A 288,358-nucleotide genomic window follows, 5' to 3' on the forward strand; every position below is an offset into this window, starting at 1 on the left:
GTTAAATATTTTTAAAGAATGGATAGCCTATAAATGGCTTATGTGTACACAAACTGAAAAAAAAATATAATGGTATGCCTTCATACTACATGTGGATTGATATCTATTGGGTCAGTATATTCTGTATGAATCAGTGAATTATTTCATTGGTTCCTTCTTCCTGAGCACAAAGAGCAGAATTGGTGGTATACTATAACTGCTGCCTTGATAGCAGATGTTTACTGTGTTAGCAGAAAGGTAAGTTACACCCCATTGTAATGATCTACTTAGATTGACTCTACTGTTACTTATTTCCCTATTGGTAAATTCTCAAAAAAATTAACCTGGGAAATTACCTAACAATTTCATTATAAACAATAAATTATGAACTCAAACAATACTATAATAATTAAATAAAAACAGAGGGTGTTTTTACCTTTAACCTTTGCCAAGGTTAACTCCATACCTCAGTATGGAGTTCTAAGGAACACTGGTATTAACCTTTGCCAAGGTTAAAGGTATCTGAAAGTAACAGCTAACATTAAGAGAACCAGTTAATAGAATTTAATAATTTTTTTCTTTTAATAAACACAGAAACTCACAAAATTTTAATATATGCTAATCGAGTTCAATGTGTGCACCTTTTGTAGCTTGGCAGATGTCTAGGTGGTAATTTAACTCTTGCCAGGTGTTTAGGAGCATCTGCAGCATTATTAGACCAACAGCTTCAACAATTTTCTGTTTTAAATCATCCAAATTTCTACCTTTTCTTTGGTGCACACAATGTTTAATAAATCCCCAATCAAAACCATCCAAAAGAGTGATATCTGGAGATCCAGGTGGCCATACAATTACATCTCTTCGTCTGATCCAACATCTGGAGAAAGTATTCTACAACATGATAACATCTCGATGAAAGTGTAGTGGATCATAATCTTATTGGAAACTGAAGCCTGCAGGAATCTGAGGATCAGCAAAGTTCCCAAGCATGTCGAGGTACATGTGTACTATCACAGTGGGCTCCATGAAAAAAAACGGACTGATGACGCCATTTTTGTGCAGTCCTAACCAGACATTGATTTTCAGTGTGTCCCTTTTATTTTCAATTACCCCAAGAGGTTTTCAGTACCCCAAATTCGAAAATTGCGTTTGTTAACTTTCCCGCACGTGTGAAAGGTTGCATGATATTAAATAACAACTTATCAAGATAATAATTAGGATTGATTTAGATGCATTATTTCTACAGCAAACTGATGTCATAGGCGGCGACCATTTGTTTTAATGTGATGAAGGAGTTGTAACTTATACGCTTGCAAACGGAGCCGCTTATGAATGATGTTCGTTGGCTGCAAAGTTCGTTAACTGAAAGACAATTGACTTTCCAACCTAATTAACTTAAAGGGCTGGCAGTGAATGCATCGCCTATACGATCCACAGTCTGATCACTAACTGAAACGTTTGGATGATTTCTGCTATGTGAAAACAGGCGTCTAGTCTTTTTTAAAGTCGTATCTAACTGATGAATATCTTATATAATATATACTTGGATGGGAGAGGATCGATATTCCACTCAGTTCGTACACACGTTGAACGAATGTAACTGACTGAAGCTCCGTTAACTAAAGCAACGCACTGAACCTTCTGTTGCGGGTCCACATCGTGACTGACTACTACTAACTACAATTGCATTGCAAGTCGGCTTGCCTGAAGAGTATACAAAACAAATTTTGTATACTCTCAGTTTTTGTATTGAGCCTTCGTTTAAGAGATTGCGACTACTGGTTTTCTCAATATACGTAGGCGATTTTGGGAACCTAGCTCGGACACCCTTAATAATCCATAATGAAATATTTATGCACATTTTTGCAAATTTAAAACAAATGTACACTATTATCAATACTTGTGTATTTTTTGGTTATTATATTTTTTTAAAGTAAATTCTCTTTCTTTTTCTGTTTAGCCTTCGGAACCACCGTAATGTATGAAAAACAAGCATAGATAGTTTGGTGTTATAATTGAATAATTATTAATCAGTAACAACTCTTATGAGTCATCTCTAGTAATTAACTGATTATCTTAATAATATAATTTGTTATAACTACACCAGATTCGTAGTAAAAAGAATATTCAAGAGCTACAGTAAGAGATTTTGTCAACTCTTAAGGTTATTTTTTACTTTGCTGTTCATTAAGAACGATTTTATGTTAATTGATTTACGATTGATCGGTTTTTATCGAATCGAATAAACTGGATCATTTTTCCTACCACTATCATTTCTGTTAGTAGCGTTAAACTGGTTACCGCCGGATTAGATGTTGGTCACGTGATCTGCAGATTTCATGTTTTGGAGAAGCCTGGTACTCTATTCGATTCAAATTGTAATGGAATTGTTTACGTGTATTTTAACTCTTAGTATTCAGTAATGTAGGTTTTTGATGTTTTTCTAAGTGTCTGTTGTTAAACATAATTACGGTTAATTCTTCTACTAAAGGTTATATGTACAGACTTACATGGTAATCCAAATGTTTAGTTATACATTTAACTTATATTTGAATATCATTTTTAATTATACTGCATGTGTTTTGTGAAACAAGCCCCTATCTTCTTTTTTTTTAGAGTATTTTTATTTGTTTTTGTTTATTTCGGTTTGTAAGTTAATATAGGGAATCGTCATTAATAAATTTCTAGTACGATTTAACTTCAAAGATGTATTGATAGTGCATATTTAACTTCAAAAATATTAATATAATTCTCATTGCATTAACATAATTCAAGTGAATCAGGGTTATGAAACAATTTAGTTTCTAGCCCTTTATTATTTATCAGATGTACATTAATAATGTTCTTGCCTTGTTTCTAAGTTTTAAACATAATGCACTATTAATTATAAATTTTTGTTACTGGAAGACTCCTATATTGAATAAATGAAAGATTATCTCAAATACAATATTCTTGTGTATGAATGTAAAATAATGAATATAGAATTACTTGTTTTCCTTTTTTTACAGATAATTGAGAGAGATTTGTCAGATGTTACAAATTGATTCAGATTATTATTTTAATTGCAATAATTTAACAGTTTAAAAATTGAATTAATTAGAGTAATAAATGAACAAATAGCGATTGTTTTATTGTAATTTTAAATACACATTTTACATAATGAAGCTTTACTAATGAGGAAATTAACCTGGTTATGTATTGTTTTTAATGAAGGCAATATATAGCCTTTTATATAATTATGTTTGTTCATGATTGCAGTGAAAAAATTGGTTGTGGATTTTTACTCTGTTTAGATTCATTTTTACTTCTTTACTCTTTTATTATTACTTTTGAATTCAGTTGTTGAATTTCATTTCTAATTATTTTAACTGGTAAAAATTATTATTATAAAAATATAATATTATTAATATATAGCGTGCAATTGATTTGAAATGCAAATGGTACCATTCCTAGAGTTTTATACACTATATTTGATCTAGAGAATTTATGAAGTGATAGATGATTTATTATTTCTAATAGAAATAAACTAAATTTTAAAAGATGTTTATAAATAACTTTCTATTTTTAATTGACAGACAACTTATTTTTACTTCAACAGGTCTTATTAAATACCAAAAACTGATTTTAATTGTACATATTTTACATTTTGTATATGTTTTTATGGAATCTTTTTAATAAAACACGAGGTTAATTTTAATATAGGTCATTTATATTTTCAATTTATTGTATAATTTTTCTCAGGAGCCCGAATTTTGGAAGATTATAAGTTTTACTGTATGTATATTCAAAGTATATTTGCCATCATTTGAAAAACAATGCATATGTGTAATTATTCATTTGAAGTAATCTTTCTTTAGTAATTATTTTCAAAATGTTATGTAAGTACTGAAAATACCTACAGATGTAACACTTAACATTACACTAAATTTTAATGTTTTTTTTTTCATTTAAAATTTGTAGAACTTTTATCATTTAGTTAGTACTGAAATTTTTAATTTTTTGTTATCTCTTATGATTATGTGTTGTTAATGTTATATTCTACTGGTATTATCAAATTGTTTTTTAATATGACAAAATTATACTTTTTTGAAACATTTTAATAAATTAGTATAATTGCCTTCATTATTGAACATTTATTGTGCATATTTATATTTACATCTGGAATGTAATATCTTAAGTGCTTTAAAAAAGTCAGAAAGAGTTTTTCGAGTTATAAAAATTGACTCTCAAATCATAATTTTAGGGCTGTAAGTATGAATCATTTATCTTTACCATTACCAATTGGTGATGGTAAATTATCAATTTTAATAAAATGTGAACATATTTAAAAGATCTTTCTATCAGTCTATTTTAATTAAAATATTTTGTTTTACAATTAATATTTTCACAACAGAGTAAATTCTTTTTAAAAAAATATTGAATTTTCTGCATTCACACTTATTGTGTAGAAATTATAATTTTCATTAATAACTTCTAAATATTTTATTTTGTTCTGATTTTATTTTCTTTACATATTGGCTTTATTCTTCTATATATCAAGAACTTTCAATTGTAGGCATCCTTACAAGAGACACAAGTCAAGTAATGTAGTCAATCTTCTAAATAACAATTGATTCCTATCAGGCTTGCTTAAGTAATTCAAACATGATATTATTTCGTAATATCTTCTTCACTGAGCAGAATATACTGTTACCACATTAGTACAATAAACACACTAAAATACAAATGATATTTTGTCCTTCAAGCGAACCTTTACTTTGTTCATTATAAACTGGCAGTATAGTAAACATTACTACCCTCATTGAAAATATAGTATCTTAAAAGTTGTTAAGTTTTAAAAAAGTTCATAATATGAAAAAAATATATAATTAGGAATTTCTTTCTTAAGATAATTTCTAATTTTAGCCGACCTATAAAGGGTGGCCAACAATACATGACAGCAATTCTAAGTGGAACATTTAGTTGTAGAAATAGTTTTTAAGAAGACCTTTCTTCTTCAACTTGGACTGCCTTGCAGAATTTTTACAATTTCATAGTTAACATTTGGTTTTATTTAATAACTACAGGTAAAAAAAAATATACAGCGTTTCAAAAATGTTTGTTATTTATTTATTTATTAAGTTTTTGTTTTTCAATTTTTCTTTTAGGTTTATTTTGTTTTTTTTTATATCTACTTTTCCTAATTCCCCAACTGTATGTATGTAATAATGACTATTTAATTATCAAAATGTGTATTTAGTTATATTTTGTCTTATTTGTAAATGGCTTTCAATTTTTTTGTTTATAAATTTATTAATTTAGACTTTATCCACTACCATTTAATTTTTCTTATTGGCTTTATAATTCTGTTCTAATCAAAGTTACTTATGGTTTCCCTTGATCCTTCTTGGCAGATACTAGAACTGTTTCTTTCTTTATTTATGAAGTAACACATCCATTCATAATATGATGTGTAAAGTACATTTTTATACATCCATCTGATTATTTATTTTATTTTGTATTTAACTTAAGCGTATTCATATCATATTTGTTATATTATTTTACCTTTTCTAAAAAATCTTATTAAGCAGACAGACTAATTTGAAGTTTTAACATATTTTACATTGTTTGTAAACATTGATGATAATAAATATTACATGTTTTTAAATATTATAGACCAATAAATTTTCCATTTTTTTAGTCTTTATTTACATAATAACTGTTATCTTAATTTTTTTCTTTGATATTTGTCATATTCTTTTTCTTTTGTTATTAAAGTTGTTTTTCATAATTACTATGTTTGTAAATTACATTATTCAGTGTGTGAACATGTTTAAATACTCCATAAGTCTTACCATTTGTGTTAGTTGTAATTCTGTAAACTTATAATATTTTTTATTTAAGTGAATAAATGAATTATTTGCTATGTTAAAATTGTATATAATGTGTTTTCAGTTAATATTTTTAATTTTATTTGTCGATTTTACTACATGTTATCCTCAAAGAAACTTTTTTAATACTAGTAATAGACACAGAGTTATTAGACAGTCGTCAATCACGGATCTCATACTTCCTGGTAATAAAATATAATTTTTATATAATATCAATAGGTTTTATTTTTATGTAGTAATTATTAGATTATGATTGATAAAAAGCAAGTTAATATTCCAAACTGTATCTTGGAAGAATTAGGGAAACCATAGAAAAACCTTATTCATAACATTGTCTTGAAAAAAAAAGAAAAGAAAATATTTTAGAAACCATCTTTTACATTAAAACAAGAAATATATAAAATAACGATAAAATGTGTGACGATATTAACAAATAAAATTAGTAAAATATAAAATAAATATTTGAAAAGTGGTTGTTGAAATTGATTACAATTAATTAAAGACATATTGCTCTCAGAGAGAGAAATAGAGAAACTGTATATATACGGCCATTAAATGTCCATGGTAGGTTGTTAAATATGTTACTAAAAGTATGTTCATCAACATTATACTATGATGGAGTAATTTAACCTGTTTTAGATTAAGAATTCAATAACTTTTTTTTTCTTTTTTTTTTCATTTAAAAGTTAACAAATTATTTTTATAAATGTTCAAACTTTTTGATTATATTTTTTGATCTCTGATTTAGATTGAGCTAAAAATCAGCTAAAATAAATAAAAATGAAGCTAAAATAAATAAGCTTAGATTGAGCTAAAAATTGAGTTTTATTATATTTACTTTGGTACATTGTTTTTTTAAGGTACTCGGAGATTTTGAAATTTTTTTAAATATTTAAATTTTTAGTTGAATTAAATAAAAATGTAATGCTAGTAGTTGTAAATACAGAGTAGATAGTAGTACAGATCCTGTTATTTTTTTTATTTTTCAGTAATAAATGAAGAAATCAACCTGATTTTTTGTGACTGTAATCTTCATGTCAATAAACCAATTACTAGATTTTTGAAATGGGATGAAGAAAGATAAAAAAATTTTTGAATAATATTTGTAAATTTTCCCATCCTGACCACAGTAAATGAGATATTCAGTAGATTTGGTATTGCAAATACTATTCAGATAAATATTTTAAAACCATTTTCAGGTTTGTTTAATTCCAGTTTTTTTAAGGGCTGTGAAGGTGTACGGCACTGTGCCTCAATCACCACACATAGTGTACGGCATTATCACTCTTAATGTATGTGTGACTGGCTGGCTCGGTTACTTGACTAATAAACATAAAATAAAATGATTGATCACTATGGGAAATAACCATAATCACGTAACTGTAAGTGCATAAGTAACCATATACTGCAGGCGAAGCTGCTACAAGGAGCTAGTGAGTGAATGTGTGTATATATATATATATATATATGTATAATAACAAGACATATTTTATACTTAAAAATATTTTTATTAATCTCTTGGGTTAAAAATCAACTATACAAACTTATAAATTAAATACACTACTAATTTATAAGTTTGTATAACTGATTGGTTAACCCAAGAGATTAATAAAGAGAATATTTTTAACTAAAATATCTCTTGTTATTATATTTAATTCTATCTAACCAACAGGAAAATAAACTTAAATAAGTTAGACTTAAGTTAATATTTAACAAAATTGTGCAATTTTGTTAAACATATGAGTGATTAGGTTATGTTTTTTTTTAGTTCCACTTCATAAAGCCTCGCATTGAAGGTGGAAATATTGTGTTATTGTTTTGTATTTTGTTTTAAGTAATAATATCATAAGATTGTATAATGGTTGTTTTTACTTGAACAATTATAATATGGAATGTTTGTGATTTAAATATTTTATCTGCATATTTGTATTTATTTCTGTTAATTGTGTAGTGACTTATTTGCATCTGAATATTTTGTCTTCCTGTTATTTAAACATTTAACTGAGAAGATTTCATTTATTTTTATTGTATATACATTACTTCCACGTGTTATTGTTTTTCTGCTAGAATAGATGAGTATGTTATTTACACGTTTTCCACGAGACATAAACTTTCTTTTTGTTACAATTATTTTATCTTTTATTTAAATTTACTGTCAACTTTATGCAAAAAATAGTTGTTTATTTTTTTACTTTTTGATATATTTAATGTTAAATAATAGTAGAGGATTCTACATTTATTTTATATTTTATATCGGGTAAGGAATTCAATTTTCTTTCTTATTTCCTTACTACTTATCTCAAAAGAAGTATTTTCAAAACATTATCTAAAAATTTAAGTAAAATGATTTTATATATATTTTATTATTTTTTTTTATTTTTATTAAATTTGCTTCAGTTTTTAGGGCAAAAATATAGGAACTGTTTTTGCTGTCTAACTTTGAGATGATGTACTTGGGAGTTGTGTTTTTCATGGTTTTAAATGATTTTCATTTTGTATTATACTTGTTTCGTAGCTGAACAGAAATTAACAAAAGTTGAACATCGATCCTTATTAAAAAGTTCACTCAAATACAGATCAGTAGAGTCGGTAGTCAGTTTGAACTGCTTTGACTCATAAACTTTGACCATAGAATGGAGCCAGTGTGCTCCATACTGAACCAATCAACTTGATGTGATCTGTTGCTAACAGACATGTAAGGCTGTATGTAGGTTAGCTGTTGAATTATTGTAATTCTGTCAATCTTGAAATTTGTCACTGATGCTTTAATAGAAGTGACTGATCAATTGTTTTGATCTATCAACTGTAACCGTACATTGCTGCATGTTGTACCTATTGTGGAAACAAACATACTTCAGGAATACATTTTTTAGATCAAATAAAAAAAATTCTCATTAGGTCCAAAATGTTTTGTTTACAAGTTAGGCTTGTTTAGAATATTTCTCCCAAATTTTTACTATCAATATAAAATTATAATATCAGATTTACATTTATGTGGTCACATTTATATAGTTAAAGGTAATTTGGCTTAAAGAGTTTTTTAAAGTATGTTGCTTCATTAACTGTTGGACTCAACTCATTTTTATTTTAAATTAACAATTAAAAAAAAAAAAAATTAGCAAATTAATTTTTTAAATTCTACATTTTTATCATTCAACAAACTCTTTTTGTAAATCTTTATAATCATTGCCTGTTAGAAAACTACATACACACACACACACACACACACACACACACACACACACACACACACACACACACACACACACACACACACACACACACACACACACACACACACACACACACACACACACACACACACACATACATACATACATACATACATACATACACACATACATACATACACACATACACACATATACATACACACATACACACATATACATACACACATATACATACACACATACACATACACACACACATACACATACACACACATACACACACATACACACACACTTTCTAAAGTGGTGGGCTGGCTATACGTTTTTTGGATTCTACTCGTTAAAACCAAACAAAAAATATCCTTAGGAAAAATTGCAATTTCTCCTTCGTTCCCCCACTGCCCGCCAATTTGTTATTTTTATATAAAAATTTATCTCAAGTTCAGATAGAGGAATCACATTAATATTGGATAAGTGTCTTGGTAATAAAGTTTTAAAATTAGCAAAAAATCAGAACTTAAATACCTATGCAAATTACAATATGGCAGCCATGTTTATTTTTCAATCCGTTATTTCTTCAAAAATATTAATTTTATCAAAATTCATGTTATTTACTAAAGTATTAAGCCTTTTATTTTGAACAAAATGACATTTTATTTTTTAAAATCAGTTTATAAATAGCCGAATTATGGCAGAAAATTGATGTAATTATGTATCTGTTTTCATGTCCTTCACTGTTCAATTTGATGAAATATTAATTATTTTATTTATTATTAATTCTAGTATTGTAAATTAGTATCAAATTTGATAATAATTTTCTCACAATAATTGACGTAATAATTATGACATAAAATTACATCAATTTTCTGCTATAACCCGGTTATTTGTTAACCGATTTTAAAAAATGAAATGTCATTTTGTTTAAAATAAACGGTTTAATATTTTAGCAAACATACACGTTGATAAAACTTATTTATAGAGACATAACAAATTGAAAAATAAACATGGCTACCATTTTGTGATTTGTGAAGATATTTAAGTTCTGATTTTTTGCTAATTTTAAAACTTTATTACCAAGACGCTTACCAAATATTAATCTGATCCGTCTAATTTTTATTCTTTTCTGACTTCTCATTGTTCCTATAAATCCCACTAGCACTATTTTATTCAATCCTTTTATCATATATTACACTCAGTTGACTTTCTACTCTGAGTTATTCTGATTAAGCATTTACTTTCATTCGTTCTCGTCATTACTTTGTTTCTCACTTTGACTATTCATTTAATCTTCACCAAACTTATACATTCCAAGAGTATATTTTCAGTGTTTTTTTTAAATCCTGATGTATTAAACTTCAAATATAACAATTCACAAGAAACTCTTCAAATCTTCATCATACTACGTACTATTCTTTCTTTCTGTTAAAATACTTCATAAAATATTTGATGAGTTTTGCCGTGAAATGGGCACTTAGAAAAATAGAGTACAGCATTAATTTACATTTACAATAAAAATATGAAAAAAATATTTCAGCAGCTATAACTGGAAGAAAAGCAGTCAGTTTTTTTGGTCGTATGTTTAAAACTTTTTTTTTACTTTGGCCTACAGAATGTATTCCTGAATTATGTCATTTGCCTCATGGGCACTCTTTTTGAAGAGGTGTAACCTGCTGCAAAATAGAATATTTTAAAAAATACAAATGTACGCAGTGGTGAACCGTTTCCTTTTTTTCTCATCATGTTTATTGTTCACCCAGATAGAATGTTCAGATAGAACATTTTATTGGGATCTAGTAGTAGCTTCCCAATCAGATAATACCAAAAATTTACTGTTTTTATTATCAAGCTCTCACAATTTTCACAATGGAAGATCTAGAGGGGTCCTGTATCCTCAGAGCTCCTTCTAGTAGTGAAAGGTCAAGGATATGGAAAAGGATTAAATGATGAAAAAAAATTTGATAAAATTTTCATGGTAGATCTGAATGTAATTTTCCAAATTTAGCATGTTTATTTTCTAGCCAATAATAATAGTTATTTATGTTTACAACTAGAAAAAATTTACACCTGTAATTTTACTTTGGTTGCAATAACATGGCTTATTTATCAAGAAGATTCTTTAAGACTAGATAACTTTTGCTAAAAAATTATTTTGTGGGCATACCATAAATCCTGGTAAGCAAGTTTGCATGCATGTTTTTTCATTACACCATTATTTCATTAATGATTTTGTATAATCTGTTAGAGTTAAGGATTATTTCTTGCCCATTCCATTTTATGTAGTTAGATTAAATAATATTTAATAAATAATTAAGTCATACAGATTGTTTTTCTTGTATTCATTTTTTTCTTCTTTTTTGTATGTTTTCTTAAATCAAGCAAGAAAAGTAGATTGATCAGGCAGTATAATTTAATCAAACAATATTTTAATTATGTATAAATACTTTTCTACCAATGATGAACAAGCATTTATTTTACCAGCACTTTACTTTAATCCTGTTTCAGTGTTGTTTTTAGGATTTTTTTTAATTTTATAAAATTAGTAGCAAAAAAAGAGTGTATACATACATTTTTACTGCTCTCATTTTTAAAAATATTAGACATAACTTTAAAAATTAAATATATTGTTAAATGAACGCACAGAGTTTTAAGACTTTTTTTTATGTTGGAATGCATGTGAACATCAGTGTGCAGTTTTGTCCATGTTTATCTGATTCTTCTTTTCTGTTATTCTAAAATAAGATTGTATTGAAAATTGTTAGATCTTGTCTCGTCTTTTTCTGTATGCTTTCATTGTTTCTCTATTAAATTTTTAAAATCTGCTGCTTTTATATTAAAATGTAATTCTCTGCAATAAGCTTTTATACTTTTATAAGATGTATCAACTTTTCCCTGAAAACCAATAAACTAAAAGTTACAATCTTAAGGAAAAAAAGAAAAAAATCATTTGCACATATTTTTTCTTTAAATATCAAAAGTGACTTTGTTATATTGACAAATTAGTTTTCAATTAAGAAACCATAGTATTTGGTTATTTTTATTTTGCAGGTAAATTTTATTATTTTTAAAATTTTTTAAATTTTAAATTAAATTATTGCATCAGTTTGCAATTGGAGAGTTACATAGCTAGAAATATATTCTTTGTTTTTCTATAATTATGAAATGATTAATGAAATCAATTTAATTTTAACTTGACTAGTATGGTTGATTTATCTTTAATTCTCAAAAACGTTCTTCAAAATTTCATTTTGAAGAGCGTTTTTGATAATTTTATATATTAGAAGTTTTTTTTATTCAATAATCAGTTTTTTATTTTTTTAGAATTTATTATGCATTGTAAATATTATATTGAATTAATTTTTTTTAAATATTTTAGGCACTTTATGGTGTGGAGTAGGTAATATTGCCAGAGGTATTGATTTTGGTTATTTTTATGAAACGGATAAATGCTGTAAAGCACATGATAGCTGTAATCGTATAATTTCCGCTAAATCATATTCAAGTACATATAATTTGTTTAATTCTGCACCTTATGCAAGGTATGAATTTGTAATTTAACTAATTTTATTTTTGTGTGCGGATGATAATGGATGATTTGATTGAAAAGATTGATGGAAAGTTTTGAGAAAACTGGTGCTTTACTATGTTACAATTGTCTTTGATGATTCACAATCTTTTATTTATGAACTTTTGACTGAAAAATTGGGTATTGATTTAAGTTTACTTTTATTTTGGTTTAACTGATCTTTAGCTTTTTGTTTTTTTTTTAATAAGAATAATTAGTATTCAGTTAACGAAAGTATTCAAATGTAGTAGAAATAACGAAGATGGGCCACTCAATGTAAAATTAGGAAGAGTAAAGAGTATGGAGGAAGAAGAATTTTGTTATTTGGGAAGTAGAATTACTAAAGATGGACGAAGCAGGAGAAATATAAAATGCCCAATAGTACAAGCAAAATGAGCCTTCAGTCAGAAATATAATTTGTTTAAAAAATTAATTTAAATGTCAGGAAAAGATTTTTGAAAGTATATGTTTGGAAGTAAAACTTGGACGATCAGAGTACCTAAGAAGAAAAGATTAGAAGGTTTTGAAATGTGGTGCTATAGGAGAATGTTAAAAATCAGATCGGTGGATAAAGTGACAAATGAAGGGGTGTTGCAGCAAATCGATGAAGAAAGAAGCATTTGGAAAAATATAGTTAAAAGAAGAGACAGACTTATAGGCCACATATTAAGGCATCCTGGAGTAGTCGCTTTAATATTGGAGGGATAGGTAGAAGGGAAAAATTGTGCAGGCAGGCAACATTTGAAATATATAAAGAAACTAGCTGAACCAGCCACGCGTTGCTGTGGCTCAGTAGTTAAAATAGATTGAATTAATTTTTTACTCATTATTTTGATACAATCAAATTAATCTTTACTAATAAAGCTGAGAATAGTTTAGCCGATATATTGATGAATTACTACGCAACCTAGATGTCAAACGATGTTAGAGAGTTGTATTGATGAATTAACTTACACCGTCATTTATTAGGAATTCATAGAACTAACCAATAAATACACACTATTGTCATATAATAAACATTTAATTTGCAATAACAAATATTGAGGTCAATAATTGAGATAAATAAAAACTATCCTATCTTTTAAGTTGGACCAAATTACAGATCGGTTAGTATTATCGGTTCAGTAGTTTTGGAGTTTATCCCGAACATACATCGTGACACAAGATTTTTATGTATATATAAGATTGTTAGGGATGTAGGATGTAGGGGGTATACTGAAATGAAATGACTTGTACTAGGTAGGGAATCTTGGAGAGCTGAATCAAATCAGTCAAATGACAAAGACAACAAAAAGTATTCAGCTTTTGTATTTTTTTTTAATTGATTGCCAGATGGGTGGGGAAGTTCTTAATGAAAAACACTTACAAGGAAAAACATATTGCTTCAGAGCATGAATGTTTGTGGAATTATGAAAATGAAAGTGATAAATTTGTCACATTGTTACCATAGATGAAACCTGGATTCCTTATTCAAATGTTAAGATAAAGCAAAAATGCAATGTGGGAATTCATCATCGTCTAGACCATAATAGTTCAAACAAGAACATTCTGTAAAGAAGCATATGGCTACTGTTTTTTGGGGACAAAAAGATGTGCTTGTCAAATTTAGTGATTGCAGAGCCATTGTTAATGCTGAAACGTATTGAGAAATGTTAAAAATATTAGAAGAGCTGTAAAAAATAAACATCAGATGATATCATATAATTTTTTTTTGCGTATCAGTGTTGTGTCAATTGGAAAAATTTTGTTGGAAAATCTTCAAACTCCTGATTTAGTTTCCTGCGATTATTTTCTTTCTTTTTATCTAAAACAGTGTCTTATAACAAAAAGGTGTGACAAAGGCAACAAATTGAAAAATGGTATTACTGTAAGCTTTAAGTCACTGCCCATGAAATTTCTTGAAGAGGGAATGAAGAAGCTAGTAAAATGCTATAAGAAATGTGGTGAAGTTGAAAATAGCTATGTAGGAAATTACGAGTAGTAAATAAATAAAGGTTTTTTTTTGTATTGTAAGTAATAAAGTATTTCCATATTTTTTAGTTTTGTTTTTATATCAATATGGACCTTACTTAAAAACAGATCTTGTATAATTAAAAGTAAACATTTATAAATTTATTGTTATTGATAATTTATATGTTACTTTTAATAAATTGCTAGTATTATAAGTTTTAGATAGTTGAAAATCAAATCTAAAATAAAAAAAATAATTGCACATTGAAGGTAATGACTGAAGGTGGCTCAAAAGACAGATTAATACTAACTTGATACTAAATAATAGCAATAGCTGCCATTAATAAACTAGTTTCACCAAGATCCATGAAAATGTCTGTAGTCCTCTAGGTACGGTGAGCAAAGCAAAACCAAAACTTAAATATATTTGCAGTTTTGTTGAATTGTAATGCAGTTATCCATCTAATCAATAGAAAATCTGAACTTTCTAAAATCTTGTGATTCTAGGAATAAAAGGTTACTATTTTAATTTAATTTGCTCCAACACGATAGTATGCTATTTTAATATTTATCTTGTGTTATTTTTAATAAACGAATCGAAAGAATCTTTATACCATTTTATGGGATTTGTAGTACATCATGGGCAAATCCCACTTATCCTGGGAGAATATGAGTGGAACATCCCACTTATTTTCGGTTATTCACAATATCATTGAAATATCCTTTAGATGATCTGCATATCTTTATATATATATATATATATATGTTTATATATATATATATATATATATATATTTATATATATATATATATGAGATACCTTTTGGATGTCATAGAAACATTATATGCTGCATGAAGTGGATGAAGCTATTCTCTCATTAGGAAAATTCTAAGATTTGCCTTCATGTAAATCCTTTCTAAGAAAATTTAATAACCTATATTGTAGACTACTCAGCCAATGAAAAGTTATTGGATTATCGTAAACTGCAGATTATCATGTTAATGAAACAGTCCCTGAAAATTCTATATATTTGGTTGTTGATTATTAGATTTACATTCTTGATTATACCTGGTGTTGTTTATTTTTAGATTGCATTGTGATTGTGATGACATTTTTTATCGCTGTTTAAAAGGAGCTGAGAAGCACACTAATTCTGCGTATCTTATTGGTAACATTTATTTTAATCTTCTTTTTACAAAATGTTTTCGTGAAGCACCTCCTATTACTGGTTGTGCTATTACACATATGTAAGTACTATGTTTTTAGTATGCTATTTATTAAGTTTTAATATGTATATTTATTTCTATATATTTATTATTTTATAATTTATTAATAAATTTTTTAATCCTTCTAATGCTTAATTGTTAACATGACAATTGACTTCCCTATAATAGGTGAGTGTGCAATGAAAATACAATTTTTTCTCATATTTTCTTCCTGTTATGTTATAGTGCAATATGTATCAAATTTTTTAAAAAAGATATTGTTTAAAATTAAAATACTATAATTCTAAAAACAAAGATATTTTAAATGATACATTACTTTTATGGGAAAATTAGACTAATTTGAATATAATTTGCTAAAATTATTAGTTTTCATAATATATTTCCTTGTAAAACAAGTGATCTATTTGATATTTAAACCAGTGGTATAGTGTATAAGTGTTTGAAAGTGATATAAAAAATTTTGATTGAATGATTCTAAGTTTTTTTTTTGTTTACTATAGTTTCATAACAAAATATTCATTTGAGGACTAAAGTAAGTTTGACATCGTAATCAACTGAATATAAAAAAAAATTAAAACACAATATTTTATTTGAATTGTATTAATAATATCTATAATCTTGTAATGTTCTATTGAAACCTATGGCAAGCAATAAATACACGATTTAGTGATCACTGTGTATTAAAACTGGGTCTCCATCTTATATTCTCTCTCTTTCTCTCTCTCTCTCTCTCTCTCTCTCTCTCTCTCTCTGTGTGTGTGTGTGTGTGTGTGTGTATGTGTGTGTGTGTGTGTGTGTGTGTGTGTGTGTGTGTGTGTGTGTGTGTTTTTGTGTGTGTGGCAGGTAAGATGTAAGATATGATTTAGTTTAAATTACATTTATCACCATTTTATATCTTCTTACCTATGATAGTGTTTATAATGTTTATCATATTTTAGATTGAATACTAAGGAATTTTCATCCTTGTGCGTTCATGTATGCACATGCATATATCTGTGCATAAAAACACAAACACAAAAGTTATAAATTGTCTCCATGGGAGAGAGGTAGTGTCTTGGTCTTTCATCCGGAGATCCCAGTTTCAAATCCTGGTCAGGCATTGCATTTTTCATATGCTACAAAATCTTCATTTCGTATTCCCATGCACAAATTTTGAAAGCTTGTATGGTGAATTAATTACAACAAAAATCAATGACTCTTGCGTATGTTTATAAAACTTTTAAAAATAAATTATAAGGAAATGTTATATCATATCTTGTTTTTTTATCGCAGCACGTAATTAAATTATAACAAAAAAACTTTATTTCTACATTTCATTTTACCTATTTTGGTTAATAACTAACTGTTTACTTTAAATTTTTGTATACAGTACTGTTACGTATTTAAAAATGCATTTAAAATTTTCAAATAAAGACTGCTGGAGATACATTTAACCAAATTAAATTGCTTCTGAAAAACTGTAGCACAATTTATGGTAGTTTCTCTTGAATAAATTGGAGCTAATATAATATTTCAAAGTAGTACTGCGTGTCAAAAAGTTAGCTCTGTCTTAATGCACCAGTTTCTGTTTACATACTTAAGTAAATAATATTCATAGTAAATAAATTGCCAGCTCGGTTACATTAGTGTGTGAAATCCTTTCTTTCTAATTTTGGAAGATGGTAAGGAAGATGTAACTATATAACACGGAGAACAAAAAACTAATTCCATTACAGATACAGATGTTTATCAAAAATTTATTAAAAGTAGTAATTTATGATGCTCATATTATGGTTGCATGTATAACTCTTTACCTGACAAATTATCTTCTGTAAGAAAAATTTTTAAATAAATAAATATATAACAATATAATCTACACATTAACAAATTAATTATTTTGTAGAAAATGTGATAATTTCATAGTAGTATTAATAATTTTTATAAAAAAATTTTGTGTTCACTCTATATGGGTTTCCTTAATCTAATTTACATTTCTTTTTTATCGTACTTTTTTTGCCTCTGATTTATCTTGATTTTCGTTTTTATTTATCGATTTGTCTTTTTTTAGAAAAACAGGGAGATGTCAAGAATATTTGTATAATGAAAGTGAAGGTGAACAATGGCAGTGGTTCGATGTTAAAATGTATTAATATAGATATTAGAAAAGCAATGATGTAATTGGTTTTATTAAGAACAGTCATAGTGAAATTATTACCTATTTTTCCAGATATAATGTGCATATTTTCAGAATAAATTCAGTGTTGTGTAAACAAACATCATAGTGCACTACAATTTTGTAATCGTTTGCTTTTAAATTCCTACTTTGTATTAGTCTAATCATAAAACTACTTATGTCATTATTCACCAAAATTTGTTTTTCCCTCCTATTAATTTATTTCTTTTATATGTTTGTTCCTTTCCATTTTGTTTATGTTTCTTAGTGCTGAAGTCATTTTGCACTAGGTTCTGTTGCTGATAAAAGTACCACACAATCACTAACAGTTTTTGTAAATAACACTACAGATAGATTAAAGATTATATACTTTAGAATAATATTTTTTAGGTAAAAAAAAAAATAAAAAAATAAATAGTAAGAAATTAGGCTCTTCTGAATTCAGATTTTAACACTATTCATCATGCAAGTTTAGAATGTTAAATAGTATTAAATGTCTTATTTATCAGATGTTATTTTAAAACTATTTAGCTGCTGGTGTTTCAATATTTATTTATTCTTTTAAAACTACAAGCTGATTACCTAATTGCTTTATATTTTTTGATGATAAAGACAAGGAATTAATTTTATAATGTGATTCAGTAATGTCTTTGTCTAAAAAGACATAAACAGATCTCCGTGGAGCTAAAAAGAGCTCAATAGACTTCCATGATAAGAGTAATTGTTATTAAAGATTTTTAAATTTATTTTTAATTAATATCAATTTTCAGTCATAAAATTCATTTTTGCAATATAGGTTCTGTTTTACATTTTTTATTAGTTATTCTAATGCTTCCTGTACATTAAACTTATTCCTAGTACCTTGTATTTTTGATTCTAACATTATTTTTTAATCTTATTTGCACTAAAATAAGTTATGTACTTATTAATTTAACTAAAATATGGCAAGGATAAAAAAGAATTATTCAGTAATACTGTTAATTATTTAACAATTTTTTTTCTCATTAAGGGCATTTTTTTCATCATTAAGGGTTTATTGCTTTTATATTAATATGTTTATTTTTCCACTTAATATTATCTTATATCCTCTGTCTCCTTAAATCTATTCTTTCTTTATTAGAACTTACATTTTTATTGCTTTATACTCATTTTATTGATATCGTATTGAAAAAAATTATAAATAACTCTTCTCATTATTTGTTATAATCTTTTATTCTTTTAAGATTAAATATTAATTTATTTACTTCGGATTGTTTCCTGTATGTAGTATTTATTTTCTGTACATTGCTATATAATAGAATTTTACAAATTTATTGCTAATATGTTTAAATCTGGTTACAAAATTATTTGTGTATTTTATTTTTATATCTATATTGGTATAAATTATTTGTAGCTGTAATTAGTAATGTATTTAGCATGTACGTACATATGTGGTATGATTAGAAAGTTTTAAGGCAGGTCCCACTACTGCTCAATAGGAGGATGGTGCTATAGGTGTGGAAGGGAAAGCTTGTTGTTGATATCCTTCAGACATCCTGAAAAGATCACTGGCGATATTTTTGTTCAATAGAAAGTGGCACCCTAGTGAGCACATGTTTTTTTCAGTTCTTGGCAGATAAATGATTTTACAAAATAGATAAAAAAAACGGAATGAATTTATGTCAAATTTTGTTCGAAAACCTGGAAATCAGCTTCAGAGACTTATAAATACTTAAAAACAGCTTTCAGTGATAAATGTCTAAACTGGAGAAATATATTTATCTGGTTTATCAGATTCAAAGATGGTCGCAAATCAGTCAAAGATTGCAAACCATGCGTAAGTAAGTAAATTAAGCCTGCATTAGTAAACTAAGTCATACTCTACTTTGAAAACATTCTGAAAGTTCACGATTAGTGTGCTCTGACTGTAGACATACAATTAGGGAGATGGCTGATGGAACTGAATTTAAATTTCTTTGTAGTTCAGTCAGTTGTAACTGAAAATTTAAACATGCACTGAGTGTCGCTCCAAATATATCCTGAAATTGTTGTGGGACCAGCAAAACCAACAGTGACTCGACATGTTCCAAGAACTGATTAATCAGGCCGAGACTGACCAAGATTTGTTAAACAGGGTAATTACAGTCTTAATATGGGTTTATGGTTATGATCCAGAAACAAAGGCACAATCATTACAGTGGGTGGGTTCAAGTTTGCGACGACTTAAAAATGCATGACAAAGTTGGATGAATGTGAAGACAATATTGATAGTTTTTTTTTCAATTCTACAGGTGTCATGCGTCATGAAATTGCCCCTAAGGGGTCGACTGTCAACCAGAAGTACTATAAAAGTGTTCTTCAGGTCTTGCACAAATATGTGTGGAAGAAAAGACCTGCACTCTAGAGACAAGAAGTGGTGATTCCTTCACCACTTTTATAATACACTGACACATCTTATATTGTTAATTATGGAATTTTTGGCCGAATCCAAATTCCTGTATCGAACAACCCCTACTCTTCTGATTTAGCCTTTGGTGACTATTATTTTTTCCTAAATTGTAATTTCCGCTTAAAGGTAACTGATTTGACTCAGTTGAAGACATCCAGGCAAATACAGAGAGCATTCTTAACATCCTTATCAAAGAAAATCTGCAGGAATGCTTGCAAAAGTAGAAACACTGTTGGAGTTGGTTGTTCAACAGAATGGGACTACTTTGAAGGAGATCCATCTCAATAGCCTGTAAGTTCTGCCATTTTGAAATTACAAGCCCAGTCTTAAAATTTTCTAATCACACCTCATATACACATACATACACGCACACACATCTTATTTTAGTATTGTAAACTTTGTTTAGTAAATTTATGTGTTAATTACTATGTATACTATTTATTTATTTCTTTACCTTACTTCTTTTTTTTTGTTACTGACCCACTTAACATCACCTGTTATTGAACTTTTCGTGTCATTGACTGTTGTAGTCATAACTGAGGTATGTTTTCTTTATTATTTTTGTAATGCCATACTTCTTTATTTGATTGTCCATAAAGACTAATTGTATGATGGTTATTTCAAAATTGAAATTTCATGGCTGTTGAAAATAAACTTGTTGTTACCTTTGCAACATTTTGCTTGTACAGTAGCCACCAGAAAAGATGCAGAAAAAATTATGACTGAGTATACTAAATGAGCTGAGAGTTTGCCCCTGTCTTCGTCCTTAGGCAGGACGGATAAGTGGGTTTTGTTAAACCTACTATCTAACCAGATGACACCTCTGATTACATGACACATTTGTGTATAAAATACCAAATGAATTAAGAACCTTGTTGTTACAGTTTAATTGTGAGGTAGTGTGTGCCAGGTAAATCTAATTTGTTTATTCTCATCTGTATTTTGAAAACAAAATAATTATATTTTGTGTAAATATTTTTTTTTAGTTGTATTTTATTATTAGTGAATATTTATTTTCTTACTTATTTTTAATGTTCTCTGAACAATTATGGAGGGTTTTTATGTCAAAGCTTAAGAGAGAGAAAATTCTCCGTGGTCAAGCCCGGGAAATTGTATGGAATGTTGTTAATCAGTTTATGGAAAGAGAAGCCCAGGAGTTCCAAGAACAAGTGGTTCCAAGCATACCATTTATTATTCCTGTGAAAAGTGTGTAGAGAGAACTAATGCTGCATGTGACTTTTCAGTCAGAACTATTAAAACTATTAGAAAAGAAAAGAATGGGATGTCTGAGTGTAAATGCTCGTTTCAAACCCCAAAAAATATAAACGAGAAAACAGAATTACTAATTTAGATAATTTCAATAAATCCTTAGTTGGGCGAATTGTTTATGATCTCTATTTGCAAAAAAAAAAGTGCTTCCTACAGCTAAATATATTTGTAATAAACTGAAAGAGATTATTAGTTTTCAGGGTGGTGTATGGGGTGTCAGGAAAATTTTGAAACCTTAGGATTTTGATGGAGAAAAACAAAAAATAATAGAAATATTCTCATCGAAAATGAGGAAATATGAGAAGAAAAGAATACTTTTTTAAGAGTATTAAACGAGAATAAAATGTCCCATTATTTTTGTAAATGAATAGTACATTTTATCTTCTCATATCTCAAAAAAAAAACATGGTCAGATATTTCTGATCAGGGCATATATCATCCTATATTAAAAGAGACTGAACATTAATTGTGCACTGTGGTGGTGAGATGAGATTCATAAATAATCCTCTGCTATTATGGAAAAGTAGCATGTTAAGTGGGGACTATCATGACAACATAAATGTTGTCATGACAGTTGTTCATGACAACATTTATTATTACAATATTTGTTCATTATCCTTATAGTTGTGAAAGTAACAATTAAAGCCTGTTTAATTTATAAAAACTATCGTTTTTATTTCTTCAGAGCAACAGTTTAGTCAGCACAGGACTCTGAACTTGACTGATTTGAAGTTTGAGGATTTTAGAATAGTCAGCCCCATCTTAAAAATATTAATTATAGCTGGTTACTCATCCTTTCTACAGGTAAAAAGGTATTTTGCACAGTTAAGCTACTTTTCTTGATTACTGAAAGAGATATCAAAAAAGATCTTTTATGTAGAGAATTAAATTTCAAATAATATCTGATCTCAGTGGCAGAGTGGTAGCATCTCAGCCTTTCATCCAGAGGTATCGGATTCAAATCCTGGTTAGATATGATATTTTCATGTGCTATAAAACTCTATTCCTATATTCCCAAGCTCAAAGCATATGTGGCGATATCATCATTAAAAAAAAAAAAAATACTGCAAGTGGTCTCTGTATTCGATTTAACTACTAATGGTTTGGTCATATTAAAATTGAATATCACCAAGAAATGTAATATATAATCAAATAAAAATTCTTAGTGAAATTTTTGGTTGTAACAGAATCAAATGTAAAACCTAATAATCTAACTTTTAATTCATTTATCTAGAAAGTAATGTTATACAAATAATTTATGTATTACTATACACTTATTAATTAAAGCTGATTTTCTATTCTGTTAAATTTTTTTCTGAGGTTGGGCAGGTATAAAATTTAAGAGGAATGCAAATCTTTTACAGCATTTATAAAATAAATACAACATAAATATGAAATCTATTATAAGGTTCTTTATTAAAAAAAAAAAATTCAAATTTTGATTTATTCATTTTAATAATATAATAGAACATAATAATAAATTTTTAAAATAAATAAAACGTAGTAGTTTTTTTTTATCAATAACATATTGGTTGGTAGGTAAACAGGAAATATAAAATATTGGATATCATCTATGATTTGGTATGAGAGGTGAAATAATAGGATAGGGTAAGAGGAAAAGATGGAAAGAAAAATAAATAAGGAAGAAGAGAATTGCAAGTTTTGTTATGATGTAGTATAAGGGGGAATGGATTGAGAGGGTTTGGATTTGAGAGTGGGTAAAGGCGGATTGATGTTTCTGGTATGGGGGTTAACTATAGTCAGTTGAGAATGGAGAGGGATAAAAAAGAGGGGAGTGGACAGAGTAAGGGAAGTGAAATAAAGATGTAAGTTTTAGAGTCAAACTGACATCCTAGAATGAAGTCAACTGTAAAAGACCAATATAAAAGGAAAGAAGAAAAAAACGTTAGCTGATTCACTAGGGAAAGCCAAAAAACGTCAAAAGGTCTCTCAATAAGAGTTCAACGAGTAGAGAAAGGGAGGATTGAGTAAAAGAGAACAAGAAAGAGAAAGACTGATAAAGAGGTACAGATATGAATGAGGGAAGGTAGAGACGAGACAACCAATTTAGTCAAGAACTTGTCTCATCATACTACTAGCCGTTAACCTTTACAGTTTACTTTGAACTTGTCTTCGATGTACATAGATGAGAAATGAAAGACAAGACTACCCATGAGTTACACAATTTGATTTAATCGATAAACATGAAATGAAAGACTAGTTCGACCACAAAATTGTTCTTTGATCATTAATAAAATTGACCTTATTTTATTCTCTTTGTTCTTCTTATCATTGATAATTAACTTTATTTTCTTCTTTGTTCATTCAAACAGTATGATAACGTTCTAATGCAGTCTTCCCCATTATTATAATGTAATTATTCTTTAATATTTTTAACTTTATAATAGTTGGTCAAAAATCATACAATCAAAAAAAAAAAACTAAACAAATAATATAATGTGTATTTAATTTATCTGATTTTATGTAGTTCACTTTTTAAAAAAGTACATTTTCTTTATTTTATTGAGCATTATTATACAATAATTACTGAAAATATTCATCACCTGTTTCCAAAAAAATATTTCACTCTAATCAAATGTATTCATATCTTTTTTAATTAAAGCTGTTGTTAGTTTTCATTTTAATTTTCAACATTTATCTTTAATTCTTCAGTAGTATTGCAATACTTATTATTATGCTTAGAATTTTTAAGCTAGGTAAAAATCTGCAGAAATGAAATTAGAATATCTGGGTGCCAAAATCCTTTTGAAAATTAGATTGCTGTCAAATAAATTCATGGTTTTAGCTGAAAAAATGTACTGTAACACCATCTTGCTACTGTGGGTAACAATATCCATTTTAAGGCTTTAAAAAGTAATTATCTATAAATTTAGTTTTGATGTTATCAGCAAACATATTTATTCACAGTATTTCTATAAATAATCAGTCCAGTAATTTACTGGACTCTTATAAAATGGTCATCGGATACCAGTTTTTTACTATGTTAACAGGATTGTGAAGTGCAAGTTGATTTAACCTGTCTCATTATTCTGTACATTAATGTAGCAAAATTTTATCATTGAAATAAACATTATCTACTATTATACTTTTCTTTAATAAACAATTGAAATTACTTGCATCAGGTTCTTTAAGTTTTGCAAGACGGTGATTTTTTTAACAATATAATTTTGTGCATCGTGTTGCTTTTTAAGCTTGCGTTAGGAATTTTTGTTTTCCTGTTTAGCCTCCGGGAATTACCGTTCAGATATTACTTCAGATGATGAATGAGGATGATACGTATGAGTGTAAATGAAGTGTAGACTTGCACAGTCTCAGTTCGACCATTCCTTAGATGTCTGGTTAATTGAAACCCAACCACCAAAGAACACCAGTATCCACAATCTAGTATCCAAATCCATATAAAAGTAACTGCCTTTACCAGGTCTTGAACGCTGGAACTCTCAACTTCCAAATCAGCTGATTTGGGAAGAAGAATTGTGACCTGAGATCAGAATTCCTAACAGTCAATTTTCCAGGTTATTGCTGAAGCCTTTAATGTATTAGCAACTTAAATCACTAGCAATGAAGATCTATTATAGTACACATTATTGCATCTGCATATATTAAGAAAAAAATTCAATAACTGAATTTTTCATAATCGTAACAATAAATTCCATACATATGCTTGCTGCCGAGAGATACATTTTCAAATACTGGATTACATAACTTTTGAACTATATGTTATTTACATTTATTGCTACAAAATTTAATTGTTAAAGTAGTTTTTTTTTTCATTATATTTAAGAAATGTTTTTCATATATAGTAGAAGTTGAAAAATTTTCTGAAATTAAAGATATTAAAGTTTATCATACATCTTGTTGCAGGCAAATAACGGTAGTTATATAAGTAATCATAACTTGTCTTATTTTTTAACATTTATGTTGTTGCAATCTGTTCAGTAGTGAACAAGCAACCTTCCCCCTGGGCTAGTGAGGTGTGGATGAGTGGGAATGAAATGTAGTTTTGTACAGACTCAGGCCGACCATTCCTGAGATGTGTGGTTAATTAAATCCCAATTATCTAAGTACTTCAGTGTGTTCAAATTTGTATAAAAGCAACCAACATTTGCTAGGAGTTGAACCAAGAACCTTTGGCTTCAAAAATCAAGTGTTAAAAAAATGATTTGCAAAGAGCTTACCACTTAGTCTAATTTGAAAACCAATTAATTAACAAATTTCAAACTAATACATTCAATTTAATATAAAATTTTTTACAAACCACTGAAAAACTTTGTTTTTTGATATGATTAGTTTTCTTTAAAAAATCTATTTTTATTAAACTGTTCAATTGAGCACTTTGTCTAGTAGTATTCATTAACTTTTTTTTTTTTTTTAATTGTGCAAGTACCTTATAATTGTATTTATAAATAAAATGGACTTTTTATACAAAATAAAATTAAATTCTAAGTAGTGATATTTTTTTAACGAAAAAATTTTAAAAAAATTATTCTTTTCAGTTGTTTAAATTGGACGTTCTGAAATCAATGCTAAATTAAAAACTAAAAGTTTCAACAACTTTCGTATTTTATTTTCTTTTTGTACTGATCTAACTGAATAAGTAGATTATCCATCACCTATCCATTTTCCTTACTATTGATCATTTTTTCTGTTATCAGTTCTATGGATGCATTTCGATCATGGTAGGTTTTCCGTGCTTAATAATATATGTCCCCTACATTATGTATTTATTTAAAACAATGTTTTTGCCAGATTTTGTTTATATCTGTACTGATAAAGTAGACAGGAATGTTGGAAGAATAAAAAAAATCTTAAAGACCTAGGCTACAGTTTTTATCATTTTAATGTGCTATGTTTCATCATGCAGTTTATCACATGTTTTTGAAGGACTTTGATCAGTTCTCATATATTTGATTATATTTTTTTATGTTACTGATCAGTGTTAGGTATTTTTAAATGCCTTCTTGTTTCAAATTTGTTCGTTATTTCTTATAATAATTCTTACTATTTATTTACATGGCGACAATACACTGATGCATAACAATTACCATGATGAATGATAATGAATTTTTTATAGTTTGTAAATAATGCCTTGCCTAACCAGGATTCAGACCTAGAACATCTGGATAAAAAGCAGAGATACTACCCCGTCACCACAGGGAGACTGGCTTTTATAAATATTATAGTAAAAATATGATGTTAATAAATGATCAAAGAATCTAAATAAACACCATCTTTCTTAGTATAAAAAATTTACTTACCATTAAAGTTATTCATAGATGCCCATCGTAATCAACACTGTTCACAAATAGTTAATGACTTAGCTATATTAAAGAGGTCATCAAAATTATGAAAAGAATCCAGTATTAGTTTTTCACTCCTCTTTCTTTTTATATAACCTTTTATTCTTCAACTGACAATGTTATTAAATGATGGTCATTATTAGCAATATCAAGTTTGATGTTATACTTGAATTAACATTAACTTCATTCAACAATTTGAACAAGCGATATTATAGTTTATCAAATTCCAGTATTAATTAAAATTGATACTTCACAAAATATGATGTTCTCTGAAAGTTCTGCCATCTTTCATAGGTGTATTTCTCTGATCAAAATATTTAGGAAAGTTCTCTAAGCTAAGTGCTTTGTTTTCACATTATTGACCTTGTTTACACTTAAAGAAAAAAAAAACAGTTTAATAAAATTGTGTTTTGAGATAGAGAAGTTTTTTTCTAAACAAAATATACTTTTGATCCCGATGTTTGAAATTATATGCTTTTAGTGAAAGTAATTTCAATCGTTAAGAGATTAGAGTAACGTAATTATATTAATCACTATTTAAATAATAAATTAGAGATTTTTAATAGATTTATTAACTTTTGTTCGCTACGAAATGAACGACAAGGTACTAATTTCATATAACCTTAGAGTAACACTAGTGGTAAAATTAATTTTATTATTTTTTTGTGTTGCATTGTTTTGCCACCAGAAAATATTCATTTTCTTTGCATAACATTTCTAGATTACGTTTTTCTGTATTATCTCACTTAAAATTATAACTTAACTGCAGACCCGACAATGCTTTGCTATTGATATATATATATATATTAAATGAACACAATTGAAAGTTTGATGAAACATTAACAAAATGAACATTACAGAACTCACAAAATTTAACCTTTCTCTTTCCCCTTCCTCCCTTTCCTTTTTCCCCTTCTCCTATTTCCAGTTTTCCTTTCCCCATTTTCATTTGTACCATATTCGCTTTCCCTTTTTACTTGTTTATGTTTTTACTTGTCATAGGTATGACATCTTAGGTATATAAATAGTATGTATATAAACACATGTGTATTCGAATGTAACGTTATGTCAAAATTTCAAAGCAGTCTGTGAAGAACTTTCGGAGATTTAAGATTTTTAACAAATGAACATTTACATTTTTATTTGTATAGATTATCCTACTTTTTTTGGATGAATTTATTCTTAGTAAAATATTAAAATTGTTTAAATAAAATTCTTTAGTAGAATGAATTATTATTTTTTTTTTTTTTTAATTCAATTAACTTTGTTTTCTTTCACAAAATTTTGAAAAATGAACCCAGAGACTTTTTATTTTAACTGTTTTTAAAATCCTCTTAATTGAGCAAACAATTCCAGGACTGGGAGATATTTGTTTTAATCATTTAAATTGAATTACATTTAATCACTAGCTTTCCTTCATAAATTATTATCTCATTCTTTTGCCTTTTTAAGAAAAAAGGGGAAAACCTTTCTTTTGGTATAGCCAAAAAAACATTGTATTTATTGATACATTGACGCATGCATACATTTTTGTCATTATATTAATCAGAAGAATAAGAGCTAAAAGTATTAAACTCTGTGGAGGTATTTCTTAGTATACTATTTACATGAAACTTGTTTAAACATGATATCTTATTTTCATGCTGAAGTCGTGCATAATGAAAAAATCAAACACTGACATAAATTTAAACTTTCCCTCACTGAAATTAAGAAATTGTCACAGAATACTTTAAGTATCAAAAGAAACATATTGGGATGTTTTTCTATCACTTTTAATTGCTTTTCTGTAACACAGAAGTTTATGTAAGTCAAGAAGAGCTTGTAAATGATTAATACATTCATCATTTAATCACTTCAAAAACTGATAAAATGTCCAGAAAATTAGTGATATTTTTTTAATGTTGTAGTCACCTGAACATTAGAATGAGAGAACAAGCCTTAGACGTACAAGGAAATGAGATAAATGTATGTGTAAAATGTCTGAATATAATAAAGAGTATTCAAAAATGATGTCAAAATTCCTCTACAGACCAAAAGGACATTTGTTCCAACTTCTTGAAATAAATAAACTACCAGATTTACTTGTAAAAGTCATCACATTGATGAAACTTGAAAATTTCATTATGGTTACAAACTAAGAGGTATTAATTAAAATAGAAGATTGTTAGAGGATGAATAAACGGTATAAATGAGAAATTCAAAATTTGAGACCATACTCATTGTTTTTTTAGTATAATCATAATCGAGAAGATATTTCAATATCAAACAATTAATTTACAAAATTATCTCAAAATTCTTTCTAAGCTTTTGCAACAAGATTGAGTATGAAAACAGCTGAAATAGTTTAAAAATAAAAACTCGATTTTTCATTAATACAACCCACTTTACACACTTTCCTTTGTTTGTGAAGTAGTTTTTGACTAGAAAATGCATCATATTTTAAAACAACTCATCCTATTCTAAAATTTGCTGAAGGGAGCCAGTTTTGAAGCCATAGAAATCACAAAATAAAGAAGCTGACAATGTATGACTTTCAGGCAGCTATTAATAATAAAAATTAAAAGAGTTGGAAGCAAAAAACAGAGTGTAATTTTTTAGTCAGGAACAAATTTTAAGAAAACTTTTTCTAAAATATTCATATATATATATATATATATATATATACTATTATATAAAGAGGAAGTGTTTTTGTTAGTTCGAAATATATTAAAAAACTACTCAACCAATTTCAACCGAATTTTTACCTTTGTTTCTTGGCATAACTGAAAATGTTCTTAGATATATTTCATCTCAAAAAAAAAAATATTTGCTAGTGGAAATTTGCCAGTTGAAGCACAAACTTTAATTAATTGAATTAATGAACTGTGAGTTTCACTGTGTGAGCTGGGTTTGAACTAAATGATTCGAATCAATCAAATGAATAATATTACAAAAATAATAGAATTAAATTTACATTAAATAAAATAATATTTAAAAAATTTCTGGCCAACAATAATGGGCTTCCTGTGGGGACTGCATGTGAGGCTAGTGGTGAAATATGCGAGCACCTCGTGGGAGGCTAGACTAATCATTACCATTCAACTGATAACAAATGGGGTGCCTCTGGGCCGCTGTTTTGGGAGGTGCAATGGGGTGCTCTTATAATATTTCTGCAATTTTCAGTATTCAAAGAGTGTACTTGTTAGAAGGTTCAAGGCTAACTTTTGCTTGCATCAGGTACACTCATTGATCTAACAGATCTTGGCTATTTAGAAAGTATATATATATATATATATATATATATATATATATATATATATATACACATTCATATATAAAGTTTGTCTGATTGTTTATTTTGCATCACATGAGAACCAACCAACTGATTATTTTAAAATCTGCAGGGTACATTCATGTTTGATATTTTTTCTGTATGTGTATGCATGTCTGTGTATATGGTGTAGTGGGAAGTTCTCCCACTCCTTTGTTCATGTATGTTGCTCTCTCTGTTGAGTTGAGTTGGGTTCATGAAGTGGACATAATGTTGATTGGTTATGAATTAATTACAAATTTTCTGTAGTGTAATTGTGTACAATTTCCATCAGTGTCAATCTGTACAATAAAGATGTTGATCAGTGTCAGTTACATTCAAAATGTGTCAGTTTATTATACAGTCCACTTATTCGATTTATAAGCATTATCCAATTTAATTTATTTCATGAAAGGTTTTAAGCCATCGACCGAAGTCCTAGCTCCCTTGAAGGTTAAGATATTAAAAATATTCATTATTTCTTCGCCCCCAAGGAGGGTGAAGTTATAAATTGAAGATATTCATTAAGGAAAAAATAGATTAATCCTTTTACTTAATTATTATTATATTTCTGTCAACATGGCAAAGAAATAAGTTATGAATTTCTCATCTTCAAAGATGTGGGTACTTTAGTTACTGTAGTTACTATTATTTTGTCTTTTGTAATTTAGTTTCTTTTTCTGATTTCTATAAAGCCTGAATACTATAATTATTATGTATCAGTATTACTCTAACAACCATGAGTATAATGCGGGGTGAAGCTTTCTGGCTAGATAAGAATGGCGATGGAAGCAAGCTCTGTGGATGTCCAGGGCACCGGTCCCTCTGGTAAATTGGGAATGGCATGCAAAGTGAGCTCTGCGGCCGTAGGGTAGGCCCCGGGAGTCCTTGAGGAGCTCCTGAGTTGGCTCCAGAATTCGTGTTTGCTTGAGCTGATCTGAGCCTTGAAGGTACAGGTTCTGGTTCTGGCTAGACGGGTCAGCTAGTACATATATATATATATATATATTTATCTAAAGCTAATGACCTTTTCAATGAAAGCTTAAATAAGATTTCAAAAAACATTTTTGCATTATAGATCTGGGGTATATAATTTTTAAAAATTGTAGGTATTTCTTGATAGCTCTATATATGAAGTAATAACTTTCAAAAAATATATGAACTGTGGTAGGGCAAAAGAACAAAAAATATATATTTCAGTTTTAAGAGTGGATTGATTTTTGAAAAAGAAATTTTGGGATTATTTACATATGCACAGTAGGTAACAAATTTACCTAAGTAAATTTTTTCTAAAATGCCTCTAAAGAAGGCAAAATTGGTTTTTACACGGTATCCCTCCACCTCCTGAATGAATTTAAAAAAAAAATTAATATAGTCATGCCCCATTCATAGAAATACGAGGTGCGACAATAAAGTAATGAGACTGATGTGAAAAAAAATTTGCTTACCATTTTAGTCATGTTTAGTGTTGTCTCCTTCAAAGTAGTTCCCCTCTGATTGCACACACTTATTCCAGCGCTTCTGCCATTGACTGTAACATTTCTGGAACTCATCTTCTGTAATATCCTCCAAGACCCTCGTCACAGCTTTTTGGACATCTTCTGTTGTTTGAAAATGGTGTCCCTTGACCGCCATTTTGACTCTTGGAAATAGAAAAAAGTCGCACAGAGCGATATCTGGTGAATAAGGTGGCTGTGGTAGTACTGAAATTTGTTTTGAGGTTAAAAATTGCTGTACTGACAGAGCAGTATGGGATGGCGCATTATCGTGATGCAGAATCCAATTATCAGCAATGTTGGCACGGACACAAAGAACTCGTTTACGAAGTCTTTCTAAAATTTCTTTGTAGAAATATCGGTTAACTGTTTGTCCAGGAGGCACCCACTCTATGAACAATTCCTTTGGAATCAAAGAAGTACACAAGCATGCATTTCACTTTTGACTTTGACATGCAAGCTTTTTTTGGTTTGGGTGATCCCTTTGAGCACCAATGCGAATTTTGGCGTTTTGTCTCTGGATCGTATTGAAAAAACCAACCTTCATCACCAGTGATAACACGGCTCAACAAATCTGGATCGATTTCCGTTTGCTCTAACAGATCGGCTGCCACATTTTTCCATGTTTCTCGCTGTTGTGTGAGATTTTTGGGGACCATTTTTGCACAAATCTTTCTCATACCAAGATCTTCAGTTAATATTAGACTAACCGTTTCTCGATCGATGTTGAGTTCTTCTACAATCATTTTCACGGATAATCTTTGATCAGATCGTACGATTTCACGCACCCTGGTCAAGTTGACATCTGTCCGTGAGGTTGATGGTCGTCCACTGCGGTCTTCATCTTCAACATTCGTTCTGCCTTCACTAAAAATTTTATGCCACCAAAAAACTTGAGCTCTTGACATAACCTCTTCTCCAAAAGCCTTCTGAAGCTTACCATAAGTTGTCGTCGCGTTTTCACCTGATTTAACGCAAAAGAAATGGCATACCGTTGCGCAATATTTTGCGGTTTCATTTCTGTGACGTGAGACACAAACAAGTGTTCACTTATTACAGCACAACTCACGACTGAGCAGTTGCATTAATGTGCCGCTTGGACTAGAAGTAGCTTATAGACCAAGGTAAAGATGGTGTGCCTACGCAAGCTGCAGGGTTGCCACATCTTGCAAAGAAAAATCAGTCTCATTACTTTATTGTCGCACCTCGTATTTGAGCCTAATTTGAAGAAAATTGTTTGATCAATCCTGAAATATAAGTTCAAAAGCAGTGCGACAGACGTACAAATGTTTTTTAGTCTAAATGAATTAGTCAGACCCTATAACATAACGATTTGCAAAAGACTTAATACCCTATTTGTAAAATGATTACCACATCTTTCCCTTTAATATAGCTATTCTAGTTATATTCGGTGGAAAAATAAAAGAAAAAACAACCAAGTCTTCAAAAACCTTTTAACTTAAAACTATTTCAAACATGTGTATGTTTGGTGTGTTGATTTGGATGGATAGTACATTAAATGGGATAAATATGGAATGATCAGATTTTTGCTCATAACACCATTTTTAATCTATCATAAAACTTTATAATCAGACGATACATACCTTATGACAGAAACTTCCACCTACTTAAACAATTATATTCAGAAGTATGTTAGTTCTCAGTTGTCAAAATCTTCTGTATCATTTCAGTATTAGTAGAACACTGGTTTCAATAAGTTTAAAAAACAATTCACAATTATATATTTGAAATTTAAACAGTTTTTTTTTTATGTATTTTTATTGAAATAAATAATTGTTTTCCATTTTAACCAAATGTGGACCATATTTAACACTTTTTTTAGCATCCTTCTCCTTCCTTTCCATGAGAGTACTTTTTAAATCTTTTTGTGAATCTTCTCCTATTATTCTTTTTTGTTTAGGAGCTTTTTCTTCATAGAAAATGAAGACTTGAGACCCCACTTTCTGAGATTCCTTTTAATTTTTTCTTGCTGCTTAATTCCTGATTTTGTTAAGTCTAGGAATTTCTAAGTCTTAACTTTTTCATAGTAAGTTTTTCTTTCTTGGTAAAAAAAAAAATTTTTTTGGGATTCTTTTATGACTCAACCCTAAAATATAACCTATGAAAGCCAACTCTTCCATTTCTGTTAGTTATTTCTTGAAATTTCTACTATACCATTTTGGGAAGGAATGGAGATTATTTATCTTAAGTGTGTCAATCGTTATAGTACCAAATGCATTCCTTTCTTTCCATAATCTATAATACTTTCCAAAATTTCCTTTCTTTTAGAAGGGCCGTGTTGATCATTATCAAACATTTTACAGCCTTTAATTCATCTGGGATTTGAATGTGCTGATTTTCAGATACCTTAATTTCACATTTGTGGAAGTAGAATTTTTGTAGTACATATTTTGTATTAGACAATAGGTTAATTCATTTTGTTCAACTGATTTCTTAGAGGTGTTTTTTCTTGAACTATTTCATTCTATAGTTTCTCCAAGAGATATTTAAACCGTTTTACTTTTTTTCAACCCTCATTTTAAAACATTTGGTGCATTCTGATATTTTTCATAGATTTAGGCCTGTTTCTGCTATTTGTTGCAGTGCTTATTTATTCTGCTACGATGGGATTACTATAATTTTTTTGTATTATAGGTATTGAAATAAATAAGAATTTTATTTAAATAAAATTTAATTATTTATTACTTTGTTTATCTTACAAATAAATTAATAAAAATTTTAATTTTTATTCATTTTTTTTATTAGTGATTTGTACATGGTAAAATTAATTGTGTATAATAATAGTAACTGATTTTTAGTATTTCATCATTGTAGAGTTCGTCTAATAATTATTGATATTTTTATTATTTTTTATGATCTACATTAATAAAAATAATATTTATTATATCAGATTTTATTAATAATCTAGTGGTTCCCTTGTTTCTCAGAAATAACATTTAATTGATGTACTTTTTTTTGTTAAAAATTTTAGTCTTAACTCAGGATTGCTTTTAAAGAAAGAAATATTTATTATCAATTTGTGTAAACATTATTGTTCATTTACAAAATATTTGTTATCAAAGGATTTTGTTAATTTATAAATTTTTGATTCATTATTAAGTAATTTTGTAGATTCATTATATTATTATACTTATCTGGTAAATTTTTTTGAGTTTTACTGTCATATATAATTTTTAAAAATTGACATTGATATATTTTTGAAAAATAATTTTTCTAGTATGGCTTACTTTATAATTTTGCTGAACATATAGCCTTCATAATTGTTTGTTAATTACTTCAATTATTTTTATCAATAATTAAATTTAATTAACATAACATAAAACTTTTTTTTTAACTAGCTTAAATTTAATTTTGATGACTAACAAAACAATAATAATAATATTTATCCGATGGATAATAATCCTTTATGAACTAAAAAATTGAGGTTATAACAAAAGGAACCAAAATCGTGTCTAACTAAAGGTTAACTATGGCTCTTTTCGCAACCTCATCCATATTGGTGAGCTTCAATATAATATGACCAAAATTGATTACATGAAGACAGTAACTTATCTAATAATTCAAGCTTAGATTAGATAGTAAAAATTCCAAGCAAGTTTTCTTATTATTATATATTATTAAACCAATTCTTTTTATAAAAGGTGCGATTACACCAAATTAAAAAAAAAAAAAACATTACTAATTGTATTTAAATAAATATAGTATGACAATATTTGGCCAGTAGGACATTGTCCTATCCTCAAGCTACTTAACAAGGAAATTAAATGTATTTTTAAATAATTGCATACTATTAATAATGTACTATTTAAAAAAAAATTAAATTTGAAATATTCATATTTATTCATTGATAAATTTCATCAAAATCGATTAAAAAATGTGATTAAACATTTTATTGAAATAAAAAGTTAAAATTTTTTTTGCTAACAATCAATAAAAATGGTTCATATGAAAAATTAATATTTTACGAAACTTAAGAAACACATTGTGATTACAAAAAACCCATTGTATAAAAGGAAAAACATTTCTTAGTTTTTTTTATGGTCATTAACAGAGAGCATAACATTTTTGAATATCATAATCAGTACCATTTTGCCTCTGTTTTTAATGGCTTTGTTAATTTTAATTTTAAATGATGTAATAATTGTTCTAACTTATGGGTGTAAAACATGGACAATTGGGAAAGCAGAAAGAAGAAGACTGGAAGCAATGGAAATGTGGATTTGGAGGAGAATAACAAGAACAAGCTGGGTGGATAGGAAAAGGAATAATCAAGTATTAGCAGAAGTGAGTGAGAGGAGATCTTTGCTAAATGTTATACGAAGAAGAAGAGCAAAATTGATAGAACATGTAATACAACATGACCAATTCTTGACGAATATATTTGAGGGCAAGGTTTTGGGTAAAAAACCTAGAGCTAGATCAAGAGCAACGATCTTCAATAATGGTAAAGAAGAGATGGGCCTTGGTTCATATAATGACTTGAAGAGAGAAGCGGAGATGAGAGTGACATAGCTAAATCGACAAGGCGTAGCCTTTAGGGAATGATGATGATGATGTAATAATTGAATATTTATAGCAAAAATAGAAGGTAGTTTAATCAATTTAATTTACTACATCCTGAACTTTTAAGGTAAATAATTATTTTAAATAAAATCAATTTTCAATATACTGAACAAATTTCATTTCTGTCTGTTGTTTTTTTTTTAACATTTTGTAAAGACAGGTTGTGATTTTCAGAATTGTTATCTGATAATATTTACAATATAATTTTTTCTATAAGAAGTTAAACTATAAATTTTGTGTATTAAACAAAGTACAAATCCTGATAATTCTATTAGTACTCATCTTGTTGTATGTTTATTTATCTCCAATAAAAAAGCGTGTTGTGTTTGTTTGTTGTATATGTTCACATTTTTATTTTGAATAAAGCACACAAATGATTCATTCGTTTGAACAATTTATACTTCTTGATATAAACAATTTATCTAAAATTATATTTGTGTTTCGGGGATAAAAAAGGAAATCATTGGAGCTAGAGCTGTGTTAAAAAATCATAACTCAAGAAACAACTAAAAATGTTCAGGATTTTGAAACTTTTTGTTGTTGTTATTGCCCTAAATTCATGAACTTTATTTAATTACAGTTGGCAAAAACATTTAACAAAATTTTGTGTAATGAAACATAAACCATGTAATATTCTTTGGCAAAAGCCAAAGGCTCACCTTTTTCCTACTAATAATTATTATCATTATTAAACTTGAAAAGAGACATTAAAATCATGAGAAAAGTGTTACATAAAAAAAAAAAAATAACCCTTCGAAATGGCTTTATGAGCTAGTAAAAAAAAATCCAGATTACATTAGTTCCAAAAATAATGATTTTGAAAAAAATTGATGGTTTTAAACTTCAAAATAATTGTGTAACAATTTGTGTATTACAACAGGCAAGCAATATGTAGCATGCCTTAAAATACTCATATTACTTTACATCTCGCCCAAGTTACTGGAAAAATTATGACAAAGATCATTAAAAGATCTGACTTAAATAAAATTAAGTCAAACCGTTAAATTTAAATATATTAAAATTGTTTGTGATTATTTCTTTGTACAGAAACTGTTAAATAAATATGATGTAAGTAATATTTGACCAGTACAAAATTTTCCTATCCTCAAGCTGCTTTACAAAGAATGTAAATATTTCCGTACTGTTAATAAAGTAGAGGAGTTTGAAATTTTGTTTTTATAAAAATATGAAAAATTAACTATAATGATTATTTTATTTGTTCTTTTATTTTTAGAGATTATGTCTATTAATAAAATTTTATCCAGTTCTAAATCTAAGGGTGATTGATATCTCTCACTTAAAGAAGTTTTAAATTTATCTTTTTATTTAAAAAATTAACTTCTAAATAGGAAATTAAGATAAAGAATAACGAAATTAGATAAAACAAGAACAAAAATAACTTATTTTTTAAAAATCTGTACTTGTTTAAAAGTGTTCAGATTTTGTATTTGTCTTTTTAGCTTTTTTTAGGTAAGAAATGTTTGTTGAACTTTTTTATAGATAGATTTATAGTTTAATAATAAATTATTTACAACAAAATTTGAATAGATTGTGATGTAAACAAAATTGTCATCTTTTATTTTCAAATTACTCATAATGTTATTTAACAAAATAATGAATATGTATAATAAAAGTGGAAGGATTTACTGATAGAAAGGATTTTTCTTTTAAATAGATAGTTTATAATATATTTATTATTTAGTATATAAAATGTGTTTACCGTACAAAAATTGTAATACAGTATTTAATTATCTTGGAATGATAAGATATTTTATTTTCATCTTATATATAAGGAATTTTATTAACTTCATCCTTTTCAGATGAGCGTGTACATAAATAATAATATTTTATGTGCACAGATGTTTTACTGCTAATTCTATTTATTCAATTTTATATGTTTAATTAAATACATTTTTCTTTCTTAGTTGATTAGAGTACTATTTTATTTAATAACTGTTGTAAATAACAGTTATATTCTAATATCTTGATTAATCAGTTTTAATTAATAATACTAAAAATCTGTTATTAAAGTTTATTTTTTTTGTTGATATTTTGAAATGAACACTTGCTCTGAATGAAATAATTAATATGTATACTTTTTAGAAAACTTAATAATTATTATACTTATTAATTATTACAAATTGCCTGTTCAGTATATATAAAACATACTTTAACTATATTTTTATACTGTTCTGTTTTATAAAATTACTTTCATATGTTTCATTGAACATTCTTTTACTCATTATGTAAGTAAAAATACAGTAGATCAGATATTTAAATATTCAATCATTGTCAGTTTTTATTGAATTAAAATGTGTTTGGTAAGCCAGGTCTGAATATTTGACGAAATGGATTGAACGGTGTACTATGTCTGAATGATGGTTGAACGTCTGCTCTCAGTATTACAACTCCTTAAACAAAAAAAAAGTGTTTTTTATAAATAAAAATGTGTTTGTATTTATAAAGTTAAAAAAATACAACTAAATAAATTTATGGTATTATTGACCAATAACCAAAAGCATATTAGCCAAGGCATTAAAACAAAAAAATGGGTTTCACCATTGTTTTTCTTGTAAAATTTTAAATCGAAATCATGTGTCGTATGTCCACCTTACTATTTTAAAAAAATTAAGTTTAATTCATTATTGGGGACAAAAATTAAAAACCCACTGTAATACAGATTTTTTTTTAACTATATAGAATCCCATTTTTTTCTGTCTACAAATACCTCTCAGATATGCAGTTAAAGCTGTTTCCATGCTTAAATATCACCTGGTATATCAACAACATCATAAAAATGCTAAAAATGTGCTAATATTGATTTTCAAATATTCTCATATTTTTCAAGATATTTACGTACCCTATTACATTTCCCTACTGTGGGGAATCAGAATTGTTGTATTACCACTTACTGCATACGAGTATATCACATTGGTTTTGATATATTTATTTGTTATATAATAAAACACATTATGACAAACATATGTGACCCTCATAGTTTTGACCTTATCTTAACCAAATTACATTTGTTAAATAATAATAAGGCAGAATTTTAAATAACATTAAACGATATAATATCTCCAGTCTCAGGATATAATATCACCTCAGGATAGTATTCATTACTTCAGGAAAATAAAATCTAACTGATTTCTCTTATTCTGATACTTTACATATGTTATAATTATTCAAAAGGCTAGAAGTTTAGATGAGGTTCTGATCTTACATGTTTTATAGCCTTACAAAAGGCTGTGTTAGATCATATGTAGTCATATAGTCATTGAAGGAACTGAATCACCCACCTATCTGAAAGGTAAAGTGAGTTCACATGCAACCCAAATGCGGAAAAACATAAAAATAAAACTGATATCAAAACAGCCAAAACCGATATAGTACTATCAAAACAAAAACAACACTAACAAGAAACAGTCTTCATTAAATGAAGTAATGTTAAAAAAAAAAAATCATTTCATCATTTTTCATAAAAAAAAAAAAAAAAATAACAGCTGCCACAATCAGTCGGATAATGGCCAACATCGGGGGTTTCTCGCATATCGAAGCAAAGGGTCTTGTCTCTGATGGTGCTTTTTAAAGTACCATATGGGGCCCCCAGTCTAGTCCATCGCGCTGCAGAGTGGGAGAGCCCAAGCAATTCTTAGCAAGGTATTTAGGGCTGTCTCTCAGTTTGATGCGGGTACAGGACCATTTCAGACGATGACGCTGGTGTACTGGCTGGACTTGCGCCCCTGGATCTCCTTGTTCAGAAGAGGGAGGAGATGTACAAGGAGTGGGTTAAGATGGATGCAAAGGCATAGCTTGTCCGCAGATGGCAGGAGAGGTGAGATTAGTCAAGGAAAAGCAGATGGACCTACAGACTGATCCTGGATTTCCAGAAATGACTGTACCAAAAACTCGGGGAAACTAGGGTATGAGTTGACCAAGTTCCTTACTGGTCACGATTGTTTCAAGGCTTACTTATGCATGCAGGTGCCGAGACCCTCTGCAGATTATGATTACTATGGGGAGTATGTCACTGCAGAACGTCGGGAAGCATGAGGGGAGAATTCGGCATGTTTATCCAGAGAACATCATTGGCACTGTGCTTCAGACCGAATGATCGTGGCACATCCATGATGCTGGTTAAGATATCTGCATCAAGCTGGCAGAAGATGTTCAGGGGTGAATAACTACCTCTGAGTCTCCCTTGGGACATGTTCCCAGCCCCAAGAGGTTGAAGTTTCAAAAAAAAAAAGGATCCAACAAGTTTGAGGCGTGGATGGAGAGAAAACACACTGTGAGGTAGGCCTCACAGGCCATAAAATACCGTAAGGTAGGCCCAGCATTTCATGTTGTAGTGGAGGAGTGGTTTTAGTGGGTAGGCTCGCAAGGGAGAGTCATACACTCATTACTATGAGGTGTGAGACCACATGGTGCCTATAAAAGGTTTCCCCTCCTACAAAAAAATAAAACCATGTTCATCTGCTTAAAATTAAACCTGCAATCCACAAAACCATTAATCTCCAGTAGTGAGGTATGACTGTGTGACCCAACTTATGTGAAAAACTGCTTGTTTCTGGAATGTAGTTTGATTTATTATAATGTCATAGATAACTGTGTCAACTGTTCAGTTTTCTAATTATTTTTTTAAATATTCTTGTTGTCTTGTTTGAATATAGTGATTAAGAAGTCAAATGTTTTGTTTTATACAATGAACTGAAAATTGGGTCATGATTTGTTAATTAGTGTGAGGAATGTATGAATTATTTTGTGTTAAGTGTTGTATTGGGTTATAAATTCATCATTAAAATAAACTATTGATATGTAGATATTTTGTGCGCATGATATTTATTGTTAATATATGTTTACTTTCAGTGTCAAAAATATTTCATTGGTGGCTAGAAATGTGTGAACTCATCAATAGATCTGGTTGGGAGTAGTACTTGTTCTGTTATGGTTTCCATAAGATTTTGATTATCATATTTGTTTGTAGTATATTTTGATTATTGATAGCCTAAAATTACTGTTTAGTACGTTAAATTTTTGTTTGAAGTAGGATGGTTTTCATCTTAAAAGGTTGGTTCTGAAAAGAGAAATTTGATTTGTGAGCTTGTAAAGGTGATGTCTGAAACAGTTTGGGAGTTTAAACTTCAGGTGGTTCTTAAAAAACTGTTTTCGCTTGCTTTTCAATGGTCAGAGTTAGAGATGATATCTTTTTCCTTCTTTTCTTCTTTGGAATGTTATCTGCATATCTCAAAATGCATATTCAAAATATTTGTGAAGATTTTTTAATGGTTTCATAATAACAATAACCATAAAAAAGAAATCATGTTTTTTAACCACCTCATTTATCAGATCACTTTCAAGGGTGCCTTCACCATCATCTGTGTTTTGTAGTTTGTTTTATCACTACTACCAGCTTAATCATGTTATCACTTTCATATTCTGTCAGGTGATTCATTGATTTATTTTTCAATTTTTACTCATACATTTTTCTAAATTTAGTCATTTTTTTATCAATATTACAAACTTCATGTAAATGTAAGCTATTTTCATAACTTGTGTTTGTATGTTTATTTTTTAATAAATATTCTGCCATAATGGAAGTTTCTTTAATACCATTTTTTAAAAGATCTGAATGTCCATTGTATCTGTTTTTTAAAGAACTATTTCCAGGGGTGCACTTGTAAATTTTCTAGTACTAGAATATTTGATTTTGTATTATAGCAGACCACCAGTATATGGTCTACAGCTACAGACAGCTGGCTACATGACAATGTTATGAAAAATGTACATTCATTCGATGTTTACATTAATAAGAAGCAAAACTTATCTTTTTCATGGCAATTTTTTTTCATGCGTTAGATATTTAGGGACTTATTTTTTCATCATTTGTCTACAGATACCTGAAGTTCAAGGATTATTTTCATGCGGTCTGATTTTTATACTTTAGGTTATATTTTTCATCGACTCTTAATTTGTTAATAACATATCAATAAAAATAGCAATCTTTCATTTAGAAATATAATAAAAGTAAATGTTTAATGTCAAGATAAAACTTAGGCAAAACTTTAAGTTAAAACAAATTTTATGTGAAAGAACAATCATTTATTTCTCCCAAAAAGCAGTACTGGAACAGCTTCTGGTGCATTCTAGCAGTATGTACCCCTAAATACTTCTTTTATTAATGTATATATAACTTCAGTGATCACATTTGATTTTATCTACCAGGTGTTCTAGCTAAAGTTATCCAAGAATAACAGATTACATAATGAGAACTAGTGAATATAATTTAATAATTTTTTTTTATTTATAAACACAGTAAGTTATCTAGTTTTAATGTAGGTTTTCAGTTCAATGTATGTACATTTTGTAGCTCGGCAGATGCCTAGACAATAGTCTAACTCTTGTCAGGTGTTTAGGAGCTTCAGTGGCATTAGTAGACTAACAGATTAACAATTCTTGTCGTCCAAATCTCAACACAACTTTTAATAAATCCCCGACCAAAAATGTCCAAAGGAGTGATATCTGGAGATCTAGGTGGCCATAAAGTAGACCTCCTCGTCCGATCCAACATCCAGAGAAAATGTTATTCAAGAACATGAAACATCTTGATGAAAGTGTGGTGGAGAACCATCTTGTTGGAAATTGAAACCAGCATGAATCTAAGAAACAGCAAAGTTCTCAAGCATGTCAAGATATGTGTATCCTATCACAGTGGGCTTCATGAACCGACGACTTTGCTTTCCTAACCATACATTGACTTTCAATTTTCAGTTACATTCATTTTTCCCTCACATTTTCCAATTACCTTTCCCTTTCATTTTCAGTTACTGTAAGGTGGTTTTCAGTACCTCAATTCAACAATTACGTCTGTTAACTTTCCCAATTGTCTCATATTAAATAACAATGTATCAAGATGATTAGGATTGTCTTTGACACGGCGCATTACTTCCACAGCAAACTGACATTGCAGGCAGCAATCATTTGTTTATATTGTGATGTAGTTGTAACTTGTACATCGTGAAACAATGGACAGTGAACAGTGGAACGAAGAATTTTCAGTTCATAAGTAGCCCACCTAGTTGACTTTCCAGGACTAGCAGTAAATGCATCGATTACATGATCCACAGTCTCATCGCTAACTAAAACCTTTAAATGATTCCCAGTTTGTGAAACCAAGCTTCCAGTATCTGTTAAAGTAATATCCCATTGACAAATAAACTTAGATGTAGGAGGATTGATATTCCATTCAGTTCATACATGCCATTGAACATGCATAACTGATTAAAACTCAGCTAACCAAAGCACACACTGAACCTTTTGTGGTGGAGTCCATATCTCGACTAACTACAATTGCTTTGTGAGTTGGCTTGCTGCACATGCGTAATCTACTGACCTTGAGAGTATATAGAACAAATTCTGGAGATATTTCCTTTCGATTGAGCCTATGATTAATAAGAGATTACAAGGACTGTTTTTCTAAATGTAGGCCATTACTTTTGAATACCTTTAGCCCATGCATTCTGTATATTTTATATGAGTTTTTATGTATAGTTTTCTTTTTGAGTTTTTTTATTATAAAATTTTATATTTGTGTGATAACATGAATGCATGAATTTTTGCAATTTTTTCAATGTATTTGTTAATTGAATATTCATTTTTATATTTAACTTTATTTACAGATTATTTTTTTTTAATAAGTCATACATTTATTTATCTATTATGTAAGCTTTGGCACTGTTAATCCTTTTGGGATATTTATTTACTGTTTACATCAAATATGATCGGAAATACATTGAATGGCAGTATTCAAAAATGTTTTTTTTTGTATGTCATACAGTGGTTTCAGTCTTGTTTTGTTTTTTCCAAATTTTTGTACATAGAAAATTTGTTGTTTGCTCTGTTTCAAAAGTGAACATTCAGTTATATTTTACAGGATGTAAACCTCTTAAAGGTTATTAGATGTTCATTTTCAATGCTGGAATTTTATATATCACTGGAATATCTTGAACATATCATTTCTAAAATTATATATTGAATGTATATCCCAACCCCGTAGGGGAAGGACACCCATCCACCTTGTGACACACTTCCAGTCGCCACACCATCCCCCCCGTTCATAGCACTGATTGGCTTTAACGAGATTACTGAATGTACAAGTAATGTATAATGTTATCTTCCAAACCCTATACATACCTGTACATTTTTGACATAATAGCTGTTAAATGAGAACCCAATGAAACCCAAATTAGAACCAAATGGAAGCCAGCTGTGAAACTTACTTTATAGACACTTGCCTGAAAGTGCTCATCAAGTAAAATGACATAGCTAAGTAAAACTTATTTTGGTAATTAATAATATTATTGGTAATTTAATTGCATACAGAAGTTCAGTACGCTTTAAAAATATTAAGCTAATAGTTTATCCATATTATTTATGTATGAATTCAATTTTTTAAAAATTGAATATAGTGAATATTAGATTCTTGTAACATTATATTAATGTAAATGAAGTATTATATAATTTTCAACTCACCTGATGGATTTACTTTTACTTTAATTTTTGTTTGAGGTGTTAATACTCCATAATCAACATCTTCATACAAATCCTAAAAAATAAATAAAAGTTACATCAAATTTCAGTTGTTAATTTAATTTCATAATATATGTTTAAAAAATACTTCAATATTCAATGCCATTATATTTTATTTTAAATTAAATGAAATTTATTTAAAAAATTGTAAGATTTTAAGGCACTTTCTGTAGGCTACCATTCAAACCAGTAAATAAAATTAATCAATCTCTAATCCAGCATTCACTTCAAAAGTATAACCGCCCATTTTTTCCAAACAAAATGGTACTCAAAATCTTATATCCATAACCAATATAAAATATATTTTCAAATTAAATGCCTGTTAAGAGATACCCGGCTCTAATATTATCAGAATAAATGAAACCAAGTGATTTCCTACAGAATAATAACTACTAAAAAAGTAGTTTTAAGACAAACATGATATAATTATAAATTTCAGGTGATTTGAATAAAAAAGTCAGTAGATGACAATAATTTTATTTTAAAAACCGAAATTAATTATACATTACAGAAGAACCTAGTAGTACAATTGAATTAATAGGAAAGTACCAAATACTATGTTAAAATAAAAAAATATTTGTAATTTCTTTTTTTTTTTAAGGCAACATTTCTAAAATCACAAAAAAAAGTTCCTGTATAGTTTAATTGCTGCTCAATCATGCAGTTGCCACCACAATCTCCCCTTCTTATTTTTACTGCTTCTACACTATAAATTTATTCTTATTCCCACTTTTCTATCCAAATTCCTTCTTCTACAGATCAACAAATGATCGATTCCTACCTGGTTGAATTTACATGGTGATAACAGTAAAAAAGTTCTTTTTAATAAAATAGTACTCAGTATTGTAGAATTCATTATTCCTTAGCAAATTTCTGTACATTAGATTATTTATTCAGTTAAAAGATTATTGTAAATATAATAACTTTATCCTAAATAAATTAAAATAAGAAAACATTAAAAAAAATAATTATAAATTGGTTGAAATTTAATTTGGTCACCTTTTAGATTTATCTAAAAAGTTCTAAAATGTTTATCTATAAAGTATCTAATATTATTTAAATAAAAAGGTAATTAATGAAACTGAATTAAACATTAAAAAACTAACATTAGTAAATTAAAAAATAAGTGATTGCATTGTAAAATTTTATATTATGCATAATTCAGCTAAAAGGCACATATATACTTGAAATAATGGTCTAATTACAGAAATAGTGATGATACATATTGCCTAATACTCTTTAATTAGGAGTTTCTTATCTTTGCACTAAATAGTGCAAAGAATCTGATAGCCACAGATTACACTAGTCAACAAAAAAAAAAATTATTTATATATCTGGACTCGCACATGGTGATTTTAAATAATTTTGGTGTGCTGAATTCAAAACTGTTATTAGAATTAGTGTAATATGTCATGTATTTTAGAAACATACAATTTACACATATGATTTATTTACTAATAAATACATAATCACTGAATTCAATATTTAAAAAAAAATTATTATTTATGTGTATTCATTTAAATCAACTAAATTTTTATTTAATCATACACAGATAAATTGAAATTTATTAATACAATTTTAAAATAACAGTTTCTCAAAGTCTAAATCACTGGAAATGTCTTTAAAATAAAGTTTAAAAAGTTTTTAACATTTTAACTCATTAGAATTGTCCAACTTTTAATTTTTTAAATATGTTGACAAACATATATGTTCACTTGTACATAGTTTGTTCAGTTTCTCTAAACAAAAATTAACAATAATCTTCCTTGGTACTGATTCTCCATGGTCAGAATATCCTGATGGAAACGTTCTCCTTGCTCATCTCTGACAGAGCCCAAATTTTCAGGAATTGTCTAGGTGGGAATATAGGAAAGGAATTTTTAATTATATCCTACATCCTAAATGTTTGTAGTTTTCTAACAGTCTATTAACCAAAAAAAACATAGTTTTTATCTTTACTGTCGCCTAAAAAACCACCAACAATCTCTTTGAAGGAACTTCCATGCAGTTAGTTCTTATTCGTTAAGTTTATGCTAAAAAGTTGAGTCCTTAAGAATTTTTTTGATTTGCAGACCAATAAATATACCCTCCTTCAGCTTATCATCACTCAATTTAGGAAAACTTATTTTTTAATGATTAAATCATGGTCCATCTTTGTCTGGTAGTGTTACAAAATTTTTCATGAGTAAGTTTTATGTGAAGTGGTGGCAGTATGATTTTACCACTCTCAATTAGAGTTTCATACGTTTCTTTCATTTCAGTTGCATTGATCTAATGGAATATATGGCTGTTTGTTACAATCATGCAATAAAACTGCTTTCATGCTATCTTTAGAAGAGTCGATAAAAAGACGCCATTTTTCAGGAATATGCTGAAGAATTCCAGGCTCTTTTATTAGGCCATTGACTTCATTACAAATGGGCAATGAATTTTTCATTGTAAAGTAAGTTAAAAGTGTTTTATTTTGTGTTCTAACGTAGTAAATTTTGTGTTTTCCACTGAAAGATTCCACTGTTGCAGTTAGACCCCAGAAGTTCAGCTTGTTGCTTTGATAACTTTAAATCGCAAATTAAATCATTAAGTTCATGTAGTTGAATTAAATGGGGAGATTTCTCATCAGATACAGGAAGAAATTCTTCCTCTACATCATCCGCTTCATTTTCAGATTGTTCTTCTAGCAATGTTGGATTAGCTGGTGATACAGGCACAGGTAACTCCTCTCCATGTACAGGATTTAGAGCTGAGGTACATTTGCATATTTTATGAATCTTCTATTGTTGAATGAAAATCCTAACATGTTTGTGATACAAAAGTAATAATTGGTGAAGTGGTCCTTAGGTTCACCCCAAACCATCAGTACAGCAAATGACACGGCTCATCGTTTTCCCTTCAACATTCAGTCACAATGTGCAAATAACATGAGGTGTCCAGATTTTATCTTGATCCCGGAGTGCAAAATTAAAATAAAATATAAACTGTCTTTATCGATCAGAAATAGTCTTTTTTTGAGATTTAGGCATAAATTTACCATAGACATAACAAAAATTGTCTGGATGATTTGAGCATCCATGGACTTTTGCAGAAACCATGTTATAGCAAATAAAAATGAGGAAAATAACTTTTGTATTATAAAGAATTGATGAAAATATAGCAAACACTAATAAGTCTGTGAAACACAACACACAGTATAGACAAGTGAAGCTAGACTGAATAAGAGTTTAATCTGTGTAGCAGGCATCATGATGTCATCATACAGACATATTTGTACGTGTCTATTTCTCATAATACAGTATATATATATTTTTTTCTTTATTAAACATGCATACGTACTGTTTAAAAGTAAAAAATACAGAAACTATTTTTAATTTTAATTAGTAGTTGATCAAAATGAGTTATTATAAAAAAAACCTTTATAAATTTACGATTTACGTAAAACCTTTTTGTGATAACACAATTTCAGTAGCATATTTGAAATCAGCACCCAAATTACAGTGAGAAAAGTTGTGTAGCATGTTAGATACAAATTTTGTGTTGACTAGTGTTATTGTTAAGCTCAGCTTCATTGATCAGGTGTACAAGCCCGCTGCTCCCTATTTTAAATTTAAAATCTAATTAATTACTTACAAATGAAGTATATTATTCTTTAAGGAATAAAATAGATAATTAAAATATAAAAAAGAGAGTACCTACCTCTATTCTGTAACCACCAGGTGCAACAAGTCCCATTTCATGTAAAGTAACTGCTACATCAGATGGAGTACCATCTGTTCTTCTATTAAGAAAAGCAATTGCGTATGAAAAATAACTATTTGAAATTGGTGTAATTGGACGTGCCCAGATTTCTATTCCTTTATGCTGTAAAAAATAAATAATAAAATAATTAGTACGATGTGATAAAATTTTTAGTAATTTTGTTTTCCAATAATTAAAATTTATCTTACTTTTAATGCTGTTCTCCGTAGCTTTCTGTTCTATGCTAATCTTTTAATCCCAAAATATTTACTTTAATTTATATCTTTGGTTATCTGTTTTATTCTAATATTTTTTTTAGGATTCTATCATGCAGTTTCCTAATTTCTTAATTAAAATAAATAAGTATTAAGACTTCTTCATTTTAATCTTTATTAACGTTATTAATTTTTAACATTTGCTTAATAATATTATATAGCAAGTATTCTTTATTTTTTTGACTTATATTGGTTTTTCCTCTTTTTTTTTAAAAAAAACTTTTACTTTATATGTTAAAATAATAGGGTGGAAGTATTTTAGTTTGATAAGTAGCAACTGAAGCATTAAATAGCAAATTAAACCAATTTTATGAATAAAGTGCTTTTTATAGCTTCAATGTATTTTCACTTGTTCTTATGAAAATTCTCAGTGGCTGGTGTTGGTATTTTTGAGTAAAATACAGAAAGAGCTTGGTGGCAAGCCACCAGGTTTTTTTTTTATTAGGTGTAGATATATTTAGAGTGTGATCAAAAAGTGTGTTAGATTTAACTGTGTCCGTTCATGTATCATTGTTTTTTGTTTAAACTTCATAGTGCTTAAGTATGTTAAGATGTAATTTTTTGTGTTGTGTACTGATTATCACGTATGTGTTGTCATTGATGGTGGATTTGCTGTTTGTATTTCATATAGTTGGCAGACATTTATACTCTGTTGCTATCTGTATTCTGCTTATACAAATAAAACCACACATCTAAAACTAAAAGATAACACATTTGAACATTATAAAACATATAAATACACAACAATACATGCAAAATGAACAGTTGTAATTCAAGCCCACTCAATTATCAATCACATCTTAAATTCATTTGTGTCTTCCTAATAAAATAAACTCCCAGCAGCTGACACCCGGGAGAAAACAGTAAAACCAATCATTGAAGTAAAAGCATAATGATGCAAGTTTTGGAATTGTTTTATTAAATATTCCACATTTTATTAAATGTGGAATAGTTTTTCACTTAAAATTTAATACTTTAAATACTTATGCAAATAATTTCAAGTCTTTTTTTGAATGCCCTGCATTTTGTAAAACTGTTACTAATGCCATAAACTTACCACTCACTTGTTAGTTAGGAGGGATTCACTATTATGTCTTGTAGCATTTATTCATGCAGATTCACACTTTAGTGATAGCTTCTACATGTAAATTCACATTAATAGAAATTATCATTGCCTTGTTTGTCCTGGATTCTTGATTGTTTATATGTTTTCCAGCAACACAAATCCTTTGAATATGCACAAACATAATAGGATCAACAAAATCTTTAAATGTTTGACATTTTAGTGTTTATGCCACATTCTTGGGATATTTCATATTTCTTTGTGTGTCTTCTATCTGTTAGATGTAATGGTTGTGCTGGTAGAATGCTGGCTGTGATCGCCTCTGTAAATGTTTTTGCAGACAATCTGGCACAGCTAGATTAAGAGCAGTATAAGAAATACTCTCTTGCTTCTCTGCAAACATCCTCCGAGCAGAATAAATCCAAAACACATTATGTTTCTGCCTAGAGAAGAATGTGATTCATCGATTGCTGGATCTGTTGTATCCAGGCCTACTGATCCTAATTGGGTTAATAATGAGAATGATCACAAACCTCCTGTAGATAACACTTCCATTCCCACACAGAGCTCAAATTAGCACAGAATTTGGTGATAGGGTATTCTTATAAATAATATAATCTTATTGAACAGTTACTTAGAATTCTCCAATTATGTTCCATTGCATAGACCAATTCTTCATTCTCCATGTTATTCTATTGCATCATTAATGATCAGAAAATGCACATTTGATGCATGTTACAATACATCTTTTTCCAGTATCGAATTATACGTTGTTAAAAGTACCATATTATATTCTCTTTTGAGTTAACTTTCTCATAAAGTTCAAACAAGGATTTCTACAGCACCTCTACAACAACTAAATGGGAAACAAGCAAGATTACGTAGTAGCTACTATAAAAGAAATTAATCAGAAGTAATTGCATCTGATATGAAAAGTAATATTTTAATATCTTCAATAACAGAAAAAAAATTTGTTTGTTCAAGAATGCTCACATTACTACAATCATAAGTATGATACTCTAAAACTAAAAGTTACAGATAAATTTAAAAAAATATTTCTGACAGTAAATTGTAATAGACGATCAAGGTTACCATATATGGCAGGGAAGATGGGCTGAATCATCTGATGGCCATTACAAGCATGGTATTTTTCCTGATGTGAGAGGTATGAAGTTAGTATACGAAGGTGATAGTAGGTTATTTAAATACACTGATGGTAATGTCTGCCAAAGCATTTGCATCGGTGGCATCCCCCTGATAAAGGCCAAACTGATGACTGTGAGGTGTTATCAAGTTTAGAGGGTCTAAAAGATGACCTTCAGTAAAGCCCATCAGGGCTAGGAACAGAGGGGGTAGTGTGGGAACCGGGATTGTCACAAGGCGGGTGTCTCTTACTTCAGAGGTTAGGCATGTGATGACATTCCCCAGAGATTTTATTTAGATATATTCTTACTTTTTGAATGCACAAAACTGTTTACAACAATATTTATCCGACTTATTTTTGTTATAAATAATAATAAAATTTAACAACATGATTTTAATTTATTTAATTCTATAAGAGCATATCTGTTAGCTTATGGTTTTTTTTTTTTATTGGTTTAGCATAGTTTAAAATATAACATAATTCATCAAAAGTGGTTTTTAATAATTATATAATATTTATCTCACCTTATAGATTCTTCGTCCTTGAATACCAAGTGGATCTTGATCAACAGCAATAATCTTTTTATTTTGTAGAATGGCTTTATATTCTGCTCTAATTGTTCTTAAATCAACAGACATCAATAAAGGTGCTGCAAGTATCGCCCACATTGCCATTTGTGTTTTACTTTGTTCATAACTGAGGCCGAAATTTCCTACTATTAACTAATAACATAAAATTATTAATTATATTTTAAAGTAATATACTTATTGATACAATTAAAAATTATTTATATTGATTAGGTGTTTGATATGATGTGATTCATTCGTATGAAATGAAATGATCATTCTATTGGTCACTGAACGTAACTATAATTCCCAGTGTAATAAAATGCCACACTGCAGGTAAAGTAACTATGCATTGTAAGATTTGGTCAGCAATCACAATCTTTAGTGGATACATTATCATATACAATGAAACAATCATTATCTAAACAATTGATCGTTTTCAATCCACAGTTTCTTGAGTAGGATTTCTTAACAAAATATCCCTAACTGTGAATTTGTAAACAATGGATGAAAAAGCATGTTGATAACAATAATCTATAAGTTTAATTTTTCATGTAATAAAATTATGTTGTTTGGTAATCCTTGTAATTATATTTCTTTTTCATATTTTCTTTATTTGGAAGATAACCCAATTTTTTTATATTTAAAAGGCAAGAATGATACAGCTTACAATGCGAGTTATAATCTGTTCACCATGGTTAATATTGGAAAACCTTTTAAAAATTGACTAGTACAATTTTTATTGAAAAGTTGTTGAAGATAATTTTTAGAATTCTCTCTTCAATGTTATCTTTAATAATTCAAATTTTAAAACATAATATATCATGAGTAGCAAAATTTAAGTTATTGATATCTGTTTATTAAATTCACATACATACAGGTGAGAGTTATGAGTATATGTATTTCAAACTGTTATTTATTAATTTAAAATGAAAGTGAAAAGAAAATTTTGTGCTTAATGGTTATTGAAATAAAGTGGAGAACAACGAATTGCTCAAAAAACTTTAAATTTCCATAGATCTAAAACTTTATGGTCATACTGATTAAAATATAATAATAAATAATTGAAAAAATATATACATATATACTCACAGTATATGTAATGAATAAATATAATAATTAATTCAAAAATAATATATTATTAATTATTTTGATTTTTTTTTATATGTATATATTAATTTCTTATTACATACTGTGACTGTTAATAATTAAATTGATCTCCAGTTTTAAATTGAAATGGTTTTAGTTATAAATTATTTTTGAGTACTTTTCTTGTTTTTCAGTTTATTAAAATTAGAATTTATTTACAATATAGAATTTCTTAATGAAACATAATTTTTGGTATTAGTGACATCAACATTTCTGAATGATTCACTGATAACTTCGATTTTCATTAAACAAGTTTGTTAACATTCACTGTAATCTGTTTAAAACTTGTACTGTATATTTTAATTTAAAGACGAGCAGATTAAATATTACAATTAATTATGGTGGAATATCATTCGACAATGCAATAGGAAAAATCTTTACAGGGTTACTATTGAACAGATTAATATCTTTAATAGAAAGTCATAAACCTGTTAAAAAAAATTAAAAGCACTGCTTTCATGGGGCTTATTCAATTATTAATAATTTTTTCACATTAACTAATATTTTTAAGACAAAATTAAGTTTAAAGCAGCATTTTTGGAACTGTCCATTGAAATTCGATCATATCAACTGGCATGCTTTATTTTAAAAATTGTACGAGTTAAGCTTGTTGACAAAGTTGATAAATGTGCTGAAATGTTTGTACAGTGTTTTGTCGGTATCTGTAAGGAACTTCAAGGATTATTAACAGATGGTTTTGGAATTTTTTCATGCATGTTAAACTCTCTTTTATATTTTCTTTTTACTTAATGTCTTAGATGAATACATGAGTATGTGTCATCTGGTAAAAATAGTGTTATTGTATGGGGGGTGATGTATTGCTGGTTTCAGACAAATTGACTTTACAAAATAAAATAAATCATTTTTGTGATTGTATGAAAACTTAAAATTAAATCTTCAAGTCTAAGTTAGGATTTTTAGAGGCAATGGGAATACAGAAATTGAGAAGTAGTGGTGTGATGGGTAAATAATTGAAATAATATCTTTCTTATTTTTCTATTTCTATTTTCTATGAGTGGTCCTCAGGAACCACTGTAAGGTATTACTTCAGAGGATGAATAGGATGATATGTATGAATGTAAATGAAGTGTAGTCTTGTACAGTCTCAGGTCGACCATCCCTGAGACGCGTGATTAACTGAAACCCACCAACAAAACACTGATATTACCAGTGTTGAAATAGTATACAAATATAAGTATTTAGTTATGCTTTTAATTCCAATAACGTTATTCAAAGAACTTTTTAAAGAAAGAGTATCGAAAATTAGGCAGCCATAAATTGTTTTAATAATATTTTAACAAATCCAATTTTTTTTTTTTTTAATGCAGAAGTACAGATGATATGGTATCAAGATCATTAAATTCTGTGTTATGGTTGTCAAGGATGGGGAGCATGTAACGCATTATAAATTAGGAAATGTTCTCTGTTTTTTTAATAAAGAAAATTTTTAGCTTGCCTTTCTGAATGTATTTAATTATTGATTGCATAATAAAGCAAAGTTGTGGCCAATCTTTGTTTTTTCCTTGAAAGTGTATCTGAAATATATTTTAAAATATCACAACTTGCCAGCAAATACATATCTGAAATTTCCTCTTACGTGATATGGTAGATTAAGATATACGACTATATACTGGGTGAAAAATTGAAAAACCTAAGCAGAGAATATGGTATACTTGAGCACATTTTTTGTTTTTAAACTTCAAATTGGAAGAGTTTTAAAAATCAAAGCATAGTTTGCCATTTTATGTTCATTTTGTTTTTTTTTTAATTTCTTTAATAATGTTCATAATAAGAATTAAAAATTTTTTTATATCTAAAATTATTAATTATTCTTTGTTGTTTAGTTCATTAGTTCAATAGTTTTCAAACTTTTCGATTCTGACCACCCTTGCTGAATCCAGATTTTCCCTAGGCTCCCTCTATCAAATTCTAATAAGTACACTTTGTGAAATAACCGATAATTTTTTTCTAGGGTTAGGTAAAAATAAATAAAACACATATTAGTTCCTAAAAAACTGTAAATGAACAAATTCTGTGACATTGAATTTTGTATGCGTTTGATCTTAGAGAAACTTTATAAAATGACATTACCAATATAATCTAATTTTTTTATCACAGACACTGTAAAGTAGAATCTATAGACAAAAAAAATTGTTCTAGTAAATTTGATATAAGTAACAACATGTATATACCCAGGAGTTTCTTTGGTCAAGTCAGGAAAAAGTTCAAATTTAGTAACAATATTTAGAACACAAAAGATTATATTCCAGAAGTACATTTATTATACATTTCGTTTAGATCTATTTACTACTAATTAACATATAGAAAGCATTTAATAATTTTGTAATACTCTTGTAAAATAATTAGGTTTTTTCTATTTATCGTGTTACTTACCATATCAGGATCATTCCAATGACCAGGGCCAGCATTTGGTATTATTGTATCTTGATTATTTCCGTAATAATCAATTATAGATTCTAAACTTGCCCATGAATCTTGTATATCATCAAAGTTTCTCCATAAATTACAATGTTCTATTATTTTGGTAAAATTTGGCTAAAAAAGAAATTATTTTACAGATTCTATAGAAAGTAACATAAAAAAAAATACATACATGATTTTTACAGTATTATTGTACAAAATCTCTAGATGTTGGTATAGCCGAATCGTGTAATGTACATAATCTCTAATTTTTGGCTGGATTGATATGTTGTCATGGCATAACTTGTTGCAATCATTTTTATGGTGGGTACTTCTGGTTGTAGGTGGTGTCTGATTTTGTAGGGGGTCTTTGATCTTCTTCATGTAGGCTTTTAGCTTAGTTCCTGAGGGCTACGTGGTAGAGTTAGGTTTCTGATGTCTCCTTTGAAGGCAAACTTGAGTAGGGCGGAAATTTACCGATGAGGATGTCCCTCGGGGCATCTCATGAGGCCGGACTGATGACAGTGGAATTTTCTCAGTTTGAGAGCAAAATGATGACCTCCGCTAAAGCCACTCATGGCTCGGAAAAGAGGGGGTGTTGTAGTGACCAGGCATGCTACATGGAGGGTTTTCTTCCCCTCGGAGGGGAATTGAGATGTACATAATCTCTTAAGAATAAAATGATGTTTGTTTATATGTGGTACTAATTACTGTAATTTATACTTGATGTGTTCTAAAAGGGTGATTGACTTTTTTAATTTATAATTAAATGTAATGTAGATGGAAAACATATCAACTGTTGCTGATGAACACAAAATTTGTTACAATGTTGGTATGCCAATACCAACATTCTGTGTTTCCACAGGACAACACAAGAATGCATAAATAAAGCACTGTTTTGCTATCTATGAAGGATATAATATGTACCAGTAAATAAATTAACTCATTTTCAAAGTCACAGTACATTTTCTGAGACAACAGTGTGTAAGAGCTACCAACTACATACCCTTGTTTTTTTCAAATATCAGTCCCTTTTATAAATTATATGTTGTTCAGTGTTGTTTGAACTTATATCAGTACTTGAAAATTTTCTGCAAACTTAAAGGAATAGATGTTTCAAGTATTTAAATAGAAATATGAGAACCCAAATAAATGTATGTTCCACTTTATCAGTTGTTATCTATTAATTGCAACTGAGAAGAGTGTTTGAGTTTTATTTATTTAGATGTAATGTAAATTAATTAAAAGAGACATTGTTGTGTCTCATTTAAAAGAGACACATTAAATAATTAGAAATTGCATATGGTTATATCTATACTCTATCTGTTGAGTAAGGTTAAAAAAAGCGGTTAGATATAACGGTCAAATGAACCAAAGCTCATCCTACTTAAACTATACTAAATAATAAAATCTAATTTCATAATTTTACTTTTTTTCTTTTTGTTACAACCACTACAGATCATGTTTGCATAGTTTTGACTTCTTTTCTTTTTCTAAAAGGATTTCATTCTTTTGCTCTGTTGTTTTTGCCCTTCTCCTTCCATTTATTCAGGTTTATACTCTTCTTTTTCTTTCTCTCTGTAAACTTAAATTCTCGAATCAGTTTTATAAATTTATCTCTCTCTGTACTCGGTCAGCTCCTTAAAAGTGTTTAATATTTTTATATCTGTTTCTATTTCTTTAAACCAGTTGGTCTTTGTGGCTCTGTTTATGTAGAAATTAAATATTTGTTTTGTCAATCTTTTGTTGATTATTCTATATAAATGTACATAAAACTGTAATCTTATTTTTCGGATTAGTCCCCTGTTTTTTCTGTATATTCGTAATTTCTTTTTCACTTTTAAATCTATAAATTCCGTCTATATATTTTGTTTCATAGATTTTCCTTAAAATTCTTTTCTTTCCGTTTGCTATTTCTTGTTCTGGATAAAACTGCAGACATTCTGCTCCATACAGTACTTCTCATAGGACTACAGTTTTTGTAGTACCTCACTTTGTAGTTATATGACAGGGATTTTTTATTGTAAATGTTCCTCATGAGATGAGGAAACAGTTTCCATTTTTTGTACTGTATTCTTAATAATTTGGTGTTATGATATCTCCCAAATATTTTAATTTTTGAATTCTACATATTTTTTTATTGTTGGAAATTTTAAGGGTTTGAGTTCTGCTCTCTTTATAATTGGAAAATCTTATTTATAAGAAATTTTAAGACCAGCAAATATGCAAGCAAGATGACCAATCTTGCTTGCATATTTGCTTAGTTTTTGAATTTTGATTTTAGCCTCATCTGTATCGCTTGTTAGAATTGCAGTATCGTCTGAGAAGGCCAGAATAGTTGTATTTATGAATTTTACTTTATTTAATTTCAAAATAGATTTTTTTTATTTTTAGATTAGAATTTTTACTCTGTATTTTTCAAAAGTTCCAGAAAAAAATTTTACATGAGATTTAAATACTGTAATCCTTTAGAATTTAAAGATATCAAAAACTTCTTTAAAAAAATTTTGTGGTTTGAACTTTGAACTTCTGTATGTGCTGTAGGATCATTAGTAGACCTCCATTTTTATAGTATAGTTTAAAAAAATTGGTCCAGGAAACTGTCTTCTTGAAATATAACACCAAACACTCATTCTTTCAGTGTTAAGTTCCTGAAACGTATGTGAATCTCTATACTGCTCCAAATTTATTTAGTCACTGAAATAATTAGTCATATGTAAAGTTACCTTTAATTATAAAATTACAACCACTGGCAGTATTTAGTCCATTTACCTCTATTTGCTTTTCTTTAAGTTCCTGAACAAGACTGATTTTGTTAGGTAATAATTTTAAATGTTATGTTACTCTTAAAATTGATTTAGTAATTCTGACGTGAGAAACTAGTTTTTTCTGTGATTACCCAGGAAATTGCAGCAGCTATTTTAATTGAATCTGTAACTTATATGATTTGCAGTGAAAGACAACAGTCAATAACTCCTATCCCACCATTTTTATTAAAGTGATAGAGCAAAATTGTTTAATCTGTTTATTTGGCAGGTGAATATTAGGAAACAACTACTGAATAATTCTTATATGTGCATATAAGAAAGAATTCACAGATAATTTTCTAAAATAAAATCGTATTGCTCCAGGGAAAAACTCATTTTACACCTCAACCTAAAAAATATAAACAAAAGAAATGCAAGCGACTGTTTAATTACAGGAATGCATGTTGTGTTAAGAAAAATTTAACTTTACTAATTGTATAACAAAATTTCTCTACTTATCCCTATTTGCCAAGAGGTTCATTTTCAAATTCTGGGTTCATAACTTTTTGTCATGCATAATATAATTATATAAATTGAAACTATAAATACTCTTATGTTTATATTGAACATGCTGAGAAATAAAATATATATGTATGATTATGTTTTTTTTTATCATTAGCTCTTTAAATCGATTTATTGCAGTGGAGGGGCAATTTTATTTTTTTAAGAAATTAAAAATAAATTAAAAAAAATATTTAGGTATTATGTACTAGTTTTATAATATAAGAAAAAAGTAAAATAATTGTTATTTATGTAAAATAATATTTGATAGATGTGCATTATTATCTCCAATTTATTATTATAATACCAATATAAATGGTCATATTGTGCTTTTAGGCATAGCGTCTTATACCAGGGGGGCACTGGTATTGGAATGCCATTTTGGTACTGATGTTTGGGAGAAATAAAAAATTGTTCTTTCACATAAAATTTCTTTTAACTAAAAGTTTGGCCTACATTTTATTTCTTAATGAAATATATTATTCCTTCCTTAAACAGTGTGTTATGAATTCGTTTAACAAATGTTCATGTGTTAAATGTTTTTGTGGTTATTAAAATAGTTTGGTTTGATTCCAACCCTAACAACACTTTTATTTTTATTGATATATTATTAACAAATTATTAGCCGATAAAAATATAACCTAAATTAACAAAATCTATTTGTTGACTATTCCATGTTTACAGACAGTCATAGCAAATTATTCATTAAACATTAAAGTTTAATAAAGAGAAATCTTAGGTCTCTGGGACATGATGTCCCTTGATTGCTCCATGGACATAAGTTTAAAAGAATCCTTTAATGAGAAGGACCTATCTCTGTAACAAATAGGTTATGTAAAGTAAAATCTGTAAATATCCTTTCTCTCTCTTCATTCAGTTTTAACAATTTAATTTGTTTAAAATAAGGAGTAATTTGGAATCTTTCTTAATGTTAGAAACAAACCTTGCAATATAATTAACGGCAGACCTAAGCGTGTTATTCAAGTGTTCAGTAAGATAATTATAAATAACACAACAAAATAAGTAAAAATCAGTAGTACTCTAGCCAAGATAAGTTGAAGAGATTGAGGAAGAAAATTTATCATTCTTTTTTATATGATGCATACCAGTAAACAACCGATTACAAACCTAAGGTTTATGTTGCACCAACTCAATTTTTTATGAATTTCAAAAGACAAGGAAGTAAAGGAGAAACCTCTCCAACATACACCATCCACAAAAACCATCAGCGTAACCTGAGCATTGACAAATAATTGACCTTCTACAAACCAGTAAATCAAGTTTTTTGACCTATTGGTATTAAATGCTAAACCATCAACCTTCATCCAATGAGTAATCGACACTGCAAAAAACTTACACATATAAAAATCATTTGCTTATATTCAACAATTCCACAATGAAAATTTATGATTAATTAGTAAGTTATTAGAAAAAAGATGATCATAATAAAAATCCTTGAGGTATAGATCCAACTTAATTTTGATTCAACGTATTACATGATTTTGTAGTTAATAGAATCAGATTTTTCCTTAATTACTTTGAAAACTGGAAACAAAGTTTATTAAGTAGAAATTAATGTTATACAAAAGAATTTGATGACAAAAGTTAATTACTTTTACAGAGTTTAAATTTTGTTACCTTGTAATGTAATTTAAAATGTGTTTATAATGGTACTTTTATCTATTTTTACAAACAAAAATAGGTTTTCCCCACAACAATATTCTGTATCTGATAAATGACAAAAATGAGATCATGCAGTGACTAATATTTAAAAACAGACATGATTATTTAACATTATTACCTGCATTCCAGCATAAATTTGATATACAGGCCAGCTGCATGAATAAACCATTGCTCTTCCAGTTCTGTTAAGATGAAATCCAAATTCTGGATAACCTGTTAACAAAGACATGAATAAATGTATAGTTGATGTTTTATTATATATTATTCATATTTATGAATAATTTATTGTAAGCATCATAATAGAATATTATAAACTATTAACTAAATGAAGAAAAACATAAATGTAATGGTTTTTTCTTTAAAAAAAAAAAATGTTTTCACTGTGCCCATTGCTTCATAAGGTGAGCAATATAATATTAGTCAAATGATTAACATTTATATAGATACTCTCTATCAATGAGCAATTTAAAATCAATCAACAGTTTATAAGACTACTGCTATTGACATTTGGGGGGTTATAAATGTAATTAAATTATTTGAATAGAAAAATATCATTATAATTATTTTTATTATACATATTTATTTATTAAACTGTTTTTTTAGGTTCCTTTACAACCCAAACATCTTGAATAACCTTTTTGATCCAGTGTCTGTAGACAGCATCCTTTTCATTTAGTCAGTATACCTGTAATTTGTTACATTTCTATATCATTACTTCTGTAGTTAATTAGAACTTAACAGAAGAATGGTAGTCAAGAGACAGAATTAAAGAGCATAATTAGTATAATTTTCAGGTTTTGAACTCTACTTTTTATTTAGAAAAGCAAGCTACTATATAACCTTCAGTACCACTTTTACATAGGACTTTTGTTAAAAAAGGATTTTTTCCAATTCAATCAGAAAGTATGAATGGGTGTTTGTTGCTGTAATATAAGTTGTAGGAAATCTGCATGAGACACCACTGCCACTGAAAATAGAACAAACAAGAATAACAATTTCTCATGCCAAGTTTACTGAGAAAAGTTTTCCATATTGTTTATAATTTTTTTTTTTATTCGTATTTTATAATATAATAAATTATTAAAAAAATTGTAAATATTATTTAATATTTTTCTAGATATATTTCTATGTTGTCCAAGAATGGGTTTCTCAGTGAAACATATTTGTCAGTGGTTTTTTGTTATTTTAGAATTAAATTTTATTTCTTATTCATTTTCCCCTTGTTTTTCTCTTTTTGTAAAAAAAAGATACGTGTTGGAATCAACTTACTTCAAGGAATGAAAAATTGAAATTCTGGAAGTGTGAAAAATGCTATCCTGATCAGGATTTAAACCAGAACTCTCTGAATGAATATAGATGTTATCACTCAGTCATACAGTTTAATGAATTAGCAATTGTTTATCTAGTTTATTAAAATATTTTATATATTTTTTAAAGCTTAATTAAAAACAAACCAACATACTTGGCGTTTATAGACCTAGAAAAGGCTTTCGATAACGTAGACTGGAATAAAATGTTCAGCATTTTAAAAAAATTAGGGTTCAAATACAGAGATAGAAGAACAATTGCTAACATGTACAGGAACCAAACAGCAACAATAACAATTGAAGAACATAAGAAAGAAGCCCTAATAAGAAAGGGAGTCCGACAAGGATGTTCCCTATCGCCGTTACTTTTTAATCTTTACATGGAACTAGCAGTTAATGATGTTAAAGAACAATTTAGATTCGGAGTAACAGTACAAGGTGAAAAGATAAAGATGCTACGATTTGCTGATGATATAGTAATTCTAGCCGAGAGTAAAAAGGATTTAGAAGAAACAATGAACGGCATAGATGAAGTCCTACGCAAAAACTATCGCATGAAAATAAACAAGAACAAAACAAAAGTAATGAAATGTAGTAGAAATAACAAAGATGGACCACTGAATGTGAAAATAGGAGGAGAAAAGATTATGGAGGTAGAAGAATTTTGTTATTTGGGAAGTAAAATTACTAAAGATGGACGAAGCAGGAGCGATATAAAATGCCGAATAGCACAAGCTAAACGAGCCTTCAGTAAGAAATATAATTTGTTTACATCAAAAATTAATTTAAATGTCAGGAAAAGATTTTTGAAAGTGTATGTTTGGAGTGTCGCTTTATATGGAAGTGAAACTTGGACAATCGGAGTATCTGAGAAGAAAAGATTAGAAGCTTTTGAAATGTGGTGCTATAGGAGAATGTTAAAAATCAGATGGGTGGATAAAGTGACAAATGAAGAGGTATTGCGGCAAATAGATGAAGAAAGTAGCATTTGGAAAAATATAGTTAAAAGAAGAGACAGACTTATAGGCCACATACTAAGGCATCCTGGAATAGTCGCTTTAATATTGGAAGGACAGGTAGAAGGGAAAAATTGTGTAGGCAGGCCACGTTTGGAGTATGTAAAACAAATTGTTGGGGATGTAGGATGTAGAGGGTATACTGAAATGAAACGACTAGCACTAGATAGGGAATCTTGGAGAGCTGCATCAAACCAGTCAAATGACTGAAGACAAAACAAAAAAAAAAAAAAGCTTAATTTTCTTTTCTTCTTTTTAATATTTAAGTGACAAGCAGAAATTATTTTTATAATGTTTAAAATATTAATATTCCAATTAAGAATGTGTTCATCACTTTGTCCTAACAAATTTGATTTATATTTAGTTCTGTGATATTTTGTCATCAGTATTAATATTATTTTATTTCTCTGTGAAATTCATCAAATTTATTCATTCATTTAGCATTATTGGTTTTTTAATTGTATTTTTTTTTAAATGACATTAAATAGTATGGACATTAACCAGGTAAAAAAAATTCCAAACCATTTTTTTGGTTTTGATAATCTGAAAATCAGTTTATTAAATTTAGTTTTGACTATTGGAATTTTATTTTTATTACACTCCATTCGATTTCCTAGATGCAACTTCTTGAGACATTCTAGATATTATGAAATCATTAAATTTTTGGAATGCTGTTTACCATCTTACTCAGGAACAAACATTAATTTATTTTCAGATTTAATGCAGTGTTATATTTTGCATTTATTTAATAAACGTACCAAAACATTTTCATATCTATTTTATTCTGGTTCATTTATTATAAATAACAAAGTTTAGCCATTGATCTCATTAATACATCTTTTATTATTTTATATATTTCTAACAAATACCCTGAAAATTATAAAACTGTTTGGTCTGAAAAGAAAAAAAATAGAACCTATGTTAAATTGCAGTTTTCAAATTCTTTTACAATAGTCTTCCCATGATAGTCAAGTCGTCTTAAATTGAAGTTTATTTGCATTTTTTCAGTGTATTAAATTTATTTACCATATGTATTTTAAAATTTTTAATTCACATCTCTTATTTTTACCTAACTGTGACTAAATAAGCTAAAAACTATAAAAGCTTTTTCTTTCTAATTAGTTCATCTACATTTTTTAATCTTATTTTTTCAAAATAATATATTTTGGTAATGAAATGAGTAACATTAAATTAATTTTTTAAATTTATTTCTATGAAGTTGAATCATTATTATTCATATCAAAATTTGTTTTTTTTATATTTTGGGTCAGAAATAACTTGAGAAATGCAAAGTGAAATCATGTTTCATAAAAAAATTATATAAAATATATTTAGATTATAAGAGGAAATATAATCTGATAACCATAACTCTGTTTATTGCAGATGTAATATATATATATATATATTTATATATCTACTCATTCATAATAATTAAAAGGAATAACAGAAATTTGTTAAATGTCAAATGTGAAGACAATTTAAAGTAATAAAAATTTAAAGACAAACGGTTTTTTAAAAAATAAAAAAATAGAATCAAATTTATTAATAAGGTAAAAAATGAATATTCTTGAAAAACAGTTATGCATATTTTATTTTCTGTTTTCATGTTACAACCTTGTATTTTGAGTTTGACCTTTCATTATCAAATTTATAACTTCTGTTTGGTATTTAAGCTTTATTTTATTTTTTTATTTATCTTTTGATTTCTTTTATGTATTATTTTTATACATAAATATTCATCTGTTAACATTGTGGTTGGGAATTATTAGTGTACATTTTTTTATATTTTTAATAAGCAAGCTACGTTTTAATTTTATTTAAATCCCTTGCAATTTCTGAAGACTATTATTATGTTTATTGTTCTAGTCAGGTAATTTTAATGATTTTTCCCTTACTAAAACATTTATATATCTGAATTTTCAAATTAATGTCAAAAGGCAATCTTTGTTTATCGATTATTTGAGATTTTAGAACAGAGTATTTTTAGTGACAAAATGTAGTCGGCTCTAAATGCTTGTTACTAACAAAGTAGATAAGCCATTTAGTTCTTACTTTTCCTAATTATTAATTTAGTAGATAATTTATTTTAATTCTATGGCCCAGAAAATTGTTATAAATGGGCTCGAAAATAAAATTATGTAGCAAAAAGTTGAAATATTGAACAAAGTGTAATTTAACTTTCCATATCTATTTAATCTACTACTTTTTTTTAAACACTAAGCTTTTTTGAGAAATATTTAATTCTGATATACTTCCAGCTCAGATGTACCATTATTTTGGCATTATAAACCTTTATTTATATTTGTGAAAAAATAACAAAATGCCATTTTACTTTTATCTTTGGTAATAAATCTTGGCCAGATGGTTATGTGAGATGAGCTGTTACAATGTTTATTCACTTAACTGACGGTTTTCCTCCATCTCTCAACTAAACCTTTGCCCTTTATTGTTTCTTTTCCAGGCTAAATCCAACAACTTCTTTACTTGTATCACTGAATTAATTTCCAAATAAAAATTTTGATTGAGACTTTTTCATTTAACTGGAAAAATTTGAGAATTGATATCATATAAATCTCTTTAAGATAATTTTGTTAGGAAAGGAAATTGATACCTAATTTATAAATTTATAGATTTTTTAGTTTTACTTAAATTTTGTATAACTTAAATCAGTGTATAATTTCTTAATAAAAGTCAAACCCATTTAATGAATAATCTGTATTTTAAATTTCATTTTTTTTTTTTTAATTTCTTTTCTAGAATTAATCATTAATAATTTTGATCGTCTAATTGTGAATTATGTTTGATATAACTTACCAACATCCATATCCCGGGGGTGTGAATAACATCCATCTAGTTTAACATAATCAACATTCCATGATGCAAATGTCTGTGCATCTGTTTCTAAGTAACCAAGTGCTCCTGGGTACCCAGCACATGTATAATTACCATAATCTTCATACATTCCAAATTTGAGACCTTTAGCATGTACCTGAAAAATTGATACATTTTTTATCTTATAATCGTTTAGTTTCAATAGTAATAATAATAAAATTAGAATATATTTTATTTTTAATAAATAAAAGAAAAAATAATCATGATTAGTAATATTTACAACTCCATTTAGAAAAGTTAAAACGATTATAATAATTAGAAAGTAATTTTGCAATCAAAACTGCATGTTATTAAACTGTTGTTCTGTTTCTAACTCTTGAAATAGCAAGATTCAGAACGTGCTGCCCTCTTTCAAGTAAGAGTTGTACTACTTATATTTAGTGTTTAGTACATCTATTTGTACGGCACGCAATAAATGAATTGTACATAATTATATAAAATAAAATATAATGTTAAATGCTGTTTCTGTCTTCCTGTGTATATATGTATATATATATAAATATGCTAAATCTATAAAAGATTTAAAAAACGTGTATTAATTTTATTTCATTACTGATTCTATGTATTCAAAAATCAATAGCAAGGTTTAAGAATAAATTAAAAATAATGAAAAGTTTTTTGTATTTATAAATTTTTGTCTAAATTTATTTGTAATTAACACTACTAAATATTTTATTAATTAATTTTATTAAGAAAATATGTGGTAATGATAAAAATTATATTAACAGATTCACTTCTTGAAAAATGATAAATTAATGAGAACCTTTTGTTTATAGTCTTACTAATCAATGCTCTGAGGAAACTATAAAGAAAATCATGATCTGTATATAATCAGTTAAAATGTGTTCACAAACATACTAAAAATAGTATTCATGGAATTGGTAGGAAGAAGAAGATAATGAACATGTTTTTTTGTAATCATTAGTTACTTGACTAGTTTAGTTCTTCATTTCTTTTTTTTTCAGTGCTAATAATCATTAAACCTCAATATATTTATTACATCCTCAATTATCTTCTTTGTATTTTTCTATCTTCGTCTTGATCTACAGTTTTTGTCTTGCAAACACCTCTTTATTCTCAGTTATTTAGTTTTTTAGATTCATTCAGATCATGTGTCTGAGGAATTTTAAATTATGTTTATCTAATTATGGTTTCCAAATCATCTTTAATTTTATAAATTTCCTTATTTGATTTTATTCTGTACCCTTTTTCTGTTTTTCTTGGACCTTACGTCATTCTCCTTTCAATTTTCCTTTTGATTTTGGGTAGATTTTCTTGGCCAGTTAGATTTGCTGTTTACAATTCTGTAAACAATCACTGGTTCTGACTACAGTATTGTAATGTCTCAGGTTTGCATTTGTTTTTGTAGTAAATTTCTTTGGTAAAGAAATTTATTTTATATACAATGTATCTCCAGATTGCAAAAGCTGTTTTTTCTATCCCATTTTAATGATTATTTTTTATAAACATTTAAACTGGATTGTGACATTTATTTTTTCATACCTTGTTTCTATTCGTTTTTTTTTTAGATAATCTTTGCAGTTGCATGATTTCTATTTTTGAGAAGGAAATTTGCAACATTGCTTTTTCTTTTATTTGTTAATTTGGGAAACTGCATCTTTTTCTAATGTTGTGATAACTACTAGATCATCTCTGAAAGCAAGGCAGTTGATTTTTAGATTTTGGCTTTTGGTTCTGATTTTAATGTTTTTATCAATCTTTTTTCTAGAAGGTTTTCTATTTTATCTAAAAGTAGACTGAATAGGAATGCTAAATGAACTTACACAATTTGGAACCTTCACATTTGAAATATATATCTGCCTAATTCAGAAAAATCACTTAATTTTAAATGTTTAATTTTAAATGTTTGTAACTTTGAATAAATAATGTCACTTAAAGGACGTAGATGAAAAGCCACCCTAGTCGTGAGAATTAAACGTTTTAAAATACAGAGTGTTCAGCTTAAAAGAGGCCTCATCACTCAGTTTAGTCTATAAATAATAATTAATTAGCAAACACTTACATAATAACTGATAGAAGGTATCGAAATTGATGTCCATTCATTTCTATACACTTGTCAACATGTTTGATCAAGTTCCTACCTACTCTTGTTACGTGTACCCTGTTTATTTCCTGGATGGCATTGGTAATGTTTGTTTCAGTTTCTTTAGGTTATGTGGATTGCTCCTATAAACAATTTCTTTTAAGTTACCCCACGGAAACAAGTCAGGGCTAGTCAGATCAGGGGGATCTTACTGGCCACAATCCTTTTGAAATGATTCTTCCACCGAAAAAATCCAGTAGCATCTCTGTTTTAGAGCGAGCTGTATGGCAAATGGTTCAGTCCTTTTACAACCAGCATTCACACTCACATTCTCTTGCATTAAGACTATGAAGAATTGTTGGATAATTTCTTAGTAGACAGCAGCATCCAGTTTTATAAAAAAAATGTGTCCTATAATTCGTTGCCGTGAAACCACACACTGCCTATTCTTTGTGGGTGTATGGGAGATTCAAAGAAAATGTGTGGGTTTTTCAGGTCTGGTAGTTTTGACTACTATTAATACATCCACCTAGGTGAAACTACACTTCATCTGTGAAAAGCACTTGATCTAAAATGCCATTGTTGCCTCTAATGAAGTTCTTGAACTGTTGACAGTAATGAAAGCTTTTAGCATAATCAGCATTGGATAACCTGCAGTTGATATGGATAACATTTCAGCATTCTCCACACTGCAGTGTGGGCTGAACCTAGTGATCTTTTTCTTGCTTAGTCTCTGCAAAGATCTATGAGGAGATCTTGTAACTGCCATTTTAATGTCCTGTTTGACCTGTGTCATTAAAACTGACCTGTGTTAGGTACATTTTTGGTCTAACGTGAACCTGTTTCATAAATTTTTTAACTAACTTCTGAATAACACTTTTCACTGGTACTTTCTTTTCAAATTTCCTCCTAAACTTTCAACCACTCGCTACATGAAATTTTATCACTAAATAAATTTCCATCACAAATTCATATTCTATACAGTTAACCACATTTTAACAACCGATTACACAACCTTGTTCAAAATCCAATGTTTGACACAGACTGGCAGTACTCAAATGTGCAGGTAATAATTAGTCCTCCCCACTCCAGCTCCAATTGTACCAACTTCTTCCACATTATTTTACCCATCTTACACCAGTATACGCATTTTAACAAATATATGCTATCAGTATAAATTACTGAGCGATGGGGCCTGTTTTAAATTGAACTGTATTTTTTAATCAATATTTTTCAACTCATGTTTACTTATTTATTTATTCTTGATGATTTCACCACACAAGCTTGAAGCTTGTCCTCAGGATATGGAAATGGAATTTTATAGCGTATGAAAAATGCCTATTGTGCCTGACCAGGAGGATTTGAACCTAGCACCTTCAGATGAAAGGATGAGGTGTTACCATTCTGGCATAGAGATTACTTTTAATTTGATTATTTTTTAATTTTACCTTGCAGACTTTTTTATTTTTATTTTTTTCTAAAATAAATTTCAAGTTACTTCTTTAAAGAATTTTCTGTAATAAATTAAATTTATTAATTTATTTTAGTTACTTATTCATACTTTAACTAAGTATTGATTTTTGAAGTAATATTTAAAGGCAGTTTGGATTTTCATGTGGATAAAATTGAATCTATGACTTTGTTATCTTTATTTAATTATTTATCCAGTGATATTTTTGAAGTTGAGATAAACCATTTTGAAAATTGTTGTAATGATTCTAGAATTAAATGGTATAAACAAATGTATAATCCAAATACATCATTTATCACCAGCAATAGTCTGGTAAAAATGATTCATTTTTTTAAATCTTATTACAATTACCTCAGACATTCTTTAGTATTTTTTTTTTTTTTTTTTTTTTTATGAAAAAGATGAGGTACATGAAATAATATGTGAAAAAATACTAAATCTTTGCTATGTAAAAGAAGGTTTAAACCTTTGCCAGGATTAAACTCAGTCCCACTAGGCTGATCTAGTGGTAAACTCATCGCAAATCACTTGTTTAACAGCGATCTTTGAAGTCGAAGGATCTGAGGTTCAAATCTTAGTAATAGTTAGTTACATTTTTGTAGATTTGAATACTAGACATTATACATTGGTGTACTTTGGTGGCTAGAATTCAGTTTACCACACATCTCAGAAATGGTAGTCTGTACAAGAGTACCTCATTTACATGTTATACATATCATCGTCATCTCATTGGGCCTTGAGGGGGAAGTTGCTTAGTGTTCACTAGTTTGAACTGATTGCAACATACACATTAGGAATAAATAATAAGGGTTAAACCCAGAATATTCAAGAAACTAGCATCCTAGCCACTATACCTTCTGGCCAGCCAAAAATGATATAAAGTAATATAAAGAATTAGTAAAAATTCAAAATAAATAAATAATAATTGAATGAAATGTTGACGTATCGGTAACTTATCGCAATAGTTTACAAAAATGCCTAGAAATTATAATAATATTAATTTTAATTATATTAAAATTTAATATAAATTATAAATAATATTAATTATAAATTATTATTAATTTTTAATCATTTTAATTTTCATTATCATGAAATTCTAAACTCATACTTACATAATCGGAGAGATCACGTATTCCATATGGAAATCTTTCAGCATCAGCTTGTAAATGACCACTATAACTTCTTTCTTTATCTAACCAACAATCATCTATATTTATATACTCATAACCAACATCAGCATAACCTTCGGACACAACTATGTCTGTCATAGTTCGAAATAACTTATCACTAAACAAACAAGTAGACAAAATCAAAAAAAAATTAAAACCAATTAATATAAAATTAAAATTATAACCATAAAAGATGTTGCTTTTGTTAAATTTTCAGCTTTCTCAGTAAGAATAAAATGTTCAAAAGTGATTATTTAATATTGTTATAATTATTAATATAATATTTATAATATAAAATATCTATTAATATTATTTAAATATTGTTTTAATTATGATCATTTCTGTGTAAGACTGATGAAGTAATTTTTATAATCTATAATTTAGTTATTACAGTGTGAGGATGAAAGAATCAAGAAGTTTATTTTAACAATCTTTTTGCAAATGTTTGAATAGAAACATCTATTAAACAAAGACTGGAATTTTATCCCAACAATAATTTGAATAGATGTTTATCAATGCATTTTTACGTATAAGTAAATTTTTTTTTTAACCTCTGGGTCCACGGTTAGGTTTTGCTTTAGAGGATGAGATGAATGATGTGTAGGGTGTGTAAAAAATGCCATACCTAACCAGGATTTGAACCTGGGATCTCTAGATTAACGGCCGAGATGCTAAAACTTGCACCACAGAGGCCGGCGTCTCCGTATTAGTCAAATTAAAGTTTCTTTAAGTGATTTTTAATTATCTACTCCTTCCTTAGAGTAGTTTTGATAGTAAATTGTTAATGATACCAATCTTAAGTTTGTAATAAAATAATTATTTGATTTATGACATGTTAGTTCATTTAATATTTGTTTTTGTTTGTGTTTTGTGATTAATGTCTTTTTATGTCCTCCTTCTATCAGTTGATTTTAAAAAATTAACTCTGTTATGTGTTGCACTTGTGTATATGTGTGTATATATATATATATATATTCCTTGTACTTGTGGGTCAATGTATATCATCTAGTCTTCTGTTTATTATATACTAGCTGACCTGGCAATGCTCCACTGTTGCTAGATTTGAGCAAATATATATATATAAATTAAATGAACACAAATGAAAGTTTGATAAAACATTAAAAAACCGAAGATTACAGAACATAAAATATAACCTTTTCTTTTTTCCCTCTTCCCCTCTTTACATCTTCATTTCTTTCCTTTTTCACAAAAATATTTCTTTTCATGTAACTAATATATATTCTAAATATGAGGCAAATCAGAACATAAATATTATTTTTTTAAATATCTCGACCCCCAGCGCCAACTAGCGGATCCATTTTTTGCAAATATATTTCTTTTCACGTAACTAATATATATTCTGAATATGAGCCAAATCGGTCCATAAACAAAATTTTTCTAAATATCTCGACCCCAACGGCACCTAGCGGCTCCATTTTTTGTAATAATATTTTTTTTCACGTAACTAATATTTATTCTGAATAAGAGCCAAATCGGACCATAATTGAAATTTTTCAAAATATCTCAACCCCAGTGCCATCTAGCGGGTCCATTTTTTTGCGGAGGTTTTTCTTTCCACGTAAGAAATACAGATTCTGAATATGAGCCAAATCGGACATTAAATACAATTTTTCGAAATATCTCGACCCCAGCGCCTCCTAGCGGGTCCAAACTAATTCAGAAACGTTCGCGGGCGTGCGTACAACTCACAAACGTTTCATCGCAGTCGGATGAATAGTATAGAAACCCATACGGAACAAACAAACATTCATTTATATATATAAGATTAAGTGCATTCATATCTAATGTACACAGTATATCTGAAAAGTTCCCGAACTAAATTTGTAGTAGTTGCAAGTAGCGCCATCTCTCGGACAACCAAGGAACTATGTAATACGATGTCTGATGAGTACGAGTACAAAATTTAATTACGTTTCGTCACTCCAGTCTAGATATACTCGGCCGTGTATGTTGTGTTCATTTGACCTTGTACGAGCTCGCTACATGGAACAGAGAAGCGACAATTTTGTGTTCAACTTCAGAAATCTTTCGTTGAAACTTATTATATGATACAGCAAGCATTCGGTGAGGTAGCCGCATGTCGTATAACAACGTACAACTGGTGGAAGCGGTTTAAAGACTGTAGAGAGTCGGATGATTACGAACGAAGCGGAAGGCTGTCAACAGCTGTTCACGGTGAAAGTGCACGCGCAATTGGTCAAACTGTGAAGAATTCTAAATTGTATTTAGAATTAATGAAACGCATTCGTCGAATCCGGCCCTAGTACCGCGATCTGGTAAGTTTAACTCTAATGCACGAATGACCTGTCACACATGGCCACAGTATTAACAGGTTATTACGCCGCAAATCAAATCACTATCTTATCACATCCGACTTGGCTCGAGCAGACTATTTTTTGTTCCCGAAACTCAAGTTGAAGTTGAAAGGGCACTTTTTCGACTGTAGGGCTTGCACCGCGCAGTTAGGTGATCCCATGAAGTGATTTCTCCAGAGCGTTTGACTGGGTCTAGCGGCGCTGCAACGAATGTATAACTAGAGAAGGGTTCTAATTAAGCTGATGTGAGTAAATTCGTTTATCCTTAAATCTGTATATTTATTTAATTTAGTTGTAAATTTTTCGCACATACTGTGTATTTGTATATTCATGGATTATTATATTTTTCAGTATATATATTTGATTGTTTACAATATAATTGTTAATTTTATTTATTTCAAAAGAGATATCTTTGTTAAAAACTGGTTACTTATTCTTAACATTAACAATATTGACCTTTGTCAAACCAAATAATAGCACTGTTTTCAATTAAACTCATCTTAATGCTGTAGTTAATAAAGAGCCTTATTATTACACCCATTTAAAAGGTGTTCCCACCAATTTAAAATAACTAAACTGAATTTTCTGCACCTTCATTTAACATATGTGTGTGTGTGTGTGCTAAAGCAATCTTCTTTAAAGCCTTTTGAATTATTTATTCGGTACTTATTTTATTTATGTATTAGTATCTTCATATATATGATTTATTACTATTTTATTTATCAAGATTTTAATAAGTTTTTCTCGATTCATACCTACTCATTTCTCCTGTCATTTATATATAATATACTACTACGTAACTGATCAGAATAAATAATTTTTTTTTATAGAACATCAGTTTGTTTACATTTTAACTTTTTTTTTCTAAAATTTGTAACGGTTAAAATTTTCATAATCATTTTTTTTACTTCCTTATATGAAGCAAAGGAACTATTATGATCGTGAAAAATTTCAAGATTTCAATGGAAATATCCATTTTGACTAGTTCAGCATGATTTCTGTACAATGAAATTCTCAAAGGTTTTTTAAAATACATTCCAGTCTCTGTTAGTGGGAAAAGGTACTTTTAGAAGGGGTAGTTGTAATTTTAAAAATACACTTCTAAAAATGAAATTATTTATTAGTGTAATTGTTGAATGTTGTATTTAGAGAAATATTTACATCATCAAATTAATAAATACTGAATAAATTTTAGATATAATTTTCATGTAATTACTAAGAGTAGTTTGTAATAAAGTTTAATTTTTTTTAATGAAGTTAATTTTAAAACACTGACATAAACAAATTAAGTTTATTATTCTACAGAGTTAAACAAATTTATGACGATAAACTATTTAATTTGAATAAAATTCTTAAATGTCAGTGGTTAATATTTAACTTTAATATTATCAGGTTGGTTTTAAATAGTAAGTTGATTCATAAATCATATTAGAAAAGGTCAGATTAAACTAGAGTCATTTGCTTAAGATCCTTCTTAATGCACCGTTGATTTTTATACTTGTTTTAAATAAAAGAATACTTAATGCACATTATGTTCAAATGAAATAAAAAGTAATGCGAATGAATTTTGTGTTTTGAGGTTTAATATTAATGTTTGGAGTTGTAAATGTCAAGAACTTATTATTAATTTACATAAACATCGCTATTTAGGTCTTTTCTTTGAACTAATGATTACTTTAAATAGGGTAAATATGTTTTGTTGTATGTAAAAAATTTACATAATTAAAACTTTATTTTAAGTTCTAAAGAATAAAGAATTTATTTATTAATTTTCGACTGTTTCACTACAAAAATATTAACTACCCCTATAATATTAAAAGGATGTGAATTAGTCTTAAAGATTTTAAGACTTATGTTTAAAGATTTTTTTTTGAAGTCCTAAAGAAATGTTTATGTTTAAATCATGTTTTTGAATCATTCTTTTTATTATTCAGCATCTTAACCTGTTAAATTCTATATTACATTATGCTTGTTGTTTTTTTTATTTTACCTTGTTTTCATTTAAAAACTATACCTTATTGAGGTTTCATTTAAAATAAAAATAAAAATAAATAAATAAAATGGCAAAGGGTTATGTAATTTTTCTAGCTATTGAGAAATTTTTATTTTAAATATGCCATAAAGTATTTAAATATTAGTTATGCAGTACTAAGATAATTGTACTAATAAAAAGATCTATGTTCAAAAAGAACATTTCCCCACTTAATCATATGATATTTTTATCTTAAAAAGTATGAAGTAATTAAAAGTATAACTGAAGGGAAAAAAAATCAAAATTTTTAGGATAAAGTTTTAGTTTCTATTTAATCCTCTTGAGTAAATCATGTTTTTATCTTCAAAATTATACTGAATTTAGAGTTTAATTGCAAAAAAATTTGAGTCTCATTTTACCTAACCCTCTTCCTTGACAGCTGCTACCTCATGTAACATTTTTAATAATAGCTGCAGCTTATATCAGAAATATTGGATAAAATATCAGAAATTATAAAAACTTGTAAAACGTGTTAAATTCTTAAGTCAGGTACTGTGAGACCTCCTTTTTGGAAAAGTTCCCATGTTTTCTACATTAATACTAGATACAGTTGTATTTTCTATCTTGAAAATTACAGTTAAGAAATTTTTTTTTTTTAAGTAGAAATTTCGTTCAGCCTGCTTGTTTCTTGGGGCTTAAAAGTTTATTTATTGGAGTAGTTAGTTATTTCAATAAATCACCTATTTAATTGTGCAGCATTATTCAGCAAGGCTAAAAAAATTATAGTTTGCTACAAAAGAAATATATGGTTACTGTGATACCTCTTGTTTGATGTGGTCAAAAATCATACCAAAGCTGGAATATATTTAGCAGATATTTGTGCCAAATTTCAATTTTTTGGTCAATGAGATTTTGAGATAGCAAAACTTATTTTAAAATAATGTTAAGTATTTCTTCATTTCAAAATCTGATTGACTTAAAGCTTTGGAATTTTAAATAATTTAAGTACTTTCATCATACTAAACCTTTATTTTCTACAACCCCTATGTAAAAAGTAAAAAATACCCCTCCCCTTTTTTTTTATTTTTTCCAAAATTTAATTCTTATAAAATCTTAATAATCATTGATTATATAAAAGATGTTTTTGCCATTTTTGAAGAATTTTTTATGTTTATCCATTCCAAAAACAGTAATTGTTCACATATACTACTTTTATGATCAATCATACACACACAAATCTGAAAATTTTTATTCCTTTTATTGTATTTTTTTTTTTTTTTTTTTTTTTTTTTTTAATGACTAATGATTCTTGAAACAATAATATTTGTAAAACAAAATCCAACATTTTGGCTGATTGCTATGGTTTTCTTTTGTAGCTCGTATTTTGCTGCAGCAAAAATAGGGCTGTAATTGAAAAAGTAAAAATGTATAAAAAAATTATTATATTTATGAAATTTTTAAAATAAAAAAATATTTTTTTTGCTATTATTCTATAATTTGGAAGCTTGTAAAGTAAAATTTTAACCTGAAGTTCAGGTCCTTTCTGGGTTGGAAAATTTACGAGATAATTCTTTTCTTGAATATTTACTTATTATTATAATAACAATAAATTTTATTATATGTATGACTTTCCACAGCTTAATTTCATAGTATTAATGTAAAAATATCAAACATAGACATTAAAAAATGAAATAAAAATATAAAGTACAAAGATGATTAGAAAATTTTGTTACTGTAACAAAATATGTAAATTTATTGACTTGTTATTTAAAAATTCAATAGGAAATTCAATAGAAATTCAATGGGATTAATATATATATATATATTTATATTAATCCCATCAACCCAAGTACAGAATTAATAAAATAAAATAGAATAGGATGACATCTACCTTATTCCATAATCCAAACAAGAGCACATCCGCGAATACCTCGCATCATCAGTTGCTCTTTAATTTTTCAGACTTTTTGTTACAAATAGCACATTAAAATTAAAACTAACATTTAAAATTGTTAAAAGATTCTTTTCCAATTGAATCAAAACAGAAATAGAACTAATTTTTTTTATATTCAAAATTTTAAATTGTAAATTGAAATTAAGTAGTTAAATAAAATTAAACAGTCACGTAACACTGGATAGCTAGTCCACATAGATTTCTATTTTATTTTTATTATTAATTTTGACTTTCAATTTAATTTTTTATTAATGACTTCATATTTTGTATATATGCAATTTTTAATTTTAAGAATATAAAAAAAAAAATTTAGTTCTCTTTTTGTTTTTATTTAATTGGAAAAAAATCTTTTAACAATTTTAAATCTCTATTTTAATTTTAATGTGTAATTTGCAACGAAAGAAAAATTATAGAGCAACTGATGATGCAAAGAACTTACGAAAGCACTTTTGCTTGGATTATGGAACAAGGATTATGTCATCCTATTCTATTTTATTTTATTAATTCTCTACTTAGGTTGATTGGGTTAATATAATTTGTATAGTGCAGAGAAATATGATTCCCAAAAGGATCGATTAAAAAAAAATAATTATATATATATATATTTTAAAAAAATATCTATTTTAAACAAACATGTGCAATTTATATTATAATTATTGCAGTTAACAATAGTATTTAAACAAATCAGCTTCAGTAGTTTTAAGTGTTAACAATTTTAGAAACATAATTTAAAATAATGGTGTTTAAAATATATAGAATACCACTATAGTACAATTATTTCATATGATACACGCGTCATACACTTCATTTCATTATTTTATCTTATGTTATTTCTGTATATTATTTCATTAATACTAAAAAAACATTGAAACATTTATTTCCCATATAATATATATTGCATTTGTGAGTAGAATTAAGCAAAATTAATTATTTATCTACAGGCAATGAATGACCTTTTAAATATTTTTATTCATGGAGTAAATGTAAAAATATTTGAGTTTATTAATTCATTGAATAACAATAACAGTTGCATACTAATAAACCTTGGATCATATTTTATCTTGATGTTTAGTCATTTTGATTTGTAAAATATAGAAAATATGGAAGGAAAAATGTATTTGAGCACATTCAATATAAAAAAAATAATTTTTATCAGGCACAGACCCAATATTGACAATATTAATTTTTTTTCAGCCTCTGGGACCGCTATTAGGTATTGCTTCGGGGGATGAAATGAAATGGTAGTTTTGTAGCATGTGAAAATGTCATGCTTGACTGGGATTTGAACCAGGGACCTCTAGATGAAAGGCCGAGACACTACGGAGTCCAAATATATTGACAATATCGCATATGAATGAATGATTTGGTAGTAGTAAACCAGTTAATTATTGAGCTCCTTGCCTCTAGAACCCTGAAAATTATAATATATTTTTAAAATGGGTATCTTAGTTATAATAAAAGTAAAGAACTGTTTAATTTTTTGTGAAGTGGGATTAACTGGAGTGGACAGTAGCCAAAAAAAAGGGAAATGCTAACAGCAGGCAGTGGAATCCAATGTTTTTGACTTTCTACTGGAACTAGATCATTAAAATCGCCAAATGCAGCTTGGATCATTGGAAAATTTCCTAATTCACATTCTTTAATTTCCAGAATGCTACTACTTGAATCAATCCAGATGTTGTGGAACAATTAGATTGTAAGAAATGTAGTTAACCATCTTATTCAAGAACTTCTTTCAATTGATGAGGGTGTAATAATAAAAAAAATAAAATATGTTTGTTATTTAAAATTTTAATTAATATGATTTTTTTTATTCTTTCAGGTATAATAAGTATATGAATAATAACTTGATTGATCTATGAGAATTGAAAGGATTTTATCTGATTTTCTGAAGTTTTCAAGTACTTATAAAGTTAGAATACCATCACTTAAATTCAGTGTGAAACTTTCAGAAACTTTTTTTTCATTGTTAAGGTATGTGTGTTTTTCTTTAATATTTATATATGTATAAAATTTATGTTTTTATTTATTATTATTTAATTTTTTAGTCAATCAAACTAACATAACTTTATAAGATTCTTCCAAATGTCTTTCTACTATTCAGTTTAAGATACTTTCACTTTAAATTTTATCAGTTCGCTTCATTTTGAATATCGTTCTCTAACAGCCATCAATAAAACACACTTTGCTTTGTCTTTATCCGAGAACATAGTAAGTAACTCACTAAACTCACCGCAACAACAATACAAGAACTGACGTTGTGGTTACAACCGCTGATAAACAAACTTTTGGGTTGGAGGCTTTCAGGGATACCAATATAACATCTAGAAATTTCCCTACAATCTTCCTATGAATTACTGAAACCGCACCATTCTTTTATGATAACCCTGTATTATAATATCCAAAGAAATTACATATAGTCACTGAATATACTTCAAGAATTGTACATTTTTTTGTTTTTTTTTAAAAACTAATTTTGTATTTTTTTAAAAAAACAAATTTTTGTCTTTATTCTTGAAGTTAAAATAATATTGAGATGTATATCAGAGGTCTTTATATTTCTAAATAACAAATTGTAATTAATTTGATTTGCCTCTAGCGCTGATTGTTTTGAATAAATTGATTGTAGTTGATGATTGTTATTCATCGTCAGTATATTGCATGATGGTATAGCAAAGTATGTGTTGAATAATTATATGAATATATATCTCAGTTATAATCTACGTACTAGTTTTGTGTTAAAACAACTCCAGAAATTAGTTGTACGCAATGATTAGTTAGTGCAGTCTGTTATAAGAATTTTTATTGATGAAATTACTCTAGAAAGGGTAAACAATGTCAATATCAAATATTCTTCTTTTTTTTCATAAAAATCTTTAGTTTGATTATTAACTATAAACTTTATTGTTAAATATATCTTTGAGAAATGAATACCGGTAAATAAATTTATATTTATAAATAAATTGAAGTTAGAATGCTTAATTTTCAATATATTTCTGTTTGCATTATTAGTATTTCGTTTTCAATTAGAAATAATGTATTTAGTTTACGGGTTTTGTTATAGTATTTTTACAACAATGGAGTAATTTATCTTGTTTTACTAGGATTCTTTCATCAAATTAATTCTTTAAATGAATTAATTCTTTAAATTAATTCTTTAATCAAATTAATTTTTTTCTTCTTTCTGGCAGAAGTAAATCTACTATTGATTGAATAGATTTATGGTGGGGATTTTTAAAATATGATTATACATTTTAAATGGTTGAATGAATCTATTCATTTTGATATATTTTTCTTTTTTTGCTCCATTTATTCATCTTCTTTGTCTGATCAAAGAATCCATAATTTTCACTTGATACTTTACCATTCCTGTTTGTTTTTTGATCCTTTTATTTACATCTTCCTTTACTTTTTTCTGTTTACCATATCCTGGAATGTCTTTGTTCCCTTTTTGTCACCTACTGTACCAACATTTTTCGTGTTCATCTAGATTGTTTGCCTAGACTATACGAAACCCCCACCGTCTCAAGTTTTTCCAGAAAGTTATTTCTAACCTTGTTACTTTGAATTTTGAGTGGGATGTTATGAACAATAAACTTCACCTAATTAAAAACACTATTTCATCGTGGAACTTGTCATGCAGAAATAACCATCGAGAGGAGTTTATTATTTGCCATTTGTGAATAGGGCACACTAGGCTCACTCATAGATATCTGATGACTCAAATAGGCACACTAATTTTTGCTTGCTGCAACTGCTGGTTGTGACACAAGTTTAAATTAGGAGCTAATATGCAAACAATTCTTGGGCATAGTGAAGTGCTGTTATCTTCTTTGTTATGATTGCTTAGAGTCGTCCTTTTTTATTTAAATATATTTATTACTGTAGTGTGTTCCAAAGATTCATGCCGTTTGTTGTAATGCAGTTTGCAATTTTTTTTTCTCGAGGTATATAATGTGATATATCTTTGAATTGTTATTTCACTTCTAACATGTGTTACAGGCTTTTTACTTTGAAGATGTATTTTTATGTGTTGGAGTTTTTAATTTTAAATTAATCTTTAACTTTGCAGTTTTTGTAGAACAAATATCATACCAGGGCAATGATAACACAAAGTGTTTTTTCCCTGATAAACCAAAAAAAAATTCAATTTTATCTATTTTACTTCTATAAAAGTTTAATTTTGTTAACTAGATTTTGGTACAAGTACAACGTAGATGTTTTATTTTTCACCCTAAATCGGTTTTGTAACAAGTTAGAAAGATTTTTCAATTTTATGATCCCTCTTCTTAATTCCTTTTTTAATTTTACAACTTCTGCTGTCATAGTTTATTAAACTCTTATTAATTCTTTATTAGAGGTTTTCTCCTTATTACAACACATCTGTCCATTATTAAAGTCTCTTCACCACAAACACTTCTTAAAAAAAATTCAAAAAACACAATTATTATTTTGTCGTTATTATTTACTTAATTAAAAAAAAAATAGTAAATTTATAAAAATAAATTACCTTATGCAATTATCAGGATCATTTTTGCAGTCTGTATTACATCGAAATCTTTCCCAAGCAAGCCATCCCATCGGTGGTGTTCTCGCAAGTCCATTTTCTAATGCTAATACATGAACACATATTATTAGAAGTGTTGTTACTGCCCGCAGGGCATTTCCCCCCATAACACTGAAACAGAAAACAAACAAAAAAGTTAGATTTCTTGCATCTTTTCAGGTAATAATATTTAATCTAATAATAGATTGATAAAAGTAATAGTAGCAGTACCCTGTCATAAATCTTTTTTTATTATTATTTGATACATATAGGAATGTGTATGAAAATGTGTTTGATGCCACTTCATAAAGCGATGTCTCTTATCTGATGTGTTTATCTTTAAAGTTACCCATTTTTAGTTGAGATTTAACCAATTATAAAAAAGTTTTGAACAGTTTCATACTGGTAATAGGTTTTATACAGTCATAAATAGTTTTATCTGGTTTCAATTGTTTATCTATTACAAATCTACTAAACGTTTTATACGACTTAATCTCATTTTTCCAGGTTGTTTTCTTTTTTAACCACCATTAAAAGAGTGAAATAGAAAAACCTGATTTCCCTAATTCCTTTATAGGTATTTCTTACCACACTGAATAGAAACTGAAATGTTGTCAAAAAAGCTAATTATGAAATTTTATTAAAACATATTTGAGAATTTTCTTTTAAACTACCCTTAAAAGGGTGAAACAGAATAAAGAGATTGTACACTTTAATTTTTTATTCCAAAAATACTAGAAACATTTAGCAAAAGCAGTATGTAACACAAAACTTTAACATCAGACAACCATTTTGTTTACAGGCTGAATTTCAAATTGATTTTATTATATAAAATTGTTTTGTTGATACAAAATGTTTTCATGACCTCATACAGGTGAAAATGTATAAAAGGGAGAGTTATAAATCTTTCAACATAATTTTTTTATAATATTTTTATTTTAAAGTAAATTTTGAATAATATGAAGTAATGTGGCTGTTGCCATTAATAAATCCTGCGGCATGCAGTGAAACTGCGACGTATATTGTCTAACTTAAGTAGTCTATGGAAACTGATTTTTTAAATATTGGTTTTACTCTCTGGTTTTTTATTTTACTACATGCATTTCAATTTATTAATGATATTACTGAAGAAAGTTCTTCAGTTTTTCTTGTAACAGCAAATTCTCTTATCTAATTTCTGAGCGATTTTTTTTTTCAGACGCATCTGAAGGTCTCAAATGTGATATAAGTCACATTCAAACTAAAATAATGTGGTTAGGTTTATTAAAATGTGATCTTTTGTGTTGTATATAAATAAATAACAGGTCAATATTTTGGTTTTTTTATTCTTTATCATATAAGTTTTGATATAACACGTGTTTATTATTTGTTTTCATTGCATGTGGGTTTTCGAGGACTGATTCAGTTTGTAAATGTATATAAATATTAAAAACAGAAATTTGTTATGTTTCATACAGTTATATTTTTACAAAGAGAAACTAGGTTCATTTTACATCATATGTAGAATAAATACATTACACAGCTATTTAAAATCATAGCATAATATTGTATTTTTAAAATGTAGAGTACAAAAAATTATTGTACCAATAAAAATAGGGCAGTGAAATAAAAAGTAAACCTTGAAAAATTAATAAATAACTTAGCCTAGTAACACAAACACGAGCAACTAGCTGCAATAAGATTTGAAATAAGTGTTCGCTAGAGCGTAACATATCAGTCTAGCTTCATTGAATATTTCAATCAAACAAATAAAGCCGAACTCTATCTTTGCAACTGTTCCTAAATGATTCTTTACTGTTATAAAAACATATTTAAAAACCTCTTAACTTTACTGATTTGAAGTCTTAATTGTGTTTTAATATATTTTCGTTTATTTGTAAGATTTATCTTGTATTTGTTCATATAATTATTAAAAATAACTTTTTTCAAGATTTATATAAAAATACATATAGTATGTACAAGCTTGTACTTTTAATCAAAAGTATTGTTGTACTTATAGTATTATTATTATTATTATTATTTGGATTCTTTTTTTGTATTTTAAAATGAACCTGCGTTACAATTAATTGTTTGCATGACATAAACTCAGTTAGATAGATGTTTAGAAAAGAACTAGTTTGTTTTGTCAAATTTCAGGTTGATATCCTTGAATTAGTTACGTTAATAAAAACCACAATATGTCGCTATATTCTGTCTACATGTTCACTATGAATTTTTTGTATGGTTTGTGGTTTTCATGTCATACTACTTGTAATATAATGGTATATTAGGTTACATTTAGGTGTGCTTTGTATATATAACTTTAGACTTTTTCTGAATGCTATAACATAATATATTTCTCGAACCAGTAAGCTTAATTCTTAGTACAGGCCTAAAAAATGTACAGTTTTACCACATGTCTTGTAAATTATTGTATTATAAAAAAAATATTTGCGTGGATGGATTATAATGATCAAACCTTAAATATGGATGAACCATTGCATTCTGCTTCGCAGATAGATGTACTATTAATTTGCTAATAATTTTGATAATATTCTCATTAATGATATTGTTTGCATTTCTACTGACTACAGTGTGAAATTTTATGGGTGTTTTGTTAGATATCAAATTTTCATGGTGTTATCGAATTAATTTCATTTGTATACTAATAATTTAATTTAAAACTAATAATACACCATGCTTGTCATCATTATTAAATACTTATTATGCTTATATATTTAGAATAATTTTATTTAGCATGGTCCGTTGGTATATATAATATAAAAATAAATAAATTATAGATTCTGCTTTCCAACCAATGTAATTAATTATTATGTCCCAATGCTTTTGAAAATTATTTTTCCATCTTCAGGAACATCTGATATACTTGTATATAAGTATTCACTGCACATATTAATTTGATGTAGTTTTAAAATTAAATTTCCATAAATATAACAATCTATCATCAAGTAATAAAATAAGTCATACATTTGTGTACGTCTAGTTGATAAAAGCATCTTAATTGTTATGCTTTTATATTTGTTGTTTTGTTTTTTTATTTTAAAGCGTATAATGGAAGAATATCTTTTATAATACATAACAATAAAAAATATATATATTTCCATTTTAAATATAATGTAATCTCTTAAGGCACCCTTAAAAAGTCAACATAAGTTTTTAAAAAATAAAAATTGATGTGGACCCCACATTACTTCCTTGTACGCCTATTAAATTACATATTCATTTTTTTTTTAACTGAAAATTACATAAAATTTAATTTCAATAATAACTTATATTTTTTCATATATTTTTTTTATTGTTATTATTGAATTATTATTTATCGTAAAACGTTTTTACAATCAGAGGTTAATAATTATTAATAAATCGATACAATCAAATTAAAAAAAAGGAAATTAAATCTGATTCAAACCAATGTGCTGTTGTAAGATCCAAATATTTCATTAATTAAAATTTCATTCGGCTATAACTCTGGAACCAATGAAAATAAGTACCACATATGATATAGCATTGAAAATCTCTCAATGAGGGCTTATTACGGTAGTTAAAAAAAAAGTCCAAAATTCAAATTGAATTTTTTTAGACAATTTTGGTTCAATCGATTGCAATCAAAAGGGGAGGTGCAGAACTATATGTTACAACACTCCTAAATCCAAACTTTCAACATCCTGTGTTTAATCGTTTTTGAGTTATGCCTGATACATATGTATATATGTATGTACAGACATCACCCCGAAACTAGTCGAAATGGATTCAGGAATGATGAAAATGGATATTTCCATTAAAATCTGAAAACCAAAATTTTTCATGATCACAATACTTTATTTGCTTTGTACAAGAAAGTAAAAATGTAGTGTCAGATTTGTAACCTTAAAACATCTGTTCATTTGTTCTTAAAAAAATAAAAAATCCACCTCTATCAATCCAAAACTAGGTTCATGTAACTCACCGTTGTATTTAGGCATACACGTATAAGAAAATAGTATATAAAATATTATCTTTTATTGTAATTTTTAATAAATTACTGTTCCATTTAATAGAACTTCCAGTAAATTTATTTAAAATAAAATTAAAAGATTTTCTTTTACAGAAATATAATAATGTTATATTAGTTTAAGTGGTTTAAAATATTTCAAAATGTTATTCCTTTCAGAATTACTAAAAATAGTATTGAAAACACTTTTCCATTCATATGTTTATGAGCAATGAAATTTATTGAAATTGTCCTTTTTTTCCATTTATATTGATATGTTAAATTATAGACATCTTTCTTAAATTTAATACCTATAAAAGATAATATTTCATTTAAAATGATAAAATATAAATAGTGTCGATGTTCTTCTCAACTAAATTGCTACATGTGAATGCTCCTTAATTTTTTAGTGAAAATTTAATATTAATTTCGTTTAGATTACAATTCTTATACTAATTTTATTAATTTATAGTATTATAATTATATAATATTTATAATAGACGTGTTTTAACTGCCAGCACTTATAAAAGTTCTCACCTATAGTTGTGAATTAATAATTTTCATAATTGCCAATAATTATTTTGTAAACATAATAATTTCATGGGAACATATATTTTTTCATATGCGTATTACACTTTTACTGAATTATCTGTAACAACAATGTTGCATTTAGCCAAGTAAAAGATCTGGAATTTATGTCAGTCATAAAAGTTACGTAATTTATTATAAAAGAGTTCTAATTAAATATTTTTAATCACTTCTGGTATTTAATTAGTAATAATCATTTTATATATATATATATTTCTCACTATTCTGATGTATGTTATTCCACGGATTATTAAACATGGATTAGTATTGTAGTTTTCAAATAATGTTGTAATTTCTAATAGAAATATTATTCCTGTGATTGTAAGAAGGAATTATAGATCATAGATTCCCACCATTTGTGGTCAAATATGAAGATTGAAAAATCTAATTTGATAAAATTTATGAAGTATAAAGTACTTCAAATCAAATCAAATCAAATTAATTCAAATCAAATTAATAAATTGAAAAAAATGCTTTATATTGGCAAAAGGTAAAAGAAAAAACTTTTTTATTACCAAATATAGTGTAAAAATAGATATTTTGTATTAACATTTTGTTAGATCAGTTGAACTATTAAAAAAAAAAATAATTTTTTTAGCATCGTTTGCATTACCTTTCAGAAGAAATATGTTTCACTAAACATTTCACTACAGATATATAATGTAAGAAAACTGTTACATCTTCTTGATCAATAGTATAAAAAAAAATGAATGTCTTGAAAAACTACTATAATAGAACCAAAAAAAGAAATTATGTCATCATTACAAAATGATTAGCATGAGGCGCCTCAGAAGTGTTCTTGGCCCTATACTTTTTAATATTTTTAAATAGTCTTTAGTTTGGTGTCTAACAGAATCCAGAAGATTGAGAAGGTTCCTATTTGAGGACCAATAAATATAAGGAAAGGAAAAAGATATGGAAAAACACCAGTGACCGAAAGAGGAACTGTTTATATATAATAGTATATAACAGTATTTTATTATAATTACTGATAATATTATATATTGGTTAATCGATTAACCCAGTTGATCAGATAACAAGTCATATAACTTTGGCTAGCTAGTCTACATGGATTTATATTTTATTATTAATTTTAATTTTGACTTTTAATTTAATTTCTTTTTTTTTTTAATGACTTCATATTTTGTATATATGCAATTTTTAATTTGTAATTTTAATTTACAATTTAAAAATTTGAATATATAAAAAAATTGGTGCTATTTCAGTTTTGATTTAATTGAAAAAGGAAGTTTTAACAATTTTAAATTTTAATTTTAATGTGCAGTTTGCAATGTACAATTTTCATTTTAATACATAATTTGCAACGAAAGATATGAAAAATTATAGAGCAATTGATGATCCAAGGTACTCATGAAAACGCTCTTTCTTGGATTATGAAATAAGGTAGGTGTCATCCTATTTTATTTCATTTTATTAATTCTGTACTTGGATTGATCGATTAATATAATTTGTGTAGTGCAGAGGAATATGATTCCTGAAAGGATCATATCTTTATATATATATATATATATATATATATATTTCTTGTGTGCGTGTGTATGAAAGTGAACTCCTCCTAAACGGCTGGACTGATTTTGATGAAATTTTGTGTGTGTGTTCATGGGGATTCGAGAATGATTTAGATTCACAATTTGGTCCACTGGAAAATGTTTTTTTAATTATTTTTTTATTTATAAGTAGTTGTTGATTTTGGAATGTTTTACATTGGATCCAGCAGACTGCACTACCATCGCAGTATCGAATATTCAATAATATTCTATTTTAATTTTATTTTGTCCCGACAGTTGGTGCTGCGATCAAATTGAGAAAAATATTTCGTAATTTTGTGTTATTATTGTGTTACAAAAAATCACGAGAAAACAGTTTTTTAATAAATAAGAGGCTAATAAATCAGATGGAAATGTAAACAAAGGAAAACCAATCAGATGAATGCAAGATGGCCGCTGTCAAACACAACGCCCAGTCACAAAGAGCCCGTATGGTCGTTGCCAATGTAAACAAAATCACAACTGATTAAGTAACAAGTAGGCAGCACTGCGATCGCGTTTAGAATTGTGCGCGTATTGAGAGATATTATATTATTATTTATTAAAATAACGTTTTAAAGTGTAATTAAAAAATATACATTGTGCAAATTTGTAAGGTAGAATATTGAAGTGAAAATGTTTTTTTAATTTATTTATGTGTTGTTGATCTTGGGATGGTTAAGGTTCACAATTGGGTCCGGTAGGCAGAGCTGCGATCGCGTTTTAGAAGTTTTTTTTTTTAATTTTTGGTTTATCAGTCAAACCCGGTAGTTGGTGCTGCGATCGTATTCTATGAATTTTTTTTATTTTATTGCTTTTTCGCATATCAGTTACTTGCGTCGTAGCTTAGTGTTGTTCTTATATTAAAATTCGTATTTAGAGAATAGTTTGCATTAAATCCAATAGGTAGTGCTGTTCTGACAATTGGATTTATTTACATTCTGAATTTTATAAAGTTGAAGGTGAAATTTTATAAGGTTCCGTAATGTTTTGTAAGTTTCTGAATGTTCAGTATTAATTGTAATGATTTTGCAGCCACAACACTTTTCGTTAAAAAATTATTTTCCACCGAATACTGTGATTAGAGAGTGGTGTGAATTAAATCCGATAGGTAGTGCTGTTGTTTTGCCATTTGGATTTATTTACATTCTGACTTTTATAAAGTGAAAGGTTAAATTTTGTTTAATTGCTAATGTTCAGTTTTTTAAGGTTTTATGAAACGTTCAATTGTTGTCATTTAATCTGTATGTATACTCAGATCTAGCAATAGCAATAGCAAAGCATTGCCGAGTCTGTAGAATTGCGCGCTTATTGAGAATATTATATTATTATTTATTGAAATAACGTTTTAAAGTTTAATTAAAAAATGTACATTGTGCAAATTTGTAAGGTGCAGAAGTGAGTATTTTACATGATTTTTTATGAATTTTAATTATGTATACACGTGCATTCAATAACAATCAACTTAACCTACAAATTTAAATTGTCAGTTCTCATTTGATTCTATGCAACTTATGAAGTATTGAACGGCTCTTTGAAAATAAAAATTTAAGTTTGTAAAATAAATTATAGCATTTATAAAATTAAAATATAAGTTACTTATAATATAGTTTAAAGTATATTTAAAAAATTGAATTTATAATGTTTTAGCTGATTCATTTTATAAAAAGTTTCTAAAATTATTTTTATACAATTATCTAAAATTTGGTAAAATAGATGTTAAAATAAAGAATGAGAAAAATCATAAAAATTTAGACTAAAATTTAACTACGTTGCTTTTTTACAGTGCTTTAATTTTTTTTATTAACTTATTAATTAAGCTGTTACATGGTTATGAAACATCAAAATTATTAAATAAAAAAAAAATATGTAGGAGGTAATTTTTTAGAATGATAAGTGAAAATTAGTAATATGGATGAAAATTGATTAATTATACTAATTATTAATTTTACGACGTTTCGATTTTTTAATTCAATTTTCATCGGACATCTCAATATTTAGTGAAAATATATATTAACCATACTACACATAATTAATCAATAAACTTATTACAATAATACAACAATCACAAACTGATAATATCATACTAATAGTCATTTTAATGAAATTTAGAACATTCCTGCTAATTTTAACTTAATTACGTTACTTATATTTATGTGTGTGCATTTATTACAGAATAATGCCGTGTTAGGACAACGTCTATCGGGTCCGCTAGTATATATATATATATATATATTAAGGTAATTATACTTTTTTACCGCAATCCATCATCAAATCAATAGAAATGAAAGAAAAAATTTTATAATATTTGGAAAGACACTATTATTTAAATTTATAATTAATTCTAGGATTCTGGATAAGACATTAAACTGATTCTCTTACAAGTTTATGATTCGACAATATCTAAAATATCTTATAGAATAACATCACAGATATTTAGGGATATAAATTAAGAATAAATGCTTATAACTGAAGTGATATTTAATAATTATATTTAAGATATTTATCATTGATCACCAAATTCAAATAGCATTTCATGGATGCTATTGACATTTATTTTTGACTATTGATCATAATAGTTTGTCATTTAAAGTATTTTTTTTTTTTTTAAATAAAAATAAAAATGTTAAAATCATTATTTTTTATAAGTTATTTGTTCACTCAGTTCCATTCTATATTATATCTTTTACTGATGAAGTTAATTTCTACTATTCATTATAGTGAAAACTGGTTTTACAACTGATCTATCCCAAGGAAGTTCAGCTCGTAATATGCTGTGAATTATTTCTTAAGAACCATTAACAATTAACCAGTAGAAGTTTTAGATTAGCTAATTGATTAGTTCATGGATTCTCCATTTAAATGTGATACAGTTTATGAAAAACAATGTCTAAAATTTGAATTGATTATTTGGCAGCAAAATTGAAATTTATTTGTGTGACAATATTATATGTTTGTGTGACCATAATTTTAGAACTGTTGCACATATTATTATGAATAAAATATCAAACTTTTTGATTTAATTCTGAAAGTAACACTGGGCACTTGATATTATATTTGTTAAGCTTATTTAACAATTTCCAATTGAGAATTTCATCATCAAAGTTGTAAGGTTTTCTTCTATCTCTTGTTTTATAAATGATTTATTTATTATTTTTGTAGCTGTATTAATGTAATTTGGTTGCAATATGAATTTTTCCATTAAGCAGTTTTTACACGACTGCCCGAAAAGGATTGTAATGTATTTAGGTTGTATGTATTCCACCGTAGCAGCTCAACTGCTGAACTGATTTAGATGTATGAGCTCATGTTAGAATCCTTAAGTTAACGAGAGTGTCATAGGCATGTATGTAGGTCCTATATATATATTAAATCATTCCAAATAAAATTGGACTCAAAATATCATTCGAAAAGACAGACAACATAGTGTGTGTGTGTGTATATATATATATTTTTTTGTATTTATTTTTTCAAATCTATTACTATTACTGATGATGACTGTGTAGTAAACGAAATAAGTATTAACATTATTTTGATTATTTTAAGGATTCAAATGTAATTTCTTTGTTTTATTATAATAGCTTTCATTGTTGGTCATTCTGTGCTACTTTTTGTATTTATGCTGTTTTATAATGCTTTAATTTTTCTGCGAATAAAAATTTATATTTTAGTTACATTCATTAATCAGCCTGTGATAATTTATTTTATTTATATTTGTTCGTTGATGTAAAGTAAAAATAATATTTTATTATTTAATTCCACGCTATGTGTTGACTGGTTAATGAATTGATTTTAGGACTACAAGCCTACATTTATGTTAAATAGACTTATGATTATTTCATTTTTAGCCTTTTAATAAATTTTCTCTTGGGAATAAAAAAATAATTTTAGAATTTATTATAAATAATAATAATTATTATAATCATAATGTGAAATTACAGTCGTTATAGTCATTTATTTTCTTAAACTTATCATTATTTAATTCTATATATTCACGACTTTTATCTAAGCTATGACTTCTAATTTCATTTTCAGTATTGCGGCGAGGATTTAAAACTTTCCATTATCATTATTTTGTTGTTATTATTATTTTATAATTTTTTAAAGTACATTTAAATTAAATTATCCGAAAAGTAATTCATTTTACTTTCTCTATAACTTATCTCTTAATTTTTAATATTATGACTATTTTAATGAGACTAAATCACATTTTAATGTAATAATTTTTTTTGTTAAATATTTTTATTCGTAAAATATTAATTTATTTTTGTATTTAAAGATCTTCAATCTAGACGTTGTATAATATCTGAATGGCTTATCTATTTGACAAAGAATACTTATATAATAAATATTTTATTAAATATTCGTATGTACTTTATAATTATCTACAAAAACCAGCGAATAATTGATTAATTCTTGTTGCCATGATGATAAATCTACAGTTCAGTTAAATTGACATAGAATAATATTAATAATAAAGAAAGTAAATCTAATGAGATGCTTTCCATGGTGGAGTGGTAGCCTTTCATCCGGTGGTCCCGGGTTTGAATCCCGGTCAGGCATGGTACTTTTCGTAGTACAAAATTTCAATTTCATATTTTTATGTCACAAGCTTCAAGCTTATCAGGAAAATTAAACATAAAGAAATGTAGTATAATGGTATCAAAGCTTATCAATGAACTTATTACGTTTCTTTTTTTTAATAAAAAATAATATTTCATTAATAATTAAAGGTATCCTTTAATGTCCTTAAATTGTTTAAAATTGGTAATAAAACAATAAATAATATAATTAAAGGTACATATACAATAGTCGAATTTCAAGGCAAATTATCAGATCCATTTGAAATAAAAGCCTGTATAAGACAAGGCGATGTATTTTCCCCGATACCATGTAACTGCATTCTTGAAATGGTACGCTTTGTAAGAGAATGGACTATATATTCTTATATAGGAATATATCTTTCCTATATAAAGTGTTTCAAAATGAATATAGGGTTCTGTGTTCTACAATTTACAAAGTGTGAATTTGTAATTACCTTATTTATAAGTAAACACTGATAATGTGTGTATCTGGGGATCAGAAAATCCTCAAGAAATATTGCAGTGTGAACAAGACTCCCTAGAACTGAATATTTTTTGTGCCGTATCCTAACGGCAAGTTTACAGGCCATTTTTTTTACGTGGAACCATGTGTGTCTGTAATGAACTATCTTGATATGCTACAACTATGGCTCTTTCCTCAACTGCATTACGAACCATAGAACTTTATTTGGCAACAATATGGTGCTCCTCCTCATTGGCATAATGTTGTACGCGATTGGTAGAATGAAATTCTCCCGAATCGCTGGATTAGTCACCAGGGAGCAGATGTTAGGGCTTCATCTGCCCTATTTTGACAAAATGAAGCCAAAATAGGGCAGATAAAGCCCTATCATCTGCTCATAGATGGGAGCAGATTTTGAGTTTTGGGCCTTTTGGAGGCTGAGGTCTCCATGTTCACCCGTTCTGACTCTGTGACAGTTTATTTCTTTGGTGTTTATAAAGCATCAAGCGTATGTGCCGCCGTTATCAGCTGACCTAACCGATTGAGACAAAGGATTGAAGCAGCTGTCGCATCAATTGCTCCGGACTTCCTGATTAAAGTACGGGATGAACTCTTCTATTGGCTAGATATGTGCGTTGTGATAAGTGGTGCTCACGTCGAACACTCACAACAAAAACTGTTTGAGTTGCTCTTTTATTTCATGTATAATTTATCAATGTAAGTAAAACTTAGTAAATATTACATAACTTTAAAACATCGATATTCATTTTAAAACACATTATAAAATATAGTGTTTTTAGATCTTAGGAATGATCGTAGACCTAAAACACTTTTCTTAATTCATTTTTTCCCAAGGTGTATAAATAAATGTGGCAATAGCGCATTGATAAAAAATATACATAAATGGAAAGTTCTCACGAGTTATCTTCAGAACCCATTATTTATTATTTCACTTCTAGAAAATTAAAACCGATACAGAGTTTTTTTTACATATTTTTTTGCTATATTACCTTATGGGCAATATGTAATGATAATTTTTTTAGAGCAGTTTCCCTTCTTCGCATTATTTATTTCCACTTCAATAACTTTTGATTTCTGTTTTAGAAAATTCAATATTCTACTTTCTTCTTATATTTATTCATTAGTATTCCATCTTTTGTTCCGTTTTAAAATAACTTTCAATGTACTTGTTTTCTCAATTTAAATGTCAATATTTATTGCCCTCAGGGACAGGATGTTAAATTTTATTAAGAAATCGTTTTTGTGGTTCATTGGTATATTTATATTTCTTCATTATATTGTGCATCCTTCCAAATACTGTTCGTGCTGTTCTGATTCTTAAATCAATGTCTGCTCATTAGAAATGGGAAGTTTATTTAGGTCAGTAAATACAATTACTATTATTTCCCAGAATTTTTGTTTTACTTTACTTATTCCAGTTTTCCCATATAATCTTAAATATTTTAAATTTAATTCTTGTTTACTTCAAAATAGTAATGATAATATCAATAAAGATGATTACAATCTTGCTTTAAAGAAAATTGATATTTTTGTAGAATACTGGAACACCATTTTCCCTTCAAATGGGTGGTTTTTTCAAACGTATTTGTTTATCCTTTGTTAATTTACAGGCTACACATTATTTTAATTTATAGATCACGGAAAATTTACTTACTGACTACTCGGTACTGGTTACTTTCGGTAGCCAGATGCCCTTATTGCATCGAGTATTTTTTAGAACGTATTCTTGTCCACTATCGTTCTACACCACATGAGTTTGACAAAGTAGAATACCATGTGGTGCCCAGCAGTTCCATATGGTGCTTTTTATTTCACCATTTGAGTGACTACTACAAGCATTAAACAGTTTGAGTATGAAAACCGCTGTGGGATCAACAAAATGTACCGGTGATTTTCAGTATAATGATTGAACCCTTTCGTTTCGTACGCAGGCCAAGAATCCGAGTATAATATTCTCCCGTTATTTACGTTGCCTTTGATAGCATTCAGCAGGATTTGAATCGATCTGTCAGCAACATTCGCAACAAATCACTCGCAATTTTAACTATAGATGCCGCTGAAAAACCCACTGTAAGGCTATACTCGACGAAAATGATTTTTGCGCCTCGAGAACATTGATTATCGATCCCCAAATTTTACCTTTCCTGTGTTGTTCAGTGTAGTCAACACATACTTATTTAATGAAAATAATCCGTGACTATTGTATTCAGGCCCATACCTAATTCATGGTAACACAGAGCAACATTTGATTGTTCAAACACTCAGCTGTATATAAATGTATGACAGTCACGAAGCTGAGGTTTAAATTTTTCAGTCACATACTGACACACATATTGACTTCACGTCCTAGTTTCTGGTAGAATGCCACACAGTTGATGAATTTAAAGGGACTGTGTTCATTAATCGGAAAACTCAAAATATTCATATTAAATGTAGGTAACGAAATTAAACTGTTTTCAGTACAAACTCTTAAAACCAACTTTAGGTAAGCGGGTACAGATACTGAAATGAGTTTACGTATTTGTGATAAGGAAATTTACTCTTATATTATTTTATTCTTTTTTGTCTGAGACATTTAATCTTTAAATAGTATATCTATATTGTTAAAAAGAAATAAACTTGATATTTAAACAAATAATGGTGCTGGTATTCGATAATAGTTCCAAAAAATCCTACTTTTTTTTAATATATTTAAGACTTATTTTGTTCTAAATCCATTAATTCTATGAGTAGGAAATACAGACTCTTAAATGATCCTGTAATTATTTATTCTTTCAGATAACTTAAGTAAAAACTATTGTAATAAAACTTAACTATTTTCCAGTTTGTTGCAAAAAATTTGATAAATTATAAAGAGTAAAATATTAAGAAATAATAAATAAATTAATAGAAGTAAGAAATTTATTGTATGATGATGTATTTTGAATGAAATTCAGTAGTACATTATGTCAGTAGGTCAAGGTTGAAGTATAACAAATATTAAGTCAAGCAGAAAAAAAGGATGCAAATGCATAATTAGGAATAGTAGAAAACGAAAAGAAAAAGAAGGAAACCAGAGCTATTACAAATTACAAAGTGAAACAAACTGTGATTGATAGGGACTGATTAAAATAGCTGATAAAAAAAAGAAAAAAAACAAAACAAAATAATATTGACTGACTGAGAAATAAACCAGCCGTGAAGGTGGACGACTACTAGAATTTCATGGTTAGTTCAATTTGGACAGTTATCTAGGAATATTTAAGATAAAATAATAAATAAATTAAAAGAAAAAAGTATTTATACACTTCCGTATCGTATTAATAAAATTTGAATTTATAAATACTGTAAGGAAAAGAATAAAAAAAAGTGTTGTGTAATTCATCCATGACAATGAATGATCTGTCTACCTTCTTTTTTGTTTTTATTTATGTATTTTTATATATTATTTATGTGACCTCCAATTATTTATTACTATATATGTATATACATACATTTCCCCCTCTTTTTAAAAGTAATTTCTTTACCATGAATATCTGTTCAAGAACAATTAGAATATAGCTTACTTAAACAAGAATTAGCAAAGTATTAGAGGAATTTTCCAACTATTAATAAAAACTATATCCAAAAAAATAAAATAATTTTTTTAGAGATGAGATATAAATTTTGAGAAACCCTTTTTTATATAAATATTGGGGTATGGCAGTAGAAGGCCTTTTTTTTACACATGATATTTCTTTTTTCCAGTGGACCTCGTTTATCAGAGTTATAATCTTGTCCACGTTATTTTGAACCACATTTTAGTCATACAGTAATTTAAATTGTACGCTTTAAAATATTTCATGTGATTTTCCACTGAATTTGTTACTAGAATTGTTCATTTTAAAATAAAATTGTCATAAGTTTATAAATTTTGGATTGTTAATTTTATGGTAAAATTTGGGTTGAATATTTTAGTATCAGTAACTTGAAAATGAAGTACTTTTAGGATCTAATTTTTTCTTATTATATTTATTGCTAGCAGACCCAGGAATGCTTCGCTGTTGCTAAATTGAAGTATATAGATTAAATGAGCGCAGTTGAAAGTTCATTTCCTTTCCCTGTTTTCCCCTTTTTCCATTTTCCTCTTCCCTTTTTACCTTTTCCGATTTTTCCCTTTCTTTCTTTTCCCCCCTGCGTAAATCGGACCAGTAGTTTTTTAATCTATAGCGGAAATACATATCAGAAACACTGAAATGGTATCGTAAAATATTTGATATAGTGTGTGCTGCTTTTACGTCCAACACATAGCGCTGTTTTTTGGGTTTTTTTTTCAAAAAAAAACATTTTTTACCTGTTGCAGGTGCGACATTTTAGGTATATAAATAGTAGCCACACGCGCGTTTCCGAATGCAACATTGCCAAAATTTCAAAGCAATCGGTGAAGAACTTTTGGAGAGTTAAGATTTTGAACAAACGAACATTTTCATTTTTATTTATATAGATATATTTTTTCTTATTATTTTATCTGCAGAACTCTTAAAGTTTTTCTGTTGAATTGTAATTCATTCGATATACAAAATGTATCTCATCATTTATTCCCCTTTGTTTCAAAACACATAAATATAACTGAACAAAGAACAGGGTGGAGTCGCTGTTTGAAGTAATAAAAAAAAAACTTTATGAAAGTTTATAAATAATAATAATTTGTTTCGGTATAATCTATATTCTTAATTTTTTCTTTATGAAAGAATGTATTCTTACCGAGTAAATTACAAAAAAACTTTATATTACTAATATTTTGATTTGGAGTCTTTTTTTATAATTTAATAAAATGTTTCTTATTTGTTAATACTTTAATCTTTTTAGGGCAAGTACGTGAGAAAACTTATTATCAAGTTACATAATTATTATCCGATTATTAAAATTTGTAATTTTAAAAGTTTTAGAAGTAGCTTAAAGTCAAACTGCAAAAAATATGCATAAATTTTTTTTTTTATTAACAGTTTTTAAAAATATTTATTTAATATATATCCTGTTTTTTTTATCTAAATACATCTTTATTTAAAGTAAGCTCTATCAGAAATATTTAAAAATTATTTTGTATAATTAAAATTTGAAAGTTATTTTTATGTTATATGTATTTTTATTTATTTATGTATTTTTTTAATACTTTTATTTATAGTAGCATCAACAATTAAAGTCATTAGCGACTTATCAGTGTAATGCAAATGTACTCTTTAACAAACTCAGGTCGACTACTCCTGAGACGTATGTTTATTTTAATTAAATATGCAATACAAGTAATTAATTATATTTATTAATAAATAATAAATACCTCTTTTCGATAATTTTCATTATTTAAAACTTTTTCTTCATGTATTTGTTGGAAAAACTTATTTTTTTTTACGTAATAATTACACTCCTCTTAACCATAGTATGTTTTAAATTTTGTAAGATGACTGTGGAACAGTGCGACTGCAGAAATGTATTTGTTAATCTAAAAAACATGTCCCTTTTTTAAACATTAAGTACTTTTACAATATTTTTATAATTATTTTACTGATATAATTAATTTACCATGTGTAATATGATGTAACTGTTAATAATGCGTAATGTTTAAAATATATTTTTTTAAAGATTTAATGATAAATTCAACTGTATATATATGAATAGTTATTAATTAAAATCCTGCATATTATTATTACTGTGCTAAAAATGCTCGTAAATATGTTATTGAACTTTTCAGTTATTTATATATAGCTTAATATTTACCCTTTTTCCTAGCAATTATATTTAAAATAGTTTTATTATCTGATTGAAAAAAAGTTCTGTAAAGGTTTAGAAAAAGAAATTACTTAATCTTTTTTTCGTTTGAGTTAATTAATAATCTGTAAAACTACAATAAATGTTAATAGACCCCTTTTGTTTTATTATTTAACCTCCAGGACCACCGTTAGGTATTGCTTTAGAGGATGAGATGAATGATTTGTAGCGTATGTTAAAATGCCATGCCTGACCGGGATTCGAACCCGAGACCTCCGAATGAAAGGTCGCGCCACGCAGGCCGGGACTGTTAATTATGCCATGATAGCTAATTATTTTAGGAAAAATAAATTACGTGTATGAATATATATGTCATGTGTCCCAAGAAGAGGTATACGCTTTTGATTTAGTATCAACCGCCCGATCTTCCACCAATCTTATTGAAACTTTACACACCTTTTAACGATGTTTCTAAATATGTTCTGTAAAAATTTTTACCTTCTACGATTTATAGAAAGAAAATGGCGGCTTTGAAATAAAAACATCAATTTCAGATTAAATCACATTTTTTATTCATTACAAAATAGCAGTACCTATTCTACTCGTAAACGTAATGGTAAACGTTCATATAAACATATGTCCTAAAATGCCTCATTTGCGAGTTACGGCGGGTGAAAAATTTCGCTCGGATTTCAGCTCTCTCTTTTTTGTTGTTTAGTCTCCGAAACCACCGTAAGGTATTACTTCAGAGGATGATATGTATGAATGTAAATAAAGTGTAGTCTTGTACAATCTCAGGTCGACCGTTCCTGAGATAATGAAACCCAACAATCAAAGAACACCGGTATCCGCGATCTGGTATTCAAATCCGTATAAAAGTAACTGCGATTTGAACCTTAGAACTCTCGACTTTGAAATCAGCTGATTTGCGATGACGAGTTTAACCACTAGACCAACTCTGTGGGTTACTCGGATTTCAGCTATCCCAGTGCAATGAAGAAAATTTTAAGAACGGTAATTTAGGGGCACAATTAGTGACTTCTCATGGTTTTTTATATGAAAAATCGAATAAAATAGATCCAAGATCCGCATTTGCAGTATTTAAGAAATACGGAATGAAAACCAATAAATAAACCTAAAAATCCCTGTTTTTTTTTATGTTTGACGTATAATAACTTTATTAACTGGACACGTAAAACTTTTAACAAATTTTGTAGAAAATTTAATTTTGAACAAAATGGTGTAAGATAAGTTGATCAAAAGAAAGAAAGTTTAGGAAAATTAGAATTTTTTTTAAAATAGTACACTAAACGAAAGCGTACGTTCCAGATTATAATAAATTTTCGGTTTTTTTTCTTTCTAATTTTGATATTTTAAGAGGTGCAGTGGTGTACGTCGGGGCGGCTCAACCAACATAGCTACTGCCACTGTTATTGTCTGTACGACGCGACTGGCTGCACCTTTCCCCGGATATTTGACTAAAAAACATAAAGACAAGTAAAATATATAGAGCGGGCGAAGTCGCGACTAGGATGTAATAATTTTTAGGGAGATTTAAAGAGATTTAATTTTTAGGGCGATGATGGTGTTTTAAAAATTATATTTCAAATTTATTATTCTTTATAAGTTTTACAAAAACACAGAGAAATAATAATTTTGTAAACGTAAATTCTTTTTTCGAGAAATATCATCAGAATTTATAATTTTTTTTCTTTAAAAATTAAGTGTAATCAGTTCCCTTAATACTGAAATTTCTTGATTGAAATCTAAACTTTTTGTAATTATTTAATTATGCATATTATATGCAGAATTTTTTAATTAATGTTTTAATATATTTGAACCCGGTTGATTAGTTAAAGTAAAATGATTAAACATACTACTTTCCAAAAATTCTGTTATGCGTCATTACTGTTTATACTATTTCTGTTATTAGATAGATTTCATAAGAAAGCTATCTATTATAATGGGTACCACGATTCGACTTCCGAAAAATTTCGACATATTTTCGCGTTTCACATCCTCCAAACCCCAAAACCACCGTCAGCTCAAACATATATTTATATATATATATATATATATATATATATATATTTTACTTTCTTGTGGACACGAAAACTGCCGTAATTTTGCGCCAATCACTTTCAAATTGTTCCTTAAAAATAACTCGTCCCAAAATCTCGGTTGAGTTCGTTAACGGCCAAAATCGGACCATGGGAATGGAAATGGGAAGGCTTTTTCGAAAACACAAAATATCTCTATAATTTTCTTATTAAGTAAAATATAGAATTCGTTTAAAGTTCCTACTATTCTTTGGATAAGGGCCTACAACTTATCTAAGAAAGCTTTTTGATATCACCAACCATTGGCCCAGGGGATGGAAAAAATGGGGTTTTGAAGACAAAAAAAATCATACCTCCCTTAATAGGAACAGTATCGAATCGGTTTAAAGTGGTCGTTAGTCCTCTAACTAAAACGTTTGTCTGAAAAAATCTTTGATATGACCAACCCTTATGGCAAGGGATAGTGCTGAAAATGTAGCTGGAATTGTAAGAAGATGAGGCTTGTCATATGCTAAAAAACATGTGAAACTTTTTTCACATGCAACCATTGTCGTATTGAGTAAATTTTAAGTTTTTCTTAATTTTAAGGTGGAAATCTTTTTTATCCCCTACTAAGGTGAAATCTACCTCCGCCTTCCGGCGTGCCGAAAGGGATTTTTTTTTTATCAGGACCCAGTAGAATAGTAGTATATATTCTTACATTCCGGAAATCATTAGCTCACGTTCAGTGGTAGTTTCCTTAGGTCATTTCTATGGATTAATTTCTTAAATTTATCATGCCGTTGGTTTCTCACCTTATGTTTCCGTTTCATCTATGATTGGTTTTTTTTTTATCCGGGAACGTTTTCCTAGGTTAAAATAACCATAAAAATAAATGTTGAACATTAAAATGACGTTTTTGAATCCTCTTTTAAGTTTTAATGTTTTTTTTAAGTCGCTCCAAAATTACGCATTTTTACGTTTTTAGACGTTTTTTCTCTTTATTAATATTTTTACTGAGAAACTAATTTAAAGAAAAAATGGGAAGAAATTTTTTTTGTATAGAACAACCTTGTGTGTGTGTATATATATACGCGCGCGCGCACACAAACACACACACACGCACGCACGCATAAAACAAAAGAAATTACAAGTTTGTGTACAACAATGAAAATTATCTAATATTTATCTTTTGAATATTATCATAATTAAATGAGTCCTTTTATGAGATGAATATATAAAGATAAATTTTTAATAATTCGTTATTGTTTATTTTATTATATTATTATTATTTTTATCCTTATTTTATGTCCTTCATTAACGAAGATTAAAAGAATTTTTCATTCAATTTAAAAAAAATCACCTAATTTACGAAATGTTTCGTATTCAATTTCTCTCTTTAATTTGATCTACAAAAAGATTTTTTTTTAATATGGCAGCGTTTTTCAAAAATAAATGAAATTAAAAGACGTATGGTTTTTTTTACTGTTTACTATATAGTTTGAAATAGTATTTTTTCATGTTTATTTTATTTAAAATTATCTGTTGTTTTTATTTAAATCATAGTTACATCTACCTGTATATCAATTTATGATTGTTGTCCATTGAAGACGTACAGAGTTTTTTAATTGATTGGCCTGTGATTCTGGTTGGAATCGACGACTAAAAGTTTCATATTTTTATTATCTTTAGTTCTGTTATTATTTTTCTTTCAATTTTATATAGGATTAATTTAATTTTCAATTTTATCACCGTATTATTGTATTGTATTTACAGTTCTGAGTTATTTAAGCTGTATTTATATATATATACAATCTTGTCACTAGCTGAGATTTTAGTACTGCAAGACTTCATCGTGTAATTAATTTTGAAATCCAACTTGAAAATTCACAATTGATTATTATTCAATAAATGATTAGAATAATTGGATGGTAACCAATAATAATACAGTCTTTGGAGGATAAGTAGAAAGTGGAAATAATAAAGGACGGAAGAATAAGAATTATACTAGATTAACTAAAAGGTAAATTTGGAGTTATTAGGAATTGTACAAGTTTAATTAGAAATAGAAAAAATTGGAGTTACGGACATAATAAAAAGGATCAGTTTATAAAACTAGAATGAAATTTGTTTTATGTTTCAACCTTCAGGCTTGATGTTTCTCTCCAGTTTAGTGGTTAACAGAATGAGTAGTATATTTCTTCACACGTGTAATGATAAATAAATTATTATTATTACTATTATTATAATTATTATATTTTTGTGGTTTTTAGATTGAAATCTTTTTCCTTATTCCTGTTTAGCCACCGGGAATTACCTTCACGTATTACTTCAGAGGATGAACGAGGGTAATATGTATGAGTGTAAGTGAAGTGTAGTCTTGTCTTGTACAGTCTCATTTGTGGTAAATTGAAACCCAACCACCAAAGGACACCGGTATCCAGGATATAGAAATTCAAATCCGTATAAAAGTAACTAACTGCCTTTGCTAGGACTTGATCGCTAAAACACTCGACTTCCAAATCAGCTGATTTCAGAAGACGCGTTCACCACTATACCTACCCGGTGGGTTAGATTGAAATCTAGCCTAATCAAAACCTTTTTAGGTGATTTTTGATCAAAATGTTATTATTCTAATCGTTTTAGCTATGTTTTATCGTGTTTAATGATATAAAGGACTTGGGTGGGAGTGTCTATTAAATATTTGAAGTTCTGCCAATATTTTTAATAGTTAATTGAATTTTTGTACATATTATTTAAAAGAATATTATACCATTTATTATTATTTTTAAGTATAAGATAGCACTTGATCAGTGATAAATATTGTAATTCTTTTTCAATGGATTAAGGTTTAAATGCCATAATCTCTATTTTTAGTATAAAAATTGTTTATAAAATTTATTACGTAAGATGTAATAAATTATTGTAGTTAATTAATCAGTATTTATAACATATGGTAACTAAATAAATATGTACGCATAGCAATTTTATGGAAAAATATATTTTATAATACATTTCAGAGTAATTTTTATTTTTTCTAATATATTATTAGTAAAAGTTATTTAACGACATTTATTTATTTTTATCTTTTTATTATAAAAACGTTGCGATTCAAGATTTTTTTTGTCTTCAGTCATTTAACTGGTTTGATGCGGCTCTCTAAGATACCCTATCTAGTGCCAGTCGTTTCGTTTCGGTATACCCTCTACATCCTATATCCCTAACAATTTTAAACACTCTATCCTGTGTGTATGTTGATAAAACACAGAATGTAGAATGACATTTTATTTATAATATTCATTATTTATTTTTCAAAGAAAAATTGATGTCTTGTTTTGAAATTAAAATGTTTTATTTAGAAGTACACATAAATATGAGATTAGAGGAGAAAATTATTCCATTTGTTTTTTTTATCAACTGATAAAGAGAATATTGCAACAGTTTAAATATTGAATTATATTCAATCCAAATTTATACTTTCAGTCACATAATATTTACGTAAACGTCAATTTAACAGAATGAGAGATTATCTAAAATGATTATTAATTTAAGTACTGTACTACATTTATTTCCTTTCTAAAATATAAAATATAAAATATATTCTAAAATATAAAATATAAAACATGTTGTTATAAATCATGCGTTGAACTAGTACGAGTTTACGCCGCGTTAAAAAAAAAAGAAAATTATAGAACGTGCTTAGAACAAGTTTTAAAATTACAGAGAATTACTGTACGTAAATTATTTCTACGGATAACTTAACCTAACTTTGTACTCTCGCTCTCTCTTACGCTACTACTATTTATTTCTGTGTTTATGTGCGCACACGTTTGTGTGTGTGTGTGTGTGTGTGTGTGTGTGTGTGTGTTACAGAGTTATATCATATAATCAAAACTTGTCGGAGGAAATTAAAACAAGAACTGAATTCTGTTATCCAATAAAGGATATTAGGCATGTTTGCTTGTCTGTTTACATAGGAAGTTAAAAGTGTGATAAAGAAAGAATGATTATCATAAAAAAGAGAGTGTAACTGACCAAGTTTCCTGTCTTAACTAAATAAAAAAAACTGTATTAAAAAAATTCTTACTTTCACAGACAATGTTAGTAGCAAGTAGAAGTTATTCAATATAAAAACTATAAAATAAAATTCTATATGTAATAATATAAATAATGCTTTTTTAATAATTCTCCCTAATATAAATTCGTTTCAGTAACCTTTTACAAAACAAATATATAGAGTGAACCAATTCTTTTTGTCTTCAGTCGTTTGACTGGTTTGATGCAGCTCTCTAATATTCCCTATCTAGTGCTAGTCGTTTCATTTCGGTATACTCCCTATATCCTACATCCCTAACAATTTGTTTTACATATTCTAAACGTTGCCTGCCTGCACAATTTTTCCCATCTACCTGTTCCTCCAATATCAAAGCAAGTAACTATTCCAGGATTCCTTAATATGTGGCCTATAAGTCTGTCCCTTCATTTAACTATATTTTTCCAAATGCTTCTTTCTTCATCAATTTGCCGCAATACCTCTTCAATAAGGTATTGGGCAAATCGCCGCAGTTTTTCACTGTACCAATAAGAACCGGTATTTTATTTAAGAAAAAAATTAATTTTGTCAAAAATATTTAATACTTTTGTAATACGTATTACAATATAGGAGGATAAATATGGAATAATATGTCAACCAAATGACCGCTATGGTCCCACCGGGAGATGTCCGTTCTTTTAATAAAACTTTTAAGTACATTTTCATGTATCTGTCAGTCGGTTTTGTTTCAATACCGCGGTGAATTTCGTTCTTTAGCTATAAGAGTGTCAGTAAATTATTGGCATATACTTATTCTTCGAATAACCATAAAAAATGCAACCGAAAAGTGTTTGATCGCACGACTTTACTGATTTCCAAAATAAAAGATAGATGACCTGGAAATTTGATCTGAAATAATTTGATGGTTTCGCTTACTTTATGACTTGTTGTTGGAACCATATTTCTTCCATTTCAGACAAAAATAAATTCTCGAGCATTACACGATAACGAACAGCATTCAGCGTAACTGTAACATTAGCGTCGTTTTCAGAGATATGCGAGATGAGCCAAATCATTCCTCCAGTCCAAACTGCGCACCATTCATCACTTTTTGTGGAAGTATGGAATGCGCATGAAGTTTTCACTGCCACAAATTGGACAAAACTTTATTTATTCACGAAAATGTTAAACTGGAAATGAGCCTCATCACTAAAGATTATTTTCCGTTGAAATACATTCTTATGTACCAACATCCAATTGTCGAAATCTCTTTCTTGTTCTTGGTTTTAAAAAGCATATCTAGGAAAAATATAATTTTGTAGACATGAAGGAGATCTTTGCCAGAAATCATTGTATATTAACTCTTCTTTCTTTTTATGTTTAGCCTCTGGGAATTACCGTTCAGGTACTACTTCAGACGATGAAATGTAGGAGTGTAAATGTAGTGTAGTCTTGTACAGTCTCAGCTCGACCATTCCTGAAATGTGTGGTTAATTGAAATCCAACCGCCAAATAACACCGGTATCCACGATCTAGTACTCAAATCCGTGTAAAAATAATTGGCTTTACTAGGAATTGAACGCTGGAAGCTCTCAACTTCCAAATCAGCTGATTTGGGAAGATGCGTTCAACACTAGACCAACCCGGTGGGTTGTTGTACTGTAAACCGTGAAATGTTTATTTTATGTTTTATACTCATCTTGTGAGCGTCTAATTATTGAGGGATTACGTGTGTTTAAATTTATTAATCAACTCTTCAACGGTCAACCGAGATGGGGCATTATATCTACCGATTGAGTACTTAATTCTTTCATAGTTTACTCCAAACACCCCCAATTTTTGTTATGGGGTTTTACAATACATAAACGTTGCTCTAACATTTGACATGTCATTTTAATAACGTCTAAGTTTTATTACGATAATATCAAATAAGGCAGCTTAGAATTTTGTAGTTCGAAAATGGTGCGTAATTTAAAGTAGCAGTTCTTATTGATACAAGTTTTATATGGACATTTCATAACAGTACATTATACGTTATTTTTATGGTATTCTTATACTTTGCGTGTATCATTATCGATGGTTTTGAAGCTTATTAACTTGCTTCGTAAGAAAAGTAAAAAATATTGAAAGTAGTTTTATATTTCCCTATCAATTCTCTTTTCCTTAAAAAAAAAAAAATATTAATAATAAATAAGCACAAATAAAGAAAGAAGAAACTTTCTTTAGTACTTTTAACCAAACATTATATAAACATTTTAAATCCTTGAATTAAAAAAAAAAAAACAATAATAAAATTTTGTTCTATAAAACTCGTAAATTTTATTGCTTTTCTCAATAATGGCATTTTTAGATCTCGGATTTTTTACTTCGTTGTACGAAGTAAAGTAAAGTACTGTGATCGCAAAAAATTTTGGTTTTCAGATTTCAACGGAAATATCCATTTTGACTAGTTTCGGTGTGACGTCTGTACGTACGTATATATCTCGCATAACTCAAAAACGATTAGCCCGTAGTATGTAGAAATTTTGGATTTAGGACTGTTGTAACATCTAGTTGTGCAACTCCCCTTTTGATTGCAATCAGCTAAACCAAATGTGTTCAAAAAAGCCCAAAATAAAAAAAATTAGATTTTGGACTTTTTCTTAACTGCAGTAATAAGCCCTCTTTGATAGTTTTTCAACTATACATCATAAGTGATACTTATTTTCATTGTTTTTTCCAGAGTTATAGCCTAATAAACTTTTAATTAACGAAATATTTCGATCATAGAAGAGGAAGGCACATCGGTTTAATCCGACTTCACTCCTTTTTTTAATTTAATTATATTGATGTATTAACCTCTGATTGTAAAAAAGTTTTACAATAAATAATAATTCAATAATAACAATAAAAAAAAAGGTATCGGAAATTATTAATGAAATAGAATTTTATATACTTTTAATTTAAAAATATGTGTATATGTAATTTAATAGACGAACAAGGAATTCATGTGGTTTCTACATCAGATTGTTAAAAAAAATAAATTCGATACACAAATTAAATAAATAACACTAAAAATTTTAAGAAAATTTAATTTTATTTTTAACAATTTTTTTCCATTTATAATTAAATAATATGAATTATCTATTATCCTTTTGGATATCAAATCTTATTTATTGCTTTAAACAAAATCCGTAGTAAAAATTATTTTTTTTTAAATTTTATATAGTTTAATTCTGTTGTCCGTAAAATATTGTTCATTCTTAAGAAGTCCAAATAATCTTTCCGGAAATCTATAGATAAATATACTCTATAGAACTATACTTATAGTTTAATAAAATCAGTTGTAAACAATTCTATTTAGATTGGCCCAGCGGTTCTCAACGTTTTGCTGAACATCAATTCGTGGAAACTGGCATTTCATACAAATGGTATTTGGAGATTTACATAAATATTCGTGTAAATAATTTTTTTTAAATCGTTTGGAAGTAATGATAATTTACCAATTTTTATAACCTTTTCTTTTTGTGTGTGTTTGTTCTTCTGCTCCCCTGGGCGGGCTCAACAGTCAAGTACTACTCAGCGTAGGGGAGTGTCCTTGCAACTCTAATGAGCCTCCCTACCTACCGGAATGGTAGGTCGGCTCACAGGTTCCGGATCTTTTCCTTATCTTGCCTCCGCCTCTAACCGCTAAAGCCAGGGACATCGGGCCAGGCTATGCCGTTCCTTGGCAGTGCCCCAGCAGCCGGGTCTCAGTCTTTTTTTCCCCCAAAAATAACTCCTCCCACTTCTTGTAATCCATTTCCTTTGCTCGTATAACCGCAGCCAGTAATCTCTATTCAGCCATTCCTCTTTACCTCTCAACATATACTTTGTTGTAGTTTCCGGGGTAATCTCTTTTATGTTATTTCTGGCTTTTAGATCCTCCCAACGTGTACATTCAAAAAAGGTTTGGCAGGGAGTATCCTCTTGACCTCAGTACACACAATTTGGGAGCTCCCTTCTTCTTAACCTGTGTAAGTATACACCACACTCCCCATGACCGGAGAGGAATTGTGATAGGTAGTACCCCACGTCGCCGTGTTTCCTCTCCCAGCCTCGGTTCTATCACAGGAATAAGCTTCTTTGTCCACGCCCCAGTTGTAGCGGCGTTACACTTCTCTTGTTATTCTTGTAGCAAGGATTAGTGACATCTTCCCTGTCCATGCCCACGTAGATCCGTTTCATTTGGGTAGCCCGTAACTGGATCGGCGGTACCCTGGCCAGGACTCCTGCCGCATCCGCCGATACCGTTCGGTACGCCGCCACGATCCTTAAATTCATTCGTCTCTGCAGTGATGTCATCATCTTCACATTCCCCTTGTTCTTTATTGCCGAAAACCAGGCAGGCACTGCATACAACACTATAGAATCACTGTTATCATCAAAAGCTTTGTTTTAGCTGCAAATTTTATAAACCTAGGGCTGTTTATTTGAAATTAAAAAATCTGTTGGCTGTTTATTGAAAGAGGAAAAAATCGAAAAAGAGAAGAAGGGGAAAGGAGAGAGAATAAAAGGGGAAAGGGGAAACAAAGGTAAGATAAATAAAGCAAGAAAGAGGGTAGGGGAGAAATGGGAAAATAGGGGAACGGAAAAAAGAGAATATAGTAAAAATGAAAATTGGAAAAGGGAAAGGTAAATTTTGTGAAGTTCCATAATGTTCATTTTGTTAATGTTTTATCAAACTTTCAATTGTGTTCATTTAATCTATATGTATGTATACATATATATAGTTAGTCAGATCTAGCAATAGTGAAGCATTGCCGGGTCTGCTAGTTAATAAATAAAGACAAATACAGAAAGAAGAATCATCCTTGTAAATTTTTAATCCATGTGAAATTCGTAAAAAAATAGTACAATTATAAAAAAAGAGTGAATTTTCCTGCTGTCCGTAAAGTTTCACATAAAAAGACCTTTGAATACAAATTTTCAAGATAAAAAATTAACCTCACAGATATTTTTTTAGTACCGGTAAATAAAATTCATTTAAATAGATTTAATCAATTAAAAATTATGATATTTCCGTCCACTTATATTTTCAAATGTGCAACCTTTGTTTAAAAAAATAATAACCAAGCTCGCAGTGAAGTGGTGCGTACCTATTAATGATTTTTCCCCTTTAAAATAATAATAATAGAAAATAAATAATTTTTTTAAATTAAATTAATTTAGTCGTTATGAAAAATCGGGAACACTTTAAATTGAACGATTTCCTTTTAGAGAAATAATACTAGTCTATCGATGAGTTTCTAAATTATAAAATAATTAGATAAACCTGATGTATTGGCCATTTAACATTTACATAAAACTTACTATAAGTATTTATCAATTAACGCCAATTATTATTAATTTATTCCGTACCGGTTTTATTTCTTTAACATAATCTTATAACCGTTACTATATTTTTTAATTGATGGGTAATTTACCAGATAAGTTCAAAACTTGTGCACGGGAATATAGATTAGAATATTCATATTAGCATATAATTAATGTCGCACCTGACCGGGATTCGAATGCGGGACTTTCCGGAAGAGAGATCGAGACGCTACCATTCCGTCATGGATACTGCTCACCTTGTTAAATAATTAATATTTTTATATGTATAATTTTGTAGATTATATTTAATCGCTTTCCTTTTTAATTAACGAATTTTGTACTTTGTTTGATCTGATCGGTTTCATTCATTTTTTTAGGCAAATCTTGGAACACTTTGTGTTTTTTTTTACTTTCCCAGTGTTTGTAGCTAAAATAGGTATATTAAAGAGAAAAGTATAGTGATCGCGTCAAAAATTGAGTATCTGGTTTCTTTTTGCAAATATTTATGTTTTGGAACCCGACTAGTTCATCTAGACCAGGGGTTCTCAAACTTTTTGTGGCGCGGGGACATTTGAGATTGAAAAAAATAGTGGGGGGCGCAATCGGATTAAAAAATAAAAAAGTATTATGTCCTTTAGTATAACATATATTTATTATTAAAAGTCAAATTAGTGCGATCTTTGACAATGAATTTCATTTACTAATTTCTCATAGTCGGGAATATAAGATGATAATCCTAATCAAGGTTGACATTAGTAAGTCGAATATTCGTTGTGGAAAATAACGATTCGTACAAATATATTTAACCAAAATAGGATTTGATTTTGTAGGCTCCTTTTGTCAAAAGATTATACTTTTTATGGTCAACTAAATTCTAAAAATTTTCATTCGTATCCTGATATTTTAATATTATGTAATTTTGAAAATCTAAAATCTCTTCTTCAGTTTTCGATATTTCTTCTTGAAGAAGTTCTGCTGTAATTTAGCAGTTTCAGTAATGTCTCCTTGTGCAATAAAAAGATTTACAAAAAATGTAGCCACGGGTTCGGTAATGGTAAATTGCTGAAATCTAATTTCAAACTATTTTATAAGTTTTTTTAAGATGAGTGATAAATAATGTTAGGTCAAAATTATATTCAACAATCATTTTTACTTCCTTGTACGAAGTAAAGGAAGTATTGTGATCGCGAAAAATTTCGGTTTCCAGATTTCAACGTAAATATCCATTTTGACCATCCCTTAATCCATTTTGACTAGTTTCAGCGTGACGTATGTACGTACGTACGTATCTCGCATAACACAATAACGATTAGCCGTAGGATGTTAACATTTTGGATTTAGGACTATTGTAACATCTAGTTATGCGCTTTCCCTTTTAATTGCAATCGACTGAACCAAAATCCAAAAAATTAGGATTTTTTACTTTTCTTAATTGAAGTAATAAGCTCTCATTTAAAATTTAATTAATAAAATATTTGGATCTTAGGGAAAGGCACATCGGGTTCGAATCAGACTTCAACTCCTTTTTTTTAACCTTTTTTTTTAAATTTAAATATATTGATTTATAAATAATTAATTATTAACTTCTCATTGTAAAAAAAATTTAAATGAATAATAATTCAATAATCCTTCAAATAACGAATCGGTTCCGACGAAAACCGATTCCTACATTTTTTTTTAGTTTTTCAAACAAATTAAGGAATTTTGAAGGAAACAAAATTATATGGTATATTAAAAAATCTTAAATTAAGAAACAAAAAAATAAAAAAATAATAATAAACTGCCGTGCAAGAAGCAAACGAACGATAATATGTCACATTTTTAAATAAATAAATCAAATAACAAAGATGAATATTAAATTAATTGAAAGATTCTAGTTAATATAGTAGCATTTTTACTTACATGGCTGGTAAAAAATGTTTACTGGGTAGATAATTCCAAATTTAGTTGATTACATTTTATTGTCCTTAGCTCTGATTTAGGCGAATAATTAACCTCAAAAGAACTGCGATTGGTTTTGTAATTACGTCCGACGTTATGTTTTTTTTTTTTTTTCTAGTGACACAACACTGTTGCATATTAAGCAAATACATTTCTCCTTATTTTCGATAACAAAGTAGTCTTCTTCCCAATTTTTGTTAAAATAATAGGTTCGTTGATTTAGGTAAATTTTTTAAGAAACCTACCTATTGTAATTGGTACCATGATTTGAATTCCGAAAAATTTCGACATATCTTCGCGTTTCATTTCCCCCAGACCCCAAAACCACCGTCAGTTCAAAATTTTATATGTATATATTTATTCCCTTTCTTGTGGACACAAGTGCCGTAATTTTGCGCCAATCGCTCGCTTTCAAATTGATAGGTAAAATATAACGACCCAAAATCTCATCATATGTCGTTGAAAAGATCTCGACGAGGAGTTATTACTAATGTTAAGAAATGTCCGAAATCCAAAGTTTTTGGTTTTGTGCTTTTTTGAACATTTTTGGTGCAGTCGATTGCAATGAAAAGTGGAATTGCCCAACTAGATGTTACTATAGTGATAAATCCAAAATTTCAACATCCTAAGCTAATTGTTTTTGATTTAGGCGAGATATCTACGTACGTACAGACGTCATGTCGAAACTAGTTAAAATGGATTCAGGGATGGTCAAAATGGATATTTCCGTTGAAATCCGAAAACCGAAAATATTCGCGATCACAATTCTTCCTTCACTTCGTACAAGGACGTAAAAAATTACTATAGGATTATCAGAAGAATTTTCTGTACACAACTAAAAATAATCTTACAAATCGATACAGTAAATAAAACATTAGAGCTTGATCATATAAAAATAATATATCATCTTAAAATAATTTACAACTTTCCAATTTTGTTAAAAATAATTAATATGTACAACTTACCAATTCTTTGCTTCGTATTTCATTTAATTTAAAAAAAAAAACTATTTTGTTGTTAATTATAAATTTACGTATATTTTTTTTATGTATTTAATAAAACGGCAGTACTTATATAAGCAATAGAATGGTGTTAAACTTCTTAGACGATCTTATCAACTCTACTGGTTATAAGCGAATGTATTCCTTTATATTTCCAACTTAAATATTTTAATAACAAAAGATATACTAAAACCAGATCTTGTTCCATCTAATTAACAAAATAACTGATCTGAAAATTATTAGATTAAAAATAAAGTTGTTTATTTGTAAAATTTAAATAAACATTCCACCATGTTTTTTCATTTTTTCAATTATGTTAATTTTGAATGACAAATTTATTTTAATAAATTTAAAAAAAAACAAATGAATGAATAAGTAGCTCACTAATTACACTATTGATAATTTTTTTTTTTTTTTTCAACGAATCGAGAAAGAAATTATTATACAATAATATTGTATATATCATTAAAATTGTATAGCTTTGTAATTTATGGTAATAAAATTACACTTATATTGTTCAGAAATATTGCGTCTTCATGTCGATCTTTTTATATGTAAATTTTTTAGTTTTGGCATAAGTACAATATATATTACAATTTCAATTTATATTTTGTTTTTTACGTTTTTTTTTTGTTACTGCGTAAAACATTATGTAATTCGATTTCATTTGTCTAAATATTACGTTGTTGGGTTTTTTTGTTATGACAGTTGCTGATAATTAAAATAATGCTTTTATACACACACGCGCGCGCGCACATGCACACACACACACACACACACACACAGAGAGAGATAGAGAGAGTGAGAGAGAGAGGGGATGTTTCTTAAAATGGTGGACTATACTTTTTCGGATTCTATTTGTAAAACTAAACAAAAAATATTCTTAGCAAAAATGGCGCAATTTCTACTTCGTTCTCCCCCTGTCCATCATTTTTTATTTTTATATAAAAATATATATCTCAACTTTGGATAGAGGAATCATATTAATATTTGGTGAGCGTCTTTGTAATAAAGTTTTAAAATTAGCAAAAAATGAGGACTTAAATATCTTCGCAAATTACAAAATGGCGGCCATGTTTATTTTTCAGTCCGGTATATCTTCATAAATATAAGTTTTATCAAAATGTATATTGCTAAAATATTAAGTCTTTTATTTTGAACGAAGTGGTATTTTATTTTTTTAAATCGGTTAACAAATAGCCAAGTTATGGGAGAAAATTGATGTAATTTTGTGTCTGTTTTCATGTCCACCACTTTACGTTCAATTCGATTAAATATTAATTGTTTTTATTTATTGTTAATTCTAGTATTGTAAATTATTTCAAATTAAGTAATAATTTTCTCTCAATAATAGACCTAATATTTGTGACATAAAAATTACATCAATTTTCTCCCATAATTCGACTATTTGTTAACCAGTTTAAAAAAAAATAATATGGTCATTTTGTTCAAAACAAAAGGCTTAATATTTTGTTAAAACTAGTATATATGGAGATATAACGGATTGAAAAATAAACATGGCCGCCATTTTGTAATTTGCGAAGATATTTAAGTCCTGAACTTTTTGCTAATTTTAAAACTTTATTACAAAGACGCTCACCAAATATTAATGTGATTTCTCTATATCCGATCTTGAGATATATATTTTTATATAAAAATAACAACTTGGCGGTGAGGGGAAGAATGAAGGAAAAATCCCATTTTTTTAAAGGATATTTTTTGTTTAGTTTTACAAATAGAATCCGAAAAAGTATACCCAGCCCACCATTTTAGAAGCATTCTGTGTGTGTATGTGTTTGTGTGTGTGTGTATATATATATATATATTTATAATCGCATCAACAATTAAAAGTCAGTGACTTATCAGTTTAGTGTAAATTTACCCGTAAACCTGTAAGTTTTGAAGAAACTCAGGCCGACCATTCCTGAGATGTGTGATTAATTGATACCCAATCACCAGAGAACAGCGATATCTACGATCTAGTTTTCAAATCCTAGTTACATTTGTACGGATTTGAATACTAGAACGTAGATACCGGTGTTCTTTGGTGGTTGGGTTTCAATTAACCACACATCTCAGGAATAGTCGACCTGAGACTGTACAAGATTTCACTTTATTTACATTCATACATATCATCCTAATTCATCCTCTGACGTTAATACCTTACGGTGATTCCGGAGGCTAAAACAGAGAAAGAAAAAAAAGGTTGCAAATCCGAATAAAATCCCAACCGTATTGGAGTTTCGGATGGTGAGCGCCGCTGATTGTGCGGCAGAGAGAGGCTTGTTCGCGTTGTTTTGAATGATGTCTGTTTTCCGGGGAGTATGGTTAGTGGTGGGAGGTGGGGCGAATGGAGGGTTGCCATCAACGGTGGACTTTGTTCTGTTGGGGACTAAAAAATTGAGTACGTGTAATTTAATAGGCGTACAAGAAAGTCAAATGGTGTTCACATCAGATTTTTAATAATTCATTTTGGGAAGTTAAGATTAAATTAATAATTTGTTAAAAAATCAAAATATAGAAATTAAAAGAAATATATTTAAAGAATATATATATATTAACGTAATAAAGAGAAATATTATGCAATGTCAATTTATTTTCTTAGGGTTTTTAAGCATTAAATATTATTTTTAATTAATATTATTTCTCATATTATTTTCATTATTAAAAATGTATAATAAATTTTTATATTTTATGAAAATTATAATTGTAAATTTAGCACAGCTAAATTGAATTCAAATATAAACTATCATCAATTTTTAAAAAAAAACTTCAAACTAAAATTAATGAAATTAAATTATGTATAATAAAATTATTGTTTACATTAATTTGTATTGTACGTGGATTATAAGTTTTTTTTTTTTTTTATAACAAAAGAACTTTCTTTTGTTACGTAACAATATAGAAAATTAAGTATTATCCATTAGTTACAGGAGTGTGTATGTGTGTATTTATACGTGCACACGTTTCAGAAAAAAAGTTTTTAATAACAACTTGCGTCTCTATTGTATGTTTCTTGTAATTTTTTCATTATGTTTTATGAGGAGTTCTCTTTCAATTTTATACATTGAATCTATTGTCCGCGTACATATATATATATATATATATATATATATATATATATATACTGTTTTTTTGAACGCACTACCACGTTTGCGCCCTCAAGCGTGATATTAATTGACTTAAATACATACATACCATTTTTTATTTCTTTGCTTATAAAAAAACTAGAAATATTAAATTAAAAATTTAGTAGATTATTTATTTATTAGGTCAATCTGTAAAAAAAATATACGTGCATTATATCATAGTAGCCGGTCAGTGGACTACTCCGCCCCGTGAACCCCCACTGTGTTCATTATCCTCATCCTTGTGATAATCCTACCCTAGTAAAGGGCATTTGTGTGTGTGTACGTCCCCCTTAGCTGAGAACATGCTTACATGATCGAACATACTGCCCGTCAAAAAAAACATGATTTGTTTTTCTAAACTTTCTCTAAAAATGATTTTGAGTGTTTATAAACAATAAGTAAGAAGAAGAAATACCAACATATAAGAGCAAAAAAAAATAATATGCTTACATGTTTGAACGTACTGCCCGTCAAAAAATTATAAGATCTTTTCTTAAAGGTTTATAAACAATAAATAACAGGAATAATAATTATAAAATAAATTAATAAATTTTACTACCGTATTTCATTCATTCAATATCGTAGAATATCTGAAAACGCAATTATTTTCCATACAAATAAATCGATACTGAAAATACTATCGATTATCTATTTAGTAGATAACTTATTTCCTAATGACGAAGGATGCTTTTTTTTTGTTTAACCTCCGGAGCCACCGTTAGGTATTGCTTCAGAGGATATTACGTATGATTTGTAGCGCGTGTGAAAATGCCATGCCTGACCGGGATTCGAACCCTGGACCTCCGGATGAAAGGCCGAGAAGCTACCACTCGCGCCAAAGAGGCCGGCGAGGAAGGGTGCTTAACTGAACAATGGCGAACCCTTTTTTAGCTTTTCCTTGATCAATCTTCATCATTCAAAATAACATTTTTACACAAGAGGTAATCAGTTTTGGACACGTAATAATAACATTCCGAAACGCCGCCCGGAGGGCCTAGCTGCGGAGGCGTGCCCTAGGCACGCCCTGCAAATAGTGTTACTAATAAATAATAATTGGTTTGTTCAATTGATAAAAAAAATATATATTTGTAATTTCTTCAAAGCAACAGTTTGGTCTCGAAATTTTTCGAGCATTGGACTCGAAACTTTGAGTGAATTTTAAATAATCCATAAAATTCCTGAAATTGATTTTCATTAAAAAATAAAAACAACAAAAACGTTTTGACAATGTTGTACAAGAATTCACTAAAAAATTTCTAAATTAATTTTTAATAATAATTCATGAAAGAATATTGGAATTTTAATTTGTTAAAATTGTAATATCTCTTGAGTGAAGTCTACAATGTTTGATGATATAAAACTAGAATCAAAGAGAGAAAAAAGGACTGGTTTAGCGCAGCCGTACATTGATTCCTTAACTTTCCGCTTGACAAAGCCTTTAGCAAAGATGGGGACCCCTGAACGGAATGTATTTTTCAGTTTGTTAATCGTGAATCTGTAATCCCAGTTCATCGTTCATTTCATAAAAAATTTAATCTTTATCCTCCGAGTGACAATAACAGTCGTCGATAGCGTACGAGAGACTGTCGGTATTTCACGAAACTTTTGAACGTGTCATGGAGTCTTTCCTGTGTGTTCCTAAAATATTTTGTCGGTGACCGGTCGCGAACTAGTGGTGCCAGAGAAGAGAGTAATGTTTTAATAAACGCTTATAAATGCGTCAAAACCGTTTGCAGTTGTTGCAGGATATTAAGTCTGCCGAGTTCGCTCTGCTTCCCGATATACGATCAAAATATTGCAGCATGAAGATGTTTATTGATTAGTCAACATTATATCTTACTGGAAAATTTAAAAAGTATAATATTCCTATTTAGGGGCCAGAAAATCCCCAGAACTCTTACACTGTGAAAGAGATTCCCCAGATTTTAACGTTTTTTTTGCGATATGCTAAGCAAAGTTTACGGGCTGTTCTTTTTCAAAAAGCAAGCGTAACAGGACTTATTTATTCGGATATATTGTTTTTTTGTTCAATTGCAAGGTGAACAAGAGAATTCTATTTTTCACTAAAATTATGCACCTTCTCACTGACATAACTTTGTATAGAATCGGTTGAATGACGTTTTCTCGGACCGCTGGATCGGTCGACGTGGACCCAGTGATAAAACCAGTTTTCAGTGGTCTTCAGGGTCACCTTATCTGGCCCAATGTGATTTTTCCTTTGGGGTTTTATAAAGGATTCTGTATATGTGCCTTCGATACTTACTGATTTGCCTGATTTGAAGCGGTTATTGGTTCCATTAATCCAGAAATTCTGGTTAAAGTATGGGAAACAACTCTTACTGTTCAAGCGAATTCATTAATTTCAATGTTATTGTTGGCAGTGAAAAACGAGGAAGATATACCAAAACAATGTGCGAACAATCATTTTTCGCACATTCACAAAATTTATCTCATTCATTGTAAAAACTTAAAAGTGCGTGTGCGCACGCGCAAGTGTGTGTGTGTAATAATTTTTTCTCTCGAAAAAACGAATTAGTTATAATTTTAAGAAACTGATATTAACGTATCCAGGCATAAAAAGTTCTTTTTTTTCAGTTGACGTTTACGTAAATCTTTTTGTATACATACAAGTCATATTCAATTTTGGATTTTTTTAATACCACCTTTTTATTTAAAATAAAAACAAACTAGAAAATATTTTTCCATAAATATAATCTATATATATATATATATATATATATATATATATCACTACTACAGGGTGTCCCATATAAAACGCAATCCAACCTTATATTGGTAGGTATTGAAATAATAAAAGGGCATGTGTAAATGTAAATGTAATTTTTATTATTACCATCCATTACCTTACATTTAGAGTAGCTTCAATTCGTTTTACAGCGTTTCTTGCAACTTTTTTCAAAGTTTGTGGCTGGGTATTTAATACAGCTTGTTCAATATTGACTTTCAATCGTTAAAGTGTCGTGGTTTGTTGCTGTAGGCATTTTCTTTGAGGTAACCCCGTAGAAAAAAATCCGCCGTAGTCAAATCTTGAGATCTTGGTAGCCACAAGCCTCGACCGATAACACGATTACCAAAGAAGAATTCCTCGACGAAATCAGAAGTTGAACCTGCGTAGTGCGATGTCGCACCGTCATGTTGTAGGCAGCAGTGTCTGTCTTCCTCTTCCAAGAGTGCGATGAACTGAAATAAAATATCCTGATATCATTCTGCATTAATGGTGTACTCGAAAAAAATAGGACCGATTATTTTCTTCCGCGATATCGCGCACCACACGCCTGACTTCTGCGGGTGTAATTGTTTTTCGTGATAAACGTGTGGATTTTCAGCGCTCCAAATTCTACTGTTTTGGTTGTTTACGTAGCCGTCCAAATGAAACCGTGCTTCATCTGTGAAAAATAACGAATCCGTAACGTTAATTCCCTCACGCTGAAATCGACGGAACCGTTGACAATATTGTAGCCGTTTTTCTTCGTCGGACTCAAGAAGTCGATGAACCGTTTGAATGCGATAAAGTCGTAATTGGAATCGTTTGGTCGCCTGATGAACGGTTGATTTAGACAAATTAATTTCAGCAGACAAACGTCTGATCGATTTATTTGGCGAGGCGAGTAATCGGTCTTTGATTTCAGCGACTGTATCTGTATTCAACACTGACGCAGATCTTTTGTGTTTCTTGTTATTAACAGAACCATTCTCTCTAAACTTTGCGACTAACGTTAATACTGATGTTTTGTTAGGAGCCGATTTATCTGGGTACTTATGGCGAAACAAATCTTGCACTGCAACCGCTGATTTCGTACTGAAGTACGACTCGACAATGAAAACACGTTCATCTAGCGAAAACATCATCTTGTCTCTAGCAATACGCTGAACGTTATGATTGCATTGTTGTTACTATCGGTAGTGTTCTACTGCGTCGCCGCGATGTTCAGATGTTGGACGAGTCCATTTCAGTAACGAGTAGGGGAATAAGCTTGACTTTTGAAATTTCTTGGAGTGATTGATGGGTTGCGTTTTATATGGGACACTCTGTATATAGATGTCTTTCTCGTTTGTTCCCCATAATCGCGAGAACTACTGAACTAATCATTACAAAATTTTAACTGTAATTTTCTTATAACCACCGGAATATTTGTTCGAAATTCAAGCTTCACCAATCTTACTACTATATAAATCATAAATATATAAATAAATAATCTAAAACTTCTTTTAATAAATTTAATGTAATTTTTTTTTATCGATTATTGTCAATGTCAATATCAATATCGACTTCTTCAGAAATATACACTAAGGATAATGTCGCTGTCTACAAAAGATCATTTTGTATTATTATACACCTAAAAAATAAATTAGTTTTATAATCAAATTAAAGGGAATGACGATTATTTAAGTATTTAAGAACTAACTGAAAAGTTATTAGTAATCCAAATTAATCTGTTTTATCCGGTAGGTTATAAATAGCGATAACTCTGAGAGCAAAAATCCATAAATAATTACTAAAAACTATTTGCAATTTTTGAAGTTCTATACACAAGTAGCGCGTATGAAATCGCGAGATGGAATGTGAATTCAAAATAATTTTATTTGTTAAATTTTTAACGTTTTATTACTTCGCATAAATTAAAAAATATTTGTTCATTTTTAAATGAAATATTATTGTTGGACATTCTCTTATTAAAACATATGTATTATACCATATCAGTGTTTATTATCCTTAATTAACCCTTTGTTATTTTTTCTTTTTTTTTACAATGGTGTATTACAATATCATTATTTTAATTCGAAACTGTATACAATCATCCTGAAATATTAATGTATAATTTCTCATATATTCCCACGATATTTTCAAATGATTTCCCTTCTTCATATTATTATAAATTATGTAATAGTGTGGGTGGTTCAATCATGATTTCGTTTAAAATAATAATTTACGTGATCATGAAAGAAATTCTTAACGACCTTGACCCTGTCAACTAACAAACTAAACGTGACCTTATAATTGACTATATGTATATTATTTTTTATTGTTTGAATAATTTTTAAATTCTTACGGTTGGTTGGTTTAATTTTAATATAATTATAATAGTAATAATAAGTAAAATAATTTTATAATTTTTTTTTCAATATAAAAAATAAATATTTTTTTGGCAGTTTTAATCGAATAATTATACTTTTATTAAGTTAAAGAAAAATGCGTACTCATAATATACTGAATTATATGTATTATTAAATAATTCATGTCTACGTATTGCTTAGAATACGTTTTTTTTCCAAGTTATACTTTTATTTTTTTTTTAAGATTAAAGCAATTTAAGTCCGTAATCGTGATTTTGTTTCTCTCCTTTTTATCGTCTTGAGCATTACACGATAATCGATTAATGATTTTATTAAATTCTTTTTATTGTCTTAATGATAAATTGAAAGTAGCGACTAGTATAATCGTTTTTAAAAGTTCATCTGTTATTCTTTTGTTTTTGTTTAATTCTAACAATAAATTATGAAGAAATAAAAAATCTTAAGCATGTTTTCATTCTTCATCGGTAGATATAAAGGGATAAATAAATAAATACATAAAGAAAAAATAATAATGTATTTACCTGTAATAACAGGTACAAAATATTACCCTTGATTTTTTTTTGTTTTTTTTATTTCTACGAAGTGAAGAAAGTATTGTGATCGCTAAATATTTCAGATTTCAACGGAAATACCCATTTTGACTATCGGCGTGACGTGTGCACGTACGTACATATCTCGCATATCTGAAAAACGATTAGCCGTAGGATGTTGAAAATTGAAATTTTGGATTTAGGACAGTTGTTACATCTAGTTGGGCACCTCTCCTTTTGATTGCATTTTATTAACCAAAAGTATCCAAAAAAGGCCAGAATCAAAAATATTTGAATTTTGGATGTTTTCTTAACTGCAGTAATAAGCCATCATTGAGAGATTTTCAATGAAATTTCATAAGTGGTACTTATTATCATTGGTTCCAGAGTTATAGCCAAATAAAATGTTTTTTAATGAAATATTTAGATTTCAAATCCGACTTAATCTCCTTTTTTTAATTTAAATATATTTATTTATTAATAATTATTAACCTCTAATTGTAAAAAAATTTCACAATAAATAATATTCTGTAATAACAATAAAAAAAATATGACAAATTATCTGTAGTTATTAATAAAATAAAATGTTATCTACTTTTCATTTAAAAAAAAAAAAATGTGTATATGTAATTTACTAGGCGTACAAGGAAGTCATGTGTGTCCACATCAGAGTTTTTAATATTTAGATTTTCTTCTCGAACGACATAATCCTTCTTAATTTTTTCCCAACTACAGTTTCAGACCATTCATTTTTTCAGGTATGATAACAACGGTAAATAAATCGAAAGATAATTATTTACGTTCATTAAAAAATTATAAGTTAAAAAATCTCTTTCGGCACGCCGGAAGGCAAAGGTAGATTTCACCTGTGGTAACTAGGGGATAAAAAGGATTTCCACCTTAAAGTTAAGAAAAACTTCAAATTTACTGAATACGATAATCATTGCATGTGAAAAAAGTTTTACATGTCAAGCATATGACAAGCCCATCTTCTTACAATTCCAGCAACATTTTGGTCATTCCTTGCCGTAACCGTTGATCAAATCAAAAGCATTTTCAAACAAACGTTTTAGGTAATGTTTAGAGAACTAACGACCACTTTAAACGGACTCGATACTGTGCGTATTATGGGAGGTATGAATGTTTGTCTTCGAAACCCAATTTTTTCCACGCCCTGGGTCAATGGTTGGTGATATCAAAGGTTTTTTATATGTTTTAGGTTCTTATTCAAAAAAATAGTAAGAAATTTAAACGAATTCGATATTTTATTTAATAAGAAAGTTATAGCGATATTTTGTTTTTTCGAAAAACCTCCCCCATTTCCACCCGCATGATCCGATTTTGGTCGTTAACGAACTCGACCGAGATTTTGGGACGAGTTATTTTTAAGAAACAATTTGAAAGTGATTGGCTCAAAATTACGGCAGTTATCGTGTCCACAAGAAACTGAAATATATATGTATACAAATTTTGAAATGACAGTTGTTTTGGGGTCTGGGGGATGTAAAAGGCGAAGATATGTCGAAATTTTCCGGAAGTCGAATCGTGGTACCCATTATAATAGGTAGCTTTCTTATAAAATCTACCTAAAAATCATTCAGTGAATAAAGATTAATTATTAAACTTTAAATATGAATAAAACAATTTTACTGTTCCATTTAAGTAAACTTGATATTGTTAATTTGAATAAATATTTTTATCGTTAATGATAACGGTAGCGTTTCTATTTTTTATTCATCGTATAAAATATTTGGGTGTGTTTTTAGAAGGTAAACTCTGATAGGATGATAAAGTTAATTTTGTTTGTCAAAAAATCAAATCGTTCTGTTTTGATTTGATATTTCTTAATGAAACCGTTAATCATTTTAAAATATATATTACGTCTAAGTAAATTTTCATCTGAAATTCAATATTATATTTTGAGAGTTCCTTAGAAATCTCAGAATACAATATGATATTTAAACCAGGTATCTTTATTCGCTCCCATAAATATGAATAATGTAGACTAATATTTAGTTAAAAATTCTAATTTATACCATCTTATTTAAAAATCTTTGCTTTTTAAAAAAATAAAGATTTTTATTCATTTAAAAAAAATTATAATAATAATATCTAACTCTATCAAAATAGACAATAAAACCATTTCCGAATAACGCAGCACAGTATTTTTGTATATGAGTTATTGAAATGTATTCTTTCGTTACTATTTTTAATAAGCAACCGTTTAAAATATTCTTGTTTTTTAAAAAAAAAATTTTTGTTACAAAACCAATATTATTGTCGATAGTTAAAAAAAAAAAAAAAACATAGACGTCTAATTTATGACTACTCGCTATCCAACCTACAATGACTCCCGTTATTTACTAAAACTGATTGACGTATTTCATAAAGAAAAAGGTTATTTATTGTTGTCTATTTACGCCGACCTTACAACAGTAGTCTACCACAACATGTTGTTTTTATAACCACTCTTAACTCATCATGCGCCCTTTTTTTCCGACTGAATGCTCTTGCATCCCAACAACCATTTCTCTTTTTTTATATTATTTTATACCAGAGATGTAGTATTTTTTTATTATAAATGTAGTTTTACATTGAAGATTTACGATTTTACAAATATCAGTTATTTTTTATGTTACTTTGTAAGATTAGTAAATCACTTTTACAATATTTTATTAATTTTTTTTCATATTACTTTTAATTATACAGTTAAAGTCATTAGCGACTTATTTGTGTAATTAATTATACCGGTAAATATGTATTCTTGAACAAACTTAGGTCGACCATTTCTTAAACCACCGGGTTCTTCTACTGGTGGACGCGTCTTCCCAAATCAGCTGATTTGGAGGTCGGGAGTTTCAGCGTTCAAGTCCTAGTAAAGGCAGTTACTTTTATACGGATTTGAATACTAGATCGTGGATAACGGTATGTTCCTTGGTGGTTGTGTTTCAATTAACCACACATCTCAGGAATGGTCGAACTGAGACTGTACAAGACTACACTTCATTTACACTCATCCTCATTCATCCACTGATGTAATACCTGAACGGTAATTCACAGAGGTAAACAAAAAGGTAAATGTCGACTATTTCTGAGAAGTGTGGTTAATTGAGACCCAACTATTAAAGAACACCGGTAATTATGATCTAGTATTTAAATTAATATAAAAGCAATACCTTTATTAGGAGTAACGCTGAGAACTCTCTACTTCGAAAATACCTTTTTACGACGACTGATTTTAGACCAACCCGGTGGGTTAAAACTTGTAATTTTAATCGACCGGTAAATTGTTATCGTGATTTTTTGTTTTATTTAATTTACATATTTAGGTTACATTGCAACTACTATTCAAGATATAAAAGTAAGCTAACACTGTTTAACGCTCATAAATATTAATATATTGATTGATGTTTAGTAAATTAAAATGTTTAATTTATACATATTTTTTATACTATTTATGAATGTATAATCTTAAATAAAAATCATAATCACATAATTGATAAATTAGAACAACATTTGTTTTCGTGTTAATATAATAATTTAATATTAATATAGGTCATCATAATAATTCAGATTGTGAGTAAATCTTTCGAACATGACGCTCTCACAGCGACTATTGTGCAAGCAGACACTAAATAACAAGGAGCATTTCATACAGGCATGTTCATACTCAACGCAGCTAAAAGGTTTTATCTACGTTTCATTGGGTTGATACTGGAGGGTCATGAGATGTTCAGTATGTACTTCTTTTATTCTTGGGGGTCGTGGAGCTAAAAAATATAAAAACCACTGCTAGAGCTGTGTTGCAAGGTGGAAAGTACTATAACAAGACAAAAAATTGGGTATGGGATTTTTTCCATTTCTCGACGATTTTTTCTCTCGCCCTTTTCTGTTTCCATCTTTCTCCATTTCCCTTTCCTTATCCCATTTCTCTTTCCCTTATTTCCTTTCCTCCTTTATTTTTTCCTTTACCCTTTCCATTTCCTTTTCTCGTTTTTCTTGTTCCCCATTTTCGTTTGTTTTCTTTTTTCCATTTTCCCTTCTTCCCTTTTTCGAGTTTTCCCTTTTTCCCTTTTCCTCGCGCGTAAATCTGTCCAGTAGTTTTTTAGTCTATAGTGAAACACATATCGGAAACATTGAAATTGAATCGGAAAATATTTGGTATAGCGTGTGTTGCTTTTACTTCCAACAGATAGCGCTATTTTTAAAAAAAAAAACATGTTTTTACTTTTCACAGGTGTGACATCTTAGGTATATAAATAGTAGGTATATAAAAACACGCGTGTATTCGAATGCAACGTTGTGTCAAAATTTTAAAGCAATCGGTGAAGAACTTTCGGAGATTTATGATTTTGAACAAACATTTACATTTTTATTTATATGGATTATATAAAGTACTAACACAGCGGTTTAATATATTTATAAAGTATTTGAATTTTCAAAAAATAATAAAAGAAAATATATTTAAAGTTTAATTCGAAAAATGTGTTCGATCTTTTGCATTCACCAAACATTGAATATCAATCTAGGTTATTATTAGTCTCAAGAAATTAAGCACACAAAAATCTGTGATGTGACTTCTGATATGATTTTTTATAAATTTCATTTTGGAAGTGTATTTGCAATCGAATTCTGAAGTTATTTTCTATTAAAAATTTCGTAAATTTGTAAATCATAAATCTTCAAATTTATGATTTTGAACAAGCATTTACATTTTTATTTGTATGGATGAATGATTTATGATTATTTATTCTGCGATGCTGTTTTGATCTTGATTTTCCTTTATCTTTCCACCCAAATTTTTAGAGGTTCTTGTTTTTATTCTTAATGTAATACATCTACAAATGCCTAACGTGTTCCGTATAACGTATAATTACGCGTACATTGACTTGAATGAATATTTAGTTAATTTTTTTTTTATTTCTGTTATTTTTTAGAAATGTTTATTATTAATGATACAGAGATTCTCCTTTTTTTTAATAAATTTGTTTAGGTTAATTCGTCGTTATTATTTGTATTAATTTAATTCAGAGATTGAATAATAGTAGTAATCGTGATAAGAAAAGATAAAAATATTACCTGTTGTTTATTGTAAACTATTTATAGTAATTTAAAATTATTTTGTTATACAGTTGGTAGTTTTCATATGCATAACAACTTTATCTGCCTCATTTATATTATGTAACATATTTGTATACCGATAGTATATATTTATTATTATATTGTTACTGTAATTTTAATATTTTCGTGAAAAAAAGTTATTTATTTAAACTAAATTTATTTTTATTTATCTTACGTAGCTTAAATTATAAATATTTTTAATATCGCTTACCTTAAAAATATAAGTTACAGTATTTTTCTTATAATAACAAATAGTAATAATTTCATAGAAAATATAACCTATAAATAATCCCAACTTGACGTAGTTTACAGTTTTGCCAATATAATTTTTTTTTAAATTAATTTTAATTTTATTTATTCTTGTCGGTTGAAATTGATTAGAAAAAATGTAAAAAAAAAAAAAAATAGTTAAAAAAATTTTTTTTAAGAAAATTAATTTTGGTTTTTGATTAAATTTTGTTACAATATACATTTTTGTAGCTTCATGATCTTTAAAAATTATATAAATCTTTTTTTTAAATTCTTCAATGTATCAGAATTTACGAACGAAGAGTCGTTCGTAAAGAGTAGCGTAAAAGAAAAACGCTAAAGAAGAGTTACTCATTAAAATATGAAATGCAATTGAATTTATACGAAATAATTCTGAGACGATACGGAAAGCCACCGGAAATATTTTACGTCAGAGTGCTCTGTAAAATGTAAGGGAGAGAATTTCGAACATTACTGTTACTGAGGTTAGTTATTCTGTTATAATGTATCATTTCATTTATTTTCTTTTTTTCTTTTTCTATATTAAGAATAATGTTTATTAGGTACATACAGAGTAATTGATTTTCTGTCTATTTTTCGTCTGTTTTACTTCAATAAAAAAAACCGATTTTTTGAAGTTATTATTTCCTTTTTATCGGGTGTATTTACGTTACTTTTCTCATAATTAAATTCTCGTACAAGTTTTGTTACTAAATCTTCTATATTTATTAGTCATTTAACAAAGCTATTGTTCTACAGACCTAAACATCGAATTTTGTGTTTTCCATCGGATATATTAAAAACTACTGGAGTTACAATTCTGGGACCTGTTTTTTTTTCTATTTCCCAGCTCAAATTACATATGAAACCGCTAACCAACTTTATTCCTTAATTTGGATTCTAAAAATTATCGCAGAACTTCATTTCATAAGTTGAAATCCGGGCAACATCTTTCGCTAGCCGTAACTCGAAAATAAAGCGTTTCCAGACCTATATTTATATGACATTTTTTTTATTATTTTCTCTAGTAAAACATGTCCTGAAAGTTTCTCCGATTCTTCGTGGGACATTCTATGTAATGGTAGTCGTATTCGACTCTGTAAAAAAGGTAACGGAAACTACTACATTCCTCAGTTTTTCTTAATAAAACTGGTTTATGATGGTTGTTATTTTTTTGTATGGTTATCTCGTTTTTCGTAGTAATTTTTGATTAAATATAGTTGTAAGTTGATTTAAAACTTATTTAAGCAAAAGTTTAGGAGAGTATTTTTAGTATTGTTATCTTTCTAACGACACAGTCATACTAACATAGATTATATAACAAATATGTTAGCGTAAATAATATTGTTATACTCGATTAATGATATATATTTACACATTGTCGTATTATCTATTTAAACAATTTTATTTATTTAAAAAGAAAACGGATGAAAAAATTTATTATCTAATTTTTAAGAAAGTTTTCGTGATTTTCTTTCCTTTTCCTCTGTTTTTTTTTTTTTGTACGAAAAAGAATAATAAAAAGGATGAGAAAGTTTTGACGTTTGTCACACGTGCTCCAGTTCGGTAAACATAGTAAATGAAAGAAAAAAAATATCTGTCTAATATACATCTATCTGTTGTACAAACTAGATAGATATATTTCTGAAACGTATAATTTAACAAATGATTTTTTCCTGCTTCCTTAAATTCTACAATAATTTATTCTAAGTGACAGATTTTACAATGTTCATAGTGAACCGCTAAACAAGAGTGTCAATTGCTATTTTGTTCAGGTAGGTAGACAAATGTCATGTAATGATACCTCAAATAATAGTAATAAGATAAAAAAAACATCCTCTAGCATTATACAATATTTTAGTTTTAAAATAATTAAATAACAATAAAATAAATTAACCTTTTTTAAATAATTTACGTTACTGATTTTAGTTTCTCCAGTAATCTACATCCATTTAAATTATATAAATTGACCGATAGTATCATTTTTATTATTATTTTAAATATAACGAATTTCTATCGGTTGAATATTTCTTTGTTATACATTTTATTTAAATAAACTTCCGGATTGTAAACAAATAATAAAATCTATTAGGAAATAAATTTATTTTTATTTTCTTTTTCCTTATAATTACAATAAAATTTCAGGAATAAAGCGAAGAATGAAAAAAGAAATTTTATGAATATTAGTTAAAGTTAGTCGTCGTTAAGATTTCACATCTTTAAAATGATTTTTTCTCATTATTTTGGAAAATTTTTTATTTATATATTACTACATTATTTATATATTATTAGCTACGGGGAACCCGCTCCTTGGACCTCCATTGTGTTCATTATCTTCATGCTTATGAAAATAATACTGATACATAACAATTAAAGCCTATTTACGAGAGATTATCTCTAAGATAAAGACCGTTTCGTTGTACAAAAATCTATTCTGAAAACTTTATAAGTATTTTTTATTTCTCTTAAATTAACGTTATACTATTTTTCTATGTAGTTGCCGTATGAATTAAGATATTTATCGTAGCGATACGCCAGGTTCAATATACCATCCTAATCGTATTCTCCTGCCGCCAGTCCATTTAGCCATTGATTAACAGCATTTTTATGTTGATCGTCACCCGCAAATTGCTTACCGCTCTAAACTTCTTTTAATTTTCCAAACAAATTGTAATCAGAAGGAGCTAAGTCCGGACTATATGGTGGGTGATCGCAAATTTCCGGGTGTCGGACCCACAACATGTGGACGTACATTACCGTGCAGCAGGACGACGCCGTCGGTGAGCCGCCCACGTCGCCCATTTTGAATGGCGCGCCGTAACTTACGCAGAGTTTCGCAGCAGATTTCTGCACGTCGTTCTACGTGGCATGAAATCGATCAGCAGTACGCCAAACCGATCCCAAAAGACTGTGGCCATCAGTTTATTATCTGAACGTTAAGTTTAGTAGAACTTAAAAAGAACAATGAAAATGGGGAAAAATATTTTTAAGTAATTTGTTTACTCATCCCTATTCTCCAAAGAAAAATTTTGAAATAATACGTAACCCATACTTTTTTTCTTATAATAAAGCTTTCAAACTGAACATTTCTTTTAAATCACATCAGAGGTTCTTAAATTACACAATAATATATAGACAGGTAAATCAAAATTCTTAGAAGTATATAAATTATCTTTACGTAATAAAATTTTAACAAAAATCTTTAAAATTAAAAAAAATTGAAATGTAATTTTACTTTTAATTTTATTAATTACAAATAATTAACTTAGATACCTTGCTCAATATTAAATAAATATTCTGTTCTTTAACGTTCTTCTAAAAAAAAAAATATATATATATATAATAAACTATATATATATATAATTGATATATAATTAAACTTCTTGTATTACACTTATTTAATTAAAAAAAAAGAAAAGAACTTTGTAACTAATAAAATTCACCAAGTTATTTATTTTACATACTGTAAAAAAAAACTGTTATAACTGTTCAACTGATTAAATTTTACAAAAGTTTTTAAAAATGGCACTTAATTGTTCAACGTTACTGTTGTAATAAAATCGATATTTATCGATTATTATAGTTGATAAGACCTCAGAGGCTATTTTCGTTGTAGTACTTGAATAAAAAACAAATTTTGTTTTTTTTGTTTATTTCATTGCATAACAAGTCATTTAATCTCTATCGATTAGTTTCGATAAACTATCTTTGACTAATTAATAATTAGATCAGTTATCTTGGATATCATTATTTTTATGTTACAATTATATTATAAAATTTTATTAAAAAAAAAAAAAATTATAATAATAAAAATGAATTTGTCAATATTAATTGATTGTGAATTCTGGTTAATGAAACAATCGTTTATTCGAAGCACTCGTTTTATTGAGAAAGTTTTGTAAAACAGGAAAATATTGGTATATTTTATGTGAAATTATCCCCCCCCCCCTTCAGGTTAACGGTCCAAAATGCCACTTGTAAGTCCCATTACTGCGTATATTTCTTTATATTACTCGTAAATTAACACAATTTTATTAGTTATGCAAGTCGTTTAACTATTACGTACTGATCTGCACAGTACGTAATTAATTCAAGTTGTGTGGGAGTGATGAAATAATCAAAAAGATTACACAGAAACTGGTCGAAGTTGAATATAATGAAGACGAAACATAAGTGAAAAGCGTATCTAACACAAAATGCAAAAAAAACTCATTGAAGGACTGCAACGGTATTTTATGCAAGAAAATAATGAAGGAAACTCGCTAGCAGAGTTGCGACTGTGCCAGATTTTTAGAACGCCAGGTAATGAAAGGGAGACCAAAGAGCCAACTGGAGAATATTTTTTTTAGAAGTTTAACCAAAAAAAATACTTTAACCAAAAAAAAATTGCAAAAAATTACAAAAAATTACAAAAAAATTGGTATATACGTATTTCCTATTTTAATGATCATAAAAGGCATTTATAATTTTGAATTGTACCTTTATTTTGTTTATCAAGCTTTGTTTTTTTATTATTGATGGAATGTATAAAAACAATTTAATAATTTATTAAAATACAAAAAAATACAGTATTAAGAATACAATTCTGGATAATAAAACGGTAATTCGTGTTTAATAATTATTATGTATTCTACTATATTATTGTGTGTATATATATATATCCTCATTTTTTCGTTAATGTCGCTTAAGGGGCCATAATATCGTTGTGCCATGTGTTAGTGAACGTGAAATAGTTAGATTATACAGAATCCACTGTAATTCAAAGTAGTATTTTTTTTCCAATATGAAAGTTTTATTACAAAATTCTTCTTAGATTCTCAAAATCCTGATGATTTTTTTTCAAATTTCTGTATTCACATCGAAGAAAAACCAATATTTTTCTTCGATATAAAATATTTTTCTTATACAGAATGTCTCAAAAAGAAACAGAAAAACTTTCAGGACATGTTCTATGGTGAAAATAATGAAATAAAAATCACTTTCAGCACGCTGGAAGGCGGACGTAGATTTCATCGGTGCTAAGTAAAGGATAAAAAAGATTTACACCTTAAAGTTAAGAAAAACTTCAAATTTACTCAATACGACAATGGTTGCATGTGAAAAAGTTTCAGTTGTTTAACATACCACAATGTTAAACACATCTTACAATTCTAGCAATACTTTGGTCATCCCTTGCCGTAAGGGTTGGTAAAAAATTGTTTCAGACAAACGTTTTAGGTGATGTTTAGAGGACTAACGACCACTTTAAACCGATTCGATACTGTGCCTATTAAGGGAGGTATGATTTTTTGACTTCAAAACCCCATTTTTTCCATCCCTTGGGCCAATGGTTGGTGATAAAAAAAAATTTTACTAAGATCGGTCCTTATCCAAAAAATATAGTTTGAACTTTAAAAGAATTAAATATTTTACTCAATAAGAAAGTAATAGCGATTTTTTTTCGAAAAAGACCATTTCCACCCCCATGGTCCGATTTTGCCCATTAACGAACTGGATCGAAATTGTGGGTCGTTATATTTTATGTCTCAATTTGAAAGTGATTGGCGAAAAATTACGGCAGTTATCATTTCCACAAGTGAAATATATATATTAACTTTTGAACTGATAATAGTTTTTGTGTCTGGGTGATGTGAAACGCGAGATATATCGAAATTTTCTGGAAGTCGAATCATGGTACTTATTACAATAGGCAGCTTTTTTATGAAATCTATTTAAAATTACGTGTCCTGGAAGGCAGCCATAACAGAAGTGGATGAAGAACTTCTACACAACCTTTCCTTTCTAAAACTTACTAGTTTGATAAAAATAAACCAGCAATTGCGACTCCTCCGGAGTAGGGGTCGCATTGCTCCCTCCTTATAGTTAGTGCCCCGTTGTGGCGTATTCCTGCTAGCCTATTAAGCGTTAGCACCGAAAGGACTTCAGTAGACGGTCTGAAGGGGAATTGCGTCGGGAGGACAGGCTTCATAAGCCTAGCCTTCCGCGGTCGGCCCATGAAATGGGTTCGATAACGCTGGTTCAACAACGGATTGGAATGCAATTAAATCCGTCTTAAATTAACTAAATAATAATAACCAAAACTTGAAAAAATTAGACCCGCTATATAAAATAACCCTTTAAAAAAAAAACAAGCCCGATTAGAATGATCCAGCAGCAAGGGACTCTGTCCAGGTTCTGCGATAAGTAGGGAGAAATAAACTCCCGTCAACTTTGCATTCCATTCCATAAAATTACGTATAATAAGTATGGATGCTTTGTTTTCGAGTTAGTGCTAGGGAAAAATTTCATCCGGATTTTAGCTCTTCTAATAAAAAGAAGTCCTACTGTAATTTTTGGGACCCAAATTAAAGAGTAAAGTTGTGATTTCTTATGTAATTTGAGCTAGGAGGTAGAATAAAAAAAAGGTCCTAGAACTGTAAATTCAGTAGTTTTTAACATCATATTCCACGTAACACAAAATTCGGGTGTCGAAAAACAATTTTTTTTTTTTTTTTTTTTTAGATTTAAAGTACAATAGCTTTGTTAAATAACTAATAAATGTGAAAAATTTAGTAACAACATTTGTAGAGAATTTAATTTTGAGAAAAGTTATATAAATGCAGACAATAAAAAGGAAATAAAAACTTTTTAAAAAATCGGTTTTTTATTGAAGCAAAGCAGAAGAAAAATAGACAGAAAATCGTATTTTTTCTGTTCCTAATATGCATGCTTTTTAAACATTTTTCGGTGTATCAGCGTTTACGAATAAAAGGGTCGTTCGTAAAAGAATGTTAACACTAAAGAAGTATTCATTAAAATACGAAATCCTATTGAATTTACACAACGCGTTTCCAGATCTATGTTTGTATGGCCTTTTATCATTACTTTCACGAGTGAAACATGTCCTGAAAGTTTCTCCGTTTTTTCGTTGCACACCCTGAATTTTTCTCTAAAATTATTATAAGAAAATTTAAAAAAAATATTTTTATTTATTTTTAACTCAGTTGGCCCATTTTTCTTCTTGTATGATTGTAAGTAGTGCCTCTATAATTTTTAAAAATTCATTTTTTAAATAACTCATTTGTTTCTTTTTTAAATTAAATCAATCGATTCATTAGATTTATAATATTTTTTTAAATATTCAAAAATATTCATCTTTTTCTTTACCCGATTTTTAGGTACCTATATCTGAAATCCCTCTAAGAAATTTTTTTTCTCTTCCTTCTGAACATGTTGAACCACTGTAATTGTTTTTTTCCCCACCCTACCCTTCGGGCCGGATCCACAACAACACAAAGCACAGCCCAGGGGTTGTTTGTCTACTCTTAAAGGGGTATACCCATGCGCTGGTCATAAGTCTAGTCCGACCGGTCAGCCCGCCGATGGATTCAGGGATGGTTAAAATGGATAATAACTAATAATTCTATAATAGCAATAAAAAAATATATATGTATGTAAAAAAAAAAAATATATATATATATGTATATATATATATGAAAAAAATCAGAACTTAGTAATGAAACAAATTTTATGTACTTTTAAAAATGTGTATATATAATTTTATGGGAATTATTACGTATGTGTATATGTAATAGATTACGTGAAACATCTGATTATTTAACACTAATTCAAAATTATAATTTAGAATTGTAATATTTTTGGATTTTCTAGTTTAAATTAAATTTTATTATTCTGGAATTTCTGTTTAATTTTATCTAGATTAAAGATAACTACAGAGTTATTAAAAAATAGACCCTTACAAGAACCACTTATACACTGAGATATATATGCCCGATCTTTAATAAATTGTAAAAAATTCTTATCTTTTAATTCATTACTCCTCTGATATTGTCTGACAATATTCTTCCTAAGTCGGAGTTGATCATCATTTCGTTTATTTCTTTTTTGTTGCCAATCATTTAATCGCTCTTTGGTTTGATGTAATTTTTCTGATCGTAGTTTGCGTACACGTTCTTTAGTTTCAGCAATTGTGTAGCTGTCCACTTTATTAAAGAATTGGAGGATCGTATCTCACTTTCAAATGAAATAAGTTGAAATGTAGTGCAGCATAAAATTTGTATATGTAATGTAATAGGCGTACAAGGAAGTCATATAGTATCCATAACAGATTTTTTTTAATACTGATTAAAATAGTCAAAAATTTATTTTTATTTTATCTATCGAGGGAATATCTCAAGAACATTTCGAAAGTCGAAGTGTACCGAAGTGGAAGCGTTTTTTTTAAGATTTAAAATTCTCAGTGAATTAAATAATTGAAAAAAATTAATTTTATGAAATTAAAAATTTAATAATAAGTATATTAGAAATGTGTTCCATAAAATATTCTTTAGCTATTCAATTGGAGGACGAAATTATAACTGTTATTATTAAATTAAATAAAGGATATTTAAAAAGTTGCAAATAAAAAAAGGAATTTATTGCAAAACAGAATGTTATGTAATAGAACCCGTTAATGAAACGAAGGTGATGGGAAAAAAACAATCAGTCAACAAATAAAAAAAAAAAAAAAACTTAAAAAAAATCATATAATGTAACTCCATCTCAATGTACATTTGACCTCGCTAAATTTGCATAGTTAAAATTCTCTTTGAAAAAGTAACTATATCATGATTTAATTAGTCATTAATACGTTTCAATTATTATTCCGCTGTTTAAATTCCATGACAGAACGGTAGGTTACGTAACACAACTTGCTTATGAAAGTGATAGATACTTTCATAAGAATGACGTGTATCCCATGCCAATTCTAGATGTATTTGGAAAATTGAGGAGTAAAATGATTTTCCAATGTTTTTTTTTTTTTTTTTTACTGAACCAATGTATCAAGTGACTTTATAAAGCTTGGTCCACTAAAATGCAATATAAAATTCATGTATTAAAAATAAAACGTTAACTTTGGTTTTTAAAAATGTGATTATACAAGTATAATTAAACATCATTGCTGTGAATTAAAGTAGTGGCACTATTAGATACTTTGTATTCCGGAAAAAAACATTGGATTACGTAGTTTAAATCCAAGAATTAATACAACCTCTTTTTTTTCAAGAAAAAAAGCATTAACAAGGTGATATTGAAGTACGTAAACGGATTCATAGCTAATAAAAACTGAAGGTATTTAGGAAGTAGAAACAAGTGCAGATCGACTTAATTACAAAATTACTACTTTTTTTTTATATCCACCTTCTTGGATTCGCCATATCGAACTAAACCTTTTTCGTTTATAAATAAAAAGATAGATATGCATGATTTTAATTTAAAATTATACAAGAAAAACGATACCAAAAATCGTTTCTCGATAAATTATTTTGTTTCCGAGTTATAAGCAATCAAAGATTCAAAAACGGAAAACTTGTTTATAATGTTTGTTTGTCTGGATATAATTCTGAAGTTAATACAAAATAAAAATCTTACTTTACTTGTCTCCGTGGCGGAGTGGTAGCGTCACGGTCTTTCATCCGGAGGTCCCGAGTTCGAATCCCGGTTAGGTATGGCATTTTTCATACGCTAAAAAATTACATTTCCATCTCCCACGCATAAGCTTCAAATTAATGTGATGAGATCATCGAAACCAAAAAAATTTAAACAAAGGTTATTACAGGACGATTTACCTCATTTTATTACTGCCGCGATTTTTCTATTAGTTATTAATGATTTAAATAATAGAACATAAACTGTGAAAATTATACAAGTGAACCGTTCACTGGAAAATTTGAATCGGAATTCCTCAAGGCATTATATTAGAGCCTTTATTATTTTATCCTATATATCAGTGACCTTTTCGACTTGTTTCCAAGAAATTATATTATCTCAGATGACACTGTGGTTCTTTGTTTAGGAAGGTCTTAACTATTTGTATGACAATTAGTGTGTGATTATTTAAACGAGATCGTTCTGTGGTTAGTGGCTAATCAATTGTCCTTGAATATGGATAAGACTGTTTAAATAGCTTTGGTTGTTATAAAGATAATATTCCTTCTAATGAAAACATTAACACTATGAATAAAGAAATAAAGCGTTTTAAATCCTGTAAATTTATAGCTGTATATATGGATTGTATACTGAGGTGCTACGTGCAGAAAAATGGTCGGTTGATGACAAGATTTATTTCGTTAATTTTCCATAAATTATGCAAAATCTTTAATATTAAAACTTTAAAGATGATTTATTATTCCATATTGTAATTCGTAATGGATTATAAGTACGCGGGAGCTGCGTACGTTTATACAGTACGTTCGGAAAGTTTCTGTGCATTGGAATTATGGAAGTGTAATGAAGAAACTTTCTAAATTATTACTTTGTAGTTTTAATTCTTTATTTTATAATAAAGGGTATTACAGTAACTGGAATAGTTTTTAAAAGCTGTTGATCTTCAACATCCATATAATACTACACACATTTCGATCTGTTTTCAAATACTTTAACCAGCTGTTACACTGGAATGTCTCGTACGTATGACATTATTGCGGTTTTTAGTTCGTCAATCGTACTTGATTTGTTGCGATACACTCCTTGTTTTGTTGCTCTCCACAGAAAGTAATCTAGGGAAGTCAGATGGGCGATTGTACAGGCCACAATCCCCTTAAAACGATTCGTTCACCAATGACATTCAAAAAAAGAAATCATCGACCTGTTAGCTGTGTGCGCTGTGGCGCCATCTTATTAGAACTAACCGTGATTGATATCCACTTCTGTTAACTGACTAATGAAGTTTGTTAAAATAATACAATAACGATCTTCTACGAGTATTAACTGTATTTTCAAAAAAAAAGATTGGACCCACATTGCGCGTTCTACTCACACCGACCCAAACTTCAATTTTCGCTTCGTGTAAAGATTATTGGTGTAATTCGTGGGTATTAGTTATCGACCACAGTCGTATTTTGTGAAGTTATATACATTCCCAGATGAAACCACGCTTCATCTATAAAAAAAATGTAATGTCGAGGATACCTATGGAATTTTGGTCAATAAAACGTTGACAATAATTCAGTCATTTGGTATGATCTGTAGTTCTTGAACACACATTACTTTGTAGAGGGAAAAGTTTCAGCTCTTTTCTTACAGCTTTATGTGCGGTTGCAAGTCTGATATATTACTGTTGTACTAATTTACGCATCGATTTTGATGGAATTTCGGTCATAGCGTCCGAAATATCAGGATCTGTTCGTTTAGTTTAAGTGTTCTTCCACTTGGGATTAGCGTCATCAACAGAGCCTGTTGTCCGAAATGTTTCGATAAAAGTTTGAACTGCATTGCGGTGAGGAAGACGAGCAATTAAAAACGTTTTAGAAAACTTGTGTTTAATTAAATCAGCGCACTTGTCACCTTCACGAAAGATGTATCTAACGAGAAAAAATGCGTTCTTCTACCGAAAAACCACTACGTTTTCCGCAACTATTGACTACGATAAACGAAACAACACAAAATGAAACGTAGCACTTTCAGTCACAATTCAACTAACATCTTTTTCTTACTAAGCAACGCCCAACGAACCCTTTATTTTCCTTGTTTAGCCTCCGGGAATTACCGTTCAGGTATTACTTCAGAGGATGATATGTATGAGTGTAAATGAAGTGTAGTCTTGTACATTCTCAGTTCGACTACTCCTGAGATATGTGGTTAATTGAAACCCAACCACCAAAGATTACCGGTATCCGTGATCTAGTATTCAAATCCGTATAAAACTAGTTGCCTTTACTAGGAGTTGAACGCTGGAACTCTCGATTTCCAAATCAGCTGATTTGGGAAGACGCGTTCACCACTAGATCAACGCGGTGGGTTGCCCAACGAACCTTTTTTTCTGTTTCCTGTTTAGCCTCCGGTAACTACCGTTTAGATAATACTTCAGAGGATGAATGAGGATGATATGTATGAGTGTAGTCTTGTACATTCTCAGTTCGACCAATCCTGAGATGTGTGGTTAATTGAAACCCAACCATCAAAGAACACCGGTATCCACGATCTAGCATTCAAATCCATGTAAAAATAACTGGCTTTACTAGGAATTGAACGCTGGAACTCTCGGCTTCCAAATCAGCTGATTTGGGAAGACGCGTTCACCACTAGACCAACCCGGTGGGTTTGCCCAACGAACCTACGGGCAACCAACCTAACGCTAAAATAATTGAATACACCACATAATTCTAAAACATACTGCAGATCGACTTTTAGAACGCCTTGTATAGTTAAGCCTTTAATAGGCATACAAATTAAATTATTATAATTTCTTTGCAAGGTCGGTCACCTATTTTAAAAATGAATAGTTCATTTGTGGTAAAATCTGTTATCTTTGTAATGATTTTTGAATTCTTTTATTATATATTACTAGATATATTACTAGTATTTAATATATCTAAGAATAAAGAAATCCTATTGAAAGTAAAAGAAATTTTTTTTTTTAATATTCTGAATTAGATATGCTGCCATGAAACATTACAGTAAACTTCCTAACGATTTTAAAAATTCTATCAGATAATTGGAAAGCCTTGAAAATGTGATTTGTTCGGTATCTTTTCTAAGATCTATTTCATGTATTGTTCTATTATTGTCTTATTCACTTTTCTTTTCATTTTCAAAACGAACATGCCTTAATATATTTTATTATTATTTTCTAATACAATTTTAATTTTTTATATATATTTTTTTTCTATTTACGCTTGGCCAGGTAAGAACTTTATCTCTGTAGGACTCAAATATACGACAGTTTTTGTATATCTTCAATGTTCCGATTCTGAGATCTTAAGACTGTAAATATTTAGGTTTTCATCTTGATCGACGACTTGTTTGGGCGAAACATATCAAATCTAACCGGAAACAGTAGGATCTCAAGTTCAAACACATATTCTAGCCGATAGGACATAGATCTCGGCTTTCAGCAGAAAGTAAATTAGTGATTTATAAATCCGTTTTGAAGCCTGTTTGGACTTACGGGCTTGAATTGTGAAGTACAGCACAGTATTAACATACTTGAAAGCTTCCAAACAAAAACACTACGGAAAGTGCTTACCATACCCTGGTACATAAGTAATAGCCTTATAATAATGACCTTAAGTTGCGAACCTTTCGGCATGACGTCTATCTGGTCAGCCTACGGTATCATGATAGGCACCCGAATTATTTGGCGGTCAATTTATTGGATAGCACGGTCAGTGATTTTTCAAGAAAAGGAAGCATATTCTTGATTTGCTTGCTTTATCTATTCAATTAGATGACGTTATTGTCTGGCCGTACGGAGTGCTTATCTATTCTATCATTGTCACAAGCCGCTGGGTCTGTGGCAATTTAATGTTAATTCAAATACATCTTATTTACTTATTGTTCTATGAACAGATTTAAAGTTTCTGTGTCGTTATAATAATAAAAAAAAATCAAAGTTTTTGTATATAGTTGAAGTATATACCGAGTATCTTGTAAAAAATCCTCTACATTTATGTATTCTGGTTTAACTCGATTACTATGAGACCCAGTTATAGATCTTAGGTTTTATGTGAAGCTAGGATGTGAGATTTGTTTTGATGTCCCAGTATAATAGTGATTACCAATTGCTAAGGGTCTTTATTTCGTTAATTTTTATGATAAAATATTCGTATTGCAATAGTGCAAATTACGATTCCAACAGTATACTTAGATTTTTTTGAGCATTATCACATTGAAAAGTTACTAAGCTTTTTCCCAATACTTACAATTTTTAAAATAACAGCTGATTTTTAAAAAAATCAATTTAATTTACAGAATAATTTTGTTATTTATGAATTATTAGCTGGATTTATCTTCTTCTTTTTTCTTTTTTGAACACCAATTTGTGTCTCACACATTGATATGTAGTGAGACCCATATTTGTGTCTCACTTTATTTATTTTAATTTCATAAAATTTAAGATAGAATGAAACTTTGTATAGAATATTAATGTATAGATTGAAAAAAGGAAAGGAGACAATTTGGGAGGGGGGGAATGTTGAACCTTGGCTACGAAGAATTTTATAATTAAAAATAATTACTTTAAGAAGTTTTTATTAATGTTTATATTACGAGTGTGGGAATAAATGACCGTATTTATGTATCACGATGTAATACTATAACACAGCATTGTTTGGACGGATATACATATATATAATAATAAAACAATTCCTTGGCCCACTTCTTATACAGATCAATTGTTGAAATTGTTAATTAGTAAGATAAGAAATTTTTTTATCACGCAATTCTTATTATATGTTACTTAAAATCACTGTTTTGTTTATAATAACTTATAATTAAACATTTTCGATAGAAAATTAAAGCAATATTTATTATGTAATGGATTACTTTGTAATACTTTAGTATGATCTTATTTAATTTACTTTTGTGTGTGTCTCTCTCTCACTCTTTCTCTCTCTCTCTCTCTCTCTCTCTCTCACGCTATCTCTCTCTCTCTGTGTGTGTGTGTGTTCATTGTTACTTTTTAAGTGTAGAAATTGACAGGAAATGGTATGTGAAACCCATCCTACTTTCCAATTTAACTGCATTTGTTTTTGTATTTATTATTTTTATTTATTTTTTCAATTTTTGAGTAATATTTTTTAAAATACAAATTATAGACACCAAATATTATTCAAGAGAATGGAATAAAGAACTTCAAAATTTAGGAGTTGATGAAAACATCAAATGGGAATGTAATTTAAGTTTCTGAATACGTACATAATAACCTTTGCAGACGAATTAATTATCCTAGCTAAATATATATATTAAGCGAAAATTAAAATTTGAAAATTAGAATAAGTCAGAAATTAGAAGTTAGTAAGTAAAATTAAAAGTCAAATATACGAGTCTTATATACGTGCGTAGCATGGAAATGAAAAAAGATATTGGAATCAAATAAAAAATCAATAAAAGTGCAATACGTTAGCTACTAATTGCAGTATTTATTTTTTAATATAATCCCCGTTTACACTGATACACGTTTCCCAGCATATGATAGTTTTTATATACCGTCACTGAAAAGTTCTGGCGGTCTTTCTCGGATCCAAGTGGACACAGCTTCCTTCACCACATCGTCGGTGGTGTAATGATTACCTTTCAGCTCCCTCTTTTGGTGAGGAAAGAAGTGGAAGTCGCACGGAGCCAAATCCGACAAGTATGTTGAATGCGGAGTAAGCTGAAACTTAAGCTTGCCGAGAGTCATCACAGTTTGCTCGGTACCCATCGTGCACAGATTTTATGGTAACCCAATTGCTTGATAATATGACCTCCTTGTTCTTTGGATATGCCTAATTGAATAGCGATGCGTTGCTGGATGATTCGCCGGTCACTTTGAAGCAAATCGTCCACCTCCTTTCGATGTTTCTCTTCAGTCACATAAACTGGTTGTCCGCTGCGAGGTGCGTCTTTAATTGTCGCTTCACCAGCTTCTCATTCGCGAAATTTCAACGCCCACCTATTCACAATATTGAATACGTGGGCGTTGAATGGGTACGCCCACCTTCTGTCAACAGTTTCACTACCGTAAATCGCTTTTAAACGATGAAAAATATACGTAGGATTTACATTTTCTGCTATTAAAAATTCTATCATTGCGTGCAAGTTTAACCGCGTTGACATATTGGTCGTACTCGACTCCATTTTAACTGTTACTGAGAACAAACCGGTGAACGGATTTCATCGCATTATCGCAGGTTTGAAGAGGGGGATTTTAGCTATCATGTGCAACCACGCCCAACTCGATAGTACCTTTTGTCTCCGTGTAGCACGCTAGTTTGCAAAATTTATCAGCCGAGCCTCGTAAAATTCAAACAATTATAATCTGAAAATAAAAACAACTGAAAGTTGTAAACAAAAAAGGAAGTTTTATTTAGGGGAAATTTTAACCCCAGATGTTGTAGGAAAAAGAGAGATGAAAGCTATAATAGAGAAGATAAAAATAACAAACCATTTAACAAATATATATATATATATATATATATATATATATATATTGATTTATTTATTATTATTATTATTATTATTTCTAACGTATACGTTGCAATCTGTTCAACAATTGAACAGTAAGTAATCTCCCTCTACATGGCTCTATGAGATATGTATGACATGTAAATCATGTAGTCTACATGTAAAACATGTATTCTTGTACTGATTCAGGTCGACCGTTCCTGAGAAGTGTGGTTAATTGAACCCCAACCACCAAAGTACACCGGTATCCACTGTCTAATAATCAAATCCAAGGCAGGCAATGTCTATGACCGAGTCCCGGTCTCTGGTGGGCGGCCCGGGAATGACATAGTCGGGCCCGGTTACCGTCCGTTGGGGATTAGAGTCACGCACTTAAAAGATCCGACCGGGGGAGGCTGACCTGCCGTGCCGGACATACTACTGGTGCGTGAGGAGGCCCCCTTAGAGTATAAGGACACTCTCTCGGGCTGAGTTCTACTTAGCTGTAAATCCGGCCCTGGAAAATAGGGTTTAAAAAGAAAAAGATATATTTTCACCCACCGGGTTGGTCTAGTGGTGAACGCATCTTCCCAACTCAGCTGATTTGGAAGACGAGGGTCCAGCGTTCAAGTCCTAGTAAAGTCAGTTATTTTTACACGGTCTTGAATACTAGATCGTGGATACCGGTGTTCTTTGGTGGTTGAGTTCCAATTAACCACACATCTCAGGAATGTTTGAACTGAGACCGTACAAGACTACACTTCATTTACACTCATATAGATCATCTTCATTCATTCTCTGAAGTATTATTTGAAAGGAAATTACCGGACGCTAAACAACAAAAAGAAAAGATATCATTTCTTCCGCTCAAAAACCAAAAATTTCTGTATTATAAATAAAACTGTTTTTAACAAAATGATACTGATATCAACAAAGGTAAGACACTACATTTCTGTTATCAAAATCTATTATTAATTTATAATTTTATTTAGAAAAAATACATAGTTATTAAAAGTCTTATCAGCCATTTCATTTATATTTAATACATTACATATCTCATTTACAGAAATAATACAATTCTTTGTTTAATAAATGAAATCGGGACGGTAGAAGTTTTATTTAACATGTATTATTTTTTAAACAAAATTATAAATTAATAAAAATTTTGATAATAGAAATGTAGTGTCTTACTTTTTTGATATTAGTCTCATTTTGTTAAAAACTGTTTTATTTTATTACAGACATTTTTGTGCGGAAGAAATTATATCTACGAGACTTACCGTACGGTTTACAATTTCTTTGTAATTTTTTTGGATATGACTGCGTTTTGTTAGACTATATTGTTATTTTTTTTATGAATATCTGATTGTTGTCTTATGGATTTATTATTAAAATTTATTGTCTTTCTAGAACAAACAAATATACATTTTTTTGAATTTCTCGGCCAATTTTTTGTTAGTAGTCATATCATTCACTTCATGAATCGAAGATCCGTGCTGTAATATTGCACTTATTACTTTGTAAGTATAATCCTCGATTTTTATCGTATCCGTGGACACATTTTTTATATTATTATTATTAAATGAACTTTTTTATATTTCTCCATCAATTAGTTCAAATACTTCTAATTGAGAATAAAAATATTATTAATCCAATTCATTACTTCGTCGCGCCGTCCAGTTCTGTGGACTCTTACCGGCGAAGTTTGAATGAACTTCCTCTTTTAAATATATATATATATATATATATATATATATATATATATATATATATATATATACATATATTTTGGCCAGTAAAGTTATTTTTATTTACTATCAGTCCCAATTAACCGGGACCATAAGTAAATTTGATTACAATAAACAAATGACATGTAGAGGTCATTGAATCTTCTCAAGAACTATAAATGTATGTATAAGTTATACAGTACAGTCAAGTATATAATAACGGTAAACAATTAATATATATATTGATCAAGTCCATAAAAAAAAAGAAAACACAAGAAACATATTTCACAGTTACACAAAGAATCACAAAAAAAGAACGAAATGAAGAAATATTTGAAAGAGAAAAAAAATTAAAACTAAATAGTATAATGAAAAAAAAAAAAAGGATGAAAACAAAACGAGATATTCTGACGAAGAATAATATTACAGAGTAGAGGATTTATCCAAATCTCGAAGTACCTTACAAATGCAATAAGTGCAGCCGTTTAAGCGCCGATCGTCTTTACTACAATCCAAGCGGTTAATTGCTACCCAGCTCACGACTGTTCAGTCTCGTTTTGTATTTGATAATGAATCTTATCTCCCTTTTGAACACTCGGCACTCCCAGATAACAATGTATCTCATTGTTTCTTTTAAACCAAGGCGCCTCTGTTATAATTCTCAATTAGTGATTCTAAAATCGCTGAAAAATTAAATTGTTGTTCTGGCTTCTAGTACCCTACAGCTGGATACCGTAGGTCCAAATAGGTTTCAGGATTTATACAACTTTTTGTTCGATAATGATTTACGACCCCCTACCTAGCAACCGTAACATCTCCCTGAGCTTAACTTTAAATTGATTCTATTTCTCTTTGACAACAACACTCAATGTACGACCTAAAGGAATAACTCTAGAAAAAATACCACTATTTTGCTGATCAGTTTTAATTACATCTTACTACATGTATATATGTGCGTACGTTTGGGTTTCGTACAGTTTTTGGCGTTATATCTCAGGATTGAGCAATTTTTTTTTTTAAATCCTTTAAGGGTGACGGGGATATCACACAAAAAATATCATTTTTCTTCAGACCATTTTAGAAAGCCTTTATTAACGCAACTTAACTACATTGCATATATAAGTAATAAAAAATAAAAGGTTTTTTTCTTCAAAAAGTTAACCAGTACCTTTTAAAATTTAAATATATGTTTTTATAAAGAAGTAAAGGAAGTATTGTGATCGCGAAAAGTTTCGGTTTTCTGATTTCAAAGGAAATATCCATTTTGATCATCCCTGAATTAATTTTGACTAGTTTCGGCGTGACGTCTGTACGTACGTTTGTATCTCGCATAACTCAAACACGATTAGCCCTATAATGTTAAAATGTTGAATTTAGGACTGTTGTAACATCTAGTTGTGCAACTCCCCTTTTGATTGCAATCGACTGGACCAAAAGTGTCCAGAAAAGCCCAAATTTTTTGTATTTTGTACTTTTTCGTAACTGCAGTAATATTTGCTCTCATTGAGAGCCTTCAACGATATATATATATGGTACCTATTTTCATTGCTTCCAGGGTTATAGCCAAATAAAAATTTAACTAATGAAAGAAATATTTGGATCTTAAATGGTGACGGCACGTCGGTTCGAATCAGACTTCATCTTCTTTTTTCTAATTTAAATATATTGATTTATTAATAATTATTAACCTCCGATTGTAAAAATCTTTTTACAATAAATAATAATTCAATAATAACAATAAAAAATTCTTTATTAAAGAATTAGAGGGATCGTATCTCAATTTCAAATGAAATAAGTTTAAATGAAATGCAGAAAAAATGTGTATACGTAATTTAATAGGCGTACAAGGAAGTCATGTGGTGTCCATTTCAGATTTTTTGTTCTTTTGTTCTATCTCGCTTCGGTTGAAATATTTTTCACAAATATTTTGAAACTTTGTACATCATGTTTAGATCTATCATGAAATCTAAAATGTTAAAAAATTATAGACCCCGGACGTAAATGTAGAAAGTTTTTTTTTTATTATTAACAGCGTACGCGGAGAAAATTCATCCAATACTTTGCCTGCTTTTTTTCATGATGCTTATTGAGATTTCTGGTCATCAGAAATCTTTTACAATGTTTTTTTTTAACTATTAATTTAAAAATATATATATATATTTATAATATTTCCTGGAAAGTATTTATTTTTATTATTAGGAAACTATTTGAAATTTGTATAAATAATATCCTATCGAAGATTGGTCACGTAATTTATTCGAAATCCTCATTTCGATTCTATTTTTCCTATTCATATGAAATTAAAGTACTGCAATTTTAATATTATGCATTATTTAAAATTTCTTGCAGAAAATGAAATCGTTTATCGTAATACCGAAGATACTTTTCTCTTTTATTTAATTTTTTTTTTTTATTTCATGTCCACCTACTAGTACATGTAGCATTAAGATTAGATTTGATACATTAATATAAGTTGATATCTAAATCTTTCGATGATTTAGAAATAATTAATAAAAGTGGGATTATCTAAAATGTTATCACATAGTTTATTATTATTATTAGCTGCTCAGCCCGGCGTCAGAGCCAAGGGTCGCTTCGCTGTGCTCTTTGGGGCGTAAACGGAAATTAACTTATAAAGCTTTAGTTATAAAATTTTACAAAATTATTGTAACTGTTTTCCACACAACTCATGAGGTACAGCCAAATGTGCGGGGTTTTTTATAGTCTTGAAAGTTTTTTGAAGACACGATTCATTTTTGCGTATTACGAAAAATTACTGTAATTAAAAGATTTTTAGTATTTGTTTTTCAAGTACTTTAATTATTCATTTCGATTTCTTATATTTTATAATTTTAACGTGAGCCCTTGTACCGCTATCAAATATCCTTTCTAATTTTTTTAAATTAGTCGCACCGTTCCGAACATATAACTGAATTTCGGAAAAAGAGTGAACGAATAACCGGATCATCGCGAGTATATCTTTTGTACGCAAACCTGAGCTCTCGTACTGCTAGAAAATACGGTGTTATTATTATATATAATAACAGCGTAATATATCTATATAAATAAAAATGTAAATGTTTGTTTAAAATGTTAAATCTCCGAAAGTTTTTCACCGATTGTTTTGAAATTTTGACACAACGTTGCATTCGAATACGCGTATTTTTATATCCCTACTATTTATATACCTAAGATATCACACCTGTGACAGGTAAAAACATGTTTTTAAAAAAAAAACAGCGCTATCTGTTGGACGTAAAAGCAACACACGCTATACTAAATATTTTACGATTCCATTTTAAGATTTCCGATATATGTGTTCGGTATAGACGAAAAACCTATTGGACCGATTTACGCGGGGGGGGGGGAAAGGAAGAAGGGGAAAATATAAAAAAAGTAAAAACGAGAAAAGTAAGTGAAAAGGAGAAAAAAATAAATGGGGGAAAGGAAAATAAGGGAAAGAGAAATGTGGTAAGGGAACAAAAGAAGGAGGAAAGGGGAAATTGGGGGAAAGGGATTATGGTAAAAATGAAAATGGGTAAAAAGGGAAAGGTTAAATTTTGTGAAGTTCCGTAATGTTAATGTTTTATCAAATTTTCAATTGTATTCATTTAATACATATATATATATATATATACTCAAATCTAGCAATAGCGAAGCATTGCCCTGTCTGCTAGTAATAATATATAAATATATATATATATATATATATATATATATATATATATATAAATAATATATATTTCGCATATATATGTATATGCTGTATATCGATTTATAATATAACAAGTATACACCTGTACACGTGATCATCACGAGACATGTACTAACCAATCGGGATTTTCCGTTAGTGATCGATACATTCCGGTAGTGATCGATACATTCCGGTGCTAAACTAATGGGAATGCACACACATACAATTGTCCTTTAGTAGGGTAGGATTATTATATATATATTACTATTTTTTTTTTTTTTTTTTTTTTTTATAAACTATGCCTATTATGATTTTAATTTATTTGAGTTGAAATTCTATTTATTTGAGCTTTAGTTTCTAATTATTAATTTATTTTACAATTAATTAAAGAAAATGAAATTATTTACATCGGTACCACGGAAATTTTTTACAATTTTTTTTTTTTTTTGATAAGTCACACTCCTACCGTAGTTTGGTTACGTAATGTATACAGTGTATTTAATTGTATTTTTTATTTATTCATATACAATTGAAATGTAAATGCGTTTTCTTTTTTTTTTTTAGCAATTAATTAGAGAAAATTAGATAATTTACAACGCTAATTGAAAGATATTTCTTATTATTTATAAAAATGTATAATAGTTTTTTTATAAACCACATCAAATGAAGGTTGATCACGTAATGTCTACCGCATCAATTGCGTTGTAATTAAAATTACATTTTATTCTGTCTGTCCAAATTGAGTTAAAATAAGAAGAGCTATTAACAATTACTGTAGATAGCGAAAACGAGATTTTTTTTAATGGTTATATTTTATTTTTTTTAAATTATTTTTTCCTCTTTTATTTTGGCTTGATGAGGGATAATGAGCTTCCTCATTACCACATAAGCTTAAAGCTTGTGCGAGGGATATGGAAGTAGAATTTTGTAGCGTGTGAAAAACGACATGCCTAACCGGGATTGGAACTTGGGACCCCCAGATGAAAGGCCGATATGCTACCACTCCGCCACAGAGATCGGTAAACATCAATTTTGAACATTAATTAAATAATAATAATAATAAAGGTAAATTTCTTATTGTAATGGTTGGTAGAAATATATTTTGTACGTTGGGATGTCAAAGAGGTTAACATTAGAGTTTTGAATATTTTGACACCGTATTAATTCATCAAGATACGTATAAGTGTTGTCGTACAGGACAATATTTTATTTATTACGTCACTTGGAACTTCTTAGTATGCATTCAATATATTGTACAAGTTGAGTTTGATGTAATAGGTGATTTATATCCGTATTAAAAAATCTGAAGCTGATTATACGCTGGCCAAAAATCAGAGTTTACTGATTTTTTGGTTACGGTTCAATTTGGTTTTTTATTGCTTGTATTCAGTTTTTAGTTTTGCGATTAGGTTTTTGAATAATAATCTTTTTGTTTGATTTTGATATGTATGTTTTTCTCTCCTTGGTATACAATCCTATGATTGGTTGGCAGAAAATCTCCAAAGTCTTCTTTCCTGAGCATTTAACTGAGGAAGAGTCGATCATGCTTCCTGTTACTCGGGATATCCGCAGATCTTTAATCCTCTGGTTTCCCGTTGCCTTGCGAATTCTACGCCGTTGGCTATTTAGCTTATCAGCCTTTACTACGTATTTCTACCGTCTAGGACGAGAGGGCACTCTGTCGTCCTAGACGGTAAAACTAAATTTCATTTAGTTTACTTGGGCTCTCCACCAGTACCGCCATCTCATCAGATACATTCTATTCTTCTTCCCCCGATCTTTCTTCCTCTCTTCCCATTCAGATAGCATTTAATTATTTCTTCCACTTAAACTAAACAGTGTTGGTGACTTGCAGCATCTCTGCCTCATTCCCCTTCCAATCCCTATGCTTCCTGTCATTTCGTCTCTTACACTCACTTTTATTCCCTGTTTAAAGTTCAGTTCTTTTATTAGGTGCCTCTCTTTCCAGACAACTCCCTTCTTTTCCAAAGTTAGCAATAATTTATCCCATCTAACTCTGTCAAACGCCTTTTCTAACGCTCTCCGCCTCTTTTCCATGTATTTCTCACATGTTACTCTTAGAAGTTCTGTAGCGTAGCTTGTTTCAAAACCTCTTCTAAACCCATACTGTTCTTTCTCAATACTGTCATTCAATTTATGGTAGCAGTGTTATTCAGATAGCGTTAAATACTTTGAGAGTCATGATGACTGGGTATATGTTTGAACGGGGCAAAAGGAAACAAAATAAAAACGAAAGTCGGTTTTCTTAGCTGAGGTAAGCAAGAATTTTTTCTGGTTAAATTTGGTGTATTTTATTGCCCGTATTGAGATTTTAGTACGCGATTTCTTTCTTTGATAATTTTTTTTTTGGTAAAAATTAATTCCAAGAAAATTTAGTTACCTTTCACTGTTTCCACTGTTTCGTGAAAAAACTATTCGTTCTCCTCAGCTATATTATCATAACTCTTGATAAACGATTAGCCGTTGAATGTTGATATTTTGGTTTTAGGATTGATGTAACATCTAGTTGATGTAACACCTCCCCCTTATGATTGCAATCTACTGACCGAAAGTGTTCAAAAAAGCCCAATATAAAATAAAATTTAGATTTTGTAGTTTTTCTTAACTGTAGTAATAGCCCTCATTGAGAGTTTTTCAACTATATATCATAAGTGGTACTTATTTTCACTGGTTCCACAGTTATAGCCAAATAAGATTTTAATTAATGAAATATTATTGGATCTTACAAGGGGAAGGCACACGATTCGAATCATATTTCATCTCTTGTTTTAACTGTTTTTTATTTAAATATATTGATTTACTAATAATTATTAACCTCAGATTGTAAAAAAAAATTTACAATGAATAATAATTCAATAACAATAAAACAAAAAATTAAATAATATCAGAAATCATTAATGGAATAAAATTTTATGTTCTTTTCATTGAAAAAATTGTGTATATGTAATCTAATAGGTATTACAAGGAATAATAGGCATACAAGGAAGTCATGTGGCGTTCACATCAGATTTTTTTTTCTTTAAATAATTACGATCTCCGTGGCGGAGTGGTAACATCTCGGCCTTTCATCCGGAGGTCCCGGGTTCGAATTCCGATCAGTCACGGCATTTTTCATACACTATAAAATTCTATTTCCATATTATATTCCACGCAAAAACTTCTAGCTTATGTGGCGATATCATCAAGCCAAAAAAATTACACAGAATTTATAATTACGTTTATTCAGTTTGTAATGTTTTGTCACCGCTCTATTCTCGACACTTGTGTATGTTGATTGCATCTACCGAATATATCATTTTTCCAAAGTATTAATCGGGTAAAGAACCATCCTCAAAGGGTGGGATCGTGAAAAGTAATTGGTGGGAATAATTATTGCTATGAAAAAAAAAATCACCTGCTATTGTATAATAAATAGATGTGTTTCTAGCCTATTGTGTATTTCCTAATAACATCTAATTCTCCTCATGAATCTACTTATGTTGGTTTATCAGGGCAGCAGATGAATAATTAGGACATTTGATATTATGTTGATAAAAATACTTTTTTCTTTTTACGTCTTTTTTCTTTTGTTTTTCTTAGGTTAGGCAGTTTATGGAATTTTTATTACTAGGCTCAAATCTATTTATAGGATTGAGATATGGAAACTTTTAGGATGTTAAAATGTATCGTGCTTGAACGGGATTCGAACCCCGAACTTTCCAAATATTATAAATACTAATATTTCGTTTTTATTGTTGAAAAATATCGATAAAGAAATTATTGTATTAAAGCTGTAATGTATTTTAATTATTACATTATTGTTCTAAAGAAATAATTCTACGTATAACGTGAAGTTGATTTCGAAAACAGACCTCCCAGTAAGAGGTCGCATTATCGTAAAGTAAAGGAAACTAATTGTCTATAAAAACGTCACAAAAATACTCTAGGTTATAACATTATTCTACCATCAAGGCTAATAATATATTACATATTGTAGTATTATTTCAAAACCGCATTGTATTTTATAAGTTATCAAAAGAATGAAAGTCAAGCTGAAAATCAGATTGGTGTAAAACTTCCTCATAAAAACACGTATCGATAATTATACATTTATATATAACCTTTATATACAGCTTATATATTATTTCCTTTATTTATTTGTGAATTTATTTTTATTTTGTTTATTGTATTTATGTCGATTTATAATAATGATCAGAATAGTAATGATAAAATTATATTAAAAAAAAGAAAAGAATAACCTTCTTTTATTTATAAAAATTTGTTACAGTTGAATTCATGATATTGCATTTTTATTATTAGAAATTAAATGACAAAATAAAGATTTTGTCACCTTTCTTTTATATTATTTGAAGTCTATATTGACCAACGAGGTTTTAAATTCAAAAGATCTAATTTAGGCCAAGTTCATTTTCATTTCCTTTTTTTATGTAAAAAGTGTGTTTGTTCATAAATACACACTTTTGTTGTGTACGGGTGGGTTTTGTATTGATGTGTAGGAGTGTTTGTGGTGTATATATATATATATATAGATATTTATCACGCGCGTGTGCGTATGTGGTAATTATATGTATGTCTATCTGTTTGTCCAGCCATTTACACCATAAATCTTGAATTAATCACACGATCATTGTGAATTGTGTTTGAAGATGAGTTATATTTCCAAGAATTTTTAGATTGATTTTAAATAAAGCTATCTATCTATTTAACTGACTTTAATAAAGATAATTTTTAAAATCACATATAATGTATAAATAAAACTTGTTCAATTACGTAATCAATAGCGTAAGGTACCTCCACATTTCTATTTCCCGCTTTATTTAATGATTAGTTAATTTAAATTCAATTTTACTACCACGCGTGTCACGACTTTTTTTTTTAAGAAAATAATTTGTATGAATGTGTAATGGGGCACATCTTAATAAATAATTACCGATATAATTATTAATTAAAATAATAAATCGTTAACGGATAAAAAAGATAATGGTGGTTAAAATTAAAATAAATTTATTTCCTTAATATTTAAGTTACAACATTTAATTTTGAACGATTTAAATTAAACTATTTTTATCAGGAACAGTATTAAATTGATGAAGAAAGATTAAATATTACCATTTATAGCGGTATTCAACCTTTTTATACCTACCGCCCACTTTTGTGTGTCTGTTAGTAGTAAAGTTTTTTAACCGCCCACCGGTTTCACAGTAATGGAGATTCATAAAGTAGGGAATTGGTTTGCTTGGCATTTCTCCCGCCACCACCCCATTCGGTCCACCTAAAGCATAAGACCGAATGCTTGTGCCATAAACGGCTACTGAGCCACGAAACAGTTTAGCGACCAGTATTCTAAATAACTTCTTGAGCTTACCTAACAGCGTGAGCGGACTAAGCGCGGTGCCATACACCACTGGCTTACGCCTCCCAACCGCTCACTTATCATATATTTACTAAAATGGGTAGGCACACCCTGTCAATTACTAAAAATATATGACATCCATAAATTAAAATTTCCTTCATTTAGACAGAAATTCGCTGCCACGCCTAGATCGCTGAATGCCAGCAAGTATCTGTCCACTATATTAAAGAGCTTGGAGCCATAATTGGCTGGCGGTCATCCATATGTCTCTGGGTTAGCTACCGACAGCACTGCGGTAGCAGTCTTTCCCTTAAGTAAACTACTGATGTCGGTTGAACATAGCAATCCCATCAAGGAACTCCCACACGGTCCGAAAATGCGGCTCTCGCCACATTGACTCGCCGCTTGTGAGTGGCCAATTTTCTCCCTGACCTTTAAATTCCAGGGTGGCCCAGTCTCTGCACCCCCCCCCCCCGCCCAAAAACAGGGCAGTCAAACATTAGGTGTTCATTTTTGACTGGACCTCCCCGCAGACGCACAGCTCATCAGCTACCAGGGGGAACCGAAACAGATATTGGTTCAAATTAACATGATTGGTGAGCACCTGGGCACCCGTTGCCCTTAAAAACGAACTCGAGGCATACCATCCCCCCCAGATCCCGTATGTGGGGTTTCCCTTAGTCCCATTCCAACTTCCGGTTCGCGAGGCTCTGCAGCCTCTTCCAGGCGGAGATGGGCAACTGAACAAAATTTAGATTCGGTGCATTGTGACCACCGCTACAGGCCCGACCCGAAACCGCATTCCAAATACCTCGGCATCCCGGCCTCTTTGCAATCTCCACATGGTTACCCGAACTTTCACCACTAAATCGATTGGGAGAGCCTTTCCCAATACGGTGGTACAAAGTAGGGAAGTAACTTTATAAAACAGAGTTACAGCATATAATTTAGCAAAATGTAGTCCAATTTAGCACACATTCTTTGACGTCGTCATTGCCATTAAACTTATTACAAATAGCGCCTATTTGAGTAGACCAAACAAGTAGAAATCTTATGGGGCCGAGGCAGGACTGTATACAGAATGAGGTAATTCCCGATGCAGTTTTTCGATGGTTTTTCCAGTCGCCTGAACTGTGAAGCCGGGAGTTATCGTGAAACAGAATATACCTTTCTGCCGAAATCCAAGGCGTTTTTTTTAACACTGTTGGCTTTACTTTATGATAAGCGTGCCGCAGTAGTAAGGTCTTTTTATTGTTTGCTGATCTTCTAGAGAATCTAAAAAGTCTAAGCCTTTTTCACCCAAAAAATCATCTTGATTTTGCCTACTGACGTCGCATTCGAAATGTATTCTTGACAGATAACTCGTGGGTTTCCTCTCCGCGCTCTTTTTTTTATTACGGATCATAATGCTGAATCCATGTTTCATCACAGGTTAGAATACTGTGCAAAACACCATCTTCTTCCTGCTGATATCATTGTTTCAGATTTTTGCACATGTAAAGTCTCGTCTCTTTACGGTGATCCGCCGTCCCTCTTGGAATCAATCTTGCAGTTCTTTTACGGTACTCGAGCTTTTTGATGATAATCATATGAAATGAACCGATACTTGTACAATTTTTCAGCTGTAATTTCAGTCGGTCTTCTTGAATGATAGACTTTATGCGAGTTTCAAACGATGGAGTTGAAATTTCAGTCGAATATCCAGAACGGTGTTCTTCGGTTACCGAAGTTAAATTTGTTTACCCGCTTGTAAACATTTCTGGGATTCATACAACTTTGTCTGTATTGTTTGATCACAAAGGAATACATATTTAATCGGTTTTTAATTTCGGAAAGAAGAAACAAATAATTTATGCGCCGGTCAAATAATTCGTAAACTTCAATAGGACTCGTCATAGTACAATAAAATTTTGCGGTTATAAACAAAATTTTATTCAAACAGCTGATCAAAAGTCATCATAGGGTTACCAACTTAACTCTTCTGAAAGTATTATAACCGAAGTGTTTTGCTTCAATATCTATTTGTGTCTAATAATGAATCACCCTCATATTTATAAGTTATTTTTATATAAGAGTGTCCTTTAAAGGCGAGGCCAAACTCTAAGAAGTGATTCTACTTAACATCCTGAAGAAAAAATCTCTAATATTTTTCTGTCTGTGCCATTATATATTTAAAAAAAAAAAAAAAAAAATATTTTTCAAGAACGGTTGGAGATAACGCAATAAAATTTTGTATTTTATTTTAAACTAACGTTTTTTAATAGGAAAAAAAATCACGATACTCTCGTTGATAAATTTAAAAATTGCGGTTTTTTCAATTTTATATATCTTAGGAATTATTAGATTTATCAAATGTTTTTGTAGTATAAAAATTATGAAGCATTTTTTTTTTAACAAAACGACACCTTAGTCGTAAAAATCCTACAAAAAACTACAGAGTTACTGCAAAACGTAGGCCTAAACCAATATAGCGGCCATCATTTTTTTTTTTTTTATTACTTTGGTTTCTGATTAAAATAGCTAATTTTTTGCAATTTTAATCACAAAATTTGATTTACTTAATTAGCGAGTCGCAATAATAAAAAAAACAATATGGCCGCCATTTGGGTTTATGCTTACTTTTTGCCATATCTCTGTTGTTTGTCGTCGGATTTTTACAACTAAGGTGTCGTTTTGTTAAAAAAAAAAATGCTTCGTAATTTTCATAATACAACACAATTTGATAACTAATAATTCCTAAGATATTTAAGATTGAAAAATTGAAAAGACCGCCATTTTGAAATTTGTCAACGAATCGTATCGTTTTTTTTTTCTATTAAAAAATTTTACTTTAAAATAAAGTACAAAATTTTATTGCGTTATCTCCAACCGTTCTTCAAAAATAACATTTTTCTTAAAAAACACGAAGTGGCGGACAGAGAGAAATATATGCGTTTTCGGATCTATTTTCACTGACATTTTTTCTTCAGTATGTTAAGTAGAATTACTTCCTAGAGTTTGTTCTCACCTTTAAAGGACATTCTGTATATGTGACAAAAAATATACGTACGTAACTTCTTTAAAGGAAAATTTACTTTCATATATTATTAAAAAAAAAAAATGATTTACGACCTGAAATTAAATTTGATTTTAATAATACGTATGTTTTTATTTCCATTTTACATTTCTTCTACAAGAGCTAACTTTTTTCCTTGTCCATAGATGCCCTCTTGCGTAGAAACACGCCTTATATATATAATAATTTTTACGTGTCTACTAGGATTTGTTTTTTTTTTCTTTACTTAAGGCACATGATAATTAAAATTTATTTTTATTCATTTAACACAAAAATAATTTTGATACATAATTAATAAATAATTACATGTAGAAATAATGTTAGTAATATGTAAAAACAAAATAATTATAAAGAATATTATTTTAGACGATTAAGAGTAGAAAATGATAATAATTAACTATTTTAAAAACATCGGTAATAGTATATTATTGTCAAGGTAAGACATTTTTACACACCTTATCAAGATTTACGCGAGTATAAGTATTTAATGACATTTTTAATTTATGTTAACAATATGCTATAATTACAATAATTGCAATTATTTTCATCACGTGTACATATTTATGAAATATTCACGACTGTTTTTTTTTTTTTTTATTTTAGTTATGAAAGTAGCATACAGATATCTTTTTTTTTTTAATTGGTCAATCCGCAAACGATTTCCACATTCCATTTTTTTCTCGATTTTTCATACGGGTTAACGAGTTGAATTATATGAGTTTCTAGTTGTTTGGTTATAATTATTTCACACTAATATAATATAGAAATCAGATAAGTGTTCGGGTTGCATATATTTTTTTTCTTTTTCCTGTTTAGTCTCCGGTAATTACCTTTCAGATAATATTTCAGAGGATGAATGAGGATGATATATATGAGTGTAAATGAAGTGTAATCTTGTACAGTTTCCCAACCGCCAAGGAACACCGGTATCCACCGGTCTAGTATTCAAATCCGAGTAAAAATAACTGACTTTATTAGGACTTTGAACGCTGAAACTCTCGACTTCCAAATCACCTGATTTGGGATGACGCGTTCACCACCAGACCAACCCGGTGAGTTGGGCGGCTTAAATTTATGTTACGTTTGTTTAACGTATGAAAAATTGATTTTTCTGTATTTCTTATAAAAATTGAAATCATTCAAATTATACGAAAAATCTTAGTTTAATTGATAATTATTTTAAATGGGAAATTGCTATTTTTATTCTACTATCAATTCGAAAATTGTGCACGCTAGTTTATAGCACGCCCGAACGGGCACACACACACACACACATACACAATATGAATATAATGAATCTAATATTGAATATAATGTTCAATATTAATCAATATGTACGAAGCAATCGATAATATTAAAAAAAAATCAATATTATTTAAATGTAATTTACCTAACGGTTTAATATTATATATAACCATATGAAGATTTATAAAATATGACTTATACAGCCTAGAATTTATTACGATCTAAAGAAATGAAATCGCTCTCAACTAGATTTGTAAAATGAAACATGTCAAACGATTAAAGAAACATATCTCATTAAATTTGGATTTATCCTTTTTAATTTAAAAATAAAATAATAATCCTTTAAAAAACCAGTTTACAAGTGATTAGAGTCTACAACTTGTTATGTTACGTAAATAATTTTGTTTTTATATTAAATTATTTTTAGATGTGGTCTGTTGTATTGAAATATTAAATAGATTTTTAATTTTGGTTAATAATAGATTAATTTTTTTCTTTGATGTAAATAACTTTCCTTAAATATAACATCAAATTGTACATTATTGATATACTTTAATGTTTCTACTTTTTTTTTCAATCATTTTACTGGTTTTATGCAGCTATCCAAGATTCCCTATCTAATGCCAGTCGTTTCATTTCGGTATAGCCCCTACATCCTACATCTCTAACAATTTGTTTTACATATTCCAAATGTTGCCTGCCTGTACAATTTGTCCCTTCTATCTGTCCCTCAAATATTAAAGTGACTATTCCAGGATGCCTTAATATGTGGCCTACAAATCTGTCTCTTCATTTAACTATATTTTTCCAAATGCTTCTTTCTTTATCGATTTGCCGCAACACCTCTACATTTGTCACTTTATCCAGCCACCTAATTTTTAACATTCTCCTAGCATCGCATTTCAAAAGCTTCTATTCCTTTCTTCTCAGGTACTCCGATCGTCCAAATTTAACTTTCATATAAAGCTACGCTCCAAACATATACTTTCAAAAATCTTTTCTTGACGTTTAAATTAATTTTTGATGTAATCAAATTATATTTCTGACTGAAGGCTCGTTTCCCCTGTGCTATTCGGCATTTTATATCGCTCCTGCTTCGTTCATCTTTAGTAATTCTATTTCCCAAATAACAAAAATTCTTCAACCTCTGTAATATTTTCTCTTCCTATTTTTACATTCCGTGGTCCGTCTTCGTTATTTCTACTAAATTTTATTACTTTCGTTTTGTTCTTGTTTATTTTCATGCGGTAGTTCTTGCGTAGGACTTCATCCAGCCGTTCATTGTTTATTCTAAATCTTTTTTACTCTCGGCTAGAATTACTATATCATCAGCAAATCGTAGCATCTTTATCTTTTCACCTTACACTGTCACTCCGGATCTAAATTTTTCTTTAACATCATTAACCCCTAGTTCTATGTAAAGATTAAAAAGTAACGAGGATAGGGAACATCCTTGTCGGACTCCCTTTCTTATTACGGCTTCTTTCTTATGCTCTCACTTATTACTGTTGCTGTTTGATTCCTGTAAATGTTAACAATCGTTCTTCTATCTCTGTATTTGAACCCTAATTTTTTTTAAATGTTGCACATATTATTCCAGTTGACGTTATCGAATGCCTTTTGTAGCTCTATAAATGCCAAGTATGTTGGTTTGTTTTTCTTTAGTCTTCCTTCTACTGTTAATTTGAGTGCTAAAATTGCTTCCCTTGTTCCTATGCTTTTCCTGAAACCAAATTGGTCTTCTGCTAACACTTCTTCAACTCTCTTTTCAATTCTTCTGTACAGAATTCTAGTTAAGATTTTTTATGAATGGCTAGTTAAGCTAATTGTTCTGTATTCTTCTTGAAGAATACAAAACAGAAGAATACAGAAAATTATTAACTAATATAGAAACAATGTTTCTATATACGTTAATAATAATGTATATTTTAAACTCCTGCATCGATCTTCCTGAAATTACGATAAACTTTTCACCTCAGTTCTGCGTTTATATTGGGTATATGACCAACATCAGTGATAATAAAATGTATCTTTTTTTCTTTGATTTATTTAATGTCGCATTGGCGGCATCCGTGGCGGTAGTGGTAGCGTTTCAGCCTTTCATCCGGAGGTCCCGGGTTCGAATCTCGGTAGGCATGTCATTTTCACACGTTACAAAAATTGTCATTAACCTCATCCTTTGAAGTAATACCTAATGGTGGTCCTGAGATAAGAAAAAAAAAAGTCGCATCTACCTTATTGATCATTAGTGACACCTAGCGGGTGAGATGTATATGTAATATGAAATCATAGAATGCTGCTTGTAGCAGTAAGTAATATTCAGGGATTTAACACAGAATTAGAAAACACATATCTACTTAGAAATTGTTACTTATAATTCGTACTTATATATATAACGCTAAAAAGTCCTTCAGATAATTTAGAGTTTTTTCACAATTTGTAACATTATTTTAACACTTTTATAGATTTTGTGTTTCATTATTTCCGTTTAGTAGTGTGGGTAGTGGATAATAATGTGTTTTATTGATAGGTAATCCTGGAAATATTCACGTATATTTCGCTCCTTTTTCAATACGAGATGGCCAAAGTTAGCGTGTCCTATTTCAATGTAGTTCCGATGACGTTGTTTCCTGGGAAATGAGCGTGCTAGATTTTCGTCGTAAGTATTTTTTCGTATTTGATGAAGTTTTTGAGATTTGATCTGTTGTCATTTTTCGTTTCAGATACTGATTACTTTCCTTTTAGATAGTTTTTGAGTTCTTTTAATGCCGGCAAAACGTTCAATTGCACAGTTTTCGTGAGATTCAGCAGCTTGTTTAGCCAATTTGTTTGTTCTTTATTCCGTTTAATATCTAAGTTGAATGATATTCAGTTGAGTTTGATGTCTGCAATAGGTTTTTTTGCTTTGATTAGGTTATACGTTTCGTTTATTTTTTGGATTATGGGGTTATATGTTTTATCTATTTCCTATTGCTTTTATTGCACTGTGGGAATTTGTGAAGATTATTACTTTTTCTGTATCAGCTTCTTTGTTATTATACAGTGTTTCAAAAATGGTGGGCTGACTATACTTTTTCGGATTCTACTTAGAAAACTTTTCTTTCTTTTTCCTGTTTAGCCTCCGGTAACTACCGTTTAGATAATTCTTCAGAGGATGAGTGAGGATGATATGTATGAGTGTAAATGAAGTGTAGTCTTGTACATTCTCAGTTCGACCGTTCCTGAGATGTGTGGTTAATTGAAACCCAACCACCAAAGAACACCGGTATCCACGGTCTAGTATTCAAATCCATGTAAAAATATCTGGCTTTACTAGGACTTGAACGCTGTAACTCTCGACTTCCAAATCAGCTGATTTGGGAAGACGCGTTAACCACTAGACCAACCTGGTGGGTTTCTACTTAGAAAACTAAACAATTTCTCCTTCGTTCTCACCCTATCCGCCATTTTGTTACTTTTATATAAAAATTTATATCTCGAGTTCGGTTAAACGAATCACATTAATATTTGGTAAGCGTCTTGGTAATAAGGTTTTAAAATTATCAAAAAACCAAAACTTAAATACAAGCGTAAATTAAAAAATGGCGGCCATATTTATTTTTCAATCCGTTATATATCCATAAATCAAAATGTTTTATTGCTTTAAACACTTGAGTGTGTAACTGGCTCGACTTTTGAATAAATTGAAATACCCACAACGCGTTGTAGAAAATAAATCGGGAAAGGAGGGAGTATCATACAAATCATTCCATTTAATATGTAGATATATGTAAACGAGTAAGTACAAATATGATATCTCGGTAGTGTACAGGAAATTTTCCTAAACTTATTTTTAGCGGATTTCCATACAATTTTTAAAAATCGCTGCTGCGTGGTCAAATTATGTAAAGGGTGGTCTTGGAATGAGGCGTACAACTTTTCTTCACATTTTGGTCTGTTGAACACGATTCTGTATTGTTTATATATATCTACAAAATCATTTTGTCTGCTCAATCGAACGCGAATCTTAATCGATTTTGACGAAATTTGGTGTGTTGAAGTAAACCTATAAGAAACAAAGCGCTTTTAATTTTCAAAAAAATCGGTTTACAGAAACCGGAGTTAAAGCTAAGTAACGGAGTTTTTGAGTACATTTTCATCTTTTTTCGTTCAACTGAGCGCAATTTTTAACCGGTTTTAATGAAATCTGGCAAGATAATATAAACCTAGTAGAAATATAACCGTATTGATTTTCAAGCAGAATTGGTTCACGGAAACTGGAGTTAGAGGCAAAAACTGGTTTTTTGGGTACGTTTTCAAGGTTTTCATGTTGTAACTTGAGGAGTGACGTATTAGAAAGCTAAAGTTAGATTTCTATGAGCACCACCAGGTACGAATTAGTTTTCCAATGGTTCCAAAATATCAAGTTTTTAGCTTAAATCGGATTTTTTGGGCACTGCCAAGTGCAAACTAGTTTCAGTGTATTTACTGTAGTTTCGAAATAATCCAAAATGTGAACTGGTTTGATGGAAAGGGGGTTCAAAATATCAATTTTGAAGTTTAAAAGCGTTTTGGATTAATTTGAACCTTTTATTTTTTTTGTGCATGCCTCCAAAACCATACAAATTATGAAACGGTATAAAAGTGGATTATTGGTGTGTAGCAGCGTTAAGCAGTTGATGCTGTCACAATTCAACAACTATGTGAAAAGGGGGAAGAAAAAATCGTAATGTATTTATTGGAACAATAGACAATACCTCGCAGTATTATAAAAAAAACACACGTTACCAATATAACATGAAATACAAACACACACCAAAAGTTAGCTAAAACACTGAAAGCAATTTTATTTCCAAAAATCATTACAGTAGTGCACCACTCTTTCTCTCTTAACTAAAACCAGAAATTCTAACACTTTTACTGCGACAAAAGTTTTCTTTCTTTATTAACGATAATTAAGAAATGTTTCATTTTGGGTGGTACAATATTTACAGTCTGTTACGTCACATTAGATGATGGGTTTAGATAACCATATTTTCCAACAAGCAAAATTTTCCTCAAAGTTGTATTATTAAGAATTTATTTTTTAATATACATGAAATGCCGAGTTGGTTAAATTTGGAAAAGTTAATTAATGTAATGGTGAATAATATATATATATATTTAATTATTACGCATGTTTGTCCTCATTTTTTTAACAGATGTAACAAAAAAATCAAGTCATTTATTCTCCGTAATATACGGTTTTAAACCTTTCACAAATGTAAATGTTTTCTTATACGATATAAGACCTAATCATTACTTAGTTAAGGATACAATCTAGTTTAATTTTGCTTTCAAGGTGATTAGGTTTATTAATTTATTTCTTTGAAATAAAGAAATGTTAAAAAGTTACTAAGATATATATATATATATATATATAATCAGAATAGATTTCATAGAATTATGTTTTAAAAAACTATTAAATTTTCAAGGTTTTATAACTGATGACATTTAAAAATAAAATAAAAAAATATCTGTATGTCGATACTCTATCAATAAATAGGTTATATATTTTCCGGTCGAGGTTGTATCTTCTGAAATGTCCTGTTATGTTGCATAAAATCTATCCATTTCAGATATATTAATAAATCCCGATCTCCGGCTGGTAAAGTGGTAGCGTCTTGGCCTTTAACCGGAGGTCCCGGGTTCTAATCTTGGTCAGGCATGCCATTTTTCATACGCTACTAAAGTCTATATCCATTTCCCACGCACAAGCTTCTAGCTTATGAGGGAGAAATCAACAAGCCATAAAAAGTAAAATTTTAATCTATAACGAACTTCAAATGATAAAAGATATATTTATCCACAAAAAATAAACTAAAATTATATATAAAAAAAAAACTGACAACAGTTGTTTCTAATGCACCACTTACATACACAAATTAAAATATCTATCATTGTATTTATATACATAATTTTTTCGTTTATTAAATTAAACGATTTTAACTAAAGCGCGCGCGTATACCATATTTAATTCGCGCGGATGTTGTGGTACTAAATAAACTAATGTAATTTCACAACAGACATAAAACAAATTTCGCTGTTACGGTCGGCAGACTGGTGTAGCCGCGAGGCTTAACGCACCAGGCACCGAGTCAACCGGACGGTCGAGTTCGTGGCCCAGCCAGAATTAGTCACTGTTTTACACTTTAAATATCATTCCTTTATTTAATTCTACCGCTCCTGTGATGTTACAACCTAGCAGACGGATACAACAGCATTTTTTGGGGTGGGGGTTCGATTTTTAAATAATTATTTTTTCAAATATTGTTTTTTTAAATTGTTAACGAATGTGACTAAGAAAAATATGACCTTAATTAGGGGAAATCGTGTGATACTGAGAGTTGATCTTGCCGTACAGTCTTTAGTGGCAGACTGTACGGATGGCAACCAGGCAGATCTTGCCTTGTCCTTTTTAGTTGAAAATTTAATGGCATAAATCCCCGTATATATAAGTAATCTGACCAAGTTTGGTCAAAATCGGACCAGTAGTTCTGGAGTAACATCCGGAATATTTCCATCCGGGTTTTTTTTCGGTTCCTTAGGTGTCAAAACGTCAAGATATGGCTCCTATTTGCAATGCGACATACATCCCACTTGATGTCGATTTCATTCCAGACTGTTGCCATCAAGTCGGGCTTTATCTCTGCAGCTGCGGCGTTAATTCGAAGACTTATGTAAACAAGATTACCAGGCAAAGGTGGTACGCAAACTTAAATGAAATCCCACAAGAAAAAATCTGGGGAACGAGGTGGTCATACAATTGGAGCTTCACGACCGATCCATCGAACTGAGAATCAAGTATCAAGAAAATTTCGGACTTCTGGGCGGTAGGGAGGTGGTGCCCCGTTTGCTGATAGTAATGGCTCCATCTTGGTAATCATCCTCTAATTGAGGAATTAGAAGATTTTTAAGCACGTCCAGATAAACGAAACCGTTTACGGTTGCCTCCTGAAAGAAGAACGATCCGTACAGTCTTTGTTTGCTTAGGGCACAAAAACCAGTGAACTTAGGGCTATCACGAATGTACTGCAAATTAGGGTTTTCGCTACCCCATATTTGGCAGTTATGGTTGTTCACCTTGCCATTGATGTGAAACGTTGACTCATCACTAAAAAATTACATTGTTTAAAAATTTATCGTTGTCTGCAATTATATCCATCATTTCCACAGAAAACTGCAGCCGAACAACTTTGTCGTCATATGTAATGTGTTGAACCACGGTTAGTTTGTACGGCTTCAAATGCAATCGTGTACGCAATATGCGCCAAACAGTCGTTTGTGGAATGCCAATCTCACGTGATGCACATAGAGTTGATTTCTTCGGAATACGTGCAAAGCTTTCTCGGAGTTGTTTCATAGAAGCTTATGGGACGCGTGGGCGTCCTGATGATTTTGTATGTTTAACGGAACAATCTGACTCAACAAAGGTTTGGTGCCAAGAATAAACTGTATGTCTACTTGGGAGGCTCCGTGCCGTACTCTACGAAAATTACGTTGAACTGCAGTTGCTAACCGCAAATCATGACACCAAAACACACAGCGAACACTTTCCATTAAGTGTATCTATTTTTAAAAACACTGCTGAAAGCAGTGGTGGTTGATTTTGGTACTAATGAACAATGTGAGTTAAAACATGATGTGTTTTTCTATGAAATAAGGCTCAATCGAATCTGTAATTTACCTAAGTATATTTTTACATGTTTTTAAAGTTGTGAAGTCCTTTTTGAATTGCATGTAGTAACAGAAACTCTTTTCGAACAGCTGATATTTTTTATGTCAGGGATATCAAGTTGAACGTAAGATAGTTTTTAGTTTATTCTAATTGTCCCACTGTTTCGATTTGGCTTTTTAATTATTTAACGACCCTCTTGTTGCATTTGGGTTGAAGTAAACTTTTTTGGATCGAGTTTTAATTTTTTTAGTTGTTTTTATTTCCTGATACGACATAAAAGAAGTATTGTGATCGCGAAAAATTTCGGTTTTCAGATTTCAACGGAAATATCCATTTTTTAACCATCCCTGGATCCATTTTAACTAGTTTTGACGTGACGTCTGTACGTACGTACGTATGTATCTCGCATAACTCAAAAACGATTAGCCGTAGAATGTTGAAATGTTGGATTTAGGACTGTTATAACATTTAGTTGTGCACCTACCCTTTTGATTGCATTCGACTGGACTAAAAGTGTCCAAAAAAGATTTGGTGTCCAAAAAAGATGAAGTCGGATTTGAACCGATTTGAACATCAGTTCAAATCCGACTTCATCTCCTTTTTTTTTTGTTTTTTTAGTTTAAATATATCGATTTATTAATAATTAATTAACCTCTGATTGTAAAAACATTTTTACAATAAATAATAATAACAATAAGAAAAAAGGAAAAAAAATATCAGATGTTATTAATGAAATAAAATTTTATGTACTTTTCATTTAAAAAAAAAATTTATATATGTAATTTAATAGGCGTACAAGGAAGTCATGTGGTATCTACATCAGATTTTTTTTATCATTGATAAAAACTGGTACAATGGTTTTTACGTAATTTATTAATGTAAGAAAACTGTAATAAAAAACCAATTAGAAAAAATAAATAAAAAAATACTTTGTGAATTGCTTAAATTCTGAATTCTTTAATTCGATGCCAAATTAAAGGTAATGGTTCGTAAGTTGTTAGTAATATGATGCCAACTTTCAAAAGTTAAAATTTAACGATTTAACAAAATTCTCATTATATTCATCGTAAAAAAAGTTTTTTCATAAAAATTTGACTGGATTTATTGCTGTAATTAATTTAAATCATAAAACTGTGTATTCATTAATTATAATAATAACTTCCTTTAATCATTATAGTTATAAATAATTTTATTTTTATTTATCTACTTTCTTTTATTATAATATATGTTTAGAATTGACTATACTGTTATTAGTTTTACATGTAAAGGGCTTTCACATTGTAATAATCTAATGCTCATTAGGTTAAATAATTTATAGTTATATGGTAACTTGAGCTTATAACGAAATATTTAACGTATTTTAAATTAACTATATGAATTCCTTACATGTGTTTATAAACTAATGTATTTTATCATAATTTTCTTTTTCTTACGTTGATTTATTATTTTTTATTCTTCTTTGTTATTCATTATCTTTATTCAAAACAGGTTGATAGAAAAGTTTCCATTATGAATTACTTAAAATATTATCTCTTTATCTCTCTTATCACTTTATCTCCGTTTCTTACTTTTTTCTTATTTCTTCAACGATTCTAAGAGCATTTTATTTTTTCGTTGGTCTCAATACATAATCTTTCTTAACTTGTAGCTCACATCTGTTCCACATTTATTTATTATTCTTAGTGAGACGTATATCTTCTAAGAACATTCTGTTATAAGGATGTAAGAAATTTTTAGTTAGACCTAAATTTCTTGTAGAGATGTTTAGTCAATTCCATTGTAAGAAAACACATTATGATGTAAATTATTTCATAAATAATTTTTATTTGTAACTAATAAAAATTAACGAATTGGTTTTCGTTTGTTTTGCATTAGCACCTACCTATTTTTTTCATTTTTTTTTTTATATCTTTTATAAAGTATATAATCCCATATCAGTTTATTATGTCCTCAGGAGTATTTCTTTAGATGATAAAATTTCATATGTAATATTAACACGAAGTCATTATAAAGTAACGTTCAAAAAGAATATAATGATGCCTTTTGAATTTTTTTTTTTTAATTTCAAGCCGGTGCAAAGAAGGACAACTCTTGATACTTTAGGAGGTAAATTAATGACGATTTAAAAAATATAAATTTACAAATGAATTCATTAATTTATTTTTATTTTTAGCCAATTACGGCAGATACCACAGTAGCGACGTTTGCCAACGATACTGCAATTCTTGCTATCCACGAAGATCCGGCTGCTGCGGTTTATTCAAGATTACATCACTCTTCTCAAATCGCGGCTTACATGTTGGAAGATAAAAATAAACGAAACAAAATCAAAGATCACGTTCACCCTTCGTAGGGAACATTGTCCTCCAGTTTCTGTCTTAAATCTTCCGATTCCTATACATCAGGACTATTTGGGTTTTCGTCTTGACATACGACTTATTTGGGCGAAACATATCAAATCTAAGCGGAAACAGTTGGATCTCAAGTTTAAAAACATATACTGGTTGAAAGGATATAGATTGCGGGTTTCAGCGGAAAGTAAATTATTGATTTATAAATCGGTTTTGAGCTTGCTTAGACTTACGGGTTTTAATTGTGGGGTACGGCAAGCAATTTCAGTATTGACATACTTGAATGCTACCAAACAAAAACACTGCGAAAAATGTTACACATTCCCTGGTACATAAGCAATAGCCTTATGTATGTATAGTATAATGATCTTAAGTTGCGAACCGTTCGGCAGGAAATCTCTTGTATGTTTTTAGAAGGATATCTTTGAAATTTATTTTTATAATTTTTAGCATTTGTATGTAAATTGTTTTGTTTAAAATCGTATCACTTTTCCAAGATCCACTTTGTGTATTTTATTTCTAATTAAAGTAAAACTTGTCAAATTTTTGTTTAATTTTAATAGACATTGTTTACATCAGTCTTCTCAGTATTAAATTCTCTACAAGGTTAACTAGAAATTTTTATTATTTATTGGTAAATTAACAAAGTTATTTTATTCTAAATCTAAAAATATGTATTTTTCGACAAAACCTTTTTATGTTTACCTCATTTTTCTTAAACTGTAAGCGAGATAGAGCTCTGGAACCACCTTTATTCAATTTCTTAGATCAAAAAATATGAGTAAGCACCAAATTTATGCCTCAATTTGTACCCTAAGAATTTCAGTACGATTTAATTTTACTGAGAGAGCAGAAAGCAGGACTAAATGTTTCGAAACATTTAGCTGAAACTCTCTAACGAACCGTTTTCTGATCTATGTTTATATGAACTATTTTTATTTTTGACTATAAAATCATATCCTGTGACATTGCCGTGCATTTTAGAATCTACCCCCCTTCTCTCTCACTCTCTCTGTGTGTGTGTGTGTGTGTATATATATTTGAATATATATATATATGTGTGTGTGTGTGTGTGTGCCGTTTATAGCTGTTCTAGGCGTTCAAGCCTACGGACTATATTTGCATATCGACTTTGCGATAGAAATGTTGCAACATAAAAATAACGATTTTTTGGTCGTATTGGTTTAAATCACCATTTCATGTTACTGGAAAAGATGCCACATATAACGTCCGTATCGGAGATTAGAATATCCCCATGAACTCTTGCAATGCAATAGGAACTTCTCAAAATTAATTTTTTTCTTTGTGGTATCCAGATGGCAAGTTTACGGCCCGTTCTTTTTCACTGAAGCAAGCGTAACTGAAGTTGATTTTTCAGATATATGGTTCTTTCCTAAACTTCAGTCTTCTCACTGGCATAATTGTAAATAATTGGTTTTGTACTGCAGTAAAAACTACTGGTACGTTCAGCTTCGTACCGGGGACATATATAGAGGACATGGTCCACAGTTTCATCGACCCTACAGTCCGGACAGAAGCCGGAATCAACCAACCTAAACTTAGCCAATTTGTCCCTAAATGCACCATGTCCTGAGAGGAACTGAGTGGTATGCCGATTGGGGGATACCCAGCTAATCGCTCGCAACTCTCTAACATCGGGGAATATACCATGCGTATAACGACCTGTTAAAGAAGTGTTCCACCTATCTTGCCAAGAGTCAAAACCTTGGTCTTCGATCTCACGCATACGCCCAGTAGTAAGAAGGCCAGCCTTCCTAGCAACATACCGCTGGCTACGTTCCGTAGCCGAAATATCCGCAGGTTTGATGCCTGCAATCACAGTTACCGCCTCTCGCGAGACAGTCCTGTAACCGCCGACAACCGCTAACAGAAGAAGACGCTGGGCTCGTAACATAATGTCCCTATAACTTTGGTGTTGCAAACGATGAGCCCAGACGGGCGCAGCGTACAACATAATGGCCTCACAGACGCCTTTATAAAGAATCCGCATGGTACGGAAATTCAACCCCCAATCGGGATGGACCACTCTACGGACGCCGAAGAAAGCATCAATTGCCTTCTTCGCCACATACTGAAGGTGCTCCTTGAAGAGAAGCCTCTCGTCAAGGATAACACCCACATATTTCTGAAAAGTGACATACCTAATAGACCGACCGTCCATCACAACCCGGATGGCGAGTTGCAGCTAAACGGCCCTTCAAGAACATCATAGTGGTTTTCTCCGCACTGAAAACCATCTTATGCTGAAGACTCCACAACCGCAAAACCCTACATGCCTGTGCCGCTCTAAGCTCGATCTCAGCACGCGAATTACCCTCAAGTTGCTTTGTTCAACCGACATCAGTAGTTTACCTAAAAAAAGACTCCTATCGCACTGCTGTGGGAATCTAACCTAGATATATGTATGGCTGACCACCAGCCAGTTAAGGCTTCAGGCGCTTTAATATGGTGGACAGGTACTTTCTAGCATTCAGCGACCTACGCGTGGCAGCGAATTGATGTCGCTACGAAATAAATTTGAATTTATGGATATCATATATTTTTAGTAGTTGACGGGGTGCGCCTACCCATTTTAGTAAATATATGACAAGTTCGGTTGGGACACGTAAGCCGATGGTGTATGGCACCGCGTTTAGTCCGCTCACGCTGTTAGGTAAGCTCTAGGAGCTATTTAGGGTACTGGTCGCTAAACTGTTCGAGGCTCAGTAGCTGTTTGCGGCACAGACATTTTGTCGTATGCTTTAGGGCGACCGAATGGGGTGGTGGAAGGAGAAATGCCAAATAAACCATGAATAAAGTCGACAGAAAGTAATTACAAACGTACAAATTTAATGAAAAACAAAACAAAAACGTTAATGAAAAATAAAACATCAAAATGTGGTAGATTTTATCTAAGTATTAAACAAAAAAACATTTTAAATTTCGTTTCGTTAATATATATATACATTTCAGCCATTCAATATCGCTATAGCGTATATAAAACAACTATGAATAAGAGGCATCAGTCTAACTGCATTCTGTAATAGTAATGATGTTTATTTTAAATACAGTCTCTCTGATAAACAGAATAGTGTTACTAATATAACTGTCACTTATATTTCGGTGATGAGCGTAGGGCATAACTGATACGCAATTATATGCTTGGCGTAATGTTATTATGCATCAAGAATCCACTAAGCTCCTCATTTTTCTTAATCTTAATTAGATGTTTATTATTCTTAAACATCATTTTTTTTTGGAAATGACTTGTAACTTTTGTCAGGTCACATAGAACTACTACAGTTAGCTTTAATATAGATACTGGAAATTATTACTATTATTCCTAATATGTACGTTGCAATCTATTCAACCAGTGAACAAGCAACCTCCCATGGTCCAATGAGATATGGATGATATGTACGATATTTAGATGGAATGTAGTCTTGTACAGACTCAGGCTGACCATTCCTGAGAAGTGTGATTAATTGAATCCCAACCACCAAAGTTCACCGGTATCTACTGTCTAGTATTTAAATCCGTATAAAATCAACTAAACTTTAGTAGGATTTGAACCCCCTGAACCCTTCGATTTCGAAAATCAGCTGTTAACTGATATTTCGATAAGTTAATCACTAGACTAGCCCGGTAGGCTATATTGGAAATTTAAAAAAATCTGATATAGACAGCACATAACTTCCTTTTACGCCTATTAAATTACTTATACACATTTTTTAAAATGAAAATTACATAAAATTTTATTATATTAACAACTTTTGATATTTTTTTCACTTTTTTATTGTTGTTATTGAATTATTATTTATCGTAAAGATTTTTTTATAGAGGTTAATAATTATTAATAAACCGAAATATTTATTTTAAAAAAAAGGAGATGAAGTCTGATTAGAACCGATGTGCCTTCCCCTTGTAAGATCCAAATATTTCATTAATTAAAATTTTATTTGGCTATAATTCTGGAACCAATGAAAACTAGTACCACTTATGATATATCGTTGAAAAGCTCCCAATGAGGTTTTATTATTGCAGTTAAGAAAAAATCCAAAATCCAATTTTTCTTTTTTTTGGACTTTTTTGGGCACTTTTGGTTCAGTCTATTGGAATCAAAAGGGGAGGTGCACGACTAGATGTTACAACAGTCCTAAATCCAAAATTTCTACATACTACGGCTAATCGTTTTTGAGTTTTAATACTTACAGACGTCACGCCGAAACTAGTCAAAATGGACTCATGGATGGTCAAAACGGATATTTCCGTTGAAGTCTACAAACCGAAATTTTTCGATTACAATTCTTCCTTTACTTCGTACAAGGAAGTAGAAATATAATTTTAATTATAATTGTTTCATCTGTTTATTTTCAAATAAATTATTTGCCAAATGTTACATTTATTTTACATCGGTAAATATCTTACTATGTGTCGGAAACAAGAGAAAAAAGTATGGCCTACTTCGAAAATATCTTAAAAGATAAAAACCTAATTTGATTTATTTTTAAATAAAAATGTTTTTTTTTATCTGATTTTTTTGTCACGTTTTTTATTCTTAACCTTTATATGAACTAGATTTATCAATATCGAGAGAAAAATGTAAATTAATGTTTGTCGGTCGTTATTCTTATGTCCAGTTAGCTAACAAGTATGTTTTTTTCGTTTTATTTATTTTTATAGTTGGTTAACTCTCAAATCAGGTTATGTCGCTGTGAATTCACTTACGCTTTCAATTTAACGGGTTCTCTATACCACTCTCTATTTCCAGTTCCTTCGACCTGATAGCATGCATACAAATAAACAACACGCTCATATTACTTATTCCATTTAAGGTATTGTATATTTTATTCATAATTTTGTAACTAATTTTTATGCAATTTTATTTATTATCTATAATGATTAGTAACCTTATCAATTATTACTCTTTATTATAAGTTTTAAATTATTTATTAAATTATTATGTGGAAATAATATATTTAATAATACCTTATCGATTCTTTAAGCAATATAAATCTATTATTAATATATATATATATATATATATATATAGAGAGAGAGAGAGAGAGAGAGAGAGAGAAAAAAAAAGAGTCATTATATAAATAATATGATTAGATTATTACTTATATTAATTTTTTTATTGTCTGATGAAGTAATTCACCACAACAGCTTACAAAGTAGCTTATGTGTGGGAATATGAATATGGAAATATTTAGCGTAAGAAAAATACCATGCCTGACCGAGATTCGAACCCGAGACCTCTGGAAGAAAGGAAGTCGGATATTTTTCAATCCATCCAACATGGTTTCATTTTTGTTGTAATATTTTAATTTATTTAGTCGAAACTATTAAGTCAATTTTCTTTCATTTTTTCATTGATATATGCTATTTATTGTGAGGGAAGAGTTTTGGTATACAGAGTGTTTGAAATTGAGGGCTGGATATCCTTTTTCGAATTCTACTTTTAAAATTAAACAAAAAATATCCTTCGCAAAAATGACAATTTCCCCTTCGTTTTCCCCCTGATCCCCAAAATGTTATTTCTATATATCTCAAGTTCGGATAGAGGAATCATATTAATATTTGATAAGCGTATTGGTAATAAAGTTTTAAAATTAGCAAAAAATCAGGAGTTAAATATCTTCGCAAATTACAAAATGGCGGCCATGTTTATTTTTCAATCCGTTATTTCTCCATAAATATAAGTTTTATCAAAATGTATGTTATTTCTAATATATTAAGCCATTTATTTTGAAGAAAATGACTTCTTTTTTTTTTAATTGGTTAACAAATAGCCGAGTTATGATAGAAAATTGATGCAATCAATAGTTGTGGGATGTGAAATACTAGAATTTTACATTTTTATTAACTTTATACCGAACAGAAATCTATATGGCAAAATCATACATTTAAATCCTGTATAATAGACTAGTCTATTATCTAGTATTATCTATTATCTAGTATCAATATCTTTTGCCTAATTAATGTTATATTTTTCTTAGACACATTTGTTAACGATTAAAAAATAACACAATATTTGCAACAAAAAAAAGGTTTCAACAAAAAATTGCACACCCACCCCATAAGATGCTCTAAATTATTGGCTACGTGAGCATATTGCGTCAATAGTACCCCCTGTCACCACAAGGATCGCTACAGTCCGCCTTCTTGGAATTTTCTTTTCTCCCTGTAAGAAATTCCCTTTTCCCTCGTCCTCCTGGACCGGGAAATATGAAAAATCCACAGGATCATCGACCAAATTATTTTTTATAATTTAAATATTAATTATTTATTTAATTTAATCTAGTTACTATTTCAAAGGTGAGTAACACTGACCTGAGCTGTTGTAGTTATCTGCTATGTTGTGACGTCAAAGGTGAGCGGTAGAATTAAAGTGTATATTTAAAGTGTATAAAAGTAACTCGGTCTGGCTGGGTTTCGAAGTTGATCGCTCGGTTTACTAGGTACCTGGTGCATTAAGCCTCGCGGCTATACCAGTTTGCCGACGGTACAAGCGAAATTTGTTCTATGTAAGTTATAACTCTACATTAGTTTGGTTAGTGCCAACCGTCGCCGCTTGTACCTCCACATCCGCGCGAATTAAATACGGTATAGTTTAGGCGCTTTAGTTAGAACTATATCTAACTAGATATCCACTAGACCAACCCATCGGGGGGTTGGTCTAGTGGTGAACGCGTCTTCCCAAATCAGCTGATTTGGAAGTTGAGAGTTCCAGCGTTCAAGTCCTAGTAAAGTCAGTTATTTGTACACAGATTTGAATACTAGATCGTGAATTTTGGTGGTTGGGTTTCAATTAACCACACACCTCAGGAATGGTCGACCTGAGACTGCTCAAGGCTGTACTTCATTTGCACTCAAACATATCATTCTCTGAAGTATTATCTGAAAGGTAATTACCGGAGGCTAAACAGGAAAAAGAAAGAAGTTAGAACCGTTGAATTAAATAAACGAAAAAAATATTATATTTAAATAAAATGATAAATATTTTAATATTGTGTGTTGTGTGTGTATGTGAATGTAATCCGTACATGAGAAACAACCCACATTTGTAGGCCTTTCCAGGAACTCTGCTTTAACCGCATGACGGGAAAGTCCTACAACTGCTGTCAACTTTTTTTATTAAATTTTTAAATATGATCTTTAATCGCATTTATTTTGATGAATTAATTCACACAGAAGGTTGGACTTGAGAATATTAAATGAACATTTTGTAGCGTGAAAAATCCCATTCCTTATCAGGATTCGAACGCGGGACCTCCAGATGAAAGGCCGAGACATTGCCGGTCCACCACGGAGATCGGCAAATTTTCCATTTTCAATTAATTATGCATTTTTGTGATCCTACTGTGATCGAGGTTTTATCAAAGTATCCCTTGATCCATCCAAACAGTTTAATATTATTATTTTCCAGGCTGTTTTTTTTTAATTAGTTTATTTTTTTATTATTAAAAAAAAAACCGTTGCTTATATTTTATCCAACATTTTTATTTTTATAGAATTAATTTTCCTTTTTTATTCTAGATATTTATATGTAATGTATTTTTTTTGTATGTTGTAATAAAGAAATGACTTATGCATGTAATTATTATTTAAATCTAATTTAAATTCTCATGCTTATTAATTTATGCATATATATATATATATATATATAGTTTTCTTATAAATAATAATTTTTTTCTCTTCAGAAGCGGGCCAAATATATTTACACTGTATTTCAGTTAATTCAGTTTAATTCTAAAATAACGTTATTATAAACTACTTTATCTTTTACAAAAAAAAAACTTGTATGGGATCGCAATCTATTCGGATTAATATAAATTACAAGTAGCATATGTTTACTTTCAATAGGCACTTTAAACCTTTCACCCTAGAACCAATTTGACGCACAATTTGAACGTGTGTTTTCCACGATTATCCTCTGTTTGTAGTTAAATTTTCACGCTGAAAGAGTGAATTTACTGCAAAATACGTAGTAAAACACGGGTTTGAGATGCTCCCAAAATTACAAAAAAGAAATTAGCTATTGACCCTCCTCGTATCTTTTCACAGGTTTATTCGAATACATTAAAGAACGGCTACTTTCAATGATCAATGTGTATTCACATGTTGAAACAGTTGATTTACTGAAAAATTCGTAGTAAAACATATGTTTTAACTGCAAACAATATGATTAATTTTAAATTTATGATGACGATGTAGGTCATCATTACTTTCAGCTATATGTGTGTATATCATTGATCATTATTTAATATATGCAACGATCATTATTTACGATTTAAACTTCAAAATTATTGTTGTTTTTTTATAATCTAACAGCTACCCGGTTAATGTTGTAAATTTATAATGACGTTCTCCATCACTCAGTCATCATTACTTTCAGCGAAAGCGGGTGTTGTGATTTTTAATTTTTTAAATTGTGATAATTAATTATTGACAGCTGATGTTATTTTATTTATATTTTACATAAGAAACGGGATTTCTCAGACATATCTTTCGTTAAATAAAAAAGGGCATATCTCGAAAACGGTGCGTCCTAGGGCATTTTTAACGCGATTTTTTAAGGCTTAATCATAACAGGTGCTTTGCGATCACCCGGAACGATAGGTTCTAGTCCCATGCGTCTAGCGGCCACCGTTTTCGAGATACTAGCGCAAGCGAAATTCGCCCCCACAGAATTGCAGGACCAAAATATTTCATATAAAGTAATTTTTTAACAATAAACAGCAATCTTTACCGACAATATTTTCAAGGTTAATGATTTTTTTAATGCATATAAATTAGATATTGAAAATCTTCACATATGTTATCCAAACTCAATAAAAAAATATTATAATATGTTACACTTGCACTAAATTTAAACATTTTTTTTTTTATTATTATGAGCGATAGAGACGGAAAATTATTGTGAATCACCGGCAGTTTTTTCTCCCACCTCCCATCATCTGCTACAACATATACTATTCACTCATATATGCGTACATATATTCTTGCTCTATGCCTTTTTTTCTTTCATATTTATAAGCTTAGCGTCTTGCGTTACGTTACAGATTTTGATTACAAGTCAGCGATTTTTTTCCCATGTTCCCATGTAATTCGTATGTACAAAACATTCTGACACAACGCGCCTAATGAAGTTTTCATTTAAAAAAAAAAGAAACAATTAATGATGTAACAGTAGATATTCAAACATGTTAATTTTCATCGTAACCTTTAATTCCATTGAATTAATCATAATATTTTTTTCATATTTTTTTTAATGAAGCCTAAATATAAGGTTTTTAGAAGTGATTAATTCTTTAAAATCCTGCTTACATTGAATTTAAGAAATTTATAATATTATTTATTAGATATTTTTACTATCTAATATATATATATATATATAATATAAATTAAAAAGAAGGGCTAATTAAAAAATTTAAAAAATAATTTTTTTTTTAATTATGGGGTTATCCAACCCGTATGAACTGGTATGTTTTTTCAGACCGCACTTTTCGCTAAATTAAGGGATTTCAACGATATTTTTTTATTACTTTGTAAATGAATTACTCTGTAAATGGTACTCTGGTGGTATCATTTTGGTTTTTTCTCAATACTTTTTTTCCTTTTTTGCTTGATTTTTTAATTCACCACAGAAGCTTGAGCGTGGGAATATGAAGTGGAATTTTATAGGGTTTAAAAAATGCTATCCTGCACCTAGATTCCAACCCAGGGATCTCTGGATTAAAAGCCGAGCCGCTACCATTCTGCCACGGAGATAGGTGAATTATATGTTTTAAATTTTAACTTACAAAAATAACTGCCAAATTAAATTTTTTGGTAGTTATTGTAATTTGATACTGAAACAAAAGAAAAAGTTAAAATACAAAAAAATAATATATTTTAATATTTCAGTAAGGTCTTTGTTAATAATTTTCTAAATATATATATTTTAACGCGACTTGTAATTTTTTTTTACAAAAGCGGGCATCAACAGGTATGGTCATTAGCCCGGTGGAAACTGGTATGATAAGATGCCATGCCTGTCCGGGATTCGAACCCGGGATCTCCGCACGAAATATCGAAACGCAACTACTCAGCCACAGTGGTCAGCGTAATTAATTTTAAATGGGTTGTTTTATATAAAAAACGATTTTTTTTTCTTTATTATTATATTAAAAAATAATGATGCTCTTTAACATTATTTTTTTTTTTTAATGTTTTCGTATAATAATTTTTTAATCTTGTAATAAATTATTGTTTTATTATAATAAAAATTATAGGTAATAAAACAAAATATAACCATGTTTTTTTATTGATTTCAAGGATCATTTACATCTAGTTATACCTTTCACCAAAAATTAAAATCCTTGATAAGTTTAATTTCTTGATATCTTATAATAATAATCATAATTTAAAGAAATATTATTTTTTTCTCTTCATTAAATAAGCTGCATTTAAAATTTATCTTGGATGAAAAAAGTATTTTTTTTATAAATTTTAATAGTTCAATAATTAAGATTTTACTTTAAATGTGACTAAGTTTGAATATTAGTTACAGTTACGTAATAGTTTCATTATTTTATACTTTTGTTTTATTAAAAAAAAAAATTCTTAATTCCTTATCGTCTGAAATTTATTAGACTTAGATATGCTATCAGTAAAAAAAAAACATTCTTTGGGTAAGAGTATTGACATATTTTTATAAAAATCTAAGTACACGGGTTATTTTCGTAATAGGTGTTTTTAATTTATATATTTTTATTTGTTTCTTTATATGAATGCATAAAAATTGAATGAAACGTGATTTTTATGCAATATATAAATATTTAGCATAAATACTATCAACTTTCATTAAATACTGTGAGTGGTGATGCATTACTTATTTACCGTGATACGGTGACTGGTTTGTGTTTTGTAATCTATGCAATTTAATAACAATTCTTGACTTAATATTGCAAACTACATTCCTATATGCAAATTGAAAATATGTCTGCGCGCGCGTGTGTGTTTCGACATACTTACGACTATACACACATATTCATTGCCAGTATTATGAAATTAAGTTTTACCATCGTTATTTTAATTTTGTAGATTTAAATGAAGCAATTTTTGTACGTGAATTATTAATCATATCTAAGAAAATAATTTGACTTTTTTTTAATAATAATACTTTCTTAAACTTGTTCAAAGAATATAACGTGAAATAATTGTCAACATCATTAAAATGGTAAATACATTTTACATGAAGCTATTAACAATAAAACACGTGCCCTTATTGATTTGTTTTTTTTCTGTATTTATAAAATAAAATAATTTTTAACTATTATTACCTAAAATAATGTTCGCTAATTTATAAATCATTGACCTAAATAAAGCTAAATTGGGTGAACGTAATGGGTAAAGGATAGTTATTTGGTAGTTAATAAGGTGTATTTTGTTTTTTTTCATTGAAAAAAATTTTGGTAGTTTAATTAATTGTAAAATGATAATCTCGAAAATTTTTCCAATTTCGTAAAAAGAAAATTTTCGGAAATAGTATAGGTTTACCAAAGAAACATTGGAGAACAAGATAACACCACCCACGATTTTTTAACGTTATTATCAAATTAATTATTAACATTCAAATTCATCTGTTACGATATAACGTGACCAATATATTTTTTCTTTTTTTCAGATAAAATATATAAGTTATAAAAATTTACTTTGAAGAAGTTTTTATATCAAGAATTATGTTTATTTAATAGAAAATAGGATAAAATTTTATGGGAGGAGCTTTTATTTACCAACCAATAGTATATTTCAATCGGTCCAACATTGACAAATCAACTATGATGGGAGGAGCTAATACGAGCGAATCACTTCTACCATCTGTATATTTTTGAAGGTACGTTTACCGGTTAATTTATAATTAACTTTTATCAATGAATTTGTTTTCACAATATTTGTTTAATTTTGCATTATACTAATCATAAATATAAAATATTACATATGATCTTCCTAACATTATTTTGTTATTGGTAGTTTTATTTTTTATTATAATAATTAAAATTTCATAACGATATCATTTAAATAATTATTGATCAACAGATACGCACATTGATCTACGTTAATTTGCATTCGTTACGGTACTTCTTTGCAGCAGTAAATTAGAGAGTTTTTTTTTTCAAATACCGCTTCATTCCCATTGTAATAATAATAATTATTATTATTATTATTATTATTATTAATTACTAATTACCTTCTCTTATCCTATTTATCAAATCAAACATATAACCAGTACTTTAAAAATGGCCGATAATTAAAAAACCATTAATCCAAAATTAAAATATAATAAGAATTATTTATATGTTATAAAAGTTTACGTATAGAAACGTAATATTTGTTTAATAATTTGATACGACATTCGGTGCTGTTATCGTTGATTAAAAATTTGCTTGTTTCCTTTTTTAATTTGTTAGGAATCAGCATTAAAATACAGGGTAATTTTGTCTTAACGGGAAGCCTCATCATGATACTAGACCTACACCCTAATAAAAAAATAAACGTGTGACCAGAATATTAGTTAAAAAATCGTGCATTCTATTTCGAAATTCACTAATTTGAATAAGCAAATAATGATATAATAACTGGTGTGAATGACAATTGGAGATAACAGCAGTGCGTATCATTATCAATTTGAATTATATAAAATAGACGTTTATATCATCATTACAGCAATAATACTATACTATATTGCAGCCACGATTTTACAATGTCAGTCGAGAAAAACGATTTTACGTAAATAGCAAATAACACCAGACACGTACCTTCGCAACATTGGAATTTTTAGGCATTATTATCTACCACAAATTCTTCGGCTCTTACATTCAGATTTATGGCGACCGTATTGTATCATTACATTTGAAACAACCGAATTCCGAAATGTATTAGTCAACATTAATTGACACACTTAGGAATTATATATATATATTTTTTTTTTTTTTTTTTTTTTAATACGCAAACTGACTTTTAAAATTTTTTAATTGGTAAAAATGTAATAATTTTTCAATTCTTTTAAATTTTAATTTTTTTAATCGGCGCTAAATTAAGGGTTAATAAATGACTGATTTTTTTTTAAATTACGCTCCAGCTTCTAAATTTACAAAATTTTATAAATTTATAAATTGAGTTATTTTTTAAACTTTACTGTGTTTTTTAATATTATTTTTTACGTAAAATTTAGATAAGCTTATTGAAATATTTTCAGTCTGGAAAAAAAACAGCCTTTCATAAGAGCCGCACTGATGATTCATAAAAGTGCTTGTTGGTAAGAATAAAAAAAATAAATACAGAGAAAAGCTGTAAAAAGACTATGATCAAACGTGAGCTAAGGTTCTCTGGAATGCAGGAATATTTATTATTATTATTATTATTATTTTATTTGTTTAAGTCCCAACTTGAATTTTTTACGTATATTTTTTGATTATCGGAATATGTAGCATTACGTTACTCTATAATAATAATAATAATAATAATAATAATAAAATGTTACTATTTAAAAATAAAAATATATAAATATACAATTTTAAAACTGGATTACCAAAGAGAGCTTTGTTTTCACGATAAGTGAACGTAATGATATAATTCGATCCATTTCCTAAGCAGTAAAGCTCAGAGATTGAGAAATTTCTCATTTTTTAAAAAATTCATTTACTTTTACTCTCCAGTTTATATAATCTCCAGTTATATAGCTGTATAGAAGGTAAAATATGGTGATCGGTCAAAATTGGGCATATCCGGTTTTCACCGAATTTTTACGAATTGACCCGTAAGGACCTCAGAAAACCGAAAAATGGCATCGAAATTTCTACGACATAACATGCGTACGTATGCATGTATGTTGGGGTGTAAATCGCCTTATATCTCCAGAACTATTTGACTGATCTTCACCACACTTGGCTATATTATTTCTACAGTAGGGGCATTGATGCTATTAAATTTTCAATTCAGAAGGTTAGTGGGTGAGGGATACAGGGGGAAAACGAAATCATCTCCAGATTTTGCATAATAAGGTTATTTATTTATTTTTTATTTTTTTTACAATTTTGTGAATATATATTTTATGAATATAAGTGAATATTAATATAAAGTAAACAAATTTATAAAAAGATTTCTTTGTATAAATTTCAACCCCATCCATAAAAATTATTTTAATTTTGAAGAGTTATAGAAGGCAGTTTAAGGGGTGATTTTCGTTGCAGTTTTTTTTTGATAATTTTGTGAATATTAATAGACAATTTTTGTAAAAAAACGTTTTTGCTAGATTTCACCCCCTTCCCTAAAAATGGTTTTAATTTTGAAGAGTTAAAGAAGGCTGTACAAGGGGAATTTTCATTGCATTTTTTTTTATATATATTTTTGTGAACAATTATAAAAAAAACATCTTTTGTGTAAAAATTTTTCGCTAAATTGCTGCATCCCCCGCTCCAATAAATATTAATAATTTTGAAATATTGAAGAAGGCAATACAGTTGATCTTTTTCGCTGCAGTTTTTTCTATTAGCAACTCATCGGATCCACAAATTTGTTCCCCATCAAAGTCGGGTCTTAACCCAGCCACCCCCTTACACATCCCACTTAGTGGCCGGACTACTTCTGTAGTCGTTTGCTATGTTGTAACGTTGCAGGTGAGCGGTAGAATTAAATAAATGAATAATATTATATTTAAATAAAATTATAAATATTTTTAATTAAGTTGTGTGTGTGTATTAGTGTGTAAGCTGTGCCTCAGAATAAACCCGCGTGATGAGAAAATCCTACATTGTGTTTTCAGTTTTTTTTTTTTTTTTTTTTATAAAATTATTTCGTTCCTTTACCAATGTACAGTTATTTTTTTAATTTAATAAAGGTTTTCAAAATGTAAGAAAATATAAATCCCATTATCTGTGATAATCTTTGTACAATTACCTCGGATTATATCGACGTTCTACTGTGTACAATGTTTTAAAAATAAATGTTATTATTTTAATTTGTGACGTCATATGTAGTAGCTTTTCTTTTCCATTGGCGTCGTTGTTAAAATTGCCTCTCCTTCATCGACTAATATTACGTATGAAGTTAGGTAAAATTATACATTTTATCTTATCTTTTTGTATGTCCAGTCCATTTTTTAATGACGTGGTTGATAGAAAGTGCAATATATTTTACTATTAAAAATTCAGAATGTTGCATTCAACGATTAATGTGCATTTGTATTAACATTTTATTTCTTTGTTTAATTCATTTTTGTATGAATATTTTTATTTCGTAATATGTAAAACGGTTTTATAAAAAAGTTTTAATACATTCATAATTTTCTGCAATACAGCTTTAATAATAATTATACGAGTACTTTGTATTTATATGTATATGTATCTAAATTATTTCTTTCAAGAAAAAAAATCTTACCAGATTTGTTTTTAGATTTCTTTTTGTAATAGTATATACTACTTAGCTCTATTATTATATCTATATAAATAAAAATGTAAATGTTCGTTTGTTCAAAGTCGTAAATCTTTGAAAGGTCTTCACCGACTGCTTTGAAATTTTGACATTGCATTCGAATACGCGTGTGTTTTTTATATACCTAACATGTCACACCTAACAGGTGACAGGTAAAAACAGCGCTATATGTTGGACGTAAAAGTAACACACGTTATACTAAATATTTTACGATTCCATTTCAATGTTTCCGATGTGTGTGTTCGATATAGACTAAAGCTGCTGGACAGATTTACGCGCGGGTAAAAACGGAGAAAGAAAAAGAGGGAAAAATCAGAAAAGGGGAAAATGGAAAAAAGAAAAACGAGGAAATGGAAAGGTGAAATGAGTCAAAATAAAATGGAAATGGAAATAAGGGAAAGATAAATGGGATAAGGAAAGGGAAAGATGGAAATGCGGGGTATGTAATGGAAAATGGTGGAAAGGGAATATATTAAAAATTAAAAGGGGAAAGGGGAAAATAAAAGGGAAAAGTTAAATTTTGTGTTCTGTTTTTTTTTTGTTCCGTAGTGTTCATTTTGTTAATGTTTTATCAAACTTTCAATTTTGTTCATTCAATCTCTATATATATATACTCAAATCTAGTAATAGTGAAGCTTTGCCGGATCTGCTTGTACTTAATATATATGACTCTAGGAGCTATACTACAGGAAGGAAAGAATAATAATCAGTCAAAAATGAGGTACAGTTTTTTTTTTCATTTCTCGACATTTCATGACTCAGGGACCTCATTAAACAAAAATGTGGGGTGTAAGGTTTGTATTATGTACGTTGGCGTCTTTGAAGCCTAACTTTTGACTGTATAGACCGATTTTGATGAGATTTGGCACAGAGGTTCGTACGTATGGAGCAATTTGTTGGTAAAGGTTTGGGGTGTTAATATCTACAAGGAGTGGGGCAAATAGTTTCTTTAGGGTTAATTTTCTCAAAATGTTTGCAAACATAACCCCACTTTATTAAACTCAGTAAAATATGTACATATTTTTTACCGTATTTTTTATTTTTTTTTATAACGACATAGCCACTTTACAATCTGTTCAGCAAGATAATTGAACAATAAGTAAATAAGATGTATTTGAACTAACATTAAGTTGCCACAGACACAGCTTGTGACTTAATGATGGAATAGATGAGCACTCCGTACGGCCAGACCATAAAGTCACCTAATTGAAACTATAACGCAAACCAAAAATACTGTTCTTCAGCAATCTTGAAAAATCACTGATCGTGTTATCCAATAAATTGACCGCCAAATAATTAGGGTGCCGATCCAAACGAATTTGATAACGTAGGCTGACCAGAGAGATTTCCTGCCGAACGGTTCGCAACTTAAGATCATTATACATAAGGTTATTACTTATGCACCAGGGTGTTTAGCATTTTTCGGCAGCGTTTTTGTCTGGTAGCGTTGAAGTATGTCAACGGTGGTACTGGAATTGCATGCCGTACCCCACAGTTCAAAAGCCTATAATTCCAAACCGGCTTCAGAACTGATTTATAAATCAATAATTTATTTTCTACTGAAATCCGAGATCTATATCCTATCAGCCAGAGTACACGTTTTTAAACTTGAGATCCAACTGTTTCCGCTTAGATTTGATATGTTTCGCCCAAGTAAGTCGTCGGTCAAAATGAAAAATCCCCAAATATTTACAGTTCTCAGATTTCGGGAATTTTTTTTTTAAATCTTACCATTTAAAAAAAAATGTTGCCCCAAAATTCTCTTCTCCCAAAATCAAAAACACTATCTTTTTATTTATTACATATATTTTAACCGATTTTTTTCTGTCTTTCTAAGTATAGTAGTAGTCCAGATGGCCCCCTAAAAAAACACTTTAAGGATAATTTGTGGGTGGTGGAGCCGATAAAACTTTTTAACATTGATTTTTTTCAATTTAAAAAAATTTTTTTAAGTTGTTTAAACTTATATATTACAAATAGAATTTCATCATAATTCATTCCCACCCCGAAAATAGAAGTATTAGGTTAAATTTGATTGGTTGTATATTTTTCTGTGAAATTATTTTGTTTAATTTCTTCTATTCAATATAGTAAACGTAATTCTTTAAACATATAAATAATAAATATAAAAATAACTGTCTCAAGTCATTGTCAGCAAAATTTAACAACTTTTTTCTCATATTTTTTCCTTTAATTTTATAGAGTTTTGTTTTACCACTGTATTTTTTAAGGTTACAATACCTTATCAAAATGATATACATTAAAGACATGTATTTTTTTAATTTATATATATATATATATCTATTTGTGGTTAACCGAACACGTGGTTATAAGGAAGAAAAGTATCACAAATCAGTATTCAGTGTTATCTCTGTGTCGTTCTCTCTCACTCTCTCTCTCTCACACACACACTGTGTATGTGTGTTTATGAAAGAGAGAGAGAAAAATAGAATGAAAATGAGCCGTTATATTACTGGATAAAATAAATATATCTTATGTAATTTCCTTATTGTATCTTAAATTATTTCTGTAGCACATTATACCACAACTGTGTATATGATACGTATAGTCAAATATTAATTTAGTAGTAAAAAAAATGTTTATTTCTTCTATGTCATTTCTCTTAAAATTATTTTTTTTATTATTATTACTTTTTTGAATTAAAATTTATGTAAAAGCAGTACAAGCTGATTGTTATTTTAGATACAGTTGAATAGCTCTTATAATCTTTAAATTACCAGAAAAAGAGACTTTAAAAAAAAATTTCCTCGTTTAGTACTTTTATTACTTAGAAAAAATTCGTATTTGTGTCGTTGTGATTGTGTGTTACGTATACTGATGCAATGATTTACATAATTTAAATAATAAAATATTATGGGTTTTTAAATGAGTTAGCATTTGATATAAATAAACCTTAGAAATGATATAATCATTCATCATGAAATCATTTCCCAAATATCATTTTTATTAAGCCGATTTCTATCTTACGTATAATTTTGGTTTTCATTCATTAACATTATTTTAAAAAATTTCAAACTGTATGGTAAAAGTGTCTATAAATATAACTATTAGGTACATTTCATAAGAAAGCTACCTATTGTAACGGATACCATGATTCAACTTCCGGAAAATTTCGACATACCTTCGCGGTTCACATCCCCCCGACCCGAAAACCATCGTCAGCTCAAAAGTTTATATATAAATATATATTCCAGTTTCTTCTGGACATGATAGTTGCCGTAATTTTGCGCCAATCACTTTCAAATTGTTTCTTAAAAATAACTCGTCCCAAAATCTCTGTCGAGTTCATTAACAGGCAGAATCAAACCACGGGGGTAGAAATAAGGGAGCTTTTGCGAAAAAACAAAATATCACTATAACTTTCGTATTAAGTAATATGTCGAGTTCTTTTAAAGTTCCTACTATTCTTTGGATAAGCGCTTAAAACTTATACAAGTAAAGTTTTTTGATATCTCCAACCATTGATACAGAGGATGGAGAATTAGGGTTTCGAAGACAAAAAAATCATACCTCCATAAGTAGACACAGTATCTAATCGGTTTAAATTGGTCGTTAGTTCTCTAAACATTACCTAAAACTTTCGTCTGAAACAGTTTTTGATATGACTAACCTTTACGGCAAGGGAAGACATTGCTGGAAATGTAAGAAGATGGGGCTTGTTTATGCTAAACATGTGGAACTTTTTTCACATGCAACCATTGTCGTATTGAATAAATTTGAAGTTTTTCTTAAATTTAAGGTGAAAATCTATCTCCGCCATCCGGCGAGCCGAAAGGGATCTTTTTTTTTTAAATCATGTGAAGATTGCTCGAAAGTAGTAAAATTATGTAAATTTAATTTAATTTTTTTTTTTGAAAACTGTGATTTATATTAAGTAGAAGTATTGTGGAAGATAATTTAATAATAATAGGTCACAATTGTCATTCTTAGAATAAAGTGGAAGGTTTTAAAGGACCAATCTGTTGAAAGAAGATCTTTAATGCTGTCATTTTATTCAGGTCCTTATTAAAGGTTATTAAACGTTATTTTAGGCCTGTATAATATTGTAAGAATACACTTAAAAAAGTATACAACAAAAAGAATTTTTGTATATATATATATATATATATATATGGTAACTAAAAGTGATGTTACTAGAATTAACAATAATGAATGTTGGTATGTAGGCCAACCGTGGCCTTATTTGCGTGTTTCTTATACCACCTTCCCGATAGCCTAGATACGCTTCATGTTACATAATTATCTTGTAATTTTGTTTAATATTAGACCCCTTGTTTACCGTATCAAACAAATACTAGTTTTAATGTTAAAAATTCTCGTCACTTAAAACAATGAAGTCATCCATTATAAAAAAAAAATATATATGAAATAAATAAATTTACAGTTACTTAGAATAATTTTATCTTTCACTTTTCTTTATATTACATTTTTTAGTAATAAACTTAAGACGGAAATATGATCTCTTATGTATTTAAAAAATTGGGCTGTTAACGTATTTCCAGTTCATCTGGGTGTTCTACTGGATGGATCAGGCTGATTTTTTTTTTTATTCTGCTAGGAATGACCCATAGATATGTCATCAAGCATCATCGGGCCCCTCACTTGTGTCTCTTTAAATAATCCTCATTTATAAGAACTCTTCAAAAAAATCCTGATTTATTCCTTAATTGAGGAAATTTCTGAGGGTTTTACTTACTTGAGAATCAATTTGAAGGTCTGTCACTGCTTGATGATTTATTTTCAGGTCATTCAGAACAGAATTAAAATAAAATAAGCCCATCCAGAGAAGCGTCTAGACCACTGGAAATAGATTTTCAGCATGCTTGTTATCTGTGGTAGGAAAGGAAGGAGAAAAATTAGGGGATTCGGGGTAAGACGATAGCCAATTTTATAGACGATAGCCAAGACTTAGGTAAGACGATAGCCAAGACTTATAGCCAATTTTTAGGTAGATTTCATAAGAAAACTACCTATTGTAATAAGTACTATGATTGGCCTTCCGGAAAATTTCGACATATCTTCGCGTTTCACATTCCCCAGACCCCAAAACCACCGTCAGTTCAAAAGTTTATATATATATATATATATATATATATATATATATATATATGTCACTTTCTTGTGGATACGATAACTACCGTAATCTTGTGCCAATCACTTTCAAATTTTTACATAAAATATAACAACCAAAAACCTCGGTCCAGTTCGTTAATGGGCAAAATCAGACCATGCGGGTAGAAATGGGGACTTTATCGAAAAAAAATATATCGAATAACTTTCTTATTAAGTAAAATATTGAATTCATTTAAGGTTTCTATTATTCTTTGGATAAGGACCTAAAATTTATCTAAGTAAAGTTTTTTGATATCAATAACCATTGGGCTTGGGGGTGGAAAGAATAGGGTTTGAAAAACAAAAAAATCATACTTTCCTTAATAGATAAAGCATCGAATCGGTTTAAGTGGTCGTTAGTCCTCTAAACATCACCTAAAACTTTTGCCTGAAACAACTTTTGATGTGACCAACCCTTACGGCAAGGGATGACCAAAAGAAAAAAAATCGCTATAACTCTCTTATTAAGTAAAATAGTTATTAGAAATAATTCGTTTAAGGTTCCTACTATTCTTTGGATAAGGGCTTAAAACTTTTCTAAGTAAAGTTTTTTATATCACCAACCATTGGCCCAGGGGGTGGAAAAAATGGGGTTTCGAAGAGAAAAAAGAATCATACTTCCAGTATCGAATCGATTTAAAGTGGTCCTCTAAACATTACTTAAAACTTCTTTTGTCTGAAACAATTTTTGATATGACCAAACCTTACGGCAAGGGAAGACCAAAATGTTGCTGGAGTTGTAAGATGTCGTATGCTAAACACGTGAAATTTTTTCACATGCAACCATTGTCGTATTGAGTAAATTTAAGTTTTTCTTAACTTTAAGGTGGAAATCTTTTTTGTCTCCTGCTTAACACCGGTGAAATCTACCTCCGCCATCCGGCGTGCCGAAAGGGATTTTTAAAAATATATAACATTACTTTATATTAATGCTGTAGAGCAACATGGTTGCACTAGGGTTTTAGCCGTTTTTTTGTTTTTTTTTTTTTAAATACGTATATCATTACTTTATAATAATAACTTTGTAGAGTATATTTAAATTATAAATTTTTTCCTTAAACTTATTATACTACATCAAGGAAATTATAACTAATTAACAAATAAAATAAGTATACACATATATCGATCGTATATTATTAATTATTTATAAATCTGAACCTGTTTATTTATTTCATTAAAAATGGAAACTTAGAGAATTTCTACAAAATCATAATTCTTTAACGAATATTATAATAAAATTAAGTTAAATAAAAAAAATTACAAAATATAGGAATGTAAAAAAACTAAAAGTGTAAAAGAAGAGTTATGAGCCGACCTCCGTGGCTGAATAGGTAGCGTCTCGGTATTTCATGCGGAGGACCCGGGTTTGAATTCAGGTCAAGTAGGTATTTTTTCATACGCTACCAATTTCCACCGGGCTAATGACCATAGCTGTTAATTCCTGCTCATTCAAAACAAAAAGCAAAATAGTTATGATATATAACTGAAAAGGATTGTAAAAAAATAAACCAGAAATTGCGGAAATGTGTTACCTAGATTAAAAATTATGTAACAAAGTAATATAGAGAAGAAATAAATCTTTATTCTGATCGCTACATAAAAATACATTACATTGATAATATCAGTATAAGATAAATTATAAATATAAAACAAATTATAAGATGTAAAATACGCGGTTTTAACATTTATACTTATTATTGAAATACAAACACCTGAAATAATGTTAAGGTAAATATATACATTAAACATAAAAAGTTTTATAAAATAATTCACAATTTTAACTCGCTATTTAAAATTATTTTGAGCGCATATTTACTCGTACGTATTCGTCAAACGGGATGTAGATTAATCGTTTTTTTTTTTAATTACTATTTAAAAATTAATCAATATCCTGATTTCACATGCCTTGTGAAGATCCTGATCGCCACACCACCCCCTTCCTAGCTTTGATGGGCTGACCGGAGGTCATGTTTTAGACCCTCTAAACTTGATAGCACAACACAGTCATCAGTATGACTTCTGTCAGGAAACCACCTATGCAAATGTCTCGGCAGACATTTCCATCAGTGTATTTACTCAACCTATCGCCTTCGCATGGCCTCTTCCAACCACTACTACTTTTCTTTCTTTTTCCTTTTTAGCCTCCGGTAATTACCGTTCAGATAATACTTCAGAGGATGAGTGAGGATGATATGTATGAGTGTAAATGAAGTGTAATCTTGTTCCGTCTCAGTTCGAACATTCCTGAGATGTGTGGTTAATGAAACCAACCACCAAAGAACACCGGTATCCACGATCTAGTATTCAAATCCGTGTAAAAAACCGACTTTACTAGGACTTGAACGCTGGAACTCTCGACTTCTAAATCGGCTGATTTGGGAAGATGCGTTCATCACTAGACCAACCCGGTGGGTAACCACTACTATCTTCCATAACTTACAACCCTTAACTGTCAAATTACCCGATTCGTTAAAGCGCAATCCCCGCGCCTTAATCTAACACCAAGGGTTTCATAAAAAAACCTTTCCTATATCTAACTTCAATTAGACTATGCATTCAGATCATTACTTGATTGATTCTTTAAACGTGAAAAATACTTTCCTCATACCAATAAAACAAGTGTTGATCGCAACAACGACAATTTTTTACTAAAATTCAATGTACTCAAATCAATCAACAGTATATTTACAATATATTTTCCGTAAAAGAAACTGTATTAATTGTATTTTAAATATATTGGTGGGAAGACATTTTAAATGTCTTAGCAATTTATTAAAATTTGCAACGGTAACATAATAAGGCCCTTTCTTGAAAGCCGAAGTATTACGTTCAATTACGCGAAAACAGTTCGTTGTCTGTTATGGTGAAAGTGGATTTTGTTATTTGTTTAAATTAGATGACCATTTGTTTTGGTAAAGACTATACATTCATAAATATGAACTTATAGATAAAGTAATATATTTAATTTTTTAAATGTAAATCTATACGATTCATACTTGTAGGCGCTAATTAATGATCTGACAGCCCATTTTTGTATCTTAAAAACTAGTTCTGAATTTTTTTGGGAGCCTTACACATCTGTTAGGGCTCCTATGTAATGTCACCACATATACGAGAATATATGTTTGACGTAATAAATACTTAGTAATGACAAGCTTTGTATTTTATTAAGGCGCTTCAAAGCAAATTAGTACGGGTTGATTTTATTACAAATTAAATCAATTTGATCATTTGATCATTCCAAGAGAACCTTTCATCTGGTAAAACACAGGAATTTCGATTTGTAAAACAAAACAGAAATACTAGCGTTATTATTAATGGGAATACTGTACATGTGATTAGCATTGTTAAATCTACCTGAAAATAAAATCAAAGTACAAGGAAGAAAAGGTTTTATGGGAATAAGTAAAGTCTGTTCATATCAAGGATGGATCTAAGTTTTGAAAATTGTTATTTACAAGATTAAAAAATATTTCACAGAAAATCAAAAAATTTGATGTGGACACCACATGACTTCCTTGTACGCCTATTAAATTACATATACACATTTTTTTTTTTTTTTTAATGAAAAGTACGTAAAATTTTATTTCATTAATAACTTCTGATATTTTTTCATATTTTTTATTGTTATTATTGAATTATTATTTATTTTAAAAAGATTTTTACAGTCGAACGTTAATAATTATTAATAAATCAATGTATTAAATTTAAAAAAAAAAAGTTTGAAAGAAAGGAGATTGCAGTCAGATTCGAGCCATGTGCCTTCCCCTTGTAAGATCCAAATATTTCATTAATTAAACTTTAATTTGGCTATAACTGTGGAACCAATGAAAATAAGTGCAACTTATGGTATAATGTTGAAAAGCTCTCAATGAGGGCTTAATACTGCAGTTATGAAAAAGTCCAACATTCAAATTTTTTGAATTTTGGATTTTTTTGGACATTTTTGGTCCTGTTGATTGCAATCAAAAGGAGAGATGCAGAACTAAATGTTACAAAAGTCCGGAAAGACAAAATTTCAACATCTTATGACTAATCGTCTAATCGTTTTTTTGGGTTATGCGAGGTACGTACGTACAGACGTCACGCCGAAACTAGTCAAAATGGATTCAGTGATGATCAAAACTGATATTTCCGCTGAAATTTGAAAATACTTTCTTTACTACGTACAAGGAAGCAAAAAAGTTGAAAAGAATCAGGAGCTATAAAGTAAGTAGTTTGAAGTAACACTTATAGTGTTACTTCATACTACTCGAGATTGTTACAGACTTCGAAGAAGTACGGTATTACTTTCGGTCGTATGATGGGTGTGAGGGGGTTAAAAGTAAGTTTTCTTTTGAGATATGTTGTACGAAAATATCATTCACTAAATTTGGGGATCCTTTTATATATATTTTAATTTAAATTTAAAAAAAAAATTAAATTTAAAAATCTTTAGTTTTATTTCTGTTTTGATTTTAATTTGGGAAAGATTATTTTTTTACAATTTTTAATTTTAAATCTTAAAAATACTGTAGGATGATTTTTAATTTCAATTTTAATGTGTAATTTGATACAAATGATTTGAAAAAAAAATTATATGTAGCAACTGATGATGCGAGTAACTAGCGAAAGCGCTCTTGCATTTAGTATGGATAAGGTAGGTGTTATCCTATTTTATTTATTTATTCTGTACTTAGGTTGATCGGATTAATATAATTTGTGTAGTGCAGAGGAATATGATTCTCGAAAGTATCGACTTTAGAAAAAAAAAAAAATATATATATATATATAGAAATATAATTGTCGAATGACTTTAACGTAAAAAATTTCTTCATTCATTGATAAAAATAACAATGTACTGTTTAATTCATATTGTGTGGGATTCTTTACTACTCATGTAATCTGAAAATAGAGAGAAATTACAGAGCTACTCTCTTTCTTTTATTTAATTAAATTATGAATTAAATATTATAAATTACTTTGCATAGTAATCTATTAGGTTAATGAATATTGAGAAAATTTTTTTGCGTAATCTGAATTTTAATAAAAAAAAAAAAACATAAATAATAAAAGCGAAAAGTATATTTGTGATATACTTTAGTAAGTGCATAACATAAATTAGAGTTTAATTTTGCGTAACTTAAAAAATTATTCTTCTTTTTTACTTTCTCCTTATAGTATTTTAGGAAGAAATTTTTAGTATTAATATTAAGAGTAATTTTTACAAACTGTTACGTCTCTCATAAATTTTCTTCCATGTATTTTTTATGTAATTCTATCTCTCTCACTCTTAGCCTCTCACTCTCTCTCTCTCTCTCTCTCTCTCTCACTGGTGTGTGTATAAGATTTCGTTTATGCCAACTCGAGAACCATTTAAATGCAACCTCTAATTTTCCTAAAATAATGATTTATTTTTAAGCTTAATTAGTTTAACAGTGTAGAGAAAAAAAATTTAATTCTTAATCATTTTTTAATAAAAATGAAGAATTGAATTTTATCGTTATATATAAAGCTGTTCTGGTAGTATTAGTATAAATTTAATTCTGTTAGTATAGAGAACACTGTTAAGTTACATCGACGTGATAAATGAATAAAAACCGGTTCATTTATATAATTTTCTTTTTTTAATGAAAATATTTCTTAGTTGTATATGTATTTATGCCTGATGAATTAATCCACTCCATTCGCTCCGCAGATCGGTAGAGTGGCGATCTCGTATATCCTTTATTTATTAATTTTTTTAATCTGTAACTTAGATAAAATATTATTTTTGATAAAATTATTGGTTTTTTTAATAATAAGTATCCTCTCTAAGGATTTTACCTCTTAAAAATGATTTTTATTTATTTATTTTTTTATAGTGTTTTTATCTCTGAAGATATGTAAATGTTTAATGCCTAATCAAACTAAAAGAAGATTGTAAGGGTTGTGAAGTGTGTCTTTCGAAATTTGTTTAGGTATTTAAACAAATAACATATATATTATTATGCAAGACATACTACGTCAAGTGAAGAGTAATATGATTTTGCTATTGCTTCTTCTCTTAAGTCAAACATACTGTTGCTCATCGACGTGTACTAATTTCGAAAAATGTACGAGACATTCATACTTAAAACACGAACACGTCCTCTCAGTGTTATTTCACGATCTATTTGTATCGTGAACATCAATACTCTCAGAGAAAACAAAATACGTTTTACATGAGTTGATTCATAATCAACGATATAAATTATTTCCAGAAATAATAAGTTATGAACTTTTTATTTGAATCACCTCTACTTCGTTGGGGGATTTGTTTTCCTTACGATTTTAACCCACTGTGTTTGAATTTTATTTAAATAAATCATATGTATTATTGAGATAACCAAATCTAATTAAATCAGCGTATTAAATAATAATAATTAAATAATTACATATTATTATTTTAATTATGTAGCTGATGATGCAGTAAAGACCACAAAGAGTTAGATGTAAACGTTTCCTTTTTTGTTTAGCCTCTGGAACCACTATAAGGTATTACTTCAGGATGAATGAGATGATACGTATGAATGTAAATGAAGTGTAGTCATGTACAGTCTCAGGTCGACCATTCCTGAGATGTGCGGTTTATTGAAACCCAAAGAAACCGGTATCCACGATCTGGTATTCAAATCCGTGTAAAAGTTGAAATCCTTTACTAGAATTTCAACTTTAGAACTTTCGACTTCGAGAGTTATAGTTTAAATATAGTGTTATAGTGTTAATATAGTATAAACTAGTACACTATACGGTACAGACCATCCTATTTGTATGTTGGACGTTTCAGAATAATATAAAAAATTGTTATTTTAAATAATATTAATTAGTTTAATCAGTTAATCGTAATTTTCTACATTTTTTTCAGTTTCTGTATTTCAATAAGCTAACAGTAAGTTAAATTCGAAGGGTTCAAGCGCTTTCGGAATTAAAATTCCATCTTCAGGAACTCTCATATTCGTCCTATTTATAATATTAATTAAAACTTCACATGTAAAATTGTAAAAAAAATCGTGATATTTGTCCAACTGTTGTCCAAAAACAACAGTTGAGGCCACCAAATTGCCAAGACGTTTACGTTGACATCATTTTATACATATGACGACCAACTGTTAAGTTTTATGCAAATATCATGATTTTTTATATAGTTTTTCATGTGAAGTTTTAATATTATAAATAGGACGAATATTAGAGTTCCTGAAGATGGAATGTAAGTCCGAAAGCGCTTGAACGCTTCGAATTCAATTGTTGGTAAGCGGTTTTTTGTATATTAATTATAATTATATACTTATACCAACGGGCCATGCTTAAGAAAATTATTACTAACAAACATTGTTTAGTTATATTTTAATCTTTACCGTTATAATACAGATTTATCTGGTTTTTTCCTAAAATAAAAGAAAATTGTCTTGCATTAAAGGGGTACATAAAGCACCGAATGAAAAAATCTTGCGCAGTTCTGCGCAAGAAGACCGTCTTTTTATTAATTTAATTTGATTTTAATATATATATATATATATTAATTGTGTTTAATATTGCTAAAAATAGATACCGCAGTTAAAGAGACGTCAACTTTCCAACTTAGAGCATCATAAAGAACCTACCTTCTAACTTGCTCCGCTCAATTTTTTTTTCAAATTTAGTTGAGCGTAACTCTAGAACCTCCGAATCAATCTTCATAAAATTTTCACATGCACAAATTCAAACATACTCCTAAATTACACCTAATTTTAAAATAAATTAATGTAGTAGTTTTGGAGATTTTTGAGCCACAAATCTTTATATATATATATATATATATATAAGGAAACCTCAATTTAAATGAATGATATTTTCGTACTACTGATATTTCAAAACGTAAACGAAATTCATTTTCATCCCCTCATCTCACTCACACCATCCGACCGAAAGTATAACGTACTTTTCTTCAAACAGTTTATAAAAATTAATAACATTATGCTAGAGCTATTTAAATATCATTCTAAGCGGCGTTGATCATATGCGGCTAACGTTGAAATACATTTTGATGAGAAAGAGTCATTTACCCTTTGGAAACATAATTTTTTTAAAAATCTTTTAAACAGTATTTTATTATTAGATTAATAATAATAATAATTAATAATTTTTTATTGTTATTAATAAAGATAATAAATAATTATAAAAATAAATTGTACTTACCTAAATTTTTAGAACTAATATAAAAGTAATATCACAAAATCAGTGCTTATTTTCTTACGAAATAAAGCACTATTTATTTTTTTGTAAACAAATCACAACACTTTTACTGATTTTTTCGGTATCCACTGTAAAACTATTAATTCTATTTTCAATAATTTTGTAATTTTTTTATTTAAGTGGTACCTTTGAAAAATTAAACACTATCTAATTGACGTTATAAAATTTTCCATTGTTTTTTTTTTTTAATTTTATACGATAATCCTTCGTTAAGGTTTGCGTAATGATTCCACAATGTCCGTCCGTACCTAACTAATTCACGGTTAGTACTGAATAGTAGTAGTGATGGATTTACACCGTCGTTCTTTGGATGTTTCTCTCTCGCTTTAATTATCCCCTCTCTTTCTTTCTCTTTCCTTTAAACATGCTATCTTTCTTAGTTCGTTACTCCCACCCTTTCTTAAATCTTATACAAGTATTCCTTTATTTTAATATTGACTTCGAAAAAATACATTACGAATAATTTATGAATGCTAACGTATCTGTTATCTTTTTTTTAAAAAACATCCCCACCAAAACTACCCACTATTTCCCCCTCTGCTTATAGTTGCCACTACTTATTTTTAATCCTTTTTAACATAGGATAGGCTTTATTACACTTTCTCTACTACCCAATACAAGTTTATATATATATATATATATATATATATATATATATATATATATAATTTTAACTTTAGGTTTTTAAATTGAACTATATTATTGTGTTCTTTAGTTTACAGGTTTTATATATATATATATATTTCTGTTTTTTAATATTACATTTTAGTAACTCTTGTTACGTAATTTTCTAATTAAACTTCATTACTCAACTATAATCAGGTTTTAGTTTTGTCTTCAATATATTTCTAACAATAGTTATAATTTTAAGAACGACCTTTCAATTACATTCGATTTTACAGATTAGATTATTTATTTTTACCTTTCTGGCAATCGTAGCTCTAGAGCATTGATGTTCAAACTTTTTCGCCCATCGCCCACATTGAGAATCAAAAATTTTCTAGCCCCTCCAAAATTTTTAAATTTAAAAATAATAATTGCAATAGCTGTTTTTAAGATGCGCTCTTAAAACAGCAGTTGCAATTATTATTTTTAAATGTGGCATATCCTATTTCTGAGCTGAAACTTATATTTTAATAATTGAGAGCAATTTTAATTGAGAGCAATTAAAATGCATATTTAATCATATTTGGAAGTATTTTTATTAAAATTACATAAAAAAAAATTACAATTGTATCAATATAGCTATATAACAACAATAGTCGTAGCATATTCAATTGATCTTGGGTTAAACTGAAAGCGGGTGGTACATGTTGCAGTTTCAATCTTTAAAGATTTCAGTATCTCGGCAGAAAATTAACAAAAACCAATAAACGCTACATTAAAGACATCGCAATTTGTCATTAAAGCTAGATCAGCTGGATTAAAACCTTTAATTTTCATATTTATTTATATCGATACGTTGTTTTGATCGGATGATATGCACAATTAAAGACAAAGGTGGCCTTTTGTCTTTAAAGTGGTTTATTTCGGTTCAGAAAAATCGTAGAGATACATACAAGAAAGAGATTAAAGTTTTAAGCTTTTAAACGATTTAAATGTAGTTTACAGAAAAAATTCATTTCCCAATGCGCTCGATCAAACACGAAGAAAAATTTTCAAATTTTTATAACTTTCCTTCTTATTGATTTTTTTTTTTTAATTTCATGATTTTGAAAACTGAAGTACACTATCAAAAAGTAGAGTATTCAAGCTTTAATTTTTTTTTATTCGTCTCTCTCTAAGCCTCTTGCTTGCAAAGTTGAAGTAGTTTGAATACAATAATTTTTTATAATAAAATATAGTTGTCTCGTTTATTTTTTGTACTAGTGTAGCAGGTATTTAATTTTAGTTTGAAAATCAGGAAAACATAAGTTTTGCCTTTTGTTTTTAATCTTCTACAGTCTCAGTTCGATCATTCCTGAGATGTGTGGTTAATTGAAACCCAACCACCAAAGAACATCAAGATCCACGATCTAGTATTCAAATCCGTATAAAAGTAACTGCCTTTACTAGGATTTGAACGTTGAAACTCTCGACTTCCAAATCAGCTGATTTTCGAAGACGCGTTCACCACTAGACCAACCCGATCGTCATCGCCATCGCCTTCCTAGACCGCCTGAACCCGGTTTTCTGTGGGCCCCGGTTTTCTGTGGGCCTTATACCGCTTCCCTGAAGGCCTCCAGCGCTCAAAAGGGGGCGTTATCCCCCACTTTGAGAACGAATTCTCTAGAGGTACGCTGTAAGAAAGAAATAATATGGAATCGGTCAAAAAATTGGGGTACGGGATTTTTCAGTTTTCTATGTTTTATGACTCGGGGACTTCAACAAAAAAATAATTACAATGTTTTTAGTATAATTTCATTAAAGTTAATGTTATTAATTTATTAAAATATACCAAAACATATGTAAGTATGTACCTACTGCGCATGTGTACTACTCCGTGGGACCGTAAACCGTTAACCTTGGAACGAAAGTGACCTTAAGAAAAGCATGTAAAAATGGTGGATAATGTTCGCATGTATGGAAGTACATCTCTTGGCGTTTTTTAAGCTTAATAACGTTTGACTGGATAGACCGATTTTGATTAAATTTGGCACAAAACTCGTGTATATGGGAGAAATTTGTTGTTAAATGTTTGGGATTAGTATCTCCAGGTACTGGGATAGATAAGTTTCTTTGGTGTTAATTTCTAAAAGGTTTTTGAAACCTAACCCCATTTTATATTAAGCCAGTACATGCGTAGCTCACTTACTTATTTTACCATTTAAAAACAAATATATTACCTCCAAATTATCCCTCCCCTTTTCCAAAAGTCGAAAAACACTCTTTTTATATATTGCATATTTTTAACCGAATTTTTAAATTATCAATTAAAACAGATTTTTTGAATATAAAAATTCGTTCATTATATAAGATTAATTAATCCTTGCCAGAGAAATATAACAATTTTGTGGTCAACTTCTTTTTTCAAAAAGATCATAAAACTCCTAATGGATTTCGTGATCTTTAACCCCTAATGGGTTTCGTGACCCCTATGGGGGGCGGACATCTCATAAATTTTAGATGGAAAGAGTAGTTTTATAATAGGTTATTTTAAAAGGCATAGAAAAATAAAAGTTTTAAAGTATCCCTAACCAAAATTGTAATCGTGTAATATTTTTCATAGCCAGCTACAAAAGTGGCCTACACTGTTTCAAAGGTAGTGGGTTCACACCGAAAAATAGATCTTTTTGCGGTATAGAAATTTATTAAATTTTTCTTTTTTTTTTAGTTTTTTACTGGTAAACAGTTATTTAATAGACTACTTTTGAAACTAGTCATGCAAAATTTGATGGTTACTATTTTGGTCGGGGTTGTTAGAAACCGAAGATTTTTAAATAAAAGTTTTTCTTTTCAGTGCCCTTTAAAATACATATATTATAACAACCCTTCTCTTTCCATTTAAAATTAATGTGTTGCTTGCTCTATGGTAACCGCTTGGGTGCTTGGGGTATGATGATTTCTAAGCCAAAAATAAATAATTTCAAGATAGCAGAATTTGCTAAAGCTCCCCCTCCCTCTCACTCGCTCTATCTCTCACTCTCTCACTCTCTCTTCCTTTCTTTCTTTCTTTCTCACTATATATATATATATATATATATATATATATTATAATGAGGAAAGGAACTGATTGTTTATCTCTTTTAAGTACCAGCAAAGTTTTTTATAATAATAATTAACGATTAAAACAGCCTTTAATTAATCATTCCGTAACTTAATAGGCTGTATATACATTTTTTTAAAAAGCTTTAAATTAGTTAAGCTAAATAAAATAAAATGTTAAATAAAATAATAATGTCGAAAATATAGTAAAAAAATAATAATGTTAAATAGAATGTGTTGTTTTCTTATTAAGTTATCTTCGGGTAATGTAATTTATGTATTTAAGGTATTCATTCTTTTATTGTTAAAAAAAAACTTGCTGAAATTTCGAGAAATCTTTAAAAATTTTCAATGAAATGAAAATGAATTGAAATCATAAATAGCCTAATATAATTAAAAACAAACTGAAATCAAATTACAGCAAACAAACAAAAAAACGAATGCTTTCGGCATTATGTTATCATCAGGAGAATTTTTTTTTTTAATTTTGTTTAATTGATTGAAAGGATTGTATTAAAAAAAAAATCCCTTTTGAAATACCGGAAGGCGAAGGTAGATTTCACCGGTGGTAAGTAGGGTATAAAAAAGATTTCCTCCTTAAAATTAAGAAAAACTTCAAATTTACTCTTTACTCAATACGACAACGGTTGCATGTGAAAAAAAGTTTTACATGTTTAGCGTACGACAAACCTTATCTTCGTACAATTCCAGCAATATTTTGGACATCTCTTGCCGTAAGGGTTGGTCATATCAAAAATTATTTCAAACAAAAGTTTTAGGTAATGTTTAAGGACTAACGACCACTTTAAGCCGATTAGATACTGTGCCTATTAAGGAAGGTATGATTTTTTTTTATCGAAACTCCATTTTTTCCACCTCCTGAGTCAGTGGTTGGTGATATCAAAAAAACTTTACTTGGATAAGTTTTAGGCCCTTATCCAAAAAATGGTAGGAACTTTAAACGAATTCGATATTTTACTTAATAAGAAAGTTATAGCGATTTTTTTTTTCGGGTCGTTGTATTTATGTTTCAATTTGAAAGTGACTGGCGCAAAGTTACGGCAGTTGTGTTCACAAGAAAGTGAAATATATATATATAAACTTTTGAACTGACGGTGGTTTTGGGGTCTGGAGGATGTGAAATGTGAAGAAATGTCGAACATTTCCGGAAGTCGAATCATGGTACCCGTTACAATAGGTAGCTTTCTTATGAAATTACCTTTTTATATAAACAACTTTGAGTAATTTTTATCGCTAACTGATAGTAGCTGCTATTATTATTCATTATTCATTGTTTTCCTATAGAAAGAGGTTAAATTTTATATGGAAATGGAATTTTGTAGCGAATGAAAAATATCATTCCTGTACGGGATTCGAACCCGGGACCTCCGGATGAAAGGCCGAGATACTACCACTCGCGCCACGCAGACCGGCGTAACTTGGTTGCTTTATAAAGAGGAATCACGAAGAATTTAACAAAATTTCTGGTTCTACTGATGAAAGTAAAGAAAATAGATCATATAAACATAAGTTGGGAAACATTTCGTTAGAAATTGTCAGCCAGTGAAAAAGGTTTCCCTGATTTCTGCACCTTCGATAAAATTAAGCCAGACTGTAATTCTGAGAAATTTTGGAATCCAAATTAAGCAGTAAATTTAGTGGTTTTATATGAAATCTGATTTGAAACATTTTTTTTAAGAATTAAAGAACTGTATTCTTAGTAATTTTTTGAGAAATGTGGGGTAAAACAGAAAGATTGGGATCGAAAAACAGTATGATCTGTTTGGCGTAAAATAACTTCGTTAAATGGATAATAAATACGTAGAGAATTTGATTTCGAGTAAAATGGTACGAATAAATTTCAGGAAAACTAAATACAAACGTAAGAATTTCGAAGGTTTTTTAAACAAATATATCAAAATGTGGCAGAAACAAAATGTTCAATATTATAAAATAAAATAATTAAATATTTTATAAAAATTTGAAAATCAGAATAATTTTTTAGACATCTTTAAAGGTGATTAAAAATTAATTTTATTTAAAATGAACCTTTTAATTCGGATCCCAAGGATTACATTGTAACTTAATTTTACCGAAGGCGCAGAGATCAGGGTGTAATCTTCGTCAGCCGTCACTCGCTAACGAAGCGTTTCGAACCTATTTTTATATAAACTTTTTTCTTTATTTTCATCAATAGAACACCTCCTGAAAGTTTATTACTTCCTTCATGCATCATTCTGTTTACTCCTTTTGATTATAATAAATAATGCTTTAAAGGAAAATGAGTATTAATCTCAGTTAATGTTTTTTATCCTGTTACGAAAAGAATGAAGGTGTCACTTGCAGAATTGAATATAATTTTTTCATCGGGTTTAGCATGCTGTTATACAGTAATATTTTTAAATCTCTTCATTTCGTATACTATCAGCCAACCTAATATTAACATTCTCCTGTTTACATCGCATTTAAAATTCTTTTATTATCTTTTTTTATTCGTTATTTTCTACCCGTGGTTTGTTAACAAAAAGAGTTCATTCAAAGACAAATATTCTTAAGGATTGTTTAATAATTCTTGAATTTAGTAATGGCATTTCCTACTTAATTTTGCTTTTTTATATCTTGTTTACTTCATCTATCCTTTTTATTATTTAAATAATAATATTTTACAACTTCTGGTTTATCTCGTTCTTCTGTATTAATAGTTAACGTTTCGTTATCGTCATCTTTCTCGCAATTCATTACCGTTGTTTTGTTCTTCGTAATTTTCAAATTGAATTTATTATGCCAAGTAATAATCCCACCTAAAATATTATACTATATTTTGAGATTGCATTTAAAAGATTAATAAAACGAACTTTCTAGATAAAAACATGGCTTGTCAAATCTTTCTTTAATTCTATATTAATTATATAACATACATGTATATAATTAAAAATTTTAATTATTTCTATGTATTTATAATTACTGTTTTGTTTGGAAATAAAAAATAAAAAAATAAATATTTTTTTATTATTTTCGTAATACACAATTAATATTTTTTCAAACAAGAAAGAATATTTTGCTTCCGTTACAATTTTTTAATAACTGACTTACATCAGTATTATAATACTGATGTAGGTACGTATTAATCAGTACATCAGTATTATAGATTATAAACTACATCTATAATGTTTTCAGACCGATTTAATTATAATTAAATTATTTCCTTTTACCTAAGTAATGTTATTTTGTTGATAAAAAATGAAATAGCAATATAAAATTTTCTATAAACTGGACATTCAATATTCAAATTTAACCATATATAGAGTGATATTAAAGTATGGAAACGGCTTTATATTCAGGGATACTAGGAGGTAGAAACAAGTGTTTACCTCAAGGGTGTACATAGATACAATAATCTACGTACGAGGTGTTGCTATAAATAACGAGACTGCTGTAAAATTTTTTATTTTAAATTTATACATATTTAGTTATTATCCCCTTCAATATACACACCTTCTCTATTTCTACAACGGTCCATGCGAATTTTCCATTGTTCGAAACGGTGCTGGAAGTCTTCTTCTGTGAGCTCTTTCATGACGCGTGCCGCTTTTTCTTTCACAGCTCCAACGGTCTGAAATCTTGTTCCTTTTAATGCAGATTTGACTTTGGGTAACAAGTAAAAATCACATGGTACCAGATCAGGTGAATAAAGCGGATGGTCTAACACCGGGATGTTATACTTGGCTAGAAACCTCGTGGCAGACAGTGAAATGTGATCCGATGCGTTGTCCTGATGAAGAAATCGTGACTTGTTCTTCCACAATTTGGGTCAATTTTTTATTTTTTCCAGGAATTGAGCAAGGAACTCAAGATTGTAATGTTGATTAATAGTTTGACCATCAGGATCAGATTACCAATTTTTTCAATATTTTTATCCGTTTTTGACGTAGAAGAACCACCCGAGCGAACATCGTCTTCAACGTCTTCTCCGCCATCTTGGAAATGCTTAAACAACTCAATAACCTGCGCATATGATATATATTCATTACCGTATATTTTTTTTAATAAAAGATAAGTTTCAGTAACGGTTTTTTCCAAAGAAATTTTCGCGACAATTCTTTGCTCTAACAAAACATTTTTTTTCGGAAAAACAAAAACACAAATGTTATCCAAACGAAGGCAACGATTAATATGTCTGATTAATATGTCAGATATCTAATACGTCATATCTAATATGTCAGATTAATATGTCTGCAGGAACTGAAGTGACAACTATCGAAACAGAAGGCTTCACACTATACATCTGTCGGTCGTAACCCACCGGGTTGGTCTAGTGGTGAACGCGTCTTTCCAAATCAGCTGATTTAATAGTCGAGAGTTGTGGCGTTCAAGTCCTAGTAAAGGCAGTTAGTTACTTTTATACGGATTTAAATACTATATCGTGGTTACCGGTCGTCTTTGGTGGTTGGGTTTCAATTATCCACACATCTCAGGAATGTTCGAACTGAGTCATTACAAGACTACACTTCATTTATACTGACATATATCATCCTCATTCATCCTCTGAAATAATACCGAAACGGTAATTCCCGGAGGCTAAATAGAAAAAAGAAAGAAGCTGACGGTCGTACGAATTTGGTACATGTGCAGCTCTTCTGTAGCAGAATTAGTCTTGTTATTTAATAACCCCACCTCGTAGTTACAAAATTACTGTTTTTGATGCGTTTAAAAGTTTTGTTCTCGATCTTGGACCCGTCATATTGTATTAAACTTTTTTTATTAGCAAAATGGAGATGTGATATATGGTTTTTATGTAAATGTTTATGTCTAAAACGATAGAAAACCCGTTTTTTGTTAAATTCCTTCGTTTTAGAGTTATAAGAATTCAAATTTGCAAAAACGGAAAAGTCTATAAAATTCAAAGTTATAACTGTATATAATTTGTTATTGGATGTAATTCGGAAGTTAATAAGAAATAAAAAAAAAAAATTCGGAGCGTTTTATCTCGTTTTATTACTACCACGTTTTTACCTTGGATTATTCAATGATCGTAAATCTTTACGAGAAAAACGACAATGAAATCCATTACTCAATAAATGCCTTCATTTTCGAATTATAAGCAATTAAAGTTGTAAAAACGAAAACATAGTGGTAGTAATAAAACAAGACAAAACATCCCGTATTACATTTAATAACAAACTTTAATGGCCCAAACACTAATAATAACAGCCTTCACAATAATAAATAACTCTAACAAGTGTAGAAATACGCAATAACTAATAATTTGAAACACTACTACGCCTTAAACGGTTAGGTCAACTGATATTAATTACTTTAATTATCACAGTATATAATTTTAAAATTTAGTTTAATGTTTACGGTTTTATATTAACTTTTTTTTTTTTTACTATTTGGACATTTTCGTTTTTATAATTTTGATTACCTACAACTCAGTAACAAAATAATTTATCGTAAAACGGTTTTTACCATCGTTTTTGTTGTAACATTTTACATTAAAATCATCTACCACACGTCCAATTTCCTGTTTAAAAACAAAGTTTGATTCAGTACGGCAGATTAAAAGATTTTGATCGCCGCCAAGATGGGCGAACAAAAATGTCAAAGGTACCATAAAATTGTAATTTTGTAACGTGTAGATCCCCACTTGTTTATACCTCCAAATATCACTCAGTTTTTAAATATGAAGCCGTTTCCAAACTTTAATATCATTCTGTATGTAGTTTCCATTGACAACTACAATTTTTCCCTTCTTTTTCCTGTTTAGCCTCCGGTAATTACCGTACAGATAATAATTGAAAGGATGAATGAGGATATGTATGCGTGTAAATGAAGTGTAGCCTTGTACAGTCTCAGTTCGACCATTCCTGAGATGTGTGTTAATTGAAACCCAACCATCAAAGAACACCGGTATCCACGATCTAGTATTCAAATCCGTGTAAAAATAACTGACTTTATTAGGATTTGAACGCTAGAACCTTCGACTTCCAAATCAACTGATTTGAGAAACGCTTTCACCACTAGACCAGCCCGTGCGTACAATTTTTCCCTATTAATTTTTTTATTCTCGTCGTTATATAATTAAAATTTTATACTATTAATAATTTTGAATTTTTTTTTTACACTTATGATCAATCTTTTTTTCTATTAGTTATCCTTTTAGCGAAGTGCTGAAACATTTCTTTTTTTGTTACAAATGGAATTATCGCAAGAAATTTCTGATGTGATTAATATAAGTATAGTGTAATATTCCGGTTAATACAACCACCGGTATTTCGCGACAGCCGTTTAATTGAGGCAATTTTGTAAAAACAAAAACATATTGGTATAATTCTTATAAAATTACACTGGTTGACGGCCTAAAATGCCGCTTACAATGCGCACTATTTCCTTGTGTTTCATTAATTTACTCTTAAATAACACAATTTTATTATTGATGTAAGTCAGTTAAAGTTGTTCAAAAGCTGTAGAGAGGGAAGTAACTTCTCCTTAACAATTAGGAGAAAAGTTTTGTTACGTACTGGTCTGCACAGTCCGTAATTATTCAAGTTGTGCAGGAGGGATGACGAAATAATCAAGATAGTTTCTCAAAAACATTGGACGAAGTTGACGAAAATGAAGACGAACCAAAAATCAAAAGCATATCTACACAAGGTGCAAAAATATTCAACAGACTTCAGAAATATTTTATACAAAAAGGTAGTGAAGGAAACCCGCTAGTAGAACTGCTTCGTAGAAGGGAGACGACAGAGCAAAACAGAAAACGTTTTTCAAAAGGTAAAAGATATTAAAATATATATTTTTGTATTTTACTGCCCATAAGACACAAAAGACACGGCCCATAATGTATTGTTTTGACTTGTATCTCTTCTTTTTGTTTTGCTTACTAAGCTTTATTTTTATATTAATGATGTAAAAGATTGCAAAAATAATTTAACAGCTTTGTTTATACAGTAAGGTCGAAAATTTGCTGTGCACTGAAATTGTGGAAGTGTAATGACGAAATTTTCTTAATTATTACTTTGTATTTTTATTTAATTATTTTATAGAAACGGATATTACAGTAACTGAAATAGTTTAAAAAAGGTGTTGAAAATGACTCCTCCAACATCAGTCCAACACAGCACGTGTTTCAATCTGTTTTCAAACACTTTAACCAGCTGATGTACTGGAATGTCTCGTATGTATACCGTTATTGTGGTTTTTACTTCGTCAATCGTGCGTGGTCTGTTGCGATACATTGCTTGTTTCGCTGCCCCCTGTTGAAAGTAATCTAGAGGAATCAGATCGGGCGATCGTACAGAATACAAATCGCTCGAAATGATTCGTTCACCTAAGTCATTTCGAAAAAACAGTCTTTTACTTGTTAACTAGGTGCGCTGTGGCAACATCTTGTTGGAACCAACCGTGATTGATTTCCACTTCTGTTAACTGACTAATGAACTTTGTTAAAATAACACAATAATGATCACTATTAACTGTATTTTCAAAAAATATTGGATCCACAATACGCGTTCTACGCAAACCGACCCAGACTCCAATTTTTTCTTTGTGTAAAGATTGTTCGTCTAATTTATAGAGGGTTAGTTTTCAACTAGTCGTGTATTTTATGAATTAATATTCCTTCCCAGATGAGACCACGCTTAATTTTTAAAAAAAAAAAAAAAAAAAAAAAAACCTAATATCGATACCTCTTGAATTTTGATGAAGAGAACGTTTAAACCATTGACAATAATTTAATTTTTTGGCATGATATGTAGTTTTCAGTTTTTGAACACATTACTTTATAGGGAAAAAGTTTCTGTTCTTTTACTACAGCTATATATGCGGTAGCAAGTTTGATATCTTGCTCCTGTGCTAACTTTCGCATTAACTTTGATGGAATTTCGTCCATAGTATCCGAAATATCAGGCAGTTTCTGTTCGTTTAGTTTAGATGGTCTTCCGCTTTGATCAGCGTCTTCAACAGTGACTGTTGCCCGAAATTTTTCGATGTTTAAACTGCATTGCGGTGAGGAACAGGAGTTTTTGAAACTTTTCAGAAAACATTTTCTTCACTAAATCAGTATACTTGATACCTTCAAGAAAGACGTTTTCAAGTTGAAAAATGCGTTTCTCTATCAAAAGGACCATTACGTTTCCCGCAACTACTGATTTCGACAAACGAAACGAAAGGAAGCACGTTTAATCAAACTACTAACGTTTTTGTTTATTACTGAGAAACGCCCAATGAATTCACAGAGCAACCAACCTAACGCCGAAAGAACAGAACGCACCACATAATTCTAAGCTATACTGCACAGCAATTTAACTTTAATACTGAATTAGAAATTAAATTCTATGTAATAAAATGTTAAATGGTGTTAAATAATTAATATACACGGTCTGTTCAAAACACAACCGAACGTTTTTAATTACGCGCCAACGGAGATATTTAGTGACGTGCGGTTGGCAGCACTGTGTTCCGCATAACCCCCCTTGTAACCACATGTTCTTGGATTGTTCATATCTCGTTTATTTTTGGTGTATTGTTATTTGAGTGCGACTTGTTTTAGTATTAGTAGCGGTTTTTGTAATGTGCGAATTTTTTATTACTGAACTTTTGTTTCAATGTCGTAGCCGTCAACCCGGCTTTCGACTCCCTTTATGATCCTTCGGATGAATGTTTCATCTTCATCGGCTCGTTCAAAACGTTGCCGACAAACTTCCATTCGATGTTCTTTCTGCTGTTTGGTCATCAAACGAGGAATAAATTTTGCTGCGACTCGATGCATGTTCAATTTTTCAGTTAAAATATCTTGGCATAATCCAATTGAGATTCTAACCTCTTTTTCAAGTTCTCTGACAGCCAATCGGCGATTTGTACGCACCAGATCGTTGATTTTCTGAACACAGGTGTCATCAGTTGAAGTCAAAGGTCTTCTTGGTCGAGCGTCATCTTCAATTGACTGACGACCACTTTTAAATCGTGAAAATCATTCACAGCCTTACGTACGAGCCAGAGAATCTCTCTTTAAGCTTGTTTCAAAACTTGAAAAATTTCTGTGAAAGTTTTCTCCAGTTTCGCAGAAACTTTTACGTTGTATCGTTGCTCCCGAAAAACGTACATTACAAAAATCGTTACTAACACTTAAAACATATTGCATTCAGATAAAAATAACACGAAAGCTAAACGAGGTATCAACAGATCAAAGAACATGTGATTACAGAAGATGTTATGCGGAACACAATGCTGCCAAACACACGTCACTAAATATCTCCGTTGGCGCGTAATTAAAAAATTTCGGTTATTTTTTGAACAGACCTCTTATACTATACTGTATTTGGATGTATCTCCTTCTTTCTTTTTTCCTGTTTAGCTTCCGGTAATTTCCTTTCAGATAATAATTCACAGAACGAATGAGGTTGATATGTATGAGTGTAAATGAAGTGTAGTCTTGTACAGTCTCAGTTCGACCATTCCTGAGATGTGTGGTTAATTGAATCCCAACCACCAAAGAACACCGGTATCCACGATCTAGTATTCAAATCCGGGTAAAAATAACTGACTTTGCTAGGACTTGAACGCTGGAACTCTCGACTTCCAAATCAGCTGATTTGTGAAGACGCGTTCCCAACTAGACCAACCCGGTGGGTTGGATGTATCTCCTTATTTTTCATTAATATCACTTTAAACGAGCCATGCGGTCCCGGTCCTCAAATTTTCCGATTATCCGGAATCCACTATACTAATCTTAAAATAAAAATTTTAATTTAATTTTCTCTTCTCGCTCTTTTTTGTCTTCAATCGTTTGACAGTCGTTTCATTTCGGTATACTTTCTACATCCTACATCCCTAACAATTTATTTTACATATTCCAAACGTTGCCTGCCTGCACAATTTTTTCCCCTTCTACCTGTCGCTCCAATATTAAAGCGATTATTCCAGAATGTCTTAATATGTAGCCTATAAGTCTGTTTCTTCTTTTAGCTATATTTTTCCAAATGCTTCTTTCTTCATCGATTCGCCGCAACACCTCTTCATTTGTTACTTTATCCACCCGTGTGTTTTTTAACATTCTCCTATAGCACCGCATTTCAAAAGTTTCGAATCTTATCTTCTCAGGTACTCTGATCATCCAAGTTTCACTTCCATATAAAGCTACGCTCCAAACATATACTTTTAAAAATGATTTTCTGACGTTTAAATTAATTTTTGATCTAAACAAATTATATTATCTCTTCTCGCTATGAATCCATATTATCAACTATTTCTCTTAACTTATCCTAATTGTAGCTTAAATTAAATCAGTAAATCATTAATTTTTATTTTTTAGTTTTTTTTATTAATAAAATCATGTGATGCACTCTCTCTTGTATTATCTGTTAATTATTTTTTTACTTTTATTATATTTCATTAAATCTTTATGTTATTACAAACAGAAAACTTTTATAGCATTAATATTAATAATATTTGGAAATTAACACACCAAATATTTGTTAATTCAGATTATCTACCGATAAAATTTGTTGCTATTAATCGTATATTATATTTTATTATTTTAATTACCTTTTTTCTTTATGTTTCTTAATGTTTAATTTTACGTTATTAAATCATGCTAACTTTTCCTTTTTTATTTTTTAATTAATTGTATTTTGCAACAGTTTATATACTTATTTATATACCGTCTTGGTACAGTGAATAAATTTTTATTATTATTATTTTTGTTACAAGAAATATACTGAGTGAAAGCATAAGTCAATTACAATTATGGTTATAACTTAATTTCTCGCTCAATCTATCTCTCTCGCTCCCTCCTTGTTTCTTTCTCTAGCCATTCGTTACATGGCTTCAGTATTATTTACCTTTTATTTTTTCCGAGATTTTATTTTTAATTTTTACTCTTATCTTTATTTTATGTACTCTTATTATCGGCAAATTTATTTTTCTTGTATAATAAAGATATTTTATAAAATAATGTCTCCTTAATTTTTTTATTACTGCTATTTCTTATCAATCTTTTATGAAGCATTAAATATAATTAATAAAACAATTATAATGTATAATTACATTTTTTTGTAACTGCTTTTTAAAATTGAGGTTATGTTATTAGAAACATAAATGAAGTCGTTTATATAAGATGGTATATAAAGGTTCTTTAATATATACGGATAATTTAATATGTTTTTATCCTAAAAAAGATTAATATATTATAGGATCGGTTATAATCTGACTGTTCATTATTGGCAACCCTGAATTTTTAAGGCGCCAGGATGGTGAGACTAAATAAAAGTACCCTTTGTGACAATTTATTTTAAATTCATGTCTAGTATCATTATATATATATATATATATATATATATATATATATATATATATATTCATTCCTTTCCGAACAAAGTAGTACACCTTGTATAAAGAAACCGTAAATAACATGTATTTTAGAAGTAAATAAAACATATATGTGTTCGTTAAAATAATCTAAATTTAATGTAAGTAAATAAGTTAATGTAAGTTTATACATTATTCCTTCAATTAATTAATATTACTGTACTGTAAATAAATGAACATAAATAAAATTAGATAAAATAATAAACGAAATGCCTATCTCCGTGGAGGAGTATGGGGGAATATCTTGGCTTTTCATTTGGAAGTCCCCGATTCGAATCCCTGTTAGGTATAATATTTTTCATAAACTACAAGATTCTGTTTTCATATTACCCCGTACAAACTTCTCAAAATTTCTGTGATGAATTAATTCATCGAGAAGAAAAAAATTCGTCGTTGTAAACGTTATTTTATTATATTGATAAAAGTTTTCTTTCTAGGAAATTTTTAAATTTATCTTACGTAGTAGATCATACGTCTACTCTTTTCGAAGAGTGTACAGAGTCGCCAAAAATCTCAGTCCGTCTTCCATCTCCATAAGAGACGAATAGCTCATTAATACTACTTCGGGCTACTTTGGACCAAAAGAGACCTCCAGGAAGATCGTCACCAATAGATGAACTGATTTAGTACATTTTAAGTAGATTTCATAAGAAAGCTACCTATTGTAATTGGTACCATGATTCGACTTTCGGAAAATTTCGACATATCTTTGCGTTTCACATCCCCCAGACCCGAAAACCATTGTCAGTCAAAAGTTATATATACATTTATATATATATGTATGTTTCACTTTCTAGTGGATACGATAACTGCCGTAATTTTTCGCCAATCACTTTCAAATTGTTCCTTAAAAATAACTCGTCCTAAAATCTCAGTCGACTTAGTTAATGGCCAAAATTAGACCATGGATGTGGAATAGGGGGGCTTTTACGAAAAAACAAAATATCGCTATAACATTCGTATTAAGTAACATATCGTATTCGTTTAAAGTCCCTACTGTTCGTTGGATAAGGGCCTAAAACCTATCCCAGTAAAGTTTTTTGATGTCACCAACCATTGGCTCACGGGGTGGAAAATAGGGTTTTGAAGACGAAAAAATTATACCTTCCTTAATAGGTACAGTATCGAATCGCTTTAAAGTGATAGTTAGTCTTATAAACATCACCTGAAACCTTTGTCTGAAACAATTTTTGGTATGACCAACCCTTACGGCAAGGGATGACCAAAATTTGCTGGAATTGTAAGAAGATGGGGCTTGTCGTACGCTAAACTTCTGAAACCTTTATTTCACACGCAATCATTGTCGTATTGAGTAAATTTGAAGTTTTTTCTATCTTTAAGGTGGAAATCGTTTTATCCCCTTCTTAGTACCGGTGAAATCTACCTCCGCATTTCGGCGTGCCGAAAGGTTTCTTTTTACATTATGACCCTTTACAGTTATTTTTAAATTGATGAACTAAGAAAGAACTTCTTAACCGCTAGAAAAGTTTTTTATGTACTGGTCTGCGTAATATTTAATTCTTTGAAGTTGTTTGGGACTGATGACGAAATAGTTTAAAGATACTCAAATGATATACTCAACAAATCATATTATTTAAAACATACTCAAAAACTAGACGTAATTAAATTTTTGAGTAAAAGGTGAACCCAAAAACAAACACGTATCTACACAACATCCAAAAAATTAATTGACGGACTTCAGCCGTATTTTACACATGAAGGTAGTAAAGGAAGCCCTCTTGCAAAAATACGAGTATACCAGAGAACGAAACGCAAATATTCATGGAATATATTATTCTCCTATTCATCGCAGAGCCTTGACATCAGACTCTTGTTACTGGGTCACTCCGTTTATCTGGCGGGTATTCAATTTTAAGTAGTGATTATATATTTATTTTTAGTCATAGATGGATGGATTTTGGGTTGTGTTCCGAATCCTATAGATCGTAATTGTCAAATAATTTACTTGAGTTATTCCTTCCTACTTATTCCTACATCCTATCGACGCAATTCCCCTTCAGACCATCACTTAATGTATTTCGGTCTAATAAGAATGCGCCTGATGGGGAAAACCCGTAGTTTTGGAGAGTTAAATGCAGTCCCTTCGCGGAGGGAGTCGCTTGTGATGTCTATAGATTGTTGTCTGACTGGTAATTGTTAAGCTGAAAGAAAGATAGGGAATCTGGGTTATGGAGATCCTTCGTATTCGTCTTCTTCTTCTTATTCCATCAGAATGGGCTTGGCTGAATTCGCTGTCGTGGGATGTCCTTCTTGCCTCTTTCGTGTCTTATTTTTTTTGCCTTGCTCTCAGCGTTTGTTGGTTGTAAATATATACAACCTTACCCTTGAAAGACCCGTTAATTGTGAGAAGGGCATCACAATAGAGAGTACACGCATCTTTGTTATCCATGTCAAACGACTGCTGGATTTCTTCCCGCTTTGTCTGCTGTATTCCGGCGGTCTTCCTTTCCTTCTCTATCGGTAGGTTATAAGAGTGCTGGGAGGATTTAAAATTAATGTTTTGTCAATTTGTTCGCGTACGCGTGGGTATACAAAAGAAACACCAGCGAAATTTTCTTTTAGACACTCGTGTACCTAGAAGGGATTGGGGGAACTGCAAGGCCAGAAAGGTATCTTTGTCGTGTAGTTTCTGCTTTCGTGTCTGCAGTACCTGTGATGGACCTGAAACAAAACATAGAGAGGTGGATACCTTATCCAACGGTCTTTGTCCCTATCTCTAAAACGTTTCTTTCGTTAGGGAGATGATAAATGAATTCTAATGGCATAGACGATAATAATATAAACCTCATATGTTAATATTTCTTTCTGTTTGCTGCTACAATAGGTAGGCAAGATAGCTGTTTTTTTTTTTTGCGAAGTTCTGCACAAAAAAAACTTTTCGTTATATTTTGTACGCTATCTTTTTTGTAAAATTATTTTTTATTTTTTTCGAAAGAAATATACAAAACATAAATCAAATGAGAAAAGTAAAGTAGGTATAATTTTTTTATGAAATTTGATGAAATAATTAAAAAATACGTGTCGATACTACACTCACAAGTATCAAGTTTAGATTCGCTCACCGCTGTGACTCACTGCATTAGCGCGTATGAAAAATACACCAACACATAGCCTGAAAGGGGCATATAAAATAAAAGATTACTCTCAAAAAGAGCTACCGGTAGGCCGACCTGCCATGCCAGTATATAGCTGGTAGGCGGGAAGGCCTATTGAGTATAAAGACACTCCCCTGGGTGGCGTAATACCAATAAGTCGGTCCGACCCAGGGGAGCTGAGAGAGAGGAAAAAAAAAAAAACATAGTCGACATAACCTCAAATTGAAATTATGTTGTCTGTTGCCGATCTTAAATTGAACGTAACTAAAGAACGACCCAACCAATCTTCATCAAATATTTTACATGGAAAAATTAAGATACGCAACTATAACATATATAAATTTTAATTCAACTGATCGTATAGTTTTGGAGATTCTTGTGCCACAAATTGTATACGTAAGGAAATTATAATTTAAATAAATATTTTTTTCCTACTCTTCGTACCTCAAAACGTAAAGAAAATTCAGTTCTACCCCCAAATCCCACCTTATAGTATTATCTTACTTTTCTTTGATAAGTCGATAAAAAAAATCCAGCTAATAATCGTGCAATGCCGAGTACTTCTGACTTGAAGTTTTCTGGTGTTTTCAGTTCGCGATATTTCTCCCTGCATCATCTGGGAAAAATATAACAGAACACCCGATAGAGAGGTTCCCGGCGTAGTTGAGCTTAACCGTGTTTGCCAGTTTTGTAGACAGGTATTAAAAAAATGACAGAGCAAAGTAGAATTTTTTCAAAAAGTATAAAGGAAGGGACATTAACGTACATATTTTTATATTTTACTGACCATAAAAGGTACTCATTATTTTGATTTGAACCCCTGTTTTTTGTTTATCATGCTTTGTTTATTATTAGTGATGTAAGGCTACAAAAGCAATTTAACAATGATTTGTGTGTAATTTTAATACTATATTAGAAATAAAATTGTGAATAGTAAGACGTTGAATTGCGTTCAGTAATTAGAACGTACTGTACTGTTTAAGGTATCTCCTCATTTTTCGTTAATGTCGCTTAATATGGTCCCGGTCCCGAAGTGGTTCGATTATCCGGAATCCGCTGTACTTGAGTTCTTTTGTATCCATTTTCATTTACATAAACAGTTATAATTAATATCAATTTCTTTTACTTTTATTTTTTATTTAATTTTTCCTGCTTACTGCTTTCTCTTTTTCTACTCTTCTTTTTTTCTTTCTTCATTTACTTTCATTTAATTTCTATTTCTTTCCTTCTTTCGTCCTTTATTGATTTCTTTACTTAATTTATTTGTCCATTTCTTGTTTTTTGTTTTTTTTTCCATCTTTTCTCCTCGTTTCCTTTATCAATTCTGTTTATTATTTATTTTATCGATTATTTCATTGTTTTTTTCTTTTCAACTATTTCATACCTTTCACTTTTCCAACTTTTTGCCCTTCTTCTTATTATCTCGTTGACAAGTTTCTCCTTTTTTTAATAATATTATATTTGTTAATTCACTCATTCATTTTTTATTTGTTTTTATTGCATCCGGCATCTTTTATTTTATGGTTTTTTAATTCTACTATACTGGTTGTTTGCCCTCCAGTAAATTTTAACTCGGTGAAGAGGGTTTTTTCAAGGTCAACTTGATTTTAATGAGTTTTACCCGTTCACTTTATAGCGACTGACCTTTTATTTTAAGTAGGAGTCTGGTTATTCTGTATGACATCTGTAATAATATTATGAAATTTTATAAATTCAAGTCTTCCATATTTCAGAACGTGTAATACATTTAATAATTTAAAAATATTAATTAAGATGTCAAAATATTTTTCTCTTCGTGTCTGTTCTACGCGGATGAATATAATTTATTATTTTGCTCAGGGCAGTTATTTAATACAAAAGAAAATAATTTTACTCGGTTTTATTTCAATAAAGAACAAATTTTTTGTGAATTCGGATTCCAATTTTATATTAATGTCAGGTTATACGTTCTTTCTTTAGTCTTTTCAGATGGAGTTAATAACTTTTCTTTATGATTAACGATCACTCGCCTTAGAGACAAAGAGTTCCTTTCGTAATTCGCAACCAAACCTTTCTATTGCAGACCTCTTAACTTATACTGGCCATTCACACCCAGAAAGAATATGTCCTTGATGTCTTGCAACTGATTTATAATTGGTAAATAGTGTTTTATATACCTTTTTTTCCGATTATAAATAAAAACTATTTTTTTTATTTAGCATTTATTCTTTTAAATAAAGAAATATTACTAATAATTTTTTTTTGGAATTTCATGACTCGACAAAAAATTAACATTTTAAATTATGTAAATCAAATACTTTAAACTACAAATTGTTCGCTCATAACTTTTATTAGAAGGTTAACGTTAGGTTTTGTACGATGAACTCATTATCTTTAAAAAAGAATATTAGTATTTTAGCTATTATAATTTTGAAATTCTAACCGAAAGCGTTGCCAATATTTTTTTTTTTTAGGATTTTTATATTTCATTAAAATTTAATTTATTAGTAGGAAAGAAATTTGGTCTGAAAACAAAGAAGGATAAAAGCAAAGGATATAAAAGGTGACGAAAGGAGAATAAATAAAGAAGGAGAATTAAATATTAAAATAGGGAAACTCAATATCTAAAAAGTGGAAGCATTTGGGTGTAAGCTGAAAAAAAAAAATAAGATGAATGTAATTAAGATTCTTCCCTCTAATTGAGTTATTTTGATCGGTCTACTACATGTAGGTACGTATTTAAAACGAATCAGTTTGTATTATAATTCTTTATGGACGGTTTAATGAATAGAATCATTCCAAATTGCACCGCTATTTCTCGGGAGCTGATTCTGTAGCTAAAAATAAGAAAAAAACTTCTATATTAACATAGGTCAGAGAACGATTCGTTAACAAGTATCGGCTCGTGAAATATTTAGCCTTGGTTTCTGCTCCCTCTGTGAAATTAAATCGTGCTACAATTCTTGCGGTACAAATCGTGGGGTAAATTTGATGCTTTCTTACGATTTTTTATCTAAGAAATTGAATAAAAGAGGTCCCAGACATCTAAGTTAGGTTTTTTTTTAAAAAAACGGGTTAAAACAAAAATGTTTTATCGGAAAATACACTTTTTTTAAGTTTGAAATAAAGTAAGTTTATTAATTTACTTATAAACAAATGAAAATTTATAGTTAACTTTGCAGAGAATTTAATTCTGAAAAAATTTATGTAAATAACGTCTATTAAAATCAAACAAAAATTTGAGAAGTTCCAAATTTAGTTAAAAACGAAACAACAAACTGGATCGGAAAAGTGATACAATTTTCAACAATGTTTGAACAACATAATGTAAATGAAAAGAAATAGGAATTTATCTATAACAGAAAAAAATGAATAAAAACATAAAAATTGTTGTGGTTTAAACATATTTGATTCTCGAATTCCCCTCTCTAAAGCCTCAAATGTTTTATGATCTAGTATCCTTCGATCTGGATAATTTTTCCGGTATTCAAGCACAGTAGTCAATGCATTTTTATTTAATTTACCATAAATTAAACATGTCCGTCTATTCTCGAAATGAAAACAAATTTGTGGTATCACCTATCGCGATTGACTGACCTGACGATGACAGCACAAATACTGCTCAAATGAATATTCAAATGCTAGACAAATTCAAATGAATATTCAAATTAGGAAAAAATAAAATTTTTTAATATATTTTGGAAGGATTGTTTTTCATATTTATTTTTATAATCCTTAACATCTGTATCTTTAAAATCTGTTTAAAATCGTATTTTAAACTTTTTGTTTAAAATCGTGTATCTCTTTTCGATCCAGTTTGCGTGTTTTATTTCTAATTAAAGTTGCACTTCTAAAATTTTGTTTAATTTTAACAGAAGTTATTTACATCAATTTTCTCATAATTAAATTCTCTACAAAGTTAATCATACATTTTTATTTGTTTATTGGTAAATTAACAAAGTTATTTTATTCTAAACCTAAAAAAGTGTTTTTTCAACAAAAAAAAATTAACGTGTTTTTCCCGTTTTTCTTAAAACATAAACGAGATAGAAGTCTGGAACTACTTTTATTCAATTTCTTAGATAAAAAAACATGGGAAAGCACCAAATTCACCAGTCGGTTTTTACCCCAAGAATTTTAGTACGGTTTAATTTCACAGAGGGAGAAGTAGACAGGATTTAAAATGTTTCGCGAGTCAAAACTAGCTACTGAACCGTTTTCTTACCTGTGTTTATATGAACTTTTAGGTAGATTTCATAAGAAAGCTACCTATTGTAATGGGTACCATGTTTTTTCAACTTCCGAAAATTTCGACATATCTTCGCGTTTCAAAATCCTCAGACCCTAAAACCGCCGTCAGTTCAAAAGTTTTTATTTTACTTTCTTGTGGATACGATAATTATCGTAATTTTGCACCAATCACTTTCTAATTGATACATAAAATATAACGACCCAAAATCTCGGTCGAGTTCGTTAGTGGGTGGAAGTGGGGGACTTTTTCGAAAAAACAAACTGTCGTCTGTAACTTTCTACTAAGTAGATTATCAAATTTTTTTTAAAGTTCCTACTATTCTTTGGATAAGAGCATAAAACCCTAAAACTTATCTAAGTAAAGTTTTTTAATATCATCAACCGTAAGGCGGTAAAAAAAAATGGGGTTTCCAAGACAAAAAAAAAATCATACCTCCCCTAATTGGCACAGTATCAAATCGGTTCAAAGTGGTCATTAGTCCTCTACACATTACCTAAAACTTTAATGTGAAACAATTTTTGATATGACCAACCCTTACGGCAAGGTATGACCGAAATGTTGCTGGAATTATAAGAAGATGAGCTTGTATGCTAAACATGTGAAACTTTTTTTCACATGCAGCTATTGTCGTATTAAGTAAATTTGAAGTTTTTCTTAATTTCAAGACTGAAATCGTTTTTATCCCCTACTTAGAACTGGTGAAATCTACCCCCTCCTTCCGACATGCCGAAAGGGATACTTTTTTCTTATTTTTGACTATAGAATCATCTACAGAGATTGCCGTGCAATTTTGTACCACTATGTATGTATAAGTTTAATAATTACTTCAGTTTCAATGTGAAAAGTTAAAATCGTGTACCACGCGTAGACTGTCTTACAATAACCATTCCGGAGAAAATGGTACGCGTGATACATGGGTACCCATATATATTAGATATTAATTTACAAGAAAAATGTAGTAATGAAATCAGAGTAATATGTAATGAGTATTTATAATATTAATAAACGGAAAAATAACAATTGTTTTCGTTTTAGGTAATCCTAATCGAAAATTGTTTAAAAACGTTTAAATCAGTTTGATACCGCCAATTCAGATTTAGATAACTACAATCTAATGCTCACCTCTTATTTGCTGCCGAATAAGATAACAAATTTATCACAAGGCTGATAAAAATGCTATATAACATTAAACCAATTGGAAATGAATAAATTTTAAGGGAGGGGATTAAATACACGTCTTTTTTACTTATTTGTAGTGATCGCGAAATGTTTCGGTTTTCAGATTTCAGTGGAAATATCCATTTTGACCATCTGTGAATCCATTTTGACTTGTTTCGGCGTGTCATTCTAATTTCACCCATCAATCAAGACCATTTTCATGAAATACTTGAAGTAATCTTGGACAATAATATCTTAACTTCAATTCTTTTAGAATCTTTCCAAGACTCTTCTGGATATTTCTTTTTCTGATCTTATGGATTTATCTCGTTATTCTGGATATTTCCACCTTTCAAGTTCAAGTTTTTCTGATTGACCTTTGAGGGTTCTTTACGAAAGTATCCTTAATAAGTTTCTTGTTTTGTAAAGTGCACCTAGTATTACGGCTGATTCATACTGGAACATATTCAACGTCATTATTTTTACTTCCTTGTACGAAGTAAAGAAAGTATTGTAATCGCGAAACATTTCGGTGTTCAGATTTCTGCGGAATTATCCACTTTGATTAGTGTCTACATGACGTCTATACGTACGTATGTATCTCGCAGAACTCAAAAACTATTAGCCGTAGAATGTTGAAATTTTGGATTTAAGACTGTTGTAACATCTAGTTTTGCACCTCCCCTTTTTATTGCAATTGGCTGGACCAAAAATGTCCCAAAAAGCCCAAAAAACAAATTTGTTTTGATTTTGGACTTTTTATTAACTTCAGAAATAAGCCCTTATTGAGAGCTTTTCAACGATATATCATAAGTTGTACTTATTTCCATTAGTTTCAGAGTTGTAGCCAAATAAAATTTTAATTAATGAAATATTTGTATCTTACAAGAGGCACATTGGTTCGAATGAGACTTCATTTCCTTTTTCTTTTTTAACTTTTCTTTAATTTAAATATATTGATTTATTAATAATTAGAATCCTCTGGTTGTAAAAATGTTTTACAATGAATAATAATTCAATAATAAAAATTGTTTAAAAAATTTGAAAAAATCAGAAGTTATTAGTGAAATAAAATTTTATGTACTTTTAAAAATGTGTATATGTAATTTAATAGGGGGTTCAAGGAAGTCATGTGGTGTCCATATCAGATATTTTTTAGTTTCATCTGTGTATTCTAAATTGTAATTATTATTTACAAATTAATTTTTAAATTCCCGTTCTTTCGAAGGATGGAACATAGTTCTTTCTTTGTATAAATGAGCTCTTAAATAATTTTTTAACTTTTTTTTGCAAAGATATGATTTCCTTTTCTTTATATCAGTATTTCTTAATATATTTGTAACAGTTTCTGTACTATAAAATTATGGTTTGATAATTTTATGAAATCACCGATCTCCGAGGTAGAGTGGTAACATCTCGGCCTTCCATCCGGAGGTTCTGGATTCAAATCCCGGTCTGGCATGCCATTTGTCATACGCCACAAAATTTTATTTCCATATCTCACACAAAAGCTTAAAGCTTATTTAGCCATATCAGGGCAAAAAAAATATTTTTTTTCTATTTGTACCTTGTTCACCTTCGACCTTTCCATCATTTTTTGAACTGAGTATACTATTGATGTCTGAAGAATTGGCGGGAGAGAATCGTTCCTCAGCGAATGCTTGATCACTTTTCAGATATATATATATATATATACACACACACACACACACACACACACACACACACACACACACACACACACACACACACACACACACACACACACACACACACACACACACACACACACACACACACACACACACACACACACACACGTTATCTCTACAATATCCATTTCAGTTAAAAAAGATAAATTGTATAAGTTTGATTAAAACAATATACATAAACTGTTGAATTTATTTGCCTTTTACGCAGAAAAAGGTAGCATTAACGAGCAGCATCCAGACGAAATTATGTATAAATTTTATATACCCGAATTTATTCATTTTACGGGTGTACCTTAGTAAAAGTTCTGTTACAAAGGGATTGTATAATTTTTATTTTATGTATAAACTTTCTTTGTAATGGCAAATCGAAAGAACGTAGGTTAAATGCAGGCTACTTATTTAATTCAAAAAAATGTTAGATGAAATTTAAATTATCCTTTTTTACAAATTATAGCACTTTATATATGCATATGTTCACCTTCACTTTTGTTTTTGATTTGATTTTTTTATTAATTTATATTTTGCTTTTACTTTTAACCAACTTTCATTTCTTTCCCTTTAATATTACTTTCTTTAAACTTTAAATATTTTTATTGGTATTTCTATTTTAATAATGTATACTTTTATTTCTGCACACATACTTATGTGAACGTGTATGTATTTCAATCAGCTTGCACAACCGGTTCCGTTATTTTATGATACGATTTTAAACATGATTTTATAATTATATGTAAGTGTGTGTGTAATTTTATAAGCTAATTTTCAGAAATAGAAATTGCCAGAAAACATTTTTATCAATTTTATTTATCGACGTATCATTTTAAATCGTATGCGAGATGACAAGGAAAGTAATAGAAATTTTAAAATACATTTATTCCGAGTTAAAACAGGTACTGCCACTACCATTTAACGGGAGTGCTGGAAATGTCATAAACGAGTCCTTGGGAAACCTTTTATAAACATGTAATCTTTCTTTATTTATTTATTTTTTACTGATTTTTTGAAGAAACGTACGGTATTACTTTCTGTCACATGGTGGAAGTGGGAGGGGGTGAAGATGAATTATCTTTACGTTTTGCCGTATGAGGAGTACGAAAATACCACTCGCTTAAATTATAGGCTGTTACACGCCGTATGTATAAAGTTTTGTGGCTGAAAAATCTCCAAAACTACTATATCAATTTCATTAAAATTTAGATATGCTGTAGTAGTGTATGGGAAGTCGTGCATGTGAAAATATTTTGAAGATTGGTCGAGTCGTTTTTGAGTTATGCTCAATTTAAAGTTGAAAAAATGTATGATGCTGTAAGTTGGAACATTGATGTTTATTTAACTGTGGTATCCATTGTCAGCAATTTTTTCGCAATGCTTTTTCAAAAGTAAACAAAATAATATAACGAAACGTCGGCCTTCTTCCGAAAAATGCGCAAGATTTTTTTTTTTTTTTTGCTTCTATTAATTCATTATCATTAATCCACCACAAAAACTTTGAATCTTGTATGCAAAAATATGCAAATAAAATATTGTAGCGTTTAAAAAATACCGTATTTAACCAGGATTCGAACCCGGGACCTCCGGATGAAATGACAAGATGCCACTCCGCCACGGAGATCGGCTTTTTTCTATTATTTAAGATATATAAACATCATTTACAAAAAAAATTTCTTTCTAAAACGTAAAAAATTCCTGTAAGTAGAAAAAAAAGTCTATCATTAAAACATTATACCAGTTACATTTTTCAAATTAATTTTAAACTGTATTAACTTGTTTACAGTTGCTTCTCCTGAAAAGATATTTACAAATATTATTATTCAACTTCCTTTTTTTTTGTCTAACTTATCTATACCTCTCTTTTTTATTTTTATTTCATTCCCTTGTTTTTCTGGATTAACATATTATTCGTCTTCTCTTGTCTTAGGTAGATTTCATAAGAAAGCTACCTCTTGTAGCTTTTGACTTCCGGAAAATTTCGACATATCTTTCCGTTTCACATCCATCAGACCCCAAAATCACCGTCAGTTCAAAAGTTTATATATATATATATATATATATATATATCACTTTGTTGTGGACACAATAACTGTCGTAATTTTGCGCCAACCACTTTCAAATTGAAACATAAATATAAAAATCCAAAATCTTGGTCGAGTTCGTTTTGGGCAAAATCGGACCTTGGAGGGCTTTATCAAAAATGCAAAATATCGTTAAAACTTCCTTATTAAGTAAAATATCGAACTCGTTTAAAGTTCCTACTATTCTTTCGATAAGGGCCTACAACTTATATTAGTAAAGTTTTTTGATATCGCCAACCATTGGCCCTGGGGGTGGAAAAAATGGGGTTTCGAAGACAAAAAAAATCAAACCTCCTTTAATAGGCACAGTACCGGTTTAAAGTGGTCCTTAGTCCTCTAAACATTACTTAAAACATTTGTTTGAAACAATTTTTTATATGATCAACCCTTACGGTAAGGGATGGACAAAGTTTTGCTGGATGGTAAGAAGATGGGGCTTGTCGTATGCTAAACATGTGAAACTTTTTTCACGTGCAACCATTGTCGTATTAAGTAAACTTAAAATTTTTCTTCATTTTAAGATGGAAATCTTTTTTATCCTCTACTTAGCACCGGTGAAATCTACCTCCACCTTCTGGCGTGCCGAAAGGAATTTTTTTTTGTCCTTCTCTCCTTTTTCTCTTCCTTCTTCATTGTCCCCCGTGTCCCATTCTTCCTTTTCCTTTTTTCTTCTCCTACTTCTTTGTTTCTCTTACTTTTTTTTATTTCACGTTATTTTTTTCTCTCACTTTTCTCCCCTCTTTTCTATTATTTCTTTTCTTCCTTCTCCAGTTTCCTCTTTTTGTCATTTCCTTCGCCTCTTTTTACTCCTCATTTTCAATTTTATTCTCCTTATTTTTCTTCTCACTTCTCATTCATCACACTTTAAGATGGAAGAGGAGTACTTCCATCTTCCTCTTTTTCTTATCTTTTTTCTCTGGCTTCTTTTCTTCTAATCCTTCGTTCTTTTTTCTTCAATTTTTATGTTTTCCCTCCTCTCTTATCAACTGCTTTCTTTTCCTCTTCAATTAACTCTCTATATTTATTTCTTCTGATTGTATAGTTCATTTACGCTCTCTCTCTTTTCTTTTTCCTTTTAATTTTAATTAAAAAATAACAAAATCTAATCTCTTTCGCTTCACTGGCAAGTAACACTTTTCCTTTATTTGTACTGTTAATATAAATAGTTGTTATTAATAAATAGAAAACTGGAAATGTAAATAACAAAAAGTCTGTTTTGGAAATCCGTTTGAACTATTGTTTAATTTGTTATTTAAAAATATAATTGTTTAAAAAAGAATGTGCAACTAAATTGTTGTGAATGGATTATTTTCTAGTACTCTATGTAACACATAGTGCTTTTGTTAAAGTACCTAATTTTAGCCTTCTTTGAGAAAGTAAAATGAATATTGGTATCTATTTCTTTAGACCTTGCTGCTTTAAATGTATTATGTTATGTAAATCAGTCATTTAGTATTTAAAATCTTTTGAGTGTGTATATATATATATATATATATATATATATGTGTGTGTGTGTGTGTGTGTGTGTGTGTGTGTGTGTGTGTGTGTGTGTGTGTGTGTGTGTGTGTGTGTGTGTGTGTGTGTGTGTGTGTGTGTGTGTGTGTGTGTGTGTGTGTGTGTGTGTGTGTGTGTGTGTGTGTGTGTGTGTGTGTGTGTGTGTTTTGTTTGTATATAATGAAATTTTTCTTTTAAATATAGTAATTATAGTTTAAAATAAATCTTCTTTTTTTATTTACTTTTTAGTTTCTTCCTTTTCGTTACATATTTCTTTATTACGTTTTAATCTATTATTCTACAACCTGATCTTTTTTTTAAACTTCTTTCTAAAAGAAGTATAATGTTTACCAAACCTACAAAGATCAGTTAAAATGAAATGACTTATGTAACTCTACTTCTTGTTATTTAGTGATTTAAATTTTTTTTTTTGCTTTGTTTTTTTTAATACGTTAATAATAAAGTATAGAATTTAATTTTATGACCTAATTTGTAAATAGTATTTATTATAATAATTTTAACTTTCACTTTAATAAAACTAGTGTAATAAAATATAATTAATTTTTATTGCTGGTCAAACCAAATGTTTGTCTTTAAAAACAAAGGAAAATATATATATATACAAATATATAGGTTACCTTCATTCTCATTTTGGTGTGATTTCTGTATTTATGTAGAAATTTATTATCAATTGATTTAATTATTTTAAAGAAATCTTTAAAACAGAATTTTTCCTTGAATCTTTTTAAAGGAAGTATTGTAATCGTTGGAGGATATAATTGAGGGACTGAGTGGCTATTAGACGAAAATATTTCCTTCTTACTTTAACTGTTTTCAATCTTTTCCACCATTTCCTTCCGGAATTTTTTTCTTTTTGTAGAAATATTACAAATTCACTTTTTTTTTAATGCCATTATTATTTTTTTAAATATTTTTATTTATATCGCATCAACAACTAAATTCATTAGCGATATAGTGTAATTTAACTGTATCGCTAATCGTGTAGTCTTGAATAAAACTCAGGCTGATCATTCCTGAAACGTGTGGTTAGTTAATACCCAATCACCAAAAAACACCGGTATCCACGATCTAGTATTCAAATCCAAAACTACATTTATTACGATTTGAACCTGAGAACTTTCGACTTCGAAATTGGCTGATTTACGACGACGAGTTTCTACTAGACCATTAGACCAGTCCCGTGGATAACCATTATCTTTAATATTCTGTTTTACTATTATTATTATTATTTTAATTATAATAATTATATTATGAAGCTAGAGTAATATTAAGTTTTTTTTAAATCGGCTAAAAACCTAGTGGACCCGTGCTTTTCCATAACTTTATTATTACAAAATAGCGATATATATTAAAAAAATCGACTAAAAACCTATTCCATTTACAACACGTCTCATCATCAACCACCTTGTTTTACTCTTTTTTTCCTGTCGCAGGTAAAATGCGTGCTCAAAACCTATTTCTATTCTTTTCAGACGTTTTTAAACTGCTGTGAATATCTTGAGTAATATCCCAGTGATTAATAACCTCGGAAAGTTCCTTAATTACGTAATAAATGAGGATTTTTTGAGGAATTCTCAAAAGAGACTCAAGTTGGGGGTCTGATGACGTGTAATGACATAACTGTGGGTTATTCCCACAGAATAAAAAAAAAAAAAATAGCCTGATCCATCCTGCAGAACGCTTGGACGAACTGAAAATAGGTTTTTTTAAAAATATATAAGATATATTTATCAGAAATTGTGTACCCAAGTATGGAAAAGAAAATTCTATAACAAGGCGGCAAGGATGAAGCTGCTTCTGACAAAGCATTGCGAGGAGTCGTGGCACGATTACCTTGTTTCGATATCGGATGACTTCCTTTGATATAAAGATTGAATAGAAGGCAACACGAAGGAAAAAAGCCCTGCCACCTAGGACAAGGATAGAGAGACCTTTTAGCCTACTCTGAACTTGACTGAGTTCTATTCTTAGGGAGGTCTGCCGTGTTCGAGCAACGATATCTCAGAATCATCTGTCAAGAGGATCCTACCTCACAGGGTGAAAGGAAAAGGGCTCAAGCTGTCTTACACGAACCACCGTGATTGGTGGGGAGTGGAATCGTGGAAAGACAAGCCAGGCCCGAACCCTGTCTGTCGGTTAATCTGTGCAATTACCTTAGAGCTCGCCATAGTCCTAAAAAATCTTAAAAATATAATATTATGAAAATAATTTAAATTAATTTTGTTTTAAATTCTGCCTTTTTAAATAACTGGGGGCACGTCAATACCGTAGGAAAAGACAGTAATTAAAGTGAATTTACCTTCGTGGTGTGTTTTTAAGATGGTTTAGTTTGTTAATCTCGAAACTCAGTGTGATCCCAAAAAACGTTTCTTATGCGGGTTGCTAGAATACGCGAGAAGATATCACAACACCGGAAGACATCAATAATTATGGTGATTTTCCAAATTGTGTACAGGAATATCCCCGCGCAAGTATTTATATCGATATCCGCAAAGTTCATCGTGGATCTTAAACAATTTATTTTCTACGTGGAGCAAGAAATACGCGAGAAAACACCGGAAGACTTTATTAATTACGGTGAGTTTTTCTGTTAGTGTGCAGAAATACCTCTGAAGTAAGTCTTTAAGATTGTAAACCTCAGATGTCACCGTGTCCTCGAAAACGTTTTCTGTCATTGCACCGCGTCCTTCTTTATATCGCGGTGAAATTTTATGGGTGATATGTATTTATTTCCCCCCTCTCCAATATTAGGGCATGTTCCTTTTCTTCTGTTTTCAGGTTTGTTATGCAGACTGGTTACAGCTATCAACTGAGAGGGATATCTTTTTCGGTCTCGTGGTTCTCCAAACTCTTCATAAATGCTTGTGTGTATGTATAAGAAAAAGACTGTTGTTATTCTTACGTCTTTATATAATCGACATAAGGTGATCGCCGCTCCCTGGAAAACGCGAACACTTTTCTACAAAAATTGTAAGACATCAAACATAATTTTCTTACTCCAAGAAGATGAGGAAGACCGCCTGAAGATATGGAAGAAGAAGCCCAACAGTTTCCCGAAGGAAGAGAAAAAGAGGCCTGCACTTTCCCTTATCTGTTCTTTTCAGGGTCACAGGAAATTTTTAGTTTTACAGTCTCTAAATTATTTATAACCGGTACGGAAAGGCAGACGAAAGAAGAAAAAAGTACTCCTGCTACAAATTGTACCCGGTCCAGCCTGGATCCGGTTGAGGCAAGTTAATGAACACAGCGAAAGTGAAGGGAGTTTCCCAACACTTATTTTGCCAACCTCCTCCTTTCCTAACTCTTACAATTTAAGGGGAATCGTGCCGGGAGAAAGAAGTATATATGCGGCTAGTCTCTTAAGGTCAACCCGAGCAAAATTTCGTTCTGGTCTAAGGATCGGAACCCAATCCACAATTCCGTCCATTATCAAAACTAAGTGTGTAACAAAAAAATATTAAACACCCGCCCGATAATTACAAAGACTCAGCAACAAGGGACTATTTTCCAGGCAATTAACAGGGGAATATATAAATCTCCCGCTATTCTTGCATTTGATTCCGTATAGATCATGGTTAGTCCAACATCGCGAGACTATTAATCAAGATGGAGGGATGACGTATCACGTGTCCAATATATTTTGACCTTCGTTTGTACAGGCAAAGCAAAATATTCTTCTTCTTTAGAAATGTAATTGATAAGTTACAATGATATATTACAAATTAGTTTTGTTTGATTTTATGAACGCTATACAATTAATTTACGATAGGATGATTAACTTTTTGTTATCCATTATATAATAAGATAAATGCGTCTAATTTTGTGAATTAATTTATCTGATTTTGCTAATGTAATGTCTTAAAAAAAATTTAACCAACATAAATGTAATAAATCAAAAAACCACAATACCTTTTGACAGATGTACTATAGTTAAGAAGAGCTAGCTGGTTTTATTTAATCCATATACATATATTGTATTTCATTTTATAACGTAACCTAACCACATAGCACTTAATACTACGCGCATGCGTCTGTTTGAATGTTGTTTAGGTTACAAAACATTTTATAGATGGTGTTTGCACGATTACCACATACTGTTATTGTTAATAGATAGATCATTATAATGCGGTATCTCTTCATATTGCATACTGAATTAATAGACTAAAATATTTAGGTCATTATTAAATCTATTGTTATTATATTGTGTTTAATTGTCTAATAATAATTAATTCATTTAATAATTTTATTTTCAAGATAATAATATATATTATAAAAATACGACATTAATTTTTTAGTATAACTGTTTTATGCTATTATAATAATAATTAGTTTAAAATAAGACGTATAAATACATTACTTTATTAAGATTGATGAAAAATATACAGAAATATCTGATTTCAGTTCTTTGTATATTTATTAAGAGTGATTATTTTCATGACTTATAAATACGAATCCTATTTTTTATCTGTCCTAAAAAAAGGTTGGTTACTCTTCGATGTTTTAGATAATTAAACTACGGCAAAGTATTTTCTTTAAAATATTAAATAATACTCAAATGCCCTGAGGTAGATATTCCCCACGTCCGGAACACAACATCTACGTTCCACGTCCAGGGCGGCAACAGCTGTACTCAAGTACATTACATATAGCTGGCTAACGGGGTTCCGAGTGTTGTTTCTCGGATATGCTTTTTTCGGCCGATTTACATCTATAGGCCGAATTACAGGACTGGACTTTGCGGCCACCTGCAGATACGAAATTCTTAACGATTACGGAAATGGATTAATACCGCCTTTAGAGCTGGCGATGTGGCGGCCACGATTTAAGTTATTTGCAGGTGTAACGGAGACCTTTCGTCGTCCACATGCCCCCCGCGATGGCAAGCATGTAGTTAAGGTGCCCATGTTCGGAGCATGGGAGCCCTGAAAGCTTCGGTGTGTAAGGGCCTGGAGTCAGTGCAGAGACTGCGCATCCGCTCTCTGCCAGGACATATGCCGGTTCCACCGGAGTACCGGAACGGACCTCCAGGGTTGGTAGCCCTGGAGTGGGGGTGTACCCCGGCGGCTAGCCTTACTACAGCAGGGATGAACTGTTCATGCAAACTGAACAACCAAACGTGGCAGAGGGTTCACGCAAACACCCTCGTTTAGAACCGGCCATTTCGCCTGAGGCAAAACGGAGAAAGAGCGCGGAATCTCGTAAAATTGAAGTTGAGTCTAGGAAAAGCTTGCAAAAAGCTTTCTTCAAAAGCAACGTTCCAAAGCCAAAATACTTAGTTGTTACAAAAGAAGACGGTAATTTCTCGAAGGTGAGTCCGTTCCTCATCGCTCGAGAAATAACAAAATGTGCTGGAGGCCCTGTTAAGGAAATTAGGAAAACTTTCACAGGACTTCATGTAGAGACTGTAAATGATATACAGTCACAGAAGATCCTAGGTCTTAAAAAAATTGGAGAACTAACTGAACGTGTTGATCCCCACGGCACGCTCAACACCTCAAGGGGTGTTGTGGTCTGTCGGGATCTTCTTAACTGTACGGAGCAGGAAATTGTAGAAGAATTAGCGCCGCAAGGAGTATTAGAATGTCGGAGGTTGAACATGAGAAGGAATGGTGAAGTCTTACCTTCAGCATCCCATGTTCTTACATTTAACCGGCCTACTTTGCCGGAGAAGATAAGAGCGGGCATACATCGGTTGGATGTGCGGGCATTTGTCCCGCAACCAATGCGATGCTTTAAATGCCAACGCTTTGGACACACCGCTGTTAGGTGTGAGAGGCCGCAAATATGCGTGTGCGGTGATGAAGTTCATGAAGGAGAGCCGTGTAAGGAGCCTCCTACCTGCATAAACTGCAGAGGACAGCATTCCTGTAGATCCAGGAACTGTCCTGTTTACAAAGACGAAGTAGCTGTGCAGGAAGTAAAAACCCTGCAAAAAGTCAGCTACTTTGAAGCAAAAAAGATCGTAAACGCCCGCAGACCTAGATCAACAACAGCCTATGCTCAGGCTGCGGCTGCTGTTCCTGCTCCTGCTCCAGTTGCTGTTGATGAGAGTGCAATCATCAACAAACTCGCACCTACTTTGGCTGGCTTAATTGAGAGGATAATTGAAAACAAAATGAAGCCTCTCAGCACTAAAAAACCTGTTAAGCCAAGAATAATTGTACAGCATCCTGAAGACACATCTCCAAAGCAGAAAGTCGCTCCAATACAGAAGAAAACGGATACTAAACCTGAAATTCAAGTCCGTCATAGTGAGATTTTAGTCGATGAAAAGAAAGTGACAGCTACAGAGTCTGTTATGGAGGCTCCCAAGCCTCCTGTAACTGAAGTGGCCTCTAAGCCTCAGAGGCCACAAAAAATTTCACAGGGGGGACGAGTGTCCCCCCCTCCACAGGCGGTGACCGGTGCGACCCCCGTGTCTGGGGTCGGCCAAGTTGCCGCCCCACAATCGGCGCCTGTAACCGGTGCCGATCCATGCCCGTCGTCGTCGGCGGCTTCGGTGGTCTCCGATACGGAGACCAGAAGCCTAACAGGCGACGACCTTCTCCGCGAACACGATGCTGCTCGTAGGATGGAGAAGAAGAGAAAAAAAGGATGGCCGAAAGGAAAACCTAGGTCATAATTTAATTTAAAATTAGCGAGTCGATAGTACAGTGGAACATCAATGGATGTTTTTCAAACATCCATGAGCTCCAACGCTTGGTACATGATGTAGACCCGATCTGTATATGTCTGCAAGAAACGCATTTCCGCCGAAATGAAAATTTTTAATTAAAAGGATTCCATATATTTCGGCGAGATCAACCGCCAAGTATAAGAGTTAGAGGTGGAGTAGCTATATTAACATCGACTAGAGCTACCACCGAAGCGGTTGTTCTAAACACAAACCTACAAGCGGTCGCCGTTAGAATGAAGCGTCCGCTCCAGGTCACTGTCTGCAGCATATACTTGCCGTATTTTGATTGGAATAAGGATGACATAGCAAGACTAATTTCCGAGCTTCCCCCACCTGTTTTACTGGTGGATGACTTTAATGCTCATAATTCTCTTTGGGGATCAGATCGAGTAGATCCCCGTGGAAGAGAACTGGAAGGGTTCCTGATGAATTCAGAACTTATTATTTTAAACGACGGATCAGGAACCTTTTTCAATGCCAGAGATGGATCGACGTCCTGTATAGATCTTGCACTTATAAGCGGATCGATAGCACCGAGGTACAGCTTCCATGTCATAAACGATCTGCATGGAAGCGATCATTTCCCGGTGCAAATTGTAACTGATGTTACAAGAACAATATATCCCATCCCTAAAGGATGGTTATTTGAAAAGGCAGACTGGACGAGCTTCACAGCTAGAACGATACTCCCAGAAACAACTGGAGTTATCGGAGACGATGTCGACGCCATAACACAAATTGCACAAATGCAATAATTGTGTCGGCATCGAGATATATTCCCAAAACATCTGGGAAATTTACGAAGAAACCCGTTCCATGGTGGAACGATGAAATAAGTGAAGCTATAAAAAGAAAGAAAAGGGCGTATAACGCCTTTAAGAAGCGTCCTAGTATAGAAAATCTTGTTGCCTTTAAGAAATACGGGGCGTATGCAAAACGTCTTCTGATAGACTCGAAAAGACGATCCTGGCAGCAATACGTGTCATCCATTGACAAAACTACTACTGCATCAGATGTTTGGAGGAAAGTGAAGGCGATTTGTGGGCGTAATGATTTTGCTCCCATAACTAGCCTTCAAGATGAACATGAAATAAAAGACACTCCACATGAAATTGCAGAGCTGTTATCCAATCACTTCGAAAAGGCCAGCAAAACGGCCAACTACGAGGAAGGTTTTCGAACCAAAAAAGAAGAATTCGAAGGTCTACTAAATTTTAGAACTGAGTATAATTACTCATATAATGTACAATTTAAAATGGAAGAATTCGCGAAAGCGTTGGAAAAATCAGGTAACACAGCTGCTGGTCCGGATGGAATCCACTATAATATGATCAGGCAGCTGAATACCACTGCAAAGCGTAGATTATTAGAACTTTATAATAAAATATGGCGGGATGGAACGTACCCGCAGCAGTGGAAAAAAGCTCATGTTGTTCCAGTACCAAAGAAGAATAAAAATTTAACAGACCCCAATAGCTATCGTCCTATTTCTTTGACGTGTGCTATGGGGAAAATATTGGAAAAAATTATTAATAATCGACTCGTCTGGGTTTTGGAAAAAGAAAACCTGATATCACCGTATCAAGCAGGTTTTCGGCAATACCATTCTACCACTGATCAAATGATCAGCTTAGAGGACATTATATATAACAGCTTTATTACAAGGAAACATTGTGTCGGAGTCTTCTTTGATCTTCAGAAGGCTTTCGATATGACCTGGCGTCATGGTATAATACTCCAGATACATGAATGGGGCATTCGTGGGAACCTACCCATACTGCTCAGCAACTATATGAATGACCGTACCTTCCAAGTACGCGTCAACAATGAATATTCATGTGAAAGAATCTTGGAAAACGGCATACCGCAGGGTTCGCCGTTGAGCGGTACCTTGTTTACCATTGCCATTAATAAATTGATATTAGCCTTTCCAGTAGAAATCAGCAAAAGCGTCTATGTTGATGATCTGGCAATCATGTATGCCAGCAACAAGACTGCTATGGTGAGGTACAAATTGCAACGAGCGATCAATGCTGTAAATGAAGTTGCAAGGAATAATAGATTCCAATTCTCACCAGAAAAAACGTGCTGTGTACACTTTTGTAGGAAGAGAATTCCTCATCAAAGTCCTGCGTTGACAATTGACGATAATCCAATACAATATAAAGACAGCGTATGGTATTTAGGACTAGTATTGGATAAATCCCTTACATGGGGATTACATATACAGGACTTGAGTGGTGGATGCATTTCCTGTAAGAGTGGCAGATGTTAAAAACCGTCTAACAAACATAGTAAGAAGCAAGTGGAACGCTGAATGGAGGAGTTTAAATACAAAATTAAACTCAGTTAAAACTTCTCCTTATAAATGGAAAAGCGACTTTAAGTTGACTCGCCGTGAACAAGTAGCGGTAACCAGACTTAGAATCGGTCATACGCGATTAACAAATTTATATTTGTTAACCGGCGAAGTGAGACCAATGTGGGGTGTTTGTAATAAAATACTGACAATCAAGCATCTAATAGAAGAGTGTACCATATATGAGGACCTCAGAAAGAGGTTCCGTCTTAGAAATAATATTAGTGCTGATCTGGATAATGGAAATGAAGAAAATATAGTTGCATTTTTACATGCCAGGGGACTTCTTAAAAGTCTATAAAATGAAAGTTTAAAGCTGTGACAAAAGAAACTCTAAGCGGTAGTTTATATATATATATAAAGAAAAAATGGTATTGATAAGTTTAATTTTAATTTCAAATGCATGAATATATATATAAGGGAGTCTCGAAACGTGGCACGTATAGTGAGGGGAGGTAGCCCTCTTGCCTAGGCCATTTTGGCTCACTTGCATTCAAGAGCAGTGAGTCGGGGTGTGTCCGATGATGGCATGGGGGACCCTCAAGGGTGGATTGAGGGCGCGAGGCTGTGGGTGTACGCTGTGCATGCCTATAGCCTGTTTATAAGAAGGATTCAACTGCCACGGCACCCTACGCGACTGATATACTGCTCAATGGCGGTTCTGGTCGCCCCGAGGGTGCTTAAACAAACTATAAATGAGACTCGTAGAAGAAAGAAAGAAAGAAAGAAAGAAATGGTATCGATAAGTTTAATTTTAATTTTAATTTAATGGTCTTTTGAGAACCTATCTCTAATTTTAATATTGGGGCCCTTTACACCCCATAAGTGTTTGTGATTGTCCTTGTCTTTATGTCTTAAATGTTTTGTGTAGTTTGTGCTTTTAAATAAAATGTAAGGGCCCTTTACACCCTTACATATGACGATCCAGATGGTGATAGTAGTTTCTTTTAAAGATTGTGACGAGGGCTTAGCAGAGACCTTAGCAGTCGATGCCCATAATAAAAAAAAAAAAAAAAAAAAAAAAATTCTCAAATCGTACAGATTCTGAGATATTTATTCAATGGATGTTTGCTTCAAAACCCCAATTTTTTTTTTTTAAATCGTATCTGTTTAAATACATGTTTGTTTCGCATTCTAGAAGGTTCTAATTCTTAGGAACGTATTTTTTACTTTTTAACAAAATAAATTTTCTTCATAAAAGATTTTAAAATTACCAAAAAAATAAAATATATAATGAAATTAAAGCCAGTTAATTTAAATTCTACAAGGAAATTTTACTTTTTTCAGTTGGTAATAATCAGCTTAAAATAATTACTACGTAATTGTTATTCATTTCATCTTTATACCTTTATTAAGAATAATGGTGATAAATTATATCAGTTATACCAAAATCCGAGATTTTTATACTTCATTAATGGTAGAAACATAATAATAAGATTAGTGCTGTGTTTCATGTTATATATCCTAACTTTTTACTACCAACCTATTAATATTTACGTAAGCTGAACATAAAATTTAAAAATTTGATGTGGATATCACATGACTTCCTTGTACGCCTATTAAATTATATATACACTTTTTTCTTTTAAATAGAAAGTATATAAAATTTTATTTCATTAATAACTTCTATTTTTTCATATATATATTTTTTTATTGTTATTACTGAATTATTATTTATCGTATCAATTTTTTTACAATCAGAGGTTAATAATTATTAATAAATCAATATATTTAATTTTTTTTAAAAAGTTAAAAAAAAAAGGAGATGAAGCTAGTTCAAACCGATGTGCCTTCGCCTTGTAAGATTCAAATATTTCATTAATTAAAAGTTTATTTGGCTATAACTCTGGAACCAGTGAAAATAAGTACCACTTATGATATATCGTTGAAAAGTTCTCAGTGAGGGCTTATTACTGCAGTTAATTTCGGGCTTTTTTGGTCCAGTCGATAGCAATCAAACGGGGAGGTGCACAACTAGATGTTACAATAGTCCTAAATCCAAATTTTCCTACGGCTAATCGTTTTTGAGTGATGCGAGATACATACGTACGTACAGACATCATTAGAAACTAATCAAAGTGGATAATTCCGCAGAAATCTGAAAACCGAAATTTTTCGCGATCACAATACTTCCTTTACTTCGTACAAGGAAGTAAAAATAAGTACGTTAAAAATGTTCCACTATCAATTAGCATACTGGAACATTTTCAATGGGTTGGTCTATTGGTGAACGCGTCTTCCCAAATCATCTGATTTGGAAGTCGAGAGTTCCAGCGTTCAAGTCCTAGTAAAGGCAGTTACTTTTATACGGATTTGAATACTAGATCGTGGATACGGGTGTTCTTTGGTGATTGGGTTTCAATTAACCATACATCTCAGGAATGGTCAAACTGAGACTGTACAAAACTACACTTCATTTACGCTCATACATATCATCCTCATTCATCCTCTGAAGTAATACATGAACGATAATTTTCGGAGGCTAAACAGGAAAAAAGAGAGAGTATTGGATTGTGAAACTGAGATATCAAATGATGTCTCGTAGCAGTAATAAATAACTGGCTGTGAGATCATTTGATGTCTCATAGCAGTCAACCTATTAATAGTTCCTGAAAATAACGTGAAAATTCTAAGGAAGAATAATATATTACGGGGAAATATGAGGAATGAGACTCTTTTTCTTTGCCTTCTTTATTAAGTCTTCTATAATATTTTAATATATTTTTAAATATCATCATTACAAACCCACTGAAATACTACTGATACTCAACCGTATAGGTAATAAATTTATATTGCTATATATTACTGTGTAATGAAAATTTTTATTTTTAGAGAAAGGAAATACTCATACAGGAATTATTTTTTTATACCTAGGGTACTTTACATGCATCACAGTTGTAATAAAGTCTAGAACAGACTGTGTAAAACAATAAATTAGTAAATTTATATCTGCTGTAAAACAGTAGCCAGAATATCTCATCTCTGTAGCAGAAATTGATTTGTTCAGTGGGAAAAATTGATTTGTTGTAATCAAAGGAAGGCTTAAAAATAAAATTGCAAAGAATATTTCTTAGAAGTAAATCCATGATAAAAATTTTAAGATGAGATATATATATAGAGAGAGAGAGAGAGATAGAAAGAGAGATAGAAGTTTCAGAGAGACAAAAGTTTTACCTTGACATAAAACGATCCACATAGAAAATGCTATAGTTTTATGTAGAAGGTTGCATGTCTCCTGTAAAAAAAAAAAGAAACTATTAGAGGAATATTCTTTTCTTCATTCTAGACACGCCGTTTTTTTTTTTTGTTTTTTTTTCATAAATGTTGACGTCAAAGAATTATTTAATTAAACATTAAAAAACCTACTTACGAGTTTTAATAAAAAATAAAAATGATGACAACACAGTTGTAGGACATTCCCGTCACGTAGCTGTTAATAAATAAAATATAATTAATATATTAATGACAAATCGAAAAATATCCCATGTTTTATTTATACATGATATTGGCTTTAGATTAAAACAGCAAATTCCAAATGTAGTTTTCCTAAAAAAACCTAATGTGAACATCAGATGACTTCCTTGTACGCCTTTTAAATTATATATACAGGTTTTTTAAAATGGAAAGTACTTAAATGTATTTCATTAATAAAATAAAAATATTTTACATATTTTTTTTTTTTTATTGTATTATTGAATAATTATTATTTATTGTAAAAATGTATTACAATCAGAGGTTAATAATTATTAATAAATCAATATACTTTAAAAACACAGTTAAAAAAAGGGGAATGAGTTCGGATTCGAACCGATGTGCCTTCCCCTTGTAAGATTTAAATATTTCATTAATTAAAATTTTGTTTGGCTACTACTCTGGAACCAATGAAAATAAGTACCACTTATGATGTATCGTTGAAAAGCTCTCGATGCTGAGCTCATTAATGCAGTTATGAAAAAGTCCAAAATTTAAATTTTTTGGATTTTTGGCTTTTTTGGACACGTTTAATCCAGTCGATTGCATTCAAACGGGGAGGTGCACTACTAGATGTTAGAACAGACGTAAATCCAAAATTTCAACATCCTACAACTAATCATTTTTGAGTTATGCGAGATACATACTCACATTTATCGTATTTACAGACGTCACGCCGAAACTAGTCAAAATGGATATTTCTGTTGAAATCTGAAAACCGAAATTTTTCGCGATTACAAGGTTGTATTTCAACAATTTTAATATTTAATAGTTTTCAGAGCCCTTGAAAATGTATAAGTTGACACCTCTTACGACCATGTTTGTTTCGTTTTACGCGAAACCCAAAGTGGGAGTCAAATTGAATTTTTTTTAAAATCAATCTTGATTACAATATAAAGGGAAAGAAGAAAATATAAAAAAATGCTTGACTTTTGTTTGGGTCCGGCCGCTTGGTGGGGTTTGGAGCTCCTTATTTAATAAAGATTAATTTATATGCTTAATTAGACGGCCATACAAGAAACCGCAATGAAAAATACTCATCATAGCGATCACACAAAGCTTAGTTAGAGCATTTTTTGGGGTGTGGATACGTTTCTACAAAAGATTTTCATTGCAAATGTTTTTTTTTTTTAATTGTTAACAAATGGGCGTAAGAAAAATATGACCTTAATTATGTGTAATCTCGAGATACTGAAATTGACCTTGTTCTACAGGCTCATCCCCTTGACCTTTGAAGTTGAAAATTTAATGGAATCAATGCCTCATATATAGAAGTAATCTGACCGTGTTTATTCAAAATCGATCTAGTAGTTCTGAAGATATAAGGTCATTTTAGAGGCCACACGGAACACACATACGTATGTAATAACATTAACACCCGGAAAATTTCCATCCGGTTTTTTGAGTTCCTTAGGAGTGAAAATGTCAAGATTCGATTAAAACCGCATATGCCCAAATTGGACCGATTACAAAAATTTCCATTCTAGGTCTACAATTCTGCTGTAGCGCTATGTAGACGGGAAAGTAAAAATAAAACTTATCTATATTAATATAATTTATTTAAATATATATATATATATATTCATATATGTATATGAACGCACATCCACGTGAGTAAATGCAAGTACTAGTAAAATGTTATTATAGTAAAGCAGTTTTCCTTTTTTTTTACATAGTATTACACGAAGCTTTAAGTATTTTTTCTTTAAAAAAAATAATAATAGTAACAAATTATTTTTATAAATCCTATATCTTATATTTCAATTTATTATAATTTATAGATTATTCATGTAGCTTTTTTTAAGATATTTAACATTGAAATTTGAATATGACCTTTATAATGTCACACATTAGCTCTTCATAATATAATTTACATGTATATTAACACTTCAAAAACAGTACTGGTACTGTCAAATTTTATCCAAAAAAATTACAATGTAATGTAAACCGTTCATTAAGAGTCTCACAGATATTATTTCTTCCGCTCAAAAAACAAAAATTTCTGTAATATAAATAAAATTGTTTTTAAGAACTGATATCAAAAAAAGTAAGAAGGTTCTATTATCAAAATCTGTTATTAATTTAGAATTTCGTTTAAAAACAAATAACATGTTAAATATATTAGTAATAGACAATAGATATATAATAATAGATAATAAACAATGCTTAAGCGTTCCATATAATAAGTAAAAAAAATAGAAAAATTTGTTACAAAACTCTTACCGGCCCGATTTCATTTATTAAACAACGAATAATCATAAAATCGTATTATTTCTGTAAATGTGATTTGTATTACATATAAATGAAATCGGGCCGGTAAGAGTTTTGTAACAATTTTTTTCTATATTTTGCTTATTATATGGAACGCTTAAACATTGTTTATCTATTATTGTATATCTATTGTCTATTACATATATTCAACATGTATTTTTTTAAACAAAATTCTAAATTAATAACAGATTTTGATAATAGAAATATAGCGTCTTACTTTTTTTGATATCAGTATAATTTTTTTTAAAAGTTTTATGTATTTTATTTATTTTTTGAGCGGAAGAAATAATACCTGCGAGACTTACCGTACAGATTACAATTTCATTGTAATTTTTTTGTTTGATAACATTGTGTTTGTTAAATTTATTATTTTTTTTTTTTTTTATGAATTACTGATTGTTATCTTATGGATTTATTATTAAAATTTTTTGCCTTTCTAGAACAAACAAATATATATTTTTTTAATTTCTCGGCCACTTGTTTTTGTTGGTAGTCCTCTTATTCACTTCATATCATATTTCTCCTTTTTTAATAGAACTAGTATATAATGACCTTCACTAATAGAAGATCCGTGATGTAATATTGCACTTATTACTTTGTAAGTATAACCCTCGATTTTCATCGTATCTGTGGACGCATTTTTTATATTATTATTATTATTAATTGAACATTTTTTTATTTCTCCATCAATTAGTTCATATAGTTCTAACTGTAGAATAAAAATTTTATCAATCGAATTTATTCCTGTTTTATGTAACAAAATTTTGTTACCACATTTGCAACACTTTCCTACTGTTCGTTTTATTTTTTGTTTTATTAACAGCTATAATCTTTTGTAAACTAACACTTATTTTTTTTTTTTAATGAAGTGATGGGAATTAAAAAAATTGTTTCATCTTCAGTACTTTCATTTACATAAGAGTACTTACTGTTAAAACAATCTGTAGTATATTTTCTTTTAAATTTAAAAATTGTATTATTTCTAGTACAGTATCAAGTTTTTGTACGAGATCATTCGTAAATGCAAAGGTGTCGTTGAGTACTGCTACCTAGTGGCGCAATTCGTAAGTCCACCTTTTTGAAGAAAGAGTGACATATTCGAGTCCAGCGGTTTATCAAATGGAAGAAAAAAAAGTCTAACAAAATTCAAGGTATTTTTTTAAAGTATTCTTTAATACAAATCTAATTGAACAGAATTATAATGTTTTCATGCTCATTTTTTCCCCCATTTTAATTTAACTTTTAGGTTAGGTCATGTTTACTTCTGTAAACGTAGTTGGTTGACTTTGCCGTACAGTACAGTTATGCGGCACTCTTACCAACGAAGTTCTAGCGAATTTCTTGAACTTAATTTAGAATCGAATGTAATGAATTATTATATTCATAAAAATAAAACAAAAATTGTAGTAAATAAAAATTGTTTACTATTTTTACAAAAAAAAAAGAACAGGTAGCGAGTATAGTTGCTTTATAAATATCGGTGAAACAATTAATAAATATGAGTATTCAAGAATAACGTATAAAATTATTATTTATCTCTGGTAATACATATATTCATTGTATCTCTTCAAAGATTTAATCATCATCGCTATATTGTCGCCTGATTGTCATCATCGCTAACAATATAGCAATGACAATTAATCCTACTTAAGAAAAGGCAGGTCTCTTGCACCATTTTTAATTAATAAAAATGTAGTAGAATAGTAAGTAAAAGATGTTTTACTCCACGGCCTTCAGAGACCACGCAAATATCATTTCATGTAGTTTCTTTCTTTTTCTTCCAAACTTCGGGCTGTTTAGCTTTTCTTTCTTCAGTTAATTCTCCTCTGCTGAGTCTTTTCTTTTCACCTACAGGAACCTGTAATTCACGAATTTTCTTTCTGTATTTTTTTCGATCTAGAGCTTCATTTTGTGTAGTATTGAACTTTTGGAGCTCTTGTTTCATCTAATATAGCCACCTTGACTTTTATAATACCAGAGTAATTGAATACCTGTTGGTTTGACCTTGATTGTTTCATTCAGACCGTGTGTCCATAGAATTTTAATCTTCGTTTTCTTATTGTTAGTTCTAGGTCTTCAATCTCATTGTATATCTCTTTATTTCGTCTCTGTCTATGCGATCTTGTTGTGTTATTTTTGAACCATAACTCCTTCTTAAGATTCTTCTTTCTATCTTGAGTAAATTTTCTACTCCAGTTTATTTATAGTTTCCATGCCGTACAAGATGACTGATCTTTTTATTGTATATACTTTTTGAGTAAAAGTTTAGTCGGTTTAATTTGTACTTTTTTGGTCTAAACCACTGATTTATATGTTCCGTTTCTACCAATCATTTCTTCAAGATATTTAAAATGGTCAGTGATATTAATTTTGTCATACTTTTCTTTTATTGTCTTTCTGAGACGTTTATGGACACTTGTCATCATTTCTATCTTTGAAAAGGAGATCTGAAAGCCTTTTTTTTTTAGCTATTTTTTGTTTCAATTGGTTAATTTGGTTGATTGCTTCTTTTTCTGCCAAGACTGCTAAGTCGTCGCCAGAAATAAGTAGACATTCAAAGATAAATGCTCAGTCTTGACGTTCTGATTCTTTGTTCCTATTTTTTCACTTGAGTCATTATTTTTCCAGAAGATTTTCATGACTTATACAGTACGTTCGGAAAGTTGCTGTGTACTACAATTATGAAAGTGTAATGACGAAACTTTCTTAATTATTACTTTATATTTTTATTTCATTATTTTATAGAAACGGATATTACAATAACTAGAATACTTAATAAAAGGTGTTGAAAATGACCTGTAACATCAATACATCACTGCACAGGTTTCAATTTGTTTTCAAAATACTTTTCCGGCTGATATTACTGGAATGTCTCGTTCGTATTCCGTTATTGCAATTTTTAGTTCGTCACGCTTGATATTTGTTGCGAATGCACTGCTTATTTCGCTGTCCTTAGAGGAGAAGATCGGGCGATCGTACAGAATACAAATCGCTCGAAATGATTCGTTCACCTAAGTCATTTCGAAAAAACAGTCTTTTACTTGTTAACTAGGTGCGCTGTGGCGCCATATTGTTGGAACCAACCGTGATTGATTACCACTTCTGTTAACTGACTATTGAAGTTTGTTAAAGCAAAACGTTAACGATCTGTATTTTCAAAAAAGATTGGGTTCACAATACGCATTCTACTCGCATCGACCCAGACTCCAATTTTTGCTTCGTGTAAAGATTGTTCATATAATTCATGGGGTCAGTTATCGACCACAGTCGTGGATTTTGTGAAATACACCTTCTCATCTTCATCAGTAAAAAAACGTAATGTCGCGGTTACATACAAAATTTTGGTCAACAAAATGTTTAAACCGTTAAATTAAACAATAATTTAGTGTTTTGGCTGATCCATAGGTTTCAGTTCTGGAACGCATACTATTTTGTGGGGGAAAGTTTCAGTTCTTTTCTTACAGCTTTATGTTTGGTAGCGATTTCGATATTTTGTTCTTATAACGAACCCACAGGGTAACCACCTTAACGCCGAAAGTACGGAATGTACCGCATAATTCTAAAGCATACTGCACAGCAACTCTCCAAACGCTCTTCATAAAACCAAGTTGAAAAGCATTGTTGAAATCTAGTAGAAATTATAATGAAATTTAAAAAAAATTAAGCTTTCTAAAGTATGGATACTTTTTTAAATACTTTTTATATAAATTAAAAAATAATAATGAATATAATCAAAGCATTATTATGTACATTATATATAAATATATATTTTCTTTCACAGAATTACAAAATGGGGGTTCTTAATTTTACCTATTGCGTGTTATTTTGTATAAGTTTTTATACCTTTTGGTCTTGAAATTGACAGTTTTTGATTGTTTTTTTTTTTTTTTTTTTTTAGAGAAAATTAATATAATGGTCTATTTTAAGTTTTTTCTGATAATGTCAGTAAAAGAATTTTTAAGCAAAAAAAATAAATTTTTATCAAATGAATCGTTTTCTGTGTTTTTTTTAGGTAGATTTCATAAGAAAGCTACCTATTTTAATGGGTACTATGATTCGACTTCCGGAAAATTTCAACATATCTTTGCGTTTCACATTTCCCAGACCCCAAAACCGCCGTCAGTTCAAAAGTTTAGTTATACATTTATATATATTTGTATATATTTCACTTTCTTGTGGACACGGTAACTGCCGTAATTTTGAGCCAATCTCTTTCAAATTGATACATAAAATATAATGACCCAAAATCTCAGTCGAGTTCGTTAATGAGTAAAATCTTACCATGGGTCTGAAAATGGGGGAGGGGACTTTTTCGAAAAAACAAAATATCGCTATAATTAAGTAAAATATCGAATTCGTTTAAAATTCCTACTATTTTTTTTGGATAAGCGTCTAAAACTTATCTAAGTAATTTTTTTTATATTTCCAACCATTGAACCAGGGGATTGAAAAAATGGGGCTTCGAAGACAAAAAACAATCATACCTCCCGTAATAGGCACAGTATCGAATCGGTTTAAAGTAGTCGTTAGTCCTCTAAACATTACCTAAAACTTTTATGTGAAACAATTTTTGATATGACCAACCCTTACGGCAAGGGATGACCAAAATTTTGCTGGAATTGTAAGAAGATGGGGCTTGTCGTATGCTAAAAATGTGAAACTTTTTTCACATGTAACCCATTTTGTTATTGAGTAAATTTTAAGTTTTTCTTAAAGTTTTTTTAAGGTGAAAATCTGTTTTATCCCCTACTTAGAGCCGGTGAAATCTACCTCCGCTTTCCGGCGTGATGAAAGGGATATTTTTATTTTGTTTATGTTTATTTTTATCTATTATTTTTTTAAGGAAATTTAGTTATCTCATACCAGACTTCTTTCATTTAATTTTAATACAAGATTTTCTTTAAATAAATATTTATTTATACGGTAGATTTATGTACATTATAAATTTATAAATTTGTTCAACTCTAGCCGATTGAAAACCACGTGAAGCAACATTTTGCATTGGCTTTTCTTGCTTTTAGGTGTTTTTTCCTGGTCTTACAATAGTTTATTTTTTAACTTTTTTTTTGCCTTCTTTCTTATGACCAGACCAGTTGGAAACCAAACCAGTTAGTTATACATAGGTTTCCTTTCTAACGTGGAAATCCTTGAAATCTTGTACCATTTTTACGAACCGGTTCAATATTATAACTGGAATTGTTATATCTTGTAATGTTTGTTCAGTTATTTTAGATCTTTTTGAGAACTATTGAGGTCCAGTGATTTAGTAGTTTTTTTATCATGTACTTTTATCACCAAAACATAATTCACATCATTAAATCACATCGAAATAGGTATAAAAAGACTTCTGATTCACTGATATAAGATATGTATGCAAATTTTTTTTTTTTTTTTTTTTTTTTTTTTTTTTTTTTTTTTTAAGAGCTACTGGTTAGTTTATGAATCTGTTCCAATTCTGGTTTCGGTTGTCGGGTTTTTTTATAACTAATCAATCGATTTTTAATAGAATATTATTATTCAAAGTTCTCAATTTTATTTTAGTTAAACGAAGCAATTTATTAATGAGTACTTGTTTTAAAACAAAGCAATCAACTCTGTTGACAAGTTATTCACATATATTAGTTCGTGCACGTGCTTTCTTATGCAAGTCTTTGTCTATATATGTATGTATGTGTTAGTTAAATGTCCGTGCATGTCTTTACTTTCACTCTCGTCTAAATGCTCGGTACACCAAAGAAAGTGGACGATTCCACTTTACCTTTCCTGCCTACTTGGACACGCACATCGACTAACTGGTTGGTTTGGTATTGTATGCGTAGACTGTAGACTCCTATAAATGGGTGTTTGCCCTACCTGTCGGTTAAATATTTATTATTTTATATTCTTTATGCGCATTTCGTTTATAAATTCAGTAAACTTATGAATATGTAATAAATATAAACTCAACCTATTATATTAAGATGTAGTTTAGTTATGTTGAACGTATAATAGAGTAAGTTTTGCAGAGTTATTGCATCATATATATATACGCATGTCACATATATATTTCATATACGTTATAACACTTTATAAATACCAACAATTATTTTACTGAAACAATTGACTGACTGACTGTCTGTCATTGTTGCATATAATCAATCATTTTAATAACACATATATCTCCACGCGTAAATGTGTAGGCAGTGTATATATGCTGTATTAAACCTTTGTTAAAAGAAGCAGATTATTGATGACATTAAATATATATATATATATATATAATTCTCTACAGTACAGTTACATAAAAACTAGATTTAGTAATTGTCTTATAATGAGTAGAAAAAACTGGTTTTTTATTTTCATAAGTCATTTAGGCCAAACTTTCAGTTAATTCAAAGACATATATTTTATCTTTCTCTCTCTCTCTCTCTCTCTCTCTCTCTCTCTCTCTCTCTCTCTCTCTCTCTCTGTATAATTGACATCTTTATCTTTTCTTCACATTTTTCTCTCTTTTTATAATTTATGTGACTTAATATTTGTTAGATCTAAAAAGGAATATTAAAAGTTTTTTTATTTAATTTTTTTCAATCTATTCAGAATATAAATGTATTATTGTTATCTTTGTTTTTACCTTTTACAGGTATTAACCATTATTTGCAACTTTCTGATTGTATGGTTTTTTTTTAATTCTCTATAAGGAAGAATATTTTATATATATATAATAACTATTACTGACAAGAATAGTTCTTTATAAGGCAATATATTAGGCCTCTACGTGTAATTGTGTGTGTGTGTGTGCGCGCGCGCGCATGTGCAAAGTGTTTCTAAAATGGTGGGGTGGCTATACTTTTTCGGATTTTACTTGTAAAACTAAACAAAAAATATCGTTGTGATAAATGGCAATTTCTCCTTCGTTCTCCCAATGTCCGCCATTTTGTTATTTTTGTTTTAAAATTTATATCTGAAGTTCGGATAGAGGAATCACATTAATATTTGGTAAGCGTCTTGGTAATAAAGTTTTAAAATTAGTAAAAAATCAGGACATAAATACCTTCGCAAATTACAAAATGGCGGCCTTGTTTATTTTTCAATCCGTTATATCTCCATAAATATTAGTTTTAACAAAATTTATGTTTCGTTAAAATATTAAGCCTTTTATTTTGAACAAAATGAAATTTTTTTTAGTCGGTTAACAAATAGCCATGTTATGGCAGAATATTGATGTAATTTAGTGTCTGTTTTCATGTTCTCCACTTTACATTTAATTCGATTAAATATTAATTGTTTTTATTTATTGTTAATTCTAATACTGATAATTAGTAATTAAGTAATAATTTTCTCAAAATGATAGACTTAAAAATAAAAAAATAGAACAACTACTATGATAATCTTACGTTAATTGTTGTAGAATTTTTAGGTGTACTTTTTTTTTAAAGAATTAACAGTTCTGTCTTCAAACAGACAGGAGGAGAACGAAGGAAAAATTACCATTTTTCCTAAGGATATATTTTGTTTAGTTTTACAAGTACAATCCGAAAAAGTATACCAGCCCACCATTTTAGAAACACTCTGTATATATATATACATATATATAATTATTATTATCCTTACCGTCTATGCCTTTTATTTGGTTAGATTTAAGTACAAATTCCTGTTAGGTTTGACATTTCTGCACACTGTAAAAATGAATCTTTCATAAGTGAACGAAATTGGACGGTTAGCATATGGTGCTAACTAAATACAACAAATTATTAAAAACTTGTATTAAAAAATTTCAATATTAAATATTAATCAAAGTTTATTGGTTGATATATTTGTATTTTCTCTTTAATTTACATAATATGATATCAATAATTTTAGTTTTCCTTTTTAAGATGATAAATTTATAATCCTGTGATAATAATCAAACAATTAATATGCTGCAAAGTCATACCGTACTCTTCGCTTTGAGCATTTTAATAAAACACTTAACTTTATTCCTTACTTTTCTTTTTGTGTCCTAAGTTGAGTTTTTCAACTAACAACTAAAACCACTGCATTCTTTTTCCTAATTTACTTTTCCTTACTATTTTTTCATATACTGTTTGTTCCCAATCTATCCTTGCTTCCTTATCTTTATCTTCGTGCGGTTTTGCCGGAATATCCTCCAAAGTTTTCTTTAATTATTTATTATTATTTCGTGATCATACCTTTGTAGTTGCTTTCCTCCCAAATTTCTTTAACTATTACGTTCCGAATTTTTTCCAGTCTAATTTTTTACGTAACTCTTTTTAAACCTGTAAATTTCCATACTTTTCAAGAACAGTCTGTTTTCAATATATATATATGTCAATGCTGGAAGATAACTATTTTATATATTCTTAATTTTACCTGTTTACTAACTTATTTTTTCTAATAACATAACAAATTTACAGGAAAACTTGTTATCGTTGTTATACTGAGTGATATTAAAGTATGAAAATAAGTTCATATTCCAAAACTAAGGTATACTAGGAAGTAGAAACAATTATGAATTTATATAGTTACAAAATTACTACTCTACGGTTAGTTTGAAATTTTTATTCGCCATAATGAATCAATTTTTTTTTTCTAAGTAGGAAGATGGATGTTTGCATGATAAATGATTTTAATGTAAAATTTTACGATAAAACTATGGAAAAAACCGATTTTCAATAAATGTTTACATTTTCGAGTTATAAGCGATCAAATTTACAAAAGCGGAAAAATCACGGTACTAATAAAACGTCCCGTAAGTTTTTTTTATTTTATACTACCATAAGAATTACATCTGATAGCGAACTTTAAACAATTAATGTTGGAATTAATGTTCCAAACACTAATAATAACACCATTCACAATGATAAATAGCCCTAACAATTTACGACACTATTAGAAATTAAATGGCTAAGTCACTGATTCCCAAACTGTGCGCCGCGGCTTCTTCACAGGGACGCCGCGATGTAAAAGATTAATAATTAATTGAACCAAGACATTTATAATTATTAATTTAATGTTAATAAAGTAAAAAAATAATGAAGATACACGTGTTTTATTTATTTTTATCTCCTATGAGTAGTCATACTTTTACTTAGGGTAGAGCGCCATGGAATAACTTTAATTGAAAAAGGGCGACTTGGAAAAGTTTGGAAACCACTGGGCTACGTTAGCTGATAATTATCACAAGTTTGGTTAGGTTAGGTTATTTATCTTAATTATTTATTTTAATTATCACAATATTTTATTTTAATATTTAGTTAAATGTTTTCGGGCTTTAATTATTATTTAATAAATTTGAAGTACCATTGTACAAGAAATGTTCAAAATGCTTCCCCTCTATAGCTTGGAAGTACGTTAACCTTAACTAATATCAGTTTTAACTAAGTAAACTCTCCGTTTATAACTAAGTAATTAAGTTAATAAATTAACTGAATTTAATTTTATAGAAAGGAAACATTTTGAAAATTAGTTGTAGCCATTTAATTTGTGATGATGTTGCAAATTATTATTTATTGTGTATTATTATTACTATTATTATATTTATTTATTATTGTGGAAGCTGTAATTATTAGTAATTCCAAATAGTAATAAGTTAAGTTATAGTAATTCCAAAATTAACTTTTTTAAGTTTTTTATTTGATATAATTCTGAACTAATAATCGATATTAAAAAAAAATAAATTACTATGGGGAGTTTTACCTGTTTTATTATTCTTGAGTTTTATAAATTTAATTATAAACGAGTATAACTCAAAAACGAAGGGATTTATCGAAAAACGGTTTTCGTCATCTTTCTTTTAGTAAAATTTCACATCCAAATCATGTATTACATGTCTATCTTCGTATATTAATTAAAATTTAGATTGAAAATGGCAAATCCATGATGACGGAAAAAATTCCAAACGCACCATAAAGTAATAATTTTGTAACTATGTAGATTCGCATCTCCTAGTATCCTTCAGTTTTGAAATCGTTTCCGTACTTTAATATCACACTGCCCATTTGCTATATCTTTCTTTTTTCTGTTTAACCTTCGAAACAACGGTAAGGTATTACTTCAGAGGATGAATGAGGATATGTATGAATGTAAATGAAGTGTAGTGTTGAAGTCTCAGGTCGACCGATTCTGAGAAGTATGGTTAATTGAAACCCAACCACTAATATTATTTGTTATATTTAAGTATAAAAAACAGACTGAAGTGTATTGTATTACATCGTATAATGTACGTAATACACATCGTGTATTACATACTAGGCCCAGCCAATGTACGAGCTTGTGACGTCACGAGCAGACTACGTATACTACTCTTTAACCAACCGGGTTGGTCTAGTGGTGAACGCGTCATCCCAAATCAGCTGGTTTGAAAGTTGAGAGTTCCAGCGTTCAAGTCCTAGTAAAGTCAGTTATTTATACACGGATTTGAATACTAGATCGTGGATAACGGTGTTTTTTTTTTTTTTTTATGGTTGGGTTTCAATTAACCACACATCTCAGGAATGGTCGAACTGATACTGTTCAAGACTGCACTTCATTTATACTCATATACATCATCCTCTGAAGTAATACCTGAACGGTAGTTACCGGAGGCTAAACAGGAAAAAAAAAGATGCGCATTACTGCTCGGCCTGAAAACATCAACTTCGCGTATCAAATCGAAGTATTATTATTATCGTATTGTACGCGGTATTAATTATCATATTTATATTTACTAATTATAAACAATAAGTAATTAATTCTTTTATAACCTTTATTTGTACTAGATCATTAATTTTTAATAATAACAAAAGCTTATTTTAATTTTTTTCATGCGCCTAATTCAAACTTCTAGCAAGTTCACCGTCCTCGCTAAACGAATCACTATCACTGTCACTTTCACTGTTAGAGTCTACACGTGTAATATAACGTTCTGTCATTTCATCGGTTTCAGTTTTTTATACCCTTTTTCAATATTTTTTACATTTTCACAATAGGGTTTCCAGTCATTTTTATTCATGGAATTAATTTTCTCCGTAGTCAGTTATTCTTCAACATTTGTGAAAGAAAATTTTGTTATGACTCGCCACATGTCTTTTATGGCTGACCATACCATCTCGATCAGATTCAAATAAGGATGGTTTGGTGGGAGTCTAAGAACACGATGCCCATGTTATTTCAAAAGTTCATCCAAGTGATATTTTTGTACTTTAGTTTTATGTAACTTTAATAATTCATATAAATGTGGTTTAAGCATTTTTTAATTATACGGAATATGGGGTTTCTCCAGCCAATCGGTCTTATCTTTTCTTCTGGAGTTATAATTTGACGCTTTATCAATACCTGTATAATGATAAGGGGCGTTATCAACAACTACTACTGACATCGGTGAAAGATTTAGAATCAGTATTTCACGCGCCCATTTCATAAAAAAATTATCTGTATTCATGTTGTTATGTTAATCACCACTTTTCGAACTGGCTTTCCAAGTTAGTAATGCGTTCGGAATAAAACCGATTTCTCCTCCAGCTTGAATTGCTATTAAACGATCACCTTTATTAATCGGCACATGAAGTCCCTCAACAACACTATCAGACCACGACTTTGTCGATCATTGCGAACTTAAAACATACGTTTCATTCACATAAACAATTGTAGAATCGTTTTGTCTGTACTTAGCCATTGCCGGCAAATATTCAATTCTCTTCCATCTGATATCTTCCACAGGATATCTTTCTTAATTAAAAGTTTCCTGTTAATTTCAGTTTTATGCTATTTGAAACCTAACTCTTTCAAAATAACAGCTAAAGTTAATTCACTGCCTTTAAAATCAATAGATGACTGAAGTTCTTGCCTTTTTTTAAGTAGGTAATTGATTCTTCTTTGAATGAAATTTATTAACTTTTTTTTTAACTACACCTAAACCAAAACTGTCCAGTCCACTGAAAGATTTCGAACGTCGTTTATACTTTTTCGGCGTGCTGAAAGAAAACAATTGGGATGTTAATTGAATAATCATACCTTTTTTTTCTCTGCTGAGTTTTTGAACCTGTATTCTTGTTATCCCATAGCAGCAGATTTTTCTTCGCATTTTTGAGTGCTAATTATTTGTTTGTCCAGTAATTCACCTAATTATAGAACCTCTTTTTTCATAAAATCATAAACATTATTGTTAATTTCACGTGCTTGACACCTAAGTTTTTTCTTAACTACGGATGTAAATTCTACCATAAAAAAACCGCACTAAACATACGAACAAAAATAAAACAAAAAATAAGATATTTGCGAAAAACAATGAGAATTATAAATAATATGACCGCACAAATCGCTATCCGAATATCTTTACTGAACACGATATAAACTGAACTAAAGTTTATTTCTTTATACACACATTGTGTACTACGAATGACGGATCTAAATGTAATCGTAACGTAAGACATCATTTCTAACTGCATATATAAATTTTTATAGGCCTGTACATAATACGAATCAGAGCATTATTCATCGGTTAAGGAATTGTTATTGTTTACAAAATTGAGTCATTAAACATTTTTATACATGTAATTAACTGAAGTGGAAAGAATTGAATACACAACAACATAAATGTATTGTTTGGGCGCCCGTATTGTTTTCTAAGTAGAAAAATGAAATAAAAATCATAATTGCGCGCAAAAATAATATTTTGGAAAACAATAATATAATGAGATGTCAGCACGTGACGTCACAAGCTCGTAGATTCGCTGGGGGCACCCATCGGGTTGGTCTAGTGGTGAACGCGTCTTCCCAAATCAGCTGATTTGGAAGTCGAGAGTTCCAGCGTTCAAGTCCTAGTAAAGCCAGCTATTTTTACACGGACTTGAATACTAGATCGTGGATACCGGTGTTCTTTGGCGGTTGGGTTTCAATTAATCACACATCTCAGGTATGGTCAAACTGAAAATGTACAAGACTACATTTCATTCACACTCATACATATCATCCTCTGAAGTATTATCTATACGGTAGTTACCGGAGGCTAAACAGGAAAAAGAAAGAAAGAAAAAAAAGAAGATTCGCTGGGGGCAACTACAAGTGCTTCTTCATAAAGTTAAAAATATGTTTTTAAAGGATATAAAAATGGGTTGTCAGATTATCGTGTGACTGAATGATTGTCAAACAATGATCTTCATCTGTTTTTTTTACGATTGTGCTAAAAAGAAATCATTCATTTCTAAATAAAATAACAATAGTATTTTCTATCAAATCATACTATATAACTATTCTTGCGTAACATGTTGTACTTCAGTGTACTAGAAATGGCCTTGTTATGTTTCCGATGTCAGTTATAAAAAATTACAAATTCATTTTAAAAATTTTCCCACCAAATTATTTTAAATTAAAACTGTACTGTTTTTTTTACGAAACAATATGAATATTTTTTACGTAACTGATTTTACAAACGCCTGTACTTGAACGTATATTATATTTAAAATTTCTGTTCTCTAGAGAATTCAGTTTTTTTTTTTTGTTTTACTAGACCTATTTATCTGTGATCTATATAATTATATTTTAAGTCCACTCTTTTATATTTTGAACTGACGTAGACAGATCTCCTCTATTATTAGTCGGCTGTGTCCTTGTTCTCAGTGAAATTGATAAGCGTTATAAATTTCAATATTATTAAATCATACGTATAATATAAAATTTTTTACTAATAATTTTATTTATTTTTCCAAACACCATTGATAGCTAGTTAGAGCGACAGATGATGGATACGTAAAGAAGTCTAATCTGTTTCCTATGAAACAACTGAATTATATACAACCATGCAAGACGCGCACTCAGGTTTGGAAAATTGAAAAAAATAAAATATAAGCTTTGTTTTTTTTTGCATTTTATTGACAAAATCACCTTAAAAGCCTGAACGTATAATAGTATTTGTTATTTGCATAATACCAATAAATCAGTCTATTCTGTAATTTTTAATTAAAATCATAAAAATTATACGAGATATTTTCCTTTATTACTGTCATCAGTGCTCTTGTTTTTATCCGTAGAACTGCCGTTATCTTCGTAATTACTTCACCGCAAATAATTGTCTTCATTTCCATCGAGAGCGTTTGAAGTACAACATTTCTTGAACGATTTTTTACTACGAAGTAAAGGAGGTAATATGATCTTGAAAAATTTCGGTTTTCAGATTTCAAGGGAAATATCTATTTTGACCATTTCTCAATCCATTTTGATTAGTTTTGGCGTAACGTCTGTACGTACTTATGTGCGTATGTATCTTGCATAACTCAAAAACTATTAGCCGTAGGATGTTGAAATTTAGGATTTAGTACTGTTGTAAAATCTAGTTCGCCATCTTCCGTTTTGATTGTAATCGACTGAACTAAAACTATCCAAAAAAGCCCAAAACCAAAAAATTTGGATTTCGGACTTTTTCTTAACTTCAGTAATAGGATCTCATTGAGAGCTTTTCAACGATGTTGTCGCGTTGTGGTTCCGCGCAGCTCGATCAGGATGCTGAGAGGTTGACATTTTATTATGTTTATATAATTATAGTTTATTGGTTTGAAATGTTCAAATTACAACCAGGCAAGTTAATAATAATAATAACAATGGTAATAAATACAATAATGATCATAACAATAAGTGACAGTAATAAAACAGTTTTAAATTATTGATGTTTCTCAGGGCATTCATCTGATATATTTCTGAAGAATCCGTATCCAAACTGTCGTACATTCCGTGTATACGGCATATGCTTTTCTTCTATTTTCGGATATTTTGCGTTTTTGCGCTTAAATGTTGTCTTGCTTTTATTGGCTACAAGAAATTTGTTTTCTTTCGCCACTCATGAATGCAGGACTCTGTTATATAAAATATTCTAACTATACCACAGATTTCTCAAAAAATACTCCAGATACGGTTCTGAGACCTACTTTATTCGATTTTTCAGATCGTAAACAATAAGAAATCACTTATTTATACCACTTTAATTATAGTCTTAAAAATTTCAGTGCGACCACATTTCACCAGGGTAGCTGAAATCCGTGCGAAATATTTCACTAGCCGTAACTCGCAAACGAAGCATTTTATCTATTACCGATAAAATTACCTTTAAAGTTGCGACGGTCTACGATCCAACCAGCTGTGTTGTGTGCGACGCAACTGGCTGCACCTTCCTTTCCTTTTTCCTGTTTAGCCTCCGGTAACTACCGTTTAGATAATACTTCAGAGGATGAAGGAGGATGATATGTATGAGTGTGAATGAAGTGTAGTCTTGTACATTCTCAGTTCGACCATTCCTGAGATGTGTGATTAATTGAAACCCAACCACCAAAGAACACCGGTATCCACGATCTAGTATTCATGTCCGTGTAAAAATATCTGGCTTTACTAGGACTTGAACGCTGGAACTCTCGACTTCCAAATCAGCTGATTTGGGAAGACGCGTTCACCACTAGACCAACCCGGTGTGTTAACTGGCTGCACCTGCCTCCGGTTACTTGACTAAAAAATATAAAATAAAAAATGAGTTACGAATTACGAATTAGAAACGGTAAGTCTCTTAGGATTGTTGGGTAACGCTAGGAATCGTGCAAAATACTTTTTTACCCATATGAAGAACATGTAACCAGCTATAACTACTATTATTAAGATGGGGTCCAGCTATTCTGAAATCCGCATACTTCAGATCACTTACCGTTTAAGAGTTGTGCTGTCCAAACTGTGCTCTGAAAAATTACAATAAATTGAACAGTCTTTATTTATCACTATTATTCTCACAATCATGAAGATAATGAACACAGCTAGTGTTTAATGATAGGAAAACGTTCAAAATTTATACCATATATCGTACTGAAACGAATATTATCTGCAGAAACGTAATTTAACCACAGTTTGTTGTTGCTGTAATCAATGTTTGTTAATTAAGTCGTTATAAATTTAACAAAAATCCTAATGTTTTTTTTTTTAAAAAAGCTGACAACAGTTTTTTTTCATCTCCTTCCCGGGCCGGATCAACCTGAAGTATAAACACAGCCCGGGGGAGTGTCTATTACTCTAAGGAGCCTACTCGCCTACCGGCTGTAAGTCCAGCATGACAGGCAGGCCCGCCAGTAGGATTTTCTTGCTCTGCCTCTAACCCCCAGTGTAAAGCCACCAGGTCCGACAAAGTGACTCCACTCTGGGAGCCGGGACTTAGTCCTGCATTGCCTGCTTCAAACGGAGGCAACCCGAAGATCACCTCCGCCGAAACTCGGTCTTATCAGCTACGGGGCACCAGAGTCCCCGTGTTTCATCATCGACGGCCACTCACCCAAGCGTGAACAGACGCCGACTCCGCAACGGGCTGTCCAGCACCCCATTGCTACCCCACCATTCACGGTACTGAAATAAACCGGAACGCCCCCACGTCGAAGAAACTGAAAAGCCTAACACTGGGCAACAGCCACCTTCCACAAAGACCGTAAACACCAGGAAACAATTCACTCGCGAACAGCACACTCATCTGTCCGGTGATCCGTTTTCTCACAAATAACGCATACCCGCAGGCTCCCACAAGTGGCCCGCTGATGACCCTTTTGCTCGCAATTCGCTGACAACACAATTGTAAGACTTATCCATCATGACTTTTTTCTGATTCAAGGCTTACACACACACACTCGTGCGCGCGCATACACGCACAATTTAATTAAAAATATTTATTCTTTTACATTAATGTTATTTTTTTTTTTGTGTATTTATTTCAATAATTCTAAGTAAAGCGCGCGTGCATGCCGTATTTCATTCGCGCGGGTGTGGCGATACTATCGGCCACTGTAAATACGTTTTTACACTTTAAATATTATTCATTTATTTAATTCTACCGCTCATCTGTTGCGTCACAACATAGCAAACGACTAACCCACCGGGTTGATCTTTTTGTGAACTCGTCATTGCAAATCAGCTGATTTCAAAGTCGAGAGTTCTAAGGTTCAAATCCTAGTAAAGGCAGTTACTTTTATACGGATCTGATTACTAGATCGTGGATACCGGTGTTCTTTAGTGGTTGGGTTTCAATTAACCACACATCTCAGGAATGGTCAACTTGAGACCTACAAGGCTACACTTCATCTACATTCATTCGTTCATTAGATTTCTCTTATTTTTATCCTTTCTATTGTTTTAATGTTACTGTGTTGTTATTGTTCCATGTAATATTTTTATGTTTCGTGTTGTTTGTTGAACTCACTTTTATCTTCTACGGGTAGGTAATTCAACTCCTTTGATTAGTTAAATCCTTTTAGTCTTACTTAAGACTCGGTAAGATGCGTATCGTTTCGTGTTCATTAAATAGTAGTACACCGATGGGAATTTCACTCGTGGCATTCGCATCGGTGGCATCCTGGACAAGGCGGACTGGAATACGTCAAAAGCCGAGGTTTTGAAGATGACCTCCGGTAAAGCCCGTAAGGACTAGGAACGGAGGGGTAGTAGAGGGGACCTTCCCCCCGCGAGGGTCAGGATGTATCAAAACAAATTCCCGATTAAAATTAATTACGTTAAAAATTACATCCAAAAATTGAAAAAAAATAATTTTATGAATGTAAACCGAATAAAATATAAATAATTAACACTGATGTGGTCTATTTTAAATATTTATCCATTTGTTAAAAAAAGAAGATCCTTTTGTCGTTGTCATAGACCGAATAAATCCCTCGGGAATGAAGATGCCTACGTGTTCGATTTGTTCCCCGTGAGAGAAAAGTAAGCTTCATTTCAGCATCCTGATGATAGATGTTAGATTTCGACCACGTGTTGTGTTCTACTTTGACGACAAAAGTTGTTTGTATATGACTATCAATATTTTTACACTCTCTTAATATAGATACTATCTAAGATATATAATTTTCACGAAAAGATTTGCTCATCATCAGCAATGGTAAAGCTAGTTTAGTAAAAGTAATTCTTCTACATTGTGATAAGGTATTAGAAAAAAAATCTGTTTTTGCAGATTCGATTTAGTTTACTCATTCATTCCTTAATAACAATTTCAGAGTTACATCCTTTCTGTTGTATCTCTTCAATCTTTTAATAAGCCCATCAATATTTCATTCACGCGCTCGTTATTTATTATTATTATTATTATTTTATACGTTTATTAATATTTTATAACATCTATTTTATTATTATTATTATTATTATTCTCATTAATAACTGTTCTAATTTTATTTTTAACTACGGAATACGTCAAATAGTTTATATGTTAACCGTTAAAAAATATCGTTAAAGAAGTCTATATAGGTTAATAGGAAATAAAAATTAGCAAAGTCATTCGTTCATTTATTAAGTGTGAATAAATAAAATGTTTGATCAAATCGTGCGGCTTTGACCGTTAAATCTTTCATATAATCTTTTTTTTATTATTATTTCTTTTTTTTAAGTGAAGTGTTAATATAACAAATAAATGTATTTAGCAGTGTTCCACACCCATTCTGCTGTCGATTAGAAAGTATAACAATATAACTTCACTTGTTTGCAAACACACACATACACACAAAAGATATGTTTGTATAACATACTCACCCATTTCCTTTTATATATTGACCCTGATAATTCCTTTCTTTTGTTATAAACTTCAGTTACTTCATCGTGACATTGGGTGTATCTACGTTTTGTAGCTTGTACATTTTATTGTAAAATTTTTTTAATCTTTTAATAATTATATGAATTTTACTTCTAAATAAAAAACAAATAAAAAAAAACAACAAAACAGAATTATTGATATATATATATATATATATATATATATATATATATAATGAAAAGACATATTTTACTTTAAAATATTATCTTCATTAATTTCTTGGATTAATCAATCAACTGAACAAACTTATAAATTAAATATAAAACGTTTCGCTTAGGATTCTAAGCAAAAGTAACTAAAAAATATTTTGGTGCTGTTGAATCTTAGACAAAGAACAAAATACATATAAAAGGTCCACTCTAGGAATGATATATATGAAGAAAAATACAAACGCTGTCAATAATAAAACGGAAATAGCCGGATTAAGCAACGTATATTTTAAGTTAATTTAAAAACATCATATTTATATTGTAAATTTAGTTTTAAAGAAAATAATGTTTAATGTTTGTAATTTTTGAGAAAATTATGTACATAGTAACGGTTTCAATACACAGGAAATAGAAATAAGGTTATATTGAGATAATTATCTAAAGATTAGATGAGTAGGGGGATCTATTACAACAACGGTGGGGATAAAATATTATCTGGGTATTTCATATTAAGAAATTAACTGGGTAGACCAGTTAATTTCTTAATATGTAAGGGGATTTCTGTGTGACGTGTTTATTGTCGCCTGAGGAAGCTTAGAGAATTCTAAGCGATATGTTGTTTATTTAATTTATAAGTTTGTACAGTTGATTGGTTAACCCAAGAAATTAATAAAGGTAATATTTTTAAATAAAATATGTCTTTTTATTATATTTAATTCTATCCAATCAAAAGGAAAATAAACTTAAATAAATTACATTTAAGTTAATATTCATATATATATATATATATATATATATATATATATAGAACCACGACATTCGTTGTTTAAGTATTCCCTTTGTACTGTTCATGTAAAAAATGTTTTCATCTATTTAAGTTGCATAATAATTTTCTTGTTTATGTTTATACTATTAACATTTATTACATATGTTACATTTAGGTAAACCTGTTTGTAATACACGCCATACATACAGTATTACACTGTATGTAATACTGTATATAAATATATTAGAAAATAAATTAGACGGTACTGTTATAGAGAAGGTTGACACTTTTTGTTACTTGTGAAGCACCGTCACTAGCGATAATAAATGTGCCAGAGAAGTAAAAAGAAGAATAGCGCTGAGAAAACGAGCTCTCCTGGATAAAAAGAACATACAGAGTATGCAAATAAGGAAACAGTTCGCCAAAACGTATGTCTGGAGTGTTCTAACTTATGGGTCTGAAACATGGACATATGGGAAAGCGGAAAGAAGACTGCAAGCAATGGAAATGTGGATTTTGGAAGGGAATAACAAAAACAAGCTGGGTGGATGGGAAAAGAAATAATCAAGTGTTAGCAAAAGTGAGTGAGAGGAGATTCTTGTTAAATGTTATACGAAAAAGAAGAGCGAAATTGATAGGACATGTACTACATGACCAGTTCTTGACGAATATATTTGAGGGAAAGGTTTTGGGTAAAAAACCTAGAGGTAGACCGAAAGGCAACCATCATCAATAATGTTAAAGAAGAGATGGGCTTTGGTTCATATAACGACTTCAAGAGAGAAGCGGAGATGAAAGTGACGTGGTTAAATCGATAAGACGTAGCCTTTAGTGAATGATGATGATGACAAATATATTTATCACATATTAATTCACTGAGATCAATTTAAAAACTTTACCACTTACTTTTTTTTTTATAATTATTTCTGAAGAAGCAAGAGATCTCACGATAGTACTCAGTAGAAATATAAAAAAAGAAAAAACAGCGAATTGAAAATGTTTTAATTGATTTTTAATAAATTAATATATTTTACTGTCAGGATGTTATTTTTTTAAATATTTATTCCGGTTGTCCTAAACGTAACTTGACTTAAACACAACTGGATATCAATCCAGATAAGATACGATTTAACTCGTGTTTCTGATTTTATTTTCCTTGTTTAGCCTCCAGGAATTACCGTTCAGATATTACTTCAGAGGATGATATGTGTGAGTGTAAATGAAGTATAGTCTTGTGCAGTCTCAGGTCGACCATTTCTGAGATGTATGGTTAATTGAAACCCAGCCACCAAAGAACACCAGTATCCACGATCTAGTATTCAAATCCGTATAAAAGAAACTGCCTTTACTAGGATTTGAACCTTGGAACTCTCGACTTTGATATCAGCTGATCCTGCGAAGACGCGTTCACGACTAGACCAATCCGGTGGGTGATGTGTTTCTGATATTGTCAGAATTGATTTTGTTCACATCTGATTTCCGTTTCATTGTTGATAATACATTTTATTTCCATAACCATTGAAGATTTTTTTCAATGATTTTAACACTTAAAAGTCCCATTATTATGGTTGAAAATTTATTTTGTTATCGTAAAGAGTTTGTCATTCACCAAAGGTTTCTAGACATGGATTTTCCAATCACATTGCACTTATTGAACTTGATCAATTAGTTCTGAAAAACTGAATCTGTAAATGACGCGTCCAGGACCTGAAACGGATTATTTCTGACAGAAGAAATTTCGGACGATATTTCTGATCACACAACTCAAAGGCCAAAAAAAAATCTATCGGAAAACTATTCACCAGCAAAACTCTTAAAAGTAATAAGCACAGAGTGCTAACTTCTTTTTGTTACTTATCCGTTCACGAACGTCGGTTAGCAAACAAAACTTCGTATACTGGGAATATCCGTTGAATCTTCAATAGTTTGCTATGGCCTTCTGGAGCTAATTCCGTTGGCTCCACACCGTGTGTGGTTCTTCCTTTTTAGAGAACTTCTCAACCAAAGGTCAACAGGTTTTGCTGATCCCAACCCGCTCATTTGTCTTTCAAAGAGGCCATTGGGACTCCTTAACCCGGGAGTCATTCGGCCAGGCTATCTGACATGTTTAACACTTGGCAATGAGGTCGGCATATTTAAAACTTAGGAAAAAACTATACCCGTACATAATAATTCAGTGTATCAGTTACACGACAATGATTTTCCTAAAGATGTTGCAATATTGCCAGTGGTTTTTTTGATTCTATACATAAAAAAGGAGAAAAATTTTCGATGTAATAATTATTTTTTTGTAGTTTCAGATTTTGTGCATGTAATAGACAGAATAGTAGTGTATGGTCTGTGAATAATTCTTACGAGATCTTCGGATAACCGTTACATGATGAAAAAATTGGAAAATTTTTCAGTTTCTTTTTAAATTTCTCATTTTTTATCTCTGTTAATCAGCAAACAAATAGATTAATTTTATTTTCATTTTGGTCTTCTCTTATAATTAAGTTAAATTCTTTAACATAATAATGATTATTTTTTATTGATTTTACGTTAATTTTAGAATTTATAATTGAAACAAAAAAAAAAATAATAGTTAGTAAATAACTAACTAATTTTTTTCTGAATACTATTTCGATAACTATAAAAAAATGTGTATCTATTTCAACAAAACACACTAGATATATTTGTCAACTTAAATATTAACTACGTCATATCCTACTTACGTATACCTTTCATTAATTAGTGCGTGGCAAGCTTCCTTTCTTTTAATTAGTAAATTATATATTACCAATTAAAATTCACATTTTCAGTCTCCGTTTATCTGGGTTTGTTTTGTTCTAACATGATTCTTTATTTTATTTTTATAATGTATTTCCAAGAAAAATTGTTTTTTTTTATTACGAAATTACGGGCATCAACAGCTATGCTCATTAGTCCGGTGAAAATTGGTAGCACATGAAAAGATGCCTTGCCTGACCAGGATTTGAACCCGGCACCTCCGTACGAAATCCAGGGAAGCTACCTATTTTTAATTTTGGTAATTTATGTTCACACCATTAAAATAAATGTGATGTTATTTTTTTTTTTTTATATCATATCAATATCTTTTTTGAAATATTTCAAGGAGAAGTTGTTAATGAAGTAAAAATTAGTAGTAACATTTTATTTGTAGATTTGGGAAGAAACGCTTTTGAATTGTTTTTTCTGCGAAGGAAAAATAAATTTAAAAAAAAATTGTATTTTGCTTTAGAAAAGAAATTCCTGTAATTACTTGATAAATCTTGTATTAAATTTATGTCTAGAATGTGATAAATATTTTTCAGAAATGTTTTTTTGGAATTGCTGGAGAATATTTTCTATTAGTACTTTCACACAAGATTATTTCAAATTTTACCAATAAACTTCCTATTGCTAATAAATTTTACGTTTATTTTTTATAATTAGACCTTTTTTATAATTAGATATTTTTTGTATGGTTCTTAGCGTTACCCTTTCTTTCTTTCCCTTTTTAACCTCCGGGAATTACCGTTCAGAGGATGATATGTATGAGTGTAAATGAAGTATATATTCTTGTAGTCTCAGTTCAACCATTCCTGAGATGTGTGGCTAATTTTTGGCTTACATCAAAAGTAATTATTTAAAAATTTATATTCTTGAAATAATGCCGTGACTAGAAAAGAAAGCATTTCTTTTCTAGTCCACTATCGTAATGGTGGTACTGGAACTTCTATCTGAACAATCTTTTATCGAACTGTTGAATTTTACTCTACCACTGAAAATGACTGTTGATTGAAATTTATTTCTCTAGACCACGTAATAATTTTTTCAAAACATTACTGGTAGAAAAATTTCTATTAATTTTCCTCTGTTTCTACTCTTCTCTTAACCTTGAAATAATTATAAATAATTTTTTTTTTCACTAAATAATAATTCATATCTTAATTAAAATCTTAGACATTTTATTTCATTCCCAAATATCAATTTCTTTTTTCAACCTACAAATCTATGTAGAGAGCATTATTGTTTTTAGACAACCATTTTAAGTCAGTGTTAAAACTCCTCGTTTTATCTCATGATTTCGTTTCTCAAGAAACTGGATTTATTATTTACCTTGTTCACCTTCTAACATTCATTTTATTTTCCAAACGTTCATTTACTTTATTTATACATAATCTGTTTTAAATGTTACACAAATAGAGATAATTAGAGCTCGTATTAAAATCAATTTAAAAATACATTATAAATACACAATAATTGTTGTCATTAAATGTAATTGATTGCTGTGTTCCAATATTTTTTTTTTTTTTTTTAATTGTTTTTCATATAACTAAAACGAACATGCATCGGTACACGCACGCGCGCGCAAATATATTTTTAAAAAAATATTTTTAATTAGCTAAGGGATCTCCGTCCCCTGGTTTTCATTATCTTCATCCTTGTGAGAATAGTACTAATAAATTACAATAAAGCTTGTTCAAGTTATAAAAACTATCAGCGTATTGTAATTTCTATAGCTAACAGTTTGATTAGCACACCACTCGAAACTTTGAATGATCTGAAGTATGTGCCTATCAGAATAGTCTCCCCCATCTTAAAAATAGTAGTTATAGATGGTTACCCCTACGAAGGATGGGTAAAAAGGTATTTTGTATGGTTCTTAGCATTACCCTTTCTTTCTTTCCCTGTTTAACCTCCGGGAATTACCGTTCAGAGGATGATATGTATGAGTGTAAATGAAGTATATAGTCTTGTAGTCTCAGTTCAACCATTCCTGAGATGTGTGGTTAATTTAAACCCAACCACCAAAGAACACCGGTATCCACTATCTAGTATTCAAATCCGTATAAAAATAACTAACTTTACTAGGACTTGAACGCTGGAACTCTCCACTTTCAAATCAGCTGATTTGCAAAGACGCGTTCACCACAAGACCAACCCGGTAGGTTTCTTAACCCGATAATTACCACTAGGAGGTGACCGTACTTCGTATCTCATTTTTTATTTTATTTTTTTTAGTCAAGTTACCGGAGGCAGGTACAGTCAGTCGCGTCGTACACATAGTAATAGTAACAGTGGCTGTATTGGTTGAACCGCCGCATCTTACATCGTTGCACCTTCGAAAGATGATATATTGAAAAAACTAATAAAAACTTCAAGTTTATAGAAAACTTGAGTTTGTATTAAATTAAAGCATACTTAAGTTTGTAGAAAACTTAATTTCAAGTACTGAGAATGGTCTCACAATTCGATTTAAAAACGGTTTGTTCATGGGTAAAGTTGAACACTGGCAAGGAACATAATCTTGTTGTTACGTCAAGCCGTTAAAACGGCCTCCATCTTGAAACGGTGAAACATTTTCCAACGAAAGTTCTTTCCGGGTAGTTGGATATCTTTAGGACCGGGACTATATAGTTCTATTACGCGGTTTTAACGAAAAATGAGGATATATACGTAAATACAGTACAGTACAGTACATACTAATTAAACACGATTGGACGTCTTATTCAGAATTTTAATTCTAATACCGTATTAAAATTACATAAACAAAATTATTAAATTGTTTTTGTAGTCTTACATCCTTAATAAAACACAAAGCTTTATAAAGGAGATAGTGGTATAAGTCAAAATAATAAGTCCTTTTTACTTTACTAATAATAAGTCCCTTTTATTTTCAGTAAAGTACAAAAATATGTACTTTAATGCCCCGTACTTGGTTATCAGAACTCCAATACTTCATAGGATAATGATGAACTCGTCACACAAATATGTAAAAAAATTTTTTTTATTTTGGGCTTTTTGGACACTTTTGGTCCAGTCGATTGCAATCAAAAGGGGAAGGTGTACAACTAGATGTTACAACAGTCCTAAATCCAAAATTTCAACGTTCTACGGCTAATCGTTTTTGAGTTACGCAAGATACATACGTATGTACAGACATCACGCCGAAACTAGTCAAAATGGATTCTGGGATGGTCACAATGGATATTTCCGTTGAAATCTGAAAACCAAAATTTTTCGCGATCACATTACTTCCTTTACTTCGTACAAGGAAGTAAAAATTCTTCTACGTTGTTTTGTCGTCTCTCCTTCATTACCTGGCGTTCTACAAATTTGACAAAAACTCGCAATTCAGCTTCCTTCGGTATTTTCTTTTGTATAAAATACTGTTGAAGTCTGCCAAAACGTTTTTCAGCATCTTGTGTTGATACGCATTTGATTTTGGGTTCAACATCATCCAGTTTTTGAGTATTTTTTTTAATTATTTTGTTATCGCTTTCAAACAACTTGAAATAATTACGTATTGTGTAGACCAATAACGAACAATTTTCTTCTAGTGGTTGTGGAAATGTTATCTGTCTCCGTATCAATTGAAACAACAGTTGAACTACTTTCAAAAACTAATGAAATTGTGTTATTTACGAGTAAAATAAATATAAAACTAGTAGGCCTTATAAGCTATATTTTTGGCAGTTATACGATGTAATTTTGTAAGAATTATACCAATATGATTCTGTTTTTACTAAAGTGTTCCTATTAAATATCTTCCCGGAATTATCAGTGGTTCTATTAACTGTAGTCCTATGTTCTTTCCAGTTATCAAAACTATGTTCATAAAAAATTTCAGATCAATCAGTTAAGTAAGTAACTTTTCCGTGAAAGAGTCACGCATAATGTTAAAAGAGTCATAATGTTAAACATATAAAGTATCAACATATATAAAATAATATTTTATTTTATGTATTATAATTAAATTTAAAATTTTATTTGTTTTATAAATTCATATGTGGTCGTTTTTATTTGCATTTCGTTAACTCATAATGTTTTTTTTTTCTTTTTTTCCTCAAATCTTGCATTCTTAATTTTACATACTTCTTGACATTGCCGATTGATGAAATTCTGCACAGTTATTAAGATCGGGTGACAATACAATATTCACCCATTACTTTTACAAATATCCCCCCCCCTCTTACGGGGTTAAATTAAGGGTGGTGATGTAATAATTTAACATACTTCCTGACGTTGCCTATTGATGAAATTTTGCACAGTTATTATGGTCGGGTAACAATATAATATTCCACCATTACTTTTGCAAACATCCCCCCGTACGGAGATAAATTTGTAAAACAAGCGACAAAAAAATTTTTCATAATTTACTATTGTAATTCAGTAATCGAAAATTTCACTATTTCGTTACTTTGTATGGTAAATCTTTGATGGAAAATTTGTTTGATATTTTTATAAATATATATTAAAAATTTTAATATATGATGTTATCTTTTGAAAAATAAATTAGCCTAAACTCATGCAAAGTATTGCAAAGTTTTGAAAAAAAATTTCAAAACTTGCTTTACGCTTTAGTCGTACTTTAATTAATTAATTAATAATTTAATTAATCTCTATCCTCATTTATACTTTATTTGTTCAAATATTATTAATATTTTTCTACAATTTTTCCCTTTCAAATATCCGTCTATTAACAAATGAATTAAGTATTAATATATGACCAAAAATTTAGTTTTTTCCTTACAAGATTCTGCTAAAAATTCTTCTTTTCTTTTGTTTTAAAATTTCTTCGTTTCGAATATTTTCAAACAATTAATTTTCTGTTCTCCTCTTATAACAACACACTGCACTTAACATTCACCGAAGTTATCTATTTTTAAAGCTACGTCAAAGCGAGTACGTCGTTCCAGCTCAAGCATTTCATCTTATTATTGTTCTTTACAATTCTTTTATGTTTCTGCCACCTAATGATCCTATTCTCTTCATAACAACGATCATTTATCCGGACCTCTTTTATATCATTATATTTTACCCTCCATTTCCCCAAAATTTTCAATTATTTTTCTATACGATCTGTGTTTTCTTTTCAATGTCATTTTATCTTTCCTTCAGTCAATCTTCTTTTACACTTTCTATTAATTTAATTTCGTATATGTCGTTACAATTTTTTGCCTTCATCATCCTTTTGGCTTATTATACTTTCTCCGAGAATGACTTGCAGTATTCATTTTTATCCTTTATATTTTCTATTTTATCTTTTTTATCTATTTATATAAATTCATAATTTTTGTATATATTTATCAATTCTATTCTTCCATTTGACTGCATTTCTCTACTTTTTTTTTTTTTAGTATTTTATGTTGCACCTTTTTTTTCTTTCTTAACGTTATTATATCTATTTTAATGATGTTAACTCGTTTTTAACTTTCTGGGATATTTAGAAGGTTTCATTTTGGAACCTTGAAATTATAGTTGTTATAATAATTTATAAATTTCCCAGGTTAATTAAATATATATAATAGTTTCTATTCATTTTTTTTTCTTTTTTATAATAAAAAGTAGTTAAATATTATTTTGAAAAGTTATTTAATCTTATAATTAATTCATTTTTAATTATTGCATCATCATAGTTACACATTCAATTAGAAATAACATTAAAGTAATATAAAACTTCCGTATTATGTAAACGTGACTCAAGGAAATTATCGTATCACTGCCAAAAAAAAAAAAAAAGATTTCACCTTCAGTTATATATTATTTATTAAATATTAACATCCTTACTGTATGATATACGTATGTATATATTCATTTTAAAACAGATTTTTTTATTTATTAATTTTTATAAATAATATTTACTGTACTTTATTTTCTATAATTTTATTATTTTACTACTACGCTTCCTTATAAAATTGATAGATAAATTTTATTCTGTGATTGTGCATTATGATTTTTAATAACGCTTTTTTTTAATAAAAACTTCTAATAATTCTGTATAAATAAATAGCAGAATTTAAAAACGTGATTTAAAGAATTAAATGGAAAAAAATGCTGAAAAAAAGTTATTATACTTTCCTGGTATTGGTTGTTTATCCTTATATACTGGAAAAATAATTACATATGATAAACAGAAAAGAAGTTTTATGGGATTCAAAAATTCTATATTTTTATACTTTGATCGGTTCCCCCACCATAAATTGCCCCAAAAAATTATTTTGGGTCACTTGCATTATTACTATACCTTACTTTTTCCTTTTAGCCTCCGGTAATTACGGTTTAGATAATACTTCAGAGGATGAATGAGGGTGTTAGGTTTGAGTGTAAATGAAGTGTAGTGTTGTCTCAGGTCGACCATTCCTGAGATGTGTAGTTAATTGAAACCCGACCACCAAAGAACACCGGTATACACGATCTAGTACTCAAATCCGTGTAAAAGTAACTGACTTTACTAGGACTTGAACGCTGGAACTCTCGACTTTCAAATCAGCTGATTTGGTAAGACGCGTTCACTATTATACCAACCCGGTGGGTCTTTTTTATTTACTATACTTAGAAAGATATAAAAAAAGCATTTATTCGATTTTTGGAGAAAGGAGAATTTTTGGACAAATTTTTTTTAAAAATGGTATGGTAACCGTACAATGTACTGAGTTTAACATAAAGAGGGGGTTATATTTGCAAAATTTTGAGAAATATTTAGCCCAAAATTACTATTTACTCCACCTCCTGGAAATAATGACCCCAAAATTTACCAACAGATTGATATAGAATAACAAATAGATATAAAATAATCTCTGTGCCAAATTTCATAAAGATCGGTTGATCCAGTCAAATGTTATTAAGCTTTAAACACGCCAACATACGTAAAAACATTACTCCCCACTTTTTTTTGTTTTGTTTTAGGTCTCTGGGTCATAAAATGTTAAGAAATGCAAACAAAAAAATTATTAAATTTAACGCATTTAGCTTAGGAAAATAATGGAAAAAGTTAATTTATTAACATTTATTCTAAAATGCTTCGTTCGCGAGTTACGGCTAGTAAAAGATTTTGCTCAGATTCCACTACCGCAGTGAAATGAGGTTGTAATGAAATTTTTAGGACGTTAATTAAGAGGCAGAATTAGTAATTTCTTATAGTTTTTGACCTGAAAAATCGAATAAAATATTCCAGAATCATATCTGCAGTAATACTTGAGAAATCAGGGGTGAAAACCAATAAATTGTGTTAAAAACCATGTTTTTTATTTTTGACGTTCAATAGTTTTGTTAAATATCTAATAAATACATAAAACCTTTAAACATAACCTGTAGATAATTTAATTCTGAACAAAATGATGTAAGATATGTTGAATAAAAAAAAGTTAGAAAAATTCTGTTTCTAAATAAAATTTAGAAACAGTACACATAAATATATAACAGCAATTATAGCAAATACATAGCAAATACAGCAATACAATGTAATACAATTACAGAAAATATATACCAGTACATAAATATATATACAAGTATTTCTGTGTGTGTGTGTGAGACCAAGAATATGTAGAAAAAGTTAAGAAACTGATTCAGAAATTCAAAATAAACAAAAATCTTCATTTGGAAAAATGCTGTATTCCGCTTAATTTTCCATTTGGCTGCTATTTTTTTTAATAGAAATTTAAATCTTAAAAATGGATTGAGATATTTTAATGAAATAAAGTGTGTATTTGCCCATCAACATTTTCTACAGTATAAAAAAATTGATAATTTTATTAATGATAATTCCAAAATGGAAGTCATTTAATTTTTTTTATTATTAATATCAAAGCTGTGTAAATATTAGTTTTATCGAATTATATTTTATTAAATAAATGTTACGCCTTTTATTGTGAGCTTTTATTTGTTTAATTCGTTTGATACATATCTGAGATACGGTTTAAATTGTCATATGCATAACAATTTACATATATTATAATTACATTTACATATGTTGTATGTAGTCAATCGAAAAAATTATGCATTCATAATTTACATTTTCAAAAAAATTACCCCAAAATTCCTTCTTTCCCAAAAATTGGAAAAGCTAACTTTATTAAAGTATATTTTTTTATTCGGATTATTTTTATGTTTTCCTAGGCATAGTGGTAATGCAAAAGCCAAAAAAAAAACAATATTTTGGGTAAAACATTGAAGTTGGAGAGCAGTCCAAATTTTAAAAATATCAATTGAATGTTTTACAACGTTTTTTGCTCTTTTTTAATTTTAAACAATAATATTAAAATAAAAATTACAGTAAAAATTTTTAGTTACTAAATTATTAGAAAGTTTGTTGAATATATATATATACACTAAATTTATTAAAATATCTCAATTCGTTATTAAGATATAAATATTTAATTTAAAAATATCTGAGTGGACACCACATGTCTTCCTTTTACGCCTATTAAATTACGTAACATTTTTTTTTTTTTTTATGAAAAGCACATAAAATTTTATTTTATAATAACGTCTGATATTTATTTTTTATTGTTATGAATTATTATTTATAGTAATTTTTTTTTACAATCAGAGGTTGGTTAATAATTATTATTAATAAATCATAATATTTCAATTTAAAAAAAAAAATTAAAAAAAGAAGGAGATGAAGTATGGTTCGAACCGATGTACCATCCCTCGTAAGATCGAAATATTTCATTAATTAAAATTTAATTTGGCTATAAATCTGGAACCGATGAAAATAAGTATATATAATTGAAAAGCTCTCAATGAGGGCTTATTACTGCAAAAGAAAAAGTCCAAAATCTGAATTTCTTTGGACTTTGGGCTTTTTTTGGACATTTTTGGTCCAGTCTATTGCAATCAAAAGAGGAAGTGCATATGTACGTACAGACGTCACGCCGAAACTAGTCAAAATGGATATTTCCGTTGAAATCTGAAAACCGAAATTTTTCGCGATCACAATACTTCCTTTACTTCGGACAAGGAAGTAAAAAATAGAAAATGGCAGAGAATGGAGTTAGAAAAGGCATTTATCCACATGAACCTTTTTGTTCAAACCTTTTTAAACACCTTTTTGTTAAGTAAAAATTATGAATTAAAATGTAAAACCGATTTTCAAAATTATTTTATAACAATACCATGTTATTATTTATTACACCATTTTATTAACTTATAATGATAATATTACGCTAATGTAGGCTGAGATTTGAAATTAATACTTCTATATATTAGCATAAAACTACACAGTGATTTAAAAAGGACTTCACAACTTTAAAAGCATACAAAAATCAATTAAGATAACTTACACATTCGGTTGAGGTCTCATTTCATAGCAAAACATATCACGTCTTGACTGACGTAGTTCATTAGTACCAAATTCGGCCACCAGCAGTGCACCAGTGTTGTTAAAATGGATACATTTACTGATGCGGAATGTGCTGGCTGTGTGTTTTGGCTTTACGATTTGCAGTCGGCAACTGCAGTTCAACGTAATTTTCACATCAGCGGCAAGGTGCAACACCCATAAATGCCGAATATATGGGTAGCGAAAACCCTCATGAAACTTTGCAGCTTATTTGCGATTGCCTTAAGGTCAATGTTTTTTATGCCCTAAGCAAAAAAAAGACTGTACGGCCCGTTCTTTTTCCAGGAGGCAACCGTAAATTGTATTGTTTATCTGGAAATGCTTCAAAATTGTCTAATGTCTTAGACGATGATAACCAGGATAGGCGCCATTACTATCAACAAGGTGGGACACCGCTTCACTACCGCCTAGATGTCCAAGATTTTCTTGATACTCGATTCCCAGGTCGGTGGATTGGTCGTGAAGGTTCAGTTTCTTGGCCACATCGCTCCCCAGATTTTTTTACCTCGCTAGATTTTTTCAAGCGGATGTTTTTTGGCTGGGCTTATCATCTTTTCCTGCTGATTTTTTTGAGCTAAGACTTCGAATTAACGCCGCAGCTGCAGAGGTAACGTTCAACTTGCTGGCTACTCTCTGGAATGAAATCGACTTCAGGTGGGATGTATGTCGTATTATAAATGGAAGACATATCGAACCATATTGAATACTGGGTGAATAACTTGATGTGTTTTTCTATGAAATGAGACCTAAATCGATTTTGTAATTTATCTCAATAAATTTTTTATGCTTTTAAATTGATGAAGTCCTTTTTGAATCACCCGGTATTACCAGTATATCGTTCAGTTAGATGTAATTACTCAAATGATTTACGTAAACTGACATTTGACACAATTTATTGAAGATTATATATATATTAGTGATTTATGTCGAGGCTCCTTTCGAGGACACATATCACCTTTGCAGATGATACAGCACTTTGTTATGTGTCATCCTCTCAGTCTAAAATTAAAAATGACATGGAGGCTGACCTAAGGGTCATAAGATTGTGGTTTGTCATGAATGGAATTTCATTAAATATAAATAAAACAACTTACATGAACATTAATTTGAAAAGTATGGCAGAAAACGTTGGAAGTATTAAATATCACTCGTTGAGATGTAAGGTTAATACTAGTTGTTCATGTGAGGACATTTCAAAAGCTACATCTGTGAAATACTTGGGCATTACTTTGGACGTTAGATTATTATCCTGGAATATTCATATTACTAATCTCAAAAAGCAGTTACGTTTATGTATAAGTAAATTCTATTACTTAAAAAATATTGCCCTGTTAGAGTTCTAAAATCGCTGTATTATTCTTTTGTAAAGTCAAGGTTAAAGTATGGGGTGGAGCTTACTGCAGTGTTTTTAGTTCTATTTATATTGCTCAGAAGCATATAGTATGTATGATATTGGGTAAAAGTAGACATTATGAATCTTTCCCATTATTCGGAGGCCTTAAGATCTTGCCACTGCGTCATATGTATTTCTATAGAATACTAATGACGTATTACGAGGGCTGTAAACAGGATAGGATCCTTGGAACTTTGGTTACGAGGCCTTTGCGGCAAGCGGATAGAGTAGTATCTCCTAGGCCAAGAATTGAGTTATTTAAGCGTTTTTATTGATACTTAGGTCCAAAAATATTTAATCGCTTACCAAGGGAATTTAAATCTATAGAAGACAGATAGTGAAAGGTTTTCACTATCAATTTATGATTGGTTGTTGTCAATCGAAGTTGTAGAGAGTTTTTTAATTGTTTAGCCTGTGATTCTGGGTGGAATCGATGTCTCTAAAAGTTTCATATTTTTATTATCTTTATTTTTGTTATCATTATTTTTCGTTAAATTTTATCTAGGATTAATTTCATTTTCAGTTTTATCACTGTATTCTTGTATTGTATTTACGGTTCTGTATTATTTAATCTGCATGTATGTATATATAATCTTGTCACTAGCTGAAATTTTAGTACTGCAAGACTTGTATCGTATAATTAATTTTGTAATCCAACTTGGAAATCCATCCTGACTATTATACATTAAATGATTAGTTTATTATTTTACTCGCTGAAAATAATTGGATGGTAACCTCTCCAATACAGTTATTACTATAGGGAGTACCTAGTTCCATAAGATGATTTAATAATTGCTTACTCTTATTATTTTACTTCTATTTTAATATATAATCAAGAATAATAAACGTCTAATGCTAAGGCTAGATTTACCAAGGAAAGTGAAAATTATAAAATAGGTGATTTTTTTTTTTAATGAGATTACGGGCACCGACTGCTTTGGTCATTGAGCCCGATGGAATTTCTTTTTGTTGCGTATGAAAAACGCCATACCTGACCGGGATTCCAACCCAGGACCTCGGAAGACCAAGAAACTACCACTCCGATTCGAAGATCGACGGTGATATTAAATAATTTACATTGAGACCAACATCTTGATTATCACAATTATTGGATTTATTTTTTCATAGTTGAGAAAATATTAAGAAGTTTATTCTATTATTACTAATTTTGCCGGTTTATATAATCTTTAAGGTTTTTGTGCTGCCACGGACCCGTAAGTTCCTCCAAAGAGATTAGAATACCTCCTATGAAATTACAAGAATGAAACTACTGATCTATCAGGATCAACGATCTAAATCCATGAAATCCAAAATGAAGAAGAAGGAATCTTTAATAAGATATCAGGAAAAGACAATCTATCCGTTGGTTAAGCACGAAATTCCATCGGAAGAATAACTCAAGATTTCCCCTGCCCTCCACAAGACATTAAACACATATTCTATTACAGTTTCTCGGGAGATCAAGGAATTACCCACAAAATACAAATAACATGTAATTTTTTTTTAATAGTTAAAATTTTTAAAGAAATAATTTTTTCCAAACTGAGAGTTGTGTGTTAGTATCACAGTGGAGTGAAAACTGTTGTTACAAATAAGTGCATATTTTCCGGAATGGATGTACTTAATCCATTTTTTTTGAAGGTATAAAAAATTGGGAAAATTATAATAGTATGATTTTAATTTAATTTTCGCTTTTAAATAAAATTTAAAAAAAAAGCTCAACGCGTTTGATTGATCATTTAGATTATTATTTTACTAATAATGAACGTTGAACTATTAGAGAAAATAAATTTAATATTCCAAAAAAAAAGATTAAAATGAAGAATGAATTGTTTTATTTTTTTTAAGAAAAGAAGATTGCTCATTCCGACAGATGTTATTGTTTTTTTTTTGTCGAGACAAAGAAACCTGTTTTCGTGTTTTTTTTTTTATTATTGCTATAATGATTATTGAATTGAATAGAATCTTAAAGGTATGATATCTAGGTCAACCACGACTATTGCTTTAAGATTGTGCAGTTCTTTTACAAAGACCTTGATCGACTGACGGATCTTAAGGTGGAGTTTACTTTGTAATATGTAAGCCGGAATATCATACCGTGATTCTTTCATTTAATAACACAATAGATGTTGTAGCCAACTTTATGAACTACAGCAACAACATCTGTTGTTCATTTTAAGTACTAACTATTTTGCACTGTATGCATTTAAAGTGTAAAGACAGTTTAGTAAAAAAAAGTATATACGGTTTGTATAAATGAAAGGGAAAAAACACACCTACATTACTATCCTTCTATGACCATACAGTTTATATGCAATGTACACGTTTGCTTCTCCCCCGCTTTTTCTTTTTATTTATTTATTTTTTTTTATTTTTAACTTATACGACCTTATCTTATAACGCAACTTAACGCCTACTGCCTTTAAAAAATCTGTTACTATTTGAACACCTACAAAGTTTTACTTAATGTCTTTTGTGCTAATAGGTAAAACGATCTAAACATTAAAAAAAATATATATATATTTTTTTTAATTAGTTTATTAGAATTAATTAAAAAGTTATTCCACTTCTGCATTTTTTTTTATTTATCACCGTTGAGTAGGCCGGCTTTCGTAGAGATCTTTTATTCTTCAAAAAGGTATTTCTGACTTTTTATAATAAATTAAAAATCTAATTAGATTCTAAAATTGTAGAAATAAATTTGATGCATTTCAAGATGTTTTATATATATTGGGTTCCGGATAACAGGACCGATTTGGGACCAGGAACATTTTGCTCTATTAACCGATATTAATAAAAAATGAAGAGATACAAATACAATACAACACATAATAATTATTTAACATCTTATTCAAAATGTTTATTTCTAATACATTATTAAAGTTGCCTAAACAAAATTTTTAAATTATAAAGGTATTAAATTGTTTTTATAGCCTTATATCATTAATAAAAAATTGGATGTAGACACCACATCACTTCCTTGTACGCCTATTAAATTGCATATGTATATTTCTTTACAATCAGAGGTTAATAATTAATAATTCAATATATTTAAATTAAAAAGAAGAAGGAATGAAGTCGGACTCGAACCGATGTGCTTTCCCCTTGTACGATTCAAATATTCCATTAATTAAAATTTAATTTGGCTATAAATCTGAAACCAATGAAAATAAGTAACATTGTTGAAAAGTTATATGAAAGTATATTGTTGAAAAGCTCTCAATGAGGACTTATTACTGCAGTTAAGAAAAAGTCCAAAATCCAATTCTTTTTGAATTGTGGGCTTTTTTTGGACAGTTTTAGTCGAGTAGATTTGCAATAAAAAAGTGATGTGCACAACTAGATGTTACAACAATCCTAAATCCAAAATTTCAACAAACTAATCGTTTTTGAGTTATGCGAGATATATACGTACAAACAGACGTCACGCTGAAAATTGTCAAAATGGATTCAGGGATGGTCAAAATTGATATTTCCGTTGAAATCTGAAAACCGAAATTTTTCGCGATCAAAATACTTCCTTTACTTTGTACAAGAAAGTAAATATTACTATTTCTATATAACCCCACAGTAACTTTACCATTTAACAGAAATTGATGACTATATATATATATATATATATATATATATATATATAAGAAGGAAATATAAAAAGTGTAGAACATTTATTTTAAATGATCTACATTGTGATATTGTTTATTGTACAGAGGTGATTGTTTGATTATGTATATATTTCAGTATCCCTTTTGGGTAGTAACAGCCTTTGTTTAATAGTATTATGTTGTATTATTACTTTACTGTACCAATACGTATTTTGTATATTGTTTGAGGTTATATAATATACTTTTATTGCTGAATGCTATGTATAAATGTGGTGTACGTACGTGTGCATGGGCAATCTCCTCCTACCTGATAGAATGCTTATTAGCAATGCATTGAGGGTGGATGGCCCGGGGTGAAGGTTTAGTCGGTAGTGCGCAGGTATACATACATACGCTCTTCTTAAAACTTAGCGGGACCTTTTAGCGACCCCGACACTGCTTCGGAGTCTGTAGATGTATTCCCCATCTCTACAGAAAAAATTTTTTTTTAAATTCTTAAGGATGGCTGTATTATTTTTTGGATGTGGCTTTATGATCCATGTCAGGAGATCACTTATAACTGTTACGGTTATGAAAAAATATCTACTGATCACTTTACCTCATACCCGTATTAGGAAATCATAATTTTTTGAAGTTCATATTACTTTAATTAAATTTAGTTTTCATAAATTGTCTTGTTTTTTGTTTTCAATTTTATATGACTACTAAAGAATTCATGAACTATTTATGAAGTATAATAAAAAAATATTCTACCATTAACAATTGTATCTTAAACAATTACCGGTTTTAAGCACTTATTGTAGCTGAAATCTAGATTATTTTTTTTAGGAACAGCTAAAAATGTACATGAATTTTTAATCGAAGATTTTAAATCTTTCTACAAATTTTGAATGTGTTTGTAATAAGCACTTTTTTTTTGATATGCTGTACTCCTTGTAAAAAAAAAAAATTTCCTTTAATTTTACGAACCGTATGATGTTATTTTTCTATTAACAGTATTATTTAATTATAAATATAATTACAATTTTTTTTAAATATCTTTACATGTTATAAATATTTATATGCTTAACAATTTTTGGGTGTTCTACTCTCTATTTAAAAAAAAATAAAAATTTTATTGTTATAAACTTTACTAAAGATCTTAAAAGAATTTCTTTCCGATTTCAAAGATTGAACATTTAATGTTTAGCACTAATAGATTTCTTTTGTACTCACTAGTAAAGCTTAGTTCGTACAGTAATGTGTTTTTTATGTCATTACTGCTTTGTCCCTGCTGCTAAAGTTCACTGTCAACATATTCTTAACTCTAACGCACTTTGCTTTTTTATTTTAATGTTTATTACGTCGTCGGTTTCATTTCAATTACATTTCATTTCTTTCGTTGTTTATTTTTATCGCCATTTATTTACAAATTGAAATTCTTTACTGACATTGAATTTATACTATTTCAGTACCTAATTCAAGTAAACTGCCAAGAGGACAATATTATCGGTTAAATTAACGTCTTTGTAATTTCTCTTTGGATTGTTGTCCATGTCTGGAATTTTTGTTTTATTCCTCTTTCATATACAATTCGAAAAACAATATTAATAGTTTTTTCCTACTATTCGTCTGATTTTAAACTTTTCAATTATTTCTATTTTTAGTTTTCTTTCATTCGATCTATTTTTTCTTCATCTTATGTCTTTCTCTTCTCCTTCTCCTAGTAATACATCTTATTTTCCTCCTTTATTTCATATTAATACGAGTTTAACTCTTTATTTTATTCTACTATTCCTCGTTTTTCCAAGTTTGCTCTTTTTTCCTCTCACCGCCTTTATTTCTTTCTTTCTCATTGTTCCATTTCCTCACCTTCCTTGCTGTACCTCTCTTTCGTTCTCTTCATTATTCTTTTAACATAATTAAACATTCTTCGTAATTATATTCCTCCTCTTTTCTTAGTTTTTTTTCATTTCCCACATTTTTGTCAAAGGAATTCCTCATTTAAACATAAAAAACATAGGGAGTTAAGTTCAGTTATTTTTATTTCAAAGCTGATTTTTTTTATATTTTTTGTCTATCTATTAGTATTTAAAATCGGTTCATAGAGAATTATAAGTAAATTTGATTCATGATAATCACACGAAGAAAGGTTCCCGATGAAACCCTTCATTAAAGCAAACTCAGGTTCAACACCTCATGTACAAGGGAAATATTTGTGTGGTCCAAGTTCAGTATTTAACATTACTAGAAATAAATTACAGAAAGGAAAATAAAAAAAAAAATGTTATCAATAACAATATATTAAAATATACATAAAACAAATTTTCATCGATAAATAGAAATAGCTAAAATTCCTAGAGCACCAAAGTTGACGTTCACTACCAAAATTGAGGAAACACATAATAAATTAGTTAGAATTTTTGTGTTATTCAATAACTAACAATTGAGGAAAACGAAAGAATCATAAATTTAAGTCTTTAGATCGGGTAAAAAACAAAATCCTACGTAAAAATCTTCTGTAGTAATAATTGTTAAAGAAATAATGTAAATTATGTTTAAGTACATATAAAATAAAATTTATATAATATTAAGCTAACACCAAAATACAGTTATAGGATCAATTTATTAAATTTCCAAAAGTACTTTCGCGAAATACTCGCATCGTCAGTCGGTGATGTTATCAGCTATTTTGATGTTTATTTAATATTTAATACTAGCAGACCCGACAATACATCGCTATTGCTTGATTTGAGTTTATATATATATAGATTAAATGAACGCAATTGAAAGTTTGATAAAACATTAACAAAATGAACATTACGGAACTTCACAAAATTTAATCTTTCCCTTTTACACTTTCTCCCTTTTCCCTTTCCCGCTTTCTTTTTCCCGTATTCCCTTTTGTTCCCCCTTATTTACCTTACCCCTTCCTATTTCTCCCCTTTCCCATTTTCTGTTTTCTCCTTTTTCCCTTTTGAGTTATAAAACTCAAAAGGTTTTTCCTTTTCACCATTTTCCCCTTCTTCCCTTTTACCTTTTCAATTTTTCTTTTTTCCCTTTCTCCCTTTTTCTTCGCGTCTTTTCTTTTTAAATCGGTCCAGTAGTTTTTTAGTCTATATTGGACACACATATCGGAAACATTGAAATGTAATCATAAAATATTTTGTATAGCTTGAGTTGCTTATACGCACAACAGATAGCGGTGTCTTTAAAAAAATGCATGTTTTTACCTGTCACAGGTGTGATATCTTAGGTACATAAAAACACGCGCGTATTTGAATGCAACGTTGTTTCAAAATTTCAAAGGAATCGGTGAAAAACCTTCGGAGATTTAGGATTTTGAACAAACGAACATTTACATTTTTATTTAAATAGATTATATCAAGTATTAACACAGCGGTTTAATATATTTATAAAGTATTTGCATTTTCAAAAAATAAGAAAAGTAAATATATTTAAAGTTTAATCGAAAAATTTGTTCGAGATCTGTTGCGTTCACCAAACATTAAATATCAATCTCCATCTAGGTTATTATTAGTCTCAAAAAATTAAGTACACAAAAATCTGTGATGTGACTTCTGATATGATTTTTTATAAATTTCATTTTGGAAGTGTATTTTCATCCGAATTCTGAAGTTATTTTCTATTAAAAATTTCGTAAATTTGAAAATCGCTCTTTTGGGTACCAGTTTAAAAAAAATTTGGTCTCGTTTCTTGTCTAATTTGTAGGAATGCATCATAATTTAAGTTGAAAGTGAGCTTTTTGTTCTTGTATATTAACGGCAAGAGGATTATGGAATAGAATGACACTTCATTTTATATTTCAAATTTTTTAAATCTTTTGCCAAGTTCTACAAATATTTTCATTAAAATTCGGAAATTTTTTTCATCTTTAAACTCTTTTGCCAGTTGGTAACAGTTTGAAACATGTGTCGTAATTTTTTTTTTTGCAATGAAAATTTGAAAATATTTAATCTATTTCGAAAATAGTTTATTTATCCGATTAAATATGATATCACCTGGGTTTTTCTTGGAGGTATAGATGCAGTTTGTTGAGATATGTAATGATGTCTGTTAGAAAAGATAATTGATTAGGAAATCCGTGCTTTGAAGCTCTTCTTCTAAGAGAAGATATTATAAAGGTGTCCCAAAGTGGACTTATATTTTTAATTTGCCGCCATTTTTTTCACGGTAAAACCAGAGTAGAGATTTCTATGTGCTGTTATCAGTAAATATTGTGGTTAAATTATGGAAAAATACACGCTTGACAACGCGCAAAAATTGTAAAAATAACAATGTAACAAATTGATAACGAGTTTTCGAAAAAATTATCTTTAGCTATAAAGCACATTTTCTTCTTATCAGCTTTGCCGAATCTATTAATCTATTTAATTGCCGAATTTGGAGATCAGAAAATCCAAAAAAAGATTGAAGAACTTTCTACGCATCCTCGACGGGATACGGTTTTGTACGGATTTTGGCTGGGTGATTGGACCTTAATTTTTCGAAAATGAAAATGAAGATACCATTACCGTCAATACAGTTCGATATCGTGAGATGATTTCAAACTTTTTATGGCCTAAAATTAATAATATGGATGTTGAAGACATGCGGTTTCAACATTTTAGTGCAATATGCCATACTGTTAATGAAACCATACAGTTATTGCAAGAAAATTGTAATGGTTGTTATCTCACAGCGAGGTAATACGGATTGGCCACCAAGATGATATGACTTGACACGGTTGAACTTTTTTCTTTGAAATTATCTTAAGGATAAATTTTGCATTCGTAAAGATAAATAATCGAGAACCTCAAAAAAGAAATTTCGACCCAACATTACCGATATTTCCCAGCAATTATTTGAACATGTTTTGGATAATTTTGTCAAAAGGGTGAACATGTATAGCCAAGGCCTGGGCGCTGATTTGTCAGATATTTTGTATCACGTATACTCTCCATATCACTACTGTCTAGTAAATCAATTATCAAAAAAAATATGTGTTTTAGTAACGAATTAAAATATTATCTCATTTTGGAATACCCTTTATATATTTTTTAAATCAATTTTTCCGGTAGTAGCCGGATGTGTGTGTATAGGCAAATGAAATTACCGCTACCGGTTTGCCAGGCCTGATATAGCTGAAGATCTAGGGCAATGTAAGTGTAAATGTACCGATAAACATGTTGTGTGTAACAGACTTAGATCGACCACTCCTGAGAATTGAAACCCAATCACCGAAGAACACCGTTATTCACAGTCTAGAATTTAAATTTATATAAAAGAATATATTATGAATTAAAAATGTTTAATTTTGCTTACTACTCTTCCTATGACTTTTGGAGCCGCGAATTGCCAATCTTTGAAGTGTGTTATGCAGGTTTAATTGATTTTGTTAATAAAGTAATGTAATAAATGAAAAACTGAATGATCACAAAGATTAGTATATATGAATTATATAATCGAGGATATAATAAATATATTACGTTAAAAGTTTAGCGGTGAATAGAATGGAATAAAAAAGAGCATCAAACCAGTCAACCGATCGATGACTCAAAAGGAAAAAATGGATTAATAATGAAAATATTTTTATTAATGAAACATAATATGACAAAAAATACAATAAGATTATTTACAAAATTTAAGTTTTCTTAAAAACAGTAAGTTATTTCTAGGTTAACCACTACTAAAACCATATTATATGTATTAAAGCAATTTGATGTATCCCTTCTTTATGTACCATGAGATACATAAAGACGCAGAATCAGGTCTAGACTACTTTAGAAAGGAAAGAATCCCCTTCTTTGGACACATAATAAGAATAGAACCGAATAAGCTCGTCAGGAAACTGCTCGAGAAATACTGGAAAATGTCTAAAACACCTACCTGGATAACCAAAATTAAACAAGATATGCAAGAACTAGAAATCACAATAGAAAATTTACGAAACAAAACTGACTATATAAAAATACTAAAAGAAACAAACTCCAGATTTAAAATTAAAGAAAATAAAACAACAACGAGGGTTTGTTCAGAAGAACTCAAAAAACAAAGATCTGACAGAATGAAAAAGTATTGGGAAGCAATCGAGAAAAACAAATTAAAAAAAAACGAACCAGAGTTGACTAAAGTGGTCGACTGTGACCTCAAAATTCTTAAAAAAAAGCAATTTGATATTTTTAAAGCATAATTTGGGTGTGTGTTTTTTTTTCTATGTTATAAATATAAACACAATAATTTATATAACCTGTATTGTATAATAATTTTATTATAGTAATAGTAACTATGACAAATGCGAAAATTCAAAATAAAAGAGTTCAATTTACAATAGTGACCTCCATATTTTATCCAACATACATTCTATTTACCTGATTAACCTTGCTTCTGATATGTGGTGAATTTGAAGGCCATTAGAATAGCCTTATAATATAATCTGTATTATAGTACAAACCGACATGGTTACAGATTTTTCTCACGGATGAAAAAATTCGTGTGGTGTACTTTCCCGTTATAAATATTTTTTTCTTATGCATATTTAAATCTACATCCATTTATTATACCATTTTTTTAATGATTAGTTTTTTCTACTTTTAACATTCTTTTGTCGTTACGTCTTATTTTATTATTATAGAATAAATAGATAGTAATATATAATACTTGTTATTCAACATTGTTTAAATATACAACATTTAAGAATTATTTAAACTAGTCATAAATTAAGAATATTATTGATTTCCAAGGATCTTTATTCTTTAATCGTTATATCTGTTAGTTAGTTATTATAAAATATTTATTCTTTTTATTGATTACGTAAAACAAGTTAATAGATTATTGCGTAAATTAAAATTTAATAAAAACCAAAATAGCAATGTCAAAAAAAATGTCTTACGTAGTTCTGCGCAAGAAGACTTGTTATTTTATTTTGTTCCCTTTTGATAAAGTATCGCCTCATTCTAATCTAAAATATTACAAAGAACAAACTTTTGATTTATAAAAAATAATTATACGTCAAAATAAAATACGAGTGTTAGATAAATTTAAAAATGTCTGTTTAATAATAATGGCCTTCCCGTGGGGACTGCGCGTGAGGCTAGAGTGGTGACATGATGCGAGCACCTCGTGTAAGACATATTTTAGTTATAAAAAGGTGTCATTTATTAATATGATCTGTATATTTTCATTTAAAAATGAATGGCATGTTAATGCCATTAATAAAACTGCATATATTGAAATATTTTTTGCCGAAAAAGAAGTTAAATGTATTTAGGGTGTACCTATGTTTATTACACCGCAGCAGTTCAACGGCTGAACCGATTTAGATGTATGATCCCGCTTGGAATCCTTACGTTACACAGTATGTAATATATGTTTAAATAAATTTAAAATAATTTGAAAAATTATACTGCGTATAAAATTGTCATCCGCACGTTCTAATTATCCTATATTAAAGAGCAATGTTTTTTTTTTTGGCAGTTGTTTTTATTTTTCATTTTTAATATTGTTTTATTTTTTTTTTTACTTTTGAAAAGTATCAACTCATTCTAATCTAAAATTTTACAAAGATAAAACCTTTGATTTATAAAAAATAGTTATCACAAACCTGCTACAATAAAAAGTAAAAACAAAAAAAATAATAATATCGCTAATAATAGATACCATTAAAAATACATAAAAAAACGTCAATGCTCCAACTTGTAGCATCTAACTTGCCGCGCTCAAATTTTTTCGACCTTAAATAGAATGTAACTTAAAAACGACTCAACCAATCATCATCAATTTTTCACATGCACAAATTTAGGAGCACTACTATAAATTGTCCCCCGTTCGGATCTCCGGGTGGGGACTACTAAGGAAGGGGTCACCAGAAAATTAAAAAATAACATTCTACGAGTCGGAGCGTGGAATGTTAGAAGCTTAAAAAAGGTTGGTAGGCTAGAAAATTTAAAAAGGGAAATGGATAGGGTGAATGTGGATATAGTAGGAATTAGTGAGGTTCGGTGGGAAGAGGAAGGCGACTTTTGGTCAGGTGATTTTAGAGTAATTAACTCAGCGTCAAATAATGGGCAGGCAGGAGTAGGTTTCGTGATGAACAAGAAGATAGGGAGGAGAGTGGAGTATTTCAAAACGCATAGCGATAGAATCATTGTAATAAGGATAAAATCAAAACCTAAACCGACAACGATTGTTAACGTTTATATGCCTACAAGCGCCCATGATGATGATGAGGTAGAGTGTGTATACGAAGAGATTGATGAAGCAATTAAACACGTAAAGGGAGATGAAAATTTAATAATAGTTGGAGATTGGATTGCAAGCATTGGAAAAGGCAAGGAAGGAAATATAGTGGGTGAATATGGGCTGGGCAAAAGGAATGAAAGAGGGGACCGACTTATAGAATTTTGCACGAAGTATAATTTAGTAATTGCCAACACCCAATTTAAAAATCATAATAGAAGAATATACACTTGGAAAAAGCCAGGCGATACTGGAAGGTATCAGATAGATTATATCATGGTTAAGCAAAGATTTAGAAATCAACTCGTTGACTGCATAACTTACCCTGGAGCAGACATTGATAGCGACCATAATTTGGTGATAATGAAATGTAGATTGGGGTTTAAAAACCTGAAGAAAAGTTGTCAGATGAATCGGTGGAATTTAGAGAAGCTTGAGGAAGAGGAGGTAAAGAAGATTTTTGAGGAGGACATCGCAAGAGGTCTGAGTAAAAAAGATATGGTAGAAAATGTAGAAGAAGAATGGGAGAATGTTAAAAAGGAAATTCTTAAATCAGCTGAAGCAAACTTAGGCGGAATAAAGAGAACTGGTAGAAAACCTTGGGTTTCAGACGATATATTGCAGCTGATGGATGAACGTAGAAAATATAAGAATGCTAATGATGAAGAAAGTAAAAGGAACTATCGGCAATTAAGAAATGCTATAAATAGGAAATGCAAACTGGCGAAAGAAGAGTGGATTAAAGAAAAGTGTTCAGAAGTGGAAAGAGAAATGAACATTGGTAAAATTGACGGAGCATACAGGAAAGTTAAGGAAAATTTTGGGGTACATAAATTAAAATCTAATAATGTGTTAAACAAAGATGGTACACCAATATATAATACGAAAGGTAAAGTCGATAGATGGGTGGAATATATTGAAGAGTTATACGGAGGAAATGAATTAGAAAATGGTGTTATAGAGGAAGAAGAGGAAGTTGAGGAGGATGAAATGGGAGAAACAATACTGAGATCTGAATTTAAGAGAGCATTAAAAGATTTAAATGGCAGAAAGGCTCCTGGAATAGACGGAATACCTGTAGAATTACTGCGCAGTGCAGGTGAGGAAGCGATTGATAGATTATACAAACTGGTGTGTAATATTTATGAAAAAGGGGAATTTCCGTCAGACTTCAAAAAAAGTGTTATAGTTATGATACCAAAGAAAGCAGGGGCAGATAAATGTGAAGAATACAGAACAATTAGTTTAACTAGTCATGCATCAAAAATCTTAACTAGAATTTTATACAGAAGAATTGAGAGGAGAGTGGAAGAAGTGTTAGGAGAAGACCAATTTGGTTTCAGGAAAAGTATAGGGACAAGGGAAGCAATTTTAGGCCTCAGATTAATAGTAGAAGGAAGATTAAAGAAAAACAAACCAACATACTTGGCGTTTATAGACCTAGAAAAGGCTTTCGATAACGTAGATTGGAATAAAATGTTCAGCATTTTTAAAAAATTAGGGTTCAAATACAGAGATAGAAGAACAATTGCTAACATGTACAGGAACCAAACAGCAACAATAACAATTGAAGAACATAAGAAAGAAGCCCTAATAAGAAAGGGAGTCCGACAAGGATGTTCCCTATCTCCGTTACTTTTTAATCTTTACATGGAACTAGCAGTTAATGATATTAAAGAACAATTTAGATTCGGAGTAACAGTACAAGGTGAAAAGATAAAGATGCTACGATTTGCTGATGATATAGTAATTCTAGCTGAGAGTAAAAAGGATTTAGAAGAAACAATGAATGGCATAGATGAAGTCCTACGCAAGAACTATCGCATGAAAATAAACAAGAACAAAACAAAAGTAATGAAATGTAGTAGAAATAACAAAGATGGACCCCTGAATGTGAAAATAGGAGGAGAAAAGATTATGGAGGTAGAAGAATTTTGTTATTTGGGAAGTAAAATTACTAAAGATGGACGAAGCAGGAGCGATATAAAATGCCGAATAGCACAAGCTAAACGAGCCTTCAGTAAGAAATATAATTTGTTTACATCAAAAATGAATTTAAATGTCAGGAAAAGATTTTTGAAAGTGTATGTTTGGAGTGTCGCTTTATATGGAAGTGAAACTTGGACAATCGGAGTATCTGAGAAGAAAAGATTAGAAGCTTTTGAAATGTGGTGCTATAGGAGAATGTTAAAAATCAGATGGGTGGATAAAGTGACAAATGAAGAGGTATTGCGGCAAATAGATGAAGAAAGAAGCATTTGGAAGAATATAGTTAAAAGAAGAGACAGACTTATAGGCCACATACTAAGGCATCCTGGAATAGTCGCTTTAATATTGGAAGGACAGGTAGAAGGGAAAAATTGTGTAGGCAGGCCACGTTTGGAGTATGTAAAACAAATTGTTGGGGATGTAGGATGTAGAGGGTATACTGAAATGAAACGACTAGCACTAGATAGGGAATCTTGGAGAGCTGCATCAAACCAGTCAAATGACTGAAGACAAAAAAAAAAAAAAAAAAAAAAAACTATAAATTATGTAAATTTCAATGAAATTAATGCAGTAGTTTTGGAAATTTACGAGTCACAAAAATGTATATATAAGCCCATATTTATATACATATATATATATATATATATATATATATAAAAGATAATCTTCGTTTTGTATGTGCCGTAATAACTTAAAAACTACTTAACCGATTTCGCTGAAAATTTCACAATTTGTTAGTATTAGTCCCGAGATTGTTTACATGGTTAAATAACAATGTGTCCAAAACGGCGCATAATATTTAATCACATAATAACTGTTTGAAAGAGGCGTTATTGACATAGATAATGATCGATATGCATAATGATAATCGATATAGACGATATTTCTTGATGTATACAACGACATTAAATTTACTAAAAGAAGTTTTAGATTATTTATTTACAGTTTTTTTAAGGTTTATTTTCATAAGAAAGCTACCTATTGGAATGGGTACCATGATTCAACTTCCGGAAAATTTCTATATATCTTCGCGTTTCACAACCACCGTCAATTCAAAAGTTTATATATACATATATATTTCACTTTCTTGTGTACACGATAACTGCCGTAATTTTGCGCCTATCACTTTCAAATTAATACGTAAAATATAACGGCCCAAAATCTGGGTCGAGTTTGTTAAAGAACAAAATCGGACCATGAGGGTGGAAATGGGGAACGTTTTCAAAAAAAAACAAAATATCGCTAAACTTTCTTATTATATAAAATATCGAATCCGTTTAAAGCTCCTACTATTCTCTATTCTTTGGATAAGGACCTTAAACTTATCTAAGTTAAGGTTTAAAGGTCTTAGTTAAGGTTTTACTTATTTAAGTAAAGGTTTTCTAAGTAATGGTTGTTTTATCACCAATCATTGGCCGAGGGGGTGGATAAAGTGGGGTTTTGAAGAAAAAAATCATACCTCCCTTAATAGGCACAGTATTCAATGGGTTTAAAGTGTTCGTTAGTGTTAAGTCCTCTAAACACTTTTGTTTGAAACGATTTTTGATATGACGAACTCTTACGGCAAGGGATGACCAAAACGTTGCTGGAATTGTAAGAAGATGCGGCTTGTTTGCTAAAAATGTGCATTTTTTCTCATGCAACCGTTGCGGTATTGAGTAAATTTGAAATTTTTCTTAACTTTAAGGTAGAAATTATTTTATACCCTAC

At 29.7% G+C, this 288,358-nt stretch overlaps 2 protein-coding genes and 1 long non-coding RNA gene across 5 annotated transcripts; 2 read left to right on the plus strand and 1 right to left on the minus strand.

The window, feature by feature from the left end:
• Positions 1 to 5,840: 5,840 nt before the first annotated feature.
• LOC142332448 (phospholipase A2-like) lies at positions 5,841 to 18,960 on the plus strand. The gene is made up of 4 exons (XM_075378892.1): positions 5,841 to 6,034; positions 12,417 to 12,579; positions 15,645 to 15,803; positions 17,830 to 18,960. The coding sequence occupies exons 1-4, from the start codon at positions 5,884 to 5,886 to the stop codon at positions 17,909 to 17,911; spliced, it is 555 nt and encodes a 184-aa protein (XP_075235007.1). The 5' UTR covers positions 5,841 to 5,883; the 3' UTR covers positions 17,912 to 18,960.
• Positions 18,961 to 34,411: 15,451 nt separating this feature from the next.
• On the minus strand, positions 34,412 to 196,496 carry LOC142331996 (alpha-N-acetylgalactosaminidase-like). Of its 3 annotated transcripts, none has more exons than XM_075378049.1 (10): positions 196,164 to 196,496; positions 80,923 to 81,090; positions 70,094 to 70,268; positions 65,389 to 65,563; positions 60,370 to 60,464; positions 55,234 to 55,395; positions 51,649 to 51,846; positions 48,601 to 48,765; positions 44,854 to 44,926; positions 34,412 to 38,732 (listed from the first exon to the last, which is right to left on the minus strand). In XM_075378049.1, the coding sequence occupies exons 2-10, from the start codon at positions 81,084 to 81,086 to the stop codon at positions 38,629 to 38,631; spliced, it is 1,311 nt and encodes a 436-aa protein (XP_075234164.1). In that variant the 5' UTR covers positions 81,087 to 81,090; positions 196,164 to 196,496; the 3' UTR covers positions 34,412 to 38,628. The 3 variants fall into 3 exon arrangements, with proteins under 3 accessions (XP_075234164.1, XP_075234162.1, XP_075234163.1); XM_075378047.1 differs by lacking the exon at positions 196,164 to 196,496 and adding an exon at positions 112,167 to 112,324; XM_075378048.1 differs by lacking the exon at positions 196,164 to 196,496 and adding an exon at positions 97,427 to 97,461.
• On the plus strand, positions 72,308 to 102,604 carry LOC142331997 (uncharacterized). The gene is made up of 3 exons (XR_012758116.1): positions 72,308 to 72,731; positions 78,235 to 78,386; positions 102,197 to 102,604. It is a non-coding gene; the product is annotated as an uncharacterized LOC142331997 (long non-coding RNA).
• Positions 196,497 to 288,358: the final 91,862 nt, after the last annotated feature.

The sequence above is a fragment of the Lycorma delicatula genome, chromosome 11 (genome assembly GCF_047948215.1).
Source record: "Lycorma delicatula isolate Av1 chromosome 11, ASM4794821v1, whole genome shotgun sequence".
NCBI classification, from domain to species: Eukaryota; Metazoa; Arthropoda; class Insecta; order Hemiptera; family Fulgoridae; genus Lycorma; species Lycorma delicatula.

Excerpts from the sequence above, each read along its gene's own strand:
- LOC142331996 (XM_075378047.1), bottom strand. The coding sequence starts at position 112,189 with ATGAAATACGAAGCAAAGAATTG. Across the intron at positions 65,564-70,093 it reads TACGTGATCTCTCCGATTAT|GTACATGCTAAAGGTCTCAA; the intron begins GTAAGTATGAGT and ends TCAATTTTTCAG. Across the intron at positions 55,396-60,369 it reads AAATTTATGCTGGAATGCAG|CCAAATTTTACCAAAATAAT; the intron begins GTAATAATGTTA and ends TTTCTTTTTTAG.
- LOC142332448 (XM_075378892.1), top strand. The coding sequence starts at position 5,884 with ATGTTAAAATTGTATATAATGTGTTTTCAGTTAATATTTTTAATTTTA. Across the intron at positions 6,035-12,416 it reads CACGGATCTCATACTTCCTG|GCACTTTATGGTGTGGAGTA; the intron begins GTAATAAAATAT and ends TAAATATTTTAG. Across the intron at positions 15,804-17,829 it reads GGTTGTGCTATTACACATAT|AAAAACAGGGAGATGTCAAG; the intron begins GTAAGTACTATG and ends GTCTTTTTTTAG.